General features: G+C 38.1%; 19 protein-coding genes, 2 long non-coding RNA genes, 1 other non-coding gene and 1 pseudogene across 26 annotated transcripts; 14 read left to right on the plus strand and 9 right to left on the minus strand.

Annotated features, from left to right (window-relative positions):
* Window positions 1-9,433: 9,433 nt before the first annotated feature.
* LOC116299843 (cationic amino acid transporter 4) lies at window positions 9,434-18,164 on the plus strand. The gene is made up of 3 exons (XM_031708559.1): window positions 9,434-11,104; window positions 13,752-14,091; window positions 14,823-18,164. Exons 1-3 carry the CDS (start codon window positions 9,737-9,739, stop codon window positions 15,065-15,067), a joined length of 1,953 nt encoding a protein of 650 aa, XP_031564419.1. The 5' UTR covers window positions 9,434-9,736; the 3' UTR covers window positions 15,068-18,164.
* A 1,429-nt stretch (window positions 18,165-19,593) lies between these two features.
* LOC116299847 (cyclin-L2) lies at window positions 19,594-32,715 on the minus strand. Its single transcript, XM_031708567.2, has 12 exons — window positions 32,503-32,715; window positions 32,343-32,417; window positions 31,547-31,656; window positions 24,364-24,448; window positions 23,470-23,508; window positions 23,308-23,372; window positions 23,010-23,109; window positions 22,536-22,598; window positions 22,132-22,173; window positions 21,558-21,699; window positions 20,998-21,106; window positions 19,594-20,759 (listed from the first exon to the last, which is right to left on the minus strand). The coding sequence occupies exons 1-12, from the start codon at window positions 32,692-32,694 to the stop codon at window positions 20,186-20,188; spliced, it is 1,596 nt and encodes a 531-aa protein (XP_031564427.1). The 5' UTR covers window positions 32,695-32,715; the 3' UTR covers window positions 19,594-20,185.
* A 343-nt stretch (window positions 32,716-33,058) lies between these two features.
* On the plus strand, window positions 33,059-35,527 carry LOC148908432 (mitochondrial inner membrane subdomain organizer 1-like). The gene is made up of 5 exons (XM_089034819.1): window positions 33,059-33,192; window positions 33,501-33,560; window positions 33,976-34,141; window positions 34,686-34,846; window positions 34,936-35,527. Exons 1-5 carry the CDS (start codon window positions 33,073-33,075, stop codon window positions 35,218-35,220), a joined length of 792 nt encoding a protein of 263 aa, XP_088890945.1. The 5' UTR covers window positions 33,059-33,072; the 3' UTR covers window positions 35,221-35,527.
* A 423-nt stretch (window positions 35,528-35,950) lies between these two features.
* Window positions 35,951-37,478, plus strand: LOC148908433 (uncharacterized). The gene is made up of 3 exons (XM_089035133.1): window positions 35,951-36,445; window positions 36,552-36,806; window positions 37,080-37,478. The coding sequence occupies exons 1-3, from the start codon at window positions 36,153-36,155 to the stop codon at window positions 37,234-37,236; spliced, it is 705 nt and encodes a 234-aa protein (XP_088891259.1). The 5' UTR covers window positions 35,951-36,152; the 3' UTR covers window positions 37,237-37,478.
* LOC148908434 (uncharacterized) lies at window positions 36,993-42,176 on the minus strand. 3 transcript variants are annotated; one of them, XM_089035130.1, is made up of 10 exons: window positions 41,648-42,174; window positions 41,026-41,561; window positions 40,592-40,949; window positions 40,256-40,453; window positions 39,880-40,066; window positions 39,363-39,614; window positions 38,948-39,119; window positions 38,541-38,689; window positions 38,254-38,454; window positions 36,993-37,856 (listed from the first exon to the last, which is right to left on the minus strand). In XM_089035130.1, exons 1-10 carry the CDS (start codon window positions 41,999-42,001, stop codon window positions 37,690-37,692), a joined length of 2,574 nt encoding a protein of 857 aa, XP_088891256.1. In that variant the 5' UTR covers window positions 42,002-42,174; the 3' UTR covers window positions 36,993-37,689. The 3 variants fall into 3 exon arrangements, with proteins under 3 accessions (XP_088891256.1, XP_088891257.1, XP_088891258.1); XM_089035131.1 differs by lacking the exon at window positions 38,254-38,454 and having other exon boundaries at window positions 41,648-42,176; XM_089035132.1 differs by lacking the exon at window positions 36,993-37,856 and having other exon boundaries at window positions 38,314-38,454; window positions 38,614-38,689; window positions 41,648-42,176.
* Window positions 42,177-44,716: 2,540 nt separating this feature from the next.
* On the plus strand, window positions 44,717-50,334 carry LOC116299850 (uncharacterized). Its single transcript, XM_031708570.2, has 3 exons — window positions 44,717-46,042; window positions 47,891-48,178; window positions 48,623-50,334. The coding sequence occupies exons 1-3, from the start codon at window positions 45,343-45,345 to the stop codon at window positions 49,423-49,425; spliced, it is 1,791 nt and encodes a 596-aa protein (XP_031564430.2). The 5' UTR covers window positions 44,717-45,342; the 3' UTR covers window positions 49,426-50,334.
* Window positions 50,335-50,722: 388 nt separating this feature from the next.
* LOC116299852 (condensin complex subunit 1) lies at window positions 50,723-70,323 on the minus strand. The gene is made up of 34 exons (XM_089035369.1): window positions 70,111-70,323; window positions 69,762-69,837; window positions 69,604-69,662; window positions 69,132-69,223; window positions 68,118-68,201; window positions 67,627-67,787; window positions 66,826-66,947; window positions 66,070-66,193; window positions 65,487-65,634; window positions 64,738-64,860; window positions 63,881-64,090; window positions 63,506-63,599; window positions 63,086-63,233; window positions 62,624-62,758; window positions 62,411-62,493; window positions 61,794-61,963; window positions 61,111-61,364; window positions 60,615-60,699; window positions 59,912-59,986; window positions 59,520-59,581; window positions 58,577-58,709; window positions 57,890-57,974; window positions 57,068-57,256; window positions 56,568-56,812; window positions 55,860-55,971; window positions 55,357-55,480; window positions 55,021-55,072; window positions 54,582-54,685; window positions 54,042-54,219; window positions 53,440-53,534; window positions 52,719-52,799; window positions 52,022-52,205; window positions 51,519-51,657; window positions 50,723-51,442 (listed from the first exon to the last, which is right to left on the minus strand). The coding sequence occupies exons 1-34, from the start codon at window positions 70,223-70,225 to the stop codon at window positions 51,048-51,050; spliced, it is 4,536 nt and encodes a 1,511-aa protein (XP_088891495.1). The 5' UTR covers window positions 70,226-70,323; the 3' UTR covers window positions 50,723-51,047.
* Window positions 70,324-70,424: 101 nt separating this feature from the next.
* On the plus strand, window positions 70,425-76,519 carry LOC116299845 (high affinity cationic amino acid transporter 1). The gene is made up of 5 exons (XM_089035869.1): window positions 70,425-70,495; window positions 71,957-72,871; window positions 73,540-74,367; window positions 75,286-76,128; window positions 76,500-76,519. The coding sequence occupies exons 2-5, from the start codon at window positions 72,079-72,081 to the stop codon at window positions 76,517-76,519; spliced, it is 2,484 nt and encodes an 827-aa protein (XP_088891995.1). The 5' UTR covers window positions 70,425-70,495; window positions 71,957-72,078.
* A 167-nt stretch (window positions 76,520-76,686) lies between these two features.
* Window positions 76,687-76,811, minus strand: LOC116299857 (U6atac minor spliceosomal RNA). The gene has a single exon (XR_004197526.2). It is a non-coding gene; the product is annotated as a U6atac minor spliceosomal RNA (small nuclear RNA).
* A 650-nt stretch (window positions 76,812-77,461) lies between these two features.
* Window positions 77,462-81,810, plus strand: LOC148908435 (cationic amino acid transporter 2-like). Its single transcript, XM_031708565.2, has 2 exons — window positions 77,462-79,570; window positions 80,503-81,810. Exons 1-2 carry the CDS (start codon window positions 77,962-77,964, stop codon window positions 80,715-80,717), a joined length of 1,824 nt encoding a protein of 607 aa, XP_031564425.2. The 5' UTR covers window positions 77,462-77,961; the 3' UTR covers window positions 80,718-81,810.
* Window positions 81,811-82,370: 560 nt separating this feature from the next.
* LOC116299846 (uncharacterized) lies at window positions 82,371-84,492 on the plus strand. The gene is made up of 3 exons (XM_031708566.2): window positions 82,371-82,477; window positions 83,214-83,369; window positions 83,810-84,492. The coding sequence occupies exons 2-3, from the start codon at window positions 83,259-83,261 to the stop codon at window positions 84,398-84,400; spliced, it is 702 nt and encodes a 233-aa protein (XP_031564426.2). The 5' UTR covers window positions 82,371-82,477; window positions 83,214-83,258; the 3' UTR covers window positions 84,401-84,492.
* Window positions 84,493-85,028: 536 nt separating this feature from the next.
* Window positions 85,029-87,457, minus strand: LOC116299841 (lactadherin-like). Its single transcript, XM_089035870.1, has 4 exons — window positions 87,398-87,457; window positions 86,998-87,148; window positions 86,111-86,472; window positions 85,029-85,283 (listed from the first exon to the last, which is right to left on the minus strand). The coding sequence occupies exons 1-4, from the start codon at window positions 87,455-87,457 to the stop codon at window positions 85,134-85,136; spliced, it is 723 nt and encodes a 240-aa protein (XP_088891996.1). The 3' UTR covers window positions 85,029-85,133.
* Window positions 87,458-93,687: 6,230 nt separating this feature from the next.
* Window positions 93,688-95,911, plus strand: LOC116299849 (neuropilin-2-like; annotated as a pseudogene). The gene is made up of 3 exons (XR_016120830.1): window positions 93,688-93,813; window positions 94,429-94,850; window positions 95,189-95,911. The product of XR_016120830.1 is annotated as a neuropilin-2-like (transcript).
* A 1,239-nt stretch (window positions 95,912-97,150) lies between these two features.
* Window positions 97,151-99,620, minus strand: LOC116299848 (lactadherin-like). The gene is made up of 3 exons (XM_031708568.2): window positions 99,294-99,620; window positions 98,321-98,752; window positions 97,151-97,859 (listed from the first exon to the last, which is right to left on the minus strand). The coding sequence occupies exons 1-3, from the start codon at window positions 99,618-99,620 to the stop codon at window positions 97,716-97,718; spliced, it is 903 nt and encodes a 300-aa protein (XP_031564428.2). The 3' UTR covers window positions 97,151-97,715.
* A 1,926-nt stretch (window positions 99,621-101,546) lies between these two features.
* On the minus strand, window positions 101,547-123,024 carry LOC116299842 (uncharacterized). The gene is made up of 18 exons (XM_089035872.1): window positions 122,589-123,024; window positions 121,712-121,858; window positions 121,287-121,415; window positions 118,671-119,012; window positions 116,729-116,875; window positions 115,877-116,250; window positions 114,572-114,776; window positions 113,543-113,689; window positions 112,439-112,687; window positions 110,367-110,774; window positions 108,796-108,942; window positions 108,098-108,454; window positions 107,520-107,666; window positions 106,862-106,998; window positions 106,381-106,585; window positions 105,822-105,968; window positions 103,084-105,572; window positions 101,547-102,728 (listed from the first exon to the last, which is right to left on the minus strand). The coding sequence occupies exons 1-18, from the start codon at window positions 122,646-122,648 to the stop codon at window positions 102,719-102,721; spliced, it is 5,847 nt and encodes a 1,948-aa protein (XP_088891998.1). The 5' UTR covers window positions 122,649-123,024; the 3' UTR covers window positions 101,547-102,718.
* LOC116288218 (non-lysosomal glucosylceramidase-like) lies at window positions 116,794-159,682 on the plus strand. The gene is made up of 36 exons (XM_089035074.1): window positions 116,794-116,897; window positions 137,222-137,353; window positions 137,530-137,629; window positions 137,767-137,919; window positions 138,440-138,510; window positions 138,807-138,883; window positions 139,353-139,458; window positions 139,874-139,971; window positions 140,825-140,911; window positions 141,453-141,595; window positions 142,010-142,076; window positions 142,208-142,256; window positions 142,712-142,788; window positions 145,162-145,280; window positions 145,812-145,874; window positions 146,190-146,227; window positions 146,541-146,637; window positions 150,371-150,501; window positions 150,625-150,674; window positions 151,181-151,198; window positions 151,410-151,464; window positions 151,937-152,014; window positions 152,308-152,434; window positions 153,011-153,107; window positions 153,422-153,512; window positions 153,787-153,823; window positions 154,182-154,268; window positions 154,560-154,599; window positions 154,679-154,813; window positions 155,957-156,060; window positions 156,481-156,556; window positions 156,863-156,987; window positions 157,422-157,577; window positions 158,246-158,368; window positions 158,862-158,949; window positions 159,302-159,682. The coding sequence occupies exons 2-36, from the start codon at window positions 137,250-137,252 to the stop codon at window positions 159,304-159,306; spliced, it is 3,072 nt and encodes a 1,023-aa protein (XP_088891200.1). The 5' UTR covers window positions 116,794-116,897; window positions 137,222-137,249; the 3' UTR covers window positions 159,307-159,682.
* Window positions 159,683-159,977: 295 nt separating this feature from the next.
* Window positions 159,978-166,164, minus strand: LOC116288213 (uncharacterized). The gene is made up of 9 exons (XM_089035873.1): window positions 166,000-166,164; window positions 165,450-165,473; window positions 163,758-163,895; window positions 163,183-163,323; window positions 163,055-163,075; window positions 162,162-162,294; window positions 161,276-161,466; window positions 160,671-160,942; window positions 159,978-160,302 (listed from the first exon to the last, which is right to left on the minus strand). Exons 1-9 carry the CDS (start codon window positions 166,103-166,105, stop codon window positions 160,075-160,077), a joined length of 1,254 nt encoding a protein of 417 aa, XP_088891999.1. The 5' UTR covers window positions 166,106-166,164; the 3' UTR covers window positions 159,978-160,074.
* Window positions 166,165-167,916: 1,752 nt separating this feature from the next.
* Window positions 167,917-203,604, plus strand: LOC116288204 (endothelin-converting enzyme 1-like). Of its 2 annotated transcripts, none has more exons than XM_089035075.1 (19): window positions 167,917-167,936; window positions 172,379-172,575; window positions 190,632-190,889; window positions 191,317-191,382; window positions 191,854-191,970; window positions 192,583-192,663; window positions 194,307-194,440; window positions 195,177-195,399; window positions 196,155-196,253; window positions 197,194-197,271; window positions 197,903-198,006; window positions 198,605-198,663; window positions 199,060-199,111; window positions 199,733-199,800; window positions 200,359-200,483; window positions 200,864-200,929; window positions 201,358-201,453; window positions 201,844-201,920; window positions 202,414-203,604. In XM_089035075.1, exons 3-19 carry the CDS (start codon window positions 190,689-190,691, stop codon window positions 202,511-202,513), a joined length of 1,746 nt encoding a protein of 581 aa, XP_088891201.1. In that variant the 5' UTR covers window positions 167,917-167,936; window positions 172,379-172,575; window positions 190,632-190,688; the 3' UTR covers window positions 202,514-203,604. The 2 variants fall into 2 exon arrangements, with proteins under 2 accessions (XP_088891201.1, XP_031550822.2); XM_031694962.2 differs by lacking the exon at window positions 167,917-167,936 and adding an exon at window positions 169,738-170,354.
* On the minus strand, window positions 202,386-205,883 carry LOC116288232 (4-galactosyl-N-acetylglucosaminide 3-alpha-L-fucosyltransferase FUT6-like). Its single transcript, XM_031695001.2, has one exon. The coding sequence runs from the start codon at window positions 205,513-205,515 to the stop codon at window positions 204,190-204,192; it is 1,326 nt and encodes a 441-aa protein (XP_031550861.2). The 5' UTR covers window positions 205,516-205,883; the 3' UTR covers window positions 202,386-204,189.
* A 903-nt stretch (window positions 205,884-206,786) lies between these two features.
* Window positions 206,787-208,304, plus strand: LOC116288241 (core alpha-(1,3)-fucosyltransferase-like). The gene has a single exon (XM_031695012.2). The coding sequence runs from the start codon at window positions 207,074-207,076 to the stop codon at window positions 208,013-208,015; it is 942 nt and encodes a 313-aa protein (XP_031550872.2). The 5' UTR covers window positions 206,787-207,073; the 3' UTR covers window positions 208,016-208,304.
* A 519-nt stretch (window positions 208,305-208,823) lies between these two features.
* Window positions 208,824-210,486, plus strand: LOC116288249 (uncharacterized). Its single transcript, XR_016120698.1, has 2 exons — window positions 208,824-209,038; window positions 210,100-210,486. It is a non-coding gene; the product is annotated as an uncharacterized LOC116288249 (long non-coding RNA).
* Window positions 210,487-212,961: 2,475 nt separating this feature from the next.
* LOC148908436 (uncharacterized) lies at window positions 212,962-224,206 on the plus strand. The gene is made up of 3 exons (XR_016120815.1): window positions 212,962-213,029; window positions 213,139-213,209; window positions 224,015-224,206. It is a non-coding gene; the product is annotated as an uncharacterized LOC148908436 (long non-coding RNA).
* Window positions 224,207-228,120: 3,914 nt separating this feature from the next.
* Window positions 228,121-233,293, plus strand: LOC116291839 (uncharacterized). The gene is made up of 2 exons (XM_031699052.2): window positions 228,121-229,362; window positions 230,411-233,293. The coding sequence occupies exon 2, from the start codon at window positions 230,453-230,455 to the stop codon at window positions 231,158-231,160; it is 708 nt and encodes a 235-aa protein (XP_031554912.1). The 5' UTR covers window positions 228,121-229,362; window positions 230,411-230,452; the 3' UTR covers window positions 231,161-233,293.
* The last annotated feature ends 1,904 nt before the right edge of the window (window positions 233,294-235,197 follow it).

Below are 235,197 nucleotides of genomic sequence, written 5' to 3' on the forward strand. Positions count from 1 at the left end.
GGTCTGTTAAACCGAGAAGATGTCTTCGCCGTTTTGCCAACCGGTCATGGCAAGTCAATCATATTCCAACTACTGGTCGACTTCTGTAAGGAACTTTATCTCAGAGGCTTTCCTTACCCAAGGAACGCCATCGTCTTGGTGATTTGTCCGCTAAATTCGCTGGTGGAGTCTCATATCCGAGAGTTGAATTCCCGAGGCATGACAGCAAGCAGTTTAACAGGAGATATTGATGAATCGAAAATACGGCGAAGAAATTCTTGTTTATTTGCTCCAAAAATATTAATTTGCGAGCGCCCACTGATTTTTATACTTTCTCTGCAAGCTCTACAGAAGTCGTTTGGACGCTGTATAAATACCTTTACCGGTGTATTATAATCTTTCTGCATAACATAACTATTGAGTCGAAGTAAGAAGAGTCGCACGTGTAGCATACTATTTTGACAGCTCGTAAATATACAAAGTCTCTTCTCCCACCCCTACTTGAAAAAAATAGTGTTGGTATATAGCATTAAGCCTCCACACCCTAATTATAATTTGTAACACGATCATCCTTTTGTGATTGGTCGACTAGAAATGATGGATTTGACAGCTATGATGGCATGAAAGTGAGGTTCTCAACGGTCGTGACCAGAGGTTTCTCGCGGCTCGCTGCTTCGCAGCTCGTTGTTGCCGCTTCGCGGCGATTTTACAGAGAAAAAAAAATACGAGAAAGCTCTGGGACCAGGGTAGGCCGATCTAAACTGTGTCACCGAATTTACGTCACAGAAAAACTAGTGCCAGTCCATTAGCGTCTCCCAAAACACGGCCAACACGACTGGGCGTCGCCAGAAATCTAACTTTGAAGGCTGATTTCGAGGTGAAAAAAATTCGAAATCGAAAATTTTTTTTTGGAATATTTATCTATATCATCTAGAGATGACAAAACCGTAAAAAAATTCTAGACCTGATATACACTTTAAAGGACTTCCTTCCTTCCTAATGATATCTAGTTCTTTACCTTTAACGTTACAGACTTGATAAAAGAAGATCGTCATTAGAAAGAAATCCCTCATTTTTTCATTTGCACTCAAAATTGACCAAGTTGGAGATAAAAAGACTGAAGCCGTGTCGCAGACTGTACTATTAAAGAGCACCCATGACGTCGAGCAATCTGATTGGTTGATGGAACCTTCTCGGCCGTTTCTATGAAGCCAGGTGATTTTGTTTCTCTCAGCAAATTAGCCAATCAGCGAACATTAAATATTTCTTAATTAAATCGAGATTCGGTTCGATAAACAACAACTTTTACTCGAAAATGAAGAAAATAAAACTCATACGTAAAAAAATTCATCAAATATTGTAGAAATAGCATTTTTCGTCGTTGTTGATGAAAAATATTTCATTTTGACAAGAAATGATAGAAAGCACTTTGCAAATGCAAAAATATTTGGATTGATATATTTTATTTTATTTCGTTAGCGGACGTTTATAACTACAAAGAATACCTTCATATTGTTGACCAAATATACGCAGCATGCCTAGACTTGAATGAACTGCAAAAAAATTGTCATTATAATTCTTGCTGATAAGAATGTTTTCAAAATATATATAGGCAAAAGTAAAGTTTTTTAAAGTTTGAAATGTTTTCGACAAGTGTTTTCTTTAGAAAATGATAGTTTTATAAAGTCATTCCTGTACCTTGAGTTTTTCACAGTCATACAGACACTTCTCTTTATGATTTGTCCATGCTTTAGATATTATAGGAATCGAAAAATTGGCTTTCAAATGGGTTTCAAAAGAAAACATATGTGCCGCGAGGCGAAGACTACATTCCGGGCGGAGAAGGACCCCCATAAAATACAGTAAATGTATGTGAATTGGGCTGTGAGGGGCCCGTGAAAAGCACTCTACGCCCGAGATATAGTCTTTTCCTCAAAACACACCATTCTCAATCTCAAGGCAAGCCTATTAATTCTTTATCCTTCCAGTTAGTTCTATCATGAAGCAATCTTACACGAAACCGGGTTTAGGATTGATTTATTTATTAAGAAATAAATTATTATTATTATTATTATTATTGATTTCTAACCGCGAACATCCATCATGGACGAAGCGAAGAACAAAATTTTGAGACAAGGTTTGGAGACATCTAGTTATCTCGATAATAGAAATTTATTTCTGAAGTTTAATCGATAATTACATTAAAGCTATGAAATATTTAGCATTTTGTAAATTAGGTGCGTAATCACACACAAAAATAAATTGAGTTTGTTTGGTGCTTGTTCTAAACCAGGTTAAGGGATACTTCTAAACCAGGTTTAGAGATACTCCTAAATCAGGTAAAGGGATACTCCTAAATCAGGTGAAGGGATACTTCTGAATCAGGTGAAGGGATACTCCTAAATCAGGTGAAGGGATACTCCTAAATCAGGTAAGGGAGCTCCTAAATCAGGTGAAGGGATACCCCTAAATCAGGTGAAGGGATACTCCTAAATCAGATAATGGATACCCCTAAATTAGGTGAAGGGATACTCCTAAAGCAGATACTCCTAAATCAGGTGAAGGGATACTCCTAAATCAGGTGAATGGATACTCCTAAATCAGATACTCCTAAATCAGATAATGGATACCCCTAAATCAGGTGAAGGGATACTCCTAAATCAGATACTCCTAAATCAGGTGAAGGGATACTCCTAAATAAGGTGAAGGGATACTCCTAAATCAGGTAAATGGATACTCCTAAATCAGATACTCCTAAATCAGGTAAGGGAGCTCCTAAATCAGGTAAGGGATACTCCTAAATTAGGTGAGGGATACTCCGAAATCCAGTTTAGAAGATCGTCAGGGTATCGATCGATAAAATTATAAGGTCTATGCAAATATGGCATAGATAATCGTAATATTCTGTTACTTTCTTTTTCTTTAGTCTCCATTACGCCAGACTATAGTTCATACACCTTTAAGAACACGGCACCACACGTCTGTACTTAGTTTAGTTCAGCTACAGATCACAAAAACTGAAAAGCCGCGCGCGGGAAAAATAATTTTTACGACTTGTTGTATCGGACAGAAAGTTAGTCCAGGACTGGATTAGTCTGTACCTTGAGTTTTCTATGATCATACACAATCTACTTCTAATGATTTTTTTTACTAGAAATGGTAAGAATTGAAAAAATGGCTTCCACGGAACGGGTTTCAATGTGAAGCCAAGATACGTGCTGGGGAAGACTACATCACGGGCGGAGATGGGACCCCATAAAATACAGTAAATGTATGTAAATTGGGCTGAGAGGGGCCCGTGAAAAGCACTCTACGCCCGGGATGTAGTCATTTTCTTAAAATACACAATTAAATCGCAGAACACGCCTGTTATTCTTTATCCTTCCAGTAAGTTCTATCATAAAACAATAGTACGCTAAACCGAGGCTATTGAGGATAGATTTCTAACCGTTACAGTCATCATGGACGAAGAGACGAACAACAAGTTTGAGAAGACTTTTAAAGAGATTTTATCTGGATAATAGACATTCTTGTCTGAAGTTTAATCGAATATTAAGCTTCAAAATATATAGCATTTTATAAAATTATTTTGAAAATAGGAACTCCTAAATCAGGTAAGGGATACGCCAAAATCAGGTTACGGGATTCTCCTAAATCAGGTAAGGAATCCTTTTAAATCGGAGTTCAGACTGAGTTCTAGAGTTCTATTCATTGAATAGAGACCCATGTGTCATAGATCACCGGCCTTTTTATCATTCTTTTATTAATTTTCAAGATCTAGAATTTTAACTTAAACTAAAATGGATTTTAATCTTGAAGTTCATTAAAAAAATTTTTTTCCCGATAAGTAGGTAAAGGTTTCAGGTCACCCATCCATGTACTAACTTCGCGCAACCGGACTTGACTTTTAGTGTCATGATATGAAGGCCTAGTTTTATCCACTGGACCACGGTTCCAGGTGAATCAGCATAACAATAGACGTGAAAACAATGCACCGAATAGACTAGACTTTTTAACAGTATTTTTTCAACCGATTCCGTGCGTGGCAGAGATGCAAGGGATTAGCCGATATGGTCTGGGGGCCGGCTGGTCTCTCCCCTGATGCTTCGGCTAGAACATTTTCTTGCGTAATTCGTACACCCAAGGGCAGAAGGATTTAATCGCCGTCAGGTCCGAAGTCCATACGCCGCCTCAGCTCTGCGGATGTCTCGGGGGTATGGCACCTTGGAATCGATTATTCTTTTTTTTTTTTTTTTTTTTGTCTGTTGGTTCGAACCCCACCTTATCGTCTTGTAATAAAATCGGCCAAGACGACCACTGGAGATAGAGCCTTTTCAGTGGCTGCCCCAGTTTTATGGAACGCTTTGCCTCCAAGCCCTAGGGCTGAGGACAAAATTACTAGATTTAAAAAAGAATTGAAAACATAACTCTTTAGGCAGGCATATTTTTAATTTTTAATTAAATTGTGAGATCGGAGTAACTGTGAGTTTTGGTAAATTAAGTTGATTTAGTGACGTTTATTTTGATTTTCTATCTGTAAATATAGTGATTTTAGATATAGTTTTTGTTTAGTTTTATTCTTAATGATTGTAAAGATTGTAAATAAGCGCATTAGATCATATATTCTAATGAATTTTTATATAACAGCGATTGTTATTCGTACGGGAGTCGATTCTGCGAATATTTATCAACATTTTCCACTCCCGTACAAATAACAGCGATTGTTATTCGTACGGGAGACGCGGTTGAGCGAATATTTTAATATGATAGCATAGTTTGGTTCAAGGTAATATCGGTCCCTTCAATGGATGTGAAGAGGTCTCAACCTCGTAGTCTCACGCTTAGTTCACATCCAGAAAAGGGCCTGTGAACCATCTTATCAACTTTGAACCATATTCTTCCATTAGGTTTCTTTTGAACTAGTTTATTTTACAGCATTTTGGTCTGCGTTGACCAAAACATATGACATTTGGAAAAAGAGAAAAGTTTGAAGTTAATTAATATTTCCTTTTACTCTCTATATAGTTGGTTTAGGAGTTTATTAGTAGCTTCAAAAGTCCTTTCACTGGATGTCAACTTTATGCTAGCAAAATAATTAACATATCCATATCCATAATTTTGTAAAGGGTAAAGAGGTAGGTCCAAAGATGGAAAGTTACGATCTGGTTTCTAATATAAATCAGAACAATGGTAAAAAGTGATTGGTCTCCCTGTGGTATCTTCACCTTCGTCGCACCACAGGTAGTCCATAATAGTAAAGGAATAAACGCACACTCTAAATATATGTTTTTGAACAAACATAAAAATCACTACTCACGTTTTGTGTTTTCACTTGAATAGCATTGATGCGGGGATACTGTACAGAATATCCGTCCATTTGGCGTAAAGACTTTCTTGTCACCCTTTGTGGTATCCATGGTAATTGTAGGCCGCTATTTTTTCTGTTTTAGCTTGTTATAGTGGCAGGAACACAAGTGAGGAGTTTTCCAACGTCTTTTTCGGTAAAAAAAGAGATAAAAAAAGAGAAGAAAAGAGATGATAAGTGGAATAAATCCACAGATTCTCACAGAGTACCTCTTAAAGTATCAATCTCATAAAAGCCATAATTTTTCGATAATTTTTCGAAATAACTGCATCAAAATGCTTTTTCTAGTAATGTTAGACTTTTCACTGTGGTTTCAAGTCGAAATACTAGAGTAAAAGTTTTCTGGTTCCGCACACTCCAACTAGGAAAAGTCCGATCCAAGGAGTGAATCCAGATCGTGATTTTCCACGATTTTTGATTTTGAGGCAAAAAGTAACAAATTCTAAAAGAGCAAGAGAAATGGGGATCAATTGTGTAATTTGTTTTGTTTTGGTCGTAAAGGAAATAGATTTACGAGCATCTAAAGTTTGGACCCGCAAGCCACTCGTACGCCTATAAATTGAACTTACCCACCTCCCCAAGGTACTAGGCGCTACAATTGGCCTTTCTGGGGCCAAAATTAGCGCTTACTAGCTTTACTATGCAGATTAAAAGGGAATCCTTTCCCCGCTAAATCAGACCAAACATACTAAAATCCAATACGATGTTTGTTTTAGCCGCGCTGTGACTTTGATTCGCAGGAGTATCGAAAAAATGCTGAGGATAATCCAAACGCGGTTTCTATATGTGGTATATGACTCAATAGTAACATTTTGTTACATGTTATTTGCGGCGCCAAAATCGAAAAATCATACGATATCCTGTTAAACCAGGCTATTTTTGCACCTTTAAGATAACTAAACAGCACGTCCGTATCTAGGGTAAATCCAGGTTTACATTCTATCCGTTCAGACAAGCTGAAAAGTCGAGCCCGGAAAAACGAATTTGGCAGCCTGTTGTATCACATAAAAAGGATGTCCACTACTACATTAGTCTGTACCTTTACTTTTTTAACATTCCTACAGGATCTAATCTTTATGCTTTTTGCATCCTTTAAGTGGTAAGATAAAAAGAAAACATGACTTCCAAATTGCAGTGAAGTATTCAAGGAACGCGGGTAAAGACTACGGTATATCACGGGCGATGAGTGACCACATAAAATACAGTAAATGTATGTAATTTGGGCTGTGAGGGGGCCCTGAAATGCACTCTCCGCCCGGGATGTAGTCTTTTTATCAAAACACGTCATTCATTCACAAGCTAATCCTACTATTCCTTATTCTTGCAGTTGGTTGTATCATGAAGGAATCGTACACGAAACCGATGCTGAAGATGATGGATTTTATTTAGTGTTTCTTGTTCTATATAGGAATGTCTAAATGACCTGTAGCCGTCTTTGGTTTTTTGGTTTTATCACGCAGCAATCGTACACTAAACCAAGATAAATTAGGATGGATTTCTAGCCCGCGCCAAACTCATGATGGACGAAGCGACGAGCAACAAGTTTAAGACGAAGTTGGAAACATTTTATCTTGATCATACACATTCAATTTTCTTTCGGAAATCTTAAGTGTCCATTTGAGCATTGAGGTTCTTTTCGCAAGCTTAGCTATCTCACACTCCTTCACGCTCTTCGAGCTTCAGTACAAAGATGCCCCCTCCTGTCAATGAAATCCTGTTGAAATATAATGTAATAAGGGAATTTCTATTAGGCTTACTTTGGTGTCCTTTTGAGTGTTGTGATCTTTGTAAAACTAGCTACTCCGCACTCCTTCACACGCTTCAGAGTTTCGCCTTCTGTTGATGTAATGCAATAGTTGGTGGTGAATATGAGAGTTATAAGATATAAGTTTATAACTACTAATATAAGGACTTGATTAGTCTATACCTTGAGTTTTTCACTGTCACACAGAATGTACTCTATGATCTTTTCATATTCTTTGAGTTTTGGGTATTTTGAAAGTGCCTTTAAGTAGTTTTTCATAGTGAAAGATTCAGGATACGGATGAGGACTACATCACGGGCGGATAGACATATAGGTAAAATACAGTAAATGTATGTAAATTGGGCTGTGAGGGGCCCGTGAAATGCACTCTACGCCCGTGATATAGCTTTTTTTCAAAACACACCATTTAATCACAAGCCAAGCGCTGTTATTATTTATCCTTCCAGTTTGTTGTGTCACAAATCAATCGTACACTAAATCGAGGTTAATGAGGATGGGTTTCTAACTACCAAATTCATCATTACGAAGCGACAAACAACAAGTTTAAGACAAAGTTGGCAGACATTTCCCCTTGATAATAGACATTCATGTCTGAAGTTAAATCGATGATAAAAGCTTAAATATATATCCGCACGGGATTAATTTCTATCCGCTCAAACAAGCTCAAAAGTCGCGCGCGGAGAAAAGGATATTTCAGCTTGTAGTATCTGACTGAAATCGAGTCCAGGACTGGATGAGTCTGTTCCTTGAGTTTTTCACATTCGCACAGAATGTCATTTTATTATTTTTATTATTTATTTTACAAATTAACTTAAATATACTGTAAAGACTGATGATGCTCTTGTGTGCTGCGTGTGTATTTGCATAGTTTTTATGTCTTTTTTGTCACTTTTTCAATCATATTGACTTTTTTGCCTATGTGTTTATACGGTGTGTTATTATTATGTTATTATTGTTATTATTAGTGTGTTATTATTATGTTATTATTGTGCTCATTATTATAATTATAAATAGCAGAAATCCCGACCCTAAATGTAACGACTTTTAATTAAGAATATGTAAACCGACTTCCAAGCATTTTTAGCTTTTTAGTTATTTTTGGAAGTTGGTACCCCTCAATCTGTTCAACATAAAATAATGTATCAAATTAGAACAAAAAAATGTAATAATGGGTACAAATAAAGTTCTTCTTCTCTAAAATAGGTGTTTAACCACATAAAGACTAAATTGAGTTCGTCTGGTGCTCATTCTTGAAAAAAGGATACTCTTGCGTATGGTCATTTGAAAAAAGGATACCCTTAAATATGTTCAAGGATACCCTTGCACATGGGTCAAAGATACCCTTAAATATGGTCATTTGAAAAAGGAAAGCCGTAGCGAAAAGTCCTCTTACTGGATGTGAACAGTCGTAAAAGTAGTTTATGATTTACCAACCCTACTTAACACTTAGGCTCTGGAACTCACAGCGTGTTCGAGCTACGAAGTTCATGCGTGATGATTACCGTACGAATAGCTCAGTAGTGCGTGACTTATTCGTATGAAAGTGCTGAAAAAGCATGAAGGAATGCGGTGATTCTTGAAGTTTGGAGACATTTTACATAGATAATATAAGTATTCTATACAGTGTCAATATAGCACAATCGTTTAGCATTTCAGGTCTACTGAGGTCTACAGAACTTACTCAGTAATTTGTACAAATTTGTACGATTTTTCAGTTTTTCACGGAGATATGCGCTATGCGCTCTACTCATAACTACTTGTAGTTGCGTATTTAGGTATTTTTTCCTTCTTCTTTTTTGATTTTTCAATTTATGAAAATATACGCGGCATGTCACGATGCTGATGTACACAGTTGATGTACGTTGCGTTGAAAAGGTACGGTACAGTGTACCAATCGAAATAATAATAATAATAATAATAATAATAATAATAATAAAAAAAGCAACTTCCGTAAATTATGCGTTTTGACTTAGCTAGAGTATAATAATTAGACGGGCTGATGTTGGTCTTCCACTCCCCCCACAATTTTATAAGCCTTGCTACAGGCCTGTTGTGTTTATGTATTCAAATGTTTATTCTTGTATTTGGATAATAGTTCATAGCATAGTGTATTACTCGGGCCACTGTAGAAAACTGTATGTTGATAATTTTATATCAATGTACCAACTGCTGACAAATTCCATCTTAAAATTCGATTCTTCGTTATGATTCTAAAATAAACTCTATTTTTTGCCCAGTGAACTAGAAGTCGTAACACCAATCTGTTGTCCTTGCGTATTATGACGTCATGGTATCTTAGTTATGCAAATGAGGATGGTATAATACTCAACTGATGTTATACGCCTAAGTGATTCGATTTTTTAATTTAGATTCGTGGTTTCTTGATCATCATTACGTCTGACTTGGCTCACGACTCAAGGCATATGCTTAGAGACAACAGTGAGTCTAAAATAGACACAAGTTTTTTTCAAGGAAGCCACTCTTTTCGGGTAAAAAAGCGCTTTGAAATCATTAACGTTTATGTTAGCTATTCTCAACCCCCGACTGTAGTCAATTAGGCATATTGAACGACACTGAACTGGCTTTTATTCAAGGCGGGTGGGAGGACATTTTAGCGGGCTTCGAAGATGGCTTTGGTTCGTCTTTGGAAGCTCTTAACTCGAGTCAAAGAGATCGACAATAATGATTCAGATTCTCCTCTCAAACGCTGTTTAAATGTGTACGATTTGACATTCTTGGGAGTTGGAGCAACAGTAGGAGCAGGTCTGTATGTTGTGACGGGTCAAATCGCTCGTGATGTTGCAGGTCCTGGTGTTGTCCTCTCGTTCTTCATCGCTGCTGTAGCGGCTTTCCTCTCGGGAATATGTTACGCCGAATTTGGATGTCGAATCACCAAAGCTGGCTCCGCTTATATGTATACTTACACGTCCCTTGGCGAAATCTGGGCCTTCATCATCGGTTGGAACATGATATTAGAGTATGTCATTGGTACGGCGTCTCTTGGTCGAGCTAGTAGCGAGTACATCGATTCGATTTGTGGCGGTGCGTTGCATAAATTCTGGATCAAACATGTCGGAGAATGGCATGTAGAAGGCCTTGGAACTTACCCGGACTTCATAGCCTTTTTTCTGGTAATCTTCATCTCACTGGTGGTCGGACTCGGCGCGAAACATTCAGCTATCTTCAACAAGGTCGTCACGGGAGTGAACATGCTAGTCGTTGTGTTCGTGGTAGCAGTTGGGATTTTCCATGTCAACCCTAAGAATTGGGTTGGGGATAATCAGTTCTTGCCGTACGGAGTGTCTGGGATTCTAGCCGGAGCTGCTAGCTGTTTTTATTGCTTTGTCGGCTTTGATGTGATAGCGACGGCATCTGAAGAAACTCTGAATCCCAAGAGATCTATACCTCTGTCCATCATGATGAGCTTGATCATCAGCTTCTTGGCCTACTTCGGAGTGGCTACTGTTTTGACTCTGATGGTCTCGTACAAGGACTTGGACAAGATCGCACCTCTACCAGAAGCATTCAAACGTGTTGGGCTACCAGGAGCGAAATATGTCATCGCGATTGGAGGGCTGTGCGCGCTGTTTGGTTCCCTCATGAGCGGCATCTTTGCTGTACCAAGAATCATGTACTCCATGTCAACCGATGGATTGATCTTTGGTTGGTTTGCGAAGGTGTACGCTCGTACGAACATCCCTATCAACTCCTTGATGGCTGCTGGACTTTTATCCGCGGTCCTATCGCTATGCCTTGACCTGAAACAACTCGTAGAGATGCTTTCTATAGGAACTCTCCTTGCATATTCCCTCGTTTCCACATCCGTTCTTGTCCTTCGCTTTCAACCAGGAGTGGAAAGCGTTGCGTATGACAATGAAGAGGGCTCCAAAAAATCAGGATACAGCGTGATCTGCTGTAGGCCTCACTTAGACGAACAACCAGCCATTGAATACAAACCGATCGAGGCACATGGAGAAGAAAAGGAAGAAGTTAAGGTTGGTGCATTACTATCATAACCATACAGACAGATAATCAAATTATTTTTGAACAAAAAACAGGAATACGGTATATATTACTTATATATATTGTCATATACTTAGCGATAGTTAGCTAATTTTACCCGTTAAAAGGATAACATAATAATAATATTAGAATTGAATTTATAAAATATCAAATATCTACGAAAGTTGCTTAATTTATTATTATTTTTTTATAAAATAGCCGATCTGTAAAAAGGTCATCAGTCTGTTTATCATATATTTTATTTACAGTTTCTATATTTTCGTTTTTAGCCTTTATAGCCGAAATAATTTGTAAGTTTATAAGAAAGGAAGAAATAAGCTTAAAGCGACTGGTAATTTTTTTGGATATTTGATTATTTTATACGGAGTTATACGTTTCGTAATGATAAACATCTTGAATACAAATCCAAGCAGAGCTATCGAAAGATTCAAACGAAACCTCACAGGAAACCATCGTCTGCATTTTCAATGTCATCGATATATTTTATTTTTTTATTTCGTTTCGCGAAGAGAAAACTTAAAAACTTAAAGCTTAAAGCGGAATTTTCCGGTTCGACAAATGAAAAAATTGATACCCTTCAATATCCACTGAAGTCAATAATAGCGCGGCCTATCAATCTTTGAAACGTCACCTTTCGGTATTGTACACCATTATTCATAAAAGAATTGATATTTCGAAAACAGATGCTGACTGAATCCTACAGTATCTATTTCATCCCTAATAGTTTAGTCATCAAACGCTAAAAAAAAAAAAAAAAAAAAAAAAAAGAGTTCGATACGAACTTGCGAAGTTAAAGTTACTGTCGCGATAAATCGAATCCATTTATTCATTGTGTAAATATTTGTGGTTTTCCTAGATAAAGGTTTTTTTCTTTGAGAAGGAGAATTCATTCCATGGTGTTTGTATTAAGTTTGGTTTCTGGATCAATGAAGGATTTGTGTTTTAATTATGGTATTTTTTCCCATCACATAATAAAATGAATATTCGAATACTGTAGTATCGGCAAGTTTTTGGTTTTCACTTTTGATATCAAAAAAAAAAAAAAAAAAAAAAAAATTGTAAGTTCTTTATAAACAACGACAGTCTTTATAGCGAACATTAATCTTAAGAAACTGGTAAAGATTATTTTATGGCTATACATTTATTTTAATTACGAACGCAACAGGAAACTAAAAAAATGGTCGCAAGCGGGAAAAAAACAAAATGCTAATGAACTATTCTATACTCTTTGAATGATTCTGTCGTTGAACTTGTCTTTCTCTTTTAGCTATCCTTTCTTAGGACCTTCGCTTAATGAAAGCATGTTTTATAGCGAGCAGGTTTTGTCTTAACTTTGAGAGAGGAGATTTTGACTTTTCGTTTTATATATAAGGTTGATATTAAGCCCTCTAATTTATGTCATTTCCCTTATATGTTTAGTCTTCGCTTTTTTTTAATTCTTCGTGGTTTTTAAACAATGTACTTCGATTGAATTGTGGTTTACTTCATCCTTTTTTACTTAGTAAGCTAAAGGTGAACGGTATTGACAGTTTTCTTTGCATTAGAGGCGCTGAAAACGGAGATACGAAGGAAGCAAGCATAATGGCTCGAGGCAAAATTACACTACTCGCGATTGAAAAAATAAATAGGGTAGTTCTTCCTCGGAAACTTTCTTTTCTAAGGATCAGAAACCTCGGAGATTTTACTTGGCCCACGATATAGAAAACAAATTATAATTAGTGACTAAATAACAACCCAAAGTAAAACGAAAAAAACAAAAACAAAAACCAAACAAAAACCAAACCGATCCAAACAAAACAAAAAACAAAAACTAATAGAACGAGTGTCTACTAATATTATTATGCTTAGAACTTTTCACCGGCCAAGTGGAATCTTTTTGTAAATTTATGATAATATTCTCACATTCAATCCATATTTTGAGTCCCTTTAAACCACTGCTCTTACGTGTGGCGCTTAGGAGAGCGTAGGAGTATTAAGACAATAGACGACAAAGTGCTGTCACACGGTCCAATGATCGACATCCCAGCGGATGCGTAGGCTTTACAAATCTTTTTTCCTCTTTGATTTAAATATCGAAAGAATCGATAACAGGAAATCCAATATATACTTTTAAAATTTCCGAATCTAACCTTCAGCCTATAATTTTTTTATTGAATTGTGAAACAACCGCTCTGCGTTGGTTGATTTAACTGAGTCGGGGCTAGGCTAACTCCCATGCAGATCTAATCCTGAAACAAACTCTAGGCTGATCTAAGTCAGGGCATGGTTAACTCACAGATCAAACCCTGAAACAACCTCTGGGCTGATCTAAGTCAGGGCATGACTAACTCACAGGTCAAACCTCAAAACAACCTCTGGGCTGATCAAGTCAGGGCATGGCTAACTCACAGAGCGAACCCTGAAACAACCTCTGGGCTGATCTAAGTCAGGGCATGGCTAACTCACAGATCAAACCCTGAAACAACCTCTTGGCTGATCTAAGTCAGGGCATGGCTAACTCACAGATCAAACCCTGAAATAACCTCTGCATGGCCTGATGTTATCAATCCCAACCTCTCATACAAACATGGTTTTGGTTTAATATCTTTTAACTAGAGACTTTTCTTCCAATCTTCTCAGCATCAAGGGGATCCCCCAGACAAGAGAAGCAGTCAGATAGCGACCACGGCTGTTGTCTTAATGATCACTGCCATGGTTGGTTTCGTAGCTCTTATGATCGGAGGCTGGTCGGCTATTGGTAATCACGAAGGATGGTCCATATTCACCCTTATCTTCACCATACTACTCTTCGCCTTTGGCCTCGTTGTCATGATGATGCAGCCTCGTAATCATGCAATCTTCCCATTCACCGTCCCCTGCATTCCTATCATTCCTCTCGCTAGTATTTTGATTAATCTGTTTCTGCTTCTGAAGCTCTCCAAATGGACCTGGATTCGATTTGGTGTTTGGATGACTCTAGGTAAGGCCACGCTTGCGCATGCGTATTAGCCACTCCCAAAGTTATGGCTCGAGTTGGCATTGCAGTGCATTGTGGATTTGTTTTAGGGACGAAACAGAGGCCATCTTGGAAATATATGTACCTTAGAACAGTCCATGGGGATCAGAGCCATTTCAATGTTACGGCATGTCGTACCATGTACGTGCTGTAAGTCAGTACCGCATGTTCCACGCTCTTACGATTACCATTCTAATGGGAAGCCATTTCAATGTTACGGTATGTCGTACCATGTACATACTGTAAGTCAGTACCGTACGTTTCCCACTCATACTATAACCATTCTTATATGGGAAGCTATTTGAATAATGTTACGGCATGTCGTACCGTGTACTTGTTGTAAGTCAGTAACTTATGTTTCCCACTCATACGATAACCATTCTTATGGGAAGGCATTTCAGTGTTACGGCAGGTCGTACCGCGTACGTGTTGTAAGTCAGTACCGTATGTTTCTCACTCATACGATAACCATTCTTATGGGAAGCCATTTCAGTGTTACGGCATGTCGTACCGTGTACGTGTTGTAAGCCAATATATTTCCCACTCATACGATAACCATTCTTATGGGAAACCATTTCAGTGTTACGGCATGTCGTACCGTGTACGTGCTGTAAGCCAATATATTTCCCACTCATACGATAATCAAGCCACTCTATCATCAGAGCTCAATACCAATTTCGTTACTTTCCTTACAGGCTTTGCCATTTATATCTTCTATGGCATACGCCACAGCGTGGAAGGGTTATCGGGCGAGGATGATCCAGATGCTGGGAGTACCCACGGGGAATATATCGTCAATGACAGCCCACCACCAACTCTCACCCAGAAAATCAAACCAGTTCAACCAAAACAGAGCAAGACAGAAGAAAAAGCACCACTGAAAGACAGTTTCCAGGACACCCCGGCTGAAGAGATTGCGAAGGAGGCTGGTAACGAATAGATGTCTATATATTTTCAATGGGAAAAATTGAATTTTCAATGGGAAAAAATGAATTTTAATTTGTATATTTTAGCCATAAGAAAGGAATAATCGACCTTAAAATTTAGCAGTTATTTTGCGATCTTATTTCATTTTTGTTCAATGATGGATTTTCACCTCTGACAACCATTTAGGAGGACATATATATGATACGTAAAATGCTTTCGTATGAAAGTTTTCTCTTCTGAAGAAAATAATAATGATTCAGTTCTCCAAGATGGCCCACTTAGAGGTTCAATTTTGAGGTATATGAGTATGAATAATATATAAAAGTAAATAAATGGGTATATATACATTTTGTTAAATTAAGTCATAAATGTTAACTGGACATTCGTGTCAGGCAAAGGATCTGAAATTGGGTCACCCTGTGGTAACCCTGTGGTCACTGGGCTACAGGGATACATACTGAATACGAAAATTTACAGAGCAACGTGCAAAAATATGACCACATTTAATGTATTTACATACTTCTATGCACGCGCTTTTGTACGTTAAATCAACTTATTTCAATGCGAAGCTGACTGTTCTTACCAAATGATAATGCGTGTAAGAGCTTCTATGCAAGCGCAAAGTCCTTGCATAGAAGTATGCTGTCAATACTTTATATGTGGACATGCTCGTGCGCATTGCGCTGTAAAATTCTTTTTGCCTTGACACTGCTAAAATAAGAAGATATTATTGGGTAGTATAAGATAATGGGTTTTACTAATGCACAACGTAATGCTGAAAAATCTCGGTTCGGAAAAACGAAAAAACGAGAAAAAGTATTTAAATTACGTGAAAATATATTTTAAAGAATATAAAATTGAGAAGCAAAGTATTTTCTTCTCGACCGACCTAAAGGTATATATTATTTTTATTTGGAGCAAAGTATAATACTAAAGAAACCGAAGAAACTTTATTTATTCCTATCACAGTATATTTTTATCTCTTGAGCTCACGAGGGTTTTGGTCTGCGTCAGTTCGCATCTCGACGAAGATCAGTGTTCGTAGGCTCAAGAAAGCTAGAGTATGCGTGCGCACACCGTCATTTTTCGTGGCCGCCATGTTGGATGATTTTGGCAAAAGATTTGTAATTCGTTTATTTTGTTATATCATCCAACATGGCCGCCATTCCTTTTATATTTATTCTGTTGGGAACCAGTAATATTTGTTCTTGTGCTACGTACGTTATTACTGCACCCTAGCGCCTTTAAATTCAATGACTAGTTTCAGACAGGGTCTTTATTTATTTGCATAGAAAACAAGCCGAAAAAATCTCTCAACCGTTTGGTCTGTTCCATTTTCATTTCAAATTAAATTATAATTTTTAATAACTAATCAATAATTACTCAATAATTCGACCGCATTCATGCACAATTCAAATTATTTTTAGTTTCGATTCTAGAATTGTATATAAGAAGTAGCAAAGTGATCATAACCAAATCATGGAACAAAATCATCCTTTTCAAGTTGTAAACGCTTTTTGATTCGTATTCGATTCTGTACCTGAAGTTGACTGGTTGCAGTAATAAAGTTTAATTGACTAATTCATTTGAGACATAATTTATGGCTTTCATAGATTCGTCAAGTCAAAAATATTAAATACTTTATTTTTGTTAAACTAATTCTATATCCATGTTGCTAGAGTACAAACACTATAAGTGTGGAACATAAATACCACTAAATACTGCTAAATTATGCCAATCATATTGTTTTCTATTGTTTAATTAGCACTATTTACTACTAAATAGTGCAAAGTGTTGCACATTGTTAGTGTTTGTACTGTACTAAACGAGGTACGCATAGCGCACTGATTTATTACGCACTAGAGAGGAAACATTCTTCTTAAATACACACCTACATTGGCGCGTAATGAAAGTGTTGTCACTCTCTTTTGAAGGAACAAAGGCTAATGGAACACTGTCATAATTCCCTACAAAATCATTTCGTAGGGACAATACAATCTTTGTCATTATTTCTTAAAATCGTGTTGCATGTAAAATCCGCAATGTGGCAATGCTAGTGACTTTACATGCTTAGTTTGGTATGAGAAAGCATAATGCGCATGATCGGAAACCCGATTACGAACAGCCTTATAGCATTGAGAATCTACGCCTTTCGGAAAACAAATTGAGTTTATAAGCCTTGATAATGAATGCGTCCGCCATTTTGTCGTCTAGTTTCCTAACATGCGCAATATGTTTGTCGTTCTTTCATGAATCTGCTACCTTGGACATCTTTACAAACATTTTGGATCTTGGTTAAAATTATTATAGAGTATTGTAAATTTGGAGGGAACTTAAATGTTGGGTCACAGAAACGCGCGAAGTGTAACATAAAATCTCGAGTGGTTTTCGTACGAGTGGGAAACGATACGGCAAGTTTGTAGCCGTACTGTTGTCGTACCGTATTCGTACTATAGTCGTACCGTATTCGTAACCATGTCTTACCAAAGCCGTCATTACATTTTGTGATAGGAAGTACTGGAAAACGATGGGAAGCCATTTCAATGTTACGGCATATCCACCTTGTACGTGCTGTAACTCAGTTATATATTTTCCTATCTCATACGAAAACCTCTCTAAGAATTAGAGCGAGCGAGTGTGTGTAGATTGTAATTTGTGCAATGGACTACTTTCGACGATACGGCGGCGACATTGCCAGGGGGCAAAAGAAAACGAAGATGACAGAAAATATATAGTTTCGTGAATGTCTTTCTTTTCGGGTAAAGTAATCGATGTGCCGTCTTAATTCATCTTTTGTTGTATTCTCTTTTGGTGAGCCGTTAATATCAATCGACGTCATTTCTTTAACAAAGCTTTATTTGATCCCTGGACGGCCCATAATGCCTTGCGATTCAAGATGGCCGCCGTATCGTCGAGGTAGTCCATTAGTCACTCTGAATAGTTTTCAAAACTATGATTATTATTATAATTTGGTTATCGAGTTGATCTCAAGGGATACTAGAAAAAAATAATTAAATGGGATAAATACATGCGTCCAGGGAGTACTAGATACTCCCTGAATTAATAAGATTGAGGTTGTAAAAATGATAATAAAGGGTTGCAAAATGAAATACCTTTTCACGCGTATTTTATAATACTTCTACAGTGTTTTCATTGTTACGCGCTGATCGAGACAAAATGCGCGATATGGAAATCGTTGAATTCTTCGGTACCTTTACATACTCTGATTGACGGAAGCGTATCGCCCAATTTCCTTATCGCGGCTGTCTTCTCTATCGGGCAAGAAAGAAAATAGCTTACTATTCTCAGGGACCTCGGAGCGAGTTTTTGATTGAAAATTCTAATATTATAGAAATCTCTTCAGAATACTAAATTTTGTCAAATATAAAATGGTGTGCGTCAAAATTATTGGTGGTGCCGTACCCCCCTGATTTTCTACGTATGGACATTGTAGATAGAAATACTTTGAGTGGGAAGTTTTCAATTTTACAAACCATTGCGCATCCAAAAGTTAAATCGTCTAGCGAGAATTTTGGCGGGGCGCACTACCGTCTCTTCCCAAATTTTTATCGCACGATAGCGTTTTCCATCCGAAACCGTGCAACTTGGCGCTCAAAATTGATGCTCGATTGCAGAATAAACGTTATCAGCATTACAACCCGCACTATAAGCAAATTACGAGTCACTCTTCAATGGACAGGGCAGAAAAACGGGTTCTACTTTCGACGTTTATGCGTTAATAAACTTAATATTTCATAAACAGGCTCTTTTGGGACTGATTAACAAAATTTGGGGAAAATTTAAAAAATGCGTCTTTGAGATATAACGCCCTGAACGTTGGGAGAGATGATATTTTGATCAGCACAAAAACTAACATTTTCGCTAATACCTCGAAGTAGAATTGCTCGAGGTTAGCAGAATTTTGTGAAAAGTTAAAAGCACAAGAGGCACGTATGAAACACTGAAGTTTTTTTTAGCATGGAGATATAAAGAAAAAAATTGCGAAAGTAGAAGCCTTGTCGTTTTTCTGCTCTGTCTCTTCAATGCAATGTTCCTCTGCAACTCCACGTATTGCTGCTCATAATACCGTACGCTTTGAGGGCCCCATTTTTCGTGTTTCCCATTTCTCAGGATTAACAGGTACTCCTTATCTCGACCATTTTTCTTCATTACTAATTTAATTTTAGATTGACAAAAACAATTCCACTTCTCATAAATAATTGGATTAACATCAAGCGATGTCAACTTTACTTCAAGCCGATAGTGCTCTATGTACAACTTATATAAAATAGTAATATCTAAACAAATGTTGATCAGATGTTTTTTCACCGTAAAGCCGGTCATTTTTCTAGACTTTTTTCCAAATTTGTACGAGAGTAACTGCTTCAATAGCCTTCGAGAGCTTGTTTGCAGGTTAAATTTCGTTAGGTGTGTAACATATACAATCCCAGGAAAATCCAATAAATGGATCGAATGCAAATGTCGCATTTTTACTTAGGCATATGACAGACAGACAAGAATGGAATAATGGAATCGAACGAAAGGGGCAAGGACATTTTATTTCGCTTTGCCCTCGAGTATGATTCCTTTCTTCATTTTAAGCAAGATGCCAAAGTGAAAACGTAAGTACTGCTAATATAAAGTATTTTTTCAAGTAATGAAAATGCGTTTAGCAAAGGACGAATGATCTACACTACAAGTTATTCACTGCTGTTTTACCCAGTTTGATTCTTCCTCACAACTGTTGAGTGGTTACGCCAAGTTTTAGTTGTAAGCATGTCATACGGTCGATTTAAATCTTACCGTGCACTTTAGCCAAAAACAGCGTTGCGTCACAAGTTCCAAGAGAGTTCTAAATCGTTGCCAAAAGTAGAAACGAATTCTACTTTTCGCAACGATTGCTTCAACTTATCTCGCAACATTTTTCAGAATGTGCTGTAGGTTACACGCTGCAATGCTCCATGCAACTTGTGTCGCAACGCCTTCGCGAGCCAAGTTGCAAAGAAAATTGCTCCGTGTAATCGCGCTTTAAGAAGAGCATGCTGCTATGTTTCGCTGTGACGAATTTTGCGATGGATATTTTTTCTAGACAAACAAAAAACCCGGAAAGACATTTCATATCATATAAAGGCTATCTATGTCTCCTGGAGTGATCTCTTCCTCCATCATCTCGGTCCCTTGTTCTATATTCTACACCATTCCTGTGATAGTCACCAGCTTTCGCTCGTTCTCTGTCGCGCTTCGAGTAATATCTTTTACTTCTATCACGACTCGGGCTTCGACTGCGACTTCTCGTTATCGGAGATCGACTACGAAGTCTTGGTCTGTGTCGTCGGTCGTACGATCGTTCTCGATTCGAAAGGCCTGTTTTTGAGGACGATTTTTTATTGGGTGCGCGCTCACATGAACGCTGTCGAGAGCGATTTTTTGACGAACGTACAACGGTATTTCTTCTCTTGCGACTTTTCTCTCCTTGTCTTTTTTGTTCGGGACTCTCTGCGTCGCTACTGAACGACTCACTAGCGCGACGAATATCGGGACTAACGGATAAGCTATAGCTGCGTGATCTGCTTCGTGATCTACTGCGTGATCGTGATTTTGAGCGAGATCTTGAACGGCTTCTACTCATGGAACGGCTTTTAGTGCCGCTGTGATTGCGATTCCTCGGAGACCTGCTCCGTCTGTTTTGTCGGCTTGTTGGATTCCTAAAAAATAAAGGAAAACAAGTTTGACTTTAGAACAAGTGACTAACGAGAGAGTAAGAGACGAAAAAAAAAAAAAAACAAAAACAAAAAAAACAGTTACGCACGTTAGAGCGCACGGCGTTACGCGCTGTAAATTGACCACGGCTGTCCTACCCTTACCGTTGCCTAGTTTTAATAGTTGCAATAATCTATTACAGTTTTCTAGCTTACGGCCCTCAACAACTCCAAGTCTTCTCACCTATCTTTTTCCGTTGTCTTCTTGTCCTCTTCAGATTTCGAAGCACCTTTTCGTTTTGTTTCCTCACCAGAGAAGGGTGAAACCTTACTGGGAGATGTTGCTCTAGACCCTAGGAGAGTAACCAGAAAGTCTGGGTTAGGGGCCGTTTTATTTTATACAGGGATGGGGTGATGGGTGGAACTTAGGGCGGGGTGGTAGGAACGTTAAAAAATATGGCATTTAAGGGGGCACCACGAAGATATTTAGCTAAAAAGAAAAAAGAAAATTGATTAAAAAATATTTTCTTGGGGGCCACGCAAAAAAAAAAAAGAAAAAAAAAAAATGCTGAAGGGAAGCGGTCATAATTCTTTTACTTCCAATTCACAAAATCCCGCCACCTCCCCCAGGAAAACGAATGAATAAAAGGCATAGAAAGGGTGAATGGAAAGAAATTAAATGGGCAAAAACGAATATAAGAAAAGAGAAGGGGAATAAAATGAAGAGAGTGAATATAGAAAAGAGAAGCGCAAGGGATGGTAGAAAGGCATGGATAAAACGAAGAGAGTGAATAATATTTCTACCTGGTCTGGAGTCAAACTGTGTTGGTTTAATGGATGACGGGTTAGCCGAAGCCTGAGATTTCTGTTCTGTAGCTTTCTTCTTTCTTTCTTCAATTTGAGCTCGCAGTTCAGTAGTTTTCTTCAAGAGCTCATCTAAAGTAACCTACGAAATTGAATGCTTTTCATTGAGCTTTTATCAGGCATTAATGAATTAGAAAATCAGAAACGTATCATAATTACCATAGCTGAAAAGATTATGTTAAAATCAGTAAAACAGTGTGAAGTTCGAAGAAAATAAGCCCAAAACTCACAAAGATATGAACTTTGAAAACAATGTGAATTTTGAAAGATGACCTTTTGCCTAAAATAAACTTTTTCATACAACATTTCTATTTTTGAAAATTTTTATCTTTGGGATTTTTGAATTTACTTCCTCCCAAACTTCACAGTTTAACTAATTTTAATATTCTCTTTCCAGCCATCATAATCTCCCCCCCCCTCCCCGTGAGTTTTGGAATAACATAATGAAAGTATATTTGAAGTACATAGCCAATAGCATGGACCTTGTGAGCTATGTATTATTTTGTCGTATTACCTTTGGTTGGTTGTAGAGTTCTAGTATTGTTAAGCTGATTTCCTGTCAAAAATTGAAGGAAATTAATATTTCTATCTAAGATAAAACATGAATGAAAAATAGAAAAAAGTACCATTGCAAATGCTTTTTTAATTTGTTTACTGTCCTTTGAAGAGAAAGGACAACTACCTAGGAGTTTGATTCCATTGGGAAAACTGCGGCAACAGAGATTGGTTCACTGTTGATGGGTTGCAAGTATTTCCAAGACAGTTAAGAGACAAAAGCATGGCGGCCACTGTGGTGCAGTTAACAACGCTCCCCCAGAGGCTGCCATGACGTAACATGCAATCAAAGAATTGTCTGAAGGGGAACCATGAATTGCATCAGCCCAATTAGTAGATTATTTGTAATATCAAATGAAATACCTCCAGTTCTTCTAGAGTTGCATCAAAGAGTTCAAACCAGTGTGGCTTGTTTGGAAGGCAAATCTGAAACAAAAGTGACAAAAAAAAAATAGAAATTAGTGACACTTTTACCAGGATTTACATTTATTTTATTTTTCCTCCAAGAAATGATGTTACAGCTCAATGCATAAAAGTATGACCACATTTAATGTATTGGTATCATACTAGCTTTGCTATGTTAAACTAACACTTTTGGATGGGAAGCTGGCTGGTTTTACCAAATGACGTGTAAAAGCTTATTTGGCAACAAAGCCAGTGCAACGAAGAATGCAAATACATTAAAATCTAATGTGATCATACTTTTGCTTTTGTTGCACTGCAAAACATATTGTGCCAAGAAACTAAATAAAAAACTTAATCTTTTAGCACAATATACCCTGGAACCCAGAGAGCAGTTATTATTAATAATAAGATAAAATTGTATTTAAAAAATACCTTGAGCTTTCTTGCAGAGAGGAAGATACAAGCACATGCGATGGTCTCAGGACGAAAGCGGACAAACACGTTGGTTCGTAAACTATCATTCATGTAGTTCCTGAAAGTTATAATGATAGGTCAGATTTTTGTGATGGGAATGAAAAAAATATTAGGGTCGGCAAAAATTAGCAAGAAAATTAGAGTCGGCCTTGCAACAGAAAACATACTTATTTTTTGTTTGGCCTAATGGTTTAATACTATTAATATATTATTACAGTAATATTATTACTGTAGGACAGTAAGAAAGTCAACTTACCATGCTAATTTTGTTAATTCTTGGTTATTTTCACATTCTAATATTCTCAAATAATTTATAATAATCTGAAAAAGAAAGATTGAACCAAAAATATTAATTTAAATTATTACTTATTTAAATGAGAAAGTAAAAGGCATACAGTGTCATCCTTTAGTGTCTTACCTTGTGAGGATGTTTAACATGTACGCAGAAGCCAAGTTCCTGTTAATATTACAAAATGAAGAACCTTGGTGAATAGTCATTGTGAATAGCAGATATTGGAGTTACACTCTATTGCCTTCAGACAATTGTTACATCTGGGTCGGTTTCTATACATTTCATTGTATTGACCCAAATGCCTTGACTAGAAACATTTGTTTGAAGGCAACAAAGTGTAACTCCGATATCTGCTATTAGATATGAAGATGAAGGTGATTATTATGAAAGCGATACATGATGATGATGGTATAATAATACATGATTATTATACATGACTAAGGTGAATGATGTTGATACACAAAAATGATGATCGTAATGATGATGATTATAATGTATGTGTATGATGATAGTGATGCTTATGATCACGATGATCATCGTTCTGGCTGCTGTAACTTAACAGATTACTTTTAAACTTGGGCTCTTGTAGGTTTGGGGTTGACTCAGGGTGCCAAAGGTTATCGACCATTGTGATTTTTTGTGACATGTGAAATGTCCAATTTAACTTTTTAAAACTGATTCGTGCCCCTCTTTTACCACCCTCAGTTGACTGGGTCAGAGAAACTAAAAACATTCTCCATGATGTAGAAACATTAGCAATAAGGATGTAATAAAGATCATAGAGGTACAGATCATAGGCATATAGACCCCTTACAGCACTTTGGAATGCAGCTCAATTTGGGGGACAAAACAATAGGTTCCAATTCTCAGGAGATTGGAATTCTTTTGTTTTGTCCCCCAGATCAAGCTGCTTTGATGTCACATGCAAGGGGTCTATAATTAGGTTCTTTTTACAAGGTACTGGCTGTCTTGGCTATGTTGCCTCAGTTAAATCTGGCTAATATCTTTGTTACTACTAACCTTTAGAATTCTTCTCTCTGCCTTGACTACCAGATTCTTGCGATTAAAATAAGTATTTCCCATGTATTCCATGTGTTGTATAGGCCTGTAGCAATAAATAGTTGATACTACACATGAAGTTATGCATCAATAAAGGTTTCTGCATCACTGTTCCTTGTTACCTCCAGCCTGCGTTGAACTTGCACTCCAGCAATACCTTGTTGCAACCTCTGATATTTATACAAATCTAATAATTACATATCTAATAACTAACATCTAGGTAAAGCTATGGAATGTCTAATGGTGTTATAAGAACAGGTTGATTTTGATCAAGTACTATATTCTTCTAGAACATTACTGAAATTGTTAAGAGAACTTAGGATTTGATCAAGGATTCTGACTTGTTCTTGCAACGGTTACTGAGATCTTGGATAAAACTAATACAAATCTTAAAATATTTTGGAAATAATTTTAACCAAAGACTAATTTTCTCTACAGCATTACAATAGACTTGTCTTGAATTGGCTTGACTGAACTTGAAACGATGGTTCCAAGTCTAATACCCAATTCACACCAAGGCTTAAACATGTTTTAAAGTGGTTTAACTAAACAGGTTTGGAAAACTATCTATGAGCACTGCACAATATTTGGTGAAATAGTGCATGTAAACTATCCTTTGTCTTGCTCTGATAATATTTTAGAAAGTTTCATATCGTAGGTTTCTAGTTTCTCAATTTTTTCCCTAATGAAAACATAGCTTAACTAAACACTTTTAGGAGTGAATGGGGTATAGGTTAGATCTGTCAGAAGCCAGGGCAGAAAAACGCTTTTTGGCCTTTCACCATGCACAAGGACAGCTTTACATATTTAAGCTCAATATTTTGTAAACACGTTCTTTTGGAGCCAAATAGCAAAATATCAAATGCGACCATAATTTATTGAATGCGTATATGAGATATAAAGCCGTGTACTTTGGGAGAGGTGATATTTTGATCTGCAGAAAAACTGACATTTTTGTGAATACTAAGTAGATTTACACTAATTCGGAAAACTTTCGAGCAGCAGTGACACAAATGTTACGGTTAAAAATTTGGAGTATCAAACTCAGTTAAATAAAAAAATCGTGAAAGTAGCAGGCTTGTCGTTTTTCTGCCCTGTCATGCCAGGGTTAAGTTTTTAAAATAATAGAATTGCCAAAAAGTCTGAAGAGGTGGACATTTTACAAGTTACTGAGCTATTAATGGTAGTTTATGCCAGGGAATTTTGATCAGTTTCTCAGCATTTTCTGATCCCTGACTGTTAATGAAAATCCTGTATTTACTGTATCTTTCAAGTCCAACCCTTGACTTGCAACCATTGTTTCGTGGTCACTCAAGCGAATTTGGGAAAGCTTTATTATCATGAAGACTAGTGTATCCCACTGAAGACAATCATGAGTAGAGATCTTTTCCCTAATAAAACAGAAGAGACGTCAGGTAGAAAAAACATCAAGAAGCAAGTAACATTAAATGAATATCACTTGACATTATCACTGTTATTTAGTGGCTCGAAGGGGTTTTCTTGGCACGCATCTTTCAACTTCAAATCACAAATATGCGGACGTATATGAACGATCCATTGGTAACAAATCTTTTCAAGGCTTTAAGGAAAATATGAAATTTTCAAATAAGCAAGTTTTTACTGGAATAGGAATTAATATAAAATTGGCTTGTTTGCTTTACAACTCATTTTCTTCATTTTTCAACCCAAGTTTCAAAATTGTGCTGGAGATCTTGAAGGATGGATTGTGTACTTTGCTCAAAGTTCAAAGAATGCGAAGAAAGTCTGTGAGAGCGTTTTTGATAAATTTGACCTTGAAGTTTTGAAGCATAGAAATTTTGCAAAACTAAAACATTTCAGTATCTTCATGAAAAAGTGCTTGTTCGCTTGTTTTGAGTCGTTAATTTTATCTAAAGCTGCTGGTAAATCCCTTTTGAGTAACAGGGAAAACAATTGGAGAGAAATCTTACCATCTGACATTCCAAAATATTAGGCCAATTAAAGTCCGATATTTACAGTATTTTTTGGACTATTTTATTATGATAACAAACATGTTCGTAAATTCAAAACTACTTAATGTAAAGTAGTAAAAGTTTCTCTACATTTACTTACTACAACATAATGCCAAAATTTTATTTTCATTGCAACATTTTAAGATATTTGACCTAAAGATTGAAATGAGGCAGTAATGTTGTCATCTTTTATCATTCTTGTGAATTTCAGTGCCCAGTGTAAGCAAGTCTATGCTTAATTGCTTTCCAAAATACCAAAATTAAAAGACCAATTAGAGGTAGGGAAGCCAGTACATCTTACTTATTACATATTTAGGGTCGATATCAGTGTGATAAAGCTGTGAATATAAAGCATATCAGAGAAGTGATATGATATCACTTCATGGTGAACTGGAAATAGCAAATTTTGTCATTTTATCGACCCTAAATGTATAATAAACAAATTATTGCATTCTAAGAGCTTGATATTTTTTTATTCACTCGTTTTCCATCTGATATTGCTTGCTCTCTCATGGACTCACTTGTTCACAATATGTGACCTTCCATGGGAAAACGTGCCTTAATGCTTTTCCATTAAACGGCCTATTTTAACGGCTTTTAATGCTTTTTGAGAGACGTTAACGCTTTGCCAGAACGTTATAATGGTTTGCACTGAACTAACGCTTTTTTGAAAAAACCTAAAGGTTTTTCATAAACGATTAACGCTTTTCTGAAAAGACCTAACGGTTTTTCATAAACGATTAACGCTTTTCTGAAAAGATCTAATGGTTTTTCATAAACGGATGGAAACTCATAAATAATAACGATATCAAGATCTTAACATGTGAAAATCTCAAATTTATCTATTGTGGCCATTTCACCACTCTGTAAATAGTGTAGGGGTGAAGCTTCTGCATTGAAAAACAGCATGTAAATAATAGTTCAGATAATCTTTGGAAAGCAATTAAGCATCAACTGCAAGTGCATGGTTCAGTAACCATGAGCACTCTTTGATGCTATTTTTTGAATGTCATCTAATTTTAACTCATGCCATGCCCATGCAATAATCAAACAAAAACAAAGGTTATGTAACAAGAATGAATAATGGCAAAAAGTGCACGGCGAGTGTTACTTTTGTGGACGGAAAAAAAAGTTGGAGAAATGGGAAACTGGAAAATGGAGGAAGTTTGATAGGTGGGAATGGCTAGTGTTTGAATGGCTAAAAGTTTGAATGCGGCCTTGATGAAATTAGTGGAAACTGCAAAACAAGCAATGAAGACACCAATGAAAAAACAAATGTTGAAGAAACAAGCAACAGAGAATCGAGCAATGAAGAAACTAGTGGTGACCATGAAATGAGTGATGAAGAGAGTGAAACAAATGAGGACTACTTTGACTCACATACACCTAGTAGAAAAGCTAAGACGAAAAGACCAGTGGGAAAAAGCTCCTCCACAACATCAAAAGTGACTTCAGAGGAGGCAAGAAAGACACGAAGAGTAGTTTATTAAGAAAGGAGGAAATATACATGTAAGAGTTCTGTTTTGCACTAGAGAAAGTCTAAAAACATGTATCGTTGAACTTTTTTCGAAGGTGGATAAAAACATTTTTTTAAAAATTCTTGGTTAAGAAAAATACCTGTGTTCCTCATGACCACAACATGAAAATTTCTGGGCCAGTAGCAACAAGATTGACCAAGAAACTCTGGGCTGATCTAAGTGCGGGCATGGTTAACTCAAAGATTGAACTCTGAAACAACCTCTATGATGGTCAAAGGCAAGGCACGGCTAAAAACCAGATTGAACCCTGAAACAATCTCTGAGCCTATCATAGATCAAACCCTGAGACAAATCTGGGCATGGCTAACTCAAAGATTGAACCCTGAAACAATCTCTGAGCTGATCAAACTCAGGGCACGGCTAACTCACAGATCTAACTCTGAGACAGCTCTGGTCTGATCTAAGTCAAGGCACGGCTAACTCACAGATCTAACTCTGAGACAGCTCTGGTCTGATCTAAGTCAGGGCACGGCTAACTCAAAGATCAAACCCTGAAAAAACCTCTGGGCTGATCTAAGTCAGGGCACGGCTAACTCAAAGATCAAACCCCAAAATAACCTCTGGTCTGATCTAAGTCAGGACACGGCTAACTCAAAGATCAAACCCTGAAAAAACCTCTGTGCTGATCTAAGTCAGGGCATGTATAACTCACAGATAGAACCCTGAAACAACCTCTGGGCTGATCTAAGTCAGGGCATGGATAACTCACAGATAGAATCCTGAAACAACCTCTGGGCTGATCTAAGTCACGGCATGGATAACTCACAGATTGAACCCTGAAACAACCTCTGGGCTGATCTAAGTCAGGGCATGGATAACTCACAGATTGAACCCTGAAACAACCTCCGGGCTGATCTAAGTCAGGGCATGGCTAACTCACAGGTCAAACCCTGAAACAACCTCTGGGCTGATCTAAGTCAGGGCATGGCTAACTCACAGATAGAACCCTGTAACAACCTCTGGGCTGATCTAAGTCAGGACATGGCTAACTCACAGATAGAATCCTGAAACAACCTCTGGGCTGATCTAAGTCAGGGCATGGCTAACTCACAGATCGAACCCTGAAACAACCTCTGAATGGGTTGATCAAAGTCAGGGCACGGCTAGCTCACTGATCGAACCCTGAAGCAACCTCTGGGTTGATCTAAGTCAGGGCATGGCTAACTCACAGATAGAACCCTGAAACAACCTCTGGGCTGATCTAAGTCAGGGCATGGCTAACTCACAGGTCAAACCCTGAAACAACCTCTGGGCTGATCAGACTAAGGGGTGAAAACTAAAGAAGTAAGAAACATGCCCAACAAAGATGCTAAATGAGATAAGATGCTGAGTCCAGGAATCAAACTTGAGAAATGTGTACTGACTGCATTGCAACCCTTGATGACATGGCATACTATGTGCATTTCTTGCAGTTAAATGGAATATGGTATGCTCCAATTGCAGATTACTAATATTATTGCTTATACATTATATTAAAATTCAGTAAAACTAATACATAAAAAGCAAAAGCTACTTACCAACATTTTGAAAGATCTTTTCCCCTCAAACGCGATGCTTAAGAAGGATGAATTTCTGTGTTGAGGCATACAGAACTCCTTCTCTAATAGTTTTATGAAGAACTTCATGATTTATCAATTAATTTGGTTATGGAAACTCTTACATGTTACACATGATCATTACAAATCATAGCATTATAATTATTCATTTTAAATAAAGTTCATTTGCTAAGAAAGCTACGTAAATACATAAATTTATATTCATAAGTCTTGTTAAATGAAAAAGATATTACATAGCTTTTTTAGTAATAAACTATCTATTTTATCCAAGATCTCTAACTTCTAATCAAACATTTTGACATACAGTACAGGAACAATGTACTATACATGACAGAACATATGTAAATACGTAGAGTTTAGTCAACTTTTGCAAAAGAATGTCGAACTTAAAATCCCATAGCAGTGTAGAAATGATGATATATCATGGTAGTTACATATTCTACATTTGATTTAATTGGATAAGGTTAAAAATATCACACCAACTTATCAATTTAATGATAAATTGTGTACTTGAAATGTAGAAATGAAATACATATCATGGCTTATAGTAAGCTTGCCTGATTGTTTAGAGGCCAGCTGGGAAGACCAGTAGTGATATCACCAAGATAACAATCTCACGCAACACATGGTAGTCACTCAGTCATTTAGTAGATCAGAGTGTTGTTTGGTGAGAAAGGGCTATGCGAAGTGCTTGGAGTTGTAGTCCACAGGTAGGCTGGAGTGGAGGTAACATGAACAACGATGCAAAAAGGAGGAAAAAAGGAAAGATATGTCAATTGGGTGAGCAGAGTTTATAATAAACAAATAAATAAATCAAAATCAACAATCAGTACTCAGATAATATTTTAGATATAAAACATTTTGACAAATTCTAAAAATTGTACAAAGTAAAAAAAACAAACTAACAAACTACAGTGTAAAAGTAAATACAAAAGTAAGACAATGTCATCATCCACTCAGCGAATAAATGAATGAATAAACTAGGCATTTCGAAGCTTATAAAATTTATAACATATTTCAGTCAAAAATACAAAAAACATTATTCATGCGCAAAAAAGGTTGTACAAGATCTATTAAATTTTACCAAGTATCCTATGCAAAATTAACAAGACCTTACCTATCTCAATGTACAGTATTTAACAGAATTAATTTTAATAATAATAAGTTTTTCTTATGACAATGTGATTCTGGATTCTAATGTTTAACATTAACATGCATAGGTCAGAAACTAATGCGAGAGCACTTTTAAGGCTGTTCCTACTGAAGATGAGGTTAAGACAATGCTTTCGTCAACTTGCCACTGTCATCAGAAGTTCGCCTCTCTCTCTGATGCTCTTTTCATAAGAACATTTACATACTTTTTTTTTGGCACATGCAAAACCAATCTTAGTTTTTTTCATAGCATTAAGTGCTTTTAAAATCAAAAGGACAGCGTTTTCTAGGGTCTAAGAAGTTGAGAAACAACTCATGGACCACAAAGACAAATTGGTAAAGTATCTTAAACAACAAACAGTTTGAAAAATATTTGGGGGAATCTTTTTTATACCAATATTGAGAGAAAAGACCATATGAATGTAATGCATCTTTTTTTAGACTGATAATTCAAGAAAAGGATTTTGACGGGGGAAAAAAATCTTTATTACTGCAGTTTTCAATAAATGCCAGCTTGGTGGCTGGAAGACACACAATGACATTTGCTTTTCGTTTCCATCAATCAAAAATCAGTCAGCACCTTTTAAATTTTTGACTGGCAGCAGTGAAAAACCAAATTCCTATAAGCAACTTGAAGCTACTGAGTCCATGTAGTATTGAAAACAGTAACTTCCAGTCTCCATTCACAAATTGCACCTCCACCCCTTAACTTCTATATAATTTGTCATAACTAAAATAGTTGCCTGTAAGATTCTTTCCATGGGAATAAAAGAAGTGAAGATAATGCTGTTATGTTGGACTATGTAACAACAGAAACCAACACCAAATCTTTTGTTGAAGTCACCCAACATAGCAGTCATGGCCTATCCCTAACCCCAACAATCCCTTAAATTGAAAATATATTTACCTGTTGTTTCGTCTTTGCTTGATGTAATGGAAGACATTTATAACATCTCTTATCCGCCGTGGCGCCTCTTCAATTTTGGCAGCCAGGAAGATGCACGCCATAGCGTACACCTAAGTAAGATAACAGATCTACTTTAAAGCATCTATATGACGTCAGAATGCGATATCCTTGACCTCTGAGAGTGTAATTTGGGGGTAGGGGGGAGTGATATCTTACTATATGCCTGGCATTGATTGAGTACAGTGTGCTACATGAGGAGAGTCTATATACATCTTGACTTGGTAGGGAAGGATATGTTTGACAACTGCACTACTGGCATGTTATGCGACCGACCATGTTTGGACTTCCATGAAAAGGATTATCCATTCTTGAATGTTTTACTTTGAAAGTTTGCAAAGCATTTGGAAAATGAAATTTCAAAACTTATCTGAACTAATTCCTACTAGTGTCACCACACTCTTTTGGAATATTTGTAGCCAAAAACTTTGTTCTAGCCACTTTATAATATAGTAAATTTGAGATCAGTGGATCATAATTCTTGTTATTATTTTGTGGTTTTACATGTGCAAATTATAGCTGAATTGTGTGTTTTAGGTATTTTATGCGCCATAAAAATCATGTTTATTTTGTCCTACAAAAACAGGCTAAAACAAAAAATGTTAAGGGTGTTAAAGTAAGTTATAAAGGATGAAAAGATTCAAACTTTTCGCCTTTATTTCGCCACAACGCTAGAACAGAAGCGAACACTTCGTAAAACTTGTAAAGATTTGAACAAGAATTGAACATTTCAACCTACCTCAGCATCGTGCTTTACGAACGATTTAGAATAGAAAAAACGCTGAAATATAACTTGTCCAGTAGCCATTGCTACCTGAGGGTTTGCAAAGAAGAATTCAAGTCAGAAAATGTTCGAACTAAACGAGCAATCCAGCAATAATATCGGATTATTTCGTTACCTGTGGAAGTTTGAGCAATATTCCTGCGGCTTGTATAAACTCACAACCAACAATTCTTAGACTTGTTTCGACTTCTTTAGGTAGTCCATCTCTTATAGATGGTGTTTCGATAAGTTTTTCGGTGGAGAGGAGACAGTTTTCGAGAGAAATAACGACTTTTCCGTACTCCTCTTTAGTTCCGTTCGTCGCCATTTTGAACGAGTTCCTTCTCTCACGGCGAACGTGCAACCGACGTAGGTCACATGGTGAGAAGCGAACCTTGAAACCACTACCAAATATGGAAGAAATCGGAAAGCCGAAGAAACACCGACAGGACAGCCAACTTAAAAACAACAACAAAATCTTAATTAGTTTTCAATATTTATAAGTCTGCAGCCTATTTTCATTCTCATGTACCATCTTTACAAGTCCAAATGAATATGTTAATGATTTTGTTTGTTAAAAGCAATAAAAAAAAGTTTGAAAAAATTACGAATGTTCGACGGAGAGTTGCCGAACTTTTGACGGAAAACACCACTCGGAAAAAAAACATGCCTCGCAGTGCTTTGTGGGAAATGCGAAGAGAGCAAGATGGTTTGGATAACAGAATACCTTTCTTCTCTCTTTGGAAGCGAAAACGAAGAAAAAGAAAAGGAGAATTTCGTTACTAAGGCTTCTAATTTCGTAGACAATTACCTGCCAGCTTTTAGGGTGATGTACATGCTTTGTTTCATTGTGAAATGGCAGTAAGACATATGTACCACAGGGAGCCCACATAATCAGATGTCCAAATTGTTATCAATTATTTTATCTCCCTAATAAATTAAAAACATTTTGGTTCAATAAGGGAAACCTAAAATATGTGTCACAAATGACATATGCTTTCAATTAAGAAATTGCCTTTAATTACGATTAAGGGTCTTTCAAAATATTTGGGGGGGGGGGGGGGGGGGGGGATGAGAGGGGATACGTGTTAACATAATATCTAACTTCAAAAAATATTTCATTTCTTCTTAAAGGCAGGTACATTGCTGCTTGCAGGAACTGGTATTCTAATTATAGTAAAGAGAGCATATTTGGTATGCATGGTATTGTATATACAGTTTTTAATTCCTCCCTCAGCGAAAAAACACACACTAAATAAATTTGAATTATATCTGTGTGTTAATTGTTCAGTGACGTAGATCAGCACCAAGGGCAAGGTTGTTTCAGGGTTATGTTTTGATCTGTGGGTTTATAGCTGTGCCCTGACTTAGATCAGCCCAGAGGTTGTTTCAGGGTTCCATCTGTGAGTTAGCCGTGCCCTGACTTAGATCAGTGCAGAAGTTGTTTCAGGGCTCAATCTATGAGTTAGCCATGCCTTGACTTAGATCAGCCCAGAGGCTGTTTCAGCATTCCATCTGTGAGTTAGCCGTGCCCTGACTTAGATCAGTCCAGAGCTGTCTCAGAGTTAAATGGATAAATGGAATGTTTTTTTTGTTATTTCTATTACAGTTCAGCTGGTTCAGAAGGGCTAATGACATCCCCAAAGAGTTCATTACTAAAGGGATTACTCTCAGAGGTCAAGTCAAAGGCATATCAAGCAACAACACCCTGCAAGTGCTTCATATACCATTAATCACAACATCAACATTTAGAAAGTATAAAGAAAGCAATCATGGTAATTGCAATGTTTTGGTTTTAAATAATGCACACATCATGTGTCTGTATTGTAACATAACGATGCCCAGAGAATGCTTTCAGCATAGTTTCCATGAGAGGGTATGCTGTGTAGTACCAAAAAATATCCATACCTCCCATATGGAAGGGAATTGGAATTCCCAAGGGTCAGTGAGGTTCTGAGAGGAAACATTGGCTTAGTACCAGAAAATATCCATACCTCCCCCATGGAGGGGTAGTGGAATTTCCAAGGAGTGGGGAGGGTCAGAGGAGGGTATGTTGTGTAGTATCAGAAAATATCCATACCTCCCCCATGAAGGGGTATTGGAATTAAAAAGGGGTGGGGAGGGTGTAAGGAGGGTATATTGTGTAGTACCAAAAGAAAATCTCCATACCTCCCTCACAGAGAGGGATCGAAATTTTGAAGGAAGAGAGTCTGAGGAAGGCATATCCTTGTACAATGTTTCTAGACTTTTTATGAAATGAAAGATCTAACCACTATCAGAGAAGTGTGTATCCATTATCATTGGTCCTTTCTTGTCCAGAGTCACCAAGTAATCTTCTTTCCTTGGCTCTTGCTGGAGTGGAATTCAGAGATGGCAGTAAGCAGTGGCTAACAGATAACCTTGTTGACTCCCACATAAAATTTCTTCCTCTTCAAGTTGACCTCAACTCTCAGATATCAAGCCTTGTGCATAAAAAGAGAGTAAGTTGAGTTTAACTTTCCTATAAATGTAAAGTCTTTGAAAATTCACTTATCATTTATTATTCTGATGAAATAATCACGCATTTTAGGGTTATTTTCGACGAAATATTTGTGTTAATGAAGAACTTGTAAAGCAAGGACTTGCAGTCACTGGAAATTATGATAAACATTTGGAACAAAATGAGAAGGTCAAGAACCTATTTTCAAGACTTTTCAAAGCCGAGGCATATGCTCTTAAAAAGCATAAAGGAATATGGTATCAACCAACGACCTTGGAAAGGATAAAAAACATCAAGTTACCTTTACTTTCGAGTTTTATAATGCAGAGAAAGAAACAATCAAATGGTGGCAACACGAAAGGAGAAGAGAAGTAGGGGTAATAAATAATAATGTAAAGTCTAAAGTGTTGTATTAAAAACGTCTTTTTATCTGAAGTATTGGCTGTAATTTAAGAGAAAAATGACATTGCACAAGGCTAGGGCACAAGAATCTAGACTGAATGAGCCTTTGGTAAACCTCTAAAGCTGTACATCATTTTGAGGGCCACGTGTTAGATAACTCTCTGGGTTAATTGTGTCACCCTCCTCAAATAACGTTTATTGTATTGTATTGTATTGTACATCAAAATATGTATAATAGAGAAGTTGTCCCATACTAATAAAGTTATATTTGTCAACCTTGGACTTTCGTGTTTTTAAATCTTTAAATTGTAATCTTGTTGACGTAATAGGCAGTGCATTTATGCTTTTTCATTGTTGCACTTTCTTGTAAACCAATGAAATATCTGTACGTACGCATTAAAGCTATTAAAGAGAGGCTCGCCTTTGTTAAACATCTTAGCTCTAATCCTTTTTAAGCGAACAATGATTGACTAAATAAATACAATAGTCGTATCATTTATTCTATATTAAATGGAAGGTTAATCCTGTTATGGCACATGAATAATGGCATAAGAAACGGCTTTATTCAGGAGACCGGATCACGTGTACAAGAACAGTTTAAAGTGTATATCAGGTCTAGAATTTTTTTACGGTTTTGGCATCTCTAGATGATATAAATAAATATTCCAAAAAACATTTTTCGATTTCGAATTTTTTTCACCTCGAAATCAGCCTTCAAAGTTAGATTTCTGGCGACGCCCAGTCGTGTTGGCCGTGTCTTAGGAGACTGGTAACTAGTGACGTAAATTCGAGAACCGAGAAAAGCGATTGTCAAGGATACGAGTAGACAAAGTATTGTAAACATTGACCCGTTAGTGACTTTCATTCCTTCAAAAAACATAAATTTCAATATATAATTTCACAAGATGGCTACGAACTATTACGGGAGTGATTGCAGCTCTGAAAGCGAGATTTCAAGTATATATTCAGAGGAAGAGGATGGAGAAATAGAGGACGAATGCCATCAACATGCTGAAACACACGAGTCAGATGATAGCTACCCCAGGTCTGAATCTCACGAGTTGGTAGGACCATATTCTTCAGAACCACTTGCTGATGCGGAATGGCTCAGTGAATATAACGAAGAAATTTCAAAGATCGAGAAGAGAAATGAAAAGCTTCAAGAAAGATTTGATGGCGTCACGCCGAATAGCGCTTGGTACGTAACTATCAAGATCTAGCTACAAGCTCACTCTTTTTGCAAAATATTTAGTTTCGTTTTGATTTTTTTACTAACTCGCAAATCTAAACGTTTCCTCTTTTAGGTGTAGATGCGGTCATTGCAAGAAAGACTTACTTCAAAAACCTCAAGAGTGTAATTGCTGTCACGAAATAGAGGGTTGTCTCGAGTCACTGAAGTCTTCCGAAGTGCTCGAAGAATTGGAAGTACCTCCCATTTGTGTGACCTTACATCCAGGGTTTGAGCCTGTTTGTTTAAATCGCTGGTCCCTACGTTCATCATGTGCCAAATACCGCACTATCAACGGATATAAGTATAGACAAACTGGCAGTGAAGAAGAGTGAGTAAATCCTTTTTTTTCCTTCTAAGCTTAGTTTTAATTACATGGGCCCAGAACAAGTAAGATAACTATGACTAATGTTTTCTTCCTTATTTTCTTATATCTTTTACTGTTCACGTGCTTTACAAGTCATACCATGCCGTTTTAAAGTATTACTTATTTCCATGATAATGATGTAAATAGCAATTGTAACTGACAGTTGTTTATTTCAAGAATATATTCTTGTTTGTTTGATAAGTTTATATACTAACAAATTATCATTTCATATTTTAGGCTTCTCCGTGCAACAGCTTACAGGGAATTCACCCAATTGGTTCATGGTTATCAAGGAGGAGGATCCAAGAGAATCCCACTGCCTGCTTGTGCATACCACTCGATAAGAAAACAGTTTCCTAGCACCGATTTTTGTGGATACGAAGATAACGAGTGATACATATTATATTATAAACAGAACATTGCATTAGAGTGATTTTACTTGAAGCATGAAAAAAATTGCACTACATAGTAGTAGATATTCACTGTTTTCTTTTGTTTTACTTCGACTCTCCTCACTAATTATACAACTTTGTATCATGGGTCTAATAGAAATGACTCAAATTGCCTTTATGAGGGTTGTTTTGTATTTGTCACTTTGTATTGCACTTACAACTATAATAAAAAATTATAAAATAATTAATTGTAAAAAGTATTACAAAATGATACATTTCTACATATTAATATAAGAGTGAAGTCACTAAACCAGTGAAATGGATAGTAGACTAATACACCTTAGCACTGAGACTCTAATGCCATTGTTTTCTTTTGTGTCTATTTGACTATTACACCTTAACAAGTAATTTCTATTTCACGGGTTTAGTAACTTCACTCTAAAAGCAAGAGAGTATTAACTGCTTTTCTGGTTTTTAGGGCAGTCTTTCACATTCTTGTGTCCTTTCATGGGATTCTTGCAATGAGTGCAATGAGGGATTGATTTCTCTATCCTGCCTTCTCCAATCTTCTTTATTTTCTTCATTTCGGCAGCTTTGGCTTCTTGTTCAAGTACCTGTGATACTGATAAAAGTAATGCACAAATTAGCATGAAGTGAATAGTTGATGACAAAATTGTTAGTTTATATTATACTTCTATTATGTTATGACTGTTAGATTATTCAACATATTAGAAATAAACCTTCATGACTTAGACACAACAGTCTAATTATGAAGAAAGATCTATAGTGAAAGCACTGAATAAGGACTTGGTGATATTTGAACACTGAAACAGAGTGCAGTCAGTATAACCAGTGAAATAGTACAAAATCTAAATAGTAGTAATAATTAGCACAAATTCATTTGTTTTCTTTTGTTTGGTTAGCACTATTCAGTGCTATTCAGCTAAGCAAATTTCACAGGTATGATGATGGCACTCTTCAAACTTAGAAACATCAATGGGAAATAACATCCTACTCACATGGTGTTGTGGGTGGTACATTGTCTACAACCATACTCTTTCTTTTTTCCTTTTTTTCCAAAGCCACAGTTTTACTTTCTTTTACCAGCATCGTGTTCATTGATGGTGGGGTCATTTCTTTTAATTCTTTCTGTGCCTCTCTTAACATGTCTTCTTTCTGCAATGCTTCGAGAAAAGTGATGTATATCTCTTCCACATACCCTATTGATAAAAGATAAACAATAACATGTATACAAGTATTTTTTGACTTTTTGTTAAATCAGATGTGCCGAAATAGCAATTCTTACCATAATCTGGTTTTATTCTCACATCTCTTACAGTAGCCTCCCCATTTTTAAACTTCGGATAAATAAATCTCACTTGGTCTGATCCATCTGGCTTCTTTTTTGTCTCTCTAATGATATTGTAGTTGAAGTGGCTTACAGCAAGTATTTGTCTTGGAAGGAAAGAAAACAAAGAGAATGATTATAACAAATTATTATTCTTATTATTCGAATATCTTAGTTTAATTTCATTTGTTTCTTTATTTTGCATATTGCAATTCAAGTTTTTGCAAGAATGCAAATATTTAGTCATGCATTTATGTCTTATTTCTTGATAGCTTTTATATGAGAATAATACTATGATTATAATATTAGAAAAATATATATAGCAAAAATACATATTGATACAAGTTATACACAGTACTAGATACCTGCAATACATTCCAGGGAAAGAGAATGCAATCATTTTGGGACAAAACTGATTTAGTAGCGAGTGAAATCCCTCGCGGCAACTTGTTTGCGATAAAGGAAAAGCCTGTTTAATGCCAGCAACAATTCCTTTTTTGCTCAATGCTTTGTCCAGTTTCTCATATGCCACAGAATCTAATAAAGAAAAATAACATAATTATAACAGTCAAATAGGTGCTAGGTACTAGGAGTCAACTTTTCTGGGCTAGAAAAATTCAATTTTATGCACCAGGTTTGGGATTTGCAAATAAGAAGTGGGAATTGGAGAGCATGGGATTTGGCCAGGAAATGGAATTTGGATCACTCTTCCAAAACCGTGTGAACAAAACAGTGGTGACAAATTTTGAAATTATCAACATAAAAATAGAGAAAGAGTACCAGGGATAAGCCATTTCCTAGGTGTTATGTCATCGGCATGTGAGCACTTATTGAACAGAGGGTCAGGTAGATCTTTATGCCTATTAAGAATGTGGCTTTTGAAGGAGTTGAATTTTGACCAGATGATTCTTCCGGTTCCACAGACAGTTGATGTCGCACTCCAATGGAGATGGTTTAAGCAAGGCTGAATCCAGTCCTTGATTAATTCACATCCTTTTTCTCTTGCAACTTTGTTCAGAGCCTTCTTGACAGCTGCAAATTAAATGCAATATATTACTATTATTATCATAATATACATATGCCATTAGAATAAATGTATTCATAAACAATCATTCTGACTCCAAAGGTGACATGAAAACAGGTATAGTTGACCAAGAGATATTCAAAGATAACTGTAGTAAATATTTACTAATATTTGCTTTGCCTTCATTAAATAAGTGGTGTAGAGGTTTAAAATATGTCACACCAATAATTAATAAAATATGATATTAATAATAATACCACTAGATATTCATACATTTCTTTAGGTGCCAAAGATCAAAATAGTGAGTAATATTTGGCAGCTTTTCTCGCATGTGTTTGGCAATGGAGAGATGTCTGTCAGATACGAAGGTGCCAATTGTAAGGCCAATTTGAAGAAGGAAGTTGATGCTCCTATTGAAACCAACGTACTCCATCGCCGTACTGCTACCAGTTTCGTTTCTCTAAAAGGAACAATGGCACAATGCAAAGATTAGCATTAATTATCTTATAGAGTCAAATAAGAATGTGTGTACAGAACATAATGAATGTAAAGTCAACAAAGTGCTTTTTTACAAGTTTAATTCTCACTACCTGTTTTGGCAGTAAGGACAGATATAGTAGAATCATAACATCCAATGATGATAACATACCTGTACGAGGGAAAAATGAATAATGTTCGGCAAATTACAAAGGAAGATTGAGTATACTCCAAATTTGGCGCTGTGCCCCATGCTGTCATGCCTGGCATCTCCAGATAGTGTTAGGGGCTCTGGCAGTGACTTTACTTCACTTAGCATTACTTTTTGGTACTTTTTCCAAAACAGCAGGATGGAAGGAAACAGCTTTTCCTAAAATTCAAAAAATAAATTTACATGGAAAATAATTCTCCTACTTCTCAGGTACAGAGCCCTTGTTTGCATTACTCAACTAAATTCAACTATGATAGATCATTTTTATAAATAAAGCATTTTGTAAACATTGCGTACCCCTTGATGTTTAAAGAAAGTAGTAAGTGTGATGCAGGCAACTCCCATGTGCTGAAATAGCCTGAAAACCTTGCTTGCAGAAGCACCTGCAGTTAGGACAGCAAAGCACAGGAGAATATTACCAGCTGGGATCTTAGTGCCTGTCATGTTGGGTTGGCTTCTCCAAGTATTTTCCTTCTTTGGGCATCTGGGGTTTTGGCATGTAGTAGTGATATTGACCATAGTCCCTACTTCTCGGTATGTCACAACAGGGTTTTCAGTCTTGCAGGAGTGGCAGAAGGAGAACAACAATAACAGCTTGGACAAGAAGACAATGTACTTAGGCTCAGTTCTAGTGCTATAGTTGCTTGAATTGAATCTGTAAGACAAAACAACAGCAAAACAAATTATTTTTTGTCAAGATTTAAACTATAAAGATCAAATTTATTCCATACCTCCTTCCTGTCATATGCTCTTCATCCTCCGTTTCAGTTTCTGTCTCTGTATCTGTGTAGGGGTGATAGTCAACGTCATCAGGGATACTCTCAGGCTCTTCCTCTGTAATGTCATAGTCAACTGTGTCCTCATCATCTTCCTCCACTTCCATATTTACATACTCATCGTCTTGTTCCAAATTCTCTCCGATCCTTTCTCCAAGACCTTCTTCATGGTCGTTCAGCTGTGTTAAATTACACTGAATACCACAGGACGATTTTGGAGTGGGTTCCTTTGCCAGAGAATCGATCTTGTTTTTTAAATCGATGCATTTATTATGTAGCAATCGTTTTTCTTCTTTGAGCTTTTTGCAAGCCAAGCAATCTGGAGTCTGGGTGCTGAAATCCCGCGCTGAAGAACAATCCTCGGCACTGATTACTGTATCAGGCTCCTCTGCATTGTCTACAGGTAACCTGTCTTCATTCTCAAGCTCTCTAACAGGTCCCATGGCTTCTCTGGACTCACCAGTACTAGCAGCGATCATGTCTCTAAGAATCTATATAGTAAACAAACGATAGTGCTACAGTTGGGGCATATAGTCCAATATGTGTGACATTTTTTTATTATCAATCGACGACTTACCTTTCGGCGATTTCTTTGAGAATTGTTGGCTTCAGCTGAACTAGTCGATGGAACTGGGTAAAGTTTTGGGTATGACACAATTCCGGTCTCATCCCTTACTAAGTGTGCCAGCTTTCTGTCGTCTTCTCCGAAAGAGTAACGCTGACTGTAGTCCTCTGGAGAAAAGTGCTCCGAGCATATTGCCGAAGTCGCCGTAGGCGTCCATTTTGCTCGTCTTTTCAACACAAAATCGACCCATCTTTTCCTTCTAGCCTTTGCTATTGGTCGGTCATCATTAAAATAAGGGATCGTATGAAGTTTTATGCCTTTCTTCGTTATATTTGAACATCCTCCAACCACGCACCTACTAGGCATATTTACAATACTTCGAAAGGCCGATCTAAACTGTGTCACCGAATTTACGTCACAGAAAAACTAGTGCCAGTCCATTAGCGTCTCCCAAAACACGGCCAACACGACTGGGCGTCGCCAGAAATCTAACTTTGAAGGCTGATTTCGAGGTGAAAAAAATTCGAAATCGAACATTTTTTTTTTTGGAATATTTATCCATATCATCTAGAGATGACAAAACCGTAAAAAAATTCTAGACCTGATATACACTTTAAGTGCGCAAATAAATTTGCGCGTTTAAACCTGCAATTTTAATTTCAAAAAAACGTCAACTACCTGATGCTATGCCTTCTGCATTTTTGAAAACACTTTTGAGAGGTGCGGAAAGAAAAATAGTCCAAAAACTCACAAAATCTTCTCTCTGTTTCGGACTACAGTAAATTTCGTTGGGAATGCGATGCCATCTCATTTCCTGAAGTGTGCAATCACCGTGAAGTTTGCATTCTCCATGAGTTGTACCATCCTCCTGGTGTGTCATCTCCCTGAGGTGTGTCATCCTTATCCCTGATGTGTTAATCCTTGTTCATGAGTTGTGTCATCCTTCTCCATAAGATGTGTCATCCTCCATGAGTTCCATGTGTCATCCTCATTGAGTTGTTTCTTCCTTCTTCCTGAGGTGTGTCACCCTTCTACCTGAGGTGTGTCACCCTTCTACCTGAGGTGTGTCACCCTTCTTCCTGAGGTATGCCATCCTTCTCCCTGAGGTGTGTCATCCTTCTTCCTGAGGTGTGTCATCCTTCTCCCTGAGGTGTGTCATCCTTCTCCCTGAGGTGTGTCATCCTTCTCCCTGAGGTGTGTCATCCTTCTCCCTGAGGCGTGTCATCCTTCTCCCTGAGGTGTGTCATCCTTCTCCCTGAGGCGTGTCATCCTCCCTGAGGTGTGTCATCCTTCTCCCTGATGTGTGTCTTCCTTCTCCCTGAGGTGTGTCATCCTTCTCCCTGAGGCGTGTCATCCTTCTCCCTGAGGCGTGTCATCCTTCTCCCTGAGGTGTGTCATCCTTCTCCCTGAGGCGTGTCATCCTTCTCCCTGAGGCGTGTCATCCTTCTCCCTGAGGCCTGTCATCCTTCTCCCTGAGGTGTGTCATCCTTCTCCCTGAGGCGTGTCATCCTCCCTGAGGTGTGTCATCCTTCTCCCTGATGTGTGTCATCCTTCTCCCTGAGGTGTGTCATCCTTCTCCCTGAGGCGTGTCATCCTTCTCCCTGAGGTGTGTCATCCTTCTCCCTGAGGTGTGTCATCCTTCTCCCTGAGGTGTGTCATCCTTCTCCCTGAGGCGTGTCATCCTCCCTGAGGTGTGTCATCCTTCTCCCTGATGTGTGTCATCCTTCTCCCTGAGGTGTGTCATCCTTCTCCCTGAGGCGTGTCATCCTTCTCCCTGAGGTGTGTCATCCTTCTTCCTGAGGTGTGTCATCCTTCTCCCTGAGGTGTGTCATCCTTCTCCCTGAGGCGTGTCATCCTTCTCCCTGATGTGTGTCATCCTTCTCCCTGAGGCGTGTCATCCTTCGTGAGGTGTGTCATCCTTCTTCCTGAGGCGTGTCATCCTTCTTCCTGAGGTGTGTCATCCTTCTCCCTGAGGTGTGTCATCCTTCTCCCTGAGGTGTGTCATCCTTCTCCCTGAGGTGTGTCATCCTTCTCCCTGAGGCGTGTCATTCTTCTCCCTGAGGCGTGTCATCCTTCTCCCTGAGGTGTGTTGTCCTCTTCCCTAAGGTGTTAATACTTGTCCATGAGTTGTGTCATCATTCTACCTAAGGCGTGTCATCCATCTCCATGAGATGTATCATCCTCCATGCGTTGTGTCATCTAATTCTCCATTAGATCTGAAATTCTCCTCCGTGTGAGGTGTCTGTCTATCAGTAATTGTTGTCACCTCCAGGGTCGGGAATAGAAAGTTCTAGTGCGTACTGATTTACTTATGAATCGAAAGATGTTTTTAATTTGTTATTCATGTTGCTGATTGCCTGAAGACTTTGGTCAGAAACCACGGTATTTGTTTACTTGATGTAAGTGAAAGGTTGTGGTTTTTGATGCAAATTATTCCAAAATGGTGAACAACATCTTACATATGCATATTTAAAAATCGCGACATCAGACAAAACATTTTGAATTTTAAGTAAAAAATGATCCAAGCTTCAATTTTGAAAAAGTGTATAGGATTCTCTATCGATTCTATTGATGTTGCTCTTACTTACTCACTCTTGTGTTTTTTTTGTAGCTTTATCTATTTTTGATCGACACTTAACGAAAAAAACAAAAAACAAAACACAGCTTGAACATATCACTTGGCATGATCTTTAAGCAGCCTAGTGATAAAGTGCAGTCACACGTTTAATTTATTGGTCAAATTGTAAAGTACAGTACAAGACAGGAAAAAATGAGACAAAATATATAAAATAACTTTATCAAAACAACACATTTACTATAGATAAACTTTGTTTAATTGATTTGTCAAGAGAAAAGTATGCCGTTTATTGATTAGTAAAAAAAAATCTGTCAAGAGTTTTCTGACAGTTCTGTGAAATATTTGCACATTGCAATAAAATTTTTGGTGACATTGGAATTTGTTTTCTCGATGTTGTTGCAAGCTGTTTTTGCATTTTTAAAGGTATTTTTTTCCATCAAAGAATTAGATCTTTTTATTTGCATGTAAGCTGTTTGAGTTATTTTTAACGCTGTTTAGTCTGGTGGGAGAATGTCTTTAGTGATTTATGATCCCGCTTCGCTTGAACGAAGGCAATAAATTAGACAAATACAATAGCACTTTGCTGCCACTAAAGTAATTGGAAAAAACGAGACTAGATGGTTTGACATAAAGGTACCTCAATCCATGTACTCATAGTTCTTACATAAATCAGTTGAATTTGAATTCAGGATTGACAAACGTATTAGTAGATAAAAGAAATCTATTATTCATTTTATTGTCTTATTCAAATTGGATGTCATGCTGTCCTGGTGCTGTCTTGTCTGCTATTCAATTCGTCATTCGTACCCTGTCATGTCCTACAGAGCAAAGTGAAGTTTTTATCGTTAGGAGAGTAAACTCCTCTGACACTTGTGAGCATTAGCAACCTACGAATGTCTTATTCATCACCAGGAAACCAAGCAAGATGATATAGAATCGCGTCTAAATTTCATAACTTCATTATAGAGATGTTTAATTGGCTTCATGGTATTGAAAAAAGTCAGTTATGATGCTATGTAAAAGGAATAGATTATTGATCAGTCATTTGGAAAGTCCTTTCTTTATTCCAAGTCTGTGGATTCAAAATCTGGGTTGTCACTAGATTATTGTGAGGCGTATTGCACAAGCCATGAGTACTTTTGAACCCAAGCTTAAAGATGGTATTTTTCCTTCACTTACGAATGAAGAACTAGAGGCACTCGACAATCTTGATCAAAGTATCAGATTCCACGAGACTTTCAGTGATAGTGAAGAACGAGAAACCAAGGAATCAGAAGATGATTTCGAAGACACATGCTCTGAGCTTTCCGACGACAATAGTTTAACATTCACTATTCCTCAAACGTACAATCAGTTTAAGCTACCAGTAATACCAGAAAGTTATGAGACAAGTACTGATTTCGTTGAAAGAAAAGAATCTAAATCTGACAAGATCAATGCAGGGTACATTTTATTTGATGGCTCGGAAATTAAATACGTTAACTACAAAGAAACAGGGACGATGGATTCAGTTCGCGCAACCTCGGTGTCATCTGATAGATTCAGTAGCATCAAAAGCAGGGCTTCCACAACGACACAGACATCAGATAGTATTCCCATTAACCTCTATATCAGCGCTGACGATTTGTTGGGTCAAGACTTTCTCAAGAATGCTCAGGGTTTTTCTCTTGCTCCGTACAGCAGGTTACCAACGAATTCGCACTTTTCTTTGCGCGAGAAGCTGTACTTTTTCCTCATTGGTCTTGCTTGTGTGATTTCATTCAATTCTATCTACATAAGCGTGGCATTTTTTAGGGGAGTTTTAGGAGACCAGGTTTTGCAAATATTGGGTGAGTATGCATGTACTGGTATCTTTTTTTGTAAGATATACAAGCGCGCGTTGGCGTAGAGGATGTTTTGGTTTCATGACTATCTAAGCGGAAAACGGTTTCTGTTCCTAATTTCATTGAAATACTGCAGGGCTTAGGACCTACTGTGAGATACCTATGGGAAAAATAAAGACTACTGTGATTATCAAAGCAATGCTCCCTACGTATCAAAAATTAACCTGGTGTTTTTTAATCGCTTCTAAGATTATGAAATAAAAGCTATGGCCTTCAAACGTTATCACTTTCAGTTTCATTCGTAGGGAATTTCTCGCAAAGTAAAATATTCAATTCACAATATCGTAAATAGACTTTAGTGAACACAGATTATGTAACATAAGAATGAAGTATCCGTGGTAATGACCCACCAACACATACGATATTTAAAAATAAATATCCTAAGGCACGTGACAAAAAGGGTCGTATAATTGTACCATTTCAGTTACTATGTTATAGTGTCTAATTCAGCCAGCGCATTCGGAGTGCCTTTCTTTCTATCTATAAATAAACTGATAGTATCATTTTTATCTCTACTCGTTAAGTAGAAGCGATATACCTAAAATCTACACCTGTGTTGATGGAAAAATAATGGACTGTTCGAATTGAGTATTCCTTTATTTAAGAGAAAAAATCTTTTTTTTAGATACATTCAAAAGAAACTAAATTAACGCACTGATTTTAAAGAGAATTACAATTTAGATTTAACATATTACAGTATTCCAAGGTTTACTGATCCTATAGTGCGGTCAAGGTTAATCAAGAACACTGGCCAATCGTCACATCAAATGTTCCTTTACTATCTTTCTAACTTTACCTAATACAGCTGTGGTTAGAAAACATAATCACTATTCTTATTTTGGCGTATTTCTGTCTTGCTGTTATTTACAATCATCATTAAGGAATTTTGAGGGGGTCTTTCCATTGAATCGCCAGCTGTGTTTTGAGAGCGAAGAGTGGAAAATAATTGTTCAACCGATTGAACTGGTGCAGCCTGTTTCATATCGTTATTTTCTTGGAACTTTTCGAGCAAAGATTTGAAAACGAGGGCAGGCAAAGAAAGCTACTGTATAGCTCACAGGGCACGAGGCTTAGTCAAACTGTTGAGGGATTTATTGATCTTAGAGAAAGCAATTAATTCTGAAAAACCATGCCAACATAATCCCACTAATAGGTTAATTTAACGCAAGACCACTAGAGCTAAAAATCAAACGTTCCGACATTTATTCCTGATGTCGTGTTCTCTTGTTAGTCTTGTTACCTTAAATTCAAAACATCATTTATTCATTTGCTTATTTATCTTAAGGATTAAAGGATTTTTGTGCGCTAGAAATATAGCTTACGCTCGAAAATTCTCGCTTCGATCAGTCACAACGATATCGCTTTAAAACATTTTCAATCACTGAATTGTAACTTGGCGCTTTCATTTTCATATTGAAGCTTATCTTTTTGAATCAAAACTGACTTTCTTTGGACAAAACGAAACCTATATATAACATGATTTCCTTAAAGAAAAATCAAAAATTGTCAAACAAATGCATCTTCAAGTTGAAGCTTATCCGAGTTTTGAATCAAAATTGGCTTTCTTTTGGCAGCATGAAAACTATTTTTTAAGATGATTTCCTTAAAAAATAAAAAAATAAAAAAAAATTTAAAAAAATCCATTTTACACAAGTTTTTTTTTAGCGACAGCGTATTAAAAGATACTGTCCATATACTTTATTCAAAACATCAGCATCCCTTCACTGATTCCATTGAATTAAAGTTCTCCTCCCCACTGAGTTATAACATCCTTTATCCCACTCTACTCTCCAGGCTCCTGTCATTATGCTTCACTGCTAGTTGCCATGGCGATGGTCTTTCTGGGCAAGAAGACATGGTTTCAGTTCATCCCGACAATCATCGTGAGCTTCGTGCTAATGGCAGGCGTGGTTGCTGTTTTTCCTGTCTTGTCGGTTCTCAGTGTTACATGCCCTCATTACGTCATCTATATGCTAGTTTCTTTGAATGGCTTGTGTACTGGGTTGGCCTTGGCGACTGTCGATAGGATGGTTTTTTTGTTTCCTGGTGGCAAAAGCAGCTTGCTGTTTCGTCTTGGTGGAGGTTAGTCAGTAGAGTACGAAAGCCTTTTCCCCTCTCTTTATTATTACCCCTCACACGGGGTCTCGGAGAAATGGCCGAGGACGCTTGTTTACTTTCTTACATCCGTAGTCATTACTTTCAGGGGAAATGCATAGCAAAATACTTTTTAAGCTTACGTTTACGATGATAATTATTTTCGATTATGAAGATCAAGCAAATGTGAGTATTGCCCTGAAATGTCTAAATGATACGTTTCTATGCTTTTTCTTCAATATGACTACTGGAGTACCTCATGCACACATACTGGGACCACTACTAAATGCCTTTGGCAACCTATTTCTAAACAACCAGTTTTCAAAATGGGCTAAACGACACCCATAACGTCAAATAAACCAGGCATTTTTTTATCATATGTTTACATTGATGCAATTATACTAACATTGGACTTTGATTTTTTCCTTGAAGGTTTTGGCTGTATTCTTCCCTCCATAATTCAGATGACAGCTATCCTCATAGACTTTAAAGAAGACAATCTCTCGGAATTAAAAGAAAGCAATGCTTTCAATCTCTACATTGTATTTCCTGTAGCATTTCTTGGCATCTTTTTTGGTTTTATTTCGGCTATCAAACTCAGTCGAAGCGGTATCTACGGGCTGTTTGCAGACAGTGAAAATTCTTTTGATAATCCTAGATGGGTGACCATTTCGTCCTCTGTAACGACTGTTATCAAACGATGCAAGCGACTTGCTTTTTTACTATTGGCTGAATTTATAGTGGCAGCGGTCACGTGGTATTGCCTCTCAGTGGCCCAAATCGTTCACCTCAAAACCCTGGAGCACAATTCGTCCAACAAGTCGCCTTTTTGGAAAGAACACCAAACTACGGTACTAATAGGAATCTTCCAATTTGGGGACGTCATTGGTAGTCTTCTAGGTTCATTATGGAGGTGTTGCTGCAAGTCCCTTGCAAAAAAGTTCCTGAGTGGACTGCATTTACTTCTCTCACTTCTACGGATCGGCTGTGTGATAGCCATTGCTTACTTCATTCGCAGTCCGTATCTAGTTCATAACAATATTTTCATTATGGGATTGTACTTTCTATTGGCAATTACCAATGGGTTTTTACTGGTTGGCATGGCAAACCAAAGCTCGCCACTCTGCGAACTTCAAATCAAAGATTCCTGTCCTATTATATCACAGATCACTTGGTTGGCTATTCAGTCAGGGTGCTTGGTTGGCGTTGGTTTCTCTTTCCTTCCTTTCTCCTAATACCGTATTTACTCGTTTAGACGACGCGGCGTTTATATAATTCCTCATAATCCATGGGACGCGTTTATTTGGGGGCGGCGTTTAAAAACTACTTTATTCAATAAGAATTTGAAATAGAACTTAACGCAAGAGCTAAATAGTACAGTCACTTTGAACTTTAAAATGTTCTAAAAGAAAATAAATTTCCGTTGCTGGTTTAAACTTGAAATATACTTTTTCTTTATCATAAATTGTTATTTCCTCAAATTAACGCCGCACCGTACATGCGGCGTCTATTCGGGGCGGCGTCTAAACGAGTAAACACGGTACTCCAGTTTCGAGTTCTCTGTTGCTCAGAGTTCGTCTTGATTATTGTGTAAAATATCCATGCGTTCCCTCAGTGAAGGTCTGTGAAATTGTAAAGTGTTTGTAATGTTGTCGTTGTGCATTCTTTACTTTACTGTTAATACTTGTGAATATTCTGACGCTGAAATAAGGCTAACACTGTATAAATGAGTCTGTAATCAAGGAACCGAGTGGTATTGTACGAATTCGAGAATGGTAGATTTAGATTCGACCAGTCTGATCAAACACTATTTCGTACAAATCTAAATTTCTTAAAGCGAATTTAAGTGAATAATGAGAATTTGAAATAGCATCGAAACGGTAAGACCGCACTGCACATGTTCGGAAGATTGGCGGGAAAATAGCGGACGCGTCAAATCAAGAATGTCAAAAAAAAAAAAAAACAAACAAAAACAAGAAACAATACACACACACAAGCCAATTTTACTTTACGCTGTCTTCCATAAAATATTAAATGTAATCTGGACTGAACATTTAAAAATATTTAAAGCAAGATCTTTTTCAATAAAATATTTTTTAGTGTATAATTATACATTGGAAAATAAAATAATTACCGAGTAAAAAGCTGTGTCAAGTGGTCAAACAAGGTGCATTCTGGCCTAGCTTGGGTACGACCAGTGCTATGTTATAATAAACAAGAGATGTTTGTGTCAAAGGTAGACCAAAGTTCAACGAGGCTTTATTTTACTAAACTAATCTTGCTCAGGCAGCACACTTGCTCTTTAAAACAAGTGTGAGATCATTGAGGATCAAACTATGGACCTCTTGCTTAGCAGGCAAAACACTAACCAACCAAGCCACACTTGCTCCTTAAAACAAGTGTGTAAGGTCACTGAGAATCAAACTATGGACCTCTTGCTTAGCAGGCAAAACACTAATCAACCAAGCCACACTTGCTCCTTCAAACAAGTGTGTGAGGTCATTGAGGATCAAACTATAACCAGAGAAATGATACATTTTATAATTGAACTTTTAATACTACAGTGTAATCATATCAACACAGTTACTACAGCCCACACGTCTTAGAGATTGAATATCCACTATATTTCACATGCTCCAGAAATCTTAACCTTTTGCAATCAAATGTCATGCATTACTGATCTACAAACTACTTAACTGGGTGTCCTGTGTGGCAGCAAGAGAGGGAATGGGACACACTTTTTTAAAACACAGGTATCCCAGTAACAGAAATGTGTATACAGGGGATTAGATATTATTGAATAAAAAAATTAGTATAGGGGTCTTATATACAGTTGACCACGAAGGTTTCCCTAACGCTATGTCCTGATGCTTCTGCTCTTTGATGTACTGGTACTTCCTTTCGCCTTGTTTTTCACCTTCTTCTTTGAAGACTTATTCTTAACATTTCCCTGGTTTGGTTCGATATTTTCATCATCGCTGATTTCCTCATCATCCTCGTCTTCCTCTTCGAGGTCGAACAATTCAACATCATCATCGTCATCATCGCTTTCAAAAGACGGCATTTGCTTGCGCTTTTTAGTGGATTGTCTTTTGGCTGATTTGGGTGGACGTACCCGCGGGTTTCGAGGAGTACACGCTGTTGTCTTACTGCCTGCTGCGGGATCCTCTTCTGAATCGCTGTCATCGTCAACTGTCTTCTTGCGTCGTCCTCTTGCAGGTGTTACGCCTTTACGCGACCGAGTGGATTTTCCTTTAAATTTTAAAGGTAAAGTTAGTCGTTAAGGCGTGGTGTTAAACTCGTGCTCTCGATCTTATTGCTCACTCACCTGAAGGTGTAGCAGAAACACTTTTCTTTGTCTTAGCAGCCATTCCTGATGCTTTGGACGCGCGCTCGTACCCAGCTTCGTCGTCCATTCCTTTGTTGTGACACTCATCAATGCGTTGTTCTAGCTCCTCTACCAGTGTCTGATAAAATGATTTTACAGTTTAGCAAAGACAGATTGGTATCATGAAGAATATGCGACAGGACGGGACCGCCATTGACGTGGTCATTCAAGCTACGCGAAGATGTAAAAAAGGCAGCACCTTCTCAGATATTTTAAGACCCTGCGGAGTACTTTTTTAGTTGAGGGTTGAACAACAACCTGCTGCACACTAGACCGACGCTCTTACCAACTGAGCTAACCGGGCGGAGTTTAACGCAGAGAAGATTTTGTATGGCTGTAAAATACTCAAGGTAAGTACGTGCCGTGCCGTGCCGTGCCTTGACTGTGTCCAAACAGTTAAGATCTCGTGCGCTTTATATTCCAGGAAGCCTGCTTTAACCTACCTTTAATTCTATTTTCGCAAACTTTTTGGACTTTCCAATGATAGTCATAAAAGACTGGTGCACATCTTCATCACTCAGCTTGTCGTGGAAGCAGCCAAAGTTCTCGTTTAGTTTTCGAATGGCTCGTTCATTGTAAGGAAGAAGAGATAGACAGAAAGCCAGGTCACGCCACTGTCGATCACACCTGTAAAATAGTAACATAAATAAAGTGGGCTTCCTGTGGATGAGCAGGAACTGGGAAGAGTCTGTAGTAAAAAAATCCCTTTCGGTAACAGTTCTCCCTCTGCCACTAGACTACCACAGGAAAACCATCCTTAGTTTTTAGGAATAAGCTTTTACTGGTGAGCCCATCATGGGTTTAATATCCAAGCGCTTTGTTTGGTAGGTGGAGGAATAGACCATTTCACGGATCCGTTACTCAACCTCAGCCTCGTCAGCGTGTAATTATTCTTTAGAATTTGACTACAGTCCGTAGTAATGAAAGGAATTTACACATCAACGAACAATTGAAACACTTAAAAATTTCACAGGTTGTAGGCAATTTCTAAAGAATATATTACACGCTGACGAGGCTGAGGTTGAGCCGCGGGATCTGTGAAATGGTCTATTGTAAGCGTGTTGATCCTTGAGTTATTATTTATAAAATTTAATGAAAGTTAAACAGCGAGAAAATATTTTCTGGGGGAGGGGTACGTACCTTGTCGCTCTGAATCGGTGACAGAGTTTTTCCACAAGGCTTTCTGACTGGCGATCTTTCTGGATAAAAGATAACATATACCTGAAACACAATGGGAGAATTGAATGAATGTGCTCAAGTTGAAATCCTATGGCACCTCACCCTCTAGCTCCGCGGTCCCTGCATAGCAGTCATGGCAGCCATGTTGTATATAGCGCATAAAAATCTTCACCTTAAAATGCACATGAACCCTTCGACAATACTTTCAGTACTGGTTCTGCATAATTTTTTTAGTCATGCTAAAAACATTGCATTGTTTCTGCCCTACAACATGGCTGTCGCGAAACCACTTGGTAACTATAGATAGATAGGTAGCACCTTTATTTAAGTACGATAGTTTCATAAATGTAAAATACTTCTTTGCATGAGAGTCGTACAATAAAAATCCTATTTAAAAACAATGTGTGAAAGCTTTAAAAAGAAACTAAGATGAACTCATTATATAAAACACATAAATTATCGGTTCAACCAGCTTTAAATAGAAACATAAAATCACTTAGACACATCAGTTCTTTTTAAAAATAATCCTCGAAGAAGATGTTCGGATTTGTGAGGGAACAGAAGTCCATAATTTAGCTCCTCTATAAGAAAAACTTTTTAAAAGGAATTCTGTTCTCGGTTGAACTTCTAATTTATCTTCGTTATCTCTCAGTTTTGATTCGTAAAATAACTGTAAGTTTACCTTAGAATATTCCTGAACGGCTCTTCCTCGATCCCACAGTCAGGGTCTGATAATCTACTGATGATGTCTGGTAAGACGTTATACACAGCGTTACCCTGTAGAATAAAGGTGGACATTACTTCATAGTGGTCGGTTATTGGTACCATCCGTCGAGAAGTTTTATCAAACAGTTGCTATATCTTCCCATTCTTTTATCGAGCTATCCGGCACCAATCCTACGATCCGTCTATTCAAAAATCCATCCATCCATCCCTTCCTCTATCCCATCTATCCATCCATCCACGCATCCCTCCCTTCCATCCATCCATTTATCCATCCATCCCTCCCATCCATCCCTCCCATCCATCCATCCCTCCCCACCTCCCTCCCTCCCTCCCATCCATCCATCTCTCCCTCCCTCCACCCCTTCCTACCTCCCAATCCATTCCTTCCCTCCCTCCTACCTGGCTATACCTTTTTGGACAGTTCTAGGAAGAACAGCTTAGCAAGATCAGCAATTCTCTTGTCCTTATCGTTTAGACATGTTGCCATCTCACTAATGTTGCCTTTGACTTCGACCCCTTTCTCCCAATATATCCCTTTCCTCCCTTCCCTGGCAATACCTTTTTAGACAGTTCTAGGAAGAACAGCTTAGCAAGATCAGCAATCCTCTTGTCCTTATCTTCTAGACATGTTGCCATCTCACTAATGTTGCCTTTGACTTTGACCATGTCGTTGAGAATCAAGTGAGTCAGGACCATCATGGTGTTCTTACGCACATGTGGCGAGTCATCCCGTAGCCTGCAAACAACAGCAACTGATGTTCAGTCGAAGATACTATATTTATTGTTTTAAAATTGTCAACTTTTGGAACTCAATACTGCTGTTGGTGTTATTACTTCTGCTGTTTTTGTTGCTGTTGAGGGTGTTGCTATTGAAGCAGTTGTTATTGTTGTTGGTGTTGTTACAGCTGCTATTGTTGGTGCTGCTGCAGCTGCTGTTGTTGTTGTTGCTGCTGCTTCTCTTGTTGTTGCTACTCAATGCTTGACGTTGCTATTATTGCTGTTGATATTGTTGGTGTTGCTGATGTTGCTAATTGCTGATGGTGGTTTTGCTGCTTTTTTATGTTGGTGTCGTTGTCACTGTCTGTTGTTTTAACCTACCTGGCATACAGATGAGAGGTCCAAGGTTCTAGCAGGTTAGGGAACCTAAATGTCAGATCACCAACAGCTATGATGGTATTAGCGCGAATGTTTGCCTGTGGAGACTAAGCACGGATCACCATATTAGAACTGCAATAAAACTTGGTTTAATGACATGTTGGAAATTCATTCGCTAAACTGTAAGAAAAGAGCGGGAAACTTTGCCTTTCGAGAGATGGTACACGCGTCTACCGAAAGAACCAAAAAGAGCGGGAAAAGTGGATTACCTTCAATCGCAAGAACGAGTTTTCCGAAACTTTCCGATTGGAATGTTGCATACCATCGGTTTTTAATCCGGAATTTACAGGTAAATAATAAGCACCCCAGTTTACGTCAGTAAAATTCCTCACTTCAGTTGTTCTACTTATCAAAAATAGTAGACTTAATAGGCATTATTTACCTTTTCTAGAATCGTGAACAATAACTGAAGATGGCCCTCACAGAATTGAGAACTGAAAATAGAAAGCGCATAATAAAAGAGTAAAATTGAAGGCATGTTTAAGGCTATTACAGTCTGTCCATAAGATTTGCAAGCCAATAATAGCGTGTATACCATATATCCGTGAAAAAAAGTTGTAAGAAAGTGCACAAGTTTGCACAAATTAGTAAGTCCAATAGACCGTACACCTACGAAACTTTACACTAATTTGTACGATTTTCTTTGCTAACTTTTTCACCGATATATGGTATGTACTCTAATCAGAGATAACATACACTTTGCTCTTCGTATGCTTACCTGACCATCATAAATTTAGCCAAAGCCAGTGCAGCAGCGGCCTGTAGGCTGTGGTCATTGAACTTGGTTGGGTTACTGCATACACAGACCAGCAGTGGACGCAGAAGAGCTAGAAGGTTTTGACCTGTCAATCAAATCAAAATTCAACCAATCAGAATCGATAACATTCAGTGACTGTACTGGAGCTATGTTGAAGGTAGTTCTGAAAATGATACCATTTTTGGATCTCTTTTTCTTTTTTTTGTCACAGTAAGAAAGACACGATATTGATTAAACCAATCACAGCGCGTCTGACCACTGTTCTACCAATCAACAAATGCTTGGACAAGGTACCGTCACGGTAACGCTATAGACGATATTCATTGAACCAATCACAACGGTGCCTCATCACTGTTCTACCAATCAAAATACTGGGACGCGGTACCGGTCATGGGAATTCCGCGCCACATTTCACAGTCATACAAAATCTGCCCTGCTTTTTGGCGGCCTTTTACCATTTTTACCTGTTACTATATCTTGTTCACATATGTTCCTGATGTACTCAGTCTCGACATCATCTGATGTGGCACCCGTCAGGCCCATCTCTTCCTCAGCTGTTTCAGTAGTCGTCGTATCCTGGATCACAACAAGAAAACTCACAGATCAATGGACTAATTCGACGATACGGCGGCCATCTTGGATCGCAAGACATTATGGAACATCAAGGGGGCAAATAAAGCTTTGTTACAGTAGAGTGCATTCAGTTAAACTGTTGAATAGTTAGATAATTGTATCTAACTTAGATAACTATTTAGTTGACGTCACCTAAAATAGTAAGAGCGCGCCAAATAACGGTCATGCTAATCCGGGGGATTGTTTTACCAGAGAATGAGTAAATAGACATTCATTTGTATCATCGTTTCTCCCCCTGATCTCAGTAGCTGTTTACTCGTAGTTTCAAATTTATGTGAGGTCACCTAAAATAGTAACTAACTTATCTAATTTAGGTCAACTATTCAACAGTTTGACTGAATGCACTCTAATGAAGTTGATTGATATTAACAGCTAAACCACAAGAGAATACAACAAAAATGAATTAAGACGGCACATCCATCACCTTTGCCCTTGAAAGAAAGACAAACACACGAAACTATATATACTCCGCGAGATGGCCGCTTAACCAATCAAAGCGCGCTTCATATTGTGGCTAAGTCATAAAAGTATGCTGTTACCTTTGTAGTATTTGTAGTCGTGTTATTACTTCTCTTCTCTTTTCCTGCCTGCTTGTCCTGTCTTTCCTTCTCTTTCTCGTTCTCTTGCACGCACTGTCGCCTCTTGATCTCCTTCAGTATGCTAGAATCAAGGTGAACCAACTGACGTAGAGCCACGTGACCACTCAGGTGTAAAAAGCGCGCCAGCATTGTGGAATGACATGACCGTATTGTGATGAGACCATTCTGTGGACCACTTGCTTCATCTATTGAGAATACACATGCGATTAATCGATTAATTAAACAGGTTATCGATAACGAATGAAATTCCCTTTCTGGGGGGGGGGGGGGGGGGGGGGGGGGGGAGAAAGAAATCAGTTTTCTGTTGTAGATCTTCTGATCTAAAATTGCGGAATACCGAGAGAACACGAGAGAAGCAAGAAAGCAATGAAAGAAACCATGAAGTGAAGAAGCGGACAACTGCTTTTGCTTTACATGTATATATAAGTACTGTCTCGTACCTTGTGTCTGTGTGTCCTGACCATCTTCTGGTATGGGTGACTGTCTGGTTTCCTTGTCAATCAAAGAAGCTGCAATCTTTCTAATGATCTCCTCACAGATTGTGTCAGGGTGTTCAGACAAGGCGTATATCACATTGATAGCCTGCTCTGCCATGGGTATCCAGTGAGTGTCCTCTACTCTGCGAATACCTTAACAATCCACAAAATGCTGGTTAGGATCAGGCCAAACAAAAAAATAAGTGTGTTTCCTGCTGCATGAGAAAAATAATTGGGGTTGGGAGGTCAGGATTTTTTTTACTGATACAACAGTGGAAATGAGCTTACTGGGAACCCTGTGATGCATTTGGGGATGAAAAAATATAAGGGTCATCAAAAATCGGCAAGAAAATTAGGGTCTATTGCGCAACAGGAAACACACTTATATTTTTGTTTGGCCTCAGGTCAAACGCAGAACTTCACATGAGCTGAACCTAATTTAAATAGATAACAAGGCGGTCTTTTTTGATGTCATTAGGTTTGGCTCATGTGAAGTTCGACATTTGATCTTAGTCTCAATTTGAATTTTATGGAAAGCTATCTGTTTCATCATGGACTTCCAATCTAAGGGAATCAGGGCATAGCAGTAGTGTCAAAGATATGAATTATTTATGAAGGATGCAAGATAGGTCATTTTTGGCCATTTTCGGCGAAAAGCATGGACTATAGCATGGACTATAAAACCCAACGTGGATATCCGGATTTGAGTTTGCCATGCCCAGACTTTGATCTGCCCAGGGTATGAAAATGTTTAAAGGATTTTAATGTCTAATTTGAAGACCTCACCTGAAACAATGATCTGGCTGAGACGCTCAAAGATCGCGTGTGAAGCTGGGAAACGGAATGGTTCCTCTGTACCACCCCTTGAAGTCTGAGAAAAAAACGAAGTAATTTAGAAAACAAGAGTTGATAATGAACCCCTCAGGGGAGGTGAAGGGACGTTTGCATGTCATGAAGTAAGATCAACAACCGCTTTAGCTTGCACTTTGTAGTGGGGTATGAGATTTTTTCATTTAGTCACATTTAATCCTTATAAGCAAAGAAAGAAATAACACTAAAGGTTATAAAATTGGACAAACAATAGGTCATTTCAATGATGGTGTCATTGAATGGACTTCAGTTTGGGTACCAAAATGTTCCCAAAATTTTCTTTCTTATTCAAATTTGCAAAACCCGTGGCTAAAGATTGGACAGCTGTTTGGAACACCAGTGGACCAAGCAAAGATACTGATGCAGAACTTCCAAAATCAAGTTCAACAGGGTGATCCATCGACAGTTCACCCTGCCTCTTACTAAGTCGACATTAGAGAAATATACTCGATCAACAACAGACCAATCCTATCCACCCTTAGAAACTTAAGCTGCTGATACACACTGCAATTTTTCTCGTGTTGGCAATGCAACAGAAAAATTGAGATTGCATTGCCAGCGTGAGAAAAAATTGCAGCGTGTATTGGCGGCTTTAGTGTTTACCTTGCTCTTTTTATTCAGTTTTAGGAGAGCAACACAGGTATCCCGTGCAAGTAAAAAGTCTTCCTCAGCTCTGGTTCCCAGACCACTTTTAACCAACACATCCACATTGCTGCGAATGATATCTGTCTCCACGCTGAAAAAAGAAAACTTGGAGTTAGAAGCTATGGATTCGAATGGTCTAGGAGTTAGAATCTATTGCGTGGTAACCAGTTGATCTGAGAGAAAATATTAGCTAACCAGAATTGGAAAATTTGCAAAATGAGGAGTCAATTTTTTTCTTTAAATTATTGATTTCAAGGCCACCAAAAAAAAAAAAAAGTGTTGGTAATAAGAGGTTCATAACAGTAACACAATGACTCATGATGGACATAATTTTCCCCCAGGTTAATTTTCACAGGCTTCAGGACACCTCAGTTTTGCATTGATGTCATTTCTACGTCAATAATTGCCCTATTTCACTATGACGTCAAATCAAAACAATCTTCAACAATCTATTGTTTAAACGCAAAGCATCATGATTGTCGGAGGGGGTCAAATTAATGCAAATTCACCGAAAATTGTTCTAAAACCCGTATCAATCCATGAAGAGAAGAATAGCCACCAAACGCTGAGAATATTTTTAGTACATATTAACACAAATTATATCTGAAAACCAGGCCATTTTAGATTGCACTTTTTCGCAAATTTTGAATTTTCTATTTGATTTGGCAATTCTATCCCCCACTTAAACTTGAGCAGTGACGTCATAGCGAAATAGGGCAATTCAGATCATCTGGAAGAGAGTTTAAAAAAATGCATCCTGTCATGACAGCAGCACACTCGCGTATTTTGATGGGTGAGCAGTAAGTGATTGGTTCATATTGTGACCATGCTATGTTGTGTGTGACATCACCAAAGATACAACGATAATGTCATTTTAGTAGTAGTTACCATGGTTACTCACCTTGCTAACATTCCAAGTAGAATCAAAGCTGCACGGCTTTCTTCAGCTGTTGTCTGAGAAACCTATCAATTAAACAAAAAGTAAAGCCCTGATGATGAATTATCGTGGAAAAAAGGTGTGAGCATGATGAAAGCACTGATGCCCAGTTGCCTTGAGGATGCATCAATTGTCAGAACGCCAAGAAACAGCGAAGGAAAAGGAATCTTTTTTGAACAGAGTGTGCAGATGGGAAAGAATGTACTAAGGCATCCTCTTCTATGCGAAATCTCTATTGTATCGTCAGAACGTGAGCAAAGCAGCAAACTAATTCCTGATGAGCACACTAGTTAGCCTTGAAGACAACAGTGCACACATGAATGCACTCGCATTGTGGTTTCAGGCTGAGGAATTACCTTCATAGTGAACTTCTCCCATAACAGTTTAATGACAGGACCAGGTATTAGCTTTCCTTTCATCAGCTCACTCATCTAATAACAAAAAAATTTTCCATTAATTTAGTTAATGATGTCAATACAATATTAATAAACAACATATGTATCGCTCTACTCCTCTTCCCTCCACTTACTTTCTCCACGGCCGGCCGCTGACCTAACAGTCACACCTCCCACGGCGGGCGCGAGCCGAAACGGGCGATCCCGCCCGCCACGCCGCCGCGCGGGGCCGCCACGGCGCCGCTCCGGCCGACATCCGCAAGGACGCACGCGCGCGCGGCACGCACGGGGAAGCGGAGCGCCACGGCCGCAGGGTCGCCGGCCCAACGGGCCCGGCCTCCGGCCGGGATCCCCACGTCCGCCTCTCTCTTCGTCCAACGGCCGCCCTTTCCTCACTCCAACGCTCGCTTCCTCCACTTTCTCCCTCCTTCCCTTCCTCCACTTACGCCATCTCATTCCTCCATCTCTGCCTCCCTCCCTCCACTTCCTCCATCTCCCTTCTCCACTTCCTCCCTCTCTCCCTTCTTCCACTTCCTCCCTTTTTTCCTTCCTCCACTTCTCCCTCTCTCCCTCAACTTCCTCCCTCCTTCCCTTTCACCGCTTCCTCCCTCCCTCTCCTTTTACTTCCTTAGTAATGCATGGGATCAAATCATCCTTTACTCACCAGTTCTTCCAGCGAGGTCAGATCACCAATAGATGCACCATGTGTCAATGCTATCATGTTCTTTACTATGAGAGCTGTCTTAGTCCTACAAGTAAATACAATGTATCATTGTGAATCATCAATCTCATATCAATAAACAACATACTAGCCCAGACAGGGATGGGAATTTGATTGTAGTTACATGTATGTAGTAAATACTGTACTAAGAAAGGTATAAAAAAGGTAAGAAGGTAATGGTAATAAATTATATCAACTTTGAAACTGTAGGGATTGATTGCCCAAATCTCCCAAGCCAGGGCCTCATTAATTTTGTTAAGTGCTTGGAAAGGTGCGTGGGAAGGCCGTGCACTGGCAATAGCCAACTGAGCTATGCCTGCTCTTATGACAATTCTCTCTTGTAATAACTTGATATAAGATAAATTACTTCTAGGAACCACAGAACATTTGTTAGGAAAAGAAAGAAAACTGAACCAAATTTTCACTGTTGGTAGAATACCTTTGATTAGGAGAAGGTGGATCAAGATATAGTCCCTTATAGGCCTCAACCACTGAATCCTTAACAGCAGCATCTCGGGACCATATCAGTACTAGCATCCTGCGCACCCCATAGATAGCGTTCCGCAGTCCAAACTCATAAGCAGTCACAAAAAATTCAATGGATTCAGAAACATCACTAATAGTCTTGGATCCAAGAAGTTGGCAAATGACTGGAACAGCTTTTTCCATTTGTGTTTGGAAGTTGACATAGTCCTGGAGAAAAGTATAGAAAGTATCATAGCATTCAAAGGATTCTATTTAAAAATAACTGGTTTTCACTCAGCTGATAATAAATGTCTTTGAAGATTTCATTATCTACTCCAAATGGTGGTCAAACACTGACCATCATGTGCTGTCAACCAGAAAGAATGCTATAGTCCCTTTCATAGTTCCCCATGCCATCTTGAAAGGTAGCCATGCCTTTGCATTGGAATGAGATGAACAGTGAGATTGCAACGATAGACAGATTTTTTAACACCTTGGACAATTATTCACATGTCTCTATCATTGCAAACTTACTGTTTGTCTCAAATGGGATAATACTGGATATACACTAGCCGACAGCTTTCCTGCATTCTGATTGGCTGCATTTGCAACAGTGTTAGAATAATCTGTATACATGAATACAGGTGTACACTATACCTGAAGATACTGCACAACAAGCTGTTGTTTACTGATTTCATTCACTAATCCATTGTTATTAGATTCAGTGTTATTTTCATCTGTATTTTGATTGGCTGCGTCAAGAAGAGCTTCAGGGTTAAGTTCTTCCTCTTCTTGAGCCGATTCTAGTGGGGCTCCATCTTCTGGTGCTGTAATATTAAAGTTATAGAGTCAAAATACAAGACTACGTGAAAGTCAAAGAAAAATGGTTTTTAATTACCCAAGTGGGAAGGTAGAAGAGCTTGCAGTCAAGGAGGTGAAAAGGATAAAGGAAGAACATAGGAAGAAGGTAGAGAGGGAGGGAGGGAGAAAGAAAACAAGTGAGGGATATTGAATGGTGGAAGAAAGCAGGCAAGCAAAGAAAGGAAGAATGGAAGGATGGATAAAAGGAAGGAAGGAAGGAAGGAAGGTAGAAAGGTAGGAAGGAAGGCAGAAAGGAAGGAAGGAAGGAAGGTAGGAAGGAAGGAAGGAAGGTAGGAAGGAAGGAAGGAAGGAAGGAAGGAAGGAAGGAAGGAAGGAAGGAAGGAAGAAGAATAATTACAATGAAGAGAAAATCATCATCATAAGAAAAACTTCTCACACCATAAGCTACTAACCCAAAAAGATCGCCTTCAAGATAGACAGCTCTTCTGCAACCAATTTATCCTTGTCTACCTCTTCTGATTCATTCTCCTCTTCACTGAAATAAAAGATTAAATCCTTTTTTACCTTGATCCTTATGTTTGAAATTCCATTCCAGAATATATTACACCATAAATAATAGAGGCGGGGGCCTCCCTCTAGTAACTATGGTTACACAAGATACATACAACAGATTTCCTTTGTTCACTGTATCGGCATGGAGAACGGCTTCATTGGGCCACTTTCTCTGGGCTTTCTTCAATGTTGTTAGTGCTTTCTTGTGGTATCCTTCATTTAGCAGCTGCTTTATCTCCTTCAAAGTCCTATACGTAATAGCATAACAAGTAGCCTTTAGAATTATATTATGATAATAAACCTTGTTGTGATCCTGTAAAATATTGTAGCTGTGGTCTTTCTGATGAAGGCTATCACTAGTTATAGTTGAACATCATGCTTTTCAAAAATTTTATGAGTTTTATTATTTTTCATGATGTTTACAGTGAATTGAATGCATGACCTCATCAACTAATATCAGCACTATAAAATCTATTCTATACAATATATATTATATATAAATTATAAATAGAGGCTATTTTTATAACCCAGGCAAAAGATAATTCAATTACAATTAGCTTATCTTTGCCACTTACATTGTTAATGCTTCTGGTTCAGATTCGTCTGTCTGTTCATCATCATTATCTTCTTCATCTTCTTGTGCAATGTATTCCTCTACAGTTGCCTTCACCTCAGGCTCTATTGCTTTCCAAGTTTCACCAGCACATGCAAGAACAACCGGTACTATGAAGAGATAGACAGACAGTTTGATTTTGAATGTATTTTTTTATGGGAGAGAGGGGTGGGTGAGGCTCTGCTTTTGCTTTTCTTATCGGCAACTCCATTATCTCCACCAATAATAATAACTATTAAATATAAATATGAGCTAGCATCCTCTCTCACCAACCTCTCCTCACTTTTTATTACACAAATTAAAGAAAGTAAAAAAAACCTGCAAAAGAGGCTGGGGAAAAAGTATGTACTTACTGATCTATGCCGGCTCAAAGAGCACATACCTTGGTTGTCAGACTTTTGTGTCAGGTGTGGTGCCATTTCTTTTAGTTTCTCCATTTCTACGGTCAGCTTTCCTTTCAAGTGATCAAGAGGCAGCTGAATGGGAAATACAAACCATTCCTTTAAAAAATGACTTTGAACCCCTAATCACAGAATCTGTACAGTAAATAGATAACGGCATGTCTGATGACATGGCTTTACCATTATAGAGGGGGGATCAAATTTCCCAGGGGGTTGGGGAGGGTCTGTGGAAGGGTAGTTCAAAAATTTACGTCTCAACCTACTTTGGACTAGTCAATTGAAATATATGTTGATGTATATATGTACTACAGCTATAATTAATCAAATTTATCAAATCATTGTAAACAGTATTTTACTTTTGCCCCAAATGGGTTATTGACGAGGAAGCACTTCAGCAGTTGTACGGCATATTTCCTGACGCTGCTGGACTTGTCATGTAATCGGCCTATCACTAACTCTAGCAGGTGTTGTTGCCTTGGTAAGGGTATTGCCATGTTATTGCACAGCTGTAACCAAATCTGTAGAGCTTTGCTGCGTACATAAGCATTGGTATCATGGAGGTGTGCCTGTTGGAGGAATACAAATTATCCTAAACGAATTAATAATTTATTATGGTAATTTCTTACGACCCAAGCAGAGTAATAATAGTACAGTACATTTATATTACATGACACAGTATATATAGAGAGCAGTTTTTGTATGACCGTGAAAAGTTCACGGCATCAACACGGTCGTGACACGGCAAGGGATACGCCTGACAAATCACATTACACGAGAATTTACTCTCTATCCAATCAAATACTCGAAACATGACATGAACATGGCTTGGACACGGCCACATCCATGCTGGACCAATCACATTGCGTGTGAAGAAAATCAGCCAATTAAAATCCTAGAAAGCATCATGGTAACGGCACGCCACGCTAACGGCACTGAGCTTTTCACAGTCATACGAAAACTGCTCTATATGTGTGTGTTTATTATTTTTATTATATAAAAAAAACAAATCGTAGTTTTGTTTTCTATGCTGCTCTCTTCACTTCTTAGTTTTGTAAAGATGGCTGCGTGCAATTGCCGTTGACTCAGCAACCATGCTCCATTAATACTGTACAGCACAGCTATCAACCAATCAGGGCATGTGCACTACCTAATATTCTACACAAAATAGAGATATACTCCATTGTTGTAGTATGGGAAAGACAGATTCAAATACCTCTAGTTTGTCCAGGAACTGGTCTCTCAGGTTCTTGGCATTATCATCCAGTTCACCACTACTGAGAACCTTAAGGACAATCTCTCCCATTGCACCGAGTACACCATTACGCATTGAATATGACTGGGGAAAAACAAAGTTAGAAAAAAGTAAATAAGGGTTAAACTAACTTGGGCTAAAGAATTACAGCCGGTTACCAAACAATGTCTGGCCAGAATTTGATAAGGTTTGCAGTAATATTGCTCACCATTTTGACCAGTGATGTTGAGCCAGAAACAAGGTATGACTGAGCTAATTACATAACTAATTGTATCATCACTCTATAATCCCATATAAGCAACTATCATATTATTTTCAAATTCTCTTTCCTGTCCAAATTAAAGGTTAATTTGGATCATTTCCATTCACATTCTTTCGAGTGAAAACTATGACTTACGGAATCAGTATAGTATAGTTTGGGATGATATAATTAATCTGCAATAGGACTACATGTCCGTCCAATTTGGAAATTACTGAATCCAAAAAATTCCTCTGACTGCCAAATTGGACTTGGCCTATCCAACTCTTCCAATTTTGTCAGTCCTAGGAATTTTTTTTCATCCAATTATTTCCAAATTGGACAGCATGTACTGTAGTCCTATTACCTACAGTATACAGTATACTACCATACTACATGATGTATTTAACAGGCAACTCTGCCTGACATTGATGTGACTGATTTTTTCATTAATTAATTAATTACTCCTCACCTCTCCATCAAGATGACAGATTAGCAAACTAATGTTATTGAGAACTAGTGAAGGGATTCTACTGGTCAGGTCAACAATGAAATCAGCATATGCTCTTGTTCCACTGGTATCCTTGGTGAGATCTGCTGGATTCATCATTCCAATTTCCCTAGAATTAAAAAATCATCTTTATTTTATCTGTGAGTTGGCCATGCCCTGACTTACATGTAAATCAACCCAGAGGTTATTTCAGGGTTCAATCTGTGAGTTAGCTGTGCCCTGACTTTGATCAGCCCAGAGGTTGTTTCAGGGTTCCATCTGTGAGTTAGCTGTGCCCTGACTTTGATCAGCCCAGAGGCTGTTTCAGGGTTCTATATCTGTGAGTTAGCAGTGCCCTGACTTTGATCAGTCTTGAGGTTCTTTCAGGGTTCTATATCTGTGAGTTAGCTGTACACTGACTTAGATCAACCCTGAGGCTGTTGCAGGGCTCAATCTGTGAGTTACTCTCATGAGACCTGACGTTGTTTCAATGTTATGATAAAACTGAGGTCTAGTCATGCCCTGTGATCCACCCTAGAAGATTTCAAATGTTTCTGATCAGTACCTTATAATTTCTGCTACAATGCCCTTGACCCCAAACTCAGTGGCGATGAGGTCGACGGCTTGTGACAGGTGAGGAACAAGATGCTCAAAGTGTTGAATAAGCTGCACTATCTTCAGACTTGTACCTGTTGCAGTTATACAGTAGGAATATGGAGAGTATTCATATCTAATTTATTTTTGATTAGTATGAGAAATTCCCATCCCCACTGTACTCCTTATGGACCTCTCTTGATTTGAAGGTTATCTGGTTTATCTGTGACCTGACTTAGATTAGAGAGGTGACTTGATGGGTGGGGTTTGGGTACACGCGCATGTGTCAGAACTGCACTTGAAAGAGTTCTTTTGCAAAGAACGTTTTGTCATACGGTGTGTCCACCATGTAGGGTACACATAGTTTTATCCATACAGATTATTGTGTAGAATATCTGTACAGGAGTTGTTTATTTATCATATTTTTTCGTTATTTCATGGGTAACAACACTGCTCAAGTCTGTAGTGGATGCGCAAATGTGTTTGCAGTAAGAGCAAGGTGAGAAATGTTTTCGTATCACAGGTTATGAACCCCAGAACATGCAAGGCAGGGAGTAAGAAAATGAGTGTCTGGGAGAGATTCCTAAAAATAGTAAAAATCTTTTTTTTTTTGCTACAAATTTTTTGAATAGAAGACTAGTTGTTTTTTTTCCTACTCACAGTAACTGTTGTTCGGGGATCCACAAAACAGATAACACAAGTAGCACAAGTGAATAGATCAACTTACTCAGTCCTGTGCTGTATTTCTTAACAACAGTTCCGAGCATATTGAAAACTAAATCCTTTGTAATTTTAGCTTTCGTTACGACAGGATTTTCAAGCAGTTTGTAACAAAATCCAGTTACGAGGCTGAAAAAATAGAAAATATAACAGTACATTATTTTTTGCTGAAACAAACAACAACAACAACAATTTACAATTAGTTACTTTAAATTACAATTTTTATAACATAAATTCCTTTATAATTTTTACATTTTAGAGAAACCATTTTAGAACTGTTTAATACTGAATACACCTACTTGCAAGAACGTTGACATACGAAAATAGAACATTAGTGATTTAGTGAGAAAGGAATACATTAAAAGACAAAAGAAAAAGTTCAGCTTCAGTGATCTTCTTTTGTTTTTTAATATAATTCCTATCCCACTAAATCACTAATGTTCTATTTTCATATGTCAACATTCTTGCAAGTTGGTGTATATATCTTGAAAGTTACATCACAAAATAAACCCATTCTTCCTTTGTGTGGTAGGTCTCCATTAGGGCTTTGCATAAATGCATATTGCTACTGGTCCACTCTCAATCAATAGAGTGGGGTATCACACATGTAACTATTGCAGAGAATATATATATTATAGTAGTAGTTTAAAATGTAGTTTGCTGATCACCGGTTCATACCAGCTGTTCAATATGTCCAGCTGATCGGCTTTTATCAGGGTAAATAAAGATATTATTATTATATTATTATTATAACTATCACATAGAAAACTATGTGGTACAGCTGCTAAATCCTGGTTTTCAAACCTACTTTACAAATTCCTCCTCTACTATGGGGGGATCCCACAGTCTGTTAATGTCCAGTTGCAACACGTGACCCAGTAGTTCTATAACTCTATCTCTCTCGGAATCCCACTCAAAGCTTTTTGATGTTGATTTTTTCTTTGATGCAGCACAAGACTTTCCCCGTCCCTAGATAATAAAGACAAAATGAGCTATTATCAATATTACAAGCACATCAATAAACTATCTGTCTAGCATGGAGAGGATTCAATTTTACCCTCTCCACCCCTTGGAAATTCCAAATTCCCCTCCGTGGGGGAGGTTTGAATATCTTTTGGAACTACACAATATACCCTCCTCAGACACTCCCAACCCCTTGGAAATTGTAATCCTCCTCCATTAGGGAGGGATATTTTCTGGAACTACACAATATACCTTACTCTGTTCCTTTCCATCCAAGAGAGGTTTGCATACACTATAGATACATTAATCAATGCATAGAAATAATAAAGCAAATACCTTTGGAGCACTGACTTGTGTGGTTGGTTTTGTGGCATCAGATTCATAAAGACTTGAGATTTGTACCAGCAAATAACATGTCATCTGATGAAAAAATCATCAGGAGAAAAGATAATAAGTTTCAATAAGAAAATTATCAAATTTTATTGATACCTTGCAACAACCTCTGGGCTGATCTAAGTCAGGGCACGGCTAATTCACAGATCAAACCCTGGAATAACCTCTGGGCCGATCTAAGTCAGGGCATGGCTAACTCACAGATAGAACCCTGGAATAACCTCTGGGCTTATCTAAGTCAGGGCACTGCTAACTCACAGATTGAACTCTGAAACAACCTCTGGGCTGATCTAAGTCAGGGCATGGCTAACTCACAGATAGAACCCTGAAACAACCTCTGGGCTGATCTAAGTCAGGGCATGGCTAACTCACAGATTGAACCCTGAAACAACCTCTGGGCTGATCAAAGTTGGGGCATGGCTAACTCACAGATTGAACCCTGGAATAACCTCTGGGCTGATCTAAGTCAGGGCATGGCTAACTCATAGATCGAACCCTGAAACAACCTCTGGGCTGATCTAAGTCAGGGCATGGCTAACTCACAGATGGAACCCTGAAACAACCTCTGGGCTGATCTATGTCAGGGCATGGCTAACTCACAGATCAGACCCTGAAACAACCTCTGGGCTGATCTAAGTCAAGGCACGGCTAACTCACAGATTGAACCCTGAAACAACCTCTTGGCTGATCCAAGTCAGGGCATGGCTAACTTACAGATCAAATTGGAACATAGCTGGATTAATTTCACGAGGAAGAAAAACTGGAATACCCATATATTAAACCCCTGAAACAAAGGGACAAACCTAACCCAAGTTCTCATGTGATGCCGAGTCCAGGGAATCAAACCTGAGAACCAAGGTATGAAAGGCGATTGCACTAACCAAGTGCGCTACTCCACCTGTGATCCCTAATAAGGTAGATACTGTATACATTTAAAGTAAGAGCTTTTTTGCAGACCTTAAGAGCATTTAGATGTCTTTTTCTTGTTTCTGGATCAGCATCTCCTTGCTCCACCATTGGTGAGATGTCATTGATCAGCTGCTTGAATGCTGATCAAACAAATAACAAACAAATTCTTATGATTTTTAACTTCCTGGGAAAGTTACAAGTATCTAGGATAAAATGGTAGTGATGAAACCCCTGAGTAACAAGAAATGTCTGGTGCAAACATGAAGCTGGGTGGGGGGGGGGAGGATTGGGTTAGGGCTGGCCATGGGTGAATAGCGCTATCCGACAAATAAATCTTATCCAGTGGATAAATTTATTGGATAACTGCATTGACTTATCCACTGGATAAAGATTTATCCATTGGATAGTGCTATCTAACCATCCAGAAGTGTCATATGATGTCTTTGACTAACCACTCACTGTAAATAACAAACAAAAAATAGGAGTTACTTTTTAAAAATCTTGTTACATATTAACAAACCTTTCAGTAATGTTTGCAATGCTTCATCTCTGAGAGCATTCTCGACATCATTAAAGTGCCTATAAAAAATATATAACTTGGTTTTTATGCACTTTATTTATGATATGAATTAGAATTTCAAGTGAAATGAAGTCCACTATTAGCCTTTTGTTTCTCACCTGATAAGACTAAAATATGCATCAAAAGTCTCTATTATTGCACATGGACCTTGAGTACGCAAATCGACGAAACAATCTGAAAGATCCAACAGTTTTTTCGTAATATTACTTGCAATTATCTACGTAAAATGTTGTTCACGTCGTTCACGTGTCGTATTTGAACAGAAAATAGAGTGTATGTACAGCCTGTATACCTCTACAAAAAAGCAATTTTCCCAAAGGTAAGGACGACAGTACAACCCAGCACTCCACTAAAACTACAGAACCTAAGCCTGCTTAAGATATATATTCTATGTTTTAAAAATGAATAAAACACCAAGAAATTAAGATAATTAACGATGCGACTTACCCGCCAGTTTGTTTGGTAACGATCTGCACGAAAAAACTTCCTCTACAACGTAACAACCAGGTTCCCCATTCAATAAATCATCCGTAGATAACGGGATTACGAAATCCACGTCCATTTTTAAGCGTTTATAGTGTTTTTGGGGGCCCCAAAGTAGAATTTTTTGTCAACTGTTATATTTTCTTCTCTCTCAAGTCAAAAATATGGCCGCCTTTTTTTCGAACTGATTCTAACCAACCAATCACAAGCTAGTCCCATGTTTCACTCTTTCATTAACGAACGCCTGTTCAATATCCGCTCACAAACAAAAGTCATCGATCATCGAGCAGCTGAAAATCCAATATTTCAGCTTTCTTTATAGTCCCTTTGAAAGGCTTTTCCTATAAAGGTAAGGATTTTTAGCGATTTTTAATGTAAGGAGGATTTTATATTTCATTTTTGTTTGAAAATCGAAGCGATATTTTGTCTATGAAGCCGCATGTGATTGTGATTAAAACGAGATGAAAACCATATTTTGAGAATCATTCAACCTATTTTGACTCCATATTTCTAGTTTTAAAGCTAATTTTCCGAAAACTCCTGCTATATGGTACTAAAATTGAAGACTTTCTAGTTAATTTTACGGGCAATCTTCAAGATTGGGTAAAGTCGAAAATCTTCATCATACCCTACATTAGAAATTCACGCGTTTTTCTTGCTGTTATGAAGGAAAAAACATTATAAATATTCTGAGTATTACTTAGCTTATTAATCATTAATAAGTTGGGTTGATTCCAGTATATTTGACGAAAAAGAATCATGAATAAAATGAAATCTTTTACTCCCTTTAAATAGGGCAGTTCATTCGCAATACAGGTCTGAATTTTCAAATTTTGTATTTCGGTGCTTTGTGCTTAGTGTTGTTAGCCTTTTATCTCCAACATTTTAATATATTCTGCATCCCTGCAAGGCGCCCCTATATGCAAGGCGCCCCTATATGCAAGGCGCCCCTATATGCAAGGCGCCCCTATATGCAAGGCGCCCCTATATGCAAGGCGCCCCTATATGCAAGGCGCCCCTATATGCAAGGTAACGTTACCAACCCCCCTCAAAGCTTTGGCGTAAGTGGACGGCGTGTGCATTTATTCAAATCTATACTTTTTTTGTTGATATCACACCAATCGCACCATTCTTTTTACAATTACTTACAAAAAAAACTGATGTCTGTAATGTTTAGAATATGAGTGGCCGTTTCGTATCGGTAAATATAGATCCGAGCCGAAGGATCTATATCTCCGATACAAAACCGGACCACGAATTTTCTACATGTAAATTACTTCTAAAACTCAGTGTCCCCTAAACGTTCCAGTTTGGTGACCAAAAGTTGTCTTTGTTTTCCTGTCCAGTGAGCACTTACTTCATCATCACAGTCAGTCCGGAATCACAACAATCCCCGGGCTTTTTAGGCCCCGTCCACACTATGCCGGATAAATTTGAATCCGAATTTTTATTTATTCGGTTAGGCCTACCGTCCACACTAGTCCGGGCGAATCCGGAACAATTCTTCACCGAAAACGAATTTTCGAAATGGAACCGAATAAATGAAAATTCGGATTCAAATTTATCCGGCATAGTGTGGACGGGGACTTAGATTGTCGAGTTTCTTTATCGGGTATTAAAGATAGGTCTAAATACTTCAAATTCTTCAAGCTATTTTGCGTTTGTATTGTATTGGTTATGGTAGCAGTTATCATATATTTCCAAATTGAGATATATTATTGATTAACATTTATAGTTTATGTGCGTGACAGAGAAAAACAATTTAAAATGTACATTCAAAATAATTAAAACTCTTGTTTCTCATTGACAGGGAATAACTGCTCGATACAGCTGGCGAATGAATGAATCATATTAAGAATATAATATCTTTTCTTATGTCGTATTAAGAAAAAAATCATAATCTTAGAACGACTGGAGTGAGCCATTTCAACAATGGCGCAATATCTTGAGACGCTAGGCAGAAAAAAGCCGTTTGAACCTCGTACTTTCGCGGAAACACATCTAGCAAGACGTCTAAATAAGCTCGATTTGACTTCTCTTGGTGTCGCCGCTACTTTGGGCGCTGGTATCTATGTAGTAACAGGTGTGGTGGCTCGAAATATTTCGGGTCCAGGAATCGTTATTTCGTTCCTAATAGCTGGAGTCGCTAGCTTGTTATCAGCTCTCTGTTATGCGGAGTTCGCTTCACGAGTACCCAAGACGGGTTCTGCCTATATCTACAGCTATGTTACTATCGGAGAATTCTGCGCTTTTGTAGTTGGTTGGAACTTAATTCTGGAGTATTTGATTGGCACGTCGAGTCTTGCTCGCGGATGGACGGAGTACCTTGACTCACTCCTCGATGGAAGATATCAGAATTTCACCGCAGAGCACATAGGCCACATGCACGCACCCCTCATTGCCAAGTTCCCCGATTTCCTAGCGTTATTTCTCGTTCTCCTTGTGACGATACCACTTTGTCTTGGAGTGTCCGTTACTGCCAGAGCTAACAATGTCGTCACTGCTGTGAACTTGGTAGTAATACTCTTCATCAGTATCGTTGGATTCTCTTTAGCTGTCAAGCAAAATTGGACCAATAACTTCTTGCCGTATGGTTTCTCAGGCGTCCTAGCGGGAGCCGCTACGTGTTTTTTTTCTTTTATTGGTTTTGATGTCATTGCTACGAGCGCAGAAGAGGCGATCAACCCTACCAAAGATTTACCACTATCAATGGTTCTGACTATCGGTAAGAGAAGAAAAGGGAAGGGAAGGGAAGGGAAGGGAAGGAAGAAGAGGAGAAGGGAAAGGAAATGAAATGAAAGGAAAGGAGAGAATAAGAAAGAAAATTAAACGTACGAGAAACGACAGCAAGAAGTAAAGTATAATTAAAGAAAAGGAAAAAGAAAGTAGACAAACGAAGAAAAAAAATAAAAAAAAAAAAAAGATGGAGATCTCAACATCAAATGCAAACCTTGTAGCTTTCTTTACCGGTTTTACTGAAACGTATGAAAAAATTTACTAGTAACAACTGATTGACACAACGAACACTCAGGAACAGTCTAACATTATCAAAATCAGACTGCGATAATTTGTTCCTCGATAAAATACTAAGAGTTAAGCGATTCCAAGTTCGCTAATTAACTCGTGGAATTTCCTCGTCTTCTCCTAAAGCAAATTACCAATCGTTACGCGGTTGTTACGTCAAATGAACAGTGAACTTCACACATCAATTAGTAGAGAAAAATTTGAAAAAATCAAGCGATATAAAGTTATGTTTTCTGGGCCATCGGCAGAGGGCTATTTTGTCTTCTATCTGGAACGTTCTCTTTTGGGATAGAATATAACCTGTCACTCGACCTTCAAGAAGATGATATAATCGTTAGCGACAAATTTAGAAGCTAAAAGAATCGACAGGCGGGAGAGGAGTCTACGAAAAGATGCCGTTAAATAATTGGATAAACACGGACAAATTGTGGCGAAAGAAATACTTAGATGTCGATCTCATTACTCAAACGGTTTTATCGCGATGTTTGACTGTAAAGGACTTGACTGGTTTAGGGATTGGGAGTACTCTAGGTGCTGGTATCTATGTTGTTGCTGGTGAAGTTGCTCGTTCTACAGCAGGTCCTGGTGTCGTTATTTCATTCCTTATAGCCGCAATCGCTTCTGTTTTTTCAGGACTCTGCTATGCTGAGTTTGGAGCTCGGGTCCCAAAGGCTGGCTCAGCTTATATTTATAGCTATGTTACTGTAGGAGAGCTTTGCTCTTTCATAATAGGGTGGAATCTTATTCTGGAGTATGTTATTGGAGCGTCTTCTGTCGCGCGAGCTTGGAGTTCGTACTTCGATTCGATGTTCAACGAACAAATTCGAAATTTCACTTTAGAACGTGTTGGTGAAATTAATGTCCCGGGACTAGGAAAATACCCCGATTTTTTCTCGTTTGTCTTAGTGGGAGTAATCACGATTATTCTTGCGGTAGGAGTGAAAAACTCTTCGCGATTTAACAATGTTGTAACCTGCGTCAATCTCTTTGTCATCGTCTTTATCTCGCTGGTCGGCTTTTACTTCGCGAAGAAAGAAAACTGGACTAAAGATTTTCTACCGTTCGGTTTTTCGGGCGTGTTGTCGGGAGCAGCTACGTGTTTCTACGCGTTCGTTGGCTTTGATGTTATTGCGACGACCGGAGAAGAAGCGAAAAATCCAAGCAAGACAATTCCAATATCAATTGTTCTTTCACTTGGTAAGGTCTGATTTAAATCACTGTTTGGTAGTAGTACCTGTTAAAGTATTTCATTGTACTAGTTGAAATTACTGAGGGTATTTAAAAATACTGATAAATTTACTCGAAATTTAAAGATTTTTTTTCTTTCTTCGTTGTCTCATAACTGTCATTGGTACAAGAAATATCATCAAATTTAGAGTAAAAGTTTTTCATTCTATTTTATGGAAGCAAAAATCTGTTTTGCTTGAATTTGGATCCCGGAAATATGGGTTAATCTCGGCTGATCAGTTATCGCTATCAGTTTTAGGTGAGTGAAACGTTTTGAATTAAGTCGTTTCGAACTTTCTGTCGTGCGAAATATATGCAAAGTGATCCTCAAAGTGCTCCTCAAAGTTGAATCAAATGAGCTACATCGGAATGCTTTATAGGTCGTAAGAAAGCAGCTTATATCTCTTGGTATTCAAAATAGTTTAAAAAGCCGGTTTATTCGTACCAAGGCAGTATAGTATTTTTGAATAATTCATAAGGATTTTTGAGTAATTTATAGGTATGTATGATGAATTTATAGGGATTTTTCTCTCGTTCAAATGCTTCAATTTGGAATGCCCGAAATTTGAATACGACCAGAGCTTACCCAGCAGATTACGCTTCATTTCAACGACACAAAAGACACAACTACAACGAACAACATACAGCGGCAAGTGATAAATGATTTAAGACCTAAAACAAGCAGGGCCATAGCCACCAGTACGGTTGGTCGCCCCCCCCCCCCTCCCCCCGATGATCGTATTAAGATACTAAAAATAAATCCCTCTCCGCTGTAATTTTATCTATTTATTGCCTCCCCCTGCTAATTTGAATCATACTGCCTGCTTCCGAAAGATTAAATATTAACTCCCATTTAATCTTATTGCAAATTCGTTTTCTCGTTTATAGGAATATGTTTCATCGCTTACTTTGGAGTGTCCGCGGCGCTTACCCTCATGTGGCCCTACAATCTTCTTCCAGAACGAGGGGCCTTACCCAAGGTGTTCGCCCTACGAGGTGCCGCTTGGGCCCAGTATATCATAGCTGTGGGAGCCCTGTGTGGTCTGACCGCCAGCCTTATTGGTGGTTTATTCCCACTTCCACGGCTCTTCTACGCAATGGCCAACGATGGTTTGATTTTCAAGTGGTTAGCTCGCATACACCCGAAGACGGAAGTACCTATCATCGCGACCGTCGTATCTGGTGTACTTGCTGGGTTCCTAGCCCTGATATTCGAGCTCCAAGAATTGGTAGAAATGATGTCTATTGGTACTCTTCTCGCCTACACTGTGGTTGCCTTTTGTGTCCTGTTGCTAAGATACAAGCCTGGTACCATAGGTGTTACCATGACGACGCTTTCTGACTCTGAACCTCCGCTTGTGACCAAGAACGAAAGAATCAAGCTTCTAGCCGACCCCACTAAGTCCCCGACAGAAGAGACCTCCTTGAGAGCTACCATTTGCATCTGCATTGCGTCTGCGTTGTTCATCTTCGCTAGTGCGCTGGGAATCTGGGGCCAGGACGCAATTCTCGCTCACAAAGGATGGGCCATATTTCTAGCGTGCGTTATCGGTGTCCTCATTCTTGTGACCCTCATGTATTTGTTCCGCCAGCCCAAGAACGAAACGCCCCTCCCATTTATGGTCCCTTTAGTGCCCTGGATTCCTCTTTTGTCCATATTTGTGAATATTTTCCTGATGCTCAAACTGTCTTATCTCACCTGGATTAGATTTGCTGTCTGGATGGTTATCGGTAAGTCAACCATACTGTACATTGTTCTACATCATTTAAAAACTTTAAAGTTTAGAAGTTATTACATTTTCAATTTTTTCGAATTAACAATTACAGTCTCGTTTATTCAGTTTATTCAGTTTACTTATTTCAGTATCATAATATTGACAAATACCAAAGGGAAAATGAATATTGCACAACTTTTACCTTATATTTTCCATCAACTTTTGCATCATCATCATCATCATCATCATCTTGATAATTAGTAATAATAATTTATTGATTTATATTTATATTTATATTTATATCTATATTTATATTTATATCTATATTTATATTTATATTTATATTTACATTTATATTTATATTTATGTTTATCATTTAACCAACAGGGTTATTAATTACAAAATAAATTACAATGTTTAAACAAATGAAAGATATATACCACGAAATAAACAGATATAAATAATGGATTACATAACACATGTACCCTGGTGGCAAGGCAGTCCAAAAAGAAGCTACAGGCTTTTAAGCCAACAAAGAATGCATACATATTTTTTAATATTTTTTTTAGTGTTTAAAAAATGGTTAGATGCCACTAAGTAGGTGGCATAGCCTTAACCACGTGTTATAGGTTGAAAGTCCGAAGACTTTTCTCGTCCTTATCGAGGGAGATGCTAACCTTCTCTCGGCTCATACAACACGAATTTTATAAGTACTGCATCTATATTTATACATGAAAAAGAAATCTCATCAAAACATGTGGGATTACTTGAAAGCCCTTAACAGCCGATTTTGTCATTATCTAAATAAAAATAAATTGGCTTTAAAATAATTTCAATATTATTTCTTTAAATTTCTTAATTAATCCTAAAAAATTGATAATTTTATGAAAAGTGTTTACGGATGACTACGTCACTACGCATGCGCAGTGTGGTTTTTCTGCTAAATCGACATTCTAATGATACCATTATTTTAATCAGCTGGATTACGTTTCTTAGCGTTTTCCATTTACAGTTTTAATAGTTTTTAATTGTATTTTATAGAATTTATTTTGATATTTCCACTGCACAGTAGTTTCAATATATTTCGGAAAAATCGGGAAAATTTTCGGGAATTTTTTTTTTTAGGTTTTCTGAACGAGCGGAATATATATTTTCTTGATCATGGATTTTTCTCTCTTTTTATTTGAAAATACACTTATTATGAATTTGATTAGAACAGTATTTTGTCGTATTCTAATTTTTTATTTAATCGTTGTTGGTTTGTCATTTATCATCATTTGATCTCGAAGTAACTTCTCAATAATAGTTCCCTTCACAGTTGCCTGCGCCATCTTGAAAGGTAGCCGTGCCTTTGCATCGAAGCGAGACAAACGGTGAGCTTGTAATGATAGAGACCTTTTTTTAACACCTTGGACAATTATTCACATGTCTCTATCATTGCAAGCTCACCGTTCGTCTCGCTACGATGCAAAGGCACGGCTACCTTTCAAGATGGCGCAGGCAACTGTGAAAGGGACTATTGTCTTGTCAACAGTAAACCAGTACTAACAGGTTAACTAACAACCTTAACCAGTACTTACTGGTTTTTCTATGTTCTCACGAATGTATTCTAAACAATGCAGTCACCCTTTAGAGCAAGGGTCTTGATTGGGTGAAATCCTGACACATGACAGGTAGTCCTCTGTTTCTTTCCGCTTATCATCTCTTATTTTCAAATCTAAAGATTTAGTAATTGTTGAGAAATTTCAAAACAATCGTTCTCGCCTCGACTTTTCATTTTCAAAGTAAAACCACGATAGGTAATAAAGGGAAGAGTTTTGATATGGCAGGATAGTAAGAAGTCCAAAACATGGCGTGCCTCCGCGCGCTCATCAGGAAAAAATTTATTGACCCAAAAACCATCGCGGACACTAAACTTTCACGATGCTTGAGCGTCCTTGATTTAACTGCCCTTGGTGTTGGCTCGACACTTGGGGCTGGAGTATATGTTGTTGCAGCTGAAATCGCCCGTGATGTTGCCGGACCAGCCGCAATTATTTCATTCCTAATCGCAGGAATAGCGTCTGTGTTATCTGGGCTTTGCTATGCGGAGTTTGGAGCCCGTGTACCCAAGACTGGCTCAGCTTACGTATACAGCTATGTGACGATTGGAGAGATCGTGGCGTTCATAATTGGATGGAATTTGGTGTTAGAGTACATGATCGGTGCTGCGGCTATCTCAAGGGCTTGGAGCGCTTACTTTGATTCTGTCTTACATGATCAAATTCGCAAATTTATCACTACGAAAATTGGAGAAATTAACGTGAGCGGACTTGGTAATTATCCCGATTTTTTGGCCTTGTCGATTTGTTTATTGATCACATTGATCCAGTTAACTGGGGTCAAGAAATCCACTCGTTTTATCTTCCTGATCACATTGGTCAACATTGGGGTGATTACTGTGATCATTGGCGTTGGAGCCACCCTTGCGCAGCCCAAGAACTGGAGTAATTTTATGCCGTATGGAACAACTGGCGTACTTGCAGGTTCAGCGACGGCATTTTTTGCGTTTGTTGGGTTTGATGTAATAGCAACCACAGGAGAGGAGGCTAAGAATCCCAGCAAGTCTATTCCAATCGCTATAGTATTATCTCTACTGATATGCTTTATTGCCTACTTTGGTGTTACGGCGGCAATCACGTTGGTGGTGCCTTACAATGAGCTCCAGTTGGGCGCTGCTCTGCCTAAAGCGTTTGCACAGCGAGGTGCCTACTTTGCTCAGTACGTGATTGCTGTAGGAGCATTGTGTGGAATGACAGCTGCCATCAATGGCGGGCTCTTTCCCCTTCCTCGTCTCCTCTACGCTATGGCTTCCGATGGACTTATCTTTAAGTTCTTCGCCTATATCAGTAAGAAAACTGAAGTCCCTCTGGTAGGGACGTTATTTTCAGGTGCTCTCTCGGGTATCCTTGCGATGCTTTTTGAGCTCCAAGAGCTTGTAGAAATGATGTCCATTGGGACCTTACAAGCGTACACTATCGTGTCCACGTGCGTTCTTGTCTTGCGCTACCAACCTGGTGGAATCGGTATCACCCTTAACGACGAACCGCAAGACAAAGAACTTGAGGGCTCAGCCCCCGCGCCTACCAAAGAGCCAACTGAAAAATCCGGCAAAATTGCTAGGTATTCCATAGCGTTCCTCTTTATAAATTTCTTTGGACTGAGCGCGTTTCTCATTCATGGAATGGTGCCAATGTTCCACTTAAAGCCCTGGGCCATTTTTGTTGCAGTTTTCTTGGTCATTACGTTTGTTGTCTGTATTATTCTTATTGGTATTCAACCCAGGAGTCGAATCAGGCTGCCCTTTAAAGTTCCACTAGTGCCCTTTTTGCCCTTAGCATCCATGTTTATCAACATATACCTGATGATGGAACTCAGCTCAGTTACTTGGATTCGGTTTTGCCTTTGGATGATTATTGGTAAGAAGAAAAGAGCTCCGGCTTACGAATTAATGAATCCTCTTTGATTACTGGTAATACAGTTCTGGTTTTGAAGTAAGAAGTGCCGGGGTTGTAGCGATGACAGCCCCAATTCTCGGGAACCCAGGGGTAAAATTCTGTCGCTCATTTCTCGCTTCCAGAGACAGAAGTTTACCACTGGGTTAATCCCGAGGATGTGAGAGCTGCCCTCGCCTCTCAACAAGGTGACTTGGTTTCAATTTCCCGCAATCGTTGTCGTATGAGAGTACAATTGTTCGTTGGTTTTCTCCTGTGCTTCGAGGATTTTTCTCTTGGTTCTCCGGTCTTCCTTCCCCCGCAAAAATTACCTTATGAAATTCCAATCGGAGCTCAGTTGAAGAGGAGCCACACTGTGGAACCACTGTTTAATTCGTAGTATTGTTATTATTATTATAATGTCAAGACAAACAATAGAATAACAAACTAAAAGTACACTGTAGACAATACGTGTAATTAGTCGTGATAGAAGAATTAGCGTGATTGTTTCTTAGCGCACTGTCTGCAAAGCAAGTTGTCCGTAGCTCGATGTGCCAAAAGGTCGTACACTTACAACTTCTCTTCACTGTGATTGGTTGGCGCGCATTTTGTCGCATCTTCATTGGCTAAAATCCAAAGCAGAAGCCATTTGAGTGTCGTGGTATCATTTTCCCGCCCTTATCTCAGTTGAGCTGTGAAATGAATAGAGGTTTTGTACCATCACGTCGACGGCTGCCATGTTCACATGAAAAAGAATTCCTGAGACTGACTAAAGGGATTATATTGTTCTGCAATCTAACGTGATCATGCAAAACCTCTATTGCACGTCCTTTAAGCTCTCTCAAATTACTTAAAAGTTAACGATAAAATAAGAATACATGTACATTCCGTTTAAAATTCGTCTTTTTTACCAACAGGTATGTGTATTTATTTCTTTTACGGGATACGTCATAGTGTCGAAGGACAACGTCAAAAAGAGCTAGGCAACTACATTCCTTTACAACAAGTCGATGAAAAGGACCCAAAAGAGACCTCTGAGGAACCCCAACCAAAAACAGACGAAGACAAACCAGAAGCAGCGAAAGAAAAAACATCAGACGATAAACAAGATGAATTCAGTACTCCATCTTAACTGTTCATAAAATTAAATATTAAGTTCATACGGTTTCATTTTTCAATTATTCGAGGACCTCTTCACTTTGGGGAATAGAGCTGTTAAGTTGTGACGTATTTCCGTGTAAAGAAAAACGCTACAATGCAGTGGAAAATGTTGTCAATGACTCAAACTCCACCTTAAACATTTAGAAAACTGTAAAACAAATTCTGAAAATGAATGGAAGAAAAGGTAAAAAAAAAACTTTATAAGACTAGCTGCTTTTTGTTTGAGATGTGGAAGTCGTTTTTCCATATGATTGACATCACACTTAGAATATCTGTTGAATTCTTTCTCAAGTAAAACAAATTATATTGTTTCAACCATCGTGTTTTTGTGCGTATGCACAAATAGCAACATGTATATATAATATGGGGAACGGATAATTATTTAAAGAAAATTATTTATATAGTTAATGGGGTAGAAATTGTTTTTTACTTTGTTTGCAAGCCGATAAAGAGTTACTACAGTATATAGGCATAAGGGAAAAAGGGATGTGTCGAGAGTTGTGAGAAGGAAACCCTTTCCCTACCTCCCGAGAAAAGAAATCAGGCACATCCTAGCCTGCTATACAGGCATCCTTAGGATCTGTCATGCAACCTGGGGAGGGAAATGTTGTGTGACAGAACCTAAGAACAGCTGCTTTGGAGGTTAGGTACATCCTTGAGTGATAGTAACATCACATAGAATATAGCCAGCATTATTTTCTTAATTGGACAGGTCTTGTTGATATGGGATTAATTAGGCAGCTATATAATTAATAGATAATGGGATTTCATGCTCCCCAATCAAGAAATAATTGGACTCGAAAAATTCCTACAGCCTCATCCAATTTTGGAAGTCCTCAGAATTTTCCTTGTCCAATTGCATGGAGTCCTATTACATATACTAATTGGACAGTTACCTATATGGGATAAATGAGAAGCTGTATAATTAAATTGATAAATGTATAATTTAGTGTGTGAAAGATGGTATAACCATTAATTATATATGGATGTTATTTGCAGCACTTAGCTGCAAAAGATATATTCAAATGCTTATATATGTAGTTGAATTATTTGAATAAAGTATTATAGGATATCAGATGGTGTCAGTCATTCAGTAAGCTATGTTATAGAATATCATAATATTATTGCATGGTGTTGCTTTGGGAAGGTTATCTTTATTGTTTATGTGGTGTTTAAGGAATTTTTTTTGGTCATAAGATTGTCAGTGCTTTGCATGTAAACTCGGGTTCCTTGCGTCAGAACTGGAGTCAGAGACAAAAGCAGTTCATGCACAAAATAATTTTAAATATCAAAACCACTTGTCTTAAGTGGAATCGTCTTGATTTGATAATCCTTTTTTCACTAATTTTTTTTTACTATGTTTTGCTTTTATCAATATAATTTATTCATCTGCTTAGGTACAGCTTGATGAAAGTTGTTAAATCGGAAGAGTAAAGAGGCCTGTTTTGATCCTAGAAGAAATTCAGAATATTCTAATATTAGACAGGGAAAAACATTACCGGTAAAGCAGAATTTTTTGAAAGTTCTCCGACTCCGAGAGATTCCAACTCCTATATTCCGATTCTGTCAAGAGCTCACAAAATATGTGGTCTTCCTGTGGTTGAGATTCCGAGGAAGAACGAGTAGCAATCTGGAGTTTCAAGGGAAGAAGAAAACTCGGGAGAAAAAATAGCAGAGAAAAAATCAATTCTACGAAGATTAATCGGCCCATCTTCAACCTGCAGACCCTCAGTAAGTTAAATATAATGTTTTGTCACATATATACGACTAAAAGCCATATTTAATTCGCTTTTTTTACGGTTAAAAGACGTCATTTCTAGCTTCCTGGAGCTCTTTACTTACGAATTAGGACAAACTTGGACAATTTCTACCACGCTTCTTCATTTCAATCCACTGCAATTTTTATATTATACCACCTGCAAACAAAATGAAAACTTAACTTCAAAGGGCCTGTTTAGGATTTTTTTCTGTGTGAAAAGTCGTTTTAAACTTGGTTTTTATTTTAATGGTCAGGTTTTTCGTTTGAGTTCGTTTTATTCATTTTTTTGTCCAGGGGGGAGGGGAGGGGGGTACCCTTGCCCGTTTAGGTGTTTAGGATAAGAATGTGCCGCAAGCCCTCTGAACCAGACCCTGTTCCAGAATAAAATGGCTGAAATTCATACTGTCCTGTTCCAGAGTAACATCATACATAAAACAACCTGTTCTGCTACTTGCGAAAAAAGATACCCTGTTACCCTGTTCCATAGAGAGAGCGTGTCATGTACCCCGTTTCCAGAGAGCAAGTGCAATTTTATACATCCTGTTCCAGAGTAGAATCGCGAATATATAGTGAATATAGGGAAGTACCCCACTCCCCCCCCCCCCCCAGTTTTTTTTGTCCAAAGAACAAAAGATATAGAGTCATGAACACAATTTAGGGTGAAAAGAGGAAGGACAGTTTTCTTAATGCTTTTTCCTTTAATTCTAGTCCTTTACAGAGTTACAATAATACTATACAGAATTACAAGTCTCCATGGCCTCACGAGGACCTGACTGGGATTTTTATCAGTGCAAGTGTGGAAATATCGTATTTGAATATAATACTATCACTGGAGAAAAATGCTTAACAGATACTTGGAAAGATGTAAGTTTAGTTAATAATATGATGCAAAACATTGGTATTGAGAAAAACACTATTTAATTTTATTGTTCAAAGCTGTGTTAGATTTTGGTATAGGCTCTTTAGGTTATAACTTTTCATTAGATAGTTATATAAGTTATCTAGTTGTCATCTTATAATTGTGAATAATTCATAGTTCATGAATTGTTCGTTTTTCCCTAATTAGTACCTTTTGTGCCTCACTCTTATTATGAATGCATGCCCAGTATGTTTTGACCAATCATCACACCGAATATTTTCTATCTAATCCCAACACTTGAAACTCCATTGAACAAGTGACAAGGTCTATAGTGCCCTATAGTCCCTAGTCCCTTCTCGTCAACCAAACATAGGACTCCCAGGATTAAACACAGGAGCAGAATGGGTAGAATGAGTATGGTACAAATATTGTCGCTATATTTCAGTGCACTATCAGCTGCATGGAACCAGTATCCTATGTGCCACCATGTGCACGGCCATTCACCACTGTTAGAATACCTGTATCACGCCCTCAAAGAAGTTTGGCTACCCAGACTACCGAGGGTGTTAGTACGAGGTCTGTTGATACCCAGACACCACCATCAACCTGCACATGCAATAGTAGCACTTTGCTACCAGCATCGGCAAGTGATACTTGCCCAAGCTGTGACACAGACCATGCCAATCTAAGTGAGGATAAATCACAATCTGTGCTCACAAATACCACTGTTGAAAATGAGAAAGATCTCTCAAAAGAAAAAGCAGATGTGAAAAATGATTTGGATAACCTTGATGTGGTATCCAATGAAAAAGATTCCCTTGTAGAAGAGAAGCACACGAGTAAACCAAGTACAAGCTCCCTTCTTGGTACTAAAGATAGGAAGGCTAATGTCAAAAAAGACGTGAAAGTCCCTACACCAAGCAAGAATGGTTATGACAGAATTCTCAGAAAGAGAAAAACTGATCCTCCAGTGGATGAAAAGGTTCTTGGCAAAGAGCCAAACTGTACACCCAAAAACTCAAAGAGAAGAGTATAAAATTCAATTTTCGTCACTATGAAAAGAAGTGCTGCAAACTTGAAAAGAGTTTTTAAAAAACTTTCTTGAGACTGTAATCTATGGGGGGGGGGGGGGGTTGTATAGACACTATTAATAAAGTAAAATATAATGTATTAAATGTATTGTGTAACTTATATCCTGTCAAAAAAAGAAGCTAGAAAAAGGAAAACTGCTTGAAATTGTACATGTAATCTGTTTAAGACTAAGCATTGTATCATGCATATATAGGTGGCAGAATGGCTTGAAAAAAATTTATTTTTTCTTTAGTAAACATTGTGCAATTTTCTTTGTTGAAGGGGTGTGAGAGTGTTTCTTGTCTACATGGTCTGTGCATGTTTAATTATATCACCTTCATTACAAATGCAGAGTTAGAAGACATCTCGAGATATTTACTTTTGTTCCCAGTGTTCCTTCTCTAGTAATATCCACTATTTCATACGAATTAACGACAAAATAGCTGCAATTAGACAATACATCTCTGGCTTTGTTTCACAGATATATGGCGAGCACTAAATAACTACGTCAACAACAGCTAAGCCAGTATATTAATGACCATTAATTGTAGATCTGTTATCAAAATAATGTATTAGAATTTCATAGGGTTATTTTCCAGTGCAATAAAATCAAAAAATAATCAGAATAGTGAAGTCCCTATTTTGGACTATTGTTTACAGTTTGCATCTAACAGACCATGTGTTGGGTTTGTGACCCCTTAATTTGAAGCCTGACATCCATACAGCTCTGCTCTCATGGAAATGTGTTGACTCCATGATTGGACAACAATTCTGACGAACCGAGCTTTGAATGGAGCTGCAAGGGTGTTGGTTACTATGCTTGTGGTATCTGTGTTTCCTGTAAAAATCTAATAGAAATTGTAACATTATCACCATTATGAAAATCACTATTATCATCACCACCACAACCATCATCATCACCATCATTATCAATATCATCAATAAACATCCTCACCATCAAAACATCTCACTTATCATCACAACATCATCATCATCACAACATCATTATCGTTATCATCATCATCAACATCATCACAACATCATCACCATCATTAACATTAACATCACAACATCCTTATAACCATCATCAACATCATCATCTTCATCACAATGTCATCGTCATCATCATTAACATCATCATCAATATTTTTATTAAAACATCTTCATTATCAGCATCATTACCAACATCATAAGCATCATCATCACAACATTGTTATTATCACAACATTTTCATCATCATCATCAATATCAGCATCATCATCACAACAGTAATGGGCTTCCTGTGTTCTTTTACGAAATGACATCCGGTTAGACGGATCGTCAATTCTTCATGACGATCCGTTTCATTTCGTGTGTAGTAATGGTTATTATCACAACTTTATCAACATAAAAACAAAACATCATTAGATGTTCTGAGGTTGAAGAAAAAGCGCTGTCATGTTTTATTTGACAAAATAAACGCCATCTTGGAGGTATAAATAAAATTGGAAGCTTCCATTTGAACCCTACATCATCTTAATTATTCTTCGTTTGCACGTTACGTCATCGTGGCCATGTTGGTACCATTTAGCGAAAGATTTCTCATTAGCATCCATTGTTAACGGTACCAAAATGGCCGCCATGTTTTTTGTCTTTTAACTCTTTTGGGAATGCTAGCAACCCATCAATAGTTTACCTTCAACTCTCCGCCTGTAGTGTAATTGTTCCATGCGACACCATCCAGTCCATACTGAAGACTGTAAGTCTTCACCCACTGTTTAACCACTGCTGAAAATAAGTAGTCCCTCCCCTGGGTTGCTACTTTGGTGATGTAACACTCTAGACCGAGTTCCACCTGCAAATACTCTCCCACTTGATTCACTTTGGCACTCCACGCTGATCCGTGATATCCTTGAGGCCCTTTATCCCGCTTATTGTTAAGTCTTCCTTGAAATGAATCATGGTTAAACGCTGCGTAAACGCTACTAGCGGTAATGGCTGAGTCGTTTATCCTTCCGTCCTCCATACCGAGTGCCATACAACAATCAGGTGATAAACCTGAAACAGTATTCAATTAAATAATTAACACTACTTGAAAATTCTTATTTTTCCGTCAACATTTGCCGGAAATTCTGTGGTGAATGTGATTGGCTATTTATATATTTCCTATATGAGAAATTAAATTTCCTCTACAAAACCTAACTGCGTGGTATGACTTTGATCAGCCCAGAACTTGTTTCAGGTTTTGATCTGTGAGTTAGCCGTGCCCTGACTTTGATCAGCCCAGAGGTTGTTTCAGGGTTCGATCTTTGAGTTAGCCGTGCCCTGATTTAGATCAGCCCGCGCAGAGGTTGTTTCAGTGTTCAATCTGTGTGGTAGCCGTGCCCTGACTTTGATCAGACCAGAGGCTGTTTCCAGCTGAGCTGACTGACTGCGTTCCCCGAAAGGAATCATGGGTCAACTATAAGCATTTTCCTAGCAGGGACTGAGTATAATGTAGGTTTCTCTTGTCGATTGAAAGTGGAACTCCGCCATGAGCTCGACTGGCGTTTATGATAAATTTTACTATATTAATATACATACCAGAGCACTTTAGTGCAAGAGTCAAAGGATCTTGAACACAGTTCTTGTAAGCAGGGCATGAAGCACACGTGTTAAAACAGGCGAAGGTGTCCCACGAGAAGTCGGGTTTGCAGATTTGAAGGTTGGTACATGAACTGGATGTGCAAGGGTTCTGGAATTTGATTCAATCTTTTAAGCATGAACGTTTATATTTGATTCAGCATGCAGCGGTCTAACTGGAAATGATACGGAATAAAAATCTATATTCTGCTCTGCGCATGCTCTGCTCTTCCTCGCTCCGCCCTGCTCTGCTTATGTCTTCTCATTTCTGCTCTACTATTGTACTTTCCCATGGGAGATCAATGATGCACGTACTCATTTACTCACCTTAATAGGACAATATTCAGGCACCTTCCTTTACGACCACGTGATCAGGAAATCCCACGTGATCTGTATCACTCAGCTCACACGTCCTACTCATTCCTCGTGTGGGACCCAAGTTGTACGATACGCATGCGTCATTCATAAAGCACTCGTGTTGACATTGTTCCAGGCCCGGAGAAAGCACGTTGGATGTGTGAATGGTGTGGTTGGCTAAGATTTTGTCTTTGATGCAATCTAGAAAAACCAGGTCTCTGCAGCCATCAGATGCTTTGGAAAAAAATGCGATAATTTCATGTGATAACAGAGAATTTTTTAAATTTCTGATAAAATCTATTGTTTTTATTTAGTTTACAAACGCTCTCTTATAGATTTTTTCATTTTTTTGTCAAATGGAAAATTACGATACAAAGTTCGTTAATATACACATAACCGTGAAAAATGAAAAAACTATGGAATACCGTTTTGTGTGTACTCATGTAAATTTTTTTTTCTTTGTTTTTTTTTTTTGTTTTTTTGTTTTGTTTTTTCAAATAAAACTTTTTAATAACGAAAGAAGATTTTTAAAAGACATCTTCAAATTTGAAAGGTTCAACTCATCAAGAATCTCATAAAGCTGTTACAGGTGGAAATACTGAAGTTTGATTGGCTGACTTGATTTTGCTAAACTAATCCTAAATATTAAGTAATAACTGCATGATTAGATGGTCTTCAATTATGCATGCCTAACAGTTTTAGGAAGACTGCAAATTATCCATCGATCTCATTCACGAAAATTTTCCAAATACTTTTTTCCTTCTAGTTTTTTCCTTTAAAAAAACGTTAACCGATTTTTAACCTTGGTAGTCTGAATGTGCTGGTATAGTTGTAATTGAGATTTCTTTGTTTGTAAACTTTGTAATTTTTTTTCTTTCTTTTCTTTTCTTTTTTTTGATTGTAGAACTTAAAAGAGAGAGAGAGAGAGAGAAAGCGAAAACGTACGGGTCGAAACCTGAAACAACCTCTGGGCTGATCTAAGGCAGGGCATGGCTAACTCACAGATAGAACCCTAAAACAACCTCTGGGCTGATAAAAGTCAGGGCATGGCTAACTCGCAGATCAAACCCTGAAACAACCTCTGGGCTGATCAAAGTCAGGGCATGGCTAACTCACAGATCAAACCCTGAAACAACCTCTGGGCTGATCTAAGGCAGGGCATGGCTAACTCACAGATAGAACCCTGAAACAACCTCTGGGCTGATCTAAGTCAGGGCATAGCTAACTCACAGATAAAACCCTGAAACAACCCCTGGGCTGATCAAAGTCATGGCACGGCCAAATCACAGACCCCCGAAACTAAACTCAGAGGCGAATACACTACCGGTACACCACCCTTAAAACTTAATGATACTAATCTAGAGTTCTTACGTCGAACAGGTGTGACGGATAGAATAAGAGGTAGAGAGGTGATGAACCACAAGGCGAGCATAATTCTAAATCACATCACACCAGTTGGAGAGACTTGTTAGTTCACTATCGCGTCTGTGAGCTAATATACAAAGGTTGTTTACAGTTTTGAAGTCTCAGTCGAAAAATGAAATGACAGATGGTGCTACTCTTTATATCATTACATGTTATTTGGCTATTGCAATGAAATACCAAAAATGGGTTGATTATAGCATCACAGGGAGCCCACCTTCGGAGATAAAAATAAAGGACGCGAAAACAATTACTGTCGTTCTACTCGTGAACCGTAAACACTCGAGTTTATTTTAATTTATTTTCTATTTTTATAAATATGCTTTTATTTTTTCTTTTCCTTTCATCATTTCATCTCCTTGAATAGCTTTTATAAACTTTCAATATATATAACTCGAATATTCTATTGTTTTCGATTCTTAATCTCAGTGAATTGGTTGACAAATTGTGCCAAACATTTTGTGCCATAGTCCTGCCTAATTACCGATTTACCTAGCAACATTTAGCCACAACTTCTTTTGCCACAAATTAGAGAAAAATTAAGGAAGGGCAATTTTATTGTTGAGAAGCTTCGAGAAAATTTACCGAATCCTTGGGGAAACCGCCTGAGAAATGGTTCTTTTCTGTTTTTTCTAATAGACCGTCTAGTTAACTTATTTTTCTGTTACTTGCTTTATCAGTATTACGACAGTAAAGAACGTTTGGTTATTTCGAAAATTAGCATGCATTATTAATTTAGTGGAAGCCTAAAAAATAATCGTTTTTCAAGTTAAGTCAAGTTTGAAGTTCACTATTGAAAAATTTGAATGTTAATATAGAGTTTCTCTGTTTGTGGTGTGGCTCCAATTTGTAATAATAAAAAATAGTGTGCCATAGTCCTGCCTAATTTTCGATTTACCTAGCATCATTTAGCCACAACTTCTTTTTCCACGAAGATTAATTAATATAGGAAATCGCACTATTTGGAGTACAATTCGGAATTTGTAAGTACGCGAGTGATGTTTTGAAAGTTTTCAAAATTGGACGAGCCTTTAGGCTAATAAGCCTTTTCATAGCTTAAGAATCGATTCCACTGCGAATGCGATTTTATCCCGAATTTCTCACCTTCTTTTGTTTAATTAAGAACAAAAGAAGGTTTAGTCAAAAGAAGGTGAGAAATTCGGGATAAAATCACATGCGCAGTGGGATCGATTCTTAAACTATGAAAAGGCTTATTCAATTTGAGTGCAAACCTTAAACAAAGAAATGATACTCTAGGGAATGACATGTGGTCTGAAATGGGTAAACATTACGTCAGAGCCGAGGAAGTCTATTGGGACTCTACAGGGTACAATTTGGGGTTTAATTGTACTCCTCTTGTCCAATTAGAATCGAGTAATTTTTTAGTGTATTATAAATAAACTACTAGTATATAACCAATCAAAATTCAATATATTTTTTGTAATTTATGGTAGAAGCATGCGCAGAGCAGAGAACACGCCGTTTGCATGATGGCGTCTTCTTACTACCAAAATGCTTCGCAAATTTATTTTCAATTTTCATTGAATTTAAATTATAAACGTATTAGTGAAAAAATGAAGAGCTTCTTAAAAAATAATAAAAATGTTGATTCACTAGTACTTTTCACGAAATATTTTTTTAGAAAACAGGTTTTACAAGTTTTACTGGAGAAGGAAAAACTGAACTGGATATTTACAAAAACCTTCTCGGGTTTACGATACAACTTTTCTTTATTAAAAAGGGCCTTAGATCAGTTCAGAGGCAGGTTGCTTCAAAGTATCAATAAAATTTGAAGGTTTAAAAAAATGAAACATGAAGTCAATAAAAGTGAACTTGAAAACTGTGGATTCATTTTATATTGGAATTTCGAAGTGCCATTTTCATTTTGTATAATACAGTGGTTATCATGCTGCTCAACATTTTAACAAAGGCAGCTGCTCGATGCATTGGTCTGGTCATAAAATATTAACTCATTTTGTCAGACATTTGCCCATCAATCACAAACTGTAACCAAATTCAAGAACTACCGGAAAATAGTACTAATCGAGACCTCGGTCTAAAAATAAAACAATCAGACAACGAAAAATAACGAAAAAATAACTGGAATCTGACCATGCTGCGAAGACAAGTCGATTATTCAAACTATGGTAAAAAAATATTTATTTTTCTTCTCTTTTTCTGCGTCCAATATGTAAATGGTAAGTACTGTAAGCCAAAAAATGGAATTATTCACACGAGTCACTATTCAAAATAAAAACTTTATCTTTTATCTAAGTTAAAAAGTTCAATACTTTACGTTTCAGTGTCGTCATTTATTTTATCAATTTTTTTTTGTTGAGAATTGTTCACACAATCTACAGATCGAGTCGAATCGCCGAAACCCTTGGTACCCTCTAGCGATAAGGATCCCAATTATAAATATAATCAAAAGAAAATTCTCTCCTATTTTCTGGGCCCGGTTGTACGAAGCCTGGATAGCGCTACCCGAAGGATAGATCTTGTCCAGTGGATAAATTTATTGGATGACAGCATCGATTTATCCTCTGGATAAGGATTTTCGGTCGGATAGCGCTACCCAACCTTCGTGCAACCGACAACTGCATAAATCGACCGACAAATGCATGACTCAAATTTTTACTTTTTTATATCGCAATTAGTTACAAACCGAAAATAGTATTATTAAATAGATTTTACTGATACTGGCAGTAGTATTTTAGTAAAATTTTTGGGATTTGTTTTGTGAGTCATGTTAGAAGGATCGACTTGCTTGTGAAAAACACTCCAAGTTTTCGTTAGTTATAAAGTTTCGAAATTTTACGAATCAGTAACCAAATATCTTTTTTTTATTTACTTTATTCATTTATATATTTTTTATTACATACATTTTATTATTAAATATACAAAGTAACACAGCACGGGTCGTACAGGGAGCATTCTGTACACTTGTTCCAATGGTTGTATTGTCCCTCGCAATACCAGCAGCTTCACACAACAAAAGGAATCTTCGTAAAGCATAAATTTGTCTATTGTTCGCCGTTCATTCCACTCACCATCTATATCTATAACACGCCGTCCACACGAAAATCTGTAAACGGCGTTTGCAAAAGCATCTACTTTGGAGAGCGTTTTCAAACGTATGCGTTTACGGTGAGCGTCTTCATCGTTTACGTGTGGACGGAAGGGCTAAGCGCATCAAAAAGTATGCATTTACAAATGAAAACGTATATATGTAGACGGGGTCTAATTCCGCTCTATTTTTTCAAAGGATCTGATGGCTGCAGAGACCTGGTTTTTCTAGATTGTATCAAAAACCAGACCTTAGTCAACCACACCATTCACACATCCAACGTGCTTTCCCCGGGCCTGGAACAATGTCAACACGAGTGCTTTATGAATGACGCATGCGCATCGGGCAGAATGGCTATTGTTTAATGGACATCATTATCAAACTCCATCTAAACTCAATTATTGACATCATCTCAAAATGAATATTAATGACAAAAAAAAAGGGATGAGTGATTGGTCCTTAGTATTCCCTAAAGAGACTGAGCCTCCTTATTAGTATGTTGAAAATCAGCTCCATGAAATTCACACCTGTCAATCACTTTCATAGCAGCCAGATTTGTTTGTTGTTTTTAAACCCAGTGATTAATTACGATTTTTTTGCAATTAAAATCGCCAATACTGAGGGGATTTAAAAGCGGGCCGCCAAACTTATGGAAACTTTGATTTTAGGAGTCTGGTCCGAAGTATGATTATTCGTAGATAATGATCAATATCTATTCTTGATCAAGGTTTTCATTATTTTTTATTTCAAACATTTCATTTTACTGAAATAAGCATTAGTCATGACTTTCTTAGTGCTTGTTGGCTCCTAAAAGAGCCGTTTTTATTTTTATTTTAGCTATTCCTCTCTGAACTGAAAGGTCACTCTTCGTATGTGTCGAGCCTTAATCTTGTTGTTTCCATTGTAAAAAGATGGCGCTTTGCCCAGGTGTAGCTTCACTAAGAGGGTCGTTGTTTGTGAGAGTAAAACTTACTCGACAAGACTTTGACTGTCGAGAGTTTATTGTTTTGATGTGAATAAAACTCATTCGACAAGACTTTGGTTTTAAGAGGGTCGTTGTTTGTGAGAGTAAAATTTATTCTACAAGACTCTGACTGTCGAGAGTTTATTGTTTTGATGGTGGATGGGTATTTTAACCAGCAATCATATGGTTTTATTGAAGCGTCGAGGCACGTAGGACGGATGTGTCGAGCATTCGAGCGAAACCAGAGCGTGGGTGTTTCCAGAGTAACGATCGGATAGGTTTTCTCTAGGGAGATAAGTAGGCGGAGCTAAACCTTGTGCGGGAAATTTGAAATGTGCTCAGCCTTGAATACTAATGTAGCCGAAACTATTTATCTTGCTTGAAGTTTAATTCCCGCTAGCCAGATAGTTATTGATGGTCAGCTGATAAGATGAAGACTGAATTTCATATTCGATTTATCATTTCCCGCTGGTAGTGAGATCATTTGATGTTTGAATGACTATAAAAAAGAACGCAAACATTTAAGCATGTCGGGTGTAGATACATAATCGACCAAAATGTACCCAATATTAAAACTTCTTTCCCGTCGTGAGTTTGTAAGAGAAACAAAAAAAATCAATGGAACACATTTGATAAATATTTCGTCTTCCGAAACCAGCTGGTAGCAGTTGAAAAAAAAAAGAAACAGCAGAGTTAGAACCAATATTCGCGGCAGACTTGACGCGTTTTGACTGTTTTCTTTGTAAATTTGCTTCAAAGATTTGAACTTCCCGCGCCGAGCTCGAAACACTGAGGTGTAGTAATTAAATTTGCATAATGATATGTCCAGCCATTCTGCCCGATGGTATCGTACAACTTGGGTCCCACACTGGGAATGAGTAGGAAATGTGAGCTGAGTGATACAGATCACGTGGGATTTCCTGATCACGTGGTAGGGAAGGAAGGTGCCGAATATTGTCCTATTAGGGTTAGTACGATGAATCACTTTACGAAAGAAGCTGAACTTTGAACCTCTTTTCGTACGAGTGGGAAACGTACGATGGCGACTTACAGCACGTACATGGTACGACATTCCGTAACATTGAAATGGCTTCCCATAAGCAAGGTTATCGTATGAGTGGGAAACATAGGTTACTGACTTACAGTATGTACACGGTATGACAAGCCGCATCATTGAAATGGCTTCCCATAAGATAGGAAATTATAAACGGTACTTACAGTTACAACACTACACGGTACGACAAGCCGTAACATTGAGATAGCTTCACATATGAGCATGGTAATCGTAAGAGAAGAAAACATAGGCTGCTGAATTACAGCACATACACGGTATAACAAGCCGTAGCATCTAATTGGCTTCCCATTGTCTTCCAGTAATCCATCCAACCACAGCGCGTGGGTACGGTTAGGGTAAGATACGATACGGCTACAGCAAGGCTATGAAAGTCGTACGCGTTTATCACTCATACAAAAAACCGTTCTAACAAAAAGCGACAGTACGGCTGCCAATATATTTTTCCTCCGCTCTTCATTACGTCGATTGATTTAATATGAACCAAGTGTTTCCTTGTTTTAACTTCAGAGCCCGTGTTCTTCAAAGTCTTGTCCAGCCGACCTGATATGCAAACCCGACTTCTCATGGGATACTTTTCACTGTTCTTGTTACATATCCAAACCTCTTGGAATGGAAGATGGACGGATACCAGACTCAGTTATAACAGCAAGTAGTGTGTACTCGATTGGCCACGAGGCTTTTCAGGGGAGACTTAATTACGTCGCGCCGTCAAATCTATCTCATTATTCTTCCTCTTGCTGGAGTGCTAAAATCAATCAGGTGGGCGAGTACTTGCAGGTGGATCTTGGTGAGGTGTTATCATCACCATGGTAGCGACACAAGGAAGGGATTCTGGTGCTAATATTCTGCAATACGTAAAGAGTTATACTTTGAAATTTAGCCAAAACGCGACATCCTGGATTGAATATAAAGAGGACAGACGCATAAAGGTAGTTAAAATTCAAATAAATTATAATTCAAATTATAAATCTCTAATATATTTTCATTGAAGAGCATCATGCATGAGGAGTAATTGCTCAAGTCTTCTGAGACACAGGCTCATGTTTAAACTTTCGACGTCTGATCGTAGTCAAATTTGGAATTTAATTTTTGAGGTGAGAAAAAAACCCGACAGAAACCCTCTGAGAAAACCAAAAACGAACTCTACTACTCAAAGAGGATGACAAGTTCAGGAATAAAATCCAGTGACTCGATCCAGGGTAGTAATTAACCCCTCAGGAGTCACTAACGACTACAGAAGACAACTGTATGGTTTTCTTTCTTTCAGCATTTTCAAGGCAATTCAGATAGGACGACGGTTGTTATCCACAAGCTCGCCGTTTCCATTGAAGCGCGTTTCGTAAGGATCGTAGTTCAAACGTGGCTAGGACACATCTCACTAAGGATGGAGCTCTATGGCTGTAAGAGACCTGCTTTCATTTATTAAGGCCACTTAGTCAAAGGCCAAGATACAGCAACTTCGGGACTGGGACGAGTTCTATTTTTAGAAAACGACGTTGATGATCCCAGATACCTTTGCGGGATGAAGCTGTTCTCAGTCTTGAAGAAACTATGCCCAGTCCCCGAAGAAACTATGCCCAGTCCCCGAAGACACTATCCCCAGTCCCCGAAGACACTATACCCAGTCCCCGAAGAAACTATCCTCAGTCCCCGAAGACACTATCCCCAGTCCCCGAAGAAACTATCCTCAGTCCCCGAAGACAATATACCCAGTCCCCGAAAAAACTATGCCCAGTCCCCAAAGAAACTATGCCCAGTCCCCAAACAAACTATCCTCATTCCCTGAAGACAACATACCCAGTCCCCGAAGAAAATATACCCAGTCCCGAAAAAACTTTTCTTAGTTCTTTAAATAGCTCTAGAAGAAACTATAATTTACACCCTCCAAAGAAACTATCCCTGAGTCCTGTTAGAAGAAACTTTCACCGTAGTCCCCTTGTAGATACCTTCAAATAAACTCGTCTCAAGCTGAGCTCGCGTGGACTTCGAGTATTTTTCCCAGCTTGTGCAATGTTACTAAATTGAAAAAAAAAAAAAAAAAAAAAAGATATTGCTCATCCAGATTTGATCACCAAGGCACCAAGAATCGTTTATATTCAGGATTAGAGTTAATTGATTTGCTTTGAACATTTCAGTTTAATTAGGTTCAACACCTACTTGGGTTATTTTAGATTTTTTTGCTCGCTTCCTTTCTAGGGCCCGATATTTCAAAGCCTTCATGATTAGTGCTAATCCTAGGTTAGCTCTAAATAATACCTACAGATGAACCTTAGACTAGCACTAATCGGGCTTTGAACCAGTGAGGTAAGAAAAATACACAGGAAACAAGGCCTGACCACCATGTTGGATGACCAAATCTCACATCCAGCATGGCGGGTATGACGTCACAATTACCACGCTCAATGTTCTTCATACATTCTATCTATATATACACCTACTTGCAAGAACGTTGTCATACGAAAATAGAACATTAGTGATTTAGTGGGATACGAATTATATTAAAAAACAAAAGAAGATCACTGAAGCTGAACTTCATCTTTTGTCTTTTAATGTATTCCTTGCTCCCTAAATCACTAATGTTCTATTATCGTATGACAACGTTCTTGCAAGTAGGTCTATATATATCACTGAAATACCTTAATATGATACCAGCACATTACGTTATATATTCAACTGTTAAAAACCAACATGGCTGCTGTAATGATCAATAAGAGAACAAACAATGGAAATCTATGAGCGATTTGTTAAATAACTATTGTTCTGGACTGACGAGTCGCGCTCAAGCATGTTCAGGCCTGGGTTATGCACCAATTCTCTATCAGACCATTAAAAAATAAATTCTTAGGTGTTTCTGTTTAAAGTATAACCAGCTTTCTCAAACTTTTATGCAAATTTATCCATTCAAAAAGTTAAGCACCCCAAATAAGGATACTGTTGCAATCGCATTCAACTACATCTAAAAATGAGTAATCTACGGTGAAAAGTAATTTTTGCCCTTTTGAACAAAATCCCAGGCCTTTATGCGTTTTGAGCGTTTATGTAAAAGCGTTTTTTACACATGTATGAGAGGCTAGTCAGTCCACAACAATAGTTCTCCAAATTGGTCGCCATACTTCGATTCTGCCGTCATGGAAAGCAACTCAGTTTTAGCACAAATTTGCAATCGAGAGACTAACCGTTTTTAGCAATAGATTTTCACAACCATGTTACACGCTTTAAATATAAGAAATTAAAATATGAATTCATTCTTGCACTTAACTAAAGAAATGATGTAACTTTTATTAACAATTATACGAATTTCAGAGTTAAAAAGAAAATATACACTTGTAGAATATTAAAATAATAAATGGAACAATCTAAATCGACAAAAAAGGCGTGAATAAAACCCTTCAGCTTGTGTAGTTTTTCAGACCTTGTGTCATTCTCTTGAGAATATGATTCTTTGTCTGAGTTGTATCCATAAATATATTTGTCTTCTCATGTGCAACCATTAAACAAAGAAATGATATGCTATGGAATGACACGGGTTGGAAATGGTAAACATTACGCCCAAGCCTGTCATTTTATTGAAGGTTTATTTAAACCTAGTGGGGACCACGAGTTGAATAAACTTGTAAGTAAACAAAGCAGGCAATTCGAGACCCATCAAATGCCCTTAAAGATATATCTTATCTTGTAAAACGTGGTGTAAATTATGAATGGTTTACTAAGCTTCGTGCATTCATCCATACGGGTGCTCTTAAATACTTGTGTAAAAGGAACGATCTTGAAAACTTGCGTTACTTATGGCCGGTTTACTGAGATTTGCAGCCATACAATTCCATTCTCAGTGAAATGTGAGTATGCCAAGTTTGAACTACAATCCTCACAAACTTTGCTTTAAAAGGAGTGAGTTTGTGTTTCACAATTGTGGTCCCATCTGAATTAGCTTCAAAAATCTGGGGGAGAAACGGAATAAAAGTGATGTAAGTATTTAGGCTACGGTGCAAACAAGGAAACAAGCAAACAAGGAAACAAGCAAACAGGCCAACAAGCAAACAAGCAAACAAGCAAACAAGCAAACAAGCAAACAAGCAAACAAGCAAACAAGCAAACAAGCAAACAAGCAAACAAGCAAACAAGCAAACAAGCAAACAGGCAAACAGGCAAACAGGCAAACAGGCAAACAGGCAAACAGGCAAACAGGCAAACAGGCCAACAGGCAAACAGGCCAACAGGCCAACAGGCCAACAGGCCAACAGGCCAACAGGCCAACAGCCAAACAAGCAAACAGGCAAACAGGCAAACAGGCCAACAGGCCAACAGGCCAACAGGCCAACAGGCAAACAGGCAAACAAGCAAACAAGCAAACAGGCAAACAGGCAAACAAGCAAGCGTTTCTTAATAAATACTATTTCACCTTAGGTGTACTGGTTCCATCCTCCTCGTACTCCATCCAGTCCGTTCCATTCAGGCTATAACTTATGGTATAGCTCTTAACCCATTGCAAGTCTAGTGTTTTAGGTGGCCTTCCTTGCGTTGCTACTCCATCGACATTAAACTCCCCGTCCAAAAAAACTTGCAGATACTCGCCTGCCTTTAAAAGACTAGAGCTCCAACACCATGAGCTGAAGGTTGTTATTTCTGGCGGCTGTATATAGTTTAATCTGCCTTGATGTGGACCATGACCTAGTAGATCCCAGGAACTACTTGCTGTTATAGCTGAGTCTGGTATCCGTCCGTCTTCCATTCCAAGAAGTTTGGATATGTAACAAGAACAGCGAAAAGTATCCCATGAGAAGTCGGGTTTGCATATCAGGTCGGCTGGACAAGACTTTGAAGAACACGGGCTCTGAAGTTAAAACAAGGAAACACTTGGTTCATATTAAATCAATCGACGTAATGAAGAGCGGAGGAAAAATATATTGGCAGCCGTACTGTCGCTTTTTGTTAGAACGGTTTTTGTATGAGTGATAAACGCGTACGACTTTCATAGCCTTGCTGCAGCCGTATCGTATCTTACCGTAACCGTACCCACGCGCTGTGGTTGGATGGATTACTGGAAGACAATGGGAAACCATTTCAATGCTACGGCATGTTTTACCGTGTATGTGCTGTAAGTCAGCAGCCTATGTTTTCTTCTCTTTCGAAATCCATGCTTATATGTGAAGCTATTTCAATGTTACGGCTTGTCGTACCGTGTACGTGTTGTAACTGTAAGTACTGTGTATAATTTCCTCTCATATGAGGCCATTCTAATGGGAAGCCATTTCAACGTTATGACATTTGGTAGCGTGTACGCGCTGTAAGTCAATACCGTTTGTTTCTCACTCAAACGAAAAGCGATTCAAAGTTCAAATGCTGGTTTTTTAAAGTAGTTTATCCCTACTTACCCTAATAGGGCAGTATTCGGCACCTTCCTTCCCTACCACGTGATCAGGAAATCCCACGTGATCTGTATCACTCAGCTCACATGTCCTACTCATTCCCCGTGTGGGACCCAAGTTGTACGATACGCATGCGTCATTCATAAAGCACTCGTGTTGACATTGTTCCAGGCCCGGGGAAAGCACGTTGGATGTGTGAATGGTGTGGTTGACTAAGGCCTCGTCTTTGATGCAATCTAGAAAAACCAGGTCTCTGCAGCCATCAGATGCTTTGAAAAAATAGAGTGGAATTAGACCCCGTCTACATATATACGTTTTCATTTGTAAACGCATACTTTTTGATGCTCTTAGCCCTTCCGTCCACACGTAAACGATGAAGACGCTCACCGTAAACGCATACGTTTGAAAACGCCCTTCAAAGTGGATATACTTTTGCAAACGCCGTTTACAGATTTTCGTGTGGACGGCGTATTTTATGGATATAGATGGTGGGTGGAATAAACGGCGAGCAATAGACAAATTTGTGCTTTACAAAAATTCCTTTGTTATGTGAAGCTGCTAGTATTGTGAGGGACATGCAATACGACAATCAGAGCGACAACAGTGTGTACAGAATGCTCCCTGTATACGACCCGTGCTGTGTTACTTTTGCACATTTAATATTGAAATTATTAATATTTTATGTCACAAGAAATATAGATAAAAATTAAAAATAAAAAATAAAAAAAAGAAATAGATACTTGAATAGCGGTTTCAGATTAGTAAATAACGAAACATAATAACTGAAGCTAACACGAGCCAGTCCTCCCCCGAACTTCGCAAATGATTAAAGTGCCTATGACCCCTAACTCAATTTTTTCAGCATTGATTCTACATGAAGTGAATAGTCGAATGGTGAAATATTTTTATATGATTGAGTGATGCATCTTGGAGATATCAAGGTTTATACTTCCTGTATGCTAATGAGTGTGATGTCATAGTAGGCAATTGGGTTTATTTGTCATCATTTTTAAATCAAAACACTGATTACTATGAGAAAACAAATTTACAATAACCTTTCTATAAACTCTGAGTAAGATAATTATGTTTTATACAGGATATTTTACTACCCCAGTAAATTTTCGTATATTTAATAATGCCTCCTATGACATCACATTCATTAGCATACTGGAAGTATAAACCTTGATATCTCCAAGATGCATCACTCAAATCATATAAGAATATTTCATCATTCGACTATTCACTTCATGTAGAATCAATGCTGAAAATATTGAGTTAGGGGTCGTGGGCACTTTAAAAAAATAAATTCCAAAAAATTCTGCGAATTCCCAACGAAGTAATTTTTGATAAAATTACGATTATCTATTTTCTTAACTTTAAAAGTCAAGAAAGGAGATAGAGGTTTTATATTTTGATTTGTTTGAATGAATACATTCTTTGGCTTACAGTACTTACCATTTACATATTGGACGCAGAAAAAGAGAAAAAGAAGAATGAATAATTTTCTACCATAGTTTGAATGATCGACTTGTCTTCGCAACATGGTCAGATTCCAGTTATTTTTTCGTTATTTTTCGTTGTCTAAGTGTTTTATTTTAGACCGAGGTCTCGGTTGTGATTAGAGAGCTTAAGCTCACTATTAGCACTATTTTCCCGTAGTTCTTGAATTTGTTTACAGTTTGTGATTGATGGAAAAATGTCTAACAGAGCAAATTAAAATTTTTGTACCAATGCATTCATGCTCATTCTTTCAACCTGGCTTTGTTTGAAATATTTCGCAGCATGAAAACCATTGTATTTCACAAAATGAAATTCTATCATTTTTAGTATCTTAATTAAGGATGTACTGAAATTTCTCGGAAACAACAAAATGAACGCACAGATTGAACCCTGAAACAACCTCTGAGCTGATAAAAGTTTCACAGACCAAATTTGAATTTAGCTAATAAACTAATAGTAATTAATTTTATTTGATTAAAAAGAAGATAATAATAATAAACAAACAAACAAGAAGAGTAGGTCCTGGGGTGAGTCAAGTCTTCCAAAGGCTTCTGGGATTGGCACCCGATCAAAGATGGCGGATTTTTTCCCCATCGCTTTTAAAATGAATAGAATTTATGGTAATGGTACAATTTGCTACCTTTACAAACAATTGATGTTTATAACTGCGTGGTCCTACGAGGTTGGCTTCCTGTAGAAGAGATGAAAACTGCAGAAAAACACCCCAAGCATATGAAGATGAACATTTACTAAACGAGGTGAGAGTTAGTGTTGTGTCTATTCAAAGCAGCTTTGCTAAAAGTTACAAGTATTTAGATATTATTTTGATGGTTTATAAATGAACTAATTTAGCTAGGGATGTAAGTATCTGGTTTATCAATAATATAATAGGATCCAGGTGGCTTAATCGCAATCTTTGTATGCAAATAAACTACCTTGTATAGCTAGATATAGTTTTGCATTAAATCTAATTTATCAATTGCTGGGTTTCAATCAGACGACTAATTTATCTGTTCCCTTATATGCTTTCAACCAAAATGAGTTGTTTTGAAAACTTGTGATTCAGATGGGGAAGGCCCGTCGCTAGGGGTAGTTCGGTTGCGAACGACCCCTCTTTCTCCAACTCTGTACCCGGTCTGTAGGAGTACGCAATAATGTTTATAGCTATTTTAGTTTTTCAAGAAATGGCGTAACTTTAAGCTTGGTAGAAAAACGAACCTCACCTTTGAAGGTCCTAGCGACGGGCCTGTGGTAAACATTCCGCACGAGACACGGAAGTGACATCAAGTAACGTCAAGTCACTCCAGCTTTTCATGGATCTTTCAATTACGTATCTTCAATCGTCATTCATTTTATTTTATTATTTACTCCGTGATATACAACACATCTTCAGTCGTTTCTTAAAGTTATTACCGTTTTGCCAATATTTATTTATTCAGATTGCCAATGAAGTTTTACGAGTATTAATGAGCCCATTGATAAGCGTTAAAGTAATCATTATGTAGACCTATGCAAAATGCTAGGGGACACAAGTGAAAAACGTCTGCGTATGCTCTGAATCCGTAAGCAAATTAGTCAAAACATATGTAAATTTGGCTTTCAAACATGCCTGATAAATTGGGCTTCACAAAATGCCAAAACTAATACAGTATCTTGGTCTGACAAAAGTATACTCTTTAGTATACTTGGAGGAAACAAACATTTATTTTCTCACTCAAACTCTTCAAAATTCTTAGAAAACGTGCTAAAATGCACGCATGCGCAAACGCTTTTCTCTAGTGTCATTAAAGGGTCTTAGACAGGGGTCTTAGGGCCCATGTGAATCCATTCCCTTTTACCATTGGGTATAAAAAACCTATAACGTTTGTTAGCGAGCAGAGAAGGAGATTCTGGCAATGCTGCAAATATATCTTCCTTTCCACTTGACGAATTCATTCGTAGCTGTCAAAAGAAATGATAATTTTTAGTTCAGAAAATGAAATAATGATTACAATGATATTGGACTTTCCGCGGTTGCGCGGTAAACTGCTAACGAGAAGGACGCGCCGGACTGGTTCTCGTGTTGAAAAAAACGACGTCCCCTAAAAGGTCCCGTGAATCAGCACACGTACTCGTTACCAGTTTCCCGGGCAACCTCGGACAGTCTAGTATGGAACACGGCAGGCATGTAGTAGAGCAAAGAATAAAAAATATATCATATCGGTAATGAAATATCTTGTCATACGAAAATATTGCACTGTTTGAGACAGCATTACTCTTCCATTTATTCGCATCCTCATTTATCTTATGCACTCACATTTTGGCAGGAGTCGCTGTTACCGTCACTGTTACTGTTGTTGTCTTGGTTGGCATTATCAGTGTTGTTGTTACAGTCTTAGTGACAGTCTTCGTTATGGTAACCGTTGTGGTAGCCGATGTTCCTGCTGCTGATGTTGGTTCTTGAAGCGATGGTGTCGGAGTTGCTGATGAGGTTGTTGCTTGCATCAGTTTTGTTGAAGTTGGTGTTGCCTGTACTTTTACTGATGCTGCTTTTGCTGTTGTAGATGATGACGCATATGGTGGTATTTCTTGTGTTGTTGTTGTTGATGATGATGAAGATGTAGGTGCATATGGTGGTATTTCTTGTGTTGTAGTTGATGATGATGATGAAGATGTAGGTGCATATGGTGGTATTTCTTGTGTTGCTGTTGTTGATGATGATGAAGATGTAGGTGCATATGGTGGTACTTCTTGTGTTGTTGTTGATGATGATGAAGATGTAGGTGTATATGGTGGTATTTCTTGTGTTGATGATGATGACGATGATGTAGGTGCATATGGTGGTATTTCTTGTGTTGTTGTTGATGATGATGATGATGAAGATGTAGGTGCATATGGTGGTATTTCTTGTGTTGTTGTTGATAATGATGATGAAGATGTAGGTGCATATGGTGGTATTTCTTGTGTTGTTGTTGTTGATGATGATGTAGATGTAGGTGCATATGGTGGTATTTCTTGTGTTGTTGTTGATGATGATGATGAAGATGTAGGTGCATATGGTGGTATTTCTTGTGTTGTTGTTGATGATGATGTAGATGTAGGTGCATATGGTGGTATTTCTTGTGTTGTTGTTGTTGATGATGATGTAGATGTAGGTGCATATGGTGGTATTTCTTGTGTTGTTGTTGTTGATGATGATGAAGATGTAGGTGCATATGGTGGTATTTCTTGTGTTGTTGTTGTTGATGATGATGTAGATGTAGGTGCATATGGTGGTATTTCTTGTGTTGTTGATGATGATGTAGACGTAGGTGCATATGGTGGTATTTCTTGGGTTGTTGTTGTTGATGATGATGAAGATGTAGGTGCATATGGTGGTATTTCTTGTGTTGTTGTTGATGATGATGATGCAGATGTAGGTGCATATGGTGGTATTTCTTGTGTTGTTGTTGATGATGAAGAAGATGTAGGTGCATATGGAGGTATTTCTTGTGATATTGATGATGATGATGAAGATGTAGGTGCATATGGTGGTATTTCTTGTGTTGTTGTTGTTGATGATGATGAAGATGTAGGTGCATATGGTGGTATTTCTTGTGTTGTTGTTGATGATGATGAAGATGTAGGTGCATATGGTGGTATTTCTTGTGTTGTTGTTGATGATGAAGAAGATGTAGGTGCATATGGCGGTATTTCTTGTGCTATTGATGATGATGATGAAGATGTAGGTGCATATGGTGGTATTTCTTGTGTGGTTGTTGTTGATGATGATGAAGATGTAGGTGCATATGGTGGTATTTCTTGTGTTGTTGATGATGATGTAGACGTAGGTGTATATGGTGGTATTTCTTGTGTTGTTGTTGTTGATGATGATGAAGATGTAGGTGTATATGGTGGTATTTCTTGTGTTGTTGTTGTTGTTGATGATGAAGATGTAGGTGCATATGGTGGTATTTCTTGGGTTGTTGTTGTTGTTGATGATGAAGATGTAGGTGCATATGGTGGTATTTCTTGTGTTGTTGATGATGATGATAAAGATGTAGGTGTATATGGTGGTATTTCTTGTGTTGTTGTTGATGATGATGATGCAGATGTAGGTGCATATGGTGGTATTTCTTGTGTTGTTGTTGTTGTTGATGATGAAGATGTAGGTGCATATGGTGGTATTTCTTGTGTTGTTTTTGATGATGATGATGATGAAGATGTAGATGCATATGGTGGTATTTCTTGTGTTGTTGTTGATGATGAAGATGTAGGTGCATATGGTGGTATTTCTTGTGTTGTTGTTGATGATGATGATGAAGATGTAGATGTATATGGTGGTATTTCTTGTGTTGTTGTTGATAATGATGATGAAGATGTAGGTGCATATGGTGGTATTTCTTGCGTTGTTGTCGTTGTTGTTGATGATGAAGATGTAGGTGCATATAGTGGTATTTCTTGTGTTGATGATGATGATGATGATGTAGGTGCATATGGTGGTATTTCTTGTGTTGTTGATGATGATGATGAAGATGTAGGTGCATATGGTGGTATTTCTTGTGTTGTTGTTGTTGTTGATGATGAAGATGTAGGTGCATATGGTGGTATTTCTTGTGTTGTTGTTGTTGTTGATGATGAAGATGTAGGTGTATATGGTGGTATTTCTTGCGTAGTTGTTGATGATGATGATGATGTTGATGTTACTGAACTACCATTCAGCTCGATCAAAACCACTTTCTGTTCACTATACCCTCTGAGTGAGTGATACACAAGGTTGTCGCTGAAACTTTGATACGCCCAACCTATATAGTACGACTTTCCAGGCTGACTCAGAAACAAGATAACATTTTATCAAAATTATATATGCACCATGCATAAAGCTTCTTATTATCACCAAGATATGATTCAAGGGTGAGATTTCTAGGAATGCAAGGGTGGCGAGAACGCTCGACTCTCACAAATGCGACCCAGGGTCGATTCTTGGATTCGCTGTCATATGTGAGTAGTAGTGAGGCCAATTTCTACTGTTGAATATTTTTATGGTAAAGTGACACCCCTTTGGCTATACCTTACCTTTATTTGTAAATCCATATAATCTCCTGTAGCAATTTTCCTCTTGAACTCAACAGTTGTTGTCCTATCGCTTTCTGTGGCACTTAGCAGGATGTTGTCTTGTTTTTGGTCCTTTACTGGGACTGCCAGTTGGTAAGAGAAATAGTCCTGACACAAAACAGACCATCAATAAAATTGTAGCTATAATCTTCTCTTACCTACGCATAGTACTTTGCAGCTTTTTTGGGGAAGGATGGGCGAATGAAGTGTTCGGGGAATAGAAAATAGAGGAATGAAAACAGCGAAAAATAGTATTTTTTGAGACTTAATTAGAAATAACAGCCATCAAATACCGTATATATTGTAGAATAAACACTTGTTTTGTAAAATGTTTGAAAACAAGATCTATATATCACAGCTATCAATTCATCTGCAGAGCAAAGTTAGTCCAAATTCCTATTGTTCTTCACCATTCTGTCCCCTTATAAACGAAGTGTGACGCCATAGTGAAATATATCTTGAAAATTGATTCCCATACATGCGTCGATCTATCGGCACTGTACACAAGGAACAGCCTTACCCCTATGTAACCGTGTCCATCTTTTACTCCAGCGATTACGACATCCATCTCCTCCATGTGGCGATTCTTGTTCGACAATCCAAGGCCAACCCAACCATTAGCTCTCGCTCTTAATTTAAAGAATAACTCATTTGTGGTTGAGTCGAACTTCCAGAACATGCGGTAGATGCCGTTACGAAATGAAATCTCTTTGTCATATACGATACTAGAATAAAAAAAGAAATTTCAGTGATTGAGCAAGACTTAGTGGCTCTCGCATTGGAATACTACGAGGAGCATCTTTCTCCCATACTGGGTCTGTGAACCAGCATATTCCCAGATCAGAAGCCCATTACTGGGAGCATCCATCTCCCATACTGGGTCTGTAAGCCAGCATATTTCCAGATTAGGAAATGTTTAACATATCGTATCTTTGAATTAAATAAATATACAATGGTATTTTCTAGATATTTCGTACTATGATAATCATTCAGGTACTAACCTTGGCGCTATGGGAGGGGTAGGTGGGGCAGCTGGCACAATCTCGTACATTTGTGAGCTGTAACCACGTGATGTGTGATAAGAAAGGTAATCGTTTCTGTAGTGAGTTGCAAAGGCAAAGTACACTTTCTCACCAGCCTGGAAAAATATTTTGTTAGCAAAAAATAAAACATAATTTGCATACACATCATCAAACGTTAAACAAAGAAATGATACTCTAGGGAATGACACGTGGTCTGAAATGGGAAAACATTGCGCACAAGATAAAGCGGTTTATTGCCCGTGGCTAGCAACTCTGTGGCCCTCATCCGATGATCAAATAGAAATGGCTCAAGCCCTTTCTGTTTCCTTGAGATGGGAGAGTTTGATATAGACTATGAGTATAGTTTCGAGTTTCAAATAATTGCCGGGTTCCTTGTTTACAGACTCATTTACACAGGTTTAGCCTCGTATCAGTGTTTAAATATTCACAAATACCAACGGTAAAGTAAAGAATGCACAACTTCAACAATACAAACACTTTGAAACTCGACGGGCCTTGACTGGAACACGCTTGAATCAGTTCTGCACAAAATCGAGGCTAACCCTGTGTAAATGAGTCTGTAATTAAGAAAGACAGCGGTAATTTGGCACTCGAAAACGTTCTCTTACACACTTACCTGTATCTGGATATCCTTATTATCGTTGGTGATCAGTTTTCTCTTACAGTGGATGGTCGTTATTCCACCAAATTGGCTACCACTAATAAGAGTATAATCCTGCTTGGCGTCCTGTCGGGGAGCTTTGTAACCATTCACGTGTTTATCCTAAAACACCAGAAAAAGCGACAAATGTACATGTTTTACCACTTTTCCCGCTCATTTCTGTTCTTTCGGTAGACGCGTGTACCATTTTTCGAAGTCAAAGTTTCCCGCTCTTTTCTTACCATTGGCGAATGAATTTGAATGATGGTTTAAATGGTAAGCACCCTGGTTTTTATTGCTACGCGTGCGCTGATCGAGTGAATAAGAAAACTAAATCACCGTGTAAAAATGTTTCAACTGTATCGACATATGCCTTCCTTCCTATTCATTTGCTTGTTTGATGTAATTCGCACAGAAAAAGCGTAGCTCATACTAATGTCGCTGTCTGACACTTTTCTTTTCAGCACATGTGGGGTACAATTTATGCGAACACGATCTAACGACGAAAAAATTGTTGAAATAGTCGAAGCGAGACTTAACCTTCACTACCATACCTTAAGGTACACAGTCCTGGAGTACGACGTGACCCCAGCGAAGAACAGATCCAAGTCTTTCATCCCATAGTTTGTTTTCGTCATGCCAACAGCTACATACCCGGTAGTTTTTGCACGGACTTTAAACTCGATCTCTTGAGATTCGGACAGATAGCCCCAGGTGAGGTTGAAATTACCATTGTTGAACTGTAGCTTGTTTGTCAGGGATGAGGGTGTTGGAGATGGGGTTGGAGGAGGTGTTGTGGGAAACATTAGTGGCACCAGGACATGCATTTGTGAACTGTAGCCACGCTTGGTGTGGTATTGAAGGTAATCGCGAGGGTGGGTGGCCCACGCGAAGTACGCTTTTTCACCCGCCTGTACATTTGAGGGAAATAAGATAGTAACTTATTCATCCATCCATCCATCCATCCACCCATCCATCCCTCCCTCCCTCCCTCCCTCCTTCCTTCCCTCTCTGCCTCCCTTCCTCCTTCCCTCCCTCCCTCCCTCCATTCATCCATACGTCCGTCAGTCTCCCCCACCTACCCACCCATTAATTTATCTATCCATCCACCACCTCTTCTACCATTTCATTCACTCTTTATTCTTATCTTCAACACTTCAAATCTGGGTGGCTGGCCACCCAATCCGAGACTCTCGATCCGCCCTTGTAATCAATGACATATTACGTCACATTAAATTAAACTCCACCTCACCTTAATTTGGAAATCTTTGTCATCGTTGGTAATCAGTTTTCTTCTGCAGTGAATCTTTGTTATTCCTTTGTGTTCACTGGCGCTTATTAGGGTGTAGTCCTGGTTTGTGTCAAATGTTGGAGAGCTAAGACTTGTCGCGTGTCTGTCCTGCAATTATTAATGTAGTAAAACCAAATAAAAAATCTTTACCTTGGGCGTATCCCATTTCAGCTAGACCACATGCCATTCTCTAGAGTATTATTTCTTTGTTTAACACTCGCACATGAGAATTAGGACACAGGAATATGGATCAACTCAAACAGAGCATATGTCGTTCTCTAGAGTATTATTTCTTTGTTTAACACTCTCACATGAGAATTAGGACACAGGAATATGGATCAACTCAAACAGAGCATATGCCATTCTCTAGAGAATTATTTCTTTGTTTAACACTCTCACATGAGAATTAGGACACAGGAATATGGATCAACTCAAACCGAGAATTTTATTCCCAATTGATATGCGGACTGAATTAGAAAAACATTACGTCCAAGGTAAAGAGGTCTATTTTTCAGACTGTGGAATGAGAATCGCCTATAGGAGGTATTTTCGGTTAGGTTACCAAGGGCAACGCACTAAATCTTATTAATGTGATGAACGACAGCGAATGCTCTCTTCATAAATCACGAAGCAATTTCATGTGAATCTAAAAATAACGATTATTCGTACTTTAAGCGTGAGCTCTCATTTGATTCGATATAATGACGCCATAAAGCTAATGGTTTTTAATGTAAAAATCTGATTTATTGTTTAAACATGGCAACGCAATGGGGAACTTCGTATTTAGAAAAGTAAATACAAAAACAAAGAAACCCAAAAAAAAAACAAACAAACAAACAACAACAATTTAAAAGCAACAAATGAAGCAACTAAATGATGAAAGCAAGATCAACAAATAACATAAAAAAAAGACCCATTTTTACGTTTTTAAGTTATATTTGCTTCTCAACATAACTTTAGAAATTTTAAACTTCTAAAAAAAAAAAAAAAAAAAAAAAAAAAAAGAAAGTAAAGATAAATAGTTTATCGAAAAACGTACAGATTTTCTTAAAAACTTTTGATTTTCTTGGAATTCTTAAAAGATGAAATTCTCTACCTTAGTTTACACTTGCATTTTATAGTACAAAACATACGACAGTGCTTTCTTTTATTTGATAGGGTTTGGCTTAACGCATGACTTTCACTTGCGAAACTGTAGATGGCCGAAGTTGAAATGCAAAGCAGCAAGCAAAACATTGGCATATGAAAAAATGTACATGCCATGCTAATATACATTTCCGTAAATTTGCAAAGCTTTTATCCTTGTTTTGATCCCTCCAGTGTTTTAGTAGCTTTCATTTGAGGAATTTATAAAAAAAACAAAGCTGATATAAATGTGTAGAAAATAAGATGTATAACAGGCCTTTTTGAGGTTAATTAGCTGGTCGGAAAACCAGGACCTCAGGCTTACTTAAGAATCAATTCGATGTAAACCCCTAAATATCATCTCCTATCAAGACAAAACCCACTATTAATAACTAGAGTTTACTGACCTCTAGATATGCAGTCTGTAAATATCCATCGAATCCTCCAACAAACAGATCCAGGTCTTCCATACCAGAGTTGGTTCTCGTCAGTCCCAGTGCCACATAACCAGTCGTTTTCACTCTCAATTTAAACTCAATCTCTTGTGATTCTGGCAAGTAATTCCAACGAACCTTAAACTTCCCGTTATCAAACTGTAGCTTATTGGCAGTTCTCCCAGATAATCTCGCCGAAAGAGAAATAACGTGGTTAGAAATTAAAAAGGAGAGGAATAAAAGAAATTTCATGGCGTTTTCTTTGCGAATGTCAAGACTATATGTCCTGGTCAGGTTTCGTTGCCTTTCTTTTCGTGGTGTGCGAGCAGGTAACAATGTTCGGAGCTTTAAGAAACCTAACTCTAGTAAAACAAGAGCTGACTAATTGGCTTACAAAGCATTAAAAAAGGAAAACGTTGTCTTCCGACCCACAAATCGAGAAAAAATAAACACTCATATTTAATGATCAATTAATTGGTTTTCGCGTGAGGCTAGATACGGTTCTCTGGTTTCAGTAGACATTAGCAACAAAAGGCATAATGACTTTTTCCGCCTACGGGGACTAATAGTAATATTCTCGTTTCGCAACAGTATATAAATCGCTTCATTAAACTCGTTATTTTTATCTCAAAATCTAACAGCGAACGCTATAAATTCTAAGCCGATGAAATTTTTAACGGGCGTGCCTCAAGGTCTTCTTTGGGACCCCAGGAAAAAGTAATGAGTCTAGGTTTTTTGTTATTTTTTCCCCACTCTTTTTATCCAGAAACTTTTCAGTGGAAAGTGCAATATAAGAAAAGATTTATAATGACTGTTGCCATGACTAGGAGAGGAAATCAGTGAAAAGGTCAATCATCTTGTGGAATGAAATTCTTTTCGTTGATGAAAAATAACATGACGACAAAACAAACAGACAAACAGTTTGGACGCAATCGTTTTACTTTTTTTAAAAACCTTTTATACATTCACATCTGATTTATCTTAATTTAGCCTTGTTGGTCGATAAAGAAATAATACTCAATAGAAAAAGGCACCCCGTAATACTTTTGGAGTATTTTCAGTAAAGAAAGACACAATACTCAAGGTACTAACACGGGGTTTGAGTTTGGAAAACTTTACGTCTAAAGAAAAAGATGAAAAATAAAACAAGACAATTATGCAGTGACAATACAGGACTTCTAGAGTGTATTCGCGTTTTTAGCCTAAAAAAGGCATATTTATATTCAGAAATAACTTCTTAACTTTACCCTATAAATTTCTTATAAAGCCATTCTTTATTTCATTTATTTCATTCTAATAAAATATTACATATAGGCCTTTTTTAAGATCCACAGGAACTGAAAAGGGCATAATGTACGTATTGTTCATAATAATAATAAAAAAAAAAAACAAATTAAATTTTGTTTATTTTGTTATTATGAACAGTACATGCCCTTTCAAGTTCTTGTGAATTTTAGAAAGGACCTATATGTAATGAATACGTGACCACTTTCTATGGTACTGAAAAAGGAGGGAATTTGTTTTATTTTTAGTTTCGATCGTTCTACTAAATTTATATATATCCTGAAGAAGGGCAGAATTAGTTGCGAAAAGGACGTTCAAGGATTATTATGAATACGTCACCACTTCGAAATCCTATATTTAGCTAAAAGGCTGGATTCTTTTATATTTTTAATTTTACAGCGGTTCTACGTAAAGCTAGGCTATAATTAGTTGCGAAGGAAAGGACTTTATTCAGGGATATGATTATGCTTAATACATCTCCACTTCGAAATTTTATATGTAGCTAAAAAGGACGGGAATGTAATCCTTTTGATTTTTACTACTGAATTTATATTGAAGCAAGCCTAGAATAGACTCCTTGCATTACTTAGGAATGCAGCTTGTTGAATGATAAAACAACAGGTTCTCAATTCTCAAGAGATTGAAATTCTTTTGTTTTGTCCACCAAATTGGGCACCTTTGACGTCACATGCAAGAAGTCTATTCTAACAAACTAAAAAAAAGGTAAATTTTTATTTCCTGTCGCGTTCTACTGGATTTTATTTAAGAAGAAAAGAAGCAAGGAAAGATATCATCATCAGCAACAGAGAACATTGGGTCACTGTTGCTGCTGTTGTGGGGATCGGCTTCTGTGTAGAGGTTGTTTCTGGACTTGGGCGAGCAGTTGTGGTGGAACCAGCATCAGCAGCGACGACCAGATCAACGTTTTGACTGTAACCTCTTTGGGTATGTTGTGTGAAATCGTCGCTTGAACTATGGTATGCCCATGCCAAAAAATATGATTCACCTGTCTGAGATAAGTAAAAATATATATACTTTTTATAGAAGCCGAGGGCAATTTTTGAAAAGAACTTTGAGTGGCGTATATTCGTCATTTTCCATACATCGGTTCACTGGTCAAACAAAAAGCATTCAGTCGAGGTTGCAAGGTTCAAATTTGAAGAATCCTTTGAAAGTACCTTGGCGCCTCGCTTGAGCGCTTTGTGTTTGACCAGTGAACCAATGTATGGAAAATGGTGAATAGCTCTTACTAATGGACAGCAAATTGACCAATCATAGCACGTGAAGTTACCTTACCATATAATAGATATTATTACTTGTGTAAGCTAATCAAAGTCAAAGGAAAAAGTGATTTGGCTAATTTCTTTATCATTTTATAATTTCACGCCGTTAACTAACAATAAGGAGTATTTATGTCGTTATGTTGGAGGACTACCTGGTATTGTCATCCAATATGGCTACTACACTTACTTACACTTTTATTGCACAAAATATTAACTTTCATTCTTTGAAGATTGGAGATTTAATTTAACGTTTAGCAGGAGGACCGACTGATCTTGTCATCCAACATGACCACTATAGCGATAAGTTTAATTTGCCATGCTGGAGGACTTAGCTCATCGAACTGATATGGTTATACTACCTTGTTTCCATTGAGGATATGTGATTTAATTTACAGCATAGTAGAGAGAGTTTATTTCCCATGTTAGAGGACTGAGTTCGATAAACACGTTGCATTATGGTCTAGCTTGGGTACAAACAACACCATATAATGCATGATGAACAAAAGATGTTTGTACCGAAGCAAGATCACAATGCACCATATTATCCATTCACTATATCTCAGAAAAGGTCTGTTGTCTTACCTTAAATTGTTGATCATTTGCATCTTCGGTGTCGAGTTTCCTCTTAAACTCCACAGTTGTGTTAACCCCGTCTTCTTTCGCACTTATCAGGTGCCAGTCCTGTGAGGAATCTCGTGAAGGAGTGAATGTGCCTCTAGCATAGTAATCCTATAATACAGAGAGAATTATTGAATAATAGAATCAAGGGACGGCATTTGCCTCTCACCTCTAGGGTCTAAACTGCATTTCGATCTGCCATGCCCTGACTTAGATCAGCCAAGAGGTTGTTTCAGGGTTCAATCTGTGAGTTAGCCTTGCCCTCACTTATAGATCAGCCAAGAGGTTGTTTCAGGGTTCAAGATCTGTGAGTTAGCCATGCCCTGACTTAGATCAGCCAAGAGGTTGTTTCAGGGTTCAATCTGTGAGTTAGCCTTGCCCTCACTTATAGATCAGCCAAGAGGTTTCAGGGTTCAAGATCTGTGAGTTAGCCATGCCCTGACTTAGATCAGCCAAGAGGTTGTTTCAGGGTTCAATCTGTGAGTTAGCCTTGCCCTCACTTATAGATCAGCCAAGAGGTTGTTTCAGGGTTCAAGATCTGTGAGTTAGCCATGCCCTGACTTAGATCAGCCAAGAGGTTGTTTCTGGGATCGATCAGTGAGTTAGCCATGCCCTGACTTAGATCAGCCCAGAGGTTGTTTCTGGGATCGATCAGTGAGTTAGCCATGCCCTGACTTAGATCAGCCAAGAGGTTGTTTCTGGGATCGATCAGTGAGTTAGCCATGCCCTGACTTAGATCAGCCCAGAGGTTGTTTCAGGGTATCGACAGAATTTGAGCATAAAAAGGCTTAATCAATTCTTCCATATCATCAGCCATTCGAAAAATCTTACAAAATAAAACAATCATTGAGTTCGGTTTTCGCATGATATCGTAAATTATCAAGACCATAACTTACGATATCATACTCAACCTCGTCCAATAAAATAATTGTATAGTATTTGCACAGCTAAGCTAAAGTGTGCAATAAGAATTGGCATCACAACACATCTCACCCCTATAAATCCTTGTCCTGCAGATACATTAGCCACTACAATGTCTAAGTTAGCCATGCCAGAGTTTTGTTGTGAAAATCCAAGTCCTACCCAACCAGTAGCCTTCACCACCAGCTTAAAAAACAACTCGTTTGTGTTGGAGTCAAATTTCCAGAATACAAGGTAGTCACCATTGTTGAACGACAGCTGTTTGTTGTAGACGTTACTGAGGACGAGATAAAAATGTCAGAATTTGCATTCATCATTGCATTTAGCCAAAAGCTTAAAAAATATGGCTTGGAAAAAGCCAACAGGAATAGACCTTATTCGTGGTGTGACAATGTTTTCCCAATTCAGCGTGACGAACCTCCAGAGGATTCATTTTCTTTTGTTTTTACTCTTCGACAAATTCATGAGTATCCCAAAGGATACGAAAGGAATAACGATGATATCCCGACGAGTTTCAAAAAAATAGCTCTTCATTCCCCCAGAGGTTTGTCACGCTGAATTGGGAAAACATTGTCACACCACGAATAAGGTCTATTAAGGAAATGTTTTTGCCAAGAGAAAGCTAAAATTTAACCTATTGATTTTATATGAAAAAAAATTAAGTTTAAAAAAGTAAATATAGATGGCTTTACAGCCCGTCTTGTGAGTGCCCAGCTTGATGACATAATGCATCGTTGTAGAGAAACATTTAAAAATCTGATCTGCCCTTGATGGCAAACAAAGCAGGATACATTGACGTGGGGATGTTGATTTTTCAGTTCGAGTAGCATTCACGGAAGACAAAAGTAGGAAAGAAAGATAGAAGAAAGGAAGAAAGAACGAAAGAAAGAAGAAAGAATAGTCCCCTTCACAATTCCCTGCGCCATCTTGAAAGGTAGCCGTGCCTTTGCATCGAAGCGAGACGAACGGTGAGCTTGCAGTGATAGAGACGTGAATAATTGTCCAAGGTGTTATCAAAAAAGGTGTTTATCATCCCAAGCTCACCGTTCGTCTCGCTTTGATGTAGAGGCACGGCTACTTTTCAAGATGGCGCAGGGAACTGTGAAGGGGGCTATTATCGAAAAATAAAATATTCTTGGAAAACACTATATAGTTTATATTATGCCTCGTAACAGACAAAATCTTTCTAAAAAATCAATATGCCATGAGTTGAGTAGCGTTGTGTGCATAGAACTTTGAATGTAGTGAATAAGTGCCCCCAGTTAGCAAGATTTAAAGCGCTAGAACGAATAGACAAAAATAAAGAGAGATTTAGTCTATTTTTACCAACTCATTCTGCCTCACGATCTTCGTACACTAATACATCTCTTTACAAACCTTGGAGCGATAGTTGGAGAGGTGTTCGGAGCGGTGTTCGTAGCATTGGCTGGAGCGGTGGTCGGAGCGGTGGTCGGAGCAGTGGCTGGAGCTGTGATTGGAGCAGTGGTTGGAGCAGTGGTTGGAGCAGTGACTGGAGCGGTGGTCGGAGCGGTGGTCGGAGCAGTGGCTGGAGCTGTGATTGGAGCAGTGGTTGGAGCAGTGGTTGGAGCAGTGATTGGAGCTGTGGTTGGAGCGGTGGTAGGGGGAGGCGTCGTAGTTTGTGGTAAAGGTACCAGTTCGTGCACCTGTGGACTATAGCCTCGGGCAGTATGATATGCGAGAGTATCGCTGCTGGTATGGGTCGCCCATGCAAAATACACCTTGTCTCCAGGCTGAGTAGTAAACCAAACAACTCATTCTTAGTATTGCAGCAGTAGAAAAAGTAAAATTACTCGGAGAAAATATAGTTATTACTAGAGCTGGTTTTACCCCACTAGGACCTCGCTAACCTCCAGGCATCAGCTGACTGGCTTTTAGTTTTTTTTAAATCAAATAATTGATACCTCTGACCATTTTATGTAAATGTTAGAAGGCTATAGAAGAAAAACGTGCCGCATCTGGAGTTGTAAGAATTGCAGAAAAAAGTGTTCAAATTGACCTCTTTATCTTGGCCGTAAATGTTTCCCCATTTCAGGCCACATGTCATTCTCATGAGGATAATATTTGTTTGTTTGAGTTGTACCCATAGTCATTTGATATACTCTAAGGAATTGGAAAGTTGGTTTGAAATGGGGAAAAATTATGTCCAAAGAAAGAGGTCTATTCCTAATGCAACTTAGACAGAACAATGAATTCTGATAAACATATTACCTGGATAAGTAGGTCTTTGACATCCTGAGTGTTGAGTCTTCTCTTGCAGTGAACCATTGTTACACCATTTGACTCGCTGGCGCTGATGAGCGTGTAGTCCTGTTGGGAATCCTGTGGTGGTTCGCCCTTTCCAATGGCATAGTTATCCTACGAAAAGACATGACAAAAGGTATGTTTGATACTAATTAAGATTTTTTAAGAGGAAATTTTTTCAATAACGAGCAATAATGGCAAAAAGCGCCAAAAACTAGACCTTCGTATGAGTTTTGATCCCAATTTAACACTCGAAACCTTTTTTTAACAGTTAGAAACTGATGTACTATGATAAAATGCCTGTTTGAAGCGGTATTTTCAATTGTACAAAGATGGATGTTTTGTTGCATTTGTGTTGGAATGTTACTTTGTCAGGCTTTTTTTATAGAAAATGTATGGCGGGAAATACGCAAATAAAGGCCTTAACCTCATTTTCGATTCAAATTTTTTAAACTAATCTAAACTAAACTAAGCTAAGCTAAGCTAAACTAAACTAAACTAAGCTAAGCTAAGCTAAGCTAAGCTAAGCTAAGCTAAGCTAAGCTAAACTAAACTAAGCTAAACTAAACTAAGCTAAACTAAACTAAGCTAAACTAAACTAAGCTAAACTAAACTAAGCTAAACTAAACTAAACTAAACTAAACTAAACTAAACTAACTAAACTAAACTAAACTAAACTAAGCTAAACTAAACTAAGCTAAGCTAAACTAAGCTAAACTAAGCTAAACTAAACTAAGCTAAGCTAAACTAAGCTAAACTAAACTAAACTAAGCTAAGCTAAACTAAACTAAACTAAGCTAAACTAAACTAAGCTAAACTAAACTAAGCTAAGCTAAACTAAGCTAAACTAAACTAAACTAAACTAAGCTAAACTAAAATTTCTAAAACACGTAATAAAGCTTCATAAGTTTAAAGGTTATCATTATTCAGAATTCATAAATCATTTATAAGACGTAATGATCGTTTATTGCTGTCATTAATTATTACTAATGACATCTCTTTGTTCCTTAGCAAATACTTCATAGACGATTAACTTTTTTTGATAAAGAGTTCAAAAATAATCTTAAATCTTCTTCAAAAATATCTTATTAAATTATTAGAAGTTAATAGTCATGCAATGTGGCGAGTTTTTCGATGTGTTCTGAATCAAGTCAGGTGTTGGAAGCTTTTCCGCGTGGTATTTAGTGTAAACGAATTCTTATTGGTATAAACATTACGTTAGTTTTTTTTAAGGATAATCACGTACGTAAAGCAAATCAATCATTTAATTTCGCAATCAAGCCTTTTTTGGACTCGTCTACCGTGTGTTTATGCATCACGGTTGTTTCGATAATATCCGCCTAGTTACTTCCACACATATACGTACGAATATCTTATGTCTATTTTCGCCATCAATTTCTATCTTTGCTCGCTTGTAACACAAGGAAATATTGTACAAAAGCTTATACAAATAGGCATCACATTTTACTAAGAAATAATGTCTGAATGAGTCTTTTATGATATCTTTATGAAGTCGAAGTCAGTTTTAATTTTTTAACGCAATATTTGAGAATTAAAATCACTTGAAATTATTCTTCCCATAAAGAACTACCCTAGCTTCTCTATTACATCTGAGTTTGACTGATGAGATTTTAGATAGTGCTTGCTATTACAAAACATTAGATGATAAACTTATCAGTTCCTCTTGGCATTTCCCCTTCGTTTTTGCGGTATACAGTGCGTTTCTGAGATATTCAGTGAAAACATTTAAAACATAGTAGTATTAATTGATTTGACCAATGAACCACTTTCTTCAATGAAAATCACCATTGTAATATAGTTAAGTCTTTTTGGAAATATTTTTGAATGTTTTCTAATTTAAAGAGAACTTTTTTGAGAAAAAAGTCGATTTGATATTAAAATAAGTTACCTTTAGATAACTTGTGCCTCCAGAATCGACTCCCCCAACGAAAAGATCCAAGTTTTGCATTCCAGAGTTGGTTTTTGTCAGTCCTAGTGATACATACCCAGTAGTTTTAGCACGAACTTCGAACTCGATCTCTTGAGAAGCAGATAAATAATTCCAAGTAACGTTGAAGATTCCGTTACCTAATGTTAGGTGGTTAAGAGCGTCCGCAGTTGCGAAAAAGAGAACAAAGATTCGAAATACCAAGGCAAAAAAGTTAAAAGATTTCATCTTGGCGGTGCGTTCTAGGAAAGAAATCGACCCTGTTCTTGCTCGAGCTCGATCGTGACGCAAGTATATTTCATGTCAGTGATTAATAAGAGCACTATTCTATCTACGTTAGTTTTTCTGATTAATTATTCTTTTTCTTTGCTTAAACAGACGTAAATCAATCTATCAGGTTAGCTTTTGTAAGAATGTCTTTGAAGCGTAACGTTACAATATATCAGTACTCAACGCAATATACAGCCACCTTTCCGTTCGAACTTAAAAACCCAACTTTTCGATGCGTTCACACTAAATTTCCAATATGGTGTAAAGGCAAAGGCTACTCGACCCTTTTTTCTCTCTCAACGTTTTGTTTTAAAATTTCTTTGAACGTGAGGATTATGTTTGAATTAAACTCAAAATGAAGCTTTTTATTCGTTTTTTGTCAGCTTTGTTTTACAATCTGCATCGTGAGCTGTTAGTGCTATTGGGTACACTTTGTATGTTTAATAAATCAATTATTTATTTGTGCTAATATAAGGTTTTTAAGCTGAATATTATTTAATTAAATACTTTATAAAACAGCGTTTTCGTTTGTGATGCAATAGTTATTTATAGCTTAAACATATTTAATAGTGTTCTACTCGAAACGGTCCCACAGGCTGTACTCAGCTCCTGCTTGAGAATTGGGGAGTCAAAGATAGAGGACATCTACAAAGAACTCAAAACAGTGCAAAAGGAGAGGGGAGGGAGTAGGAATAAAGAAAACCATGGAGAGCAACCGCAGGTCATTTGTGGATCCAGGGGGGTTCATGTGGGATATCTTTTGTGAACCCAATTATGTTCTTTACGCTCAGTAGATTGAAATTGGAATCCTCCTTTTGTGGGGCCAATCTTACCAGCCAATCTTTGACGTCCACCAAATTCTATTAATTTGTGGCAACAGAAAATTGTACGATTTTGAGAAGCGCTGTAAAGAAATGTATGGAGTGATGTTCGATGTTGAGTGTATGACGTCACAGACTCCAAAAAATAATCGTAAAAATATCATACTTTCGTCCTGAATATCGAAAAAACACTTCATACGGTGATTATTGGACCTTTAAAGAGTATTTTTAGGAAGTTTCAGCTGAATCCAAGTTTGAGCGATTTTCGTCATAGTAGCACTTTAATTAGTGTTGTTATACGAATGTATTGTGCTCACTGAAGCCAGTGTTCAGTGGAGAATCAATCTAAAAACCAAAGAAAAGCTGACTACCACCACCACAGCTTTTTGTTGTGGTTGTGGATGTGGAAGGGGTAGAAGGTTTCGAAGTCGTCACCCTACCATTGCCAGACGCAACCGTGGTGTCATGGACAACACTGAAAAAGAGATAAACAGAACTGGCAACTCGTTTGATATATTTGAAAAATGTACCTGGTTTGGATTGGATAAACTATAGGAATAAGGATGTACCCAAATGCATTGGATGGGCGTATACACAGGGCCGTAACCATAACTTTTACAGGGAGGGTGTACATCGAATAAAATCGGACCATTGAGCGTTTTTTTTTAAGAAAGGAGGACCAAAAAAAAAAAAAAAAAAAAGGAGATGGACGGGCGGACCTTAAGCACCCTGTGCTCCCCCCCTAGTTACGGCCCTGTTACACTCAATTGAAGAATCGTTATCGGGTTCAGAAACATAGAACATAGAAGCTGAGACCGAAATGGCACATGAGGAGTAAATAAGCGGTTTCGTCTACGCTGCAACCTATAAAAATGCGAAGCCCGAAAGTCTCTCAAATGCAGGTCTTCTGAATACGCGTTTGGCATTCTAAACCGACTGCATGGATGACGCAAATGAATAAATTATAATATAATTATGTCATTTTCCATGTGCCATTTTGGTCTCAGCTTTTATCTTCTATGTTTCTGAACCCGACAACGATTCATATAGGGATATATAGGGATCAAACAATGTATCCAAAATAGATTGCATAAACGTATAGGATTTGCATCCAGGGGGCAAATAGCCCTTTGTAATTACAGAAATGAAGTCGATCGATATCCGAACAAAGAACGACAACAGAAAACAACACAAGATGAATTAAGTCGGCAAATTGATATCACCTTTACCCATAAAAGGAAGAAAAACGCTCTAAGCTCTATATATTTCCCGTCATCTTTTGTTTTTGTTTTGCCCCCTGGCAGGATGGCCGCCGTATCGTCGAAGTACTCCATTGTTGAGCTATAACTGTCAATTTCAATTCCAATGCTTAATATATAGAGTTTTGCCATCTGGTAGATTCACTAAACCCGGACCTACAAACATCTCCAAGAAAGGCGTTCTCTCTGCATTCTATTTATTGATTATTTTTCATATATTTACGAACCTTGTAGGCTGTAGTCACCACTGGTACGAGCACGTGCATCTGTGAGCTATAACCACGATGATTTGAATGATATTGAAGGTCGTCAGAACTTGTGTGATATGCCCAGGCAATATACACTGGGTCTCCAGGCTATAGGGCATCAAAATGACAAATGTATGATAATATAATATATTATTAAAATTATTGTTATTATTCTAATATATTATTTAACAATTATTCGCCTTAGGCGAAGTGAATATCGGGGAATATTTACCGAGACGCGAGTCTTCGAGCGGCGAGATAAATATTCGTTCTCCGATATTCACTGAGGCTGAGGCAAATAATTGTTTTAGTATAAATACACAGGTGATTCTTTCAAAAAAATAAAAATAAAATAAAAGACACATTTAAAATTAGGAAAAAGACCTTTAGCAAGGTTTACTAGCCTGGATAAGTAGGTCTTTGACATCCTGAGTGTTGAGTCTTCTCTTGCAGTGAACCATTGTTACACCATTTGACTCGCTGGCGCTGATGAGCGTATAGTCCTGTTGTGAATCCTCTGGTGGTTCGCCCGTTCCAATGGCATAGTAATCCTATGTATTGAGAAGTATAACAGCTTTTCATATTTTCGAGCGATTTCATCCAAAACTAAATCCGTAAGATTCTGGAGACAATTGAGACATACTGGCTTAGCTGTGCCCTGACTTATTAGATCAGCCCAGAGGTTGTTTCAGGGTTCCTTCTGTGAGTTAGCCGTGCCCTGACTTAGATAAGCTCAGAGGTTGTTTCAGGGTTCAATCTGTGATTTGGTCGTGCCCTGACTTAGATCAGCCCAGAGGTTGTTTCAGGGTCTGATCTGTGAGTTAGCCGTGCCCTGACTTAGATCAGCCTAGAGGTTGTTCTATGGTTCGATCTGTGAGTTAGTTGTGCCCCGACTTAGATCAGCCAAGAGGTTGTTTCAGGGTTCGATCTGTTAGTTAGCCATGCACTGACTTAGATCAGCCCAGAGGTTGTTTCAGGGTTACCATGAATTCACATACCCGAAACGGAGTACAATTAACGGAATACAATTAACAATTTATTGTACTCCTCTTGACCAATCAGAATTTAGTAATTTTGCTGGATGTGGTATAAGTACCCTGATTTAACAAACGAGATTGCATCGATATCCGCACAATACGAATTCTTCATTTGTTTTTCACATTTCGATGATCGTCAGTATTTGCGCGCCATCATGCATGGTATTACGTTCCAGATATTGTTCTTATTTTTACTACTCACTAAGTTCTTTCAAAATTTTAATTTGATATTAAAAGAAGTTACCTTTAGATAACTTGTGTCTCCAGAATCGACTCCCCCAACGAAAAGATCCAAGTTTTGCATTCCAGAGTTGGTTTTTGTCAGTCTGACACATACCCAGTAGTTTTAGCACGAACTTCGAACTCGATCTCTTGAGATCCAGATAGATAATTCCAAGTAACGTTGAATTTTCCGTTTTGAAATTGCAACTCGTTTACAGCAACTGAGTATGTTACGAAGATTATCGAAACAATGAAAAGAGTTTTGGCAAAAAACTCGAACCGTTTCATCTTATAACCTTGAAGCAAACCAAGTTGGAGTTCAAGAATAGTGGTATTGATTGACTCAATCGAAAATTTTAAGCTGGAACTTCGCTTTGATGCAGAACTGATTCCACTTCGTCGAACATTTATTTTATACTTGAAAAATGCAAATGCTAATGACAGCTGGTTGGAAAATAAATTAATCACCCTATTTTTTAGGTGTTTTTATAGTGGCGTCGGTTTTTATAGAAATGACTCTTCTTAGAGTTTCTTTCTTCGACTCTTTTTTACTATAAAGCGAAGTTTTCTGGAAGCTGAATTTGAACATAGATAAGCTTACCTAGAGTGCAAACAATATACATACATACATACATACATACATACATACATACATACATACATACATACATACATACATACATACATACATACATACATACATACATACATACATACATACATACATACATACATACATACATACATACATACATACATACATACATACATACATACATACATACATACATACATACATAGTTTATTCAAATCGCAAATAAATTATTGACAAATAGTAAAATACAAGTAAGAGCAGAGGCTAGCAAAAAGCGATACAAATAAGACAACAAAGCACAATAATAGGCGACTTGAAAGGAAGTTATGAGGTTATCCCTATGTGAAAACTCCCAAGAAAAACAACAAAACATGACAAAAATGCATTATAAAGAAAGACCCTAAGCAGCGTAATTAGCGAAAAATGCTCTATAAATGAAGTATAAGTATATGAATATGTACTAAATAAAGGAGAGACAAGCTCTCCGCCACCCTGAGCCCCACCCCCGCACGCGCACCCACCAGACAGATTATGAAGTCTGTCCGCCTGGTGAGCGCACGCGCGAGAAACCCAGAGCAACAGAGAACCCGTCTCCTCCTTAATCTAGACTCTACTAAAAAATATACTAATCGATGTGTACTGCAATATGTAAACATTAAACACCTAAGTGAGACTTCAATTTCTGCTTAAATGATCTAAACCCATCGGTTTCAACAATGTCTTTAGGTAGATCGTTCCGTGAAACTTCGGTAATACTAAATAGCACAATTTTATGCAAATTCCATTGTTTTCTAATTGTTTGCACTGCGATCTAGAGTGCAAACCATTAATCCGTGAAACACTAGTCTAATTACTAAATAGTACAAAATAGTGCTAATTAAACAATAGAAAACAATGGGATTTGCGTGAAATTGTGCTATATTTAGTATTACCGAAACTTCACGGTTGTATCGTTTGCACTCTACTAGTTAGTTTAGCTATATTTTCATGAGGCAGTCTTTTTTTGCACTATTTTTTAAGCGTTTTTATAGTGACGTCGGTTTTTATAGATATGACTTTTCTTAGAATTGCAGTTTCTTCGACTTTTTTTAACTATAAAGCGAAGTTTTCTAGAAGCTGAATTTGAACAGATAAGCTAGCTTAGCTATATTTTCATAAGGCAGTTGACAAAGGTAGCATCAATGAGTTATGGCTTCTCATCAAAACATATCTTGCAGACAAAATCTACGACGGCGACGTCAACCGGAACTGTGAATAATTTCTCTTAAGGGTTCTGTTCATTGAAGATTTCATTTAAAACATTGTCAGTAAAGTCATCTCATCCACAGGAAAGACAGACAGACGCCCGGACCCTAAAGTGAAGTTATTTACACTTCCGGTAGACGTCGCCGTCGTAGATTTTGCAAATCTTTAAATTCCCTAATTACTTCGCAACCGGAAACCGAAACGAATGACGGCTGCGAAGAAGAATATTCATAAAGGTATAAATGTTGAAGAGATAATTTTTCATTGTTAAAACTTTTTCGCTCAAATTGAAGTGCTGAAATAGTTTTTTTGCCATTACTAGTGGGCTCAACAAGAAATTTAGATCAGCCCATAGATGAGATTCTAATACCTAATTCAGAATTAAAGTGGCTGTCCAGTGGCGGATCTAGGGGGGTTCGAAGGGATCCACGGAACCCCCCTTGAAGGTTTGATCTTTTAGGTAATAGAAATATGTCTTATATAAATTTTAATGAATAAATATTAGTAGTTTTGCGTTGCGTCGTGTTATTATAGTCCGTTACTAGATAGTAAATTAGGTGATAAGAGCCAATTTTTTTTGTCAAACATCGACTAAACAAAAGAGAATTATACACAGTTTAAGAAACGGAACCCCCCTTTGAAAAATCCTGGATCCGCCACTGCTGCCTACTATAGAAAAATTAAGCTATTGCGCACGCTCCTATGCAACAACGATAATAACGCCATTAATTTGAACAGTGCAAATCCGCAAATAACTTTCATAAATTCTATTGAGGAATCACTTGTTTTAATTTTCAATCAGGCAAAACTCTCAAATTTTGCAGGCGACTCTATATATTTTTCGAATTTCCGAAAGGGTACACAAAAAAGAAACTTCTATCAACAAAGTGTGAAAAAAAAGTGACATGGGAAATCGGTATTAAAGCGTACATTTTTTTCCACTCGTTTTGGACAAAAATTGCCAAGAACGAAAGTCATTAGCATTCTCGTTTCCAGATCCCACTCGGTTGTCGTTCCTCCCCGTCAGAGACTCTGGGAAACCCTACAACCGTAAGTTTTATTAGGGATCAGTTACCTCACCCCTCTACTTCCGATCATACACAAACGTACGTAAACTTTATTAACGTGTCAAACTTCTAGCCAAGGGCGCTAGGACAGAAGGATTGGTTTTTACATTAGGTGTATAATACAACATAGTATTAGCGTGGTATACTTGCAGTCCAGGTGTATAATATAACATCGTATTAGCGTGGTTTACTTGCGATCCAGGTGTATAATATGACATAGTATTAGTGTTGTATAATGAAACATTGTAGAGTCTACAATAAACCAACAAACAGCTGGAAGCAAACAATTGGTACTGATCACAAGATTCTGATATCTGATATAAGCATACCATGTAACAGAAATTCCTTAAAACAACAACTCAAAAAGAAGGCAACAAAAAAGGTCCAAAAGAGAAAGTGGGATGTTACTCATCTTAGAGATGATGCTGAATGTAAAAAACAATACTGCAAAAGAATTGACAGTATTTTAAGCGATTGCAATTTTGATTGCACAGCACCTGAAGAAATCAACAAAAACATTGTCTATGCCATTCATGGAGCGTTAGACAGTGAAATCCCGGTAGCGCAAAAGGAGAAGGAGTTAAAAAAACCATGGGAATCAAGTGAACTATTAGATCTAATCAAGAATTCTGACAACTCTAAAGAGCAACGTGATAAGATTAAGAAGTTAAAATTAAAGCTCAAAAATGAATATTATGAGAAAAAGGCAAATGAACTGAATGATGCTAGTAACGCAAGAAAAGTTGAACGTGAGTTTGCTCTCTCAAAGAATTACAGTATGATCCCAAAGTTACAGAATAGGGTTGAAATTAAACCCTCTGACCTTAAAAGTTATTTTGAAGATCACTTCAAGAAGAGAGCTGACATTGAAATGCCTGCAGAGCTTGCAAATTCTGAGAAATATCCAGATTTATTTAATGACCGGAAAATAGAAATTAATTCCAAACCACCTGAAAAAGAAGAAATTATATCTGCTCTTAAGAGTTTTAATAATGGGAAGAGCTTTGGCACCGACAATATACCACCTGAAGGGTTGAAGTGCTCAAATCATCTAATTACAGCTCTCTGGATGTTATTAAATAGTATCTGGTTAACAATGACGATTCCTGCTGATTGGCTAAAGCTTTCCATCACCTGTCTCCATAAGAAAGGAGGTAAACATCAAGCAAGTAATTACCGTGCATTGTCAGTGGGCTCTAACATCTCTAAGATTTTGTCAAAGATAATTATCACACGACTGAAAGAATGCTATGAGGAAAATATTTCAAAGGCTCAGTTTGGCTTCAGAAGGGATAGATCAACGACTGATGAAGTTTTTCTACTACGACAGATAATAAAGAACACTGAAGGTGGTATAATTGCACTGTATATTGATCTAACAGCTGCATTTGACAAGGTACCCAGACATATTATGTATGAAGTTCTGAAAGTTAGAACTGGATGTGAGAAGTTAATTGATATTCTATGGTTATCATATGATGGAACAATCGGGAAATTATGTGGAGATAAAACTGATTTTCCTATTGAAGCAGGGACCAGACAAGGTGGTGTGGAAAGTCCTCCAGTATTCAATTGGTTCTTTGACTGGGTACTCAAGGTCGCTGCCCGTGAAATTGACCAACGCTTTCCAAATGGATGGGGAATACCATTTACATATACAATCGCTAATGCATGTCATCAACGGAGTACTGGACGAATGAATGGTGTGGAGATAATTAAATGGCTTTTATATGCTGATGATGTTGTTGTGCTGTCAAAGGATCTTACTGATCTACAGGAGATACTGGAAATTATCCATGGAACATGCTTAAGATATGGGCTTGAGTTAAGTTTTAAGAAAACCAAAACACAGGTATTTCATGATGCGCAGCTTATGGAAAAGAAGAGCTTATTAAATATATCAGGACATGATATTGAAAATGTAAAAGAGTTCAAGTATCTTGGTCATATGTTTTATAGTGATCAGAAGGAAAGTTTTGTCGATAACAGAATACTAAGTGCAACAGGAAAATTCCACGAGCTCAAGAACGTCCTTACAGATCATAAAGTATCTATGAATACACGCAGAAAACTCTTGGAATCCTGTATTAGATCCAGACTTACTTACTGTACTGAGGCTGAACTACCAAATGAAGATGAACTGAAAAAGCTTGAATCCTGTTGGTTTGGTCTACTAAGAAGAATGGTACGGAATGGCTGGGAAAGGAAAATGAATAGTGACGGAGAAGAAACGTTTGCCTTTAAATATAGGAACTTAGACCTGGAGAGAATAGTGGGAACCCTGGCACTTCGTGATTTTATATACGTACGCTACTTGAAGTACATTGCACATGTTTGTAGAAGACCAAATTCAAATTTAACGAAACAGTTGCTGTTTGCAATTCCATCTGCTAAATATGTTAGAGATCCATGGATCAAAATTAGTCAACTACTTAATGTTGATAAACACCAAGCTAAGAAATCTACACAAGACAGAAAAGTTCTAAAAGGACTACTACATCAGAACTTTGGCTCTGTGTAGACTATATAGTCCCTGCTGATCAACTTATAGTTGGAAATAGCGGAATGACACTGATACTGATACTGATACTGTATACTTGCAGTCCAGGTGTATAATATGACATAGTATTAGCGTGGTACACTTGCAGTCCAGGTGTATAATATGACATAGTATTAGTGTGGTATACTTGCAGTCCAGCTCAATAATATGACATAGTATTAGCGTGGTATACTTGATGTCCGGGTGTATAATATGACAGTTTTAGTGTGGTATACTTGCAGTCCAGGTGTATAATATAACATGGTATTAGAGTAGTATACTTGCAGTCCAGGTGTATAATATGACATGGTATTAGTGTGGTATGCTTGCAGTCAGGGTGTATAATATGACATGGTATTAGAGTAGTATATTTGCAGTCCAGGTGTATAATATGACATGGTATTAGAGTAGTATACTTGCAATCCAGGTGTATAATATAACATAGTATTAGCGTGTTATACTTGCAGTCCAGGTGTATAATATGACATAGTATTAGCGTGGTATACTTGCAGTCCGGGTGTATAATATGACAATTTTAGTGTGGTATACTTGCAGTCCAGGTGTATAATATAACATGGTATTAGAGTAGTATATTTGCAGTCCAGGTGTATGATATGACATGGTATTAGTGTGGTATGCTTGCAGTCAAGGTGTATAATATGACATGGTATTAGAGTAGTATATTTGCAGTCCAGGTGTATAATATGACATGGTATTAGAGTAGTATACTTGCAGTCCAGGTGTATAATATAACATAGTATTAGCGTGTTATACTTGCAGTCCAGATGTATAATATGACATAGTATTAGCGTGGTATACTTGCAGTCCAGGTGTATGATATGACATGGTATTAGCGTGGTATACTTGCATTCCAGGTGTATAATATGACATAGTATTAGTGGTATACTTGCAGTCCAGGTGTATAATATGACATGGTATTAGCGTGGTACACTTGCAGTCCAGGTGTATGATATGATATGGTATTAAAGTATACTTGCAGTCCAGGTGTTAATATATCATGGTATTAGAGTAGTACATTTGCAGTCCAGGTGTATAATATGACATGGTATTAGCGTGGTATACTTGCAGTCCAGGTATATAATATGACATGGTATTAGTGTGGTATACTTGCAGTTCAGGTGTATAATATGACATGGTATTAGTGTGGTATACTTGCAGTGCAGGTGTATAATATGACATAGTATTAGTGTGGTATACTTGCAGTCCAGATGTATAATATGACATAGTATTAGTGTGGTATACTTGCAGTCCAGATGTATAATATGACATAGTATTAGTGTGGTATACTTGCAGTCCAGAAGTATAATATAACATAGTATTAGTGTGGTATACTTGCAGTCCAGATGTATAATATGACATAGTATTAGTGTGGTATACTTGCAGTCCAGATGTATAATATGACATAGTATTAGTGTGGTATACTTGCAGTCCAGATGTATAATATAACATAGTATTAGCGTGGTATACTTGCAGTCCAGGTGTATAATATGACACGGTATTAGTGTGGTATACTTGCAGTCCAGGTGCATAATATGACATAGTATTAGTGTAGTATACTTGCAGACCAGGTGTATTATATAACATGGTATTAGTGTGGTATACTTGCAGTCCGGGTCTATAATATAACATAGTATTAGCGTCGTATACTTGCAGTCCAGGTGTATAATATGACATGGTATTAGAGTAGTATACTTGCAGTCCAGGTGTATAATATGACATAGTATTAGTGTGGTATACTTGCAGTCCAGGTGTATAATATGACATGGTATTAGCGTGGTACACTTGCAGTCCAGGTGTATGATATGACATGGTATTAAAGTATACTTGCAGTCCAGGTGTTAATATATCATGCTATTAGAGTAGTATATTTGCAGTCCAGCTGTATAATATGACATGGTATTAGCGTGGTATACTTGCAGTCCAGGTGTATAATATGACATGGTATTAGTGTGGTATACTTGCAGTTCAGGTGTATAATATGACATGGTATTAGTGTGGTATACTTGCAGTCCAGATGTATAATATGACATAGTATTAGTGTGGTATACTTGCAGTCCAGATGTATAATATGACATGGTATTAGTGTGGTATACTTGCAGTCCAGGTGTATGATATGACATGGTATTAGTGTGGTATACTTGCAGTCCAGGTGCATAATATGACATAGTATTAGTTTGGTATACTTGCAGACCAGGTGTATGATATGACATGGTATTATTGTGGTATACTTGTAGTCCGGGTCTATAATATAACATAGTATTAGCGTCGTATACTTGCAGTCCAGGTGTATAATATGACATGGTATTAGAGTAGTTTATGAGCAGTCCAGGTGTATAATATGACATAGTATTAGTGTGGTATACTTGCAGTCCAGGTGTATAATATGACATGGTATTAGCGTGGTACACTTGCAGTCCAGGTGTATGATATGACATGGTATTAGAGTAGTATATTTGCAGTCCAGGTGCATGATATGACATGGTATTAGAGTAGTATACTTGCAGTCCAGATGTATAATATAACATAGTATTAGCGTGGTATACTTGCAGTCCAGGTGTATAATATGACATGGTATTAGCGTGGTATACTTGCAGTCCAGGTGTATAATATGACATAGTATTAGTGTGGTATACTTGCAGTCCAGCTCAATAATATGACATAGTATTAGCGTGGTATACTTGATGTCCGGGTGTATAATATGACAGTTTTAGTGTGGTATACTTGCAGTCCAGGTGTATAATATAACATGGTATTAGAGTAGTATACTTGCAGTCCAGGTGTATGATATGACATAGTATTAGTGTGGTATACTTGCAGTCCAGATGTATAATATGACATAGTATTAGTGTGGTATACTTGCAGTCCAGATGTATAATATGACATAGTATTAGTGTGGTATACTTGCAGTCCAGATGTATAATATGACATAGTATTAGTGTGGTATACTTGCAGTCCAGATGTATAATATGACATAGTATTAGTGTGGTATACTTGCAGTCCAGATGTATAATATGACATAGTATTAGTGTGGTATACTTGCAGTCCAGATGTATAATATAACATAGTATTAGCGTGGTATACTTGCAGTCCAGGTGTATAATATGACATGGTATTAGTGTGGTATACTTGCAGTCCAGGTGCATAATATGACATAGTATTAGTGTAGTATACTTGCAGACCAGGTGTATGATATAACATGGTATTAGTGTGGTATACTTGCAGTCCGGGTCTATAATATAACATAGTATTAGCGTCGTATACTTGCAGTCCAGGTGTATAATATGACATGGTATTAGAGTAGTATACTTGCAGTCCAGGTGTATAATATGACATAGTATTAGTGTGGTATACTTGCAGTCCAGGTGTATAATATGACATGGTATTAGCGTGGTATACTTGCAGTCCAGGTGTATGATATGACATGGTATTAAAGTATACTTGCAGTCCAGGTGTTAATATATCATGCTATTAGAGTAGTATATTTGCAGTCCAGGTGTATAATATGACATGGTATTAGCGTGGTATACTTGCAATCCAGGTGTATAATATGACATGGTATTAGTGTGGTATACTTGCAGTGCAGGTGTATAATATGACATGGTATTAGTGTGGTATACTTGCAGTCCAGATGTATAATATGACATAGTATTAGTGTGGTATACTTGCAGTCCAGATGTATAATATGACATGGTATTAGTGTGGTATACTTGCAGTCCAGGTGTATGATATGACATGGTATTAGTGTGGTATACTTGCAGTCCAGGTGTATAATATGACATAGTATTAGTTTGGTATACTTGCAGACCAGGTGTATGATATGACATGGTATTATTGTGGTATACTTGCAGTCCGGGTCTATAATATAACATAGTATTAGCGTCGTATACTTGCAGTCCAGGTGTATAATATGACATGGTATTAGAGTAGTTTATGAGCAGTCCAGGTGTATATCATAACATAGTATTAGCGTGGTATACTTGCAGTCCAGGTGTATAATATGACATGGTATTAGCGTGGTATACTTGCATTCCAGGTGTATAATATGACATAGTATTAGTGGTATGCTTGCAGTCCAGGTTTATAATATGACATGGTATTAGCGTGGTATACTTGCAGTCCAGCTGTATGATATGACATGGTATTAGTGTGGTATACTTACAGTCCAGGTGTATAATATAACATAGTATTAGTGTGGTATACTTGCAGTCCAGGTGTATAATATGACATAGTATTAGTGGTATACTTGCAGTCCAGTTGTGTGATATGACATGGTATTAGCGTGGTACACTTGCAGTCCAGGTGTATGATATGACATGGTATTAAAGTAGTATACTTGCAGTGCAGGTGTTAATATATCATGGTTTTAGAGTAGTATACTTGCAGTCCAGGTGTATAATATGACATGGTATTAGAGTAGTATACTTGCAGTCCAGGTGTATAATATAACATAGTATTAGCGTGGTATACTTGCAGTCCAGGTGTATAATATGACATGGTATTAGCGTGGTATACTTGCAATTAAATTGTATAATATAACATGGTATTAGTGTGGTATACATGCAGTCCAGGTGTATAATATGACATGGTATTAGTGTAGTATACTTGCAGTCCAGGTGTATAATATGACATGGTATTAGTGTAGTATACTTGCAGTCCAGGTGTATAATATGACATGGTATTAGAGTAGTATACTTGCAGTCCAGTTGTATAATATGACATGGTATTAGAGTAGTATACTTGCATTCCAGGTGTATGATATGACATGGTATTAGTGTGGTATGCTTGCAGTCCAGGTGTATGATATGACATAGTATTAGCGTGGTATACTTGCAGTCCAGGTGTATGATATGACATGGTATTAGCTTGGTATACTTGCAGTCCAGGTGTATAGTATGACATGGTATTAGTGGTATACTTGCAGTCCAGGTGTATGATATGATTTATTCCCGCGAAGTTTGGTAATAAACAGTTTTTTTTATTCAAACGTGGGACGTTTGTCATGATGTACTTTGCCGTCAGTGTGAGTGAATAGAATCGGCGAACATGCCTCAAATAAAAACTTCAAGAAAGAAGCGAGCAAGACTTTTGAGTTTAAGTAAAGAAACATACTTCGGGAGTAAATCGGAAAGCGGCCAAGCGACATCAGACCATGGTGCGAAAGAATTTGGTGTTATGGTCATTAGCAAACAATAGAATTCCCAGAGCATCAAATCGTTGGGAAACGATCAATGTTTTCTGTATTTCTCGTTCTCTTTAGATCGCTTTAAATGAGTTCAATAGTCTTGCAATTTTGTGTAATATTAGTTTAAGTTCTAATTTGTATCCTGACGTAGTTTTGAGAGAAATGATCAGCGAATTTTAGAATAATGGAAGATCTAGTAAGATTGACTAGAAAACTGCGATGAAAAGTGCAAATGTTTACCCCGTCTTCTGCACTATACGTTTTCACGAAATCGCATAAGTCGATTACCTTCAAAATGTTCCTTTTAAAACTAGATAAAGAGTAAAACTAAATGAGCAATGACTTTTGTGAATATATAGCTCTGAAATATTAATTTCGGCCGTATGAAATCCATTGTTTAGTTTTGAAGTAGATTATGAACTATATTTAAATAATCTCAAATATCTCATAATTAGCTAGATAGTTTTTTTCAAAAATCCCTACAAATGGAGGCATCTAGTATATAATTATGTGGTACGAAGCATTTTAGCGTTGAACGCTCTGCAAGGCTAAAATTATTTTCTAAACGAAAACAAATATTTCATCATAATCACGTGTTATGACGTCCGATCTCATTAAAAATTGTATCAAACATTAATTCAATCTTTATGTGACTTATGTGCAAAAAAGATTTGCAATCGGATAAAACACGTTTATGCACCAGCGTTCCAAAAGTGGAAGGTAGGTCCAGCCACCTTAATTAGCTGTGCCCTGACTTTGATCAGCCCAGAGGTTGTTTCAGGGTTCAATCTGTGATTTGGTTGTGCCCTGACTTAGATCAGCCCAGAGGTTGTTTCAGGGTTTAATCTGTGAGTTAGCCATGCCCTGACTTAGATCAGCCCAGAGGTTGTTTCAGGCCGTTCAATCTGTGAGTTAGCCATGCCCTGACTTAGATCAGCCCAGAGGTTGTTTTTGGCCGTTGAATCTGTGAGTTAGCCATGCCCTGACTTAGATCAGCCCAGAGGTTGTTTCAGGGTTTGATCTGTGAGTTAGCCATGCCCTGACTTAGATCAGCCAAGAGGTTGTTTCAGGGTTCTATCTGTGAGTTAGCCATGCCCTGACTTAGATCAGCCCAGAGGTTGTTTCAGGCCGTTCAATCTGTGAGTTAGCCATGCCCTGACTTAGATCAGCCCAGAGGTTGTTTCAGTCCGTTCAATCTGTGAGTTAGTCATGCCCTGACTTAGATCAGCCCAGAGGTTGTTTCAGGGTTTGATCTGTGAGTTAGTTGTGCCACGACTTAGATCAGCCCAGAGGTTGTTTCAGGGTTCCATCTGTTAGTTAGCCATGCCCTGTCTTTGATCAGCCCAGAGGTTGTTTCAGGGTTCGATCTCTGTGATTTAGCTGTACCATGAATTCAATACGACTTCTTCATTTGTTTTTCACATTTCGATGATGCCCAATCGTCAGTATTTGCGCGCCATCATGGATGGTATTATGTTCCGGATATTGTTCTTATTTTTACTACTCACTAAGTTTTTTTAAAATTTCAATTAAAATAAGTTACCTTTAGATAACTTGTGCCTCTAGAATCGACTCCCCCAACGAAAATATCGAAGCTTTGCATTCCAGAGTTTGTTTTCGTCAGTCCAAGTGCTACATACCAAGTTGTTTTGGCACGAACTTGGAACTCGATCTCTTGAGATCCAGATAGATATCTCCAATAAACTATGAATTTCCCGTCTTGAAATTGCAACTCGTTTACAGCAACTGAGTATGTTACGAAGATTATCGAAACAATGAAAAGAGTTTTGGCAAAAAACTCGAACCGTTTCATCTTATAACCTTGAAGCGAACTAAGTTGGAGTTCAAGAATAGTGGTATTGATTGACTCACTCAGTCGATTTTCTGGAACTTGGAACTTCTGGAAGCTGGAACTTCGCTTTGATGCGGACTAAAATTCTTCTTTGTTAAGCACTTTTTTTTATGCTTGAAAAATGCACTCTGTGCCAATGACAGCGGTTGGTTAGAAAATTAAATATTTTTAGTCGTTTTTTATAGTGACGTCGGTTTTTATGAAAATAATTGCTGACTTCGACTCTTTTTAACTATAAAGCTAAGTTTTCTAGAAGCTGAATTTGAACATAGATAAGCTAGTTTAGCTATATTTTCATAAGGCTGTTGACAAAGGTGGCACCAATGAGTTATGGCTTCGCTTCAAAACACTATTACAGACTATTAATGTTTTGTGTGCTGTTTTTGAGCCGATGGAGCCAGGATAACACTGGTTCTCATAGAGACGGAGGCTTTGGGGTTTGGAGTAAGACTCGATCATACTGGTTTACAAGAATAACTCGATCGGCTCAAAAACGTCACAAAACGTCGAAAATTTACCTCAGAATGGAAATATAACGAAAAACGTATCACTTTCCTCTACGCTTCTTAGTAAATTTGCCCCCAAGCAATATGGCGTCGCAAACCGTGAAAGGGTCTATTGTTATACTTCGCAACCGGAGACCCAAACGAATGACGCCTGCGAAGAAGATTATCCATAATGGTAAATGTTGAAGAGATAATTTTCTATTGTTGAAATTTTGTCTCTCAAATTGAAGTGCTGAAATAGGATTTTTTCCACTCATACGCGGTTCATCGAGAAATTTAGATCAGCCCATAGCATAGGAAGCCCATACAAGCTTTGAGAGCTGAATGTAATTTAACGAAAAAAAAATTTTTTTTTAATAAATAAAAGCTAATATTTACTCACATGAAGGTTGTTTACGTCATCCTAGTTCTTTAGTAGTGATTTCTAAATCCCCAGAAAACAAGCGTTAGCTAAAGCTCCGATTCAAATTGACGCTCTACCTGTTTACCTAGACTTTTTTACTCGATCGAAACTTTATTTGATCAATTAAACCGATGAAAAAGGTGCTGAAAAGGACAAAATTCCATGTTAATTGATGTAAAGATTATGAACACAGCAAAACAGAACGCAAATGTGGGTATTTGAGTGTCATTGAGTGGTTTATATTTGTTCGCAAATAATTCTCACGTCAAAAAGCAAAGAATTCCCTAAAGCCTGTGATAAGCCAATGCAATCAGTTTTCGAGATTTCATTTGATTTTTGAAAATAATTACGGAATATTAGAAAACAAAGAATGATGTCAAAAATCTAATGCATTCTAGATGGGCACGCTTCATGTCCTTTGACTGTAAAGTGGCTGCCTACTATGGAAAAATTTAAGCAACTCCGCATGCTCCTATGCAACAATGACCTGCCATTATTTGAACAGTGCAAATCCGCAAATAACTTCATAAATTCTATTGAAGAATCACACGTTTCGATTTTCATCAGGCAAAACTCTCAAATTTTGCAAGGGACTATATATTTTTCGAATTTCCGAAAGGGTACACAAAAAAGAAACTTATATCAACAAAGTGTGAAAAAAGTGACATGGGAAAGCGGTATTAAAGTGTACATTTTTTCCACTCGTTTTAGACAAAAATTGTCAAGAAGGAAAGTCATTAGCATTCTCCTTCCCAGATCCTACTCGGTTGTCGTTCCTCCCCGTCAGAGACTCTGGGAAACCCTACAACCGTAAGTTTTATTAGGGATCAGTTACCTCATCCCTCTCCTTCCGATCATACACACACGTACGTAAACTTTATTAACGTGTCAAACTTCTAGCATGCCACAAGTAGCACACTAGTTCGGGACACTTACCGAGAATAAATTAAGTAAATAAGTTAAAAATTATGTTAGCTAATAATTAATAATAAAATATTATATGGACAAATAATTTAAAAGTAGTAATATATGTGTAGACGTATACAAAAAAAATGAACTTAAATATTGAACTATAATGTATATAGTATAATGTAAAAGACATGTAAAGACACGATCCTGGATGGATATCTGATATTGGGTTTCCTGTGGCTTGACCACATCACATGAGGCACGTGATCGGTCATGTTGTGTCACTCTTGTCGTTACTCTTGTTGTTGCTAGTTCGCTTTTTTTTTTTTTTTTGAGCCATATTAAAGACAAATACAACCCCAGAATGGCGAAAGAGCTTGACTTACACGTCCATGTGTGTATGTATTCTCCAAATGACAAAAATACCGTGGAAAAAAGCCTCTTATTGAAGGAAAATACGAGTTGCAAGTAAGTGAATGTGTCAAATAAAAGAACAAAAATAACTAATAAAGGTTGAGGGGGGATCAACCGGCCTTTATTTTAGTTAGCCAAGTTATAAGTTCCTTATATTGCTCCTAATGTATATACATGAGAAATAGCATTAATATAAAATTGCATATAATATATTATAATTTACATCAAAGGTGGTCGATTATAGTACTGCAGCTTGAACAACGGCTCTCTCTCACAAGTGGTTCACAATGGGCCTTTCAATACTTTGATGATGAAGGAGACGTAATTTTTGTAAGTATATAATTATTAATTTATGTCCCCCTTATTTTAATCTGCATCCCACTCACCCCAACCCCCCCATTCTCCCACTTAATCCTCCTAAATAATGACTGGAGTATTAATGCTCAATGGTTTGACAAAAACCACAGGGAAAGACAGAGGAAGAGTGGAAAGAAGCTATCAATGTTAGTTGTGAGGTACATGGTGGTCGTAACACTCTACATATAAGTGCCTTTCCTATGAAGTCATGCAGTGAAAAGAAAGACGTGGAGGGAAATAATAAAGCTGGCTGTTGTACAAAGGTAGTACTCTATTTAAATGTAATTCTCCAGTTTTGAGTTCTCTGTTGCTCAGAGTTTAAACCATGAATAGACCGAGATTGAACTTGACTCTTTTATTCATCAAGTTCAACCTCAACTTGAAACCATTGTTTCGTGACCAGTCAGGTGAATTCGAGATAGGTCTATTTGTGTAGAATATTCAGTGTGTTCCATTGAAGGCCCATGGAATTTCAAAGTCTTTGTGTGTGATTGCTAAAGTTGTACATTCTTTACATTACTGTTGGTATTTGTGAATATTTAGACACTGATTCGAGGCTTACCCCTGAGTAAATGAGTCTGTAATCAAGGAACAAAGTGGTAATTTGGAACTTGAAAATGATCTATTGTACGACGACCATGAAGGGAGTTATGTTTGCCCAGTTCCTCGAGTCAAGCCAGAGGCTCTAGTGTTAAATTCTTGATGTCAAATTGAATTTCAGTTTAGAAGTTTATTTTTGCACTTGATTTTTACTTTATAATAATTATGAGCCTTTTTTTCTAGACCTGTGCAGCAGACTTCTGCCGACCAATACCTCCACTCCCCCCTCAGTATGATAGCATTCCAAACAAAGTGTATGTATAAGAAATTCTCTCATTTATTTAAATCCATCCATCCATGCATCCCATGTCATCCCTCCATCCATCCATCCATTCATGCATCCCATCATATCTATTCCCATCTCATTCATCCATTCATGAATCCATTTAATTGTCCATCCTTCCACACACTCTGCAATCCATGCATTTTATGATAAAGATATTAATAAATAATAACAACTTAGTAAAGTTTTTAATAGTTTAGATGTCAGAATGTAAACTTAAATATTGTTTGCATTGTGGATTTATTCAATAATTCAAATTCTCAACAGAACAAATTTGAGGCAGAGTGAATACAAGTATGGAAATGAGGCTCTTAGGGCAGTAGAGCTTCCACTTGGTGCACTAGGTAAGGGGCCACAGTGTAATCTCATCTCACAGTGTCATCTCACATGGGCTACTGTATGTTGAAGCGAGGGCGAGGGAGAGGAAGAACCTACATAGCACTGTCAATGTAATTCAGAAAATCTATTGTATTCTATTGTCGTTATATCTATTGTATCAGATGTGATTCAATGTATTGTTATGAGTACATTACATAAACTTATTGCTACGTGGGCTTTCCCATGAGGGAAAAGAGAAGACACAGGAAGCCCAGTAACAGCCATGTTTTGGGCATTTGTTTGGATGAAGAGTAAATTATCGGCAATGTGATTGGATTAGCGCATACCTTGCCATGTCATGATTGAGCTTGTGCCATAATCTTTTCACAGTCATACAAAAACTGCCCTATTGCCATTACTACCGGGTGGTTTACGTCTGTACCCATTATTTTAATGATTATTATCAAGTACCCAATGATAATTATGCATTTTCAGGTGGAGGGTGTATTGCCCTAGCAGGTGATGGAGGACTGCGGCAGTGGCAGGTCTGTAATGCTGTCAATCATGTTGGTATTGCACCAGACTCTTTCTTTGCCATCAGGTAAAATGAATATGGTTTTTGGTTTAGAAATAATGAGGTTTGTGTGAAATCTCATTCCCCCTCCATGGATAGGTATGGATATTTTCTGGAACTACACAGTATTCTTTCTTCTGACTCTCACTAACCCTTGGAAATTCCATTCCTCCTCCATGGGGGAGGCATGGATATTATCTGGAACTACAGAGTATTCTTTCTTCAGACTCTCACTACCCCTTGGAAATTCCATTCCTCCTCCATGGAAAGGTATTGATATTTTCTGGAACCACACAGTTTTCTTTCTTCAGACTCTCACTTCCCCTTGGAAATTCCATTCCTCCTCCATGGCAGTATAAATATTTTCTACATATTTGTAAGCGCACATTTTGTTCCTTTCAGTTTAATAACATGATTTTTCCTCTATTTTTTAAAACCTTAGGGTTGACCAGGGGGGTGCAAGCAAAGCTGTGGCCCTCCAATCAAACACTTGGTATGACCAAACAGGTTTTGTACCATCGGCTTACATCACTGATCATGGTGAGCAGTTAGCATCTCAGTTTTTCATTCATTAAATTGTACAGGTTTTTTATTAAGGGTCTGGGATAGGAGATTGCTATGGTATTACTGATAATTTTCTGGCTTAAACTACCATGATCTCCTCCTGTTATTCCAAAATGTAATGAAAACCCTGCCAGGACTTCTATCTGCCTAGTTCACTATTTCACTAATAATCTTCTATTATTTCAAAATTTAATTAGTGAAGACCCTGCTTTGCTAAAATAGCTTGCTTCGTTATAATGGATATTAATAATAATAACAAAAGTTATTTTATTTTAGCGCATTACATAATATCTCAATGCTCTTACAATATAGAATACATCAATAAATAGTGAATAAATGAATAAATATATTATACACTGCAATAATAATTATAATATTAATAAGCTAATAAGTATAATTTTTAATTAACTATAATTAAAAATATAATTATTTATGCCTCAAATAGGAATATCTTAAGTTTTCCTTTAAAAGATTCAGTGGATGGAGCGTCCCTTATGGATAGCAGCAGATCCTTCCACAATATAGGCCCACATATGGAAAAAAGCGCGAGATGTGCTTAGATTGGCCGAGAACTGTGCTGTATTACCAAACAAAGCAGGGTAACGCTAATGCCAACTATGCGCAGCCATTGATCTATCTTTGTTAAGAAGTAAAAAAAAAAAAGCATTGAAAACTATAACAGTTTTTATCTTTCAATATTATTATAAAACAAACAAAACACACTTATCAGTGATACAGCACTGTCAAAGCACCAAAAGCACTCGAATATAATATACTGTAAAACCTGATAAAAGCACGGTTCTAATTATCTGTTACATTAATCCATCAGTGGTCCCTGAGGCTTCCAAGAAGCTGTTGAGTGAAATACCAGGAATAAAAACCTTGGAGATTACAGCCAAATATCCTATAGCTGAAGGTATGAAAATAAGTCAAAACTACTTAGGCCAACCAAAAAAATAAGTGTGTTTCCTGTTGCATGACCGACCCTAATTTTCTTGCTGATTTTTGCCAACCCTAATATTTTTTTCATTCCCAAATGCACCACAGGGTTCCCAGTAAGCTCATTTCCACTGATGTATCAGTAAAAAAAAAAAAAAAAAAAAAAAGCCCTATTGACCCCAATTATTTCTTCTCATGCAACAGGAAACACACTTTTTTTTTGTTTGGCCTTACAACACTTCTTAAGGGTGTCATGCATGCAAGATCGTATTGCACGGTGGAGCCGTGTTATTATTTTCATCATATCAGACCATGTGTCATTCTTTTGAGAATAAAATTATTTGTTTGAGTTGTATCCATATTCATGTGTCTTCTCATCTGCAACCGTTAAACAAAGAAATGATAATCTAGGGAATGACACGGTTTGAAATGGGAAAACATTACGCCCAAGGTAAAGAGAGGATTTCTGAATTGTTTTGACCATATATAAACTCATTTGTGATGGATTTTTTCCCCAGTTGATTATCTCAGCTCAGAGGTGCCTATCAAAGTTCACCTTGAGGCTTTCAGTCCTACTATTCCCTTGGACTCGAAAAACAGTGCCATTCCTGTCATCGTATTCAACTTCACTGTTACCAACGAAGGGTCACAAGATGCTAAGGTTTGCTAAATATTATGGCGCATTATTATAATTCATAATTATTTAGTTATTCTTATTATCATCATCATCATTATCATCTTCACCATCATCATCATTATCTTCATCATCATTCTTGTCTCCTCTCCTTTCCTCTCCTCTCCTCTAGTTTCCTCTAGTTTTCTCATTTCTCCTCTTGTGTCCTTTCCTCCCTTCTCCTCTCCTCTTCCCTTCTCTCCCCTCCTCACTTTAGTGTGTGGTATTCGTCTTCATGTCCAATCCTCTGACTTACCATTCTTCTACATTTTTTTTCAAAATACATACAGTCAACAACAGCAACAACAACAGTCTTTCTGAAGGCTACGCCGCATAAATAGCTGATGACTCTCAATATATAACTTACTCAAAGTTCATGAAGTCTTTTTTTTTCGCTTTTAGGTATCTCTTTTGGGTTCTTTACAAAATATTGCTGGGTGGGATGGAGTGTCGGACATCACTGATGAAGGTAATATGTCATGTCATGCTTTATAACTGCATATAGTCCCCCCCCACCCCCCCTATTCCCATTCCATATTTTCTATTTCATCTTAAGTTAATCACTTTACTTTACCTTGTAATCGTTTTTATTTGTTTTAGTGTCCAATGCTGGTTATGGGGGGAACGTGAACACTTTGTTTCAAACCAGGTAAAGTTGATGGTGTTGCTACACTTGTTTCTCCACTCCCCATCCCCCCTCCCCCCTCCTCCTACCTGCTCATCCTTCCACTCTCCTCCTTTCCTCTCCCTTGGGAATCAAGGATGTTGTAGTGCACTTGCCTGTCACGTCTGGGGTCTCAGGTTTCATTCCTGTATTTCAAATCCGGTATCCTAAGAAAACTTGCGTTCTGATTGGCTGTTGGAGCGGATCGTATTTTCTAGTTCTTAGCGCCGCACGGTATCTTGGAATACTAGATTCACGCTGTGCTAAAACTGTGCCCTCAGTCTTTAAAACCGACCTCGCCCTGATGACCTCGGCCAGATGACCTCAGTATATAGGCAAGACCTTGGACACAGTTTTTTTTAAAAATCTGGATATGAAATAAATGTAATTATTATGTTCATAATAGTTAATACTATAACAACTATGCTTTAAACTTGTAGTTCAATGTATGGCATTGACATGTGCAACCCTACATTACCAGAGAAGACAAGTCCTAATGGTCACGTGGCTATAGTCGGTAAGACTTTAAGAATTCTTTTTTCGCTTCCAAAGAACATCCTAGTGTCGCGCGAAAAATCAGTCATTGTGGATTCCGTTGTCAGGGGATTCGGGTCAAGATGGCGTCAGTTGTGTCATAGTTAAAGGGCCACTTGGACGAAAATCGTTCCAAAATTAAAACTCTTTCATTCGAGCTGTAACTTTGCTGAAGTAATCTTGAACACATTAAGAACCTCTCACTGAAATATTTTTCTAATATTCGAAAGGGAAGGGCCAAAATTTTACGATTTATTTTCGTCCGCCATTAATTTCTTTGTGTCACGGCCAACGAGTCATTATGTACAGCAGTTTTACGCTGTGACGTCATTTACTCAACACCGTCATGTTAGCGTCGTTTTGACTATACATTTCTTGTTAGATTACCTGAAGTTTATTTGATGTTTTAAACGCGTTATCGTGAAAAGAATCTCTAAACAGACTTTTTTTAAACCTTTGATACCTCTTCAAATATGATGGAAACTCCTTTGGACGCTCGCTTTGTCAATCCTGAAGAGTTAGAACCATAAGTTATAATGTATGGAGATGAAGCCGAACTAGAAGAAGAAGCAATGCTTGGGAAGAGGTTTTCATAAAAATTCCTTACGTTCATTTCATTATTTGTATTTGCTACGTACTGTCCATGATATAAAGATCTTAAATTTGAAGTTTCAATGTAATGTAATAGTGATTGATGTTATGAAAACAACCGATTGCCTTTTGAATTCTGCGTTGTGATATAAAGATTTGTGACAATATACTTAGATCTACGTGCCGAATAATTTAGAATGTGAGCTCGTAATTCTCCTAGCTGATTTACTACAGAACGGTTATTATTTGCTTCAAAATGTTTATTATGCATTGAATAGGTACAAACATACGATTATCTAATATCATCTTTGTAATAGAACATGTCAAAGGTTTCTTATTTATTACTCGCGCGACAGCGGCGTCTGTCACTCAGCTCGTAGATTTTTCTTTCATTGTGTCGGATGTCTCGCGGACACAAATTGTGGGGTTGCTCTTTGCCCTCGTATGTAAATATGCCTTGAAAAATTGTTATCCTTAAAATGATTCGAATAAATCCCGAATATCTCAGTCACTTCGCGCGATGGAACCGCTAGAATCTCGTCCATGCGTCCTACTTTGTTGTGATTCTTGGCGTGCCGAGATGTATTTAAATTTTCGAATTATGATCGTCAGTATTATTGAAACTGAAAAATTTCAGCGCCTAGACATTATTTGGTCATATAGTAGTTAGGAAACCGAATGAAACATTATATATTTTCTGAATAAACCAAATAAACCGAGTTTTACGAACATGGCACATACATTACCCACCAATGTTTTGGTTTGGGTTGAGTAAATGACGTCATAAGTACTCGTGCCAGTCTTCTTGAGTCGAATTCTGTGATTCAAAGAAATTAATGGCGGACGAAAATAAATCGTAAAATTTTGGCCCTTTCCTTTCGAATATCAAAAAGATATTCCAGTGGGTGGTTCTTACTGTATTCTAGATTATTTCAGCAAAGTTCCAGCTCGAATGAAAGAGTTTTAATTTTGGAGCGATTTTCGTCCAAGTGGCCCTTTAATAGAGAGTTTTAGATTTACGTTCACGGCAAACGTGAAACCTCAGTTGACCAGTAGTAGACCAAATTCAAAACTCGCACCGATGTGAGGCTTAAGTTGTGAACAAAGGAATCTGGCGTGACTCAAAGGAATCTGGCGTGATTCGTGACTTTTGAATCACACCAGATTACTTTGAGTCACGCCAGATCCCTCACATCGGTGCGAGTTTTGAATTTGGTCTATAAATTCTTTTAAATGACTGAAAAAGAATCACAAAGAGAGTCCAAGTAGTAGAAAAACAAAAGAGTATTTGCGCTTGGTGAGAAGGCTTGTAAATAATAAAGTAAAATACAGGAAAACTATGAAAACGTGGTCACGTTTGCCGTTTGCGAAGAGAAAAAAAGTCAATCTAAAACTCTCTAATAGAGGGGAATTCCCCTCTATTAACTATGGATGTGTTCGTGTTGTTTCATCATTTGGCCAAGCCAAATCTCTGTGTCCGACACGTTTTGTTTGCACCAAAATTATTTCATGGTCCTTCGAACTGAGTCATGTTTTTTGCGCCAAAAGTCAGTCGTTTTTGCACGGATTTATTTTATACTCAAGTCTCAAAAATTAAAAAAATTCTTTTGCCGACCAAGCTCATTCGCGTCAAAACTCCTTTGCGGACTGATTTACATTTTCTTATTTGGGCTCACTGTGAGTTTTTTAAATCGCTCCTTCCTATTGACTGTTATGTTAGATGAGACGTTAAGCCGTGTGGGATGACTGTTATGTTTCGTATTAGTTATGACCAAAGATGGAGACAAACTCAGTACTGACTTACAGTACACAGCAGTAGTAGATATGTGGAAACAGTTTGTTGGTGATGGCCTCTCTGGACAAACACAAGCCGGGCCCTCTCCAGTAAGTACCCTCTTTCACGTGATTCTTTTTCACGCAATTTGGTATCGGATCCATTACACTCAACCGGGTATTATAATTGAAACAGTTGAAAAAATTGAATCCGCAATAGTCCCCTTCGCAGTTCCCAGCGCCATCTGGTAAGGCCAAGGTAGCCGTGCCTTTGTATCCAAGCGAGACAAACGGTTAGTGCAGTTGCAATGATAGAGACGTGAATAATTGTCCAAGTTGTTAGAAAGGTCTCTATCATTGCCACCTCACTGTTTGTCTCGCTTCGATGCAAAGGCACGGCTACCTTTCAAGATGGTGCAGGGAACTGTGAAACGGACTAATGATGACACCAGTTCGTCCAATCATATTGCGCGAGGAAATCCAATGAAAAAGCCTCCATAAGTCACGCTAATGGTCACAACACAGCACGTTTGCACCGGGATCTTTTTCACAATTCTAACCGCCAAATAAACCTCTGGACTGATGAAAGTCAGTGCACGGCTGACTCACAGATTGAATTGGAGTTTATGTTGTGTTCTTCAGGCTGGCAAGACTTGGAATGGCGCCACTTCTTGCACAAGAACTGTCCCAGCTAAAAATACTGAGGTTAGTAAACGTAACTCGCTATTACTTACTGTTATTATACATTTTACTTGCTATCTCGCTTCTGATTGGCCGAGAACCTTAAGCCAATCCCTGATAGCGTGTGAGTTTAACAATAGCGTGTGTGGGTTTATAGGTATATTATGTGCAATTTTGTTTGCAAATAATGTATGGTTAATAGCCCTAAACTGAACGTGACCTCATTTTTTATAATTTAATTTTCAGGGGGGAAAAGGGGGAAAGAAAAATAGGGTGAAAAAAAAGTAAAAAAAAGAAAAGAAAGAAAAATAATCGAGTTAAATTTTGTTCGTTTTTCAGGTGTTCACCTTTTTCTTGTCCTGGTTCTTTCCTCATAGGTTAGTCAAAACACGTTGCGCAATATAGTGCTAAAGCAATACTTAACAATTATTCGCCGAAAGGGAATGTTTACCGAGGCGCGAGTTTTCGAGAGGCGAGGTAAATATTCCCCTATATTCACTGAGTCTGAGGAGAATAATTGTTTTAGCATTTTTAACACGAGTAAATTTAATATATACGGAGAGAGTTTCTTTTTTTACAAATTTTATTCATCTCTGAATAATGACTTGTAATATAGTGACATAAAATCCAAGCTTGGGCTCCCTGTGACCCGACTCACAGTATTAATATTTTTCTTGTTTTCGGTAAAAGATACGTCGACTGGCCCCAGCCAGGGGGAATCAACGACCCAAACAGCGCTTTCTATATTGGTAATCAGTACAGTAAATTCTGGAAAGATATTAAAGAGGTAATGTTTGTGATGTTTCTGTACACTCTAGATGAAAATATCGAATAAAACGGGTCAAAATCGAATAGATGAAAACATCGAATAAAACGGGTCAAATTCGAATAGATGAAAATATCGAATAAAACGAGTCAAAATCGAATGGATTAAAATATCGAATAAAACGGGTCAAAATTGAATAGATAAAAATATCGAATAAAACCGGTCAAAATCGAATGGATTAAAATATCGAATAAAACGGGTCAAAATCGAATGGATTAAGTTATCGAATAAAACGGGTCAAAATCGAATGGATTAAGATATCGAATATAACGGGTCAAAATCGAATAGATGAAAATATCGAATAAAACGGGTCAAAATCGAATGGATTAAGATATCGAATGAAACGGGTCAAAATCGAATGGATTAAAATATCGAATAAAACGGGTCAAAATCGAATAGATGAAAATATCGAATAAAACGGGTCAAAATCGAATGGATTAAAATATCGAATATAACGGGTCAAAATCGAATGGATTAAAATATCGAATAAAACGGGTCAAAATCGAATGGATTAAAATATCGAATAAAACGGGTCAAAATTGAATAGATAAAATATCAAATAAAACGGGTCAAAATCGAATGGATTAAAATATCGAATAAAACGGGTCAAAATCGAATGGATTAATTTATCGAATAAAACGGGTCAAAATCGAATGGATTAAGATATCGAATATAACGGGTCAAAATCGAATAGATGAAAATATCGAATAAAACGGGTCAAAATCGAATGGATTAAAATATCGAATAAAACGGGTCAAATTCGAATAGAAGAAAACATCGAATAAAACGGGTCAAAATCGAATGGATTAAAATATCGAATAAAATGGGTCAAAATCGAATAGATGAAAATATCGAATAAAACGAAAAAATCGAATAGATGAAAATATCGAATAAAACGGCTCAAAATCGAATGGATTAAGATATCGAATAAAACGGGTCAAAATCGAATGGATTAAAATATCGAATAAAACGGGTCAAAATCGAATAGATGAAAATATCGAATAAAACGGGTCAAAATCGAATGGATTAAAATATCGAATATAACGGGTCAAAATCGAATGGATTAAAATATCGAATAAAACGGGTCAAAATCGAATGGATTAAAATATCGAATAAAACGGGTCAAAATCGAATGGATTAAGTTATCGAATAAAACGGGTCAAAATCGAATAGATAAAAATATCGAATAAACGGGTCAAAATCGAATGGATTAAGATATCGAATAAAATGGGTCAAAATCGAATAGATGAAAATATCGAATAAAACGGGTCAAAATCGAATAGATGAAAATATCGAATAAAACGGGTCAAAATCGAATGGATTAAGATATCGAATATAACGGGTCAAAATCGAATAGATGAAAATATCGAATAAAACGGGTCAAAATCGAATGGATTAAAATATCGAATAAAACGGGTCAAATTCGAATAGAAGAAAACATCGAATAAAACGGGTCAAAATCGAATGGATTAACATATCGAATAAAATGGGTCAAAATCGAATAGATGAAAATATCGAATAAAACGAAAAAATCGAATAGATGAAAATATCGAATAAAACGGGTCAAAATCGAATGGATTAAGATATCGAATATCAAACGGTCAAAATCGAATAGATGAAAATATCGAATAAAACGGGTCAAAATCGAATAGATGAAAATATCGAATAAAACGGGTCAAAATCGAATAGAAGAAAACATCGAATAAAACGGGTCAAAATCGAATGGATTAAAATATCGATTAAAACGGGTCAAAATCGAATAGATGAAAATATCGAATAAAACGGGTCAAAATCGAATGGATTAAAATATCGAATAAAACGGGTCAAAATCGAATGGATTAAAATATCGAATAAAACGGCTCAAAATCGAATAGAAGAAAACATCGAATAAAACGGGTCAAAATGGAATAGATGAAAATATCGAATAAAACGGGTCAAAATCGAATAGATTAAAATATCGAATAAAACGAAAAAATCGAATAGATTAAAATATCGAATAAAACGGGTCAAAATCGAATAGATGAAAATATCGAATAAAACGGGTCAAAATCGAATGGATTAAAATATCGAATTAAACGGGTCAAAATCGAATAGATGAAAATATCGAATAGAACGGGTCAAAATCGAATAGATGAAAATATCGAATAAAACGGGTCAAAATCGAATCGATTAAAATATCGAATGAAACGGGTCAAAATCGAATAGATGAAAATATCGAATAAAACGGGTCAAAATCGAATGGATTAAAATATCGAATAAAACGGGTCAATATCGAATGGATGAAAATATCGAATAAAACGGGTCAAAATCGAATAGATGAAAATAAAACGGGTCAAAATCGAATGGATTAAAATATCGAGTAAAACGGGTCAAAATCGAATAGATGAAAATATCGAGTAAAACGGGTCAAAATCGAATGGATTAAAATATCGAATAAAACGGGTCAATATCGAATGGATGAAAATATCGAATAAAACGGGTCAAAATCGAATGGGTTAAAATATCGAATAAAACGGGTCAAAATCGAATGGATTAAAATATCGAATTAAACGGGTCAAAATCGAATAGATGAAAATATCGAATAGAACGGGTCAAAATCGAATGGATTAAAATATCGAATAAAACGGGTCAAAATCGAATGGATTTAAATATCGAATAAAACGGGTCAAAATCGAATGGATTAAAATATCGAATGAAACGGGTCAAAATCGAATAGATGAAAATATCGAATAGAACGGGTCAAAATCGAATAGATGAAAATATCGAATAGAACGGGTCAAAATCGAATAGATGAAAATATCGAATAAAATGGGTCAAAATCGAATAGATGAAAATATCGAATAAAACGGGTCAAAATCGAATGGATGAAAATATCGAATAAAATGGGAGAAAGTCCAGAGTTCGTGCTACTCCTTAAACTCCTTGAAAACTCCTTGAATTGAATTCACTTGAGGGCTCTTGAAAAGCTCTTGAATTTTATGATGTTAGCGAAGCTCCCTTAAAACTCCTTGAATTTTTGCTTTGATCATCACTTGCATGTTTCTGAAATAGATCTAGTCAGAAAGATTGGAAAATCTGAAAGTCGGCCATGTGCAACCACCGTGTAAACCTTGGCATATTTAGCTGAACATACTCCTTGAAAATTCATTTTTGGGCCCTTGTACACTCCTTGAATAGTCCTTGAATTTTAAGTCGTTACCTCAGCACGAACCCTGTGTCTGTCTGTACACTCTGTTTGTTTGCCTGTATGCCTACCTGTCTGTCTGTCTGCCTGTCTGTCTGCCTGTCTGTCTGCCTGTCTGTCTGTTTGACACTCTGTCTGCCTGTCTGTCTGTCTGCTTGCCTGTCTGTCTGTCTGCCTGTCTGTCTGTCTGCCTGTCTGTCTGTCTGCCTGTCTGCCTGCCTGTCTGTCTGCCTGCCTGCCTGTCTCTCTCTCTCTCTCTCTCTGTCTGCCTGCCTGTCTGTCTGTCTGCCTGCCTGCCTGCCTGCCTATCTATCTGTCTGTCTGTCTGTCTGTCTGTCTGTCTGTGTGCGTGTTTCTGTCTTTCTGTGTGCGTGTTTCTGTCTGTCTGTGTGCGTGTTTCTGTCTGTCTGTGTGCGTGTTTCTGTCTGTCTATGTGCGTGTTTCTGTCTGTCTGTCTGTATCCGTATATTATTGCCGCACTTACCACACTCTATATCCCTAACCACTCAGGTGCTGATATACACTAAAGAAAATTTTGATTATCTGACGTCAAAAACAAGAGATTTCAGAGACTCCATGTTTGATGCTACGTTACCATGGCAACTAATTGACAGCGCTGCTGGTCGTGTGTCCGTACTCAAGTGAGTCTCATTGAGTAATTAATTAGATCAGTATAAAATGATTAATGGTGTATTTTATGTAGAAAATTTTGGATTTCAGCCAATCAAATTGCTTGTTATATCATTCTGTTTTAAATGACACAGGTCTCCAACGTGTATGTGGCATGCTGATGGCAACTTCTACGCATTTGAGGGTAACGCCTTAAGCCCCGTTTACCCTAGCGATTTTTGCGGCGATTTTTGCTGCGATTGTTTTTGCGATTTTGTCCATAATAAATAATGGTAAAGAATTTACTTGTAAAGAGTCTTTTTTCAGGATACCAAGATTTTCCTAGACGAATGTCTCTTTTGAAGGATGAGACAAAAGATTTCATATTTCCGAAAATTGCCACAAAAATCGCAGCAAAAATCGCCGCACAAATCGCCAGTGTAAACGGGGCTTTACAATCACCTAATGAAAAAATAATTTTTTAAATGTATGACATTAAGTTACAATAAAATTTTATCTTCTCAAAAGTATCTTGAATGCAAGGCTAGCATGAAATGCAAAAGAATTGGAACAAATTCCATTGAGAAAAATTATGATTTTCTGTTTTTTTATTTTAGCCTTGCATCCAATATCGTTTTGCGAAGGGTCCATTTTCCTGTCATTTATGGTAAACATTTCCAGCTGCTAATTTTAAACCCTTTTTTTCAACAGGTTGTAATACCAAATCAGGTTAGTACTTTCTCTTTGTTTTGTATTAAATTTTTCAAACCAAGATGCGCTGTTAATGTTTCTCCGATTTCCCCTCTGACTTCTGCTACAGATGGATGGATGACCGACCGCCGACCGACCACCCGTTGGTCTGACCGAACAAAAGGATTGTAAAGATCAGAGTTGTACATTTGTGGGCCATAATTCATTAACTTTTCTTTCCAAACATTAGGATGTTGTCCCCTGAACTGTACTCATGTGTGGAACTATGAAATGGCTCTAGCAAAGTAGGTTTATTATACATACAAAACAAGATTTGTCCCTTACTTCCCACACCCCTTCCCTGGGAATATTAGACTACCTACTGATCTTTGCTCGGCCAAATTAACCCAAGCAAACCCGAAACAGTGACCATGGCAAATACGCTGTCTAGTGATCAGTGCCATCTTGTCCTTTATACTAAGCCCGCCTGTCTGTAGGTCAGTGACAAGAAACAAGAGGCTCTAGAGAGATGAAATTCCAATAATAAAATTTTTGCTTTATGTTTCAGTGCGCATAAGTGAATTGTAGAGTTAATGACGATGACGATGATGATGTTGATGGTGATGATGATGATGATGATGCTGTGATGATGATGATGCTGCGATGATGATGATGGTGATGATGATGATGCTGTGATGACGATGATGATAATGTTATGGCTGATGATGATGATGATGATGTTTCATTGTCTTACCTTTGTTTTATCTTTCTGTTCAGGTGTTACCCGGATGTTGAACGAACAATGAGAAAAGTTGATTTTGCTGAGCAGATGACACCTCATGACGTCATTCCAAGGTATTACGTCACTTTTAACGAAACATTTTGCTCGCCTTGACTATCAAATTCATTCCTTTTTGTTAGTCCATGTTTTCGTTGTTATGCGTCCTGTGTAGGTCTCTATCATTTATCCATTATTTCATCACCCACTGTTTCAAAACCCTCTTATTTCTCCATTCTCTACCAAGATGATGACTATGAATGTGTTGCCCTCTCATCCATATGTTTACCCGCTATTTTCATACCCTCCCATTTTTCTACCCCTCCCATTTTCCTACCCTCCCATTTTCTTATTTTCTTATTTATCCTAGCCGTACAGTGGTGCCTCTTCTCCTTCGTCGTATATGGACCTTGTGGAACAACTACTCGATCAATCCTGATTCCACGTCCATCTGTGTTGACGGAGAGATTGGCACAGTACTCAAGACTTACCGAGAGGTAGACAAAGCAAACATCAATTTATCAAACCCTGAAACAACCTCTGGGCTGATCTAAGTCAGGACATGGCTAACTCACAGATTGAACCCTGAAACAACCTCTGGGCTGATCAAAGTCAGGGCACTGCTAACTCACATATCAAACCCTGAAACAACCTCTGGACTGATATAAGTCAGGGCATGGCTAACTCACAGATAGAACCCTGAAACAACCTCTGGGCTGATCTAAGTCAAGGCATGGCTAACTCACAGATTAAACCCTGAAACAGCCTCTGGGCTGATCTAAGTCAGGGCACGGCTAACTCACAGATCAAACCCTGAAACGACCTCTGGGCTGATCTAAGTCAGGGCATGACTAACTCACAGATCAAACCCTGAAACAACCCCGTGGCCGATCAAAGTCAGGGCACGACTGACTCACAGATATGATCCATTAAACAATTTCTTGGCTGATCTAAGGCAAGGCACACAGAGAAAAACCTTAGAGAAAAACCTTACATCAGCACGAAGACGCTAAGATTCAAATTTGTATCGATCAAATTTAAAGGTTTTAGACTAACTTTGTTAAACGCATCAGGTCAAGCAAGGCGCACCACGTGAATGGTTTGATACATACTGGCCGTACGTTAAACGTGTGATGAAAAGATGGATGACTGAACTAGACAACGGCCAAGGTAAACACAGAGCAGATTTCTTATAAATTATTAAACAGTACGGTCACAGATTTAAGCCAATCACAGCGCACAAGCTTACTGCTTAGCCAATAAAAATCCTCGGACACGATAATGCCTTTATAATTAACTTAATAATGTTGTTTGACATATAAGGCTGGAAAGAAAGGGGAGGAAGAAGCTATTTAGAATATAGAAAAAGTCAGCACTGGTGGCGGGGAGTAGGTAATGGCTTCCGATTTCAGATACTTGAATCATCATCAATCATCATCTTGAATCGACCAATCATGCCTTTCCTTTCCTAAATCTATCAACAGGTCTGATTACTGGTCCTCAACCCAACACGTATGACTGCGCCATATATGGAGTGAACGTGTACATTGGTGGATATTACCTGACTGCCCTGAGGTGGGTACCGTCTACATGTTGCATTCCCCCTCCCCCCTAACTCGCATAACCACGCCTATTTAACTACATACTTGTTTATTATTATTATTATTATTATTATTATTATTATTTCTTTCTTTTTTTGGAGCTTATATTTAAATCCAGTTTCAAAGTATTTTCTTCTTTCTTGTTGTACTATTCTATGGAAATATTATTTTGAGGTCATTTTTCGCTGTCAACCATAATACAAAGGAAGGAAGGTATGGATCTGATAAACGTTTTTCTTCTGTTTTAGAGCTGCCGAAGAGATGGCAAAACTTCAAGGTGAAATGGTAAGAGTCTTATCGTTACCAATGTTTTCCTTGCTGCGAATTAATCGATACAAAAGTCGTGTCATTTAAATCTGCCGTCACTGTCGTCAATCAGATACATCGTTAGAGTACGTAGCTATATGCGATTAACGATTTAACGATTTATTTGATTGTCGGTAGTCTAATGCCGATTGATATGTGGATACTTTTTTTCTCAATCAGCGGTTAGGAATGAAAACAGTGGTAAAAAATAGGTGCACATGTTTTCACTACGTGCCCTGATTGGCTAAATTTTGGCTGGATTTTCTCTGGATTTTCTCAGTCAATCAGATGCTTAATAGTCAAAAATATATGCTATTATAACTTGTCTATCCCACAGGATCTTGCTACCTCTTATCATGATAGATTTGAGCTGGGCAGTGCAGAACTCGACAAAAAATGCTTTAATGGGAAATGGTACATCCAGGTAAATGACTTTGGATTTGGGCTTCCTGTGTTAAGAAAGAAGGGAAAGAAACTGGAACAAAGTTACAATCCACCCCAGTGCTTTCTCTATCCTTTGTAAACCACGGGAAGCCCAATATTACTCATTTGGGTAATACTGGAGAATATGCTCGGAAATTCTACGAAGCAGCTTCCTTAGCATGTTGACAATATAATATACATATATAGTGGTCGCGAAAGTTGTACGACAAAAAGCCTACATTGTTTCGCCATACATAGATTGTAATTAATACATAGTTTTCTCCCTCTTTAGATTGTTGACACAGAACATCCTGTCAATGAAGTTGCCGACAGTAAGTAAACATATTACCTTCGGCTTTCTTTAATTTTTCAATTTTTTCTGCAACAATTTTTTTTGCCACAATTCTTCAGGTACTTGGGTCGACTGTCTTGTTGGTCAGTGGTGGGCGCATGCGCTTGGACTAGGTTATATTCTAAAAAAGGAGAACATTAAAAGCACGCTGATGAACGTGTTTGAAAGAAACCACGTGGACAGCTTTGATCCAGGTAAGTATGCTTCATTGCTTGTTTGCTTCATTTGCCCAGAGTTAGGACGGAATGTGCTAAAAAAGCCTTTTACTATCATGGCTGTATAGTTTTTAATGAAATCGTTAAATAATGTATTTGATAGATATTTAGATTTTTAATGGTCGTATTTTATATACCTACATATTACAATATTATGATACCTACATATATGCATGCAAGAGTGTGTTTCTATGTATGTGTCTGCTTGTGTACATCCTACTCTGCATGTTTATATGTATGTATGTATATAAATTTAGTATATATATTGTATAGTTTATTGATATTATTATTAGTGTTAGTTTTTAGCTTAATTTCATATCTTAAATATTTTAGTCTATTTCTTTTGTTTTATTTTTCTTTAGTTAGGGCTCCTGTTGATAACAGTAAATTTATTGTATTTTACTGATAGGATAACCCTGTTTAAATAAAAGTATCTATCTATCTATCTATCTATGGCATCGCTTTGAGCTTAGCGAGAAATCTTTTTGTAGAATGTTTGGATTTTGTAGATCGAGGGTAGCAAAGCAGTAGTGCACCGACCTCTCACCTCTGGGGTCTGGGGTTCGATTCCTGGGCTTGGCATCACATGTGAATAAAGTTTGTTAGGTGTCTCTCTGATAATCCGGTTTTCCACTCTCCGCAAAACGTAATGAACTTAATTTCAATTCCATCTGTAAATTAGCCGTGCCCTGGGTTTGATCAGCCCAGAGGTTGTTTCAGGGTTCAATCTGTGAGTTAGCCATACCCTGACTTAGATCAACCCAGAGGTTGTTTCAGGGTTCGATCTGTGAGTTAGCTATGCCCTGACTTAGATCAGCCTAGTGGTTGTTTCAGGGTTCGATCTGTGAGTTAGCCATGCCCCGACTTAGATCAGCCCAGAGGTTGTTTCAGGGTTCGATCTGTGAGTTAGCTATGCCCTGACTTAGATCAGCCTAGAGGTTGTTTCAGGGTTCTATTTGTGAGTTAGCCATGCCCTGACTTAGATCAGCCTAGAGGTTGTTTCAGGGTTCTATTTGTGAGTTAGCCATGCCCTGACTTATATCAGCCCAGCTGTTTTTCTAGGTTATGTTTACAATTTCAAGATGTTAATGTTTCATTCATTTTTATCATTTTGTTTTCCAGCCACTCAAAAACCAAGGGCTTTCTTAGATCAGAGAGACGCGGGAATGCAGATTTGTGTTTACCCTGGATCTCTGCCCACCAGTCCACTGCTCTACCATTCTGAGGTTTATTGACGCTTGATGTTTATTCACAAATCATTTATGAATCAAAGTTGTCAACGATATGGATGATGATGATGATGATGATGATAATGATGTGGTGGTGGTGGTGATGATGATGGTGATGATAATGATGATGTGGTGGTGATGATGGTGATGGTAATGATGATGGTGATGATGGTGATGGTGATGATGGTGATGGTGATGATGGTGGTGATGATGATGATGATGATGATAATGATGATGATGGGGATGATGATGAGGATGTTGATGGTGATGATGATGATGATAATGATGGTGATGGGGATGATGATGAGGACGTTGATGGTGATGATGATGGTGATGATGATGATGATGATGGTGGTGGTGACTGTAGTTCACGTGGAGGTGGCAGTGTTTTTCTCATTTCTTTACTATATTATTTAGGCTGCATGGTCAGGCTTGGAGTATGAATTTGCTGAGCTTTGTCTCTACGAAGGGTTACCAGACATTGCCCTAAAAGGTCCGTATTCCGTAGGACTATTTAAGAAAAGAAAACAAAGGCGCACAAAAAAAAACAAAAGCAACGAAAAAGTAGCCTGTAAAACCTAGGGAAATTATATAGCAAAACAAAGGCGCGCGAAAAAAAAAAAAAAATCTTGTTTTTGAGGATACTAGGCTTGAGTGTGCCATAACTTTGATCAGCCCGGAAGTTGCTTCGGGATTCGATAAATTGGGGATACAATTTTTTGTTGAAAAAAGTCGCGTGATACATGTTTTATTAGTTTCCATCCAGCAATAATCCTATTGTTTTTTGTTTTTTTCCTAGTCTTGACAGACACGAGGAATAAATATGACGGTACTCGTCGCAGTCCATGGAATGAGATCGAGTGCGGTGATCACTATTCTCGCCCCATGGCTTCGTTCTTGTTATTTGAGATTGTCTCAGGACAGGTATGAACACGATATATATAAAAATTCTTACCACAGGAAGTCCAATTTAGGTCAAAATGTTAACATGTGCCGAATAATACAGGTGCGGATCAAGGGGGTGGTAAGAGGGGAGACAGTCACCCCTTTTTTCTCGAATTTCCTGGATCCGCGCCTATAATGGTTTGTTTTACTGTAAAAATAATGGAAGAATATTTTGGGAAAGAGGATGAAAGAAAAAAAAAAGGATACTCTTAAATACGGTCAATTGAAAAAAGGATACTCTTAAATACGGTCATTTGAATAAAAGGATACTCTTAAATACGATAAATAGAAAAACGGATACTCTTAAATACGGTCATTTGAAATCAGGATACTCTTAAATACGGTCATTTGAAAAATGGATACTCTTATAAAGTAAAAAGTTTAATCAAAACTGTTTTTTTGCTTTTTTTGAGGAATGGAGTTTCAACAAAGAAGACCCATCTTTTGTGAATTTGCGTTTTGCTCCTCGTATTTGCCGGACTGATTTCCGTGGATTCTTTATTCTTGGGTCTTGTTGGGGACAGTATGTACAAAAAGGTGACGAACTACTGAAGAAAGGCACTGTAGAGGTAGGTACGGGGAAAAGCAACCACCACATACACTATTACTACAATCAACATGATCATGATCATGATCATCACCATCACCATCACCATCATGATCAGCATCATGATCAGCATCAGTATCAGCAGCATCACTTCAGCAGCATTAAATAATAGTAACGACTTCATTTGCATTTATTATCATGATCAGCATCATCAGCATCATTAACACGACTAACACCTTCATTACCATTAGCATCGTCATCGATCAGCAGCATTGGCAGCAGCATCAGCAGCGTTATCATCAGCATCATCTTCATCATCAGCGTCATCATCATCAGTCATAACTACCACCATTGTATCATCGTCATCATCGCCAACATCATCATCATTATCATCATTATCATCATCACCGTCATAACTATCACCATCGTATCATTGTCATCGCCATCATCACCATCATCGTTATCTTTATCATCATCATCTTCACCATCATCATCTTCATCATCATTTTCATATCATCTTCATCACCATCATCATCTTCGTTATCATCTTCATCATCATTTTCATATCATCTTTATTATCATCATCATCAGCATCATCATTATCTTCATCATCATCTGCCAACAATTTCAACAAGTTGTTCATCATTTACAAAAACAACAAAATATTACAAAATATTTTTTTGTGTTTAGATTTCAGTGCGTCATGGTGAACTTAAACTGTCTGAGCTTCATGTTCGTTCACGCGCTACCAAAGCTGTGGCTTCTCTTACCGGCACTACTGATTCACAGCCACTCAACGTGCAAGTATCTCAGGTACTGATCGCGTTACCGCGGTTATTTTAATGCCATACTTATAAAAATTAAGATTTATGATTGACAAGGTTGGATTCTCTTTACAATACAGATGGGCGAGACGGTGTCTCTTAAAAGGCAATTTTCTTTCACTGTGAAACTCACGGAATCGTCGCACCGTTGTCGAGCATTTTGATTGAATAAGCAGTCGTCTCGCGCGCTTTTTACGATTCCAACAGTGTCGCCAATACCTTACTTCACCGTATTTGAGTATTTTGATTGGATAAGCCGGCAGTCGTTTCACGCGCTTTGATCGATTTGAACAGTGTCGCCAATAACTTAACTTAACTTGACTGTGACCGTGATCGTGACCGTGATAGTCCTGTGACCGAACATTTTGATTGTATAAGCAGTCGTACGTGTGTTTTGTCAATACCCAATCATGCCAGTACCAAGGAGGTTATTTCATTGTCACTCTACAAACTCACTCTCACTGTTTTATCATTTAATTCAGAATGATCAGTGGCTGAGTATGAAAATTCCCCAGGACTCGCCCTTCAGAAAAATCAAGACAGGAAACTCGCTTGTCATTGAATTATCAGGTTTGTACTACCGCAACTAATGACTCTACTCTTGAGAGGGGAGGTGTGGGGGTATATTGTTAGTACAAATAACCAGTGGTTTTCTCCAAAGGGAGCTCACTCTGGCTAACTTAAAATCTTTTTACAGAACTTGAATCAAGCGCGCCATAATCAATGTCTTGCGCTATTTTTTGCTTATATTAACAAAATCTCATATTACAACCATCACTTCTCGTACGAGGCTCTTCCACGAGGTTCCCTCGACACACACTACCACTACATTGATTTTCCTTTCTATATCTTTATCTTAAAATTAGAAGTTCAGTTTTTGAGGGCGTTTCCCCCCTGATTTTGTTTTTACTTTAATCTCTAGATTAATTTTTCTCAAGCTTTAAATCATGCGAGGGAATCATGAAGTAGCATACACTTGTCTTTATTTTTGGAAGACGTGGTTAACGGAAACTTCAAGAACAAAACGGGTTGGTATTTAGAATGCAATAAAAGGTTTAAATATAAGGTGTTTATTGTATGTCTGAAACGTAGATAAAAAAGTAACATTTGGAGAGTAATTTTTTTTCTACGCGAACATCAATAATTCACAATTGAATCTTGTAATCAGGGAGGTAAAAACTGGTGTCTGAGAAGGACGTCAAGTCAGATTTAGGGTTTGATCTTAAGAAATAAGTTTTCATTCGCCTTTAAATTCAAAATGCTTTATTTGATAAAAAATAATAAAATGATACTAAAAATTTAACTAATAATTACAATCTTCTAAAGTGCTAGAGTGGGTATAATCAATTATTAATACCACCAACATTGGCGACGTTTTTTAACACCTTGAACAATTATTCACGTCTCTATCATTGCAAGCTCACCGTTCGTCTCGCTTCAATGCAAAAGCACAGCTACCTTTCAAGATGGCGCAGGGAACTGTAAAGGGCTCTATTGCTACGTGGGATAATCGACCTCGTTACCTTCGTATGCAAATTGCCCGTTTCAGATCACGTGACATCCTTTGAGAATGGTTCTTTTATGACTAACTTGTGATTTACATATGAAAGAATCAACTCCCAAAAGTGGCATCACATGGTCTGAAATGGGACAACAAACAACGAAGGTGAAGAGGTCGATTAAGCTAGCGTTAACTTACTCATTTGGCATCAACACGTTATTCTTGAAGTCTTCAGGTGATCCTATGTTCCCTGATTTCCTATACCTTGCAACGGCCACCAGCCTGTTGTTTGCAATTGCTGTTGCCATTCCTAACTCTCTAGTTCCTTTCCAAACCACTTGGGTGAAGTGTGTTACAACATCATAAGGGGACTTGCCCTTTCCTTGCTTGAAGTCGTAGTCCACTACCTCATTATACCAGTCCTATGGGACCGGCAAAGATGGATTACGAATGGATAAGTAAATGAACTTGTAAACGTTTCTTAAAAGGTGCAATTATCCTGGAAATGGCACGACACATGCTGTGCCCTGACTTAGATCAGCCCAGAGGTTGCTTCAGGTTTTGATCTGTGAGTTAGCCGTGCCCTGACCTAGATCAGCCCAGAGGTTGTTTCAGGAGCTGGTCTATGAGTTAGCCATGCCCTGACTTAGATCCGCCCAGAGGTTGTTTCCGGGTTCAATCTGTGAGTTAGCCGTACCCTGACTTAGATCAGCCCAGAGGTTGTTTCCGGGTTCAATCTGTGAATTAGCCATGCCCTGACTTAGATCACCCCAGAGGTTGTTCCATTTACCTTGACCATTTCGCCGCAATGCACACATTTCTCGTCAGACGGACCATCACATTCCTTACGCGCCGGAGAAAACCAGGCCAAATTCTCGCCCTGGTCAAGTTTCCTCAGTCCTGGATAATGATAGAACTTATTGCGACGTGCTAAATAATTCGCCCATTCTTGCGCATCTTTGGTGAGTTCTGCTGACCATGCGAGAGGAGGCGAACCGTGAAGGGCTCGATATTTGTTATGAGCTTCAAGACATTCTTTTTGAAATCCTGTTATTTGTACACCTGAAATGGAAACAAAACCCTATCATGTACATTGCTCTTTTTTTGCCACGAGACAAAGAAACCGCAACCAAATCTCGAATAGCCAACTAGTCGAGACCAAATCTTTTGTTCAAGTCATGCAACATGGCGGCTATGGCGTCACATGCACAAGGACAAAAGACATGGCTTTTTGTTCAAGTCATCCAACATGGCGGCTATTAAGTCACATGCACGAGGACAAAAGACATGGCAGCCATGATGATTAACGCCGAATATACCACAGAATTACATCAGTTCGAGGTTGCGAGGCAATTAGCAGCAATCCAAATATCTGAACATGAAGGTTTTTGTTACCTTGAGGCTTGTTGGTAGGCTTAGGCCCAGGCTTGACACCAGGCTGCTCGGTTATTTTTGGAAGTGTCTGTGGTACTGGAGGCTGGGTTGGAAACTTTTTTGTTGGGGATGGAATCTTTTTACCTATCGACACAACATCGATTATTTCTCTCAGATTTTGGTTACTTTTTATTCCCTTTTTCAAAACATTCCTGAAATCCGTGAAACAACCCCTCTGGTCCAGTCAATCAATTTTATACATAGATATTAACTTGTAATAATTTTTTTTAAACAGCTTTATTGGGAAACTAATATTACGATGTGTTGAATAGAAAAAAACTAATAGTTACCCAGAAAGGAAAGTCACGAACGGGACACGAGACCCATGCGAGGTGACCACCTCATGAAATGTCGAAAAAATTAAACGTAAAAATATATGCAAAAAATATAACATTGTACGTAAAGATTAAAAAAAAGTATGCAAAAATAAGTTCTTTAAGATAAAACTAGTGTACTTTATGAGGTTAACCTCTATGACAGGGACATTCTCAAAAAGCAGACCAGGTACAAGAAATAATATTTATTGTGCAGATTCATGCAAATTTCACATCATCAAGCTTACGAAATAATAGAAATATAAGCAAACTGATCATAAGCATTACACTAAACTTATAACATAACCTACACGGGTAAATACCCCATCCTATATCAAAAACTTGTTTAATGAAATGGTCGTTACTGAGTGTCTGTATGATTTGACTTTTAGCTTTGTAGATATTTAAGAACGAAAAACATCCATTATTATATTTCCAGAGGAGGTGGGTACCAGGTATCCCCACCCCTCACCTCTAGAGGGTTGACAGTTGTTTTTTTTTCGTGTCTCCAAGGTTGCGTATAGTTTATTTACAGCTTACAAAATCCACAGGTCTTGGGACATTCCTTGACCGCAGGGTCGTCTTTGTGTTGTTGGCAGTATTCAGGCAAGTAATGACCAGCGTTATTGAGAATCCATTTGCAGTCATCCCTCTTGTCTTCACATACTATCGATTCATTGAAACAAATCAACAAGCATACGTTATATTAAGCTATATTAATTACCTAACAATGTTTAAAACATTTTTACGATGGTATTACTGTATACGACCTATTTCGAAAACGTCGGTCGGAGATTCACCAATGCGACCCGGGTTCGAGTCCCGCTGAGCTCGGTGTCGTATGTGAGTAGGGTTGTTTGTTGGTTTTTTCCTGTGCTTCGAGGGTTTTCCGGGTTCTCCGGCTTTCCTCCCTCCGCAAAAGTCAACTCCTAAATTCCAATTGGAATTACAGTTGATGAATAGCTACTCTGTAGAAATGCCACTGCTAAATCCCATTTATTTATTCATTCATTCATCCATCCATCCATCCCTCCCTCCCTCCCTCCCTCCATGCATTCATTCATTCATTCATTCATTTATTCATTTATCTGAAATCTAAGACCGAGTTACACGCTGCAATATGTAATATATTCACAGCCGAACAATGTAGTTTCCTTTTAGATTGGAATTTAACACATGACCTTTGAGTTAGGAATGTATTTTTTTCTTATTTTAATCGGAAAACCTAAAAGCACAAAATTCCGTTTAGCCTAAGTTCGGCTCCGATCCCATTTCAGACCTCCGACCGGCAATGTTTTTTGAAATAGGTGTATGTCTCTTACGTGCGGATAGCTCGAGGTTAGTCTCCGATCTTTTTGGTACCTTAGTAAAAATACGCAGGTGATTATAGAAAATCACTATATTAGAGAGACACATTTTCCCTTACCTGTTGGTGATGGAGGTTTACCTGAGAGTAAATAAAACCTATTAAGTCCAATTGCATAGTTCTATTTCTATAAATATCTTAAAGGGCAAATCACTTTATAAATTTTAAGGCGCGTCCATTACACTTACACCATCCGCATGTCTTCTTGCATTGACGAATAGCAGGATTTTTCTTCCATTTTTCACAATATTCGGTCAGTTTGTCACCTTTTAGTGGGATGCTGTCACAATCTTGACGAAGGTCTTTACATGCTGAATCATTCTCGGGGTCTGTAATTAGGTAGACAAAAGAAAACGCTGTCAGATTCAGCTCTTGATTTTCGGATGTATTTAGCAGCCATTTTGGAGGAATTGTTTTTTTTTGTTTTTTGTTTGTAACTGCCCCAACAATTTCTTGAGGTTCTTAAATCGACCATCATTGTTATCCAACATCAAAACAACCTCTGTTCTCATCTAAGTCAGGACAGGACTAACTCACAGTATATAAAACCCAGATTCAACCTCTAATAAGCTGATCTCAAGTCAGGGCACGACTAACTTGCAGATCGAACCCTGAAGCAACCTCTGGGCTGTTCTAAGTCAGGGTACGGCTAACTTGCATATCAAATTGGAGATTAACTTTATAGGTTTTGCAGAGGGTAGAAACTCCCAACTCTTAGCAGGAGCTCAAAACTTAGTATTACAATCTTATAATATTAACATACCTATGCATATCTTGCCGCATCCATCAGAGCAGCATTTCTTTGGGAGAGAGCAATCTTCATCGATTTTACAGGCATCGTCCTCTCCTCGTGGTGGACACTCATTTGGTACTGGGAACACAGGGCATTGACCTTCTCGTTCTGAAAATTAAATATGATTAAAAATATAACTATAACAAAATATACCTATAACTTTTACTCCGACTAAGGACTAGCGTCCGAAACGTCAGTACGTTTTTTCATCTTTTCACGGTGTATAATTTACCTTTTTATCATTGCTGTTTCATTAGAAACACCGACGCAGCTCACACTAGTTTCCTAAAATGTTGCCATTTCAGCGCATTTCTCTTGAGTATTGTTTCTTTATTTACTAGCGACAAACTTGGTGGTCTAAACTTGGAAATCATAACACTCTACCCGGTTGGCCCATATGTGATAGAGGCCATCGATACTAGTTCTAGCCCCAGTATGACTTAATACTCTTGGAATGTTGAAAAATATTTGAGTAGAGGATGGTGTCTTTTCGCTAAAAAAATTCCGCAAATGAGCACATAAAATAGCGGTATTTAGCTTGTCTCATTCAGTAAAGATGTTAAACTGATAGACGACCAAAAGACTAGTGTATCACTGTGTCACTTCTCGAAACAAGTTAAAAAAGCTAAAAACTGGACTTGTTTGTGCAGACTGTTCATGATGTGGTGATTGTGTGACGCTTTCATGACCGTTGTCGGAAACAGCCATTGATGCAAAACCCATATTTATAAAAACTAGAACTACGCTTTCTTCTCTTGCAAACGCGAAAGTTATTTTTAACAAAACAGTGCATTATGTAGAAATAGAACTTTTACTAGCGATCGTACAATGGAAAATCGACGTATTTCTAGGTATTCTTTTTAAAAATTTTTAAATTTAATTAAATTCGTATACATCTCGTACCAACATAATATTCAAATACAAACACGAATTTCCATAAGAATAGACGCTGTGCACTGTATTTGAATGACAAAAAGAAGTTGTTCAAGCATTGTACTGTTTTTGATTCTTTTAGATTGAGAGGCTTTTGTTCGAGGTAAAGTATTTTAGGATTGTTTGACGGTTGGTCGCCAAATCACTCTGCATGTTTTGATTGATTTTTGTGGTTTAACAAACCACTTAAACAGAGGCACGATTTTGGCTGTTAGACCTAAGTATTTGGAGTATTGCTTTTTTTTGTTTTTTGTTTTTGTCTTTTTGCCATGAACGCAAAGAAATATTTAAAAATTAACTAAAATAATTTTTAAAAAAATAAAAAAATAAAAATAAAAAAAGAAAGAAAAAAAACCACACAAACTATATTATAAAATAATATGTTGGGATTGTTAGACGGTTGGTCGTCCAATGAATCTGTTTTGATTGCTTTTTAAGGTCTTAATGCACTACAATAACACCTAACATATTTTGTTAAAATTGTTCGGTTATAAAAACGCTAAGAACTTAACAAAAAATTGTTTAAACTTTTTCGACCAAAGTCATTAGAATAAGTGCAGTTACTTAGATTTAAAATTTATTGGTGTAATTTCCTCTATGGGTCGATCGATCATCTTTTGACTTTGAAGATAAAAACGATTACTTTTTTAAGCTATTATAATCCCAAAGCATGTTTAATTGTTATTGATCAGTTGGAGTCTTCCAAGCAACGATGCAATTTTCACCTACCTGACCGTTTGCTTTCCTCGATTCCTGCAAACAAACAAGTGGACAATTTCAACAAAAAGTACAAAGTCAGTAAAAGCTCTGCATTTGGAACGAACGAGAATTTTAGAACGACTTGTTTTCTTTAAAGTCAATAAAACGGCTTTTGGACATTGACAAAGGAAGGATTACTTAGATGTCAAAAGTAAAATTTAACATAAACAGTTTTTAAAAAATTATAGTTAAAAACAAGTTTTTTGTTCACTGCACATGTTTTAGCATCCTATAAAAGTTGTCTAGTTGATACAAAAACTGTACAAAAAACGTCCAGGAAAAAATTGTACTGCAATTCAGATCAAAAGGGTATACTTTATTTTGTACACATACGATCAATGATAATTAAGTAAAAAAAGTTGTTCAGAATCTTGTTCACCGCGCAATTTTGACATGCCGAAAAGTTTTTGAAGTTACAAGAATTCGGCAAAAAGGAAGGACTTTGGAGATTAACTTTATCGTTTCAGAAAAGGTTTCATTCCACGATGAGAAACACAATTAATGCTGGTGCAAAACTTACCCAAAAAGTCAAAAGGATCGAAACTTTTCAGTGGACTGGAAAATGAATGTTTGAAATTTTGTTGGAAGATCAGAAGTATTCCAAAAACAAATAGCTTGCAAAACATCTTGTAAAAATCGCACGTTCACTGTGACAGAAGCAAAATTTTGGACCCAAGTTACGAGTGTTATTGATCGTTGATTTTGAAAATTTGAAAACTGGCGCGATGTTTTGTAATGGCGTGGGTTTATTCTTATGCAAATTGTTTTCTTGTGTTGTCTTTGTTATTATGTTGAGAGGGTGGGTATCATAAATATTTATATATACATGTTTATTAAGTTCAGTTGTGGCAGTTTGTTGAAGAGAGGGACGTTTATTTTCGGGATATAAGGAGGGCTGCTGAAAATAAAACGGAATAGTCGAAAAGTCTTCGTTACAGTATCCTCTATTGCCATGGTTACACTGGGTAGTGCCTTTAGAGGCTTTGTACCATCACTTGATGACAGCCATGACAGGAGGCACAACAATAGAGTCTTCTTCCCCTGGGAAACTGAATTCTTTCTTGTGTAAATCGAATGAACCAGATTCAGTTGTTACTGTCATGGCTGCCATCGCGTGATGGTGCAAAGCCTCTTTTGATAAGGAGAAATAAAAAGGTAGAGAGACGAAGTGAACGTATAACACCATCAGTTGTAAAAATTTGTCTACTTTCTACGAGAGCGAGGGAAGTTTCTCTGATGTAATGAGGACAAGATTTGCAACCAATTGTCCAAAGTGACAGGCCTTGGTTAACTTGCTTTCAACCCTCCTCACAGAAATGAAATTCTGGATAAAGGTTTGGAGTTTAATTTGTAATCCAGGTCTTCAGATTATAATCAGGCAATTGCTGGTTTTCAACACGGCGGCCATGTTGGATGATAAAACAAAAGAATTCTTTTATTAAATTCATCCAACATGGCGACTATGACGTCATGTGCAAACGAAGAATTGTTGAACTTTATTGTATAAAGTCAAATGAAAAGCGCTTATAAATAAAACAGTTTAAAATAATTATAATAAAAAATAGCTAAAAAAATAAGCAAACGAGCAATACAGATGGTAAATAAAACGTATGAAAATGAAGTATAAGAAGATGGAGGACCAGAAGTCCAGAATAAAAAACAAAATAAAAAAGACTCGATGATTTGACTGTAGAAACCATTGTTGCTTTTATGCTTTTTCTATTTACAACTACAACCGAAAGGAACAATTGCTTATGGTTTCTCTTTACTTCGCGTGGACAGGCTTCAAGGTTCGAACGCCCTTCTTCACGCTTGGCATCCTTGTTGTCGCCAAAGGCATCTTTTATATCGCTATCACCGAAAATAGAATTTCATAGCCTATAACATCAAAGGGACATTATCACTCGCAATAGGTAAATATCTTTATTCTGGTCTATGGTAGGTGTAAATTTAGCCGATCGCGAGAACTTCCAAAGTATATTAACAAACTTTTAAATGAACTTCTGGAATTCTGCCATCACTGGGGCAGATTGAATTAAACTTGGCATAAAATCATAGGCCGGCTTATGAGATTGTGCAAAAACACTACACACTAAAGATTGGAGTGGTTTATTTGGTAATGTTTTACAAATGGCTTGCTCATCTGTCGTATAAATCAGTTGGCCGTCGTTTGTTCTGCCAAGTGCCTATCAAACGTCCAGCTATTACGAATACAAATAGCGATGTTTTTTTGATATATAGAATAGAGGAAAGATGATTCTTATCAATACGTTACGGTTACGCTCACTGAAACAAATTCTGTGCTCGGATTTAACCTAACTCACAGATAGAACCCTGAAGCAACATATGGACTGATGTAAGTTAGGACACGATTAACTCGCGGAACTAATTATTCTAGGTTTTGCGGAAGCCATCTTACAATGAAAGTATAGCAGATGGAGTGTTCTTTCGCATGATGTAAGTTAAGTGTGGCTTCAAAGTGCCTTGAAGTTCATTAGGCAGCTCATTTTTTTAAGAGCGGCAAACACAAAGATTGACTGACCCAGAGAGACAAGATGGCTGGGGTTGATAAGTATTTTATATACCGCTTGAAAATACCCTAATTTCAGCGTTAAAGGGCTCTTAAATAGTACAGCTTGTAGATTAGAGGCGTCGTGTCAATTGTAAGCATCCATCCATCCATTCCATCCATCCATTTCACAGTAACTTACAAATTTCTCGCGCTCTGATTGGTTATTTTATCATCAATAAGAGGACAGACAGATAAATTGACGTTAACGAGCGCTCGCTCTTTCCTTTGAATGCTTTGAAATCGTTTTTGTAATTGTAAAAAACAAATTGACATAAGTTTTTTTATGTGTCTGTCTTCTTCTTTACTATTAATTTCGTCATCACATTGTCAAAGTAGTATGCGAATCCACTCAGCTACGCCACACTACTTTGACAATATGATGACGCAAATTATCATCATTCATCAATGAGAGGACAGACATAAAAAACTGATGTCAATTCGTTAATTCTCAGCTACAACATCTTCTATTACTGAGTTTGACCGCTGTTTTTTCATTTGGTTTCCTGGTTTCCCGCAGGCTTTTAATTAATCATATATGCCCTATATATTGGTATTTATTAATACGACTATTATTCATGGATTTCACACCATCTGTCGTAGTAGCTGATTCATGCAATGCGATTTTGTCTTTTTTATTGACAATAACTATTCACTAGTTAATGCTATCACTTCGTTTCCTTTTTCCTTAATTTCATATTTTTCTTTGTCTTCCTTCCACAATCAGTTACAAACATTCTTTATTGATTTGAACGAAATAATTTATATTTTATGGTGAACCGCAGGACAATGCAGACTTTCTAGGGACATGCAACTATATATGATTACGACTGAAGCTAGTATTTTCCAGATAAAAACGACAGCCGTTTAGGAAAATAGTGACAAGACCGAATTCCGAAATAGGTTAATTGTGATGAAAAGATTTCGTTAGTGCCAGCGTGTCCAACTATATCAGGGAAGGCTATTTAGGAGTAAACTGGGAATGAAAATGTGCTTCATTTTGTTTGCGTTGGAGCATTTGGGATTTAGGTCACTGGGGATGAGAAACGGGACCGATGGTAGGGGAATCATCAATATGACCGAGATTTAGGTCTTCGGAGATGGGGAATAGCATCCATTTGATTGGTGATCCAGGGTCGTTAGTATCCTGGTTCAGCCCAGATTTCTTATCTTCCCTCCACAAAACCTAACATGCTAAGCTTGGTTCAAGGTTCAACCTGTGAGTTAGTCGTGCCTTGACTTAGATCAGCCCAGAGGTTGTTTCAGGGTTTAATCTGTGAGTTAGCCGTGCCCTGACTTAGATCAGCCCCAAGATTGTTTCATGGTGCAATCTGTAAGTAAGAAGTGCCATGACTTTAATCAACTGTTATACTGAAGTGTTGGAACTTTGAGTTAGTTGTGGTCAGCGACTCAGATAAGCCCAGAGGCTGTTAGGCAGGGCAGACAGGATGGCGAAACCTTGGGGGATGCTAAAAAGGAGTAGGACAATGAATTCGAGGAGGTAAAAAAGGGCATCAAGCCGGCATCAAGCTAAGGGTCAAAAGAATTCATATTTAAATTCTGGGACTATCCGGCGGACTACAACGGTATCTGAAACCCTTAGTTAACCGCTCGAAGCCTCCACCGATAAACAACCGGGTTGACGTGGCGTGACACAGGCCGACGTCACATCCGGAACTGAACTATGATCCCGACGGTCACCAAAATTCATTATAGTTAGAATATGGGACTTCACCAGCAATGAAAAATTGAAAGCCAGGTTCTTAATGAGTCTTGAGGACTTGAATTTGAGTGGATTATGTCAAACAAGTTCATATCCAGTTTTGAGGCCAAGATTTCGTTCCTAAAGCCCGAGGAATGGTATTAGCTGATTTATGTATTGTGGTCGCCAGCTGTGCCAGATATTGCGGCGTACAGGGGAACTTTTCCGACTGCGATTAACATTAATTTGACTCGCCTTCCGTACGATATGTTAAGTAGTTAACAACTGCAGGGTCCAAAAGATACAGAGATAAATTGCTTTTGTAGGGTTCACTAGTCTTGCAGGATTAAAATGGCGGACTTAAAGTACGAATTGACAAAGCAAGAGGATAATGTCGGAAATGATGTGATGGTTTCATCTTCAGAGAAACAGCCTAGGTTAAAGCCAAAGCAAAAAACATGTGCTATTATTGTTGTAGGTGTACTGGTATTTATAATCTTATTGCTTCTCATTGGAATCATTGTTATTGGAGTTGCACTACACAAAGCCAGACAAAAACAGCCTTCGCCATGTCTTACTTTGGATTGTATCAATGCAGTTTCAGGTAAATTCGATTTAGATGTACATATATATCAATTTTATTTCCTTGAAGTGCAATATCTTAGGCATGTTTCTTGTCAATGTACACATTTATTTACATGTCAACGTAGATAATGATTTTCTAAAGTCAACCTCGGCGTTGATTAGAATTTACAAGCGAAAGAAATGCTCTGTGCGTGACATTAAATATTTTCGTTAGCAATCTGGTCAACTTTCCAGAAAAGATAAGCCATTATGGAGCGTGATTTTTTATCAAAAATTCACTCGCTAAAGCACTCTGGTTTGTTTTGTCTGGAAGACAATTCTTTTCTACCGATAAAATCTTATCATAAATAACCCTGATTGTTTGTTCAGTGAAGCGCGCCGGCACAACGACTATAACCTTTCAAACAACTATGTTATCCAAAATCGTTGATGGTTTTGTTGCCTCAATTTTATATCTATAAAGTTCAACAGTGCTAGAAAACGCCTGGTATTTTTGTCTTGGATCACAGCCATTGTCATAAGGCTTCAATAATAAAGGTTTATTATTACTATGATATTGATAATATTCAAAGATCGATAAAATTCTAGCATAATTCAGTCAATGCCCAGCTGTGTATTATAAGAACTGTTGTTTGTGGTCAAAACCGGTACAACCATTTTTTCTTACACCAATTATCTAAAACATTGGGAGGCATTATCATGTCTTAAAGAAGATAGAGTTTTAATCTATTGTTTTGATGGAGGAAAGTTACTATCTTTAATAGCGGTAGTTTATTTATATTAAGAGATTTTTTAACCTTTTTACTTCTGCCTTCTTGCACAAAACAGATAAACCTGGAATAAATTTGAATTATTCGAGTTGGCAGAATAATTTAAAAAAATAAACAAGACACAAGAAATATAAACACGGAAGAAATTATGAGAAAAAGAGAAAATTACATTATTGATACATTCCCAAGAGAATTACATAACAAAAGACACGGTGGCCATGTTGGAGGATATCACAAAAGAATTAATTGACAATTCCTTTGTTAAGTTCCTCCAACATGGCCGCCGTGAGAACCATCAATTGAAACAGATGCGTGTAGAAAGTAGACAAAATATGAAATTTAAAAACAAAGCATGCAGTAACAGGCACAAAAACAAAACAAACAAACAAACAAACAAAACAAAAATTAAAAGAGCAATCATTAAGCGTTGAAATGCCAAATAATTGTAACGTAAAAAACAATTGCGTACTCTCCTAGACGTTTCTTTAACGTTACCGATGCGTAGATAGGAGAAGACTTGCACTAACAAGTCACGTGACCCTACCTCCCTTAAAACGAGCAGTTTTGTTAAAATAAAAAACAAAAACGAAAAGAGCACCTCGACGTTAGTAGGAAGGTGGAATTTCAGCTCATCATCAAGCGAAACAGGAGAAATGGCATTAGATATAAAATCGAATGTTTTATAAAGATTTTTTGGGAAAATGCGCTGTATGGCAAAAGCTTACCAGCCAATATTTTTCCTATACAAATCTTTGTACAATCGTTGATTTTATATTTAATGCCATTTATTCTATAGTCAACATTTCCAGCTAAAACTTCGCCTTTTAATATAATTTGAGGTGCTCTTTTCATTTCTGGAGGTGGTTGCGTGACCTGTCAGTACAAGCCGTCTATTCGCTGGCGATTGACGACGATCAAAATTCGCTCCAACAAGCATAAAATCTCCTAGTGTGTCGTCGGCTTTAGATAGAAATCGAGTATTAGTCTTAAGACAAGAATCAAACTCCACTGGTACCGCAGAGATGAGAATATATTAAAGGTCGTGGGTTCGATTCCCAGCGAGGTCGTAAATTAATTTTTCCGAATTTAATTCCAAGGGCTTTCGCCCGGATTAACCCTCGTTCCCAAGCACTATAACTTATCTATATTTCTATATCTTCTGGTACCGCAGAGTTAATTAAGAAGCGAATGAGATTCCTCTGCTCCACCCTTTTTCCATTCTTTAAGATTTTTTCTATTATTTTATTCTAACTGTTTTTTTTTTTTGTATCAGATGTGGCTCGTTCAGTGGACAACTCCGTTGATCCTTGTAACGACTTCTACCAGTACGCGTGCGGTAAATGGTCGCAGAATAACCCAACGCATGAATCCAAATCATCTTGGGACCCAATTTCACAGAGGGCTTTCCAAAACCAGGAAAAAATTAAACATTTGATTGTTGGAAAAGAAACAAGAGGTCGTTACTATCAGGTACTCTTCCAAACGCTTGCCGCTATAGACCCTTTTCATTGACTTCCCAGAGGAAATGTTCTGGGGGACAAAACAATAGGCCGTCTTTCTTATGCAAAAAAAAAAAAAAGAAAGAAAGAAAGAAAGAAAAAATTCAAAGCAAGGGGTTTATTTTGGCTTAACTCGATGACTGACAGTCGAGACTTCGAAACACCGGAAGCCCAAATTGTCAACGCATAGAGAATATTACTGGCCAGGAGGTCCGGATAGGGAAAAACTGTGCCCGAGGCCGTGGATGTACGCCTCCCAAACCGAGGGCACAGTTTTTTTCTATCCGCCGAGCGTAACTTTAGGACGGTAAATAACTTTTTTCCATTACTTTTCCGCTCGTTTGCAACGTTTTTCTTGTTGTTGTTGTTGTTGTTGTTGTTGTTGTTGTTTAGCAATCCGTTATCACAGCCGTGAGTAGTATAGGGAATGGGGGTTCCAGCGCAATCTCAACACGGGCAAGACCCGTGTAAAAAATCCACCTACGGACGACCCCCACTCCAAGTGTGGTTGAGGGCAACAGCGCACTTAAATATGTTAGTCTATATATGGAGTGCGAAGAATGTAAGAGAACTTTTAAGAAAGAAGCGGATTTGAAAAAGCATTTGAAAATGAAGACGAAGTGTATGAGCAGTTATGATTGTGGATGTGGTAAGAAGTTTGAGACTAAGGTTAAATTGTTTTGGCATTGTCAGGACTGTGAGTACGACTACGACGACCTAAAAAGTGCTTGGTATTAGGTATAAAATATTTCCTATTATATAGATGGAATCCCAAAGCAACTTCAGCACGGTGTCAATACCCGGTAACGGTGAGATTGACGTTAGACAGTTTTGGCGTCAGTCAGAAAGGAAGGTTAAAAGGACTCTCCGAAAAGGTATAGAAGAATTAGGAGCCCTGAAAGCGAGCATAATGGTAGAAGTAAGTTTGTCAAAAGACGAGGTAATGACGACAGCAATGTTGCGATCAAAGTCGTTAGTGATATTAGAATCCACGAATCTGGATAGGTCACTCAGTGAAGCCTTAGAAGCAATAATGGAGTCGCTGTCTAACTACACGAAAGAAGGATCGGGTTGGACAGTAGAGGAGGTTGAAGGAATAGAGATAAGTATAGCCAGGTACGTACCCATACGAGGGGGGAGTTACGTACCGCTACCAACGTGGGTAGAAAGGAAGAAGGCTATTGTAAACGTGAAGAATGAAGACAATCGATGCTTTATGTGGGCAATCAGGTCTGCACTGTATCCAGCAGAGAAGGATCCCTGTAGGATAAGTAAGTATCCCACAGATGATTTAGAGTGGGATGGTGTGGAATTTCCCATGCAGTTGATAGACATCCCCATATTTGAGGAAATAAACGATCTAGCAATTAACGTTTACGGAGTCAGAGAGCAGACGATAGTACCGTTAGTTCTGTCAAAAAGTAAAGGAGAGCGCGTACATTTATTCTACCACGGCGGACACTACTCATGGGTTAAACACATTAGCAGACTATTCTACAGACATACTAAGCACAAAGGCAAAAAGTACTTCTGTGACTGCTGCTTGCTGTCATTTACATCCTTAAATGCCCTAAAGAAACACGATGAGATCTGCCGCGGAGTCGAAGAAGTGGCGCAACGGATCCAGATACCCACCAACAAAGAGCTTTCATACGCAGACCATCAAAAGCAGATGCAAGTGCCTTACGTGATATATGCAGACTTCGAAGCGTTGATAACTAAGGAAGAGCAGAAACGTGGTGCCACGAATAAGGTAGGATTACACGAGATCTGCTCCTTTGGTTACATAGTAGTCAGATCAGACGGTAAAGCAAACCCTCCTGTGATTTACCGAGGTAAGAACGCAGCTAATGAGTTTCTAGAAGCATTGCGAGAAGAGGAGGGGGAGATTAGAGAACAATTAAGACGTCCAAAGAAGATGGAATTTACCAAAGAGAACCAGGAGGCTTTTAACAAGGCAAAAAAATGCCACATTTGTCAACATACGCTTCTTCAGTTTGGAAGACGAGCCAAGAAAGCGTGGGATGAAGATGGAAAGTATCTAGGAGAAGCTCATTTTAAATGCGGGAAGTATGCTAAGAAAGGTGAGAAGCCGGGAAAGCCCTCCACGCACTGCATTCACTGCCACAAAGCATTTGTTGAGGATTTCTATGTCGATAAGGTTAGGGATCACTGCCACATCACGGGTAAATACAGAGGAGCGGCTCATTGGAAATGCAATATAAACTTCAAAGTAAATCCAGACATGGAGATTCCGGTGTTCTTTCACAACCTCCGCGGTTATGACTCCCATTTGCTACTACAAGGAACAGACGGCTCCGACGTCAAATGCATACCCAACAACAAAGAGCGCTACATGTCCGTAACTGTGGGTAAGCTAAAGTTCTTAGATTCGCAGCAGTTTATGGCGGACTCCTTAGCAAACCTCGTAAAGTATAACACCAACTTTCCCATTTCCAGTCAATATGGCGCGGAAAGGAAAGGAGTCTACCCATACGAATACATGGATTCCTGGGATCGATTCAAAGAGTCCCTACCACCCAAAGATCGCTTCTACAGCACCCTAAACGAGTCCGGTATAAAGGATGAGGAGTACCAGCATGCGTTAGACGTGTGGAAAAAGTACTCCTGTGAGAACATGGGGGACTACCACGACATCTACCTAAGGTCTGACGTAGTGCTGCTTGCAGATGTTTTCCAAAGCTTCAGAAAGATGGCTATGGAATATTACGGATTGGATCCCGCTAATTTCTACACGGCTCCTGGGCTCAGCTGGAGTGCTTTGTTAAAGAAGACAAATGCGCAGTTGGATCTCCTAACGGAGTACGACATGTATCGGTTTATGGAAGACGGTATTCGTGGCGGCGTATGCGGACCCAGCCGACGTTACGCCCGCGCAAACAACCCCTTAGTAGAGCACGACCCAGAGAAACCAACCACATACATTTACTACCTGGATGCGAATAACCTTTATGGTTGGGCAATGTCACAGTACCTACCTGTGAGAGACTTCGAATGGGATCCAGTGAAGCCGATAGACTTCTACATGCAGGTAGGAAAGGAGGAAGACGAGGGTTACGTCTTAGAAGTGGATCTGGAGTACCCAGAGCGCCTGCACGACGAACACAATGAGTTCCCCTTAGCACCAGAAGCGATAGAGATACCATTTAAGCAGCTAAGTCCGCTGCAAAAGCAAATGTGCCCTGGTTACAAACCGTACAGGAAACTAACTATGAACCTGATGGATAAGAAGAAGTATGTGGTACATTACCGCAACCTGCAGTTCTACGTGCGACACGGAATGCGCGTAGAGAAGATCCACAGAGTCCTAAAATTCACGCAGGAACCCTGGATGCGCCCCTACATTGACTTTAACACGCAAAAGCGTACCGCAGCGAAAAATGACTTCGAGAAAAACCTCTTCAAACTGATGAACAACAGCGTGTTCGGAAAGACAATGGAGAACATCCGCAAGCGCGTAAGCGTAAAAATAGTCAGCACCAAAGAGGAAGCAGAAGCATACGTGTCACAGCCAGGCTTCGTTAGATACGTAGAAATGCTGAACTTCTACGTGATTCACATGAAAAGGGCAAACCTCTTACTAAACAAGCCCGTTTACACAGGCTTTACGGTGCTGGATCTATCGAAGCTGCTTATGTACGAGTTCTACTACGATAAGCTTAAGCCAAAGTACGGAGACCGCTGTCGCCTCCTGTACACAGACACCGACTCCCTAATTCTAGAAGTGCAAACGGAAGACGTTTACAAAGACTGCCTCCCCGACATAGACGAGTACGACACCAGCGGTTACCCGAAGGAGCACTTCCTTTACTCTGCGAAGAATAAGAAGGTAATTGGGAAGATGAAAGACGAAATGTTAGGAAAACCCATAGTAGAGTACGTGGGTCTGAAACCAAAGATGTACAGCGTGCTAAAGTTAGACGGCGTAGAAAAGAAAGCTAAAGGCGTAAAAAAGTACGTGGTTAAGAAGGACATTACGCACGAGTCCTACCTCAACGTATTACGAACACGCAAGGAACAGCGGCATAAGATGAACAGCCTGCGCAGCTATGGTCATCAGATACATAACGTCACGCAGGAGAAGGTGTCACTGTCTGCATTTGACGGTAAGCGATGGATGTGTGATGACGGAGTGCATACGATAGCATTCGGACATCACACGATAAGCAGTTCTTCCATGACGAACCCACGTGTGGGGCCATCGTGAAGATAATACAAGATGGGCTGACCCTTCTTAGCTATCGCACTTCGGATCTGATAAGTTTCCAAAGACCAATTAGGATACGTAGCTCTTTTGGATCCTCCTTCTAATTCACCCGGTCCGTAGAGATATCGGACTGTGACATTACCTAATTTTTTTTCATGGGGGAAGACCGCCCTCGAACTTCTGACGTAGGACTTGTGTTCCACGTGTTTCTTTTTTATGGCATCCTTGGGTTTCATTCCCGTAGCCCTGGCCGCCTCGTTGTTCAAAGCCGCGACGACCTGGGGGAGCCTCTGGGTCCATTCCCTGTTGCGTTTGGAGGGATCTTCCAGCTCTTTCCAATACTGGTACCCAAAGAGGCGCTCGGCTAGGGTCTTATTGAATCTTTCGACGATGCTCTGACCCCTGTGGTACTCAGCTTCGGCTCTCCTAATCTTAGTGCTGTGGTCTTTCAGGGTCTTAGTAACGACGCCCATGAACTCCGTCCCCGCATCCACTTGCAGCAGCTTAGGCCATTTCAAGACGCGCTTATAAATCCTACCTAGGGCTTCTGCGACTTCCCCAGAATCCTTGCTGGTTATGGGTTCGGCGTCCTTGTATCTGCTTGCGATATCAACTACGGTCAAAGCGTATCTATAGGTCTTTCTTCTCACCTTGTCGTGCGGTAAGAAAAGCAAGTCCGCCTGATGAACCTCGTTGGGGGTATTTACGGTAAAGCTGGGCCTGGGAATGTACTTGGGCACGGGAAGATAAACCTGCCAGAGGGTTTGTTTTCTTAGCCAGTTCTTAGCCGTTTCATCTGATACCCTGGCCGCGGTCGCGAGTTTCTTGATGGCCGACGCTCCTTTCCAATAGCCTTCAGGCCCATAGTAAATCCTTTTGAGTTTGTCCTCTACGCGGCCCATTATATGAATTCCAAAACGAGATTGATCTTTCGTCCGTTGAAATCCACCGTCTTTCCGTCCACTTTAATGGCGATGTTTATGCTTTCTACCAAATTAGACAAGTCATAGCTCAAAGAAATGGGAGTGTATTCTACTGGGTCAAATGGATTACCTTTGGGCAGAAACTTGGACATAAGAGAAGACTTTTCTCCATTGTTGTAACTATGGACTAAATCGCAATAGACTTCGTAAGAAGATGCGACTTTCCATTTCACAGGTATGGCTGTGTCGGTAATTGTCTTGCCCGAGGCACATAATAAAGATCCCAATGGGTCAGACTTTCCAAAAGTTACTGAATAGTTTGGCATATTATGTTTGAGGGTCATTTCGTGCGGCAATCCTGTGGTGAGCGTATAACCGTGTTTTGCTAATTCCTTAGCAAGGGTGATTGGTTTGTAATGTCCATCGGGCAGCAATACGCCTTGATAATTGCCGCCGCCTTTATGCTCAGTGACCAAGGCATTGACTAAATTATACCAAGAATTGTACAAAGAGCAACTAACCAGCCTAACCTTATGGGCTTTAATGGGGGGATTCAGATAAGTGGTAAAGTCATTCTTGTCGCTTTCCAAGAAGACGATCATATATTTCAGGAAACACAGTTCCCTTCGTTAGAGCAGATACGCCAAAGCTACGCCTCCGGCCAGCCCTGCGACTCCTACGAAGACCAACTCATTGTCTTTTTGTTTCTTAGAAGGCTGATAGTAATTCTTAAACTGAGGCCTTTTTAACCCCGTTAATGCCGCGGGGTGTGCTTGCGCATAGAGCTTAAAGGCGTAGTCCGTGTTTTCGAAGTCCTTATCCGCCTGCATCTTGTCTTGGTAGTTCTTATCCAACCAATCCCTGTAAGCTTGTCTTTTTTCATTCCAAGCTGCCACGTCACGCTGATATTTCTCCAGCGCCAAGTCGTGTCTCTTCCTTTCGGCGGCCAAATCTCCGCTGCGATCACCTCTAACTAATCTATCCAAATATTGACCGCCATAATTAGCTCCAGTGAATGCTAAAGCTGCAATAACTCCACCTGCGACCACGCTAGCCATTATATATTAGAAAATCACAGGGATTTTCACGAGTTACGTCGTAGGTAGGTACTTTTCCTTCCGTAGGTAATTCTTTGCCATGATAGCCCCGCCTACGGCAGCGGTCATTTTAGCAAAATTAGCGAAGCTCTTGCTTGGGTCTTCAGTAAAGTCTTCTTTGAGCACTTTCTTACCTACCCAACCAATACCCGCAACGATGGAAGTAATGATAGCTGCTTCTTCAACAGTTTTCAATAACGCGGTTGACATTATATTACAGAGCGAGAAGGTTATTACTCCATTTCAGGGATCTTACTTTTTCTAACAGCCGGCTCCACAGGTGCGTGCACGGGCGCGTGATATGTTGGTGGTTCTACCTTTTTCGTTGCCTTCCATTGTAAGTAAAGGCTACCTGCTGCTATAGCAACTCCTAACGCGCCGATGACGTATCCCGGATTAATAAAGGATTCCTCTTCTTTTTCCTCCACCTTTTCTTCTTTTTTGGCTTTGTTCTTCCTGTTCATCTCCGCGAGCTTCTTTCCGGCAGCGACTCTGCCCGGAGATTTAGCCTTGGTAATCTTGGTATCTTCTACGGGAGCCTTTTCTGGTTGTTCTTCGGTGCCACTCATCTTATATTAAGGGACTTGAAGGACTTGACAAGTTACTTGATGACGACTTGACAATGACTTGGCAATGACTTGACAACGACTTGACTAAGTACTTGAGGTGACTTGACAACGACTTGACTAAGTACTTGAGGTGACTTGACAACGACTTGACTAAGTACTTGAGGCGACTTGATCAGGTACCTCAGCAAGTGCTGCCTGGAAGACCTTTTCGACTTCTCTGTCCTTTTTGAAGTCCTTCCAAGACACCAGTACCTCCTTCAAGTCGACATGCTGAGCTACGTGAAGTGCCGCAGAGGCGACTGCCATTAACTTACCGCACTTCAAAGACAACCACCCGCAGGTTATCTTAAGTTCTTGGGCGATGACATAGTCATCGCTAATGTCCTTCCGTAGTTGCTCCACGTCGTCTATGGGCAGCGCAAGTCCGAGAAGCTTGGTGGCCAGCTTAATGGCTGAGTCTGCTACGGCGTCCGTGGTCTTACTTGCAAGGGCGGCCTCGTACCTCTTATGGAACTTCTTAACCTCCTCTTCTGACAACTTATTAACCTGCTCATGGGTAAGTTCCTTGCCTATCATTTCTTTGCACTTCCCAGATGACACAAGGATGTTAAGTTGTTCCTTGAGGTTGCTTTCATCTAGCTGCGTGGGGACTTCATCTAAGAGCTGCTCAATGTCCATATATGTTAATGGAATACGGAAACCTCAAAGAGAAGATCATCTTGGAATGTTGGTGCGTTTTTAGGTGCCGCATGTATTCGTGTAACTGTTCCTTGGATATCTCACCGCCGTAGTCGCTTAAGATGGTTTCCAGGTCACTCCGGCTCGGAGTATAAAATACTACGAGAGAGCCTATGTTTTCCCTGAAGGGCTTAGAGACGCTGGTAAGCTGCTGGGAAAGCAACCAAACGCTGATATTGTCATGCCTACCACTAAAGGCAAGCTTCACTAATTCGGAGGTGCGTCTTTTTACGTCGTCCCCACAGGCAATGTCATCCAATATGAGGAGCGTCTGCGTATCTTTAGGGAATTGCTTATGCCAGAACTTCAAATGGCTGGATAACTCGTTAGGGTCTAAGATATCCACAAAGAAGTCGTCATCTTTCACTCCTATGCCCGTCCAGGTGCGGTTGTTCACGTAGGTGGGGCAAAGCAGCACGATGTAGTCGAAGCGGTATCTAAAGGGTCCTAATAGCTGCTCCACTACGAATTGGGTCTTTCCGCAGCCGGTGGGTCCTACTATCAGAGCGTTACAAGTCATGTGATCTGGGTTCATATATAGATGGAGCCAGTAGAAGCAGTAAGAAGGATTGCCACCGACGCAAAAGATAAAAGAGACACCATAGAAATGCAAAGGGAGGAGATAGACCGGTTAAAAGAGCGCGTGCAGGAATTGTACGATGAAATGTGCGGTCTGAAGCGTGCAGAAAGGTTTGGTGCGCTCTTGACGATGGCGGGCTGGGCTAAGGAGTCCGTTAAGGACTTCATGCAATATCCCCCGTAGAATGTTGACAATAAGGTTAAATCTTTGTTAAGTCACCCATAAGCTATTCAAAAAAGTGTTTCAGAATGTTGACAATAAGGTTAAATCTTTGTTAAGTATATGTGGAAACTATTTCAAAGAGTGTCTTAGAATGTTGACAATAAGGTTAAATCTTTGTTAAATATATATGGAAACTATTTCAAAGAGTGTCTCAGAATGTTTACTATTTTGAATCCTGCAAGCGCCCTTAAAAGGGGTCCTTATTTTTATTTATTATTATTAAATATCCTTAATTATTCTTAATAATAATAAATAAAAATAAGAATGGGATTTGAGACTCTTTGCGCAAACCCTACTTTACTATTTTAAGCCGCCTACTAACCATTACGGGCTTTCCAGGCATCCTTAACAAAGATTTAACCTTATTGTCAACATTCTGAGACACTTTTGAAATAGTTTCTGGCTGTTAAGGACTTCATGCGGTATCCCTTATAGTGGTTATTAAATCCTTATTATATATGGAGTGCGTGCACTGCAACAAGGAGTTCAGCTCGAAGCAAATGTTAAAATACCACGTTGAAAAAAAGGTGTGCGCTAAGAAGGCACGCGAAAGGCGTTGTAAGGAGTGTAATCGCCTCTTTAGCAGCGCGCAGATGTTGGATTATCACGTAGAAAACCGCGTTTTCCTAAAGAACGTGTGTGAGCGCTGCGAGGAGGACAAGAACGACGAATGGCATCGACATCGGTGCCGCGGCAATTACGACCTGCTGAGCGTGGCTTGCGAGGAGCACGGCGACGTTGCTGCACGATGTTGCCCAAAGGAAACCCAAAGGAAGTTAACGCGCCGGAAGAAGGAAATTGACCAGCGCTTTGCGGAGTTTGACTGCGTCGAAGGCGTAAGGTGGGAGGATAGAGAACATTGGGAGGCGCTTTGTGAGCGCTGCGGCTGTCAAAGAAGTGACCAACATATTTGGCAGTGCCTTTACGACGGCCAAGGCGGCTTTAAAGAGTACTTAGATCGCTTTGAGGCCTGGCATGCCGGCAATGAGGCGGCAAGGAAAGCCCGTAGAAGTTAGAAAGGACCTAAGATAGTAAGATAGGGTTTGCGCAAAGAGTCTCAAATCCCATTCTTATTTTTATTTATTATTATTAAGAATAATGAATAATAATAAATAAAAATAAGGACCCCTTTTAAGGGCGCTTGCATAATCTAATAATAATAAATAAAAATAAGGACCCCTTTTAAAGGTATATGCTAGCCTACGCAGCTGCCTTTCTGGGAGGCATTCTAATCGCCCTTTCAATATATGGACTGTATTACTTGCGAACTACCTGCCGACTGCATTACCCCTCGTACGCCACCGATACCCAAACCGCGTAAAAAATACACCTGCCTTCATTGCGACAGGGTATTCTCCGAAGGATCCTTTGTGGGGCATTGGTGCTCCGCGGATCCTAAAGCGCAGCGGACTTTAGCAGACGCGCTTAACTACAAAGAGGAGATGGAGTGACTCTTCTTTCAATGTCAAACTTCCATCGGCCATTTACCTTACCATAGCTGCGTAAGTGGGTGAATTCCTCACCCTGAATTACGTACCGCACGCAATCCGGCGCCCAAAGGGAATATTCCTTGCCTTCTAAGTCTTTGAGGACTAACCGTAAACGGTCGATGTCTTCGAAGACGACGTAATTTTTTATTTCGTATGCTTTACCGTGGACAAGATCACGCCAGTGAGTCAAGCTGAGCTTCATTATACCTATGGAATATCTTTAGGTGCGTTTTCAAAGTGGCGTAGGACTTAAACCACTTTACACAGCCCTTACAGGGAATACGAATGCCATCCGCGTAATCCATCAGGGCACGGCAGATAATGTCGTAATCGTTGCTAACCATCGTTAGGTAACCATTTACGTCAAGCTGTGAGATTTTCTTAGATTGCTTCGCGGATAAGACGCCGTTTCCTTTTGGGGTTTTCAACTCAATACACAACCCGCGGTATTTCTTATGCGCATTTAGGATTAAAAGGTCGGGTTGACCGGCTTGGTAGCCTTTTCGCCAGCAGGTTATTCGCTTGCTGTCTGAATCTTGAAGTTCGCCAAGACCCGGCGCTATGATGAAATCGGGGTAAAACCTACGTGTGTAGTCGACGACCTTCGCGTGTAGGTCGGCTTCATTTTCGATCTTGAATACTAACTTGTTTGGGCCGCCAAACCGCCTTTCTATTGCATATTTACCCGTTTTCCTTAGCGCGGGTAGGACTTCCTCAAAGACCCAATCACGAAACTCCACAGCTTTGGGTAGTTTGGAGCTAAATATCAGTTCGTACAAACCAGGTTCGGATATAAACACGGCATTTGGTTGCGTAGTAAAGGAGCGGTGATTCGCAGCCCCTTGTAGATCAACCCATTTTTTCTGGTATTTCTCAGATACGTGTGCTCTAATTGCATCTCTAGGGCGCTCATAGCCCAACGCCAAAGCCACCTCCTTTGCTTTGAAGTACAAAGTTTCGCCTTGCACTATGCATTGCAGTTTGGTGTCGTTGTTTTCAAATACGCGAAGCATTGTATATTTAAGAAATATTTTAACATTAATATGCAACGCTCTTTAGCTGATTCATTTCTACGCTCAGTTGCGCGTCAGACACGACGAAGACGTAGCAGTTTATCCTATCACCGTCGCCCGCACTGGCGTTCTTGGTGCGTTTGATCTCCAATGTTATGCCATCCTGCGTATTTACTAGACGTAAACCCTGGCCATGTAGGTCTTCGTCGTTAATGGTGCGCATGTCAATCCACAGCGCATATTTATCCTTAAAGAATTCCTCGGGACTTACCTGGTCGCCAAACTTGCGCATTGCCTCTCTGTACACGTCTGCGGGCTTTATCCCCTGGGAGTAGACCTTGTTTGGAACGCCGTTAACGCTTACTCCTACGTTAGTAATGTTGTGGTTGTGGAACGCTTCGGAGTCGCGCTTACCAGCCTCGTAGGGTTTGGCAAACACCAGCATTAGCCCCGTGAGACTTCTTCGGGGGAGGTTAATACTTTGGTTGATAACCTCATCCGTCTTATCCAAGAAGCTAAACGTCTTGTACATTACTACGTGGTCGTAAAGGAATGCCTTTCCGGCACTATATTCCATACCGGCGCTACGGGCCAGCTCTTCGCTGTATACCGTTTCGTACTGCAGCTCTAAGTTGGTGATAGAATAGGGATCCACGGCTCCGCTAATTGCGCTGTCCATTCCTCCTATGACGTTCGTAGTGTCCGCCAAGGTTACTTCAAACTGTAACTCGGATAACTGCCTGGGGTAGTACACACCATGACTCGTAATTACTTCGAAATCCAAAGGGATAACGTACTTGCTACCATAGGCGGTCTTTACCCTTGTTGCGTCTGCTACTGCGGTTGCTCCACTGGAGTCCGTAGGCGCGGGGTTAGTATCGCTGCGAAGCTTACGAAGAATAACGCTTCCAATTCCCTGCTCTATCTTTTGTGCACGGTCAAAGGCTGTTAGCCACAGATCCTTATACGTGGTGTACAGGTCGTACCTATTCAAATCCAAGAGGGATTCCCCTGCGAACTTGATTCTCATCTTAGAAACGAGGTTCCTACCCACGTTATTGACGGTATAGCGCTTGTCCTTGGTGGTTGGTTGTATTGCTAGGTCAAACCTTAAAGCCAAGGTACCAGGAACCAATACTAGGTTATCCGTTAGGCGGGGCACGCCTACGTACAGGGTTTCCCCTGGCTTTGCGCTGCTGGGGGTAAAGGTGACCCGGTGAAAGGTGCGTTCTGCTTTCAGTCCGCCAACCTGCTTAGGTAATACGTTGGGACTTAACTTTGAGCTTATCATATATAATGGAAGTAGAAGGAACGGATCCAGACTTTGACCCCACCACTGAGGAAGGTCAGGCTGACATTAACGACGGTGACGAAGAACCGCTGCTTCCCACCCAACAAGTCGACGATTCCCTAAGGGATAGGATTGCAAAGGCCCTAAGACATCCCAAAGCACGCGAGTACGCGTTTCCGCGTGAGCACATAGAGCTTCAAAACATGGGCGAGCCGGAAGCAGCCGCGCGGGAAACCGTAGAGTGGGCGACGCAAGAGCTAGAGCTGCGCTACGACAACTTTGATGCTGACGACGTAAAGCTCACGGAAAAGGGAAACAAAGTCCTCATAAGCGTCCAAGACTTAAGATTTCCCGACAAAGACCGCTGGACAAAACCGCAAAACCTCTTTGATGAGGAGGGCAACGTTAGGGGTGACGTCTTGAGATTAAGAGGCTTTCAGCGTGCTACTAGAAGCCTGTTAGAAAGGCTGCACAACTTAACCGAAAGGACCAACGCGGAAAAACGTGCCGCGGATCTGCAAAGGGAGTTAAGAGAAAAAGATGTAGAATATGCAAAGCAAGGTCAGCTACTTGCCGATGCTGAAAAGAAGTCCGCCCATCAAGATGAAAGAATAAAAGAAATAGGAAATCAGGTGGATCAGGCCCTGCGCGAATTAGACAAAGCACGGGAGGACTTAGGAGAAGCCCAAAGCTCTGGCACCTCAGTGGAAGCACTGCGGGAAACGTTGGAAGAAAGGGAGGAAGAATACATGAAGCAAAACCAACGGCTTGTCGACGCACATAGGAGGGAAGTCGAATTTAAAAATCAAGAAATAAGGGAGCTGGTAGACCAAAGAACCCAAATTCGACGCGAAAGAAATCAAACTCAAAGGGCTCTTAACCTCGCCCTGCAGGAGTTAGACTTAATTAAAGACGATACCGATAACCTGCAAACCACCATAGCCGGCTCTTTAGTGGAACGGCGACGGTTAATGGCTGAAATTAACACCAAGGAGGAACAAATCCGGCAAAGAGATCAGGCCATCGAGGACCTGGAGGGGCAAATAGAGCGGCAGCAAGAAGTAATCGAGGACCAAACTCGTACCGAGGAAGAAAGGGAGGCAGCCCAAAAGGAAGTAGAAACACTTGAAATACGCCTTGCGGAATTACGAGCTCAAAAGGAAAAGCTGGAAAAGGAGCTGGGGCTTACCACCAAGGAAAAGGTAAAAAGAGCTCTGGTGAAGTATGGTATTCCGCTGGCATTTGCGGTTGCTATTAGCACCGTAGTAGGAGTTATCCTATCCGCGCTTAAGGCTACGGGCGCGGGCGTAAGCAAGTTAGGTAAGGGACTAACGGACTTGGGAAAAAAGATGGCAGCCGGTCTTCCTGGGCTGCTGGGTTCGGTTGTTTCCTTGGCACTTAGGGCCGGCGGAGAACTGCTAAAGTTTGTGGGGAATAACATTTGGATCTTGGTCGTCGCTATTGGAGTGGTACTCCTGAAGAAGATGAAGGCTTAATCTTGTCTTTATATATTACTGGGGGCTTATCGTCGTCGGGCATCCGAGGCATCCTCGACTGGGGATAAGTAAAGATAGTATTCGCGCCGCCTTGATAATGCGGAACTAGCGGCAGCACGCTCATGGTGCTAATGGGCTTATGATTCCAAGTGGCATCCGTCGGGGAATCTCTTGACGGGGCGGCATTTATCCGAAGGTAGGCAACGTCGTTGGGAAGAACTTGTAACTTCGCATATTGGCAATTGGCTATCATGTGAAAAGTTACCGGCGTTAAGTCTTCTCCGCTTCTTGGAGGGGGTTCCGACGAGAAATGGGCTGGGTTCCTGTCGTTATCTTTTTTTCTGTAGGGTAGTAATGGATGGTTATTCTCATCAACGATCCTAAACCCGACATTACACGAATACCCCGTCGAAATGCTAATGGTACACATGACCAATCCCAGGCCCCCAACCTTTACCCACAGCCCGGTGTCAAGCCAATGCTGTTCTAAGTAGTCCTTCTCCTCCAAAAAATGTAGAAACCAATCTTCCTTCGCGTGTGGGTTCATATATTTCAGGGAATAAATTCCCTTCTATAGACTCATTACCGTAAGAGTGCTAATGGTCTTGTGATTGTAGATAGTATCCCTTCGATTTTCTATGCTGTTTATGCAAACACTCCCGGTGTCATCTACTCTTATCTGCAGCTTTACCTTCCCGTGGCAATCGGCAACCATGTGGAAAGTCCAAGCTGATAAATTTTCGGCGCTGGCTGGGTTGGGCTCTACGGAGAAATGCGTAGGCTCCCTGTTGTTTGTCTTATTTCTCATAGGCTGCAGTACGCCATTCTCATCCAGGAACCTAAAGCCGACGTTGGCGTGACTACTCGTGCCAATGCAAATAGTACAAAGGATTAACTTCTTTCCTGAGTAGTTCAAATTCACGGACATGCCCGTGACATCAACCCAAGATGCCTGGGTGTATTTTTTCTCGCCTGTGTAAGTCGTATAGACACAATCTACTCCAGCTACGTAGGGGTTGTTCATCGCCATATATAATAGCTCAGACCAATGCTTGCAGCTGCTAAGCCGGCCTTTAGTAAATTATGGTCATATTCCTCAGGTATCGCAGGCAGGACCTTCTTTGATGGTTTCTTAACTACGGGTAGCTTCGTTTCGTGTGACTTTTTTGGCTTCTCTACGAAGTGAGGAATGTTCCTAAGAGTGTCAGAGTTCACGTCATTCACCCCAAACTTCATATCCTTAGTAGCTCGCTGCAGCTTATTGTTGTAACCCACGACGGAATTGGCGTTGATAACCAAATTACTTGGCATCAACCAACAACCAGGCGACAAAGCGTAATCCAGTCGCACTTTAGACTGCTGCACTGCAAGTTGATATCTCTGCACCGACTTAGAGATCTCATTCTCGATAACAGCGCTTTCGAAGAGGACAAGGAATACTTGTTGCGTTTCCTGTGACGCACCACTGGCATCTACGATGGGGCTGCGAGTGCTAACCTGGGCCCCTAGAATGCAGTAGACAAAGGATTCGATGCTTCGATTAATCCTTGCTAGGTTTTTCAGTCCAATGCCCTTTGCGGCAAAGAAAGGCGCCCAAGGATACTTTTCTTTGCTTTCTATGTAGTAAATTAAATTACCCTTCGTTCCGCTGCCTCCTAAGTCCGAGAATTCGTAAGAGCTAGGATACCCCATGCCCGGCGTTTCTATACTGGCACCAACATACGAAGCATAGGTGTAAGTCTCTCCTAAACCATGGGCGGTACCCTCTTTGTTACGAAAATCGGGGTTGGTAAGCTTAAACTCATTCCTTAATCGCTCCCATGCGACTTTGTCATATTTGTTATCCTTCGGGTTAAAGATAGTGTCACTAGGAAGCGGCGCTCCTAACTCAAACAATATCCTACGAATAGTAAAAGCAACATGAAATCGCAGGAAAGGAATATGGAACATATCCGAGGCTATACCACATCCTTTAGTAGCAGCCCAGACAGCAAAGTTTAACTGCTGCGGCCAATACCGCATGTTGGGACCTGATAACCATTCTCTGGATTCTTTCCCTGAGTTATGTTTCATGGCAGTTTCTCTAAAGATGTCTCTGACTTTTGTCTTAAACCTCGTAGGACCCACGGGAATCTCCAAAGAGGTAACCATCTTAGCAAAGTCATCCGCTCCACCTTTGTTGTCGTAAAATGGGTAATCCTCTGTTGCCGGTAATAAATTCTCCGGGAAATTAGGCTGCCTTTCTTTATGCTTAACGGTCGCCTTTGGCTCCAAGTCCACATTGCTGTACATTCTTTCGCCGTTGAAGTAAATCCCATCAGGTCTGCGCTCAAACTTACTAGGGTCTGCATGCGGAAACATTTTCCTAAATGCTCTCCAGTTGGCATAATCCCTGTTGTCATGATGTGGCTGCTCCTCAATATCATTCCCAAAAGCGTCGTACATTAGTATATATAATGGATGTTATACCATCAGCACCTCCACTTTATCCTGATTTACCTAAGGAGGGACCTAACGAATTAAACGCTGAAAACTTTAGGCTCAACAAAGCAAACTTAATCCTGGCTTACTTGGAAGGACAAGCAAAACACTACGAAAAAGTTAGGAATAAATACGTCAGAGCCCGGAGTACGCTACATAAGATTGCGATAACTTCAGGATCCATTTCTGTCGTGTTAACGGGCTCCGGCGTTGCTACTTCGCTTACTGGGCCGGGAATAATCGTTGGAGTTCCTTTGGCCGGCGTTGGGGCAACCTGTGGTATTATTTCTGCTGTTGCTACGGGTATTATGAAAAAGCTATCCACGAAAATATCCAAGCATGACACGACAATAGCTCTATCTAGGGCTAAAGTAAATACTATTACCGATCTTGTCTCAAAGGCTTTGCGTGACAGAAAGATAGACGACGTAGAATTCTCGCTTATTCTGGCCGAAGAAGACAAATACGAGAAATTAAAGACGGACATAAGGAATAAAAAAACAATCGTAAAAGATCTTTCCGAGGAATCTCGCAAAAAGATCTACCAGGAGGCAAAAGAAGAGCTTCAAAGAAAGCTTGCTCAGTAAACATCTGCTTCGAAAAGAGCGTGACGGGATTCTATTTACATATCGAACGTCAGTCTAGAAAATATGCAGATTAAATATAATAATTTTCACATACATAAGCGTCCAGATGTGTCTGGCGTTCGCTTGTGATCGTGGACTTTGGGGCTGGGGAGGCCTAAAGTCCCGAGTTCGAGCCTCGCTGTAGATGCATTTGGACCGGTTGCTGTGAGTGAAAAAAAAGCCTCCCCCACTCACAGCAACCGTGGGGGGAGGGGTAGAAAGTGCGATTCAACCCCGCGATGGGGGGTTTCGCGATTGGAAAAGTCAGGGGGTGTCTCGGGACGCTGTCCGGAGTTCACCCTCTGGTGGGTCGTAAGAAAGATATATGTGTATGTACTAGAGGGCCTCTGGCGCGGGATGAAATAAGCCCCGTAAGCCCAAAATGCAAAAAACCCCACTGGGGATAGCTTGGTGTTCTGCGCGATGCATTCCCCAGTGGGGTTTCTGGCAAAATAAACGCCAGTTTTGCATTTTTATTTTCTCGGAATCCATCCTAACAGGGGGTGGTTGGGGTCTATTTTGTAAAATATTTCGTAAATTACGTCAGGATAATAAGGAATATCCTTATTCAGCCGACAAAACATCCACTCGGCTTTTGTCATATCAGAAACCTCAGGAATAGACTTACCGGTAATTTCAGACAAAAGATAGGGAATAGCTTTGTAATATTTCCCTAGCTTTAATTTTTTCAACGTTTTTCGTAGACTTTGTGGGGTTGGCTCTTCTAAATGGTCTATGATTTTCTTCTTTACTTCGTCGCTTAAATATATCGGATGTAAACCTTGGATATGACTCATCCAGTCCCTGAAGTATTTTATTCTCTTATATGGCGTTTTCTTACGACCTCCATTGGCGTAATACTGCTCTCTGGTAGCATTTGGTACGGCATTACGAATATTCTTACCACACTCGTAACACTGTGCTGACGTGTCGTCTTCTATTTGCATTTTCTTACCACAACACCAAAAGGGTTCTGGCTTAGGTACGATAACTTTAGGTCTTAGACAAATTATGCAAAAGTCGTTAACGAACTTCTTACATTCTTCGCACTCCATATATAGACTAACATATTTAAGTGCGCTGTTGCCCTCAACCACACTTGGAGTGGGGGTCGTCCGTAGGTGGATTTTTGACACGGGTCTTGCCCGTGTTGAGATTGCGCTGGAACCCCCATTCCCTATACTACTGCCGTGATACCTGATGACGGCTGTGGAGGAGAATACTTTGTATCGAGATTCGTTAAAATTTGTTTTCAAATTTGTTTTCAATTTAGAAGGAAGCATTCAGGAAGATATTTGATTTGTACGATTCGTGCGTCGATGACAACACCATGAGTGAACTTGGAGGAAAACCTTTGAAGGATTTAATGGACAGTCTTAGCTCAAGTCCAGGCTTAAATTCATCGTGGAACGAGGGCTCATGGGACTTCAATTCCGTGATCCTTGAAATCAACAGGGATTATACTCCGTTCGTGTTCTTTAAACTATGGGTGCAGCCGTTGGAAGCGAATTCTTCTGTTAATGGAATTTTCGTAAGTTTGCTGCCCACCTACTCACCTACCCACACTACCCACACCCACCCACCTACCGACCTACCCACCTATTCACCTACATACCTACCCACCTACCCACCTACCTACCTACCTACCTACCTACCTACCTACCTAACTACCTACTACCTACCTACCTACCTACCTACCTACCTACCTACCTACCTACCTACGCACCTACCCGTCTACCCACACTTCCCACAACTACCCACCTACTCACCTACCCACCTACCCATCTACCCATCTACCTACCTACCCACCTACCCACCCACCCACCTATGCCCACCTGCCCACCTACCAACCTATGCCCACCTACCCACCTATACCCACCTACTCACCTATACCCAACTACTCACCTACCCACCTATAATGTAACCAAGTGTCCAATCACTTTTTTAATTTTGTATAGATGCAGTCTGGAGGAATGAGCCTAGCTTCGTCGCGCTACAACTCTAACCACACAAGAAACGTGGAAGTATGTTTTACAGTTTTTTAATAATCCAGTTTTCCAACTTTGTGCATTTATTTTGTAAACACTGTATATATTCGTTTTGACTTCTACGATTGAAAATTATGAAACGCCTGAAGATCTTATCGAACCCCCAGATCTTATCGAACCCTTAAAACAACCTCTGGGCTGACCTAAGTCAGTGTATGGCTAACTCACAGATTGAACCCTGAAACAACCTCTGGGCTGATCTACGTCAGGACATGGCTAACTCACAGATTGAATCCTGAAACAACCTCTGGGCTGATCTAAGTCAGGGCATGGCTAACTCACAGATTGAACCCTGAAACAACCTCTGGGCTTATCTAAGTCAGGGCACGGCTAACTCACAGATCGAACCCTGAAACAACCTTTGGGCTGATCTAAGTCAGTGCACGGCTAACTCACAGATTTAATCAAAATTTCCAACCACTATTTTTTTATGTACGTGTTTTTTAGATTAAAAACGCATACAAGGCTCATATGATGCGGCTATTTAAACTTCTTGGGTTGAACCAAAATCAGTCACAAGAAATGATGGAGAGCGCGTTTTCAGTGGAAACAAAAATAGCTGAGGTTAGTATCAGTCATTTTCATTCCAGTAAGGTCTTACGTCAATTCTGATTGGCTGAACCAACTGCAAATCGCTGCGCGCGCATAATTCGAAAAAAAGTTCATCAGCTAAATCACAATTTTTCAATTCTCTACTTTTACATACCCATAATGCCTTGCGTCTTTGGGGGGTAACCAATCAAAAAAACTGTCCCAAATTGAAAGGTTTCTCAATTGAATTTATACTATACCTGCTTTTATCTGTACAATACTGATTATCAGTTTATTCCAAGTAATTTTTGCGTTCACAGATCATGAAGAGTTTTGGTCTTACAGAAAATGTATTTACTTACGAAAAAAAATTTAAAATTTACCTTGAACGTCTTCAAGCTTCTATCTTTTTCTGTTTATTACTTCTTTTTATTTTTGGATACCAAACAAGGTATTATCAACATTGTCTGATTAGCCTTCAGCAAAATAAGTGGGTTTTTACCCTCTGGTTACCCCCCAAAGACGCAAAGTATTATGGGGATGTGAAAGTAGAGAATAGAAATATTTACTTATCCATACATTATTATTATTACATAGTTTTAAAGTCTTCAGGTTGGAATAACAGTGATTTTAATGTGTTTATAGCTGTCACGGAATGTGCCTGACGCTCGTAAAGAAGAGGTGCTTACCATAAAAGAAATGGATAAAGATGAAGAGAAAACAAAGGTTGGATTATCGATCAGATTTTTTTAGTATTTTATCTGTTGACTTGCGATAAACGTTTGTGGGGTTAGGGTTATGTGGGTTATGTTAGGGTTCATGTGGCGAATGTAAATGGTCGGTGAGTTTTACTTGCAAAATATCTAAGCTATCGATGCTAATATTCCATTGTCCTTAAAGTGCACATGAACCCTTCGACAATACTTTCAGTACTGATTCTGCATAAAGTAAATAGTTGATTGGTAAAATATTTCTTGATTTGAGTGATGCGTCTTTAAGTTATGAAGGTTTATACTTCCAATATGTTAATGATGATGACGTCAGGTAAGGTATTTGAGTGTTTTTGTTGTAACTAGTAATACTAAATGCTGGCCATTTTGAAAATAAAAATTGTAAATAGCTTTCATGTAAACCATGAGTAAAATAATGATGCTTTTTAAATACTGTTTCTATGAACCAGTTCGATTTTGTATATTTGATTAAGCCTTAATAGACGTCACACTCATTAGCATATTGGAAGTATAAACCTTCATAACTTAGAAACGCATCACTCAAATCAAGAAATATTTTACCATTCAACTATTTACTTCGTGTAGAATCAGTACTGAAAGTATTGTCGAAGGGTTCATGTGCACTTTAAAGAATTCCATTTAATGTGTTTTGAAAGACGCCTCCAAACAAAAGTGAATAAAAGGATAAGGAAATAAGACCTTAATTTTGATTTTGATTTACCCCGACTGAGTTTGCGCATACATGTACGACACGGCGTGTTTATCAAAATGCATCCCACATGGAAAGGAGGGACGATTGGAGTTACCTCTTCAGCGACTCATGCAATATATTGGGTCTGCTGGTCATTGCAAGGGGTTAATCATCTACGGTCTAGGGGCCGACTAACCTCTCCCTTAGGCTTCGGCCGAGCTTCCTGATCAGTCTGTAAATCCAGGGATAGCGGTGGCCGGGTCGAAATCTCCGGCGTAGCCGTAAATTCTTCGAGCTGCCATACGACGGTTCAGCACTCGATGTCTGGAAGTATGGTCCTAAAATTATTCATCATAAAAAATGATAACCGGAGTCTTTAAAAGATAGATCAGTTTGGAAAATAATAAGTAATTAAAGGCAAGCTCTAGGACGGATTCAGGAATTTTTGAGAGGGGAGGGGAGAGGAAGACGGGTCAAAACCTATATTAAGCAAAACCTTTTCATGTCCACGTCATTGAAAACCTTTGCTGAACCTTGAAATAAATTGCGTATATTTTAATCTTTTTTTTATTCATACAAAATATACTTCAAACCTGTGGCAAAACTAAATCTAGGAAATAGATAAAAATATTTTAAAAACGGCCTGAAGGTACTGAGGAAAGAACAAATAAAGGAACGAAGCAAATGACGAAGCAAGGTCCTGCCTGTGAAGTCCTGTGAGGTCCTGTGAGGTCCTGTGAGGTCCTGTGAGGTCCTGTGAGGTCCTGTGAGGTCCTGTGAGGTCCTGTGAGGTCCTTTGATGTCCTGTGAGGTTCTGTGAGGTCCTAGAAGTCCTGTGAGGTCCTGTGAGGTCCTGTGAGGTCCTGTGAGGGAGAGAACAAGGGGACGTTAAGAAAAAAGCTGAATAATTTGTTCTCACTTTGAAAATGTCTCGTTTTTCGTTGTAGATTAACTGGTTGGAATTCTTTACGAAGCTTTTCGAGGACACAGACTTTAAACCTACAGAAAGCACCCAAATCGCTCTTGAAAGTCGTACTTTTTTCAAATCACTCAATCGATATCTTTATAATGCATCAAAGAGGTAAAAAGAAAAGAAAGACAGACAGGCAGACAGACAGACAGACAGACAGACGGACAGACAGGCAAGACAGACAGACAAGACAGACAGACAGACAGGCAAGACAGACAGACGGACAGACAGGCAAGACAGACAGACAGACAGACAGACAGACAGACAAGACAGACAAGACAGACAAGACAGACAAGACAGACAGACAAGACAGACCGACCGACAGACAGACAGACGACAGACAGAAAGACCACTTGTCATTCCCTTGAATATGTTTCTTTGATTAAGTTATACATAGTTTTGCACAGTGATGTAATGCATATTTTCAAGTTTATGGATAAACAAGTAAATCATACTCAAGGTAATGACATGTGGACGGAAATGTGTTCTCTCCTTCTCCATCTCAAGGAAATCAGTCACACTCGTGATGGGAAAACAAATGGCAAAACATTTACGTCTATGGCCAAAAGGCAAACCTAACTTTCAGCACAGTGTAATCCATTTTTTAGCCTTGTTCTTTCTGTTTATTTTCTTTTATAATAGACCTCCTCGGCTCTGGAGTGCTCGAGCGTAATGTTGTCCCATTTCAGACCACGTGTCATTCCCTTGAGAATAATATTCTTTTTTTGAGTTGTATCCATATTCATGTGTCTTCTCATGTGCAACCGAGCGCAAACCTTAAACAAAGAAATGATACTCTAGGGAATGACAGGAGGTCTATTAAAACCATTCTCTCTTGTTACTACAGCGACCTAGCTAACTACATAATGTGGCGATTGATTAACCATTACTCCAGTATATTATCCAAACCTTTCCGTCAGTCGTTACCCACCTTTTACAAGGTCTTCCGGGGAACAGTGCCAGAGGTACCTCGATGGGAAACATGCTTGATGGAAGTCAAGTCGTACTTTGGGATGGCCATAGGACGCATGTTCGTTGAGGAAGTCTTTAGAAATGGCAGCAAGGCTGAGGTAGTAACTTAGGCAACCTTTTGTTCGCGCACATACACGTAACCTAGGTAACCTGTAATAGACCCCTTGCAGGTGACGTCATAGGAGCTCAATTATGAGGACAAACCAAAAACATTCCAATCTCTTGAGAATTTGGAAACCTATTGTTTTACCCTCCAAATTGAGCTGCATTCCAAAGTGCTCCAAGTGGTCGACCATACTTTATCTGCGATTTCTCTGTTGCTCAGGGCTAGCATCGATTTGTGTAGAACATTCAAGTGTTCGTTGATATTTGTAAAAATATTCTGAAGCCGAAATGAGGCTTACCCTGAGTAAATGAGTCTTTAATCAACGAACACAGCGGTGTTGTACGGATTTGATAATTGCCTATACCAAGTATCTATAGCTCCGTGCACCTATTATTAGAGTATGTTTCGTATGACTGTGAAATGGTTGCGCACACGACACGGTTACGGTACTCAATAGAACCCTTTACCTAGTGCGTAATGTTTTTTTATTTCAGACCACATGTCAATCTCTTGTGAATAAGATTGTTTGAGTCGTATCTATATTCATGTGTCTTCTCATGCGCAATCGTTAAACAAAAAAATGATACTCTAGAGAATGACAAGTGGTTTGAAATAGGGAAATGTAACTTCCAAGGTAATAATTATTTAATATTTCTATTGCGCATGTTCTATTGGGAGATACCCACATGCGCAAAGAGGTAAAGAGATCTGTTGTTGAGGCTCCATTCTCTTGTTTCCTTCTTCAAGGTTACAGAGATGGTAGAGAACATTAAAGAAGTTTTTATACAAGACTTTGATCAAGTTGATTGGATGGACAGTAAAACACGAGCAGTTGCCAAGGAAAAGGTGGGTCTGTTGTTATGCAGGAAGTACGTAAATCAAATCTATACGGAAAAAAATTTTGCGATTCTTGCGATTTTTTTTTTTTTTTTTTTTTTTTTTCCGATTTTGTCCATAATTAATAATGGTAAAGAATTTACTTGTAAGATCGCCGCAAAAATCGCCAGTGTAAACGGGGCTTGAAACAACCCTTGGGCGGATTAAAGTCAGGGCAGTGCTCACTCACAGGTCGATAGTTTTTTTCATAAACATACTGTAAAGGCAATCAACGCCTTTCAATTCCTACCACGCTGTGAAGGAGTGGAAGAGTTTTGCTGTTGAAGTTATGGATTTAGAGAACACTGAAGCATTCAAATCAAATTTCGTTAAATATGTCATATCCAACTGTGATTTAAATAGGTTTCGTTTATCAGATGTAAAATGTTATTATACTTGAAACCTCGATTATTTTTTATGCTTTTATTTTATTCAATCGCTATTTCGCTTCAGTCAACAGGGACGTTTTAGTTAAGGATCAGTTAAAGGGGCACTTGGATAAAAATGGATAAAAATTGGAAATGACTTTAAACTTAGTTAAAGGTATCTATAAGGCCCCAATAGTAGCCAAGCAACATATTTTCTTCACAGTGAAATGTAGCGGATAAAAATTATCAGTTTTATTCAGCATCTAAATTTGGAGTAAATGACGTCATTTACTCAACCCTATTGTTCTTTCTGCTTTTAAATCAAAATATCTCAATAGCAAGTGGCTCCCAGGCTAAAATATTCACTAATCCGGTTTACATAATCATAATTTAGTCATATTATCCTCATATACTTCAATTATTCGGACTTTCAAAAATTCTGGCGTTTTCATCCAAGTACCCCTTTAAATTATAAAACCAAGGGGAAGAAGCTTCCTAAATAAATATAACTAAATAAATTTCTCTGCGATTTCAAATATCAGGCAAAGGCCATGGACGAACATGTTGGTTATCCTGAGTTCATCATGGATGATAGCAAACTAGCTGATTTATACAAAAAGGTAAAACGTACTTGTATTGGGTGGGACCCGTCTACACATGCATCTTACCGATACTAGAGAAAAACGTTTGCGTATGCGTGCATTTCAGCATGTTTTCTAAGAATTTAAAAGAGTTAGAGTGAGAAAATAAATGTTTGTTTTCTCCGAGTATACGAAACATTTCACGATCATACTTTTGTCAGACCAAGATACTGTATTAACAAACACAATATAAAAGAATTAGCCTTAAGTTTCAAGCATGGACACTAAGTTTTGGCATTTTGTAAAGTCCATTTGTCAGGCATGTTTGAATGTCAAATTTGCATATTATTGCAATAGCATGAAGACGTCTTGACTAATTTGCATACGGATCAGAGCATGCGCACACGTTTTTCACTCGTGTCCATCTAACCACCTTTTTTTTTACTTTTGCTACAACTATTCTTGGTTCGCAATCAATCCCAAGAGAGCACAATAATAAAAGGGATGTCCGCCATTTTGGAAGATATAACAAAAGAATTCATTGAAAAATCTTTTGTCAAATTCTTCCAACATGGCGGCTATGACGTCTATTGCAAACGAAGAATATACTAAACATACAGGTTTACTGAATGTGTAATCTCAGTTCTCTCTTGGTTTGATTTTTCTATAGATGGATGTGAGGAACGACACTTATTTTCGGAATTACTTGTCAATCGATAAAATTGACAAGAAAAAGACATTCGAAAAAATGGGAAACCCCGTTAACAAGGAAAGGTGAGTAATAAACTAAACATAAAAATAAACAAATAAAAAGTAAAAATTGAGTTGTGTGGGCAAGAAACATAGTTACAGAAAAGATATTTTATTTTTAAAATGGACGAAAGCTATTATATCCCAATCGTCAACATCATCATCATCAGCAGCAGCAGCAGCAGCAGCATCAAAAACAGCACAACATCCAGCAGTATCATCGTCGTCATCTTCGACAACAACTTCATCATTAGCATCAACACTGTTATTATTATTAACACATCATTATTATCATCGTCATTATTGTAATCACAAAGATCACCATCACCTGCAACACCATTATAGCCTGCGTAGCGGCGCTTTCAACAACGCCCTTTATCATCATTTATCATCATGATGATTTGTAATTGATGGATTGCAAACATTCCCAAGAGAGTTAAAAGACAAAACCATGACGGCCATTGTGGTACCGTTAACAATGGATGCTAATGAGAAATCTTTTGTTAAATGGTACCAACATGGCGGCGATGACGTAACGTGCAAACGAAGAATACCACCTTAGATTATCATTCGAATAAAGAAAGACAATACTTCTTTTTAATGTCATTGTCTTTTCTTCCAGCTGGGAAATGTCTCCAACAACAGTCAATGCCCTCTATAAAAGTACCTCCAACTCCATCGGTAAGGAAGTAAATATCACGCCTCATACTCGTAACACTTAATGAAGTTCTGCAATTCTTTTTGCAGTGTTTGTTCAATTTTGAACCTAGCTATATAACATTTTTTTTACAATTTGAATTTTGAAAAAAAAAAATGTATAGAGGCTTTGCATCATCATGTGATGACAGCCATGTCAGGAGGCACAACAATAGAGCATTTCCCCATGGGAAACTGAATTCTTTCTTGTGTAAATCAGATTAGACCAGATGCAATTGTTCCTGCCTCCTGTCATGGCTGCCATCACGTGGTGGGGCAATGCCTCTATACTATCAAATGTTTGACAGATAATGATGGCACAGAACATTCTGTTAAATAAACGAATACTTTCTTTTGATTTGTTTTTATTTTTACTTACAGATATTCCTGCAGGAATTCTACAAAAACCTTTTTTCTCGGAGACCTACACAAAGTAAGATGTCGACTAGATGTGAAAAAGCCGTGCGCGCTCAAACTGCATGATGGGAATACGTTGAAAGTAGAAAGATATGTTGAACATTTAGTTTTGGATATTTCCAACAAATTTCCAAAACGCAAGTGTCATTCCCAACAAACGTCCAATAGTCCCCTTCACAGTTCCCTGCGCCATCTTGAAAGGTAGCCTTGCCTTTGCATCGAAGCGAGACGAACGGTGAGCTTGCAATGATAGAGACACGTGAATAATTGTCCAAGGTGTTAAAAAAGGCCTCTATCATTGCAAGCTCACCTTTCGTCTCGCTTCGATACAAAGGCACGGCTACCTTTCAAGATGGATGCAAAGGTACGGCTACCTGCTTTCAAGATGGCGCAGGGAACTGTGAAGGGGACTATTACATATGTCATGATATTTCTAGCATATTTTTAATCAAGCAACTTGTTCTTTGCGCAATTATAAAGCACTCCTCTACGCATGGTGCTGCTCCTAACACTTCTCTCGTGTTCAACCAAACCCTGGTGCTTTATAGCAGCACTGCATGCGCGCGTTTCCTATTTATTCATTTAATCGCACATGATTTTGTTGCGATTATAACTTGATTGTATCTTCTTGATCTAGTTCTCTAAACTTTGGTGGCATTGGCTCCATCATTGGGCATGAGATGACCCATGGTTTTGACAACCTAGGTGAGTGAAACGAAAACATTATCTGCAAGGGTGATTTAGCAGTAGTCTCAGGATTGATTCCTGGACTCGTCACCACATCTCTACGTTGATGCGAGGGTTTTTCTCGGTTTCCTTTCCTCCGCAAAACCCAAAACGCTAAATTCCAATTTAGCTGTGAGTTATAGCCCAGACTTAGATCAGCCCAGAGGTTGTTTCAGGGTTCAATCTGTGAGTTAGCCGTGCCCTGACTCAGATCAGCACAGAGGTTGTTTCAGGGTTCAACATCTGTGAGTTAGCCGTGCCCTGACTTAGATCAGCCCAGAGGTTGTTTCAGGGTTCAATCTGTGAGTTAGCCATGCCCTGACTTAGATCAGCCCAGAGGTTGTTTCAGGGTTCAATCTGTGAGTTAGCCATGCCCTGACTTAGATCAACCAGAGGTTGTTTCAGGGTTCAATCTGTGAGTTAGCCATGCCCTGACTCATAGATCAGCTTCGTAGTTGTTTCTTAGAGTTCGATAAAATTAGTGTTTGAATAACATTTTGAGCGGACAGCGGTGTTAACAACCTTTTATTTTTTTAGGGAGGACTTACAACCAAAAGGGGAATCTTAAAAAATGGTGGTCCAACTCGTCAATTGAAAATTTCGAACGTCTTGCGAAATGTTTCGTGGATCAATACTCCAACTTTACGTACGAGGGTACAAATGTAAGTATGACAGCAGGAAAGTAGAATCAAAAGATGCGGTTGAGTTAAATTGGTATTTTTATGACTGCGAAACGTAAGGTACTGACTTACAGCACCACGTACGTACACGATACGATTTGTCTTAACATTAAAAAGTAGCACCTTATTGGTGGTGTGAGAATGTTTTCCCAATTGAACGTGACAAACCTCTAGGGGAATAAACAGTTGTTTTGAAACTCGTCGAGATATCATCGTACCTTGCAATCCATGAGATGGCTGCCATATCGTCGAAGTGGTCTATTAGGTACAGATACGGTAAGCACAGGGGAATTGGCCGTATTTTGCGCGCTCATTTGAATACCTAAGTGCCTTATGTATGGTGCTCATTTCATTTCGTCTAGTTGAATGGAGAAACCGTCCTTGGAGAAGTTATAGCTGATAATGGCGGTGTAGAAATATCCTTCAAGGTTAGTAGACGAGATTGGGTATTAGCCCTATACAGAGTGTGTAACCATGTGACTCGAAATCCCTTGAGATATGAATAACAATGAAACAACCGTCATCTTGGTTGATCTAACAAGAGAAGCTAATGAGGAATGCTTTGTCATCATCAACCATGCAAGATGGTGGTTATGACGTAACATGCGCATGCTCTATACATTGTATTGTGGTTATGTTTTAAGGGACGAAGTAGACGCCATCTTGTTATTTGTCCACAAGAACAGCCCCACAATGCACCGCAATGTCAACTTGACCCAGTTTTTTCCTCAACCTCGTCGTGACTAATATTATGCTATCCTCCTTCTCTCTCTCTCTCTCTTCCTCTCTCTCTCTCTTTTTCTCTCTTTCTCTTCTCTCATAGATTTTAATCGTTTTTATCAATGTCTATCTGTAGGCTTACAAACTGTGGGTCAAAGCACATGGCCAGGAGCCCATGCTACCAGGAATCAACCTTAGTCACGAACAAATGTTTTTCCTCTCCTACGCTCAAGTAAGTTCTGGGATGGGTTCCCTGTGTTAAAAGGTTTGGCTCAGGCAGTTTCTGGGATGGGTTCCCTATGTTAAAAGGTTTGGCCCGAACTATTGTGAGTTCGAGGGGCCTGATTCACGTCCTCCCCATTTACTTTCTCACGCGGCGACCATGTTGGCTGGACACTAGATTTTTGCTCTTCTAGCCTCGCATTCAAGTGTTTCTGGATGAGCTTTGAATGGAAGAAAAAAGCCTTTAATTCTCACTTGGAATAATCAGTGGCTGCCGCGTAATAAAGTTCTATTGAATGGAAGTACGTCCCTAATTTGCAATCGTCTTCCATTTGTTTATTAAGTTCTGTATAAAGTATAAAATGTAGAGGATAATTGAATTATTCTCCGAATCTTTCAGATATTTTGTGCTTCTTACAGTAAAGGATCTGCTGCGAGGATGATCTCATACGCGCGACATCCTATCAACCCGTTGAGGTGTGTAGTCTAGTGTAACGTCTAGCACATAGAAAAGGAAAAGGGAAAGGATGAGATAAGGAAGGATGGAAGGATGGGAGGAAGGAAGGAACTCACGAACGAACGAACGAGAAATGATGAAACTGTAATACTTAGTCTGGTCTCTACTCCTCTGATCTGACGTAAAAGAACCACTGAGGACGTAAAGAAACCCTGGCAGTGACCACCCTCAGTGCTACACTTCATACTAACAACCTCTCATGCTTGTAAACTGCTTAAAAGCAATCTGTCATTCACAACTCAATGTAAAGCGCCTTTGATTATATTCATATAGAAAGGGCGCTGTATAAATCATAAATCATCATCATCATCATCATCATCATCTGCCCGGCTTTGGTGACCCTACCAAGAGGCTATGCTACTGCCGGCATAGCTCGGGGGGTTCTCCGGACACGCAAGCACCCTAACCACAACAAGGTAGTGATCCATACTAATGAAACCTTTTATTTTATAGAGTCAAAGGAGTGATGGTCAATTCACATGAGTTTTCCAGAGCCTACAATTGCCCTGTAGGATCTCCAATGAATCCTGCCAAAAAGTGTAAAATTTGGTAACTTAGATGACATTTAAATGTTTACACCATTTCAAATCGATGAATTCATTGGCCATTGGTCGCCTAGTTGGCTGATTTACTAAAAACCCATTAACGCGATAAGTCTTCTCTCAAAATGGCGGTTGTGACGTCACATACACACAGGCAGCCCAATAATTGCTAATTAATTTGTTTCATAAAAAACTGTTATAAACTTCAAGGGAGGAAACTCAATAATCGCAGTTGTTTCTGTGATTGAATTTTATTTTTTACTTTGTATTTTACATTATTTAAAATCTTTATAGTCTATTTCAAAATAGTCTTGAAATAGTCTCTCTCGGTCAAATCATGCTGGAAGAGATCTGGGAGAATTGTAGTTATGAAATCACCCAAAATGCCATCTGACCTATTTGGGATAGTTTACTAGTATAGCCTGGTAGTTAATTTGTCGCTGACGAGTCCAAGTGACGTAGAATTCTAAATATGAGGATCGCTCTAAATATCTTTCTATTAATTAATAGTTAACACTTAGACCAAACAGTGTAGAAACAGTGTACTTCATGGTCCTGAGACGACCATGGGTCCGTAGACTATGACGACATATCATACGAAGAAATAACCACACACAAAATGGACTCTTTGCTTTAGCTAGCGAGGTGTCAGTCAATAAGTGTTTCGTTATATACCAAACAACACAAAACATTCGATTTGATTTGCTGATCTTTTTCGTGATTTTTGAGACTTTATTTTTTCCATTAAAAACTACTTCCGGTTTTGTTAGAGGTTGCTAATGGGGAGTACCCAATAGTCGCCTTCACAGTTCCCAGCGTCATCTTGAAAGGTAGCCTTGCCTTTGCATCGAAGCGAGACGAACGGTGAGCTTGCAATGATAGATGGTACATGAAAATTGCTATTTCTGGACTATCAGTACACGAAACGCAATGTATATTCCATGATTACTGCAAAAGATGTAGGATTTTTCTTTCTTTCTATACTTATATATATTCCAACGTTGTCCACCATATTATCCGACGTATAATCAATATTTAATAATTGAATTTACTAATAATGTAAAACTAATGGGATCAATAAATGGAAATACTAACCACTTCACTTCATGTCTCTCGATGATGCGCTTACAGCTGTGAAAAACAAGTTATTGTGATCAGCAATCGGCCTGTCTCACGCAAAAGCCATGTGTAATTCAGATGAGGATAAAAACCTCTGTTTAACCTGCATACATTTATTTATTTTCAAGCAATTAAATACGAGGCTACGCGTGAGAAAACCTATTCCGGTCAACATGGTTGCTGTGTGGGAAAGGCTGGTCTATAGGGCGAATCCATGGCATTCCATAGGCACATGTCCTTGAAATAATGTCTTTTCCAACAATGTCATGGAAGGACTTTACGATAAAGTTCCTATACAATAGTCGAGAGCAATATTCTCAAAGTGACAAAACCTATTGTTGAAATGGTTGGCACATTAAAACCACAATGCCAATGTTTGTAAACAATATTCCCACCTATTCTTCGATTGCACGTTACGTCATCGCGGCATCTCGGGGTAGCGTTGGTGCCATTTAACTAAAGATTTATTATTAGCATCCATTGTTAACGGCACCACAATGCCGCCATGCTTTTGTGTTTTGACTCTCTTGGGAATGCTTGCAACCCATCAATATAGTTCAGTATCTCACTAGCTAGACATACTCGTTTTTCCCCAGGGTTGTTTCGCAATGATCTTCTTGATAACATCTTCTTTAATTCCACATTGTTGGGCAGCACCCCAGTAATATTCAAGATCGTTGTAGACTTTTTTCTTATGGTCAATATTTAACCTCGCACAAAGCTGGCACGTCCAAGGCGCGTCAATCACAACCTTATACTTTTCCTTCCATTCAAAGTACTTGTTATATTCCTTATCGTTCAAATCTAAATGCTGAAGGTAATCTGCCAAAGCTTTGATGGTTGGAAAGTCCTTGACATTGATATAAGAGCCGGGAATCGCAATTTTGTCGTATTCAGCGCCACCCATTACGACAGGTACTATTCCCATTTCAAGACAAAACCAGTACTTCTCCGTGACGTAATCTGTACAGAAAGAGTTTTCAAAAGCAAGAAGAAATTTAAACCTTTTGAGATGCTTCTTGCAATCGGGGGAATCTTGCAGGCATTTTCCTGAAATGCCCCCTACACGAGCTCCAGTTTTACCATAGACATATATCTTTATGAAAGTTCGAAGTCTCCGCACGTATTTATCTCTGAGCGCTCCAGCATGACTACACAGCCATACAACAAGAAGATCCTTACTTTCTAAATACTCTAAGAACGCGTCTTTTTCTTCTGTAGTTCTCTTCTTACTCCTTGGGTAGAAGTATCCGTACGGACGGAATATATCTGAATCTCTCCTGTAAGACATCGTCCAGTTGAATAATCCATTTATCATGTGGCTTTCTGGGACATTTTGAGGACTTTCGGTAGGAAAGAATATCCATCTCTGATTGGCTGTTCGTGAGAGTTGTAACGCATTCAGCTCTGATCGTGACACCATGTCTTGTGCATGGAATATAACAGCATCCGCTTTCTTAAAATCTTTTTTATCATAAGTTAAAGTGCAATGATAATGAGGGCACGTCATGCCATCCCATTGGTTTAGAGCAGTCGTGTCTCTCAACCACCCCCACGGGAAATGACCGAAAAATCCCGTATATAAGAGTACTAGTTTGTATTGATCATTCGATTCCGTTTTCACCATGGCCGACATTTTCTTCCATAATGACGAATCCTTTGAATACTCTTTCGCTTCCTCTCGAAACTTTTCCACGAAAGTATTAACAACTTTGAGATGATCCTTGTCCATTGATGTTATTATAAGATCTTTGCTTCCGTTACTTCTACTGAAGTGGTATTCGTAATAAATAAAAAGTATGGCGGCCAAACTACAGATAAAAATACACCACGTGAACGCTTTACATTGTTTCTTTCTAGAAGATGTTCCGCCGTCTTCTTTTGCAGTTGCCATCTATGCAACTGAACCCGTCTGAATTACTCTGTTAAACTTATAGGTTCAGAAAGCCTTCGATTGATTGCTGACACGAAAATCCATGGACAGTTTTTAGTTTAGCGTTTGTGACACATAGAACTAATCATTCCAAAGTATGACTCATTGCATTTTGCATAACTTAGCATATGATTTAGAACCAAACAACTTATATAATATATGTCTTAAACTCTAAAGAAAACAAGGAAAAAAGTCAAAAACTCACCATTAAATTAAACTGCTCGATTTTGTATATTTACCTTTTGGTATTAAGATTCTATTTTAGATTCCTGAAGAAAAAAGATTATGCAAAAGCAGTATTCACTGATATGCTCCACTTGCTGTTTTGTTATGGACTGTATTATTTTCCATTTTAAATAGCAAGCTACCAGTAACAATGTGCAAATTGTCACGCATGATCATTTGTCACAAGAAGGCATGTTATAAACCAAACGTCTCGTGTATAGAATTTGACTCTTCCTTCTTGACTTGAGGGATAGCAATTTTGAAGGAATTAAACCAGAAGTTGAGCTAGCAGCGGTTGCAGTTTCATCAAACTACCACACAGTGTAACGCGGTAAACTTCCTTTAGCACTGAGCTAGCAAGCTTGAATTGAAGTTTACAGAAGAGCACTAACCAAGCGGGTAGATCAACACTCAAATCATTTCGAATTCGTCTACAAACTATAAAAAGGTAATCTTTTATGAGTATGACCGACTAAATTCCATATTTTCAAATGTGTTTGTGTTTGGGAATGACGTCTATAAGGCCAACGTATTTACAAATAAGGCCATTTATGTTTTACGCATTGTTTCCAATTATTTGATCAAACTATTCCGATTCTCTGCGTTGTTCTGCTCTGCTCTGCTCTGCTCTGCTCTGCTCTGCTCTGCTCTGCTCTGCTCTGCTCTGCTCTGCTCTGCTCTGCTCTGCTCTGCTCTGCTCTGCTCTGCTCTGCTCTGCTCTGCTCTGCTCTGCTCTGCTCTCTCTCTCTCTCTCTCTCTCTCTCTCTCTCTCTCTCTCTCTCTCTCTCTCTCTCTCTCTCTCTCTCTCTCTCTCTCTCTCTGTGGTTAATAAAGGTTTAAATTGACAGTGATACTTTCATTGGTGAGCTTCTAGCGCTAACAACAATTTCAAACCTTATTTTTGCAGCATTTTTCCATTATATCCAGCGGTCGCCATCCATAATGTCAGGCACCAAATCCGTCGCAGTTGTCATAGCGATCTCGCTCTTCATACTCATGGTCATCTACGATACTTACTTCAACGAGAAAAGCATTCTTGGGGTATTAAAATCAAAAATAAAGAATTCTTCTTTTGCAAGAAGTCGTGCCCTGGAGCACAAACTTTATCATAATTTCACAAGAGATCGTGTCATTCACCTACAGTACATTATTGACCAAATGAGACAGTATTATGGAATGAATAGGACACAGAAGATTGAAAACACGTCCTCCAGAGAGGGGAATTTTTCTTCAAAACCCAAGAAGGTGGTTTTGGGTTATACCTACGTATTTTGGAAACAAACCTTGGGGCTGGATGAAAAATTCCTATGAGTTTAATCATTGGGAAGGCATTCAATGCCCCTATTTTACCTGTGAATTGACATTCAATAGAAGAGACAGACAACGAAGCGATGCTCTCATATTCCATGCACGTGACATGCCACCTTTGGATACGATGAGGTACATTCTAGAAAAAAAAGATCCGAAACAAAGATGGATATATTTTGCAATGGAAAGCCCGATGCATAACCCTAGTGCAGTACGCCTATTCGACATGTTTAATTGGACTATGAATTATCGAAAGGACTCCGATATTTATCGACCGTATACTTATTACTTTAAGTCTTCTACCATTCCTACGATGCCTGCCAATGAGTACCTTAAAGGAAAAGATAGACTAGCTTTTTGGACAGCAAGTAACTGCGGTCTATTGCGCGATGAATATGTTAAAAAACTCTTGGGATATATCAGTGTTGATGTTTTTGGGGCATGTCGTTCAACTGTCGGGGCCAAAGATGTTGGCGACTGTCCTGAAGGTTCAAAAGAATGCGAAAACATTTTAAAAAGATATAAATTCCAATTAGCGTTTGAGAACTCTAACTGTGTGGATTATATAACTGAGAAATATTGGGATGGAATCAAGAAAGGGATTGTACCAGTTGTGATGGGAGGTGGTCATTATGATGAACGAACAGCTATTCCAGGTTCTTTTATCAATGTTATGGACTTCAAATCTGTTAAAGACTTAGCAAACTATCTGGTCTTTTTAGACAAGAATAATGATGAATACGTGAAATATTTTGCTTGGAAATCAAAATATAGAATAACGGATTATCCTCCATGGAATTGTGTGGTCTGTGCACGACTATATCTTGATTTGGAGCCGAAGTTTTATGAGAGACTGGATGAAATATTTGATGCTGAAAAAAACTGTGGCACAAATGAGAAAAAACTTAAGAGAATGATTGATTCGTAGGATAAAAATTCTAACAGTGAAACAACAGCTGAAATATCAGGAAGAAACAAACTGTGGCACTAAAGTAACTGCCAAGCCTTATGCTTACTATACGGTAATTTTAAAGTTTTGGAATAAATTAAGAGTCTCGAAGGATTGAAATATCAAACAATATGAATAAATTATTTTACAGCTCAACGTGGATTTACAAGTCTCTTTTTCCTGCCCGCCATATTAGTTCAATTCAACCCCCAAAACATTTTCATTGATGGTATTCACAGCCGCCATGTTGCATGAATTTAGCAAAAGATTCGTCATTTTTATTTTTTTAAAAGGATTTCCCAACATTGACATGCCACAACTATAATCACTGAAAAACTTCAAACTTTTACAAACCAAAACTCCTTAAACCGAGCAGCTGTTTCAATAAAAAAAAGAAAAGTTTGGACGCCTTTTTAAGATTACCAAACGTGCCTTAAAGTGTTTACAAGAAGTTCAGCGTCTTTGACTGTGGCGTCGGAGCAGCCGCTGCTAACGGTCTTTGTTCAAACTAGGAACATTAGCTTTCCTAATTTGATTGGTCGTTTTAAAACTACCCGGAAGAATATTCGATAAAGAAAGATATCAACATCAAACTTATATCGAAAAACACATATATAAAGATATAAGGACGCCTTTTTTAAGATTACCATGCAAACGTACCTTAAAAGTGTTTACAAGAAATTCAGCGTCCTTGACTGTAGCGTCGGAGCAGCAGCTGCTAACGTTCTTTGTTCAAATTAGGGAAGCTAGCTTTCCTATTTTGATCGATCGATTGTGCTTAAAGTGTTTACAAGAAGTTCAGCGTCTCTGACTAAGGCGTCGGAGGAGCAGCTGCTAACGTTCTTTGTTCAAACTAGGGACGCTAGCTTTCCTATTTTGATCGATCGTTTGGGCTCGTTAGAAAATGATTCATTGTTGCTCAGAGTCAATAAATGCCGAATCATCTGAATAAATTATTTCATTCTTATCAAGAAAGCTTTTCGGCAAGACCGCAAGCGAGAGGTAAGAAGAGAATACGCCTATTTTTTCTCTCTTGTCACTTATCTATAATCTCTATGTGTCTAGCAAACCAGAAAGAAAATATTTGGTCAAAGTCGTTATAGTATTTAATTTAGCTATCAGGAGTTTGAAAACGAGTATTTCGTTGACGGTTTCGAAAGCACTATTGATAAAAAAAATTTTTTTCAAAAAACTTGAAAGTTTGTTGTTTTTAACCGCCACTAGGTAGCTCAATTGGTAAGAGCGTCGGTCTGTTGTGCGGGAAGTCGTGCGGGAGGTCGGCCGGACCAACACTCAGGGTCTTAAAATAACTGAGGAGAAGGTGCTGCCTTTTGTAATAATATCTTCAATGGTTAGACCTTCAAGTCTTCTCGGATAAGGACTTAAAACCGTAGCGGCCCTGTCTCCTCGGCCCAACACTTCCTAACCTGCAGTAAAATGGGGGACGGTGGAAGAACCTGTTCAATTATTCGAAGTTATTCCTTTCCCTATATGGAGGCATAATACTAACATACTAACAAATCACTGATGATTGTAAGCTGCACGGCTGCTACTAGTGGCTTAATATGCAGCCCGTAAAGTCCTCCACTGATCTTGTAAAGCGCCATTGAGTTCTTGGAAATGGCGCTATATAAATTCATCTTTTACCTTTTCGACCTATATTTCTGTTCCTCACTGCTATCATACACGGAGTTTGATCCTGCTTAACATTCAAAAATCAGTTGACGCGAAGAAACTCAGTCAATGAAAGTTTATAGTTAGATTTAGATTTTTTCTTTAGACTAAAAAATTAGATAAAATTTTTGATATGATCATTAAAAAATATACGGACTTAAATTTGCTTTATGTTAAGCTATTTCTAAAAGTATTTTGCTTTTTTGGTCATAGAGTGTAACTTCTCCTCATCAAGTCTCCAAACACAGTTAAACTGTGAATTAACAAGCACGTTGAATATATTTAGTACTATTTAGTTAATATATATTTGTCAGGATCTTCTATATATTCATGATTTGGTAAAACCTTTCTGAGCAAGTATAAATTATTCGATATTTTCTACTCAACAGATATTCACTACAACTCCAAACTAGCCAAGAATCTCGTTTAAAATGACGCAAGATCTAATAAATAAGAATGATATTTGTAACAGTTTCCTTGTAACTGCGATGTATAAAGAGTCAGGTGCTGTTGGCCTCATGAGACAATAGCTGCATGCAAGATCATCTGTACTGATAAAGATGGCAAAACATGGGTATCTCATCAGATCTACAAGAATGATAGTAATGATCATGCAGAAGTAAAGCTCATTAAATACCTTCGATGGCTTGGAAACGCATTAGAGGCCAGGGAAATTATTATTAAGGTTTACATGAACTACTCACCCTGTTACAAGTGTGCTAGAAAAATACTGAAATATAAAGGAGATATGGGAGATAAAATAAAAATGACCATTACATTTGCAAACTTTTATAACACACATGTACATGGAAGAAACAACCGGGATGATGCATGCGCAAACATTAAAGGGCTAAAGGATCTAAATGAATATAGAGAACCTGGGGTGAAACTTCAATTGCTTGGAAGAGATGTAGAATGGAAAACATTTCTAGACGTGAGTGAGTTTTTCGATCTTGATGAAGAAGAAAAGAAAAAATGTTTGAAAGAGGCTAACTCGCAAGCAAGAAAAAATAGGGAAGACATTGATAAGGAGTTCTGGGACGACAAAATTTTGGGGATGGAAAGAGTTACACAAAAACTCAAAACGACGAGAATGAGTTATGAATGCGAGGATGGTAATAGTGACTAGCCACCCTCCTTTAGCTCAAATTGCACAGTATATCGTTAGTAATGTCCAGTCACCCCCCTCTTCTTAGAATTCCTGGTAAAACCTTTGTAATAGTCAAACCCCCCCCCCCCCCCCCCTCTTCTAAATTTCACGATCCGCCCCTGAACAATGTATTTCAGCTGAGTAAGCTATCGCTAATACCAACTGATCCACTGTAAGGGACACATATTTAGCAGAAACGTGACTAATTCCATGAGATTTAATATGGATTCCATAATTTAAAACTAATATTTTGTTGCAAGTATTAGGTTAAGTAAGATTGGGTTAACTTTGGATATAAATCAAGATAAAATCTTTTGAAATTGTCTAATTTTTAACTACATAATGTGTAATTAGTTATTAGATTATTGTATATTGATGTTTCAGCTGAATAATACTTTAATAGATTACTTGGTATTAGTATAATATCAGTATTTTAGCCGTTTGCATTTTATTAGATTAATATGTATTTTATGTGTTCACCTAATTCCAGAACGTTGTACATATAAAAATAACAAAATAATAAATAAGAAGTAGTATTAATATAAGATAAACTAGTGGGTAATTATTCCACTGTTTTGTAGGTACAAACTGACATATTTGATATTACCTTTTGGGTATTAATACCAAAACAGTCATGGGAACTTTAAAATCAAAATTGAAAAAAAAAATAATCTGATTAATTCCTTATTAGTTTTAAATTTCTAATTAACTTTTATAGGACAACGTTCTTGGGATTAGGTATAAGAGATGTTTTATAGTTTAATCTTTATATCTTCTATTATAATAGTTAATGAATAAACCCAATGAGGAGTGTCAATAGAGTATTGTATTAGCTTATATTTATCTTATATAATTAATAGTGCATATTAATAGCTCGAGTAGCTTTCTTACCATATTAATAACATTAATAGTATAGATAGATAACAAGGTTAAGCCAAAAGTAATGATGACGCGACACCAGGAGAGTAAAATATATATAATAACAAGCATTTTAACGATTTGTAGTAGGTTTTTAATTCCAATAAAAAGTACAATTATTGTAACATCATTTTTCGAGGGTTTGGCGATAAAATAAAATAAATAAAATCGAAAACTCAAGCTCAATGATTTTTGTTATTTATGTAGAAATCAAAAGAGTGAAATGAGGGGAAAGGAAGGATAAGAGGGAAGAAAGGATGAAGAAGACAACTTAAAGAAAGTGAAAAGCAGAGAAAAAACGAGATTTGATCCATTTTTACCCGTTTTCCAACCTTAATTTAAAAATACATGAATGCTTTACGAAGGATACAAAATACGTCATTTCTGAGTTAGCCATTTCTGAGTAAAACGCATAGCCTAGCGGACCCAAAGGGAAAGGGAAACGAACAAACTGCAATCGCCTTCAGGTCAGCCATATAATATTATGAATCTTTACGTCAATACAGAATAGGACTTGCCACACGAATTTATACAATCTATCTTTGAGCATCTCCTTAAGAGACTCTGAGGCCTCATTTACTAGAAAAAGCAGAACCAGCGCTGACGGAATCGATAGCAATTCCACTCCTACAGTAGGGCATAGCTTGAGTCCACAGTTCGAACAAAAGACATTAGCAGCTACTCTTCCCATTCAAAGAAGCTGAACTTTTTGTAAACACCTTAAGGTACGTTTGGTAATCCGATGTTCTGTTTTACTTCTACTTTTAAGGGAAAACCAACAGTAAAGATGTAACTGTATCACCAGATTGTGAATGGCAAATATTAAGCAATTTATGTTGTAGGAAGTACCTAATCCTCAAATAAAACCAATTATTTTAACATTTTTCAGTTTAAAGATCGCAGCGTTATAGATGAATAACCGTCATGAAAAGCTCATGAGAATTTGCAGTCTTGTCTCAGATGTAGCTGCGAAGAGAAAAGAAGGGAAGGAAGATAGAGATGTTATGTCAAAAAGGCATTGATCGTTTCCTTTAGATCATGTGACACAGCTTTATTGATGAGACGACGGCTTTTGACCCTCTACTACTAAATTTCTTGGAAAAGCAGGATGAGCGGTGGATCAGTAGCAAGTTCCTAATAAGGCAAACACTTTCACTTCAATCACGTGCATTGTTTGACAAAGGAAGTTACTAGTAGTAGCTGATCGCCACAGTCAGAGACGCTGCTGAGAAATTCTACAGACACTTTAAGGTACGTTTAATAATGTTATGGTTTTGTTTTCCTTTTTGATTTTTTGCTTTAATTACTGAAAGTCAGCGATGAACAGATTTAATTTTCTTTTACGTCTTTGCGTCCCCAGTTCGACCAAAAGAAGCTATTCAGGCTGCTCGACACAGTCAAAGACGCAGAACTTCTTGTAGACACTTTAAGGTATGTTTAATAATCTTATGTGGATCTGCTTTCCTTTGAGTTTTGCTTCAATTTTTGAAAGTAATAAGAAGTAATATTCCAAAATAGAGTGTTTTATGCCCATAACCATAGATCCGCCCCGAGAATGAAGCTAGTGTGAGAAACGCATTCGGTTATTATGACTTCATTTTTCGTTCCCCAATAACCAAGGTAAGAAGACAAACGAACCTTGGTTATTATAGCTTCATTTTTCGTTCCCTAATAACCAAGGTAAGAAGACAAACGAACCATGGTTATTATGGCTTCATTTCTCAATCCCCAATAACCAAGGTCAGAAGACAAACGAACCATGGTTATTATGGCTTCATTTTTCGTTCCCCAATAACCAAGGTAAGAAATCAAGCGAACATTGGTTATTGTGGCTTTATTTTTCGTTCCCCAATAACCAAGGTAAGAAGTCAAGCGAACCTTGGTTATTGTGGCTTTATTTCTCGTTCCCCAATAACCAAGGTAAGAAGACAAACGAACCATGGTTATTATAGCTTCATTTTTCGTTGCCCAATAACCAAGGTAAGAAGATAAACGAACCTTGGTTATTATAGCTTCATTTTTCGTTCCCTAATAACCAAGGTAAGAAGACAAACGAACCATGGTTATTATGGCTTCATTTCTCGATCCCCAATAACCAAGGTCAGAAGACAAACGAACCATGGTTATTATGGCTTCATTTTTCGTTCCCCAATAACCAAGGGAGGAAATCAAGCGAACATTGGTTATTGTGGCTTTATTTTTCGTTCCCCAATAACCAAGGGAGGAAATCAAGCGAATATTGGTTATTGTGGCTTTATTTTTCGTTCCCTAATAACCAAGGTAAGAAGTCAAGCGAACCTTGGTTATTGTGGCTTTATTTTTCGTTCCCCAATAACCAAGGTAAGAAGAGAAACGAACCATGGTTATTATAGCTTCATTTTTCGTTGCCCAATAACCAAGGTAAGAAGATAAACGAAACATGGTTATTATAGCTTCATTTTTCGTTCCCTAATAACCAAGATAAGAAGACAAACGAACCATGGTTATTATAGCTTCATTTTTCGTTGCCCAATAACCAAGGTCAGAAGACAAACGAACCATGGTTATTATGGCTTTATTTTTCGTTCCCCAATAACCAAGGTAAGAAATCAAGCGAACATTGGTTATTGTGGCTTTATTTTTCGTTCCCCAATAACCAAGGTAAGAAGTCAAGCGAACATTGATTATTATGACTTCATTTTTCGTTCCCCAATAACCAAGGTAAGAACTCAAACGAACCTTGGTTATTGTATTTTTCGTTCCCCAATAACCAAGGTAAGAAGTCAAGCGAACATTGGTTATTGTGGCTTTATTTTTCGTTCCCCAATAACCAAGGTAAGAAGTCAAGCGAACATTGATTATTATGGCTTCATTTTTCGTTCCCCAATAACCAAGGTAAGAACTCAAACGAACCATGGTTATTGTGGCTTTATTTTTCGTTCCCCAATAACCAAGGTAAGAAGTCAAGCGAACATCAAAGTGCTGTATGAATACTTTTTGAAATGATAAAATTTGTCGATCTTCAACACTAAAGAAAGAAATATATGTATTTTTAATTTGCAATTTTACCAAACCGACGGATTCAGCTTTGGAGAAGAAGCAAAAAATGAATAATTACTTAAAATAATAATTAATTCATCCTACGCTACAAGACTGGATTACTCAAAACCATGCTTAACAGAGCTTTCGCTTATCTTCCACTTCAAGGTTTCAAGGTTTCTTTATTTCCACTTACAGCAATATAAAATAATACATGAAAAAACATAAGGGTAAATTATTATGGTGGTAGAGTGTAGGAATACAACCCAAAGGGTTAATGAAGAAGCTTCCTACACCCTAGTATTATTAGGAAAAAATATGGCAGAAAGTAGCGGAAAAGAGAATTACAAAAATGTGAATAAGTATAGTTTGAGAATTTAGAATATTGAAAATTGATTACAAATAATCCATGATAAACAAGTAAGCAAAATAAGTAGTATTATTGAGATTTAAAAAAATCATAACGTGTTTTAAACATCTTATGAGATGAGCTTGCTTTTATTTCAAAAGGCACATCGTTCCAGATTACCGCACTTGCATATTTCACGCCAAATTTACCATAATTCAATTTTACATGGGCCAGAGAAAGATGTCTATTTGATGCACAGCGAGTATTGTAGCTGTGAGAAAACTGAACTTCTTTATTTATTAGTAGTATTTGAAAATGTCGGGCAATTGTTGATTTACATGTTTATATGCAATTTCACAGAGCTGAAACTTAACTATCTCGAAGATGTTTAAAATTCCCAGTTTATGGAAGAGTGGCCTACTGGGAGTTCTTGGGTTTGAGAAAGTAATTATACCAAGGACTCGTTTTTGTAAAATATGAATAGGTAATACTTTTGTTTTATAATTACTTCCCCATATTAACGCGCCATATGATAAATATGAATAAATAAAAGTTTAGTATAAACTTTTCAAGATATCTAGATTGAGATGGTGTCTACATTTATACAAGATTCCAATTGATTTAGCAATTTTCCTTGAGATATATGTGATATGTGAATCCCACGACAAGTGTTCGTCTAACAACAACCCTATAAACTTTGTGCTATTGCATGGTATAGATTGCATATTTTTGAAACGTAATATGTCCTGGACATTGCCAGTCACAATACTCTTAAATTTTTGGCGAGAGCCAAATATGAGATATTTTGTTTTTGTTATGTTGACCGCTAGTTTATTAGCCTGAAACCAATCATTAAGTAAAGCAAGTTCCTTGTTCAAGAATTGGACAGCATTTTTAGCTGATGCATAATGGTACACAAGAGTCATGTCATCAGCATATAATAGCAAGTGAAAAGCCTTTGTTACAAATTGAGCATCATTAACATAAATGAGAAATAATATAGGTCCAGGTATTGATCCTTGCGGCACCCCATACGATATTCAATACAATACAAACAATACAAACAATACAAACAATACAATACAAACAATACTTCAATACAAACATACTGCTTTCGATCCTTGAGATAACTTTGAAACCATTTTAGCATACTTTCCGAGATACCATAATAAGAAAGTTTATCAAGTAGAATATCATGGCAAACAGTGTCGAAAGCCTTTGATAAGTCAAGGAATACCCCCAAGGAAATTTTGCCGTTATCAATCGAATCATTTATTCTAGAGACGAAATCAAGAATTGCCATCATTGTGTTTTTTCTTCCTAAACCCGAATTGATAATCATAAAGCAGGTGGTTGCGTTCTAGGTGTTCAGTTAAATTTTCACAAATGATTTTTTCGAATATTTTCGAGAAAGAGGACAATAATGATATGGGTCTGTAATTAGATACTTGATCACGATCACCATGTTTGAAGACAGCAACAACTTTTGCAATTTTCATTTCGTCTGGAAATGTACTAGCATTAATGGAAGAATTAAATATGAAAGATAGTGGCTGGCTGACATATAACCTCTGCCACCTTCTTTACAAAGTATATGTGGATAAAGAATCATGGCCTACAGCTTTGGAACAGTCAAGGCTGCAAAGCTCATCTAGTACTTTAAAATGCGATATTACTTGTAAGTTTAATTCGTTAGAACAATATACCTTCATCCACTCTTTATACCTACCTATATCCACTCTTTTTTTCTTATTTAATATTTCATGAATGACTTTCCATGTACCTCTGACATTGCCTTGCGCCTTATCTAGCATTGATTTGTAATATTCATTTTTCGCGGTTCTAATCAAATGGTTCAACTTGTTGCGGTACTTACAAAATTTTGTAACGTTTTTTGTAGATGGATATTTCAGTTTTACTCGATACAGTTTATTCTTTCTCCTAATGGAGCGTAATATCCCTAGGATAATCCAGAGATTTTTCATACTACTTGAACTAACTCGCACATTCTTAACCCGGGGAAATGCTTGTCATATAGCTTATTGATAAGATAATTGTACTGTTTGTTAGGATCGTTAGATTCATATATCACTGACCAGTCTACACGGGACATATCATAAGCAAAATTTTCTTCTCCTTGAATTGAAAAAACACGTTTGTTGATTCTCTTATAAAGCTTTTTGAAATTTGTTCCATACTTTAAGATAAAAACAGGGAGATGGTCAGAAATATCTGTGTAAAGAATCCCAGGATGAATATTCTCAACTTGATCAAATGTATTCAGATAGATATTATCAATAAGATAAAAGATAAGATAAGAATAAGATAAAAGATTGTTGAAGAAAGATGACGTCATTTCGTTGTTGTCAACTTTTAGGAGGGCGATATTGAAATGGCAGCTATAAAACAGTTCTTATTATTGTTTTTTATCTTGTCTAGTAGATTTGAAAAACAATTGGAATGACTCTCTCTATACTAGTTTTTGGGGGCTTATAGGTTACACCGATTAGGGTCTTTGTGTTCTTCTTTTCTATTCCTACAAAAAGAAATTAAATTCATCACTATTGTAAGTGATATTTTCACATGTTTTAAAACTATAGTCAGTACTTAAGGTATAAGGTAACACCACCGCCTCCATCTTCTTTCGGTCTATTTAGAAATACTGGCGAATGATATTTTGAAAGTGAGAATAGGCTAAGATCGATATCATCACTTTCTTTTAACCAAGTCTCGCTTAGTGCGATTACTTCAAAGTGCAAATTCCAGAGAATTAAGATAACAATCAAGATCCTGAAAGTGTTTACGTAAACTCCTAATATTAAAATGTACAAATGAAAAATCAATATTAGTCTTAGTGAGCTCATTGCATGAAACCTTCTTCCACATAATATTTACATTTGTCCGTCATTTTGTCTATTCCAGTAAAAACATGTTCGTCTGGATCACAAAAATTATTGTCAATAAAGTTGGCTTTTGACTCGTCGGATTTTAGCGTTAATTTTCATTATAAGTACATTTTCAAAATCTGTCTTACTTAAAATAATAATAATAAATAAAAATTCTTGAAAGATTGTAGCTAGCAATCTCCAAAAATGTATTACGTTATTGATAGGTGTTCAAGTCTAATGCAGAATAGCTTAGTATCGATTAATTGTGATAGTAACCCAACTGACCTTGAACTAGCTCTCGACGTAACTATTCATAGATCGTTATAGCTTTTGATGCACTTCAGAGTCAGCTCAGTATAACCGACGTGAACAGTCAAGCACGTTGAATAGCAAGACTCGTATAATTTAGTTTATATATATATATAATATATATATAGTCTTTAATCAATAATTAATAATAACAATAATCTCTAATCAATAATTAATAATTTTTAAATATTTATACATTTTTTCAAGATTGTAAAAAACGAATAGAATTTGTCCATTATTTAAATATGAATATGTTAATATATAATACTTACAAAGAAGAAGGAATTATAAGATGAAAAACTGACTAATAAGGAAAATTGAAATATATATTAAATATATAACTATGTATCTTTATCTAAAAATCTACGTTAATAAGCTAAAAATCTAAATTTATAAAATGGCGCTTTCAGCAACCTGAATGTCTAAGTCTATGTTGTTTATATCATTATAAGTTCTTTTTATAGTCCTTGAGCCTCGTAGACATACAAGTGCAGATCTTAACAGAGAGAAACAAGTCTTGGCCCTAATCCATGCCATTGTTTTGTGGTACTCTTCACCTTTCTTTCGGGCTATCAGTTCAGCAAGCCTGCTGTGATATGTTTTGCATTCTTTACTCATACCTCCTGTTGTACAAAAGACAAGGGGAGTAAATGTTCCATGTTCGATTTCGTTTACTCTTTCGGTGTATTTCCGCTTCTTGTCATTTTCATGTAGCTTGTAGATTTTGGGTAGATCTAGATCTTTGTACGTATCTGCATTTGGGTGACAAACCCTTACGTCAAAAAAGGCAGAACGTTGCTTCTCCCAGAAACCTCGTGCATGGATGTCAAGTCTTGCGTCTGCAGCTTTGTTTGCTCCTTTGCTTAGTTTACATACATACATACATAAACTTTATTTAACCTCGAATTTCAGAGTAGCTTACAAAGCTAATATCTTCGAGAGAAAAAAAAGGGAAAAAAAAAAAAAAAAAAAAAGAAAAGAAAAGGGCTATTGAATAATGATTATAAAACTATTATATAATGGTAATTAATATTTATATATGTACACTATATACACTATTTTGCAGAATCAGTTCAATTTCAATGTTGATGAGTAGTTACTCGAAAGAGTCATACTTTAGTATATTACGACGGAAGTCCAAAAAGTTTGAGGTTCTAAAAGTATCCGGCAGTGCATTCCATAAAGTAGCAGCTAAATAAGAAAAAGAGTGAAGGCCATATGTAGTTGTTTTAGGTTTAGGGAGAGATAGAATGTAGTTACCGCGTAAATTATAGGAAGTAGACCGGAAAGTAAACATACTGTTTAGATATTCTGGGTAGTGAGAAAAAAATAGACTTTTGTACAATATGATTAAGAAATTCTGAAGGCGTCTAACTTGTAGAGATTTTAGGTTGACCTTCTCAAGTAATAAATCATATGAAGAATCATAATCTTGTAAAAGGAACCTTAATATTCGCTTGTTTAAAGCTTCCATTTTGCTGGCATTGCGCGCACCGCAAAAATGCCACACCGACGAGCAGTAATGAAAATGCGGCAAAATGAAAGCCTTATACAGCTTTATTAGAGTGTCCCTTGAGATAAGTTTTCTAAATCTTAACATAACATTAAACTGATTGTTGATCTTTTTGCAAATGGCGGAGATGTGATTGTCAAAGGAGAGCTTATTGTCTATATTCATTCCAAAAATGTCCAGAGAATCTTTCACAGGGAATGAGAATTTGTGGTCAGTTTTTCCCAAAATCAGCGCTTGGTGCTTGGTTTCGTTAACTTTCATTGCGTTCACCTTATACCATGTATTTGCTTTAGCTACTTCACTACATAAACAGTGTTCAAGTTCTGCTGGATCAGTGCCTGAACAGTATACTTGATGATCGTCCGCATATGCATTTAACTTGGCTTCTGTGACGTGGAAAAACAAATCGTTTATGAATATGTTGAATAGCATTGGTCCTAAGACGCTACCCTGAGGAACTCCACGGCCAACGCCCTCTCAGCTAGAAAAAGTGTCTCCTATCTTCACCCTCTGCTGTCTCCCAGTGAGATAGTCTTTCAGAAGCGCACAACTTCTCTCACCAACACCATACGCTTTTAGTTTAGTCAACAATAAATCATGCTTGATAACGTCAAACGCTTTAGATAGGTCCATCGACATCACCGCAACTAGCTCCCCCTTATCGCGCATTGCCCTCCAATCTTCTGTCAAGCGTAACAAAGCTGTTTCGCAGCTATATAGCTTTCTATAAGAGCTTATTAGGTCAGACAAGATCGCGCGATAAAAGTCCTGCATCTGTACCGCCAACAGCCTTTCATACACATTATTGAGCACGACAAGGACTGTGACGGGTCTGTAGTTGACCTTCATAAACTCGTCGTCCTTTTTATACAATGGTGTCACCTGTCCTTTCTTCCAACCACTCGGATAAACACCTTGGTCAATCGACGAATTCAAAATGCTTGCAATAGGTTTAGCTATCACAGCCGCCGAATCCTTTACAAGTCTAGGTGTCATCATGTCATAGCCACACGATTTACGACAATTGATCTCTAATAGCAGCTTCTCGACTTGCACTTGATTTGTGCGCTGGAATTCAAAACTCGTGTTGCTATTATGTTGTTGGATCGCTATAATGCTTGGATGGTTGACGAAATTCTTTCCGTACTCCTCTTCAGTCACCGCCCCCACGCTCTCTGTGATCTTAATAAAATGTTCATTTAAAAGTTCAGCAATTTCACGCTTTTCACTTATGACTTTGTTGTTCTCCTCTAGGATTATGTTATTTGCTTGTTTCGCTTTAGTGCATAGGAAAGGCCGATACGTATTCCAGAACTCCCTTGGGTTTTCCGGTTCCGTAGATTTTTTCGCAAAATGTTCTTTAATAGCCTTCCGTCTTAACGATGTGCATTTATTTCGCTGAATTTTGTATTGATCGTAATTCGCGTCTGTGCGGTCCTTGCTGAACTTTTTCCAGAGCTTGTTTCTATGCCTTATAGCCTTGCGCCACTGCTCTGTCATGTAAGGAACCTGGTTTCCCCTGATAACTGTTTGTTTAAGAGGTGCGTGCTCATCTAAAATACCAGTGTAAAGTTGTTCAAAGGCGTAAAGTTTATCATCCGCATCGTCAAAAACATCTACTATAGAAAATGGTACCGTTTGCAAATCTTGCATAAATTTTTCTTGATTAAAGTTCTTGAGACTTCGAAAACATATTTTTCGAGAGCGCGATCTTGGAGCCGTTGCCCGTAAAATGGTGTATACTAAAGAATGATCGCTTATTTGCGTATCAACTACATCTGATGTCAGAGCCTTTTTCTTGGAATTTGTCAAGATCAAATCTAGCAGCGTTTCGGATGTGTGTGTCTTACGAGTTGCCTTTGTGATTAGACAGTCAAGATCAAAAATATCCATTAGATCCAGAAGACAACGTCCTTCTCGAGGGGGTTTGTCGGGATCTAAGAGGTCCGCATTGAAATCCCCGGCGTAAAATACAGTATCGCTTAGTGCAGAAACAGCTTCAAAGAGAAGTGTAAGCTCCTCCGTCCATTGTGTTTTGGGAAACGAAGGAGGTCTATAAATGCCAACGACAACAAGCCAAGTTTTGCCCAGTTTAATCTTGAGTACAATTGATTCGGTTCTAAACCGAGACCAACGTTCCGGAGATAGACCACTGAGTTGCTGGACCCTCACAAAGTAGATATCACTTCTCACGTAAATCATGAGTCCTCCTCCGCCGGCCTTTCTATCGTTTCGACACAAACGATAACCGTCGATTTGAAGCTGACTATCAGGAAAACTCTCATCAATCTTGGTCTCAGAAATCACAAGGATATCAAGCTTGCCAGAGAGCAGCCAGGTCTTTACTTCATGGAACTTGAAACCGCCAATGCTGTTTGCATTTACGTGTCCGATCTTGAGATTCTTTCGGTATTTTTTTGCTATTTCGTCAAATTCGTCCCAGACTGAGTTTGCGTCTTCTGCCCCGGATTCAGAGCCCAGAATCGAACTGTTGCTAGAATTTAGGCTTGCGTCGGCGAAAGGAAGTTGGTGTAATAACTCAAGGCAGGATTTACAGGTGCGCGAAAAGTCCTCGGTAGATTTCATAGACCGATATTCCTTTGGAAGGACTCCTCCACATTTAATGTGAGTCCACAAGGAGCAACCATCGCACCGAGTTGCCCGATGATTTCGAGCTACTACCCGTTCACATTCCGTACAAATCCTTCTAGTTGACTGAGGCCCTGGGTTTGTGCTTACATCGCCACAGAGTCGAAGGTTGCCGAGCAGTTACTGTAGTAAGATGCCCTCGACTTCGCATATCTTGTTCGGCCCTTCGTTGTGAAAAATTTGCTTGAAATACTTCCTGAGATCCATACACTGCTTCTGGTCTGTCCAAGAAAACATTCTCCCGTATTTACATAGACAGTACGTTGGTTTTCAAGTACCAGTAAACTCGATAAAAAAATATCCTAAGAGTGGGAGCACTCCCAAAACGTGACCGGTCGCCATGACAGATACTCGTCATAGTCACGTCAAAGTCAAGTAAAAAGCTGAAGTCATCTAGGAAACTCCCAGGTCACCAGAGAGAAAAAACTGGACAGCTTACTCGAAACAATCCCCGCCGTTCTTGATGAGGCCCAAAGTGCTGCACGAGAGCACCAGAAAGCATTAAAAAAATGAGAAAAATCTGAGATTGATTGTAACAAGGGCTCAATCTCTACGTCGTTGCATACTGTGCTAAGAAGCTCAGCCTCCAGATTGCGTAATTCGTTGTGACGTTGAATTACGAATCCACCACGTTTACATATCATTGCGTGATCGACCGAGAAATCTTCACCACATACACACTTTGATGGAATGTCTCTGAAAGCGTCTCTAAATTCTCTCTTGTTCAAGTCGAATCCCATTTCCTTAAGAGGAATTACAGTTAACCAGGTTGATGCTCCTTTCTCTGCGGCTAAGTCCAAGGATCTGGCTGTAATCTTTGGTAGACTTTCCTTCAGGCTTTCAAACGCATCTTTGGATGCTTTTTCTTTCTCAGTGTGACATTTCTGCTTTGCTGTTTTCACTTCAATTTCATCTGGCAACTCGTGAGACTGGGAGATAATCTTCTCCACAAGTGGGGCACTTACTTTGACTGACGATGAGAATTCATACTTTGCGTCAATACACGGGTTAGTAATACCGATACCTCCATATCGTGTCGGTAGCGATAAAATCTTGCGATCATCTTCATCACAATCTTTTTGTGTCATGGCGGGTATAAACACGTCGGAGATGGCAGCTTCTAAAGGTTTCAGTAGGTCTGAGATATCTGGAAGTGTGCGAAGAAAGTACGTCCAGCGATGTTTTAAGCCAAACGTGTAGGCAACGTAACAGGCCTGTGGCTGTGATAGAGCAAATTCTGCTAATTTGGTGATCTCGTTCACCCAGTTGTCAATCTTTTCCGTGACGTACTCGTTTAGAAACGATCTGGAACCAAGAACTGCACCAAGATGTTTGTGCCCCTCCACTGTTACATTAATATATATATATATATATATATATATATATATATATATATATATATATATATATATATATGTATATAAAATAAGATAAAAAAATTATCCATGATCATGATTTGGTAAAACCTTTCTGAGCAAGTATAAATTATTCGATATTTTCTACTCAACAGATATTCACTACAACTCCAAACTAGCCAAGAATCTCGTTTAAAATGGCGCAAGACCTAATAAATAAGAATGATATTTGTAAGAGTTTCCTTGTAACTGCGATGTATGAACAAAACGCGGGGATTGGCCTCGTAAGATAATAGCTGCATGCAAGATCATCTGTACTGATAAAGATGGCAAAACATGGGCATCTCATCAGATCTACAGGAATGATGACGAAAATCATGCTGAAGAAAATCTTATTGAATACCTTCGATGGCTTGGACACACTTTAGACGCCAGTAGAATTATAATTAAGGTTTACATTAACTACTCACCCTGTAACGAATGTTCTGAAGCAATACTGAAATATATAAAAGAAATGAAATCGCAAAAGAGAGAGAGTGAAATGACCATTACATTTGCCAACTTCTATGAAACACATGAATATACTTATAAAAAACAGGATGGAACCACGGGAGGAAACAGGAAGAAGAAAGCACGCGAAAACATTGAAGGGCTAAAGAAGCTGTATAAGTATAGAGAACCTGGGGTGAACCTTCGATTGCTTGGAGTGCATGTAAAATGGGAAAGATTCCTAGGCATGAGTAAGTTTTTTAGTCTTACTGAAGAAGAAAAGGATGATTGTTTGGATCAGGCATGCTCAAACGAAAGACAACGTAGGGAAATACAAGATCAGATGGTCTGGGACGAAATCTTCAATGACGGGGTCGAAGAAATTACATCAGGAATCGATAGTCTTTAAATATAAGAAATTATAATGGAAGAGCTATGGTTACTGATCTACGGTAAGGGACACATATTCGGTAGAAAACATGACTAAGTGCATGAGATTTGTTATTAAGCTTTATTATTATTCAATGATTTAACTGAGACAACAAATGTTTTGTTATCGTATCCCCAGCAAATGGACTGATTAGGTTTATGTACGTATTTTAAGTAAGTTTATGATGGCCAAAAGTTGACTGGCTTTAAATATAAGTTGAGGAAAAATCTTTTGAAATTGTCTATTTTCAACTCGCCTACATATTAAATGTGTAATAAGTATTAGATTATTGTCTCTTGGTATTACAGCTGGTTAATACTTTAATAGATTACTTGGTATTGATATTGGTATCCGAGTATTTTAGTTATTAGATTATTGCCTCTTGGTATTACAGCTGGTTAATACTTTAATAGATTACTTGATATTGATATTGGTATCAGTATTTTAGTTATTAGATTATTGCCTCTTGGTATTACAGCTGGTTAATACTTTAATAGATTACTTGGTATTGATATTGGTATCAGTATTTTAGTTATTAGATTATTGCCTCTTGGTATTACAGCTGATTAATACTTTAATAGATTACTTGGTATTGATATTGGTATCAGTATTTTAGTTATTAGATTATTGTCTCTTGGTATTACAGCTGATTAATACTTTAATAGATTACTTGGTATTGATATTGGTATCAGTATTTTAGTTATTAGATTATTGCCTCTTGGTATTACAGCTGATTAATACTTTAATAGATTACTTGGTATTGATATTGGTATCCGAGTATTTTAGTTATTAGATTATTGCCTCTTGGTATTACAGCTGGTTAATACTTTAATAGATTACTTGGTATTGATATTGGTATCAGTATTTTAGTTATTAGATTATTGCCTCTTGGTATTACAGCTGATTAATACTTTAATAGATTACTTGGTATTGATATTGGTATCCGAGTATTTTAGTTATTAGATTATTGCCTCTTGGTATTACAGCTGATTAATACTTTAATAGATTACTTGGTATTGATATTGGTATCCGAGTATTTTAGTTATTAGATTATTGTCTCTTGATATATTACAGCTGGTTAATACTTTAATAGATTACTTGATATTGATATTGGTATCAGTATTTTAGTTATTAGATTATTGTCTCTTGGTATTACAGCTGATTAATACCTTAATAGATTACTTAGTATTGATATTGGTATCCGAGTATTTTAGTTATTAGATTATTGCCTCTTGGTATTACAGCTGGTTAATACTTTAATAGATTACTTGGTATTGATATTGGTATCCGAGTATTTTAGTTATTAGATTATTGTCTCTTGATATATTACAGCTGGTTAATACTTTAATAGATTACTTGATATTGATATTGGTATCAGTATTTTAGTTATTAGATTATTGTCTCTTGGTATTACAGCTGATTAATACCTTAATAGATTACTTAGTATTGATATTGGTATCAGTATTTTAGTTATTAGATTATTGTCTCTTGATATATTACAGCTGGTTAATACTTTAATAGATTACTTAGTATTGATATTGGTATCAGTATTTTAGTTATTAGATTATTGTCTCTTGATATATTACAGCTGGTTAATACTTTAATAGATTACTTGATATTGATATTGGTATCAGTATTTTAGTTATTAGATTATTGTCTCTTGGTATTACAGCTGATTAATACTTTAATAGATTACTTGGTATTGATATTGGTATAAGTATTTTAGTTATTAGATTATTGCCTCTTGGTATTACAGCTGAATAATACTTTAATAGATTACTTGGTATTGATATTGGTATCCGAGTATTTTAGTTATTAGATTATTGTCTCTTGGTATTACAGCTGATTAATACTTTAAGAGATTACTTGGTATTGATATTGGTATCAGTATTTTAGTTATTAGATTATTGCCTCTTGGTATTACAGCTGATTAATACTTTGATAGGTTACTTGGTATTGATATTGGTATCAGTATTTTAGTTATCAGATTATTGTCTCTTGGTATTACAGCTGATTAATACTTTAATAGATTACTTGGTATTGATATTGGTATCAGTATTTTAGTTATTAGATTATTATCTCTTGGTATTACAGCTGATTAATACTTGATAATAGATAACTTGGTATTGATATTGGTATAATATCAGTCGGTATTTTAGTTGTTTTCATTTTATTAGATAAATAAGTATTTCATGTCTAACGTTGAGAGAACGTTGTACATATAGAAATAACAAAATGATAAATAAGAAGTAGAATTGTGTAAGATGAGCGTGCGTGGGTGTTTTTATTATTGGGATTTCCGATGCCTATTTAGAGTGGGGCTAGCGTGGATGGGTGCGAATTCTTGGATTCGAGCTCAAAAGTAGTTTGGAAAGGAAGACAAACCCTTGACGACGCAAGACTATTCCTAAACGTTGTGTGAAATAAATAAAGTCGTTACATTGTTTTGAACAAAACTAATGTGTACTTATTCCACTGTTGGAATAAGTACTCTATTTATCCTATATAATTAATAGTGCATATTAAAAGCTCGAGTAGCTTTCTTACCATATTAATAACATTGATAGTATCGATAGATAACAAGGTTAAGCCAAAAGTAATGATGACGCGACACCAGGAGAGTAAAATATATAATAACAAGCATTTTAACGATTTGTAGTAGGTTTTAAATTCCAATAAAAAGTACAATTATTGTAACATCATGTTTCGAGGGTTTGGTGATCAATAAAATAAACAAAATCGAACACTGAAGCTCAGTGATTTTTGTTGTTTATGTAGAAAAGAGTGAAATGAGGGGAAAGGAAGGTTTAGGGGCAAGAAAGGATGAAGAAGACAACTTAAAATAAGTGCAAAACAAAGAAGAAAACAAGACTGGATGAAAAAATGGTCATTTTTGGTCATTTTCAAGGAAAAAGCATGGACTAAAAACTGTGGCATAAATGAGAAAAAACTTTAGAGAATGATTGATTCGTAGGATAAAAATTTTAACAGCGAAACAACAGCTGAAATATCAGGAAGAACTTCAAACTGTGGCACTATAAAGTAAGTGCCAAGCCTTATGCTTACTATACGGTAATTTTAAAGTTTTGGAATAAATTAAGAGTCTCGAAGGATCGAAATATCAAACAATATCAATAAATTATTTTACAGCTCAACGTGGAATTACAAGTCTCTTTTTCCTGCCCGCCAAATTAGTTCAATTCAACCCCCAAAACATCTTCATTGATGGTATTCACAGCCGCCATGTTGCATGAATTTAGCAAAAGATTAGTCTTCTTTATTTTTTAAAAAGGATTTCCCAACATTGATATGCCACAACCATAATCACTGAAAAACTTCAAACTTTTACAAACAAAAACTCCTTAAACCGAGCAGCTGTTTCAAAAAAAAAAGAAGAAAAAAATTGGACGCCTTTTTAAGATTACCAAACGTGCCTTAAAGTGTTTACAAGAAATTCAGCGTCTCTGACTGTGGCGTCGGAGCAACCGTTGCTAACGGTCTTTGTTCAAACTAGGAACATTAGCTTTCCTAATTTGATCGGTCGTTTTAAAACTACCCGGAAGAATATTCGATAAAGAAAGATGTCAACACCAAACTTATATCGAAAAACACGTATATAAGGATATAAGGACGCCTTTTTTAAGATTACCATGCAAACGTACCTTAAAAGTGTTTACAAGAAATTCAGCGTCCTTGACTGTAGCGTCGGAGCAGCAGCTGCTAACGTTCTTTGTTCAAACTAGGGAAGCTAGCTTTCCTATTTTGATCGATCGATTGGGCTTAAAGTGTTTACAAGAAGTTCAGCGTCTCTAACTGTGGCGTCGGAGCAACCGTTGCTAACGTTCTTTGTTCAAACTAGGGACGCTAGCTTTCCTATTTTGATCGATCGATTGGGCTTAAAGTGTTTACAAGAAGTTCAGCGTCACTGACTAAGGCGTCGGAGGAGCAGCTGCTAACGTTCTTTGTTCAAACTAGGGAAGCTAGCTTTCCTATTTTGATCGATCGATTGGGCTTAAAGTGTTTACAAGAAGTTCAGCGTCTCTGACTGTGGCGTCGGAGCAACCGTTGCTAACGGTCTTTGTTCAAACTAGGGACGCTAGCTTTCCTATTTTGATCGATCGATTGGGCTTAAAGTGTTTACAAGAAGTTCAGCGTCACTGACTAAGGCGTCGGAGGAGCAGCTGCTAACGTTCTTTGTTCAAACTAGGGAAGCTAGCTTTCCTATTTTGATTGATCAATTGGGCTTAAAGTGTTTACAAGAAGTTCAGCGTCTCTGACTGTGGCGTCGGAGCAACCGTTGCTAACGGTCTTTGTTCAAACTAGGGACGCTAGCTTTCCTATTTTGATCGATCGATTGGGCTTAAAGTGTTTACAAGAAGTTCAGCGTCACTGACTAAGGCGTCGGAGGAGCAGCTGCTAACGTTCTTTGTTCAAACTAGGGACGCTAGCTTTCCTATTTTGATCGATCGATTGCGCCCGTTAGAAAATGATTCATTGTTGCTCAGAGTCAATAAATACCGAATCATCTGAATAACTTATTTCATTCTTATCAAGAAAGCTTTTCGGCAAGACCGCAAGCGAGAGGTAAGAAGAGAATACGCCTATTTTTTTTCTCTTGTCACTTATCTATAATCTCTACGTGTCTAGCAAACCAGAAAGAAAATATTTGGTCAAAGTCGTTATAGTATTTAATTTAGCTATCAGGAGTTTGAAAACGAGTATTTCGTTGACGGTTTCGAAAGCACTATTGATAACTTTTTTTTTTCAAAAAACTTGAAAGTTTGTTGTTTTTAACCGCCACTATGTAGCTCATTTGGTAAGAGCGTCGGTCTGTTGTGGGGGAAGTCGTGCGGGAGGTCGGCCGGACCAACACTCGGGGTCTTAAAATAACTGAGGAGAAGGCGCTGCCTTCGTAATAATATCTTCAAACGGTTAGTCGACCTTCAAGTCTTCTCGGATAAGGACTTAAAACCGTAGGCCCTGTCTCCCGGCCCAACACTTCCTAACAGTAAAATGGGGGACGTGGAAGAACCTGTTCAATTATTCGAATTATTCCTTTCCCTATATGGAGGCATAATACTAACATACTAACAAATCACTGATGATTGTAAGCTGCACGGCTGCTAATAGTGGCTTAATATGCAGCCCGTAAAGTCCTCCACTCTTCAGTCTTGTAAAGCGCCATTGAGTTCTTGGAAATGGCGCTATATAAATTCATCTTTTGCCTTTTACCTATATTTCTGTTCCTCACTGCTATCATACACGGAGTTTGATCCTGCTTAACATTCAAAAATCGTTGACGCGAAGAAACTCAGCCAATGAAAGTTTATAGTTAGATTTAGATTTTTTCTTTAGACTAAAAAATTAGATAAAATTTTTGATATGATCATTAAAAGATATACGGACTTTGCTTTATGTTAAGCTATTTTCTAAAAGTATTTTGCTTTTTTGGTCATAGAGTGTAACTTCTCCTCATCAGGTCTCGAAACATAGTTAAACTGTGAATTGTCAAGCACGTTGAATAGATTTAGTACTATTTAGTTAATATACATTTCTCAGGATCTTCCATACTCATGATTTGGTAAAACCTTTCTGACCAACAATAAATTATTCGATATTTTCTACTCAACAGATATTCACTACAACTCCAAACTAGCCAAGAATCTCGTTTAAAATGGCGCAAGATCTGATAGATGTGGATGATATTGTTGAGAAGTTTCTCGTAAAGAAAATGTATAAAAAGTCAGGATGGCCTCATGATACAATAGCTGCATGCAAGATCATCTGTACTGATAAAGATGGCAAAACATGGGTATCTCATCAGATCTACAGGAATGATGAGAATGATCATGCAGAAGTAAAGCTCATTAAATACCTTCGATGGCTTGGAAAAGCATTAGAGGCCAGGGAAATTATTATTAAGGTTTACATGAACTACTCACCCTGTTACAAGTGTGCTAGAAAAATACTGAAATATAAAGGAGATATGGAAGATAAAATAAAAATGACCATTACATTTGCAAACTTTTATAACACACATGTACATAGAGGAAACAACCGGGATGAAGCACGCGCAAATATTGAAGAGCTAAAGGAGCTGTATGAGTATGGAGAACATGCGGTGAAACTTCGATTGCTTGGAAGGGATGTAAAATGGGAAACATTCCTAGGCATGGATGAGTTTTTTAGGTTTGAGGAAGGAGAAGAGGATGAATGTTTGGATAAGGCTCGCTCAGACGAAAGAAAACGTAGGGAGGTTCAAGATGAGATGGTGTGGGACGAAATCTTCAATGACGGGGTCGGAGTAATCACATCAGGACTAGATAATGATATATTAGAGGAACTTCGAAAGGATATGGATGAGCTATCGGCTAGCGACTGATCTACGGTAAGGGACACATATTCGGTAGAAAACATGACCAAGTGCATGAGATTTGTTATTAAGCTTTATTATTATTCCTTAATTTAACTGAGACAAAGAATGTTTTGTTATCGTATCCCCAGCAAATGGACTGATTAGTAGCCTAAAGCTGACTGGCTTTAAATACATGTTAAGGAAAAATCTTTTGAAATTGCCTAATTTTAACTCGGCTACATTACATTATTGTCTAGATCTCTTGGTATTTCAGCTGATTAATACTTCAATAGATCATTTGGTATTGATATTAGTATCAGTATTTTAGTTATAAGATTATTGTCTCTTGGTATTTCAGCTGATTAATACTTTAATAGATCATTTGGTATTGATATTGGTATCAGTATTTTAGTTATTAGATTATTGTCCCTTGGTATTACAGCTGATTAATACTTTAATAGATCATTTGGTATTGATATTGGTATCAGTATTTTAGTTATTAGATTATTGTCTCTTGGTATTTCAGCTGATTAATACCTTAATAGATCATTTGGTATTGATATTGGTATCAGTATTTTAGTTATTAGATTATTGTCTCTTGGTATTTCAGCTGATTAATACCTTAATAGATCATTTGGTATTGATATTGGTATCAGTATTTTAATTATTAGATTATTGTCTCTTGGTATTACAGCTAATTAATACTTTTATAGTACACTCAACAAAATTACTCGACTCTGATTGGTCGAGAGGAGTACAATTATAGCGTTAATTGTACTCCGTAGGAGTACCGAATTATGTCGCTATGGCAACAAGGCCAAAACAATGTCAAAACAATGATTTTCTATCATTTCGTACTTAAAAAGCATAAATAAAAGTTTAAAGCCGTAAGAACTAATCTTTTTTATGTATTTCAGTTGCACAATGGACTGGAAATCGGCCGCCAAATAGACAAAGATGAACGGCGTCGCATCGCATTTTTACTGAAATTTTGTTGAGTGAACTATAAATATAAAATCGCACGATCTTCTCGTACAATTTGGAATTAATAGACACTCGTAATGTTTTGAAAGTTCTTTAATTGTACTCGCCTAAAGGCTCGTGCAATTACAAGAACTTTCAAAACATTACTCGTGTCTATTAATTTCCAAATTGTACTCGAGATCGTGCGATTTCCTATACTAATAGATTACTTGGTATTGATATTGGTATCAGTATTTTAGTTATTAGATTATTGTCTCTTGGTATTACAGCTGATTAATACTTTAATAGATTACTTGGTATTGGTATAATATCAGCATTTTAGTTTTTTTCATTTTATTAGATAAATAAGTATTTCATGTCTACAACTAATTCCACTGAGAACGTTGTGCATATAAAAATAACAAAATAATAAATAAGAAGTAATATTGTGTAAGATAAGCGTGCGTGGGCGTTATTATTGTTAGGATCCCGAGGGATTTCCGATGCCTATTTAGAGTGGGGCTAGCGTGGAAGGGTGCGAATTCTTGGATTCGAGCTCGGATATAGTTTGGAAAGGAAGACAAACCCTTGACGACGCAAGACTATTCCTAAAAGTTGTGTGAAATAAATAAAGTCGTTACATTGTTTTGAACAAAACTAATGTGTACTTATTCCACTGTTTTGTAGGTACAAACTGACATTTTTGATATTACCTTTTGGGTATTAATACCAAAACAGTTATGGGAACTTTAAAATCAAAATTGAAAAAAGAATCTGATTAATTCCTTATTAGTTTTTAATTTCTAGTTAACTTTTATGGGACAACGTTCTTGGGATTAGGTATAGGAGATGTTTTATAGTTTAATCTTTATATCTTGTATTATAATAGTTAATGAATAAACCCAATGAGGAGTGTCAATAGAGTATTGTATTAGCTTATATTTATCCTATATAATTAATAGTGCATATTAAAAGCTCGAGTAGCTTTCTTACCATATTAATAACATTAATAGTATAGATAGATAACAAGGTTAAGCCAAAAGTAATGATGACGCGACATCAGGAGAGTAAAATATATAATAACAAGCATTTTAACGATTTGTAGTAGGTTTTAAATTCCAATAAAAAGTACACTTATTGTATTATCATGTTTCGAGGGTTTGGTGATCAATAAAATAAACAAAATCGAACACTAAAGCTCAGTGATTTTTGTTGTTTATGTAGAAAAGAGTGAAATGAGGGGAAAGTAAGGTTTAGGGGCAAGAAAGGATGAAGAAGACAACTTAAAATAAGTGCAAAACAAAGAAAAAAACAAGACGGGATGGAAAAAAGATCATTTTTGGCCATTTTCAGGCAAAAAGCATGGACTATGGCCCATGGTTTTAATCCGTTTTGGGTCATTTTCACACCTTTTCAAAAAATATGCATTAATGCATGAGATATTCAAAACAGATCATTTTTGGACATTTTCAGGCAAAAAGCATGGACTATAGCCCATAGTTTTGATCGATTTTGGCTCATTTTCACGCCTTTTCAAAAAAAAAGGATTATGCATGCGATATTCAAATTACATAATTTTTGGCCATTTTGGGGCAAAAAGCATGGACTAAAGCCCATGGTTTTGATCGATTTTGGGTCACTTTCACACCTTTCGAAAAAATATGAATTGTTTATAAGATATTCAAAATAGGTCATTTTTGGCCATTTTCTGGCAAAAAGCATGGACTATAGCCAATGGGTTTGATGGATTTTGGTCATTTTCACACCTTTTGAAAAAATATGCATTATTTATGAGATATTCAAAATAGGTCATTTTTACCCATTTTCAGTCAAAAAGCATTGACTATAGCCCATGGTTTTGATCGATTTTGGGTCATTTTTGCACCTTTTAAAAAAATATTCATTATGCATGCGATATTTAAAATAGGTCATTTTTGGCCATTTTGGGGTAAAAAGCATGGACTATAGCCCATGGTTTTGATCGATTTTGGGTCATTTTCACACCTTTTGAAAAAATATTCATTATGCATGAGATATTTAAAATAGGTCATTTTTGGCCATTTTGGGGCAACAAGCATGGACTATAGCCCATGCTTTTGATCGATTTTGGGTCATTTTCACACCTTTTGAAAAGATATGAATTATTTATAAAAGATGCAAAACAGGTCATTTTTGGCCATTTTGAGGCAAAAAGCATTGACTATAGCCCATGGTTTTGATCCATTTTGGGTCATTTTCACACCTTTTGAAAATATGTTCATTATGCATGATATATTTAAAATAGGTCATTTTTGGCCATTTTGGGGCAAAAAGCATGGACTATAGCCCATGGTTTTGATCGATTTTGGGTCATTTTCACACCTTTTGAAAAAATATTCATTATGCAAGATATATTTAAAATAGGTCATCTTTGGCCTTTTTGTGGCAAAAAGCATGTACTATAGCCCATGGTTTTGATCGATTTTGGCCATTTTCACACCTTTTGAAAAGATAAGAATTATTTATGAGATATTCAAAATAGGTCATTTTTAGCCATTTTGGGCAAAAAGCATGTACTATAGCCCATGGTTTTGATCGATTTTGGCCATTTTCACACCTTTTGAAAAGATAAGAATTATTTATGAGATATTCAAAATAGGTCATTTTTAGCCATTTTGGGCAAAAAGCATGGACTATAGCCCATGCTTTTGATCGATTTTGGCTCATTTTCACACCTTTTGAAAAAATATTCATTATGCATGAGATATTTTAACTAGGTCATTTTTGGCCATTTTCAGGCAAAAATTATGGAATAGCCCATGGTTTTGATCGATTTTGGGTCATTTTTACACATTTTGTAAAAATATGCATTATTTATGAAGGATGAAGAATAGGTCATTTTTGGCCATTTTGGGGCAAAAAGCATGGACTATAGCCCATATTTTTGATCGATTTTGGGTCATTTTCACACCTTTTGAAAAAATATTCATTATGCATGAGATATCCAAAATAGGTCATTTTTGGCCATTTTCAGGCAAAAATCATGGACTATACCCCATGGTTTTGATCGATTTTGGGTCATTTTCACAACTTTCCACATGATATGAATTATTTATGAAGGA

This window comes from Actinia tenebrosa, unplaced genomic scaffold (genome assembly GCF_029948245.1).
Source record: "Actinia tenebrosa isolate PJP-AT-01 unplaced genomic scaffold, QUT_ActTen_1.0 PGA_scaffold3__52_contigs__length_22856419, whole genome shotgun sequence".
In the NCBI taxonomy this organism is placed as follows: Eukaryota; Metazoa; Cnidaria; class Anthozoa; order Actiniaria; family Actiniidae; genus Actinia; species Actinia tenebrosa.

What these genes read in the sequence shown, in the direction of transcription:
- LOC116299850 (XM_031708570.2), top strand. Translation starts at nt 45,343, where the DNA reads ATGAGTACTTTTGAACCCAAGCTTAAAGATGGTATTTTTCCTTCACTT. An exon ending in CCAGGTTTTGCAAATATTGG is followed by an intron (nt 46,043 to 47,890) that starts GTGAGTATGCAT and finishes TCTACTCTCCAG; the next exon opens with GCTCCTGTCATTATGCTTCA. An exon ending in GCTGTTTCGTCTTGGTGGAG is followed by an intron (nt 48,179 to 48,622) that starts GTTAGTCAGTAG and finishes TTTTCCTTGAAG; the next exon opens with GTTTTGGCTGTATTCTTCCC.
- LOC116299841 (XM_089035870.1), bottom strand. Translation starts at nt 87,457, where the DNA reads ATGAGTAGGACGTGTGAGCTGAGTGATACAGATCACGTGGGATTTCCT. An exon ending in GATTTCCTGATCACGTGGTC is followed by an intron (nt 87,149 to 87,397) that starts GTAAAGGAAGGT and finishes ATCAAATTCCAG; the next exon opens with AACCCTTGCACATCCAGTTC. An exon ending in TCTTGCACTAAAGTGCTCTG is followed by an intron (nt 86,473 to 86,997) that starts GTATGTATATTA and finishes ATACTGTTTCAG; the next exon opens with GTTTATCACCTGATTGTTGT.
- LOC148908432 (XM_089034819.1), top strand. Translation starts at nt 33,073, where the DNA reads ATGGTTTGGATAACAGAATACCTTTCTTCTCTCTTTGGAAGCGAAAAC. An exon ending in GTATAAAGAAAGCAATCATG is followed by an intron (nt 34,142 to 34,685) that starts GTAATTGCAATG and finishes TTTCTTGTCCAG; the next exon opens with AGTCACCAAGTAATCTTCTT. An exon ending in GCCTTGTGCATAAAAAGAGA is followed by an intron (nt 34,847 to 34,935) that starts GTAAGTTGAGTT and finishes CACGCATTTTAG; the next exon opens with GGTTATTTTCGACGAAATAT.
- LOC116288218 (XM_089035074.1), top strand. Translation starts at nt 137,250, where the DNA reads ATGGCGAAAGAGCTTGACTTACACGTCCATGTGTGTATGTATTCTCCA. An exon ending in GGCTTACATCACTGATCATG is followed by an intron (nt 139,972 to 140,824) that starts GTGAGCAGTTAG and finishes TTAATCCATCAG; the next exon opens with TGGTCCCTGAGGCTTCCAAG. An exon ending in CACTGCTCTACCATTCTGAG is followed by an intron (nt 156,061 to 156,480) that starts GTTTATTGACGC and finishes TATATTATTTAG; the next exon opens with GCTGCATGGTCAGGCTTGGA.
- LOC116299846 (XM_031708566.2), top strand. Translation starts at nt 83,259, where the DNA reads ATGGCCTCACGAGGACCTGACTGGGATTTTTATCAGTGCAAGTGTGGA. An exon ending in TAACAGATACTTGGAAAGAT is followed by an intron (nt 83,370 to 83,809) that starts GTAAGTTTAGTT and finishes GCTATATTTCAG; the next exon opens with TGCACTATCAGCTGCATGGA.
- LOC116299845 (XM_089035869.1), top strand. Translation starts at nt 72,079, where the DNA reads ATGGCGCAATATCTTGAGACGCTAGGCAGAAAAAAGCCGTTTGAACCT. An exon ending in ATCAATGGTTCTGACTATCG is followed by an intron (nt 72,872 to 73,539) that starts GTAAGAGAAGAA and finishes AAGAATCGACAG; the next exon opens with GCGGGAGAGGAGTCTACGAA. An exon ending in ATCAATTGTTCTTTCACTTG is followed by an intron (nt 74,368 to 75,285) that starts GTAAGGTCTGAT and finishes TCTCGTTTATAG; the next exon opens with GAATATGTTTCATCGCTTAC.
- LOC148908435 (XM_031708565.2), top strand. Translation starts at nt 77,962, where the DNA reads ATGGCGTGCCTCCGCGCGCTCATCAGGAAAAAATTTATTGACCCAAAA. An exon ending in TTGCCTTTGGATGATTATTG is followed by an intron (nt 79,571 to 80,502) that starts GTAAGAAGAAAA and finishes TTTTACCAACAG; the next exon opens with GTATGTGTATTTATTTCTTT.
- LOC116299852 (XM_089035369.1), bottom strand. Translation starts at nt 70,225, where the DNA reads ATGGACGTGGATTTCGTAATCCCGTTATCTACGGATGATTTATTGAAT. An exon ending in TGTTCACGATTCTAGAAAAG is followed by an intron (nt 54,686 to 55,020) that starts GTAAATAATGCC and finishes ATCCGTGCTTAG; the next exon opens with TCTCCACAGGCAAACATTCG. An exon ending in ACCTCTCATCTGTATGCCAG is followed by an intron (nt 54,220 to 54,581) that starts GTAGGTTAAAAC and finishes TGTTGTTTGCAG; the next exon opens with GCTACGGGATGACTCGCCAC.
- LOC116288241 (XM_031695012.2), top strand. Translation starts at nt 207,074, where the DNA reads ATGAAAAATTCCTATGAGTTTAATCATTGGGAAGGCATTCAATGCCCC.
- LOC116291839 (XM_031699052.2), top strand. Translation starts at nt 230,453, where the DNA reads ATGGCGCAAGATCTGATAGATGTGGATGATATTGTTGAGAAGTTTCTC.
- LOC116299847 (XM_031708567.2), bottom strand. Translation starts at nt 32,694, where the DNA reads ATGGCGACGAACGGAACTAAAGAGGAGTACGGAAAAGTCGTTATTTCT. An exon ending in CAACTCTAGAAGAACTGGAG is followed by an intron (nt 22,174 to 22,535) that starts GTATTTCATTTG and finishes AATTTTTGACAG; the next exon opens with GAAATCAGCTTAACAATACT. An exon ending in AACTCTACAACCAACCAAAG is followed by an intron (nt 21,700 to 22,131) that starts GTAATACGACAA and finishes TCAATTTCGTAG; the next exon opens with GTTACTTTAGATGAGCTCTT.
- LOC148908434 (XM_089035130.1), bottom strand. Translation starts at nt 42,001, where the DNA reads ATGCCTAGTAGGTGCGTGGTTGGAGGATGTTCAAATATAACGAAGAAA. An exon ending in CTCAAAGAAATCGCCGAAAG is followed by an intron (nt 41,562 to 41,647) that starts GTAAGTCGTCGA and finishes TTTACTATATAG; the next exon opens with ATTCTTAGAGACATGATCGC. An exon ending in GAGAATAAAACCAGATTATG is followed by an intron (nt 38,455 to 38,540) that starts GTAAGAATTGCT and finishes TTTTATCAATAG; the next exon opens with GGTATGTGGAAGAGATATAC.
- LOC116299842 (XM_089035872.1), bottom strand. Translation starts at nt 122,648, where the DNA reads ATGCAAAACTTGGATCTTTTCGTTGGGGGAGTCGATTCTGGAGACACA. An exon ending in GAGGCACAAGTTATCTAAAG is followed by an intron (nt 116,876 to 118,670) that starts GTAACTTATTTT and finishes GTCTTTTCGTAG; the next exon opens with GATAACTATGCCATTGGAAA. An exon ending in TTGCTTCTTTTCTTCTTAAA is followed by an intron (nt 110,775 to 112,438) that starts TAAAATCCAGTA and finishes TAAGCCAATTAG; the next exon opens with TCAGCTCTTGTTTTACTAGA.
- LOC116288232 (XM_031695001.2), bottom strand. Translation starts at nt 205,515, where the DNA reads ATGGCAACTGCAAAAGAAGACGGCGGAACATCTTCTAGAAAGAAACAA.
- LOC116299843 (XM_031708559.1), top strand. Translation starts at nt 9,737, where the DNA reads ATGGCTTTGGTTCGTCTTTGGAAGCTCTTAACTCGAGTCAAAGAGATC. An exon ending in AAGAAAAGGAAGAAGTTAAG is followed by an intron (nt 11,105 to 13,751) that starts GTTGGTGCATTA and finishes CAATCTTCTCAG; the next exon opens with CATCAAGGGGATCCCCCAGA. An exon ending in TGGTGTTTGGATGACTCTAG is followed by an intron (nt 14,092 to 14,822) that starts GTAAGGCCACGC and finishes CTTTCCTTACAG; the next exon opens with GCTTTGCCATTTATATCTTC.
- LOC116299848 (XM_031708568.2), bottom strand. Translation starts at nt 99,620, where the DNA reads ATGCGTTTACAAATGAAAACGTATATATGTAGACGGGGTCTAATTCCA. An exon ending in CCGAATACTGCCCTATTAGG is followed by an intron (nt 98,753 to 99,293) that starts GTAAGTAGGGAT and finishes TTTTAACTTCAG; the next exon opens with AGCCCGTGTTCTTCAAAGTC. An exon ending in ATGGAACCAGTACACCTAAG is followed by an intron (nt 97,860 to 98,320) that starts GTGAAATAGTAT and finishes TTTCTCCCCCAG; the next exon opens with ATTTTTGAAGCTAATTCAGA.
- LOC116288204 (XM_031694962.2), top strand. Translation starts at nt 170,102, where the DNA reads ATGGCGGACTTAAAGTACGAATTGACAAAGCAAGAGGATAATGTCGGA. An exon ending in GAAATGGCAGCAAGGCTGAG is followed by an intron (nt 195,400 to 196,154) that starts GTAGTAACTTAG and finishes TCCTTCTTCAAG; the next exon opens with GTTACAGAGATGGTAGAGAA. An exon ending in TTCTCGGAGACCTACACAAA is followed by an intron (nt 199,112 to 199,732) that starts GTAAGATGTCGA and finishes TTCTTGATCTAG; the next exon opens with TTCTCTAAACTTTGGTGGCA.
- LOC148908433 (XM_089035133.1), top strand. Translation starts at nt 36,153, where the DNA reads ATGGCTACGAACTATTACGGGAGTGATTGCAGCTCTGAAAGCGAGATT. An exon ending in GTCACGCCGAATAGCGCTTG is followed by an intron (nt 36,446 to 36,551) that starts GTACGTAACTAT and finishes TTCCTCTTTTAG; the next exon opens with GTGTAGATGCGGTCATTGCA. An exon ending in CAAACTGGCAGTGAAGAAGA is followed by an intron (nt 36,807 to 37,079) that starts GTGAGTAAATCC and finishes TTCATATTTTAG; the next exon opens with GCTTCTCCGTGCAACAGCTT.
- LOC116288213 (XM_089035873.1), bottom strand. Translation starts at nt 166,105, where the DNA reads ATGTTTTGCAAGCTATTTGTTTTTGGAATACTTCTGATCTTCCAACAA. An exon ending in ATGCGGCAAGATATGCATAG is followed by an intron (nt 163,324 to 163,757) that starts GTATGTTAATAT and finishes ACCTAATTACAG; the next exon opens with ACCCCGAGAATGATTCAGCA. An exon ending in ACCTGTGGATTTTGTAAGCT is followed by an intron (nt 161,467 to 162,161) that starts GTAAATAAACTA and finishes CACGGATTTCAG; the next exon opens with GAATGTTTTGAAAAAGGGAA.